Source organism: Caretta caretta, chromosome 19 (assembly GCF_965140235.1).
Source record: "Caretta caretta isolate rCarCar2 chromosome 19, rCarCar1.hap1, whole genome shotgun sequence".
Taxonomy (NCBI): Eukaryota; Metazoa; Chordata; order Testudines; family Cheloniidae; genus Caretta; species Caretta caretta.
In genome coordinates, this window is record NC_134224.1 from 5,649,459 (window position 1) to 5,900,322 (window position 250,864).

Below are 250,864 nucleotides of genomic sequence, written 5' to 3' on the forward strand. Positions count from 1 at the left end.
CCCTGACCGGGACCCCCAGGAGCAGGTGGGGCCGGGCTGCAGGTCTCCGCCTTGGCCGGGCTGCGCTCGCCACTCACCTGGCTCCCAAAGGCTGCTCGGATCCGCTCCGCGGGGCGCTGCCTCCGCGGGCCGGCGGCTGGACCCTGGACGGGAGGGCGCGGCTGGGCTCCGCACGAGGGCGGGACGCCTGGCCCGGCACCCGCTGATGCCCCCGGCGGCCGGGCTCCAGGTCCTGCGGCGGGGAAGCGCGGTGCCTCGGCCGGGCGCGCAGCTGGCCGGAGGGAGAGAGGGGGGACCCCTGCCGCGCCCCGCGCTTTGTCCGGCCTGCAGCTCCCCTCCACCGCCCCGAGGCGAGCCTGGGCCAGGGGCTGGCTGGAACGGGCCGACTTTATCGCCCGCTGTAAACGGGGCTCTGCCCGCATGTCACACCCAGGCTTCCCGCAGCCCCAGCCTCCCTCCAACACGTGGCTGCCCGCAGCCAAATGCCCAAGGGGACGAAAACTCCCAGCTACAGCAGGTCCCCTTCCCCCTCTTCCTAGAGGGCAGCTCTCAGCACCAGCCCGCTGACAACAAGGCGACTAGGGGTTAATGAATCCCCCACAGCCGGCCCAGCCCTATGCTCTAGGCAGGCGACTGCCCTCTCCTTCCTCCAGCCTGGGGGGGACGCTGAGAGTCATTGAACCAAACTGTAAATCCTGGATATGATGGAAACCACTTCAAGCCAGGGGGTGCGGCAGCACCCCCCCCCCGCACCCCTAGTTCCAGCACCTGTGCTCAAAGGAGGGGATTAACCCTTCCCCTGCCTGCCCCTGGGTGGGGTCTGTACCCCCAGCACATGGAGGTAGGGACAGAAGCAGGGGGTGTGTGTTTTATTTTGAGGTGCTGGGTTTTGGAGAAAACCGGCCCCAGTTCACATCCAGGTCCCATTTTTAGCTGAATCCCCAAAGCTGGGGGATGGCGGAGGTTGGATAGGTAATTCTTGGGGCAGTTCCTTCTGACCTGTCTCAATGCTCCCCTCCTTTTTCCACACTTGTCACTGTAGTATCTCAGCCCCTTACTCTTTGAAGACACACACAGGGCTGTCTCTCCACCCAAATGCAGCTTTGGTGCCCACTGGCCCAGGTGAAATTCCAAAGTGCTTCGCACCTTGGGGATTGATGCCAGTGGGCCTGCTGTCGCACTAGGGTCTGGTCCAGGTTACAGAGTTAGGTGGAGGTAAGTCACCGCATACTTTTCAGTGTCCATGCAGAACCACAGAGGGGTAGCCCTGTTGGTCTGTATCCACAAAAACAAAGTGGAGTCAGATTTATTTGGGCATAAGCTTTCGTGGGTAAAAAAAACCCACTTCTTCCGATGCAGAACCTGCAGCTGTACCACCCAACAGGACAAAGTTGGGAGTCAGACCAGGTGCATGGCAACCTGCAGTTCTAGGCCAAGAAACCATTCCCCATGTTAGTGCAGAGAGTTCTCCTCTCCATAAGGCTACACTGGCTTTCCTCTCCCCCATCCCTGCCTGTGTTTGTTTTATTCCATTTCATTGGGGGGCACGTGTTGTCCTTTGTACCTTGCCCCTCCACCACTTGAGCAGATAAATAACCAGAGCAGGCTGTGAACACAAGGTGAAACTCCAGTTTGTGATGTCGCATGTCCAGGCAAATGTACCAGTCCTTCCTGGCAGTTACTTCACTTGGATGTGAGCAGAGGGGATGGGGACTGGGCAAAGGGAAGAGGGGAGGGCCCAGCTGGGCATCTCAGAGCCATATCTGAAATTTAAGCGCATGCGGTATTGGAAGGCACTCCCCAAAATAATACGGAGAACATGATATCTCTCTCAAGGCCATATGGAGAGTTCCTAAAACCGCCTTAAGGTCTAGCAGGAGCACTCTGACAAGAGCCTATCAAACCTGCACTGATGAGTCTTGGGAGAAAGCAAGCACTGACCTGGGAGAGACCCGGTCAAACCCACACCCAGGCTGCAAAGCATGGGGACCGGTCAAACTTGCATGAAGGGTCTGAGGTGTAATATATTATCGGCCACTAGATGCCTCTGTGTCCTTTATAGAGCTCCAGACAAGGTGTGGCTGCTTGGTAAACAAGTGAGGCAAAACTAGAACTCAAGCTGCGTGGAACCTGTTTATTTGTATCTATAAAGCAGTTTGCTTTAATGAACGCCGACTGTTTAAGAAGGACTGGGATTTTATATATTGGGAGGGCTATCTGGGGAACTCGGCTGGTAGAGGGCTGGTAGAATGTCACGCATCCATGGATTAGACCAGCATAAAAATCATATCCCTGCTGTAAATGGGTGGAACTTTAATGATTTCATGCCAGGGCTTCATTTGTCTCCTTAAGTACAAATACTAATGAGCAGCAATAAGATTCTTGAAGGCAATCAGACAACTCACCATAGGAGTATAATCTGTAGTAAGTGTGAGAAAGATTGGGCTCTAAGTGGCTGCATAGCCAGAGGCTGGTGCAGAGACAGTGCTAGCCTATTGGGGGCCCTAATCAGGAATATTTTGGGGGGTGGGTTCCCCCCACGCACAACACATAATAAAAAGCAAAGGGGGAGGGGGGGCTTGAGCTGCTCAGGGCCCTAAGCAATTTATGCGTAGTGCCGGCTCTGGGTTGATGTAATTGCCATGTTTTAAAAGCGCTTGTGAATTCACAGTTTCCCCTTTATCTTTGGTGCACAGAAGGGGGCAACGGTTTGTAGAGAACCCAGAAGTTGTTAGAAATATGAGCAAGAAATGAAATGTGATTCAGCCTAGAAAAAAGACAAACTAATATAACCCAGGGGAAAAAATAATCCAAATCACAGCGTCTCAATGGGAGAGCAAAAGTAGGAGAATGGTGAGGCTACAAAAAACCTAGAGGGTAACCAGAGATGTCAAATTAGATAGCTGATTGCAATGGGTAAGGAGTGGGAAGGACTGAGATATGAGGAAAGCTCGATAAGAACTAAATACAGCGAGCGTGGCTGAACCATAGCTAAAGTGGGATATGCCTGTCAGCAGCATTTAAAGGATACGTATAAACACTAAGGAGAGAGAATTGTTGAAGGTGGCCCCTTTGGCGAGTCAGATGAGCATACGAATATTTAGCAGAACTGGCTGAACATTTTCAGCTGGACGGTGCTGTTTTGTTGAAATCAAAAGTTCCTGCAGGAATGTGCGGATAGGAAAAACATTCGGGGGAGGGGGAGCATTTTGATAAGGTCAAAATGTTTTTTTTTATTTGTTTGTTTGTTTTGCAACAAGTTTTCCTTCTTATTTTTTATTTTATGCTGTAAAAAAATGACAAGCCAAACAGTGAAACGTTTTATTTTGATAACATTGAAATCTACCTCAAATGAGGGTTTTTTTCTGAAATTTCATTTCATGGGACATTGCAATATTTGTTTCCGATTCAGAACAAAACGAGTTTTGAAATCCTGGAGTTTGCCACACAGCTCTAATTTAGACTGAAGAGCCAGTAACTTTTCCAAAGACTTGCGCCTGACCATCCCTTGCTCATTGAATAGCAAGCCCTGTGAGTAGCTCGCTTGACATCACTCAGAGTTCTTGCAGGATGAGATACAACTCCGTGTTGTAAGGTTGTCACAATCTGATGCAGCGAGATCCATGCGACCATGGAACAGTCTGACTAAAGGCAGTGGTGGAAATCTCCATTGCTTGAGTCATTTGCAGTTGGGCTGTACATAGCCTTGGGAAATAATCCTGTGTTGGCCAGAAGGATGGGGCCTATTAAGTCTCTTTCCCATCTCTAATTGCTATTAGCTCTTTAAGGAGCTCAGCCTCTTAGAGGTGTTGGATCCTCGCCACTCTCTCCTTGGTGTTTTGGTGTGATGGGGAGAAAAGGCATTTGTTTAATGGGATTATTCTTTTAAGGCATATGTAAGAGGATTCCAGTGCTTTATGGTGCTCCAAGGCCTATCAGCAACCTGTATTCTATGCTAGCAAGCACAAGTGTGAAGGTAAAGCAGGTGACAGGAACTCTGCAGTGCTACTCACTGGGCACACGGCCCTGTGACTTTATCTGATTAGATTATGACCAGGCAAATCACTGTTGCTACCACCGTTATATAATTGCAACGAATGTTATACAAAGTATGATGCAAGGCCAGAAAGGCTTAAGCATCCTGCAGGATAAATGACCCAGATTCAACCTTCAGAGACATGTCAGAAAAGTATGTAAATGGTAATTAAGGCCATTCCATGTTAGATAGACTAGAACTTTGAAATGAAAACCTGTATTGTTAGAGAATTAACGGTGATACTAATTGTATGTGTTTACTTATATCTGGTTAGATGTTACCCATGTAAACAGACAGTTCCTGTCTGTCACTATCCTCACACGTTCTTGTCAACTGCTGGAAATGGCCCAGCTTGATTATCACTACAAAAGGTCCCCCCCCCCCCCCCCCCGCTCTCCTGCTGGTAATAACTCACCTTACCTGATCACTCTTGTTACAGTGTGTATGATAACACCCACTGTTTCATGTTCTCTGTGTATATAAATCTCCCCCCTGTATTTTCCACTGAATGCATCCGATGAAGTGAGTTGTAGCTCACGAAAGCTTATGTTCAAATAAATTTGTTAGTCTCTAAGGTGCCACAAGTACTCCTTTTCTTTCTGTCACTATAGCTATTGATTCAGAGATCAAAAGGGAATAGTAACATTTAGATGAATCTTGGGTGAAATAATGTCATTGTCTATATGTCTCTTTAAAGTTTGTGTTAAACTGGTTAATGGATAAATTGCCTTATGTTAATCTGCGTAGTTAATTACCAGTGATGCTTAGGAAATAGGTTTACTTCAAAGTCTCCATGATTGCCTAAGGACTCCGTTGCTCGGGGGTGGGGGTGGAAGCCAGAAAGAGGCGGGGTGGCGGGTTGGGGGAAGGGGTGGAATGGGACAGGATGTGGAGCAGGGGCGGGAAGAGGCGTGGCAGGGGCTTGGGGGAAGGGGTGGAGTAGGGGCGGGAAGAGGCAGGGCGGGCTGGGGCCAGGTCGCTTGCTGCTGCCAGCACCAGGTCCCCCGCTCATCCCCCAGGCTGCCCTGGACCCCACATCCACCTGAAGCTGAATGGGATCTGATATCTGGTCCAGCTTTTGGCTGGGAGTTGCTCCCCGCCCTTCTGTTGGTGAGACAATAGGAAATGTCCTTAGCAGGGAGCTGTGTCCCTCCATACAAAAGAAGCCATGCTAAACTGGTCTCCGCTAGTAGTTACACTTTACGGCCCTTATATTAAACCATAGGTGGTTTTAATGACTTCACTGGAAACCTGGAAGTAATAAAATCATATTGCATAGAAGTAGCTGTGTGGCTTTACCAGGGATTAGGCGTTCCTTTATTATTTGAAATGTGTTTTGATTTGGAACAGAGAATGCGTTAACAGAACAAAACTTATCCCATTAACTGTTCCACTCTTTATTACAGAGCATCTCTTTGTGCACTGGGAAATCATTATTTAAACAGCCCTGATTCTGTAGCAGTTTTTTTGACGGTTGGTTGGTTGGTTGGTTGGTTGGTTGGTTTTTTGCGTGGACTGCTCTTTGTACACAGCCTTATTTCACTAGGCGACATCTCTAAAAATGCAGATAATCAGCTACTGTATACCTCCACCTGGAGGTGAGACGCAAAACTGCAAAGTCCCAACACAGCTGAGTCCCAAATACCTCCAAATTACTCTAAAGGTGACAGTTAGGTCGGGGGTGGGTTGTTTTTTCTCTCTCAGATGCATGAAGAAGGCCTGGCAAGTGGGTTGTCTGGGAGGAAAGAAAGTTTGGGCTTGGTTAGGGATTGTTTTGAACATTAATCATATCAGGACTTGTCTAGTCTGCTCTGGATGGTTGGCCCTGTGGATGATTAGAGAACTAGAGGGATTCTGACAAGTGATAAGAGACTGAAATCTGAGCAATTGAGAGGGGAAGGGATTTTTAGCTAGATTGTTTAAAATACCTTGTTTTTTGTTCACACCCATTTAGCTCAAACACCTAACGGAGCTTTGGGAGAAAAGTTCTCTTTGTGATTCAAACACTTCCCCGCCCTCCCCCCCCCACTTTCCTCACCAACTGAGGACTGAGATTCTGTTCAGTTCTCTGGTCCCCTGAAGAGTCTTTCAGAAAAAAAGATAAGGAAGACATGGTGTGATCTTTTATTCTAAAATAAAAAACATGCAGAGGGGAAACTTACCTCTTGGGATCCTTTTCACATCCTGAAAAGGAAAAAAGAATTTGGTTCTTTTCAGGTCACCTTGAAGGACAAAATTTCCAAAAGCCCTTTAAAAATGTACCCAATATGTGACCAATATGCTCTGGTGGCACACATAATAAGGCAGGCACAGTAATTACACACTGAGGGGCAGACTCTGACACCCTTACTCCGATTAGGTAGCACTTTCCTTGCCATGTGATCCAACTGACTTTCATGGTGTTATTCATGGACTAAGGGATATCAGAAACAGGCTGTATCGTTTTGACACACGTGAGCAGAAGGCAGTGTGGCTCACATGCAGTCAGGTACTATGGTCTGAAGCCAAATTAATACCTTACAGCAGGTGTTTTTTTTTCTCTCTCTTTGCAGTATTATGCAAACTTAGACTACTTCCCCTTTGTGAGGCAGTTAGCAGAGTGGTGTGGAGAAGGGGAGGTCAAAAACAAAGGGAAAAACAACTTCGGATGCAGGGATGCACAATTTTCAGCCGTGTCGTGGACACTCCGCTCAGTTCTTCTGAAAATCAGTGTCGTTTTTGCAGCAAAGTTACCCTGGATTTGGCTGCTGATATGGCAAAGAGGTGGCTCAGCGGGTAACCGATGTTGTTCAATATGAAATCGACAAACCAGGAAGAAATATTTATGCAACTATCAGCAAGAAGGCAGAAAGCGGAAAAAGCCTCATTTCTGCTTTTCCTTGTCTCCTCCAAGTTGCAGCCAGCTTAGCACAGAGACCTGTTGGCAGAAGGCTACGATCCTTTCCAGGGAGCCAGGTCCCTTCAGTGATGTGTTCATTGCTGTTGCGAAAGCAGCTGGGAAGGAAACAGAACATTGCTGGCTTAGCACATCAGACCACAATTAAAATAAATTGGAGGGAGCACAGAGGGAATGGGCAGAGATTCCTTATATCGTCTTGCCCTCCAGCTCACAGGAAAAACAGCTGTTTTGATCTATAATTGCACCTTGTTGCAAAATCAGCAGCAGCACTGGCTGACGGATTTATAAATAAGTTAACAGAAGATGGGCTATGCAACATTGCATAGCAGTAAACACCTCCAGTAGTGTTACCCCAAGCATTCAAAGATTGTGAGTCAGCTCTCAAAAAATGAGTTTGGCTTAAAAAGCATGAGATCTTTAAAATAATAAATTTGGAGTTCACTTGTACTTGTCCTCTGCACATAAGTCACATATCCAAGCTTTTCTCTGCAACCACAAGGGCTACAAACTTCCTTTTAATAAACCACAGCTGAGATTCTCATGCATTCACATGAATCCAAGAGCTGATGCTTTAAGAAAAACACCAAATATTGCAAGACTCTATAAAAATTGCAAGCATTGGCAACAGTGGACCTCCCATATCAGAACAACCACTTTAGCCCCGCAGGGACGCTTGGATCAGAAATCAAATCATACAGGGGTAGGGATGGATATTCTGGTTTTAGTACATTTCCTAGAGAAACTGGTGTCACATCACAAACCGCCACCACCTCAACGAGTGCCCTTGTGGGCAATCTTAGCAGAAAGGGCACAAAGACTGAACACAAAGACACTCATAACAATGCTATACAAATAATATAATCATTATCGTATTTGTCAGCTCAGCTCTGGTTATATTGAAAAGATAGTGGTATCACTCCACCGGATATCAGGAAAGCGGTCACAAGCAAAATGGAATGATTATGACAGGTCGACAATACCAGACATGGCCACATCACAGCAGTTAGCCGCCTGAAATCATGGAAAAGCTTCCTAGTTGCAACGGAACTGCTTGAAAAATCACCAACAGCTACACAACTGAAAACACAGTAGACACAGTTTGCGATACTTGATGAGGACATCAAAATGCACAGAGGACTGGTCTACCTGAAGATGTTTAAATCACTTCCAAACAAGAGTTGGCTGGTCAAGAGCCAGTATGCGGAAGTGGGGCCATTCCAACAACCCAGAGACATGTGACTGCGGTGAAACACAAACCACAGAACATCTGTTGGTCTGCTGGCTCTTGAGGAACTGTGCACCATGGATGATCTCACCAGAGCTACAGACCAAGCATATCATGTGCCCAACACTAGAAAAACCTATGATTGTGGTGGAAGGACACAAGAGAGCATCTCCATTCTGACTGCAGCTTTATTACTAGTTATGGGATAGGAGCCAGGAAAAACCCAGCTTCACTTTCACATCCAGGTGACAGTTACATGGCCAGGCAGTGAGGAAAATCATCATTTGACTAGTAAACTGAGTGTGTTATCTGGTAATCAATGAGAGATAATAAACACACAGAGCTGCATTGATAGTAATTTTTCAGGCTGTACCTTTCAATAGGAAAAGCACAAGGACAGCAGGAGTCACATTCAGCCATAACATATTCCCCTGAGCCAGTCTCTGTTGAAGAGAGAGAGGGGTCTTTGGGAAATGGGACAATTCAGTGAACTGGGATACAAAGACTTTTGCTTCCAGATCAGTGATTCAGATCCAGGCCAGGTGTGATAGTAGATAAAAGTTACCACGTGATGGTGAATTCGAGATCCATGTGAAACGAATTAGGTGTCTCAGACTAGTCCAATTTGGAGCTATCAAGATCACAACTGACACTACTTGGAAACATCACCAGATTGGTCACAGACTGAACGAGCCATGGAAAATGGATTCTCATGTTTAGATGTGGTTCTTCCAGGGCAGGATTGAAGCACATTGGTTGGATGGTCCTGACTTCCAATCTCCTGCACTACTTATGGAACACTGACCTATCCATAAAATCTTTGTATTAATATTTCCTAACTCAGGAAGCTTATGACCCATAAACACTGACCAAAAGCTAAAGGTCCTAACGAGGTGTAGCCATAGTAAAGGTCTCATAATATCGCATTCTTGACAACTTGATTGATCAGGCTAGTATCTCTCTCTTAAGTGTGCTTTAGAGGATGAGAGACTCTTTAGTGATGCAGGTTTCTTGTTCATTGGGGAACCTGCTACATGCAAAGTAGCATGTGAGTGTCTCAAAGTGAGAAATGGGCCATTACAATATATGCTAACTGCTCATGCTAAACACTCTGTTCCACCTTGCATTTTTGCTGTGATGCTGGGAGTACCTTTCCTAGACCTGAAGAACAGCTGTGTGTGGCTCAAAAGTTTGTCCCTCTCACCAACAGAAGGTGGTCCAATAAAAGAGATTACCTCACCCACCTTGTCTCTCTATGCATCCAGAAGACAGAATTGTTGTAGCTAAGGACTCTACCTTTGAGATCAGTTTAGTGAAATGCAGGAAGGACATAAGTGAGTTTAGAGTTGACACCGGAGACAGAGCCAGGTTTTGCAAACAGAAAAAGGAATGGGTCATTGGTGGTGGACTGCACAACCCACGATGCATCTGATGAAGTGGGTTTTAGCCCACGAAAGCTTATGCTCAAATAAATTTGTTAGTCTCTAAGGTGCCACAAGGACTCCTTGTTCTTTTAGCTTCAGGAAGTGTTTCTGGCTGCAGGAAGCATGCAGTACCGAGCTAGGTAATGCTCCTAAGACCCCCTGCAAGACTCAGCTGGCTGGGCCAAGACAGAGAGGAGAGATTAGCTGCAAAACAAAGAAAGCATCTGACTGAGAGGTTTTCCTCTGGACAGACCAGGGATGGGATAATGCAGGTCCCAGGGCAAGGGAGAGCCCCTGTTTGGGGGTGTCAGGATCAGGACTCCCACGCCCCAGCCAGATGAGGTGTGGGGGAGGGGAGGAGGGTGTCAGGACTCCTGGGTTCTTCTCCCACGCCCCAGCCAGATGAGGTGTGTGTGTGTGGAGGGGAGGGTGTCAGGACTTCTGGGTTCTCCTCCCACGCCCCAGCCAGATGACATGTGTGTGTGGGGGGGAGGGTGTCAGGACTCCTGGGTTCTCCTCCCACCCCCTCAGCCAGATCAATGATCCCTTGTCCCACCGGGAGCCTCCCCCCATGGCCCCCCTCGTCTAGCCCCCGCCCCACGCCTGCGAGCGTGCAGAGCCCTGGCCCCCTCCGAGCCGGGTGTTATGTCCCATGCAGGTCCCGGGGCGGCTGAGGAGGCGGTATGAGCTATTCAGCTTCCGGGGTTCATCCGCCACCTCCCTGGACTCCCCGCGCCAGGCCCCGCCTCCGCCTGGGACCGCCCCCCCTCGCCGAGTCCCCGCCCCCTTACCGAGAGGAGTGAGCCCCCCCCACCACGGAGATCTCGCGAGGCCGAGCCGCGAGTCCCGGGCATGCGCAGTGTTTCGCCCGAGGGGGGAAAGGGGCGGAGCGTCCGTTCCACCGCCTCACGGAGCAGCCGCCATCTTGTTTCTCGCCCGCTTCGCGCTCGCTCCGTTCCTCGTCACACCCCCCTCCCCTCTCCCTTCAGCCGGGCGGGAGGCAGAGCGGTCGCGGGTCCCCTCCCCTCGGTGCCCGAGCAGAGGAGGTGGAGGTCGCGGCGCAGGCCGGGCTGGTGAGTGAAGGAGGGGGGGGGGATAGGGATCCGGTGAGGGGGGCGGGCCGGCCCGGGCGGGGGCTCTCCGGCTGAACTCTTCCACCAGCCCGGTCCGCTCCCATTGGCCGAGCTGCCCCATCCTCGCCGATTGGCTGGTGGCGAGGAGGCGGGCAATGAGGGCTTCGCGGTGATTGGCTGTGAGAGGGCGGACCGTGGAGAGGGCAGGAAACTGAAGCACCCCCCTTTCCCTCTCGCGCTGACGGGGTGGGGGCAGGGCGGGAGCGGGGTCGGTGGGGGCGGTGGTACGGTGGCCTAGCAGGCTGGGGGAGGGGCTTGCCAGTGGGGCTGGATGCCCTGGGTGGGAAGAAGGTCCAGGGGGAGCGTTACATGTTGTTTAGGGAGTATGTGGTGGGCTGGAGGTTTAAGCTAAGCAGGTTTAGAGAAAGGGGTGAAATGAACCCTTTGAAGCAGCACAGCCAGACAGCTCACAGGAGTGGAGCAGGTGGACCCCTGTGTCCCCTTGAGGGTGAGGACTTGCACCATACATACTGAAATGATAACAGGTTTCAGAGTAGCAGCCGGGTTAGTCTGTATTCACAAAAGGAAAAGGAGGACTAGTGGCACCTTAGAGACTAACCAATTTTTTTGAGCATAAGCTTTCGTGAGCTACAGCTCACTTCATCGGATGCATTCAGTGGAAAATACAGTGAGGAGATTTATATACACACAGAACATGAAACAGTCTGTATGGTACGTAGTGAGCTGTAGCTCACGAAAGCTTATGCTCATATAAATTGGTTAGTCTCTAAGGTGCCACTAGTACTCCTTGTCTTTTTGTGAAATGATAACGTTGTTTATAAAGCACTTCCTCCTCCTTTTCCAGTGAGTGTGAGCGGATCCCTACACAGTAGTGCATTCTGCTTCTTGTGCAGCAAATGTGCAAGATACGGGAAAGATCAGGCGCTTGCTTGTTACCAGTTAACTGCAGCTTACTCACTGAATCCAGCCATTAGGTTGATGGGAGGGCTTCTAAGTGGAGCTTGCTTTACTTCCTGTGACAATGGGTATTGAATGTCTTCCAGGATTGTCATGCAAAACCTCAAGTTATTAAACTTTGCATCTGAAATACAGTCCCACAATATCCCAGTTTCTCTAAAGTTGAGCAAGGATTGACTCCCAGTGGGGAGGATATCCAACCACAAAATATTAGTCACATTATTTTGCCCATCTATGGCATCTTTCACCTGAGGATCTCAAGAGCATTTCTCCTTTTCAAAGTCTGACTCAATATTTAACCTTTGTAGGGGGTGCAGGGGAAGAGGAAACCCTTAAAAACAACTAAAACCACTAGAAATGTCTTCACAATGAAAAATCACCAAATTAAAGCAATTGATTTTTGAACACATTCCCATGTGGTGGTTGAAACCCAAATATGGCAGCACTAAGAACCTTGAAAGTGAAAATAACTATAAACAGAAGTTAAACTGACTGCTTTTACTTTAATTTCTCAAACTGAGATAGATGAAAACATTAAACAGCATCAGCGGGTAGCTGTGTTAGTCTGTATTAAACAGCATAGCAAATAGGCTTGAAATCCATTCTGTGAAGTAAATAGGTGTTAGTCATTCCCATTATGTGATCACTCTCCCAATTCTATTGAGAAAGTTATCTGGCCCTTATCATTGTGGTATCTGATCATCCCATAGTCATTAATAGGTTTTATCCTTGCATCACCCCTGTCAGGAAGGAAAGTACTATTCCTGTTTTACAGATTGGAAACTGAGGCACAGATTTAATAACTTGCCCAAGGTCACACAGGACGTACGTGGTTGATCTAGGCATTGAACTCAGGTGTCTTAAATCTTAGTCTGGAGGCCTATTTGCTAGACCATCTTTCCTCCTGAAGTTTTACAGCATGTCGCTCAGATCTAGGATTAGAACCCAGAACTCTTGACTCCCGGTGTAGTGCATTAATGGTGTATTGTTTAGAAGAAAATTATCATCATGCTTTTTATTTCTTACTAAGCCCAGTGTCCCATATGAGATTTCAAGAAGAAACTCCTGGTATTGAGAGCTCCAGTCTATTTTAGCAACTCTGTGAATAAGCCCTTGTAAGTACCCTCATTAGTTGCCAGAGTCTGTGCAGTTGGATTGAAAGTACCATTTCATGTCAGTGTGATAACTGTTAGGAATTGTGGTGCAGAGTAAAGGACTTGGCAGCATGCAAGGCATAGTTAACTTTTTTATATTAGCCACGGACAAAATAACCTAGTGTACAGCTCTTCACTTCTTCCTGACCTAATATATTCTAACATAACTTATTTTGGTTCACCTTTCACAATGAATTACAACTTTTTCACTCAAATGTTAATGAATTTGCTTTTAGCTAGAGTTCTTTATTCCTACTGAACACAGTGGAATGAATGAGTTTAAATGCCATTCAGGGTGGAGACAATTCTTGGTCAACTAAACTGGAAAGTATTTTGGTTTGGGACTGACGCTGGATACCCCTACACAGCAGGGTAGGATTGTTATTTAGTAGTTATATAGGGGACTGAGAATCAGGACCATTAGAGTCTATTCCACCTGGCCGGCTGGGTGACCCTGAGCAAGTTGTTTAACCTATACTACTCTTCCCTCCTCTGTAAAATATGTAGTATTTTTGCCTATTTCAGAGAGTTGGAAGAAGTAACAAAATCATCCGTGATAAGGTTTGGGGGAGTGGTAAATAGACTCAACTGCTTCTGCCTAGGGAAGTCTTGGAAGCTCCTTCGCTGGAGGTTTTCAAAAGGAGGCTGGATAGCCATCTGTCTTGGAGGGTTTAGTCACAACAAATCCTGCATCTTGGCAGGGGTTAGACTAGATGACCCTTGTGGTCCTTTCTAACCCTATGATGCTGTAATGAATAGGACAGGTCACTGACAGAACAATCTAGATTGCGTGATAAGATGGGCTCATGTAAATATTATGCATTTTAATATGCCTAAATGTATACATTTAAGAACAAAGAATGTAGGCCATAGTTAAATAGTGGGGAACTCTATCCTAGAAAGCAGTAACTCTGAAAAAGATTTGGGGGTCATAGATAATTAGCTGAACATGGGCTCCCAGTATGAGGCTGTGGCTAAATGGGCTAATTCAACCCTTGGCTGCATAAACAGAGGAATCTCAAATAGGAGTAAAGACATTATTTTACCTTTGTTTTTGGCACTGGTGCAACTGCTGTTGAAACATTATGTCCAGTTCTCAGTAACGTTCTCTACCAATATTTGTCCCACGCTACGTAACATCCTGGTATGACTCTTAATGCTTTTACTATACTAGGCTTGTTTGTGCCAAATTTCTTACAGTTGCTATCACCGATGGTGTAAACAAGGCACTGGCAGCAGCTGGTGTTTTAAACGCTGTGCCGTGTGGACCTGTAGGAGAGGGCTAGACAACACTTTTTAAATGCTGGCAGGTGCCTGGAGCCATCTTTGTGCTTACACTCCTACCTGTTGTGCTGAATGATTGGCACCAAACATGGGAAATTTGGGGCAAAAAAGCTCATGTGGACACCCTCTAATTCTAAATAATTCCTTTCCCTTCTTGCATCTGAAGAAGTGGGTTTTTTACCCAAGAAAGCTTATGCCCTAATAAATCTGTTAGTCTTTAAGGTGCCACCGGACTCCTCATTGTTTGTTTCCCTCCTTGGTAACCCTTCAGATTCTTGTTAACAGTTATCCTATCTCATCCTTTGTCCAACGTGTATCTGAATTAGTTCTGTTCTGTTGTACAGTTTTTATGCCTGTGAGCTACCTGTTGTACGTTAAGCAGTTGAGAGGGCCTAGAATATTGAGGTGCTCTGATAATTGGATATGGAGCCTTTCATCTCTAGGTTGCTGATTCAAATCCCTCTTCAACGGTTAATGACTAAAAGGGAGCATCAGCACCATCTGATGGCTATCTACATACAATGGCCTGGAAGCATCGATTCAACTACTTGAGGACAGTTGTCACATCACAGAAGCCACCTCTCTGTCAGTCTCGGTTGGTCGGTGGTAAAGCCAAACACGGACAGAGACAAAGCACCAACTAAAGGTGGTCCCTCCAGTTAAATGTTGGGAGGGCAAGGGGGGAGCTTGCTCAGTGTCTGTGTCTGAGGCACAGAATAAATAAATAATTTTAATTCCTAATACCTGTTCATTTGGAACTCTGTATTGCCGTTAAATTTAGAAAGGAAAATGTTGTGCATGCTGTAAATTTAAGTTCTTTACAATGCTCAAGCTTCCCAGCTTCATAGGCCATCAGAATGTCATGATTCATCTACCTTTTGATTCTATGCACTTAAGATCAGAAATGTTTATTAGTCTCTATAGTGCCACTATCTGTTTTTTTTTTTTAAATGGTATATCTAAATACCTTGCAATAGATTGTCACTTCTGAAAAAACAACTCTTATCTGTAAGCATGAAATGATAACTTTCAGTAGCCAAGATAACTAATAAGCCATATAATCAGTCAGTGGTGGAAACGTGCAATTTACTTGCTGTCTTCCAGAATCTTCATCCCTTACTAGCTTTCAGGTGGGATTTTTCAAAAGTGCTCAGTATTGGCTTTACTCTCTTTGATTTTATGATAAGAATAAAGCATGTACAGTCTGTCCAGCAGATCGGAATAAGGTCCTTAGACTATGTAGTGTTACAGGGATATAATATAAGCATTACTAGATTTTTAGAGGTTTTTAAGAACAATATTATGAAGATTGAACTTTTGTTACTAATATTTCATGTGCCACTAAGGTAGATATTTTCTGGAATGCATTTATTTCTATCAGCTGTTTGGGTCTAACTTAATCTTTTCGTACTGTCTGTTTGTTACACTTCTTAACATAGAATAATGGAGGGAAAGATAAATTCACACTTATTGTAAGTGTGTAAAGCATTTTGGGATATAATTTGTTTGAAATCTGCTATACAAAATACAGATATGTTGCTGCTGTAGATGTTGCTAATCTCCGATCCAAAGCACAACATACATTCCTACTTCAGTATATTTATGAGCACATTCTGTGTTTAGTCCATTATTACAAACCTTGGGCCTGATCCAGAGCCCACTGCAGTCAATGGGAGTCTTTCTGTGGACTGTCTTCAGTGGGTTTTAGATTAGACCTGTTGTCGTATGAACATTGACCTTGAAATATAGCAGCCTCTGTGGCTTAATTGGCATAATGGTTTCTTTCCATTTTAGGCACATGTTTTCAGTTACTTTTAAACTCTATTGTTTTAAATTTTCTAAAGTTTTCCAGGCTTTTTCTCTGCCTGAAAGTGGTGATGACTTTATTTTAGAGGTGGTCTTTAGGAGAGTGTGTGGGGAGTGGGGTGGGGTTAAGAGCAAAAATAGTTTAGGTGTGGGGGGCGGGGGGGGGAAACCTGTTGTAGAAACAATACTTAGAACTCTTGTTTGAACATCAAAAATGACTGCTTTAGACTCCTGAAATATGGCATGGAAATAGCCTTCACTGACACTTACCTTTTAAGCTTTGCATTGGAAAATGATCTTGATTTGGTTGCCTTAATAGACTTTGAAAATTGAGTACTGAGCCAGCACAGAACACTTTTAATTGTGCTAAGTTCATAAACTCAAAGCTAAAGAAGGTCATGCTGCACAGGTGTGCAGAGCTAACACCTACAGAGTGATAGGTAGGTAAAGGGCTCTGTTGGCATACTTGCTTCATTCATGAAATGTTTTGTAAGGTCAATGGTGAATTAGGTACCATGGAACTCTTTCCCCAAGTGAAGCAGTGAAGTTCATGAGGTAACTTAAGGTACTCATGCCTTGGAGGGAAAATCAGCACAGCTCCTGAGACTCAAAGTGGTTCTTTCCTACCAACATCTAGTGTGTGAAGAAGTGCTTCCTACTGTGATCCTCATGAGGTTCATGGGATAGGACATTTTGTGATGTGTAAGCAAATATTTCTACTTGATGATTTTATTTTTTTTTCAAATACAACGTAATTTTCTACAATTATGCTATCTGTGTAACATTCTACTACTACTGTGAGCGCCACACGGTCCATGAAAATCACTAATGAAAGATGCACAGTGAACCATTCATAACATACTACACATTAAGTAAAATGTATTTTAACTATTTATATTTCTCAGTGAACATTAATGGCATATGTCACCTATGTATACATCTAATTTAACTTCAGTTATCTGCCTCATTTCTTGAATTGCATTTATGTGCTGCTGATGAGAATGTAGATGCAAGTGCAAATGTGTACATTTTCTTAAACAGTACAATACATAATAGTGTAGTTAAGCCTTGTATCTTACTGCATTCACAAAGTTAAGGGTTCACATGCAACCTGTAACTGTGGCACTTCAGGATTTGGGTGTTTAATTGTTCAACCTTAAAGTTGTCTTAGTTTGTTTTTGTTTTGTTTTTTTTTAAATAAAATTACTTAGAATGACAGATCTGTTTTGGAAAACTATAAAAGGTCTTTATGCAACTAATTGAGACAAGGACTCAAATAGATTACTTCAGTTCTGCTACATTAAATTTAAGTCGTTAGTTTAATTGTCTTAGATTGGCTTTTCCTGCCTTATAATAAAGAAAAGCCTATATTGTTTTTACACAGTAACTTTCCAGTGTGTGCTTACTGTCGTCTCAGAATAACTGCTATATGGTACTGTATTGATGTTACACAGACAACCTATCTGGCCAATCAAAAGCCCCTAAATTATCTTAATTTTTTTTAATGGACCTCAGCCAATAAGAAATCCTTGGGGTGGGAAATAGTATGACTCTACGTTAGTGTCAGGAAATCTGTCAGACATGCAAGAGCGACTACTTTAGATACAAAAACTGCCAGGATATTTGTATTATGTATATTTACTAAATATTTCCTTATATAAGTTTCCTTCTAGTTTGAAGTCTGTGTCTGACCCCTGTTCTGCGTCTCAAGGTAACTTTAAAACAGGAAGTGTACAATGGAGGTTAGTGATGACATGAGCAGCCAATCCAGACTTTGTGAGCTTAACAGATAAAGGAGCTTAACCAATAAGACAGCAGCGGAGGCAAGATTTGGTGTCAAATAGCATGCTAGATTGAATGCCTTTGACTGTTAAAGTGGAAGGAGGCTGCACAGGGTTTCATTGGCGACTCGGGAGTTTTTCAGTGAGGCAGGGGTCAGCTGAAAGACAAAGAAAAATGGCGAATAGTTTGCTGGGAGGGCAGCTGTTCAGTTATGCACTGCATTGGACATTCCAGAACCATTTCTCTGCATCTCTTGCTGCCTTTGTTTCCTCTTCCTTTTTTGTGGGGGATGGATAGGAGTGACTTGCTTCTCCCTGTCTGAAGAGGGATAATTAAATGCATGTAAAATTAATGCAGTTCCTGGTAAGTTTAATTTTTGTTTTATGTGGAAATCACAGAAACTGTCTAGCTTTAAGGAGAGGAGATAAGTTGAACTGTCTCAGAAAATGGCCACTTTACATTCCTTGCATACCTTACATTGCACCTACTGTACCTTGTTCTGTTTGGATTTTGCATGCCCTTCAACTGTATTTTGCTACTTTAGTAGAGATAAGAGAAGATGAATGAAGAAACTATTAATTTTCAAGGAAGTACCGTGATAAAATACTTATTCTGAACAACGAATATGGAGGTTCAAAGCTTGAACTATTTTTCAGAATAATTTTTCTTTGTTCAAGTGCACTGAAGCTTTCATAGAAGAAGAAAATGTAATATTTTGAGTGAATTTTCTCCACATTTCCTTTTACTTTAAAGGTACAAAGAGCACCAGTGACACTGTTATGAATTTGTATACAAATATGCTTTACTGTCCAATAGGATTTCATATTGAAGGCCCTGAATCATAAAAGTTAAATTCTTTCATAACTTTCCCCCTGTATATCACGAATAGTTTTGCTTCTTTAAAATGGCTGTATAATGATGGGTAAAATTTTGCTCTCTTCATTCTCACTGCAGGATATTCATAATGTCTTTAGAGCCTGAGTGAAAAGGAGATACATTCATCCTTTAAATCTCATCCTTTATGAAGACCGCTAACATAACTCTTTAGATAGCATGTACTACAAAATGTCTGTCACTTCATTTACCGCCTTCCTAAAATTGTAGTACTCTTACTGTTATCAGAATGTGAAAGTCATAGTAAGTGCAGCACATTCTGTTGCCCTTGCAGATAATGCCACATTTTTAGGTTAGGGGATATGAAGCCTAACATTAGCACATAGGTTTCTAATCAGTAACTATTCAGTTCTTGTGAGTAATGAAGCCTTGTATCTCTTCTACAAACATCAACAAAACACTTGACAAGTATAAGCAGTTCTTTGTTTTCCTTTTTATTTGCAAATAAGGACTGAAGGTCACTGGAATGTTCCTGCAGTAGAGCAGTCTTACAGGGTCTGTAGTCCTGCAAAGGACAGCCGTGGAAACAGAGAGTGCTTAGCTTAGAAGTTTTTCAGTGTAAAGGATTTGCATGGCAAACTGAATAAAAGACTTGTATTCCATATTTATTTAGTGCTCTTGCAGTTGAAATGGTGCTGCAGTGAAAGTTGCTGGAGCAAGGCCTTCCTTCGCTAGGAAGAGTGACCTTGAAATACTGCTGCTCCGAGTTTAGAGAATGAAGGACAAAGTTTGTTTATACCACGTTGAACTGGAAAAAAGCATCTAAGTTGAAAAATGAAGTTACTTCCAATGTCTGGGGACATTGAGGTTGGCATGAATAGGCTGTAGATCTAAATTAGAAATCATTTTCAACAATGATCCAAATTACATCGCAGTCCTTCTCTCTTCCCCATCCATACCAAAAGATTCTAAATCTCCCTGGCATTAGTTGTTGCATTGTCATGAGTGAACTGCATGACCCAGATTCAGTATTCCCATTCTGATGCTCTTTATCTTCTTTCTAATCTTCAGTTATTGGCCAAGGAAGTGGTTTTCTAAAAGCTCGAAGTAATTATGTTTGTAGCTTATTTTTGTGTGGGAGATGGAAAAGCAGGCCAGAACATTATTTCTGGATTTTAAAAAAAGAATGTCTCTTGTGTGATGTTAATAACTGTGGCAATAAAGGCCTGCATGCTGGAATTAAACTTTTACCAAGAGTTAAGAATAAAAGGTCTGGGATTAGCATGATCTTCAGATACTAACTACTCAAAATATATATTTTGAATTTAAACTAATCACACCTATCAATAATGTCTTCTGTTTGCAGACAAAGCTTATTCAACTTCGACTTCTGGGTTGTATCAGTGCTAATTCTGGGTTGATTCCATGCTAGTCTCAAATCAGAGAGGGAGGTGAGGGGTGCTACACTAAGGACTAATATACACTTAAAACACTACAACAGAACAGCTGCCCTGCTTCAGTGCAGATGCTACCTATACTGATGGGAGGCATTCTCCTGTCAGCATAGATAATCCACTTCCCCGAGAGGCAGTAGCTAGGTCGACCTAGCAATGCCTACACAGGGACTTAGGTTTGGTTAACAGTGCCACTCAAGGGTGTGGATTTCTCACATCCCTGACCAATGTAGCTAAACTGATCTAATTTTTTGTGTAGACCAGGCCTAACATTAGCCAAAATTATCTGTACTGGAGGGTCCCTTTTTGTATGTGAACAGTAGTAATGTTAAAGCTTTGTACGGGGTTACCAGCCAGAATCAGTGGACTTTTACTGTGATTATAAAGCTCATTAATAACATTTTCAAGCAAAAGGATGAATGACATTTTGAAGTGTTCCCTGTTAAGATTAAGATTTTTTTTTTTTTCCCCCCAGAGAAATTAAGGTAAGGTGCTTTGAACCATTTTGAATAGTGGAGGGGAGGTCAGAGGCTGGAAGGTGTGTGTGGGTGCTCACATGCTCACTGTAAAGAGAAGATAGGAAATCCTTACCAAAGGCACTTTTTTAACGTCCAGTTCTTACTGCTACACATATCCTTGCTTAACATTGCCAGAAGTTCAGAGCTTAATTAAGATAGATACAATTTTATTTAACTATGTCAAGACGGCCTGAAGAACTATAAGTGTTTCAGTAGAGCTAGTAAGGGATTTATTTACAAATGGGACCAGTTTCTATCTACTTTCTTCCCCACCCACTGTGCAGGGCAGAAAGGGAAAGAGATGCACTTTTACCCCAATTTACTCAGTGCAGTAAACTTAGTTGGAGCCTAATCCTGTATTCTGTGCTCACCCAAAACTCCTATTAGTTTCTTTGAGAGTTTAAGTTGCCCAAGGAACGCAGGTTTGGGATCTCAGTTTGAGAGAAACAGATTTCATTTTTTGTGTTTCAAGTTCACTTGATGGTGAAGCCAGTTTTAGTTTAAACAAGGTACCTTATGTGTATTTCCCATTGTTATTGCAGTTGACTTTTTAGGTAGTGAAATTTTGGAGTTGAAGTTTATAGTGGGGAAAACTATTGTCCACAGGTTGAAAAAGTAGCAGTGGCTATAGAATAAGAGTTGTACAAACCAAAGGGCTGTAAATTCGAGTCTCTTATGCTGTGGTAAAGCATCTATATTTTAACTTGTATGGTCATGTGAATCAGCCTCTGCCAATTTCAGGGCTTAGCCGATTTATAATAAAGTGAAATTGTTATGGTTTGTCTCTTGTACCCTCTTTTAAATGTTGTGTCTCAAAACATTAGTGAATTAATCTGATGCCTCAAAGTGTCTGGAAGCGTAGTCAGCACTTGTTATAAGAACATTGATTTCAGGAATAAACTTCCAAGATACTAAAACTTACTGGGAGTTATCTATGGGATATTTTTCCTTATAAGAGAGAATTATTTTACAATTCTGAGGTGTCTCTTGTTCAGGAGTCTTTTTGAGTCTGGGGGCTTTCTGTAGTCTGTTTAACTTCCTGCCCTACTTGGTCACTTTGTATAAAATTGGGTCAGTCTAAGTAGTCTTCTTTTTCTTTTGTTCACTGAAGGTGACGCAGACTTGTATAGGGTGAAGATTGGTGGCCCTTGTATGGTGTGCTGTTTATAGGACAGAATTGTAGAAGCTAGAAATGCACAAGACTTAGTGGATTATCCAGTCTACCTCCCTAGCAATTCGACATCTGCTGGCCTCAAAACTGAGGCAATGGACTCCTCAAGCATTTCCTTATGTAAAAGTAGGATATATAGGTTGTTCTTAATTTCATTTTTCACATAGTTTCTTTATTATTTACAAAGCACATGGAGTAAAAGAATGAATAAATAAATGTTCAAATAATTTTCCCATATAATCTTCATACACAAAATAAACCTTCCTGTCTAAAAAAATCACAGCTGCTATACAACAAAAACCATGCAAATAGAAAAGAAAAAATATCTGGAAAATAATAAAAATTTCAAATCCATAATTATGCGTTCATTAAATAATTACAAGGAGACTTTTTGCTTCCTATCACTTATTTTTATGTGTGTGTTCTGCTGATAGTTTGGTGCTATTTTGAATTGTTCTTTCTGCCTTTTCCCCCTATTTGCAGTTTGATGATTGGTTCTAAAAATGCAACAGAAGAGCAAAGAAATATGTAGCACTTAGTGCTGCATTAAGATTAAATCACAACTTTACCCCAAACTTCCTGCAGCATCTGTGTTTGAGCTCAGTATCATATATGAACTCTGTCTGATCCAAATACTAAATAGGCGGTTAAGAACACTCAACTGGTTTAAGTCTTTCAGCCAGATAAATTGTTTGGCTGTCTAATGGTAGTAAAGTGTATGTGGGTATATGTGATTTGTTTCATCAAAAACCTGTCTATATTCATATATGTTGTGTATAAATAACTCTAGTATGTGCGGGCAAACATTAAAAACACACACACCCCTCCTCCCCACCAAAAAAAAGCGTATGGCCTAATCCTACGGTGTTTTAAGAGTATTTTGCCTGAGTAAGGACTACATGTGAGAAATATATGTATAATGCACAGTCATCTCTGCTGTTTATTTTTCCTATATTTTGTATTTTAAAGTCAAAACTTAACCAAACACTAAATAAACTTCTTATGTCATGCCCCAGATACCACCCAATCCAGGCTTTCTTGGACTATCAAGAGACAGCAAGTTCCAAAGGTGATGCCCCACAAATGAGAGCTATGTTGCTGGCTTTCACATTGAAGTGTTTCCTTTTGAGAGCCTAAAAAGATTTTCTCAAGGAAGTTAGAGTAGGGTGCATAGAGCCACTATTAATTTTTGAGTGGTGGTGGGAGGCAGGAGGGTATTTTCTCTGTTCTTAGATGTATTAAAGAGAGAGGAAATAAACTTGGGCTTCCTGAACACTCTTTATCTTTTTCATTTTTTTTTTTTCTTAGATGCAGAGTTGGTTTCATGAATCTTCCAGGGCTAAGAGAATTATTTTTTTGGATTTTCAAAGATTTTCTTTGGAAATGCTGCTTTTTGTTGATGATAAACTGTACACCATTATTTTTGTAGTTACAAGGGCTTCATTAATTATTAACCTTTAATTCTGTTAATTTTTTGAACAATTTTAACCATGTTTCTGAAAATATTGGTACTTGAAGGACACTCATTTTCACTTATGTGCTTATTGGACACTTACCGGATAGTAGCCTAAAGTCGTGTAGAAAATAGTGCATTATGTAGGTATAAATCACAAAATTCCTAAAAATACCGTTGAGTATTGAGGTTACTAACGCTCCAGCACAGGGCACATTCTAAATAAGTATAGTTTAAATGTATGCTGACATTTATTGCTGCCACATATTGGATCCTGAGAATATATTTGTGTGCCAAAACTCATCATCTTCAGTCCTTGAAATCAGATTAAACTATTTAATATATTTTTAGACATGTGACAAGTACACTTAATTTGTATCTCGCTGATGCCAAATAACAGCCCTGAAATTCCATCGGCATATTCTGAACAAATCTGAATAAGACACATCATGTCTCTGAGGAGTGAAAACTTGTCCCGTTAATTTCAGCAGTGCTTTTTAAAGTTAAATTTAAAACTAGACTACATCAGCCTTCCACAGTTCTACTCCTTGGGCAAGTAACTTTTTTTTTGGGGGGGGGGGGGGGGGGGAATAGGTGAGTTAAATTATCATTCACTTATTCTCCATGCCGTTATCCTGAATAACCGCAAGGGAGTAACTTTTTGTTGTGCCTGGGCTGGCAAAGTCATGGTTTCCGAAGCTGTGTTGCTACACACAACGGTTTAAATTTATACAACCACGGTGTGTGTGTGTATAGAGAACATATTTCATACTAGGTTCCCTGAGTGAATGAGATTAAAGCCAGGAGACAAGTTGCACCCTTTGGGATATTGTTCTAATGTATACAAAGTAGTATTTTACCCTGTGAAATAGACCTTGTTCAAAAAGTGTTCAGATTATTAAAGAGGCCTTTTATATCTTTACTCAGCATTTGATATAGAAATTTATATATGCAAGGTATATCTTAAGAACACGTGTCTTTTTATCTATCTGAAGGCCCTCTGAATCGGTTTTTATCCTGTGTGGGGAAAAATCTTGCCAACACCGAAACCAAACCTGGCAAGGATTGAGTGCAAAGGGAAAACACAAAAAAACTTAGTAAATGTTTAACTTTTAAAGTACCAAATCTTAGCTGTGACCTTGTGCTCTCTGGTTCAAAGGAAGAAAGGAAACTAAAATAACTGACACTAACAGCAATTCAGATTAGTTTTGCTTTTTAAATAATCACCTTTTTAAAACGTTGAGCATTTTACAATCACTATGACACTTGAGTCAGGTGCTGCACTAAGAAAAGGTCAGTTCTTGAGTCTCTTGCATTTAGTGTTGTGCCTTTCAATGCACTTAAGGTGTCTGGTGGTTCTATCACGGAATAAAGCCTATGGTGTGTTTGTCTAATTTGTAAATAAAACTGAGAACCATCCCTAGGATTAAAATTAGAGAAATAAGTTTGCATAACAAATAATATATGCAGTCATTTTGTGTACAAAGTCACATGGATATCACAGTGGAGTTGTTTAACATGAGTTCTGTGATATTATGTAATAGAAGTACTTTGCCCGTAGTGCATTTCCAATGGGGAACTCAAAATGCTCTATTAAAGATAAGTATTATCCCAGTTTTACAGATGGGGAAACTGAGGCATAGCAATTCTGACTTGTCCAGGGTCATACAGTAAGTCATTGCCTGAGCTGGCAATAGAGTCCTGGCCCCTACTGTTAACAGCTAGGTGATTCTGCCTTAAGTGTATTAATTCACACGCAAAATTTAACACATGTTGGATATCTGGATGTTTATGCATACATCTCTTAGCATAATGTAACTTTGATTATGTGTATGGTCTATATGACAAATACATGCTTGCCAGAGTGTTTAAAGACTAGTTGCTTCCTTTTGCAGGTTACTACAACAAATGTGGTGTCTTGGTCCCTGATCTTGCAAAGACATAAGCACATGCCTAACTTTAAGCATCAGTAGTTCCATTAAATTCAGTGGGATTACTGACACGTTAAAGTTAATCATATGCATAAATATTTTCAGGATCAGGGCATTCATCCCACGGGTTGCACTTCAGGAGGAGTGGCATGGCCAAATTAAGTTCTGCTTCACATGTGCACTATCACTCACTTCACTGTAGTTTAATGGGTTACACATGGCATTGCAAGCTAGTAATTCCTCACTTCTGTTCATGGCTGTGCAACTCACTATGACCTTGGGCAAGTCTTGTGCCTCAATTCACCAAAATGGAAATAGGTAAAATACATCACAGGGGTGCTGTGGGAACTAATGTTTGCATAGTGTTTTGAAGCTAAAAAGAAACATATAGTGCTAGGTATTTATTATCCAAGCAACTTAAGCATATAAAGCTTTTTTTATTAAGGGGGGGGGGGGTTAAAATGAAAGTGAGGAATTATAGAAGTTTCTTGATCTAAAGGTATTAGAAGGAAACGTATTTTTAAATATGTTGGTTTGTGTGAAGCAGTTAAATATTTGCAGGTGCTCATTTTTATTTGAAAAAGCTTAAGGGCCATACTGTCTCCTTTAATATGTACATTAAGCCCTCATTGAAGTCAGTGGGAAATGTTCACGTTTACCTGAGGGAATGTTCGTCTCTTTGCAGTACTGTTGTGTGGAGATAGGTTCAACATTTATCCTGTAAATTAAATTACTCTAGCCATTTATAGAAAGATGTGCCTAAATCTCTTGATTCTGGTTTATATTCTAGCCCTAATTTATGCATAACTTATTTCCTGTGCATCAAGATAAGAATTACTGTGCTTTACCGATCACTGCATTGATGCTGCTGCTGTGTATGCGAGAATAAGTTTAGCACTTACTAGCACTTTTTGTCTTTACAGTGCTTTACAGCACTCCTGGAATTTCCATTTTATGGAGAAACTGATGCAAATAGTTTGTAACTTGTCTGTGCACCTAGAAGGAGGTCATATCAGCTGTGATTAGAACTTGTGGATCCCTGATTCCCAATCCAGTGCTGAGAGCATAAAACCATGCTTTTATGGCAGATGGTTTGGTGGCATACAGTATGATGCAAATAATGCAGAATTACTGCAACCATATTCAAAATTTAATATGTAAATTTTCAGTCCAATACACACTTTTTTGGATGTGATTCTGATTAATATTTATAGAAATAATGTGCTTAAATCCTGGGCAACGTAGATAGGTTTATTTCAGACAGTCTTCAGTATTGTGAAATGCTTTAGAAATTGCTACTTTTCACAATTTGAAATGACAGTTTGTGACATGCACAACACAACGGGGTCTCAATCCCGATTGGATCTTTAGGTGCTACCATAATATAAATAATTATAATAAGCATTTATATAAAACATTCTGTTTTATTTTGGTGTGAAGATGTAGAGGAACAGGAATCCCATTTTAGGGTCACGTCACTGAATCATGGTCAAGCAAGTTGGGGTCTCTAGGAACTATTATGCAAATAACCTTTAAGAAAAAGTGGTTAGAAAGGAAATTTACAAATCCCTAGGGGTCTGACAACCCACCTTCCTAATGAGGCCTTTGTAAACACTGTAGCTTAATTGCATCCTTTCCAAGGACATATCAAGATTTCTGGTGGATATTTAAAAGCTGGTAGATTAATTAATACCCTGCAGCCTGATATGAACTTTAAGGTTTGCTGACCAAATTTTTTTTGATTGATTGTATAGAAAAGCATGCTATTCCACTTTCCCAGAAGATTTCTTCACCTTTGGATGAATTGGTCATATTGTGAAAAGCTAGTTGTAACAGGATTCTGTACAGGAATTTGGGGTGTATCTGAGCCACCTTAACCTCCTGTGCCAGAAGCTTGTATGAAAAGCAGTAATTGAGTCACTCTCTGAAGTTGGATCAGGAGTGTCTGGTTAGCTCCAGTCAAGGAGTATAAACATAGTTGCAGTGCATCTCAGAGCCAATTGGAAAGAGATAGAGGTCCTGTGGGAAAACCCTAGGGACAGTTGTGCTTGAAGAGAAATATTAGGTTGAGGTTTAATTCTGTTGTTGTTTGAGTTGTCAATAAAGTCAGACCCCTGGAAAGTGGTAAGCATGGGCTTTTGTGGTATGTGTATGTGTACTGTGCTCATAGTAGAGTGAGGATTCTACTTGCTTACACGAGTATATTTATATTGCTACATGTTTAAATCACAGACACTTTGGTCCTCTTTCTTGACTTCCTGTGCATCAAGATATTAGAAGCATTTAAAACACAATTGGAAAATGCTTTTAAAAGTAGACTAAGGATCTTTTCCTGCTCACTGGCTCAGACAGATGGACCAGATGTGATTGAACAGAGCCTGAAGAGACCAAACTCTGCTTATTCAGGGAATTCTTTCTTACAATATAGGAAATCTAGATAAAATAAGTAGTAGGTTTTCCTCATATGATCACTTATTTGTTATCAGCTATGTAAATATTTACCCTCATTTATTGATTTCTGTTAAAGCGCCGCCTTGCTGGAAAACAGGGTGTTGATGTATAGAGTTAGTGTTTATTATAAAAGGTCCAAAGAGACTAGATATCCACTAATGTTGACAACTATGGGGGGGGAGGGGGTCAAGACTGGTGTGTGTTTATTGTAGTTTCCTGTTTATAACTTTTCATTGCTTTAGTTGAAATTAGATTCTTCTTGGTTCCAAAATTAATAAATGGTTCTGCAGTGCCACAAAAATAGTTTTAAATAATATGTAAACATTAAATATATGTTTTCCCCCACTTGTTTATAAAAATATTTTTTCTGTATCAGACCTTTTTTGTTTCCACTTGCGGATATATCAAAAGTGGAAACAAACCTCTATACCAATTCAAATAACTTTTTGTTGGAAAGCATTTGTCATACATATAACTATGACTGTATATATTGGGCCCTAGTTCTTTACAAATTGGATACCCAAGCTGCACATTCACTATTCTTTTTATGGACTGCTCTGAAACACTGAGCCCCTAAGACTCTTTCAGGTAATACCTCCCCATCTTCATGTGCTGTCTTTTGCCTGACCATCTTTCCATTTCAGGAGAGCTGGATGCAGGTCTCTCGTTCTTATCAGTGCCATCTCTTAGTCTCAGAGTAGCAGCCGTGTTAGTCTGTATTCACAAAAAGAAAAGGAGTACTTGTGGCACCTTACGGACTAACGGCATGTGCGACTAGAGAGGCTGAGCACACTACTACTACAGCACTCAAGGTTCGACAGCACAGTATTAAAAACGCCAGTGGCTTCCTGGAGCCCTTGTGTACCCTAATGGTCCCTCTGTTGCTGCTTTTGGATCTGCATCAGTGTTAGCAATAGTGAAAACTTTCCCTAAAAATCTAGGGTTAGGCAAGGCCGGGCAGTTACTAACGTGTTCCAAATCCAAGCTAGGACCAACTAAGTGGGAAGTGGAGAAAGGGATGGAACAGATAGTCTCTAGCATAGTTAGTTTGGAAGCAAATCTGTCCACATTGTAGCACTAACCTTGCAATCTACACCCTTGTTTAAAAACTGTTGTCAGCATAGTTCTGTAATGCTATCCAGAACCTTGTTCACCAACTATTTTACAACATGGTGCTCCAGCTTGGACAGGGCCTGACTCTGTTTGGGTGGTAAAGAGAACAGTCTCTCACCATGAAAGCCAGTTTAAAAATCTGAGCTTTTTTTTTTTTTTTTCAAGCACATAGGATTCATTTTCTTTCTGTGACTGTAGTTGTTGTATCTTTATGCTGCCAGCTTGCTGCAGCTATATTATTTGGCCTCTGTCCTAGAGATTATTTGGAATGGTAAATGAAATACATTTGATGCTTTAACGGTATTTCTTGATATCAGCTGCCAGGCTGAAAGTTTATATGTCCTCTTGAATAGGCCTTGAAGCAGAGAAATGTACAGCAGGTTCAGGCACTGTCTCTTTTGGGAAGCAGTTATCAGACCGTTGGTATGGTTTTTCAGCAGATGATTTCAAAGGAAGATTACAGTCAGCTCTTGGGACTGGAGCAGGACAATGCACATGTAGAAGAACAAGTGCTATTGATCAGTGGCCCAGAAACTAGCTTTCAGTACAGCTAAGACATTCTTATTGTTGCTGAGACTGTAAAATGTCACCTCATGCAGTTCATTTTCAAGCTCACAGTTTATATTCTGAAGTCAGTGGGTTGAATGTGGCTTGTTAAAGGTAGGGCATTTGGCCTTTGCCATTAAAATGTAATTGCTGCAGTATCTGGCTACAGATAATGTGCTGTTCGTATGTAGAAAGCAATTGTCATGCTCAGACAAATTTAAAGAAACGTGCTTTACTAAAACCTTATTAAAATACATGAACCCTTTTGTGAGAATTTCTTGCTTGCTAGATTGTCATGCTCAAGTGCTTGTGACATCATAATTTATTACTGTGGAGAGCAGATTCTTTGATACATGAGTGTGGGCTCTGCATCTCTGATATCAGAATCTCCCTTGAATTTTGGAGACTGCAGCAATCTATTTTGAAGTTTGTCGTCTGAGGACTTTTAGTCTGAAGCATTTTAAAAATATATCATAAAGATTATTATGAATTTTGACAAAAGAAATATTGCTCGATTTCTGACACTGCAAATATATTTCTGATTCTGTTGGCTTCCAGTTTTTTGTGTTGTGTGGTAGGCGAGGTGCTCTTTATTCTTCCTTTTTAGGTACTATTCTTCAATAACATGAAATATGGGCTCTACATTGTTTTTTCTTTTCTGCAACTGAGCTTCCTGATAGACCTTTTGTGAGTAGTGGATTTTGTAACACCAACAGCCTGCTGAGGCAAAATGATCTTTCTTGTTGGAGCACTAACCATTTTTAGCTCAGGCATGGTTTTCCTGTTCCTTTTGTACTTGGAAATGATATACTAGAATGTGACAGAATAACAAAATGCAGATATAAAAGTGGTCTTGTATTCCTGAAGCTGCTTTCATTGAAATCATGAAATATATATGTGTACTAGAATATTTATTTATGGCATTTCATTAATGCTTCACAACATAAAGGCAAAAATACAGTAGCACAATTCAAAATGCAAAAACAGTGCATTCAGTGAGTAAAACTCATCAGATACATTAGATGACAAAGGAAATCTTTTATGGAGACACTGAACATTAATGTAAATAGAAAAAAAGTGAGCAAGTAAGAATGGAAAAATTCAAAGCCTGGCTTAGTAGCATATTAAACATGAGACTACAAGCCAAGATCTCCTGATGGCCAATCCTGGCTCTGCCATTAATTCACTTTATAGCCTTGGGCAAGGTGCCTAATCTCTCTTTCATATTTTCCTATATGTGAAATGGAAAAATCTTACTGTATTGGAGTATGATGAGGATTAACTGGTGAGTTTTGAACCTTGATTTGAAGATTTATAGTGCTGTATAAATGCTAAATACTCATACTGCCTGCTAGGAGGTTAGATAAAGTATGAGATGTTCCAGGACCCATAAGCAAGCACCCAGATCCTGCAGATAGGGGGGCACAGGACTTTCTGGTTTATATAACTTTCTCAGCAGAAATGAGGCCAAGGATTCCCAGGTTGAGTTTGAAATGGTGAAATTATTGTCTCCATGTACGATTTTAGAAGCTCATAAGCATGGCTATACTGGATCAGACCAATCCTGTCTTCTGACAGTGGCCAAGGCCAGGTGCTTCAGAGGGAATGAACAGAACAGGCAGTCATTGAGTGATCCGTCCCCTATCGTCCACTCCCAGCTTCTGGCAAACAGAGGCTAGGGACATTCAGAGTATCGTACTGCCTCCCTGACTAAAAGCTAATAGACATTGATGGACCTATCGTCCATCAATTTATCTAATCCTTTGTTGAACCTCATGATAGTGTGTTTGCCTTCAGAGCATCCCTTGGAAAATGAGTTCCACAGGTTGGCTGGGCATTGTGTGAAGAAGCACTTCCTTTTTTCTTTTCTTTTTTTTTTTAAACTGTTGCCTATTAATTTCATTGGGTGGCCCCTAGTTTGTTTATGAGAAAGGAGTAAATAACATTCCTTTATTCACTTTCTCTACACCAATCAAGATGTTATAGACCTCTATCTTATCTCCTCTTTGGGACTTTTGAGTTTGGAAAAGAGATGACAGTCTTCATAGTCTCTCCTCATGCGGAAGCTGTTCCATCCATCCCCCTAATCATTTTTGTTGCCTTTCTCTGTACCTTTTCCAATTCTTATATCTTTTTCTGAGATGAGTGACCTGGTCTATACACAGCATTCACAATGTGGGCTTACCATGGATTTATATAGGGGCACTATGATATTTTCTGTCTCATTATCTATCCCTCTCCTAATGGTTCCTAACATTGTTTGCTTTTTTTTTGGTGGGGGGGAGACTGCCACTGCACATTGAGCGGATGTTTTCAGAGATCTATCCATAATGACGCCAAGGTATTTGTTGAGTGGTAACAGCTAATTTAAAGCCCATCATTTTGTATGTATCATTGGAATTATGTTTTCCAATATGTATTACTTTGCATTTATCAACATTGAATTTATCTGCCATTCTGTTGCTCAGTCACCCAGGTTTGTGAGATCCCTCTGTAACTCTTCGCAGTCTGCTTTGGACTTAACTATCTTGAATAATTTTGTATTGTCTGCAAATTTTGCCAACTCACAATTTACCCCTTTTTCCAGATCATATATGAATATGTTGAACAGCAGTAGTCCCAGTACAGACCCCTGGGGGACACTGCTTTTTACCTCTCTCCATTCTGAAAACTGGCCATTTATTCCTACTCGTTGTTTCCTATCTTTTAACCAGTGACTGGTCCATGAGAGGATCTTCCCTCTTAGTCCTGGACTGCTTACTTTACTTAAGAGCCTTTGGTGAGGGACCTTGTCAAGGCTTTCTGAAATTCCAAGTACACTATATCCACTGGATCACCCTTGTCCACATGTTTGTTGGCCCCCTCAAAGAATTCTAAGAGATTGATGTGGTATGATTTCCCTTTACAAAAGTCATGTTGACTCTTCCCCACCAAATTGTGTTCATATCTGTGTGTCTGATAACTCTGTTCTTTACTATAGTTTCAATCATTTTGCCTGGTACTGAAGTTAGGCTTACTGGCCTGTAATTACTGGGATTGCCTCTGGAGCCTTTTTTAAGATGGGTGTCACATCCGCTATCCTCCAGTCATCTGGTACAAGAGCTCATTTGAATGATTGGTTACATACCACAGTTATGTACAATCATGAAGCTTCCATAAAGAGCGAAAGCAGAACCATAAACAGCTACTTAGGCATACAAAAACTCCAGTGACTATTCAGTAGATTGTTTCACTCTAGCACTACATTTTGTCTTCCTCTTGAGTAGAAGAGCTACTGTATATCACATATTTTTCACATACAGCTTTAAAATGCAAAATGGAAAAAAACATTTCACACAGGAATGGGATGCAATCTAGAGATCTGTAGATAAAGCTGTTAGCCTGGGGGCAAGCAATTTTGTTTAATTTCCTCTAGTCTTCTGAAATTTGATCGTCCCAGTCTGAGTTTATCCCTCTACAGAAATGTGGGATGGGATAATACATTTCTAGTTTCATGTAGTATAGCATCATAAAAATCATATCATCCACCATAAACTCTAGTGATTTATTTTAATTATGCTGTGTTCTTTATTTCTCTTGATGCTGTTGATGCTAGTCAGCAGAGGCGTGTGGTTCGTGTTGACACTGCTTTTGAATTTAAGGGTCTCTTTCACACTGAGAGCTTCTACTTAAATTACAGTCCTCTTCTGCTGCAAGACTATAACCTTTTCCCTGTGGAAGTGTTATGTCCCTTTTACTATTTTGGGTCATTTTATATTGGTTTTATTTCATATTTCATATTTATATTGGTTTTATTTCATATTTTATTTCATATTTTATATTGGTTTTATTTCAGCCAGCTGCCAGAAAGATCAAGTTCTATTCCAGGCTCTGATATTGGCTTGCTGTGCATCTTGGGTTGAAGTACTTAAGTCAAAATCTTTAAAAGTAGCTTGTGATTTGGGTGCCTAACTCTTGGGTGCTCAACTGCAGATATCTTTGGCCTGATTTTTTTTTTTTTTTACCCCTCTTCCAGTAGTGCTAAATTTCGGTACCGAAAATTGGAGAACGTTTTGGAAAATGGCCTTAGCTACTCAATGTTTTTTTTTTTTCCCCCTTTATAAAATTGGGGCAAAAAAAAAAAAGAAGCATTGAGTAGCTAAGGCCGTTTTCCAAAATAACCCCAATTTTTTAAATTGGAGAATAAGTAGAACTTCTGTGCCTCATAGGGTTGATTGTAAGATTTAATAATGTTTGTAAATGTTGTTTCTTGTGGTAACCTGCCGATACAGAGGTTGTTTTTGGCTTTGTAATTCTCAGCATTGATTCTGCTGGCTACATTAAAGAGCAGCATTGTTGGGACTTCTTTGTGCACTCATGTCCGGTGCTAAAAGGATAGTGACGAGATAATGCAGAGAGGAGCTTAATGTAGGGAATATGAAGATCCCAAGGGTTCACAATACATCCCAGAGAGAGGAGTTTTCAGGGGAAGAGAGACAAAATGTAATGAAGTCTTAGGCCTTCTCAGCACAATAAATGTGTATCAGTTAAAACTAAATTGCTCTAGAAACTGGTGTAGTTAAATCAGTGCAACTGTCTTCTTGTGTGGGCATTTTAATTTTGGTTTATTTACTTTATATTAATTTAGTTTAAATCAAATCTGACATAAGGAATTTGTAAATTGAAATCAGTGTGTGCAATCCTGTTCTTGTGTGGACAAAATTAACTAAATCAGTTTCTGTATAGCAGTTTAGCTAAATCAATATATTTTTCTTGACAGGTTTCAGAGGAACAGCCGTGTTAGTCTGTATTCGCAAAAAGAAAAGGAGTACTTGTGGCACCTTAGAGAAATAAATTGGTTAGTCTCTAAGGTGCCACAAGTACTCCTTTTCTTTTTGTATATTTTTCTTGATCCTTTCTCTGACATAGGCAGATGTAGTATCCTTTGAAGTAGAACCATCTCTCTCCAACACTTACAAGCCTGATTTGTAAACTATTTCTTTAAACCTATGTGTTCTGCAGATTGTACAAAACGCATCTGTTTGATCAAATGTTGTGTACTTTGAGAAATGACAGTTTTTTCTTCCCACTGACCCTTTTTTATCCCCCCCCCCCCCCCCTTGGTCTAATTAAACTGAAGGAAAACGGTTAGATCGGTGTAATCCTCCTTGCTTTCTTTTTCTTTTTCCTTTTGCAGCCTGACTTTCTAACTCAAATGTGATTTTTATTTTTTTTTCTTATGCCAATGACTTCTTGCATTAATGTTTCAAGATGGTCTAACCTGCCTAGGAGACAGATATCCAAGTTTGTTTTAAATAGTTTCTATCAGCATAGCATTCCTTCACGGGCACATCAGTCATTGGTGCATTGTGTTTCTGGCAGTATGTTTTTTTTACTGGGGATAATTATTAATAGCTCTGTAGTAACCTCAAACTGCCGTCTCTTTACAGTTTCCTAATAATTATCTCAAGCAGTTATTTAAAGTAGCAATTATCTTTGAGTCAACCACTAGGCTGTTGATTCTGCATTCTGAAATATTGGTCTTGTATTTATTTACTTTGAAGATACGATTTTAACTTGTTAAGGGTTTTTTTAAAATTCTAGGCATCTTAGAGACTAACAAATTTATTTGAGCATAAGCTTTCGTGAGCTACAGCTCACTTCATCGGATGTGGATTTTCCACTGAATGCATCCGATGAAGTGAGCTGTAGCTCACGAAAGCGTATGCTCAAATAAATTTTAGTCTCTAAGGTGCCACAAGTACTCCTTTTCTTTTTATGAATACAGATTAACACGGCTGCTACTCTGAAACCTTCAAAATTCTAAATGACTAGATTAAACTGGTTTTGAGCTCTTTCAAGATCTTGTGCTAATTTGTACAATAGGTATATATGGAATACAAGGGAAAACTTGCTTTAGCAGATACAGACAATAGAGAATAAAGCTTTTCATTAGTGTAACTTTAGCACTTCCTTGTCCTTCCTGTCTAACATAGTAATTTATTCACCAATTCATTGTCATTTTGAACAGTCTAATTGGAGTGGATTCTCAATTAAAAACAAACTGCACTACCTTTCATTATTGATATGAGCAATGATATACAGTTTGATACAGTCATGTTCAGTGCTTATTACATCAAAAGCTGTCATTTCTATTTCGAGAGGAAAAGATTCAAGAACCTCAACTTTTCTTCATGTGGTACAGATTTCACGTTCGGAAATAATGAGTCATAAAAGCAAGTCCGTACAGTAGAACCTCAGTGTGAATACCTCGGGAATTGTGGTTGTTTGTAACTCTGCACAAAACATTATGGTGGTTCTTTCAAAAGTTTACAACTGAAGATTGACTTCAGTCAGCTTTGAACCTTTACTATGCAGATGAAAAATGCTGATTTTTAACCATCTTCATTTAAATGAAACAAACACAGAAACCGCTTGCTTACTTTGTCAGATCTTTTTTTAAACTTTCCCTTTATTTTTTTAGTAGTTTACGTTTAACACAGTATTATATAGTATTTGTGGGGGTTTTTTGTTGCTGCTGATGTCTGATTGCATAATTCCAGTTCCAAATGAGGTGTGTGGTTGACTAGTCAGCTCCTAACTCTGGTGTTCATAACTCTGAGGTTCTAATGCATTTCATATGGCAGTAGTAATTTTAAAAGGATACTTCCAAAATACTAATCTATTCTTTATCTTTTTTGCAAATGCCACCTTGAATAAAACTGAAGGAGAGGGTGTTAAAAATGTATATGTGTTACTTATCTTGGGTGTATTACTTATCTTGCCCTTTGCTTACTTTCAGAATTTTGCTGAGATTAGACAGTCTAATTATAGCAGAAAGTGAAATTGACAATCACTTTAATTTTTTATTCTCCTGCACAAAAACAATGCTGCAGTGTTTAATTAAACTATTTTCATTAATGACAAATCATGAAAACATTTCTGGTTTGATTTTAGTGTTTTTGACAACGTTTTACTATTTTGTTTTTTTTCCCATATTTTGGTTATAGTCTACTGCATAGTATTTCTGTAAGCCTTACTCAGCATTAGATAAAACAATTTAGTAAGATCCATGTAGGTTTTAGAAATATTTTCCTAGTGGCTGGTGGTTGGCTTTTTTCTTGGTTTGTTTCATTTTGCTTTTCTGTTTCTTGCTGTTTGTAATTCATTGTGGTATGAAATAGATTTGAATGCAAATCATCTTTGAACTATAATCTTGAATAACTGTTGATTTTGCCTTTTGAGTGAATTGCATCATGAGTTGGGGGAAAGTTCCTGTCCTGTCTTAGTGTTGTTGATATGTGAGTTCAGTTACATAAGAGCATATTGCCATCACAGAGCAGATTTCAAGGATTAGCTTGTGCATTCCTAAATCTATATTTCTGTTCTTCATGTGACAAAGCAGAGGTGCACAAATTCAGAATTCAGTTACAAGACTTAAAGTATTTTATCTACCTTTATTTTCCTTTAAATATTTGAAGATTTTTCATTCATAGGCGGTTTAATTATGAAAATTGGCTGCAGTTAGAATTACTGAATAACCCGCTGGTCATTTGTTTCCAGAGAAATTTTGTAATTGCCTTTGCTTTGATTTTTACCATTATTGCAACAGTTTGGATACTAGCCAAATATTTGTAGGTTAATCTCATTTTTGTAGGTTTTTGTATCCTGTCAAACTACCCCAACAAATTAAAAAAATTAAATGTAACCATTCACAGCACTTCTTTCAGTATGTCCTGAATTTAAGAGTGTACAGTTTAGTTTGTACTAAACTAGCCATGAATGTCCTACTGTAGGCTTATCTAACAATATTCTTTTATGAAGAGTAATTATTGTACTTGGCACGACGGGTCTAAAGCCCACCAGTAATCTCCCCCAGACAACATTCTAAACCACATCACATAAAACTTTAAAATTACTTTGCTACAATCCTCCTTCACCTTGAAGAGGCAGGAATAAACCATTATATGCATTAGATCAGAAGTGAATGGGAATTGTACCTAATATGCCAGCTCAAAATTTTTTGCCCCATGCCTTTTCCCATTATATCACCAGACACAAATATCACTAAGTATGTTAAGATTTGTCTTCTGAAAAACAGCACATGGTTTCTCTCTCCACAACCCGCTGAACTTTTAGAAGTGGCTTTTTTTTAAACGGAAACATCAGAGCAGCTTTGGATGACCCAAGAGAAAATTTACCATAACATTTAATTTCTTTGTTCATTTGGGAAGTGAGTAGTGACTCTTTTGGCATTCCCTGAAACACTTTTTATTCCTGGGGAATAACAAGTTCTGTCCTACAGTGTTCTACATTTCTGTAATTCATACATGCCCTCAGAATTGGAATGATTCTAGTGTGCAAACACAGCACATCTTAAGCATTCTTTTTCTAGAGTGTTAAAGATTGTTAGATTGTCATAAGTTCTAGAGGAATCACACTTCCCCCTTAGTGCCTTTTTTTCCCTCCTGTAAAGCTATTTCTTTGCAATTAAAGTGCTTTCTAAGAGCATATTTGGGCTTGTCCAGCATTAGCTGCTTCTGGCTTAAATGTTATAACATTTTTTTAGCCACACATTTTTCAGTCTTGCAGTTTCTTCAGGGAGTTACTTGCATATGAAGGGTACAGGATTGGCTCAGTGTTTGTGGCAAGTAAACCCAAGTTCGATATTTTTTTAAAAAAAAAAAATTTTTTTTAACTTAGTATAGCTAACTGCCTGTCAGTACTATTCTTCTCCATGGTGGTTGTAATTCAGTTGCTGTATATTTTGTATATTGGTTAATCACAATTGCAAGTGTTAGCATACATCTTAAGTTTGGTCTCTTATCAAGGTACAGGTTATAAGGTGTCCATGAAATAAATTCTGTATAGTTCTAAAGTCTAACAGAATTTGCTTCCCAAACTTCAGTTCTAGAGTTCTAAATGACAAGCATAGTTTTAATAAAATATGAAAAAGGGTAAGTAGACACCTTCAGCTTAAAAAAATCTCACTTCTTGCTGAAAATGCTTTAATTACTTTTGTAATGAAAACATAACATAAAAAGGGCTATACTGGGTCAGACCAATGGTCCATCAAGTCCAGTATCTTGTCTTCTGACAGTGGCCAATGCCAGGTGCTTCAGAGGGAATGGACAGAACAGTCAATCATTGACTGATACATCCACTCCCAGCTTCTGGCAGTCAGAGGCTAGGAACACCCAGAGCATGGGGTGGCATTCCTGACCATTTTGGCTAATAGTCATTGATGGACCTGTTGTCCATCAGTTTATCTAATTCTTCTTTAAACCCCATTATGGTTTCGACCTTCACAATATCCCCCTAGTAACAAGTTCTACAGGTTGACTGTGCACTGTGTGAAGAAAATTACTTTAAATTGAATTAGATTAGAGAGAATATTCAGTTTATTTTGTGAATTTAACAGCATCTTGTGTATAGCCAGTTAGTTGCTCTTGGTGTTTGTATCTTTCACACAGCACCTGATGGGAGAAATGTGTTTTTAAAAATAATAAGCAAATGGGATTATAAAACCACAGAAATTGTCAGGTTTCAAATAGGTGCAGAACTGTAAAGTCATTTTAAAAATACATTTAACTTTAAGTTGACTGTGTTTCTTTTAAAATAGCATTAAATTAGATGGAAATTCTGTGTGAAGTTGACAGTCCAGCCTTAACGCTTCCTCTTGCATGTAGCTACTTCAGAGATGGTGTGTAATCACAACATTTGTGATTTACAGGGTGTGGGCTAGTGCAGAGTAGTAGCTGCAATTCCTTTGATTTTGTTGAATTAAGTCGATTCTAATTTTTAAAAACCAGTACTAGTGTAGATAACTCATAGTGGATGGAAGCCAAAATAGAGATGACCTCCTGTTTGCTCACCCTGTTCTTCATTGGTGCTTACTCTAGTAAGTTTGCAGTCCTTTCAGATCTGATAAGATATTGGTGGTCTTTTAATTCTTCAGTGAACATCATAATAGTCCTTTTGGACTAGACATCCAATAGAACTATAGTGTGTGCATTCCAATAATAAAAGGGAGTGAGTAATTTCTTGACAACCTTCAGATCTTTGAAACTATGTTGGAGTGAACAGGTAGTTTCACACACTGTTGTGTGAACTTGATAGTCTTGTCTTGTTTGGAGAGTTTTGCAAAGTGATTCAGGAACAATTCTAGGACTTTTTGAATCTAGTGTCTCCTCCATCTCTACTAATGTTTATTTTTTTCCCCCCTTTTCCTCCCCCAGTTATCACCATGTCCACAGATGGTGGCTTTGGTGCCGCTGGCAGTAGTGATGCTCAGCAAAGCCTACAGTCTTTCTGGCCTCGGGTCATGGAGGAGATTCGAAATCTAACAGTGGTAAGAGAGTGTCTTTTGATAATGTGATAAAAACCTTAAGAAAATGTCTAGTACAACAGGAGTTACCTGCTACTTCAGTGTCTTATAGCAAAATATTTTCAAAAACCAACTACGTTTGGCTAAATTCTTCTTCAGATCTGTACAGATAACTCCCTGTGGAGTCAACAGTGGAAATTGTGCATAAGTATCTCAAGGCAGAACTTGGCCCCATGCTTGCTTCTTTCAGTGATGAACCTTCCTAGCCCAGCTGTGGGGTTAGAAAATGATCATTATGTAGCTGAACTGTATTTTGATTTCTATAAATGTACATTTTTATCAAAATTTGGGATGTAGCTCAGCAATAATGAAATCAAATGTACATATTTCATAGTCTATGGAGACGCAAGAGAGAATGGAATCAAAGACTGTTTAATATAAAGAGTTGTAACTTAATTTCCTAGAAAGTTTCAACGGTATTCAGAACCTTTTTTTTTTTTTTGGGGGGGGGGGGGGGGGGAGCAGTTTTGAAATAAATGAAGATGACTGTGGATTCTATCAGGATATTGGCTGCCTTTGATTAACTGAGGTCAAGTGATTAGGAATGTGTGTTTAGGCATGTACTTACTACTGTTTGAATTCCATAATGTAAAATGGTGATAATGCTTCTAAATTTGTATACACTTTTGCTCCATAGTTGCCACATTCTAGCAAACAATATATAACATTGTTAAGATGTTCCCAGAATTAAGGAAAATCTGTTGATGGAAGGCTGATTTTTATTTTCTGTTTCCAGAAAGGAGCTTACATTTTGTCATATCATTTTATTTGAAACTTGCTTGCTGACTTGGTACATTCAAAAATTCAGATTTTATGTCTTTTAAGTTTCACTCGTAGCAACACTTATAGCTTTAGTGCCAGGCCTAAAAATAATTTTCTGTTGCAAAGTACATCTGGGGGAGATCAGGGCTAGGTGTTTCCCCAATACTTACTCAGTGGAAATTCACTAGCTTCTTCCTTCACCTGATTAAACCACTTTGAAACAGACTGGTAGTAGGGCTTCTGCCTTTCCCCTACCATTTTTCCTGTACGGTTGTAAAATCCACTGAGGAAGAAGTACATTTGTGCAACATTATTGGTTAGAATTTAAATGCACAAATTTCTGGATATTTAGTTATGGCTTCTACAGTAATTACTTGTTTCAGAATATTCAAGGTTATCTAGATCAATTTAGTTTAATCTATGATATTTCTATGCACTTCACTTTGATATCTAAGCATCAATATCAAGGTGATAGCCAGTTTAGGGCTCAGTATACCCAAACTCTTGCTTGTGCATAGCTAGACCAGTGCATCTTGGTGTGTTATCTTCTATTTTTCAAATAAAATATCTTCATTATTTTCTGTCCTACATTATTATATAAGCCTATTCCTATTCAAGTTAGCAGGTATTATAGATGTGATTCTGAGGGTGGAATTTTGATAAACTTCCTTTCAAAAGTATTATACCCCCTTTAAGAACTAATTTGGAAAGTGTGAAGTTTTAAAAAATAACCTGAACACACAGTGCACAGTATTTAACTAACAAACATACACACAAACCCTACACTTTTCACATGTTTAAATAACTCAGAGCTGAACAAAATTTTATCAGATATATTTTTAAAAATTTCACCTATAGGCTGAGAATGAGCAATAAAGATTTCACTGTCCAAATTTTTTCCACTTAAAAGATAAGCCTCTGAGAATAAGGGCATATAACAAAAATGTCTTTTCAAGAGCAACTAACATCTCTACTATAACATTAAAGTAGTCTTTCCTAAATGCAGACTTTTCTGGTTTTAATTTAAATTAGCTGAAAACAAAAGGGCTCAATTTGAAGATGGTCCATTTGAAATGAAGAACCCTATTCTGATACAGTAGTCTAAAGATAAGCTTCCCCTTTCAGCATGTTATACAGTCTCAGCTCAAGAAACAGATGTAGCAATCTGTATGCAGAGACCAGAATTAATTACTTTGATCCCTTAGTGCACTGAGCTCTTATGTGCAAGAGCTATAGTTTGTCTTCATCTGCATGTGGTAAGGGTTTATTCTACAGCTCACCTAGTATGGGCAATTTAATTTCTAACACTGCTGTCTTGTGAATCTGTTTATTGCATTGCAAGTTAAAAAATGTTGAATACTGAGTTGTAAGCTTCTGCCTGAATTAAAATTTTAATAAGGTCTGGAAGGGAAAAACAATTATAAAACAGTCCTATCCAGCCACCTTGCACATAATCAGGCACTGAAATTATTATGTCTCGTAAAGCCAACACACTGAGTGCTGCAGCATATGTGGACCGGGGCAATTTTGAGAATTCATTTACATGTATTGTGTGTGGGGGGGGTCAAAGCAGTCACCTGTGTTACAAACTGTTCTGGTTGACTGCTCTTTGAGACCATCTTTATTTCCGTTCTTGGGTTTTTGTGGTGTACACACTTTAGCTAGAATTCTGGGAAAAGGGGAACCATTTAAGAATTTTTTTCCCCATAAAACACAGAGAAATGCAACCTAATCTTGGAGAAACTGTAGAAAATAGTACTAATGGTACGTTAGTTCCAGAATTAGTTAGAAGAGGCGTGGTGAAAATGTTGATGCTTAATTTGGAAAAAGAAAAGCTGAAGAATTGATCCCCTAAATCTTGCTTAGCTGGGTAGTAGCCAGACAACATGCAGTGCTTCTCTTAAACCAAAATAAATACGCAATATATGCAATGTCTAATAGCCATAGTACTTATTTATAGGAATAAAATAGATTTCCCCCCTAAAAATAACCACAAATGTAAGATATTGTTCAACTGTGGCAGAAACTAGAGAAGAATTGTATCACTGTGAGATTTTCTGGATAGGAGTCTCAGATCTGCAGAGAAGTCATAACTAGCTCAAAGATTCTAGATAATAAGGCTGGAAGGGACCACTGTGACTATCTAGTTTGACCTCCCGCATAACATAGGACTTTCCTAAATTAATTCCTGTTTGAACTAGAGCATACCTTTTTAGAAAAACATCCAGTCTTGATTTAAATTGCCAGGGATGAAAAAGTTGGTCCAGCAGTTAATTACCCTTGCTGTTAAAAATTTTTTTAACCTTATTTCCAGTCCGAATTTGTCTGGCTTCAACTTCCAGCCATTGGATCTTGTGAGTTATACCTTTGTCTGCTAGACTGAAGAGCCCATTGTCAAATTTTTGTTCCCCATGTAGGTATTTGTAAAAAGTGATCAAGTCACCTCGGAACCGTCTCTTTGTTAGGCTAAATAGATTGAGCTCCTTGAGTCTTTCATTCTCCTAAGGCATGTTTCCTGGCCTTTTGAACTCTTTTTTTCCAATTTATCTACATTCTTCTTCAATTGTGGATACCAGAACTAGATACAATTTTCAGGTAGCAGTCGCATAGTGCCAAATACAGAGGTGATACAACTTCTCTGCTCCTACTCAATATTTCCCTATTTATACATGCAAAATGTGCATTAACCCTTTGGCCACAGCTTTGAACTGGGAACTCACGTTCAACTGATTATCCAAAGCTTTCAAGTCTTTTAGAATCAGTGCTTCACAGGATAAGAGTCCCCCATCTTGTGAGTATGGCCTATGTTCATTGTTTCTATATGTGCAACTTTACATTTGGCCCTATTAAAATGCATTTTGTTTGCTGGTGCCAAGCTTATCGAGTAATCTGAATTGCTGTGTATCAATGACCTGTCCTCTTCATTATTTACCACTTTCCCAATTTTTGTGTCATCTGCCAACTTTATTGATAATGGCTTTGTTTTCTTCTGAGTTCTTGATAAAAATGTTAAATAGCATAGGGCCAAGAAGTGATCCCTGTGGGACCTCTTTGATGATGATTTTTTGTTGATATTTAGATTGAGATCTGACACATAAGCAGTTTTTAACCATTTAATGTGTGCCGTGTTAATTTTATATTTTATGGCATGTGGTACCAAGTCAATTAGTAGTTTTGCCCACCCCAAGAGTTCAAAAATTGAGTCAAAACTCAGTCATGAAATTTGGATAAAAATCACGTTTTTAAAGAACAAATCATGTTTTTAGTTGTCTTCAAGTTTTTTTTTTAAATGGCCCCTCCCAATAATGCTGAATGTGTGCTAAAAATTCAACTTTAAATGCACATCAAATGTGTGTGCACAGAAATGCAGGCCCTGGTTTCCTTTGCACTTGATCCCCACTTCTTCTCTCCTTTACACAAACTGCCCAGAGCCCTCCCTTCTCTCTTGCTTACCACTGGCAGGTTTGCGCAGTCCTCCCTCTCCTCTTCTCCCCTCCTCCCCCAACAGGCTTTTACATCCTCCTAGTTCCTAGTCATCTGGCAAACTCCAGCAGCTGCCCCCCAGTTGCCAGCCTGCAGGTGAGAGGTCTTCCCCTGGCCTCTTACCTCCATGAGCTTTCCTTTTCCTGCGCAGTCTGTTGTGGGGGGGAGAATGAGCAGGATCCATGAGGTTGAGCTTGGAGTGCAGCCTGCTGTGTCTGCTCCAGGGCCCACCTCCTGTAGTGCAGGCAGCAGCTATGCTGTCTATTGTACAGCATCCTTCGGCAGATGAAGGAGGAAACTATATAATATGTAACACTTAGAATGGCAAAGAAAAGTGGATAAGAGGGTAAATGTCAGGTGTTTGTAGTTACCTTACCTTGGAGAATAAAAACCGTTGCCTCTTACAGGAAACAGATGCAGTTTAAAGCAGAAAGGGCCAATTTTGAATTCTTCTGAACATCACTTATTTCTTTCTTTTGTTTTGAATTATGTGTAGTTGAACAGTTTATGAAGTCTCCCTTTTTGCTCTCTGCAGAAAGACTTCAGAGTGCAGGAACTTCCACTGGCTCGTATTAAGAAGATTATGAAACTGGATGAAGATGTGAAGGTAAATTCATATTTGGTCTTCTACATTGTGAAACAAAACATACGGTTATGAACACTGTTGATGAGCACGATAGCTGTCATTTCTCTGGGTCACAGTGTATGTAAGAAAAACAACCTTATTGTTCTTGAAATCTGAAGAAGAATTAAAATACCTCATCAGCTATCAGAACAATTTCACAGTTGATGATATGAAAGCCCCCTAGAAACTGGAGTGATTGTTTCTTTTTGAGGAGTGCTCTATAAAGATGAATATGTGTATGTCAAATGAAGTAGGCCAAGTGAGGTGCCTCGTAAAGCCTTCTCTATCTAGGTACTTATATGGCCCCTGTTACAGTAGTATCTGAGTGCTTCACAAAAATTAATGAGTTAACGCTGTGAGGAATGGAAGTAATATCTCCATTTTACATATAGGGAACTGAGGCACAGAGAGTTGGCATGCTAAAGGTCAGACAGGAAGACTGTAGGAAAGCCAGGAGTTGAATCGGGCTCTTGAGTCCCAGATCAGTTCCTTGCCCACAATGTCATCCTTCCTCCTAATTCATTAAGTTCTGGAGATTATTTATTGACCTATAGAGAAGAGGTACTCAGGATGCCTTATGGAGATTAGTTGACTGCACCTTTGTGGCGGCTGCAGCTGTTAGCAGCTTGATAGATTTCACAGTATTTTTCAAATACATTGTTGGATAACTTCTTTCATTATTTAACTGGCTTGTATAGCAGGGCACATAATTTGTACATTTTGCATTTAAAAACAAATTTCCCGACGTCTTGAATAAAGCATTTGCAAATGACTTTCAGTCTTTTCCCAATTCTAGTAATGACTAGCTTCGGTCTCTCAGTTTTCATATTCATATCTCCTCCTTATTTCTGTGGCTTTTGCATTCACAGCACTACAAAAGCATTTAATATAAACATAGTAACATTTTAAAAAAACAACAACCCTATAAAGGTATTTCAAATATTAGTACAAAACATCATATTTTACATTTTATCACGGAAGTGCGACCTTTGATATTTCATACATTTTTAGATCTGAACCCTTGAAACAAGCAAACTAAGAAATCAGTATTTATTTGTCATGTGATGGAGGCAAGTTATCCATATGGGGATAAGGGTGTGCATAGGTCTAAGGGGAAATCTGGCACATCTACTCATGTAACACGAAAAACAAAAAAAACCTACTATAAATATCAGGGATTTTTTTGTTACTTATCCAGTGATCTTTTTGCCTTAAATTAGAAGATTTTACAGGATACCAATTTCCAAGAGAGTTCATGGAGCCAATGACTTCCATCCTTTTCCTTGTGAATACCACCCTTAGGTTGGGAGACTTTAACATTTAAATAAGCTCAGAGAAAAAGGTGTGTTCTTTGGCTCCCTTTGTTAATGTAGACTTTTTTAAAAAACTTTTGAACCAAACTGAATCCAAGCCTCTTGAGTCTCAGTTCAGTGCCTTGACTAAATTAGTGCCAAATTCTCTGTAATGAAAGGCAAAGGGAGATGGAAAGTAAATAATATTGTTTCCGGGTGGCCATTGTTTAACAGGAAGGAAATTATCCAAGGAAATAAGCCTAAAAGAAAGGTAGCTAAAGGGAAATGGTTCTAATAGAAAGGGAATTAGAGCCAGATTCTGCTAAGAAAATGAATTTTGGTTAGACTTGTGTTTTTTTATTTAATCTTTACAATCCGTTTTTACTCTGCCTGCATTTCTTATCATAGTATGTAAGTCACTTTGTAAATGAGTATTGATAACTTCTGACTGCAAGGACCAGATTTTTAAATGAGGCGTCAACCTGGCCTCTGAATTTGTACCCTCATTGCACCAACAAAATTTGCGCACATAAAAATGATTCATGTGCAAGCATACTAGGTGACTGACTACCTAGCTTCACACACACTGGTGCCATATGCTCCTGCAAGTTAGGGGTTTTATGAGCATAAAGTTGAAACAGGTGCTGAAAATTTGGCCCTCAAATGTTAATTGTAACCTAAGTTTCCACAATACATATTATATCCTCTACAGTAAGTTAGCCTGAAAAGTGAAAGAAGAAACTATTAACCTGTGAATTGAAGCCTGTCTGTCATGTGAATTGTTAGTGGAGTTTCACTTCTGTTGTTAAAGAGTAAGATTGACCAAAACTTTGTGTTAGCATAGGGTAAGCCAGTGAGCTATGCAAAATTAAAATCTGATAACCTTCATATTTCAATAAATAAACTTCTCAGGAAAATTGTAACTGACCAGTATTCCTGTTACAGCGCTTGATTGAAAACTGGTAGACCTTTGGACTTCCACATCTTGCAATGAGATGGCCTTCAGATGTAATGTGGAAATCCCCATATCTCCCAGACTACCATTTCATTCATCCCTGGACTTTTTACCTGTTAATACGATACCAAGCTTCTATGGTATAACCAAGTGTAGTACATTGATGAGTGAATGAAATGCACATTTTTCATTACAGATGATTAGTGCTGAAGCTCCTGTGCTGTTTGCCAAGGCTGCTCAAATATTCATAACAGAATTGACGCTACGGGCATGGATACACACTGAAGATAATAAGCGGAGGACTCTGCAGGTAATGGAGAGCTATTTCCATGAAACCTTGAACTGCCATGTCTGTGTTTTCTGACCCCTTTTACTTTCTAAATATGAACCTTATGCAGCCTTAAAACTCCCTCTCAGAAGGGAGTGAGATGGGGTCCCTGACCAGAGACAGGTGATTGCTGGAGACTGGATACCTGACTAGGAGCTCCCGGAGTGTACCACGGAGGAGGGCATAGAGGTGCAATACCCTGCAGCTGTAACAGTGCCCCTTTAAAATATATTATATCTGTGGAGCAGAGATGAAAATGTGTTTTCCCTTACTTTCTTCATAGCTACTGTTGACACTTAGATGCCAAAGCCTTGGTCTACACTGGGGGGCGGGGGAGTCGATGTAAGGTACGCAACTTCAGCTACGAGAATAGCGTAGCTGAAGTTGACGTACATAGATTGACTTACTGCGGCATCTTCATGGTGGTGAGTCGACTGCCGCTGCTCCCCCGTCGACTCCGCTTGCGCCCCTCGCAGCGCTGGAGTTCCGGAGTCAATGGGAGAGGGCTTGGGGATCAATTTATCGTGTCTAGACTAGATGCGATAAATTGACCCCTGATACATCGATTGCTACTCGCTGATCCAGTGGGTAGTGTAGGCCTACCCAAGGTGATACATGTCCTGGAATACCTCAGATAAGCTGAAGTGTGAGGATTGATAGCCCTTCTAATTTTTTATCCTAGGTAACATCAGAAAGGGCAGATATCTCACTCATGTGCTCATGTGTATGCTTTATAAGTCTAGCCTCAGTGAATTTCTCTTAATACCAAATAAGACCCTTCCTTTTCCTATAATTCCTGGAATCAGACCCAGGATTTTTTAAAGACATTTTACGGCTTTGGTCATCATACAGTCATCTATTGTTGAAGCAGTTTTTAATGACAAATTACCTTGTTTGTTAGAAATTCAGCTACTTTGTTCTTGAGTGTCTTCAGAACTTGGATAAATGCTATCCAGTAATGGTGACTTACACAATTTCACTCTTATAGTTCTTTTTTTTTTTTTAAATACCTCAATCTGACACTATACCTGAAAAAGTAACTCCATGGTATGTATATCTGCATCACCCCCTGAGTCCATAAGTAGTTTGGGGCGGGATTTTAGTATCCCTGGTCTCCAATGCCAGCCTCTCATCTTGGTAGGCTGGCTGACTCTCTTTTGTGGGCTTTGCTTCTTCTAATATACTTTGCAATCTTCCAGTTGTTATCTTTTAACTCTTCGCTCTTCACGCTTCCTCTTAGTCCTCTTAATTGCCATCTTATATGTTAACTTTGATCTTGTAACATCACTTGGGATACCATTTTTCTCAAATATGCTCCTAACAATTCCTAGTTAACTCCATTTTCCCCCCACAACTCCTTGGTGATGCTCACTTTGTGACCCTAAAATGTTCTTAAACGGTCTCCCTGGTAGTACACTGTAATATCACTTTTCCTTCAGGTTGTTTCTGACTCTTCTAAAGAAAAGTCCCCTTGTTAAAGTTCAGTGTCATGGCACTACCTCTTGTAATTATCCCTTTGAGAGGATATTGAACGTATTACGTTAAGTTCACTGGGAATTAGTGGCTCCATGCACTTATTTCCTGAGCCAGTTCCTGTGTAACTGTGACTAAATCAAGAGCAGCCTTTTCTCTTATGTGCTTTAGAGCCAGCTGTTCTAAGACACAATTATTTATGGTATCATAGATTGTAAGGCCAGAAGGGAATCATTGTGATCTTTTCATCTGACCTCCTATATAACATAGACCAGCGTTTCTCAAACTGGGGTCCTTGAGGGTACTTCAGGGGGTCTGTGAGTCATGTCCGGAGCTGCTGGCCCCCCTGATCAACTGCTCCCCCTCCCTCCCAGTGCCTCCTGCACACCTTGGAACAGCTGTTCAGTGGTGTGCAGGGGATGCTGGAAGGGATGGGGAGGAGCGGAGACACGATGCGCTCGGGGGATGGGGTGGAAAGAGGCAGGGAAGAGGAGAGGCAGGAAGAGGTGAGGCAGGGCCTTGGGGAAGGGGTGGAGTGGGAGATGGAAAGTGTTTTTCTTCAAATGGAAATAAATATCAGTAGGCTTGGGGGGGTCCAAGAAAAATTTTAAATAAAAATGGGGATCTTCAGGTTGCTAAAGTTTGAGAACTGCTGTCATAAACCATAGAACTTACACTCTAGGAATTATTTTGGTGGATCTTTTAGAAAACATCCAATCTTAATTTACTCTTGATTTTAAAATGTTCAAAAATGTTTGTTTATGTTTTTTCCCCTAAAACCTTAACCCAGTGATGCCTGGTGTACTCTTAAAAAGTTAGGTTGACCCACCTGTGTCACTTGGGGTGTGAAAAATCCACACCATGGAGAGATGTAGTGAAGCTGACCTAACTCCTGGAAAAATTCTTCAGTTGACCTAGCTACTGCCTCTCGGGGGTGGATTACCTAGGTCAATGGGAGAGCTCCTCTCTGAGATGGAAGGGGATAATTTTGCCATTACAGATCTTCTTATTGCTTGTGGTGGCTCAAGGTTTCCATGAGTCTCTCATTCTGCTTGCCTGCCCTCTGCTTCCGAATCAATAGTACTAGTTATGTGAGTGGGACCATTTGGGGCTTCAAGGATGAGAATTCAGTTCCATATGACAGGCATTCCCAACTTTTATTTTACTCAGCAACCAAACAGATGATTCTGAAACTGACGGATTATTTCCATTGTTTTGGAATTGTTACAGAGGAATGATATTGCCATGGCAATTACAAAGTTTGATCAATTTGACTTTCTCATCGATATTGTTCCAAGAGATGAACTTAAACCTCCGAAACGTCAGGTGAGTTGGGGAAACAGCTACTACTATTCTTTACGTGCAAGTTTGATTTTTCCACTATTTACATACTTCTGATATTAAATAGTAATGTAAAGTGAGGTTCAAACATAAGGCAAGTACAGTTTATTGTATGTTTGTGTTCAATATTTAATGTTTCAATCTCTTAGACATTTAGTTTTTTCTGTATTATCAATGTGATCATTGCTGTTGCCAGTGCCTCAGAGATGTAATTGGGTACATTTTAGAAATCTAAAATCTAATGTGTACAGAAGACTCCAGTGAGGACTGTATAAAATGGAACATTGAGTATCCTCTCAGCAGGCACAGTTGTGCCTGTGTGTGGTTACACCAAATACCTGCTCCCGTAGAATGAAATCTGAGTTCAAGGTCCACATTCCTTCAACCACTGAAGTCCAGAAATCTGTTGTCTTTGTAAATGTTTCTCCTTAAAAGTTTGTAATTGGCTTTACTTTCAAGGGGCCAAATGACTGCCTGTATAGGAATTATTACAATGAAATGTCCATGGGGAGGCAGCAGAACATAGTGGTTGGAGCACTTGCTCTGCTGCTAGCTTACTGGATGATCTTAACAAGCCATTTTTTTTTCAAGTTCAGTGGGGGAGGTTTAGATTGGATATTAGGAAAAACTTTTTCACTAAGAGGGTGGTGAAACACTGGAATGCGTTACCTAGGGAGGTGGTAGAATCTCCTTCCTTAGAGGTTTTTAAGGTCAGGCTTGACAAAGCCCTGGCTGGGATGATTTAACTGGGAATTGGTCCTGCTTCGAGCAGGGGGTTGGACTAGATGACCTTCTGGGGTCCCTTCCAACCCTGGTATTCTATGATTCTATGATTAACCTCTCTGTGCTTCGGTTTCCCAACTGTAAAATGGGGTAATGATACTTCCTGGTAAGTTTTTTGTTGTTTTTTTTTAATCTTCGAGATTTACTGATGAAAACCCTATGTGAGAGCGGGGTATTATGAAAAAGATTGAAGCTTTTTTTTTTCTTGTCATATTTCCTCATTCCGTCACTTTCAAGCATCCAGTTGTCGCTTGAGTTAAGTTATGTGAAGAAAACAAAACTTGTGCACCTACTGGTAACTGATTTAAAAGTGAAAACTTGTATGAGACTGATCTATGTAATTGCTGGTTGACAAGGCTGCTAATAGAGGTTACAAATAACAAAAGTTGCTAACATTCAGAATGCTTAAATATGTAGAAACCAGTTGAGCTAACACATCTAGGCTGTTGGAGAAGAAGGAAAGACGTTGCTTCCCGTAGAAGTACCACATTCTGCATTTTCTGGGCAGTTGTTGCTACTGTAAACATCCTTGACTGGAAGCTGTAAGGTGCTAGAAGGGAGCTTTCAGTCGGATGTTTACAGCGGCAGGCTGCCACAGTCATCCTGAGCACCAGGCCTGCTTTGAAACGTAACAGGTTTGTATTTAAGAAACACTGGTTTCTCTGCTCTTTGAGACTATGGCAGTAATACAGCAAGCCCAATATCACTGCTTCAGAAATCCAGCTTTCTGTGAGACCAGTTCATCACCTTTTGTCTAAACGCTTATTTTCCTCCACAGTTGTACCAAGCTGTAGAAATATGTAGCTGTTCATCTCGGTCTAGCGGTCAGACAACTGTACCTCCCTTCTCTACAAACTGCCTGGTAGACTAAACAGCTAGATTAGCACCCAATGCCATAAAGCTTTCTAGGGAATTCTTACATTTACAGACGATGCTTCATTCAGTACCTTGTTCAGTAGCCCATGAAATCATTGCCTGACTTACTTTTAAATTGTGTGGAGTTTGTCACTCCTTCCTTTCTGGATAATTAGGTCCAGTGTTTTGTAGGTGCTGGAGCAAATGATTTATATATCTGGAACTGCTGCTCTGATACTTTTGAAGGTTTGAGATTGTCTAAAGCTTTGTAGCAAGTCCATGATAACCCTTAGAATTCTCTGTTCCACCTTATCCTCACATCTCTCAGAGGACTATAAAACAGCCTGCTTTCTTTGAGGTAAATCCCAGCAGGTGTATCAGTAGGAAATTTTCTGTCATCCATTGACTCCAAAGAGGCTTCCTTCACATGCCAGTGTGAGTAATATACAGAAAATTCCTTCACTTCAGATACAAAGAGCAGCACTTTCAACATAGAGCCTTAATCTTTGGGCTTGCTGACCACTCTACCTCAGTTTACCAAAGTCCTCATGGTGCTGGTGATGGCCCTCCAAAGGAATGGAATGCATATTTACCCTTTTCTTGATGACCTCCTGTCATCTGGGCCCAATCACGTTCCCTGTCATTTCTTGAAAAAGCACGGTTTCCTTGTGAACAGAAAACGGTTTGCTATTATTTGGGAGCGGTGGTAGAACATCACTTATTAGAAAGTATTCATTCAAGAAAGACCTAGAAGATTATCTGATATAGAGAAAATTCAGCAACCTCCCATGATTTATGTACATATTTGATGGGACCATGTTCTGTATATACTTGCTCACATGGTGAATGTCATGTATGAGGATGTTGCACAGGTTCCTTCAGTCCCTTCCCACAGAGCAGCCTTCTCATCCTTTTTCAATATAGCCAAGTAATGATTCCTCTGAAGCGAATTTGTTTGCTACTGTGATATGTAAAGAACAGGTTTTCAAAGATGCACCCTAAACAAGAGCCATCTAGCAAAGAAAAATCTGTGCATACCAGTTTGGAGGATTGGGGGGTCTGAATCTCAGGAAACCTGGAAAAATCAGGAAAATGGTCTCAACGTGTTTATGCTGAACCTAAAAGCAGTGAGTAACCGCCTGAGATAACAAAAGCCAAAATATGTGCACAGCATTGTTCGCTCATTTGACCTTTCACTTCACCATGAAAGAGAATCCTCTGTAGAAGTCCTATTTGTAATCTGCCTAAGTCCAAAATATGAAGTCAATTCAATAGTACATTATCTCACCAGATGCAAATAATGTAGTTACTGTATAATCCATAGTAATTTTTCTTTCCGATCAGTATCACCAAAGCTTTCCTATCCGGGTTGTACAGCATAAATAACTGAAACTACATCAACATTTGTTTTGAAATAGGCTGCAATTTCTCAAAGCCTAACACCTGTATATTCCCTGCCTCTATGAACACTGCTGGATGACTAGCAATAAATTTTCAGGGGCGGGAGAGCTTTGATGGATGATATCATTGATAAAGTAGGAAAGGAATTTTCAGTGGAAAAACACACGTCTAGTTCAACAACTTTGAAAAGTATCTGCCTGTAGGCTGAAGGGCTTGCATTTATTTATTTTTTTGCTAAGGCTAAAACTTGTAGTCTATCTCTGCCACAGCTAAGACTATCTGACAAGTTACTGTTCATTACGTCAGAGAGCTGGGGGAGAAATTGTCACTGTTGCGTTGCTGTGGTAATTGAAGTTACGTATTTAAAGGAAAAAGTATGACTACATTCGTGCTGGTGTGTAGAGTACAAACTGCATGCTCAGCTGTCTTGGATAGATCTAGCAGTGTAGACAGGCATGGTTTAGGAGGTGAATCCCCAGGGTATATACCGCCAGGGTGTATATTGTTAGCCATGTAGCATCCTGCTGCCAGAGACTTTCCCTGCCACAGTGACTGGCTCTGGCAGTGCGGAAAGGCTTCAGCAGCCCCCCAGTGCCAGAGCCTATCTCTGCTGTGCCACCCCCCTAGAGCCTTTCACTGCAGCACGTAGCTATGTGCGTAGTGCCTGTACTCTACAATGCTGCCTTAAGTGTAGACATAGCCGAAGAGGCGGCCTGGTCTAAACAAGACATAACCTGGTTTAAACAAGTTCAGATTTCAATCAGTTTCTGCCTGGAGCACTGTGAAACATTAACCTAGAACTCATGCTTTGAGGTGCAGAGTTGATTTAAATTTTGTTCAAGAGCTCAATTAGGAATTTGAGTGTTGCAGTCCTTGGAATAGGATATCTAAGTAGTTTGCTGTAAAGAAACTACTACAGCTTTCCTCCCCCATGCATGGATTTTTCATGATTGGATCAGGACAGAATTGATTTCAACTGCTGCGTCCTGTTAGTAACAACAAAAAATGGAATATGTTCTAACTTTACAGCTAAAATCCATACACTGGTCACAAAGAGCTTGAGGAAGCCAAGTTAAAATACTCCAGCGAATTTACTCACAAAAGAGGAACTGTAAAACTAAATCAGTGGGGTGTTTTGTCTGCATTACCATTGGGTGATGCTGACATTACTGTTCACACCAAGATTCAATCTCAGAAGCTTTTTCTTTTCTAGCTACACCAGGCTGTGTAATTTTTTAGTTTTGGTTGGGAAAAGAGTGTGTATGTGTATTTAAGGAGAGGGCTTGATGCTACATTACACTTGCACTTTATAGAGTTCAATCAAATATATATATTATTTAGTGCTGCCTTGACAAGTCCATCTTTATCTCATGTCTCTCACCAGCAGAAGTTGGTCCAATAAAAGATACTACCTCACCCCCACTTGTCTCTCTAATTCTGTCTTTATCCACAGTAAGGGTATTAGATTCAGTAATATTGCATGCTTCCTCCATGTCATTCTTTGCCAGTCTGTATCTCAGCTTTGACCTGAAGGAAATCCACTTCAGTGATGGAAGAAGACAGTTTATTTTCCATGGTCTGTTCAACCTTTCCTCCTGCTTGAAACGGCCAAAAAAGGTGCCACTTAGGGTACGTCTTCACTACCCGCCAGATCGGTGGGTAGTGATTGATCTATCGGAGATCAATTTGTCACGTCTTGTCTAGACGTGATAAATCGATCCCCGAATCAACGCCTGTACTCCACCTCGGCAGGAGGAGTAAGCGGAGTTGATGGGGGACGATGTGAGGACGGCCAGGTAAGTCGAACTAAGATGCTTCGACTTCAGCTACGTGGAAGTTGTGTATCTTAGTTTGGGAACACACACACACACACACACACCCCCCGTATAGCCCAAGACTTTCTGTCAGTTGTAGCCGTGTGATGTGGATGCCTGTTTGTTAGGAACTAGGCTCATTTTACATAGGTCTCTAAGAATCCATCCAGTAGTAACAACTTTCAGTCACTATCACTGTGAGCAGGAATTGAACAGGGAATTTAGAGATGAAAGATTCTGTATGCCATTACTAAGCCCTCAGCCATTCAGACGACATACACTTTGATCTTGTTTCACTTGGGTGTTTTTGTTTTGTTGGCATCTCAAGTAGGTGTAATTGATACTGATCTATGGGCAGCCCTTATTTAATATCAGGGAGTCCAACAGGCTTTAGTAATGTGGAATCTGCCATGCTGTAGCATGTGTAAACATCCTACACTCTCAGCTGTGGACTTAAGGTGGCTGGGAGAGGGTTGTTTACTCCTTCTGCCATGGACTGAACATCTGGAGAACCACATTTAATTCTAGGTGTAGGAGCAATCTTTATTTCTAAGGAGCTAAAATGTATGGCTTTTTTTAAAGTGTTAGCTCATTTCTGGCTAGTGTAATATCCAATAATCCTACTTCCGTTCCTGAAATTCCATTAATCAGCATTGTTTCTATACTCCCAAGGCCATGTTTAGATAAACCAGAGCAGGAAAAAGCTACAGCATTTCCTTTGCTTGAAACAAAAGGGCCAGAGCAGGATCTTCAGTTGTTTGACAAAAGCTGAGATATCTCAATTGCCAGTAGAAGCAGACAATGCAAAACTACATCACTTGTCTTATCATTCTAAGGCTATGTCTACACTGCGCACTTTACAGCTGTGCTGCTCCAGCCATTTCCCTGTAAGGTACGCAGAGTCACGACAAAGAGAGCCTTCCACTGACAAAATAAACCACCCCCAATGGGGGTGTCCACACCGGTGTTTTTTGTCGGTAAAACTTTTCTCGGTCAGAGGGGTGGTTTTTTCACGCCCCTGACTGAGAAAAGTTTTACAGATGAAAGTGCAATGTAGACATAGCTTAATTCTGGAATGGTTTGGTTATAAACTCAGATTTTTTTTTTTTAAAGCTTCCAGTGGCTTCACAGCAAAAGGTAGATTGAAGTTTGTGTTCAGCATGTAGGGTAAGGAGCAGGTTTTGCTGGCATACAGTCCTTTTGTATGTCTCTTCATGGTGCACTTCCAATTAGCACTGTGCAAAGATAACAAGCCTTGCTGGAATTTACTGCCAAGCACTGTAATTGCAAGGGTTTTAATTATGATAATTGTTTGCTCATTTGCTTTTCATGATGACATGGGTGATCACGTTGTACCTTAGAAATTTGAAATGCTTTGATTTGTGTAGCTCAGTAAAAGTCTGTGGAAACCCATTATTTTCATTCTGATTTATCTTAAGGGCAGTATGAATTTACTTTCCTTTGGCTTAAACTGTTTAGAAGCTAGCATTAAAGAATCCATTGTACTGAGCATTGTTTGCGGAAGTGGATTTCAGCCAGAATGCAGAGTCTGGTTTTTTTCCCCTCCTGTATTCTAGGAAGAGGTGCGCCAGGCTGTGACGCCTGCTGAGCCTGTCCAGTACTATTTCACGCTTGCCCAGCAGCCTGCCGCAGTACAGGTACAGGGGCAACAGCAAGGACAACAGACCACGACGTCCACTACTACCATCCAGCCAGGACAGATCATCATCGCTCAGCCTCAGCAAGGACAGGTCAGTGCACAGGCAGAGCATGGGGGCTTACAGTTCTACATAGCCAGCCAAGTCCTAGCTGTACCCTGGATATGAAAAGCCACATCTGGATGTTCCCAATAATAACTAGTGTTACCTCAGCACTTAGGAGCCCTAGTCGCGGACCAGGACCCATTGTGCTAGGTGCTATACAAACACAGAACAGAAAGGTGGTCCCTGCGCCAAAGAACCTACAATCTAAGTATAACTCGAGGTGACAGGTGGATATAGATGGGGATGCAAATATATAACGAGACAATATGGTCAGCATGACAGGCTGTGGTCTCGGCACACCAGCAGTGTAACTGGTGCCAAGTTTTTTGTAGGCCTCACAGAACAGGAGAGTTTTGAAGGAGGATAACGAGGTAGCTTTGCACAGGGTGCTCCTCCTAAGTATCGGGGCGGAAGAGGAAAAAAGCACATAGATGCTTGTTTGAAAACTTAACAAGTGGGCAGTTGCTGTATTTACCTTACCATGAACACTTCGAAGGAGGGAAAAACTTAATGTCTTCCTGGTGATTTGCTAGAAAGGTTTTTGCTGCACTAAGTAAATTGGTTTTGCAACTTATATAACAGTGTTTCAATTAATTTCAGTGTCATTATGTAACTGTTTTGAAAGAGACCAAGAGGACTATTGACAGAAGGTTTCCATCTCATTTGAAATGGCATTTTTTTCCATAGTGTATGGAGATGGAGAGGGACCTATTTGGTCATTTAATCATCCACTTGTCAATGCAGGATTTTACCCTAATAGTTAATGACTGCACATTGCCTGGTGTACCTTCTGTGTGGACTTATAAGCACTTGACATTAGATCTGTATACATGGGCTTTATTTGTATGAGGCTATGCCTCTTAGGTCTTAAAGTAAGTGGCTTATTTTATTTGATTAGCTGAACAGTTTTAGGTGTTGTATAATTTGGGGTGGACGGTTGTGTTCTCCTTGTTTATCCAGTCTCCACTCAACCAAAGCTCGTAATCTAGGAGCATCCTTCTTCTCTCCCTTTTCCAAAATGTTTGAGGAAATTAAATTTTTGATGTGTCTGAAAGGCTTTGGGGAAAACAGCATTGATACTATGCACTGGGATGTTGGTAACCTCTTCTGATGTCATAACTCCATATTGTGTAGCACCTTGACATCTCCCCTGCTGTCTGTAAAATGCTCAAAAGAATAGGGAACTATATGGATTGCAACTAACGTACTTTGTTAAAATACTGAATTGCACAGGCCTACCTACTAGGGAAGTGATGTCCCTGTATTTTCAAAAGCAAATGTATGACTTGTTGATTCATGGGACTAAATTGGACCATTATTCTGAAGTGAGTGATGGCAGCTGCATGACAGAAGTGAAGCTGTAGTGCATTTTTGTTCTTCTGTGGGTGCTGTTAGCTATATAAATCTTACAGTTTGTACTGGCTTTTTTCTTATCCTTGTTTCTCTCACATTGAAGCTGGAAAAGAATGTTATTCTAAAAGTACCATCAGTATAGTATACACGGCATAGTACGGGCATTTTAAGAGAGAGCATGGGGCCTGCCTCAGGAACCTTACTTTTCCAGACAGTATTTTGTTCTTATGTTTGCAGACATTTAATATTGCTGTGTTTCTAGTGGTGTATAGGGGCCATAGTGGCTCTTTTTTTGTTCACTTCTTTGCAAGAGCCCCTTTCATAGAGGAAGGATTGTCCAGTGGTTAGGGCGTTAACCTAGAACACATGAGACCTCTTTTCAAATCCCTGTTCAGCTGCAGACTTCCTGTATGACCTTGAGCAAGTCACTTAGCCTCTCTCTGCTTCAGTTCCCCATTTGTAAAATGGGGAGAATATTATTTCCCTTCCTCATGGGTGTTGAGGATAAATACATTAGATTGTGCGGTGCTCAGATGCTGTGGTAGTAGGGCCAGTTAAGTATGTAAAATTGATAGATCTCTGATGGCAAAAATGCACGTGAACTTATGTAAATAAGTTCATCTTGTTTAAAACTGAACAATAAAGATTTTGTTGAAAACTAAAATTAACTCTTATCTATTTCTTGGTGGCAGTAGACTTAGAATCATGAGAATATGCTTTTCCAGGTTGTCACAATGCTGAAGTAGGTAGAGTTTGAAATATCAAGCTGAAAGCAGGTCTGTAAAGAGCCTCTGGTTACTGGCTGTAAATCTCTGAGATTCTACTTACTTTCAGACAAGTCAATCTGTGCTCCTTTTTGTGTTTGAATTCAGACCACCCCAGTGACGATGCAGGTTGGGGAGGGTCAACAGGTACAGATCGTCCAGGCACAGCCACAAGGACAAACGCAGCAGGCTCAGAGTGGAACTGGGCAGACCATGCAAGTTATGCAGCAGATAATCACCAACACAGGAGAAATCCAGCAAATTCCGGTAAGACTCCACCAGGAGGAATGTGTAACACTCTCATGGTCTTGTATCAAACTGTTACATCAGCCCCTTCTCATAAGAACATATATATACACACACCACTGCCTGGTGTTACCAGACCTCTGGTATGTGGCACACTGAGTGCTTATAACTCAGTTAAGAATTTTGTCTTGGGAGAAAAAATAATTAGGTATGCTTAGGAAACTGTTAATGTAACTCTCATTGCCTAAACCTTAGGTCTTTTACTACCTATACTTCAGCAAAGAGTGTTATTTCAGTTCTGTTTGAGTCTGATTCTGCAACCTTAAGCAAGTCACTTAGTATCTCTATGTCCGTTTGCCATCTGTGAAATAGGTGTATTAATTTCTTATTTTATAAAGCATTTTTATGAAACACTTTGAGATGGCTGGAGGAAGGGCTCTACAGAAGCAGAAAACATTTACTTTAATTATTATTAGGCTTCCCCATCACGATGCGTACTTCCATATAGCTATCCACCAAGTACTTGATACTCTGAGATCCCAGCCTTTACCAAATAGAGGGTTCAGCCCTTCTCCGCGGCATTGAGAGTAATGCTTAGCAAGCAGTGGTAGTGCATTTTGAGGACGCATGGAATCCACGTCTATCTGTACTTGTACAATTGGCTGATCAGAGGCAGGACCCCACAGGAGACTGTAACAGGCTTTTCCCTGTACCGTCAACTGGGACTCCTTGTGAGCTATAAGAAATAATCCCTCACATCATCATGAATGATAGAATCCATAAGTGCCATGATCAACTCCTGATTGTCCAGAGCCTACCTGCCAGAGGACAGATTCAGATTTTTTCAGTTGCTGGAAAACAACCTGAAATCAAACCCAGCGACAATGGGATGTACTGGTAGCCACACGTGGGTATGTACATACAAGATACTGCTTGCCAGACTTCACTTTTGGTCCTTAAGCTACAGCTGAGGCCTGCATACACCACATAAACAGAAGAGTCACAGTCCTCCCTCAAGAACTGTAAGAGCTCTTGTGGTGGCTAGACCCAATGAACACACAGAAAAGGAAGGAGTACTTGTGGCACCTTAGAGAGTGTGAGCTACAGCTCACTTCATCGGATGCTCAAATAAATTTGTTAGTCTCTAAGGTGCCACAAGTACTCCTTTTCTTTTTGCAAATACAGACTAACACGGCTGCTACTCTGATACAGAAAGGGGGTTCCATTCTCTCTCCTTTCCAGTTAAGGACCTGACTTCCATATGGGATTTCGACGTCGTCTTCCTAAAATGATGGAACCTGCCTCTCTGAGCCACTGTCAGAGTGCTCAGTACACCACCTAACCATCAGGACAGTCTTTCTGGTGGCCATCAGCTCATCAGAGAGTCACCAAGCTCTCGTGGCCAGATTGCCTAACTTCTTTCCATAGGTCATGATACTGTTGAGACCATTCCCCAAGTTCATTCTTGAGGTGGTCTGAGACTTCCACCTAAACCAATTGATCACCTCGCCAGTCTTCTTCCTGAAGCTGCACTTGACACCAGGAGAAAAGAAGTTACATATTTTGGATGTGTCCAGAGCTTTGCTCTATTACCTTAACAGAACCAAATCTTTCTGGCTGCATCCCTGCCTCTTTGTGGCCCTTTCTGGCCCATCTAAAGGCCAAGCCATCTCATCTCAAAGAATCTCCAAGAGGATCACATAGTGCAGTTCCACCAACTATCAGATGGCTGGCAAGCCTCTTCCGCCAAACATCAAGACAAAGCCCACCAGGGCCCAGGCAGCATCTTCTGTTTGCTTCAGAAATGTTCCAGACTCAGGTCTGCAAGGTAGAGCAACCCAGTGACTTTTGTCAAATGTTATGCCCTTGACATGGTAGCCAGGTCAGATGCTGATTTTGGAAGAGCAGTACTGTGGTCGCTGTTTGACTGGCACTGCCAAAACCCCCCTCCTTCCTTCCGGGGGGGCTACTGTTTGCTAATCACCTGCAGAGTGATCCACATTAACCATTCTCCCTCCTTTGCGTACGTGTCACTCTACAGTAACTGTGGTGGTGGGTCCCATGCCCTGCCCTCCATCCCTGCCTTTGAGTCCACAGAAATGTGCACTTTGACCTCTGAGGAAACTGAGGGATTGTCATGGTGCCCTCCCATTTCTACCCTCACATAGAAGCATGAGGAAAGATAGGGTATATGCATGGCCCTAACAAACATTGCTAGTCCAAAAAACTGTCTTATGCACGTGAGGCTCCTGCACACCTTCTAGGGGATCCACACTGACTTGAAGAACCAGTTATTATAGAGAGAGACCTGTTCTATATTTCAGATAGATAATGGATCAGGCCACAGTGTTGGAATACAAAGTACAGCAACAAATGCACTCTCTTCAGATGGTTTTTAATAGGGCATTAGTCTATGCTGCCATCAGCACTGTTATCATTCTATCCTCTTCCACTTTCACTATGCTGCTTTCTTGGAGCTCTCTCCTATCTTGTTGGTCACATCATCAGTATCTTCCTTTAATGGCTCCTCAAGTCCAGGGCTCCACTGAAAGTCTTTCTGTCTCTTACTGCGCATGCATAAAAACTTATATCAGAAATTTAAGGTGTCATAAAACTGGTAGTGCCCACTGTAATTAAAAGCTTGATATCGGAATGTTCCTTATAACCCCACTGGCTTGCACCTGCTTATAACTTCTGAAAATGTTTTTCTGGCTATAATTTTCTATCATGGATCTCAGCTCATGTGTTGTCTTGTGTTTTTATTTATTTTTTTCTTAAACTTTGAGCAAAGGTGGGAGATGTACATTTTAGGTAAATGTACATGTTTTGCTCATGTCTCAAAAGTAGCTGAATTTATGATTTGAAATTTTCACATTAGCTAGATGTCAGTGAGCACTAGACCTTTTTTGTTCTCTGCAGAACCAAAAATAAGTGTTTTATAAGCATTTCAAATCTGTTTCACCCATTAAATTAGTATTGTGGTTAAAAATTGAAGTGGGAAGCCTCTTCTCTGCAGGCAAATTTTAACGCAGAAACAGATTGTGTATTGAAATGTTTGTGCTCAGATGGAGGTTATGCTCATAACTGCGGCAGAGGCTATTGCTTCAAGAGCAATATTGGGGCTTCTGGACACAACTGGTGAAGTCAGCAGAGTTTGTGTAAACTGCAAGCCCAATAATTTCTGTTCCAAGAGCTTCCAAGCGTCACTGGTGAAGCAAAAGTGGTTTTATGCTCTTTACTTGTAATGACTCTTGATTTCCCCCCCCCCTTAAAAGTAAATTAAAATGCAAGCTGCATATAACAATTTAACCTTCAGATTCTGAGTTAAATGTTCAAAAGTAGGTTAATGGGGAAAGTTGCAGTTCTGGTAGTAACATTAATTCAGCCGTGTTCCATGTTTTGCTTTGTTTGTGTTGCTTTTCAGATGTTTGTTTATATAGTTAAAAATGCAGAATGTGTAAGAGAGCAGGACTAATGTTACTGTGATAACTTTTTCCTGACTTGTCAACATTTAAACTTCTAACCTTGTGTTATATTAAACTGAAGTTTTGTATTTTAATATAAAGCACAAAACATTGGCATGATAATATTACAGCCTTTGTCGTGTCGGGACTGAAGTACCCTGGCAGAATTGTGTTGGAAGCCTTTGCAGTATTCCTGGTTCTAGCCAGTGCTGTCGTTCCCTCATTTTTAAGAAGGTGAAAAGTTAACAAACATCTAAAGGAAAATAATGGGAAGAATGTAATAGGAATGTCACTATTTGCAGCTTGCTCACTGGTAAAGTAGTTTTCTTATTTGTACGAATGACTTTAAAGACTTAAAGTTACAGAGAATCTGCCATTTACTCTAGTTTAAGAAGAACTAATCTGATCACTCTTCATATTTGCAAAGGAAAAATAAGGGCTCTCTAACACTTGATTAAAACCTTCAGTGTGCTACTTTCTAAATGCTTTCCCGTTGTAGAAAGAGATGCTAAGGTGGCTCTTTCAAGTTTTAGTTAAGAATTTGCGGTGGTAAAGTGTTTCTCTTATTTTCTTTGACAGAATCCATGTAACTATTAATTTCAGCACTGCATCTGTTCAATCCTCCAAGTATCATCATTACTCTGGTTTCTGTTTTGGAAACAAGAAGGCAAGTTTGTGTTTCATACTATGCAGTTCACTGTCTTATTTTTCTTTCTCTACCTTGTTTCTAGGTTCAACTGAATGCTGGCCAACTGCAGTATATCCGCTTAGCTCAGCCCGTATCAGGCACCCAGGTAGTCCAGGGACAGATCCAGACGCTTGCAGCCAACGCACAGCAGGTATGTACGGTAATACCAAAAACTTGTCATTAACTATTAAACTGTACTTCCTATGAGTTGAGATTCCAATTTCCGGCATTTCTGATTTTTCTGCTTTACTGCATTCATTAAAACAAAACAACACAGTGAAAGTCTGGAGTAACCATCTCGTTCATGTAAATGTGGGTAGTGGTGTAAATGTTCACAGCACTTGCACAAGGCCTATGGTGAAGCCCAGCCACTACTCCTTTAATGCCATAAGACACAAACAGTTCAGGCCTTCTGGAAAGATCACCAGTATAAGGAGGATTCATGAAAAAAGTGGGCTTGAAGGAAGAGGGCACATGACTGGCAAGCTGTGTGGGCATAGGGCAAATGAGAGAAGGCACAAAGCAGAGAGTGAAAGACACGAGTGTGATCCCTTTTTGTCCTTTGGAGCAATCTTAATGCTAGAAGCACATCTCTTGCATTGAAAGTCCATTAACACCAGTGCTGCAGGCTCAGGCTCTTAGCAGGGAGTCTCTTCATCCCTGAGGGTGGGTGAGTATGCGCTCCTAAGCAGATAGTGCTCCTTTGTGCAGATATGGGAGAAGTGGCAGATCATTCAAGAATGGCTCTTACATTTTTCAAAATGTAAGCTCCTTGATTTTTTTCCCGGTGCACTCCAAATGATCTAGTGCCTCTTCCTAGGACTGCATATAGTTGTCATAAGACATGACGTTTTATCTTCTCACCCTCGCCCAGTCACCTGTAATCACAAGAAATAAAACTAATCATGTTAATGAAAAATTAAGATGGCTACACTGCTTCATTACCCTCTAGATAGCCACTGAATGCATCTGATGAAGTGAGCTGTTGCTCACAGAAGCTTATGCGCAAATAAATTGGTTAGTCTCTAAGGTGCCACAAGTCCTCCTTTTCTTTTTGCGAATACAGACTAACATGGCTGTTACTCTGAAACCTTAGTTTGGAGATACACTCAAAGAAAGCTCTTTAAATATCAAAAACTCACATAAAGGGAAGCAACTTGAAGTCGACCAACTTAACATGAGTACATGACAGTTTTCAACTGGCTAGCCAGATTAGGGTTCAGTAGATGTGTGTTTCATTCTGTTAACCTCCCAAACTTTCAAGCATGTCCATTTTGTGCACGTTAAATGGATAGTTGGCCTCGTGCATTGGTCATAAGAAGTCTCCAGTCATACCAGAAATCTGTTTTTGTTACGTAAGATGCCTCTTGGAACTCCTGAAAACTTTCACCATTTTTTAATTGAGGCATTTTTGCAACTCAATCATTGACTTGGTTATCAGCCTGCACTGGTTGTGGGGTAGAGCTTAATGCTTCCCACACTTCATCTGTTCTGCTCTTCTCTTCCTTCTATTCCTTTTGACTAGGAGGATAGGGCAGTAACTCCTCAGAGCTAGAACTGCTCCAGAGATAGGGCAATAAGGTTTTCAATGAGAGCAGCACAGCTCAGATCAACACAACTGCTAAGATGCTTCATATTCTTGTTAGACAACTGTAGCTAAACGTAATTTTATCCCCCTTCAAAAATTGAAAGAACGGCTCATCTTCCTGTCTGTAAACTGTGTCCATATTCTGCTTATGAAAGTAAGAGGGGACGGCTTTGCATTGCTTTTTAATTATTGAATCCAACAATGCCCTTTGTTCGCAACTAGCATTCATTGCCATCCTACTGTGTGTGTGGTTTCAGATATTTTTTGTTTAAAATTGACATTTCTGTGAGCTTGTACGGGAGACTAATTTAGCGCAGAGGTAAATACCGAGAGATGGGACTTGTGGGTTCTGTTCCCAACTCTGCCACCGACTCACTGATATGGCTCTAGGCAAGGACCTTAATCTGTCTTGCTTTACCACACAGGGATGTTGTGAGGCTTAATTTAAAAAAAAAAAAAAATCTGTAAAGTGCTTGGCGATCCACCAGTGGGAGGGTAAAATATTGTTAATTTATTGTTGACCCAGCTGGAATGTTCCCTCACTGATCACCCGTGTCATTTCTTTATTGTAGATTACACAAACAGAAGTCCAGCAAGGACAGCAGCAGTTCAGCCAGTTCACAGATGGACAGGTACCTATCTCAGAACTCATGATGATTGACTGATCACTAGGGAGCCAATGTCCATGAAGTCAGAGCTAAGAAAGCTCTCGGTCGTTAGTACTAGGTGTCTAACAAGAAGTGGGACAGTGAGATTAGAAAGTCACTACCACTCCCAAAATGGACCTAGCAACCAGGATTCATGAGAACTGTGACAAACTTGTAGTTTATGTGAAGTCCTTGTATTATCTTGCTATATTTGCTCCAAATTAACCCAGCTCTTTGAGAATATGGCAAATCAGCTATTTAACTTTTTCCCTATCAATCTCCTCCCAGGTGCTACTAGAAATAAGATGATGTGTCTTATTAAGATAGCATCCTAGGAAACGTTTAAGCCAGTAAACAAGGATAGATACTTGGTGTGTAACCTCTCAGTGTGTCACTGGAAAGCTTTTTGAACAACTTGGGGGAGGTCTATTCTCAATTTGTCTGTGTGAAGGGAGTGTTTAATGATAATTTAGCACACTCTTTGTATTCATTTGTCATAAATGCTGCATATGAAGTAGATGGAATAATTTCTTTAAGTACTTTGAATGGACACATCAGACTAGATCCAGTTAGGTGTAGATTTGCCACAAATAAACTTTGTAATACAATTTGTTGAAGATAGGGCTAATATGAAATGCAGCCTGGTAAAACTTCAAGGTGTAGACTACTAGAAAATAGAAATCACTACTAAATTGATATTGAGCAAACTGGGAGTAAATGTATAAATAAGCAATTCAAGATATAAACCAGATTGCAGGAAAGGCTCAATAAATCAAACTGAGCCATAAGCTGTGGAAGTGTGTTGGAGGATACTGTCTCTCTCTATTCAGACAAGTTGTGAAACTCGTATCCAGTGCGAGAACAAAAGTTAGTTCTGTCTGCTTGGAATATGTAATAGGATTTCAAGTCTAAGTGGTTGAGCACTAATTGAATTTATCATGCAGAGTGCCAAACGAAGGTGATTAGAAGTAACCTGACAAACTGACTCTGATACTTATCAAAGGTTAAATCATCAGTAGGGGCTTTTTCAGTCCTAATCTGTTCAGGAATCAAACTCTCATAGCATTATACATATAAAACAAAGTCTGTCAGGGTCCAACCGGGCATCAGAAATGCATAAAATTACTTCATTATACTGTCACATTTTGGTATTTAAGGCCTAGAGTAATGCATGCTCCAACTTTTTGAGCACATTTTACTTGCTTTGTGTGTTGATTTAAACCATTGGTCAAATCTGAGGGCTACATGGCTGCATGCTCCTAAGAGTTGAACATCTCGCTGACACTTGATTACCTTTTTTCCCACCCCCTTTCAACCTCTTCCAGCAACTCTATCAGATTCAGCAAGTGACCATGCCTGCAGGTCAGGACATCACACAGCCCATGTTTATTCAGTCCACCAATCAGACTTCTGATGGACAAGCTCCTCAGGTTGCAGGGGACTGAATGAGCCCACTGTAGTGAGTATTCTGTCAGCATGGAAATTGACACATACCAGCTTGACTTTTGCCATTCCGACCGGCTCTGATGAAGACGTCTCCCTCTGTGTAGCTGTACTTGATATGAAGCCTATAGTAGGCTCTGATCTCTGGTGCCTCTGGCGGGCATGAGCAAATATCCAACAGAAACGGACAGGGAGGCAATGTTTTTATTTTTTTTCAGAAATCAGTATGTCGACATCCTTAGCTGCTTGTTTATCTTGATAAAACTGAAAATAATTAAACAAAATGGAAATCTATAGCAGCTTATTAAATGATGTAGAACATTTTTCTTTGGTCAAATTTGTAAAAAGGTCCTGCATCTTGTTTCTCATAACAGCTTTATTGGCAGTATTCTGTTTGTATTCTACTCTGAATAGAGCTAGACTAAGGTATCTCAACTTGGTAGTTCAGTAGGGGTGTATGCGTGTGTGTACGCACGTGTGCACCTGAGTGTACTGGGAGATTTTCCTCCCCACCGCCCCTCTGGTTTTGGTAAGCCTGGGCATTGGATAGTTGCAGCTTCTGGGGGAATAAAATATTCCTTGCGTTACAACGAACATCTCGTCTAAGGACAGTAGAGGCTCTAACTTGTCCCAGTCTATTCCAGAAACACGAAAGGAAATCTGGAAGGAAAAAAAAACGTTGTTAACCATTGTGCTAGTCTCAGTCAATGCATGTATTATAAGCTGCATGAAATGCAATAAATTTCTTTTTAGATAATCTGCATGTCTTTTACTGGCTTCAGAGGAGCAGCCGGGTTAGTCTGTATTCGCAAAAAGAACAGGAGGACTTGTGGCACCTTAGAGACGAACAAATGTATTTGAGCATAAGCTTTCTTGAGCTACAGCTCACTTCATCGGATGTATTCAGTGGAAAATACAGTGGGGAGATTTATATACACAGAGAACATGAAACAATGGGTGTTCTCATACACACTGTAACCAGAGTGATCACTTAAGATGAGCTAATACCAGCTGGCGGGGAGAGGGGGGAAAAAACCTTTTGTAGTGATGATCAAGGTGGGCCATTTCCAGCAGTTGACAAGAATGTCTGAGGAACGGGGGGGGGGGGGGGGGAATAAACATGGGGAAATAGTTTTACTTGGTGTAATGACCCATCCGCTCCCAGTCTCTATTCAAGCCTACATTAATTGTATCGAGTTTGCAAATTAATTCCAATTCAGCAGTCTCTCGTTGGAGTCTGTTTTTGAAGTCTTTTTGTTGTAATATTGCGACTTTTAGGTCTGTAATCGAGTGACTAGAGAGATTGAAGTGTTCTCCGACTGGTTTATGAATGTTATAATTCTTGACATCTGATTTGTGTCCATTTATTCTTTTACGTAGAGACTATCCAGTTTGACCAATGTACATGGCAGAGGGGCATTGCTGGCACATGATGGCATATATCACATCAGTGTCTGAGCATATGTATGAGTACCAAAAGTAACCAGCACAAACCCAACAAGGTGATAGCCTCCTACTGAAGCTCTTAAGGGCAGGTCCTGTAAAAATGTTACAAAATGCCATGAGAAATGAAACTGCAGGAAAAGGGATTCAGTGGGTGGGGAGGGCCAGATGGGGTCTTGCTTCCTGGAGGCGTGGTTCAAATGCGAGACATAACTGATGAGATTCTACTTCTGTATCCTGCCTTTCACATCAAAAGAGCGCCACACACTCCTTAAACTAGAACACAAACTAAATACTGTGATCATATCATCCACCACTGAAATGCAGCCGTTCCTGGGTAGAACACAGCTATTTAACTGTGCATAGCAACACTGCATGACAGTTCAGTACAAGAGGTTAGGAATGCCCTTTGCCCAATAGAAGCTACGGGGCAGGTGGGTCTTAGGGAGACAGATGTAATTGTCTGAGTTTGAATTCAGCTAGAAGCTCCATTTTTATGAAATACATCTTATGCTCAAATGTGGTCAGGACTTCCGTTTATATCTTGTCCAAAATATGGACGCAATTTTGATTATCCCAACCAGGTCCCTTGTTAGATGTCGACACATCTAACAGCATGATACAACTGGCAGACTCTGCTCAGGAGTGGCCTCAGGTTGCTGTGAGGTGCCTGAGCAGAGCAGTGTGAAGGACTCTCTCCCTTGCATTGTCTGGCTGTAGCTCATTGTTAAATTTCTTATTTTTAAAAACATCAAATTCACCCAGTTTTTAAAATGAGAACTGTGGCTAAAACTGTGCTCAGCAGGTAATCTGAGCCATTTAGGTGATAGAACACTTGGGTTGTAATGGACTGTGGCCAATTATAATTCAATAACATCAGTGAGACCATCTGTTTCTTCCTCACAATCTCAAACTCAGCTGTGCAGTGAGCAGAGTTAGCATGTAGAACTTTGAGTAGGCATCTGCCTTCAGGCATAGCCCTGGACGTATGGGAATTTCCGAGATAACTGCTTCCAAAGACAGAAAATTCCAGTTGTTTCAATGCTTGACTGCTACAAATTAATAGACGTGAAGACCGATCTGATCTGACCTAGAGAGTCAGAGGAGATTTGTTGCATGTCCAAACCTTCTGGGCCTTATGAACCAGGACTTTCCTCTGCTTAAGTCTAAATGTGTAGAAAATTAAACATTTGGGGGCTGAGGCTTTCCTTAAAATTGGTGCTTTTATTGTAACCTGTCACAGCTTTCTCAGTTGAAGCATGACTTGGACCAGTGTTTTTGATTGAAGAATCCAGGGTCAATTTTAGCTGTCTTAAAAATTTGCCTTTGTTAGAAGAACCACCTGAATATAGGTGGGAGAAAATAATTCCACACATACTCTTGTTCGAGCTGAACAAATGCTTCATGTCCAAAGACTGGCCACTAGAGGGCACCACACAACGGTGTACATTTTGCATGGGTCTGTGTCTCACTTAAGGAGATGTAGAAGTATTGGAAGTTAACCTGGGACATGTCTGTGGCTGCACTGTGCTCCATATCATTACACAGATGGACTTCATTCCGCAAGTATGTGGCTGGCGGTTCTGTCTGTACTCAAAAGATGACACATCAGAGGGTTCCTCCTCCCTTCTCACTCCCTCACTGGCCACATGTCAGGTGTGTTCTTCATGCAACGATCTTTGCACCAAGAAAGCTGCTGGCAATTGATAGCATCCTGGTTAACTTGGTGACCATGAGCAACTGACCCAGGCAGAATTGCTGTTTCAGACCTGGCCATTGTAAGCCCAGCTGAGCGTGAAAGTGAAGGGTTTGGGTGGGTGGCAAAAAGAAGTTACTTGCTTCATAAGCAGCTCAGTTGGCAAAAGAAAGGAGCAGCATTTAATTTATGCCTAGGGGGATGCCAAGCAGCACAGCTGGAGAATTAGCATGTAATTAAGGGTACTTCAGCACAGCACTTCAGGTCAAACCACTTCTGTGCAAGGAAATGGTGCCTGGCTGAAGTGTCCCAGCACCTTGTAAAAGTTAAGAGCTGACTCAAGGGGTAGAGTTTACTGGGTTTTTCAAAGGGCTTTTGAGAAGGCCTCTTTACCCCAATCATTGTTGTCCTTTATTGGTTTTAATAGCACAGTCTGAGCCTGGATTAAAGAGGTTTAAATGATAGGAAACAAGCTTATTGAAAGGTTTCAGAGTAACAGCCGTGTTAGTCTGTATTCGCAAAAAGAAAAGGAGGACTTGTGGCACCTTAGAGACTAACCAATTTATTTGAGCATGAGCTTTCGTGAGCTACAGCTGTAGCTGAGTGCTGAGCTGTAGCTCACGAAAGCTCATGCTCAAATAAATTGGTTAGTCTCTAAGGTGCCACAAGTACTCCTTTTCTTTAAGCTTATTGAAGTGGAGGACCATGAATACTGAGGTCCCCCATTGTTAATACAGGGAGTTGGGATTTTCAGACGCGCTCGGCATTGTCCTAACTCTGCTCCCGTTGAAGTCCATGATCTGAGCTAGGTCAACGCTGAGGGCTACTGATCTCTCCCCTTTAATGACTTGAGCAGTGGAGAGCCAGTTCTGAAGTTCAGCTGCAACACCCAACTCTCTTGGGCAGCACAAGCCTAGGAAGTTTGAGATTCCAGGCAAATGACATTGCCTGGGGAGCAGGGAGGATTAAGAAAGCACAATGGTAAATGAAATTGCACTGAGAGAAACCTAAGGAAACGTATGCTACCAGAAATAATCTCTGCGCTGTGAACGGCAGCATCCTCTGGGGAAAGATGTCGGACTCCTCCCAGACAGCTCAGTGAAAATGTTACCCCATTGCACAATAGCCATTATGAACTCAAATGGAAGAAAAAAAGGATGCTTTAGAAATTGCACAGTGATAAGTCGTGCTTAGAACTTGTGCGTGAAAAACCTCATCCCACCTGCAAAAATACACATCAACCGTAACCCCAACAAGGGCAACTTTAAAGCCGTGACAAGGTGAAGTTTGGGTAAAGCCAGAGATGGCAAGGGTGAGATTATCTAGGAGAGTTAGAGGAGACTTGAAAACGGCTGGCTTCCCTCAACCTTACGAGAAAACGAGGGACCGCTCCCGTCAATGGAGGTGGTATGGTGGTATGTTTAGCGCCCATCGCAGGAAACACCCCTCTACTCAGCCCATGCCTGGAATTAGCTGCTTCAGAAGGTCGTTAGAACACAGCCTGCCTGGATTGCATCCAACACTGGGTAATTGGAAATCCCTTTTGGTAGCGCTGTGAAGCAAGACAATAAGCTCAATACAGGAGTACCTGCATGAAGTTCTCTGGCCTGGGCTATACAGGAGATCAGACTAGATCAGTGGTTCTCAGCCAGGGATACGCATACCCCTGGGGTACGCCGAAGTCTTCCAGGGGGTACATCAACTCATCTAGATATTTGCCTAGTTTTACAACAAAACTACATAAAAAGCACTAGCGAAGTCAGTACAAATTAAATTTCATACAATGACTTGTCTATGCTGTTCTATATACTATACACTGAAACTAGCCACTGGACTAAATGTTCTAATGGTCCCTTCTGGCCTTGGAAACTAAGAGAGGGTGACTTTAAATGTCGCAGCAAGCCATAAAATGATGGCCGGGCTGGGTCAGAGAGGAATGCCTCCCTTGCACTCTAATGGCTGTGGCCACAATTAAGAGATGTAGCTGCCTTTTTGCACCTGGCATTGCACATTGCCAAGGCACTGGGTAACTTGATTAGCTGAATACATGGATCAGTTTTAAGATGGCATCACTCCGTCCCTCCTGTTGAAGAGGGAGAAAAGAATGTGATCTCGGGGTTTGGCAGAAGATAACCAATGCTATTTCTGCTTCTCCTGCCAGGGAAAAGAAAGCACTTAGCATTTAGACTTCTGAGTCTGCCATAATTTCTGATTTAATCACTGCGGGAGGGGAGGGGGGGTTGTGATGTATGTTTTACTTCTGATCTCAGCATTCATGCTCACACTCGGCTGAAAGATGACCATTAGCTGGGTTCTTTCTTTACAAGGAGTCTGTAGGATCAATTTAGGCTTTTCTTCCTCCACGGGAGTGATTAGCTAAGCACAAACCATGAGAGAGAGAACGTGCCACTGTTGCTTACACTTGGGAATCAGTATTCTCATCTCAGTGGGCTGTTTGTTACGACAACTGCCCTTGTTCTGAGGTTTGCAAGTCGTCAGCACAGGTTATGTGACTGCCCCCTTCCCCCAAGCAAAAGTCTGGTGCTAAGTTCACCCTCTGGGGTAAGGACTATCACTGTGTGGGAACTGCTTCAACAGTCCGCAAAGGAATTGGAGATGTACAAAGAGCATAACTTACTGCTGCATAAGAAATAAACTCTAACAGTCCCATGGGATAAGGCCACATGCGCTTGCTTGTTTCTGAGGAGGTATAAAGCACACAAGCAAAGCTGAGTAGTTTAGGGGATTGTTGATCTGGATAAAAACACATTGTGTGGTGTATTGGGGGAAAAAAAACAGGCCCTGCTTCTGCTCCCCTGCACCTGTGCAGAGGGCTGTGAAAACACCATCAAGTCAGACTGGTTGCACTTCATAGGGGTGCAAAATGCCTGACATTCAGGGCAGTGAACTCTGGGGCCCATTGTGTCACATTCACCGTTCGTGGATGGATTGTGTGTGTATAAAGTATATAGTTAGAGGTAAAAGGGCAGGCATGGCTCTTGTACACCCACCTAGCTCTGTTGAAAGTCGGGAGGGCTGGGGGAGTTAGTTACCAAAGGAGGCCATTAGATCATCTAATCTGACTCTGCATAATGCAGGCTGTTAAATTTCACCCCTGTGCTGAGTATTTGACAAAAGATGCTCCCAAAAAGGCAAACAAGTCTTGATTGGAAGATGTCAAGAGCTGACGAGTCCCCTCTTCCCTTGGTCGTTTGTTCCCATGGCTGCTCGCTCGCACGATTTAAAAAAATTGTATCTAATTTCTGACTTGAATGTGGCTAGCATCCGCGGCAGAAGTGGACCTGAGAACAATTGTGGTTTGATCCCACCTTAAGGTCGGTCTGGAAATTCTGACCCTGCGTTCCAGAAGACATTGGGCAATCGTTTCCATGGTCTTCCCCACCTTCTGGCTCGAAAGGTCAAGATCCTCAGCTGCTGTCTGTCAGCAGGTCTATGCTGATTTACACCAGCTGGCTCAGAAGATTTCCCAGAGTGGTGTTTGGAAACACGCTTCCCCGAGGAACCCACGCAGGTTGGACAGCAGGGGTTTTTTTCTTCATAAAAGAAGGCCCTCTTGAATGTTTATACTTGGTGTTTAAGTTTTTTAAAACATTTGTAGAGGATATTATGATAAATCAGAATAATATTTCCACTGGGCTAGTTTCACAAGCTGTAAGCCTCGCCCACACAGCTGAGGGTCCTGAAGATGAACTGAAGTATTGCTGTTTGGCTAAACGTGTCTGAGTGACGGTATTTTGTATCCTGAAGTAACCCCGAGAGCCTCCCTCTTGTACTGGGAGAAAAAACCAAGAACCATCCTAGCGTGGAAAACTCTGGGGTGGTGCACCCCAGGCTCTTGGGCGTTGGGATATTATGGGTGAAATAATTAGTCTGATGCTTTCTATAGAGCCTTTCGTGCCAAAGTGCTGTGCAAACTACAGCCCCGATCCCGCAATATGAACCTGACAGGGTGTCAGGAGGTGACGGGGATTGCCGGGAGCCTTTTGTAGCATCAGCACCACTGAAATGCAGCTGTCTCTGGGGTGGAGGACAGCAGACAACACCCACAACAGAAGAGTGAATAGTAAAAATTGGGCTGGGACAAACCATGAGGTTTTTATAAAAGTGCCATGGGATCTTAGCATCCATTTAGCACCAATAGTCAGTATCTATTTAAGCCCTTGGCTGAAAGGTGCCCATGTGTTAAATTGCCCAGGACTTGGTGTATCTGGCTGGGAGGGATGAAATGCTTGAAATGAAATTGCCAGGGTTTGAACCTGTCATTACAAATATCTCAGCCCCCTCTGACCAGTCCAATGGGCTCGACTCATGCTTGCTTTGATGCCTGTTTCATTTCCCCAGGGCAGGCATCTCTGAAGTGCCCAGCTCTGTGGTGCGGAGGCGCCTGGCATGCTACAAAAAAAGTACAGGCTGTTCTTGGGCAACAGAAACCTCTGGGGGCGTCTCGGGAGGACGACTCCTTTTACAGCACTCGGCGTGGTGACTGGGGGCAGGATGCCAGCCAGGCCCAGGGGCCTTTGGGTAGGAACAGCTGAGTTCTAACGGACTTTGCACAGCTGTCCCTCTGCTTAACTCTCCATAGGAAACTATTGAGCTGCACCAAACCCGCCTTCGCGAATGTGTCTAGAATGCAAACAGGTGGCTGGGCTTGTTCTGCACGTTGCGTATCGGCGAGTCTGCAGAGGGACATAAGTAAATCCATCTGACAAGCAACGCTACTTCTTCCACCTTCCTTCAGTCAAGAAACGAACCTTCAATATCTCAGCCAAAGCCCTAGAGATGCAAGCACACCCAGGCTCTTATTAACCTGTTATTCTAGTGGGTCCCCATCGCCCTCCCAGCCTGGGTCAATTCTGCCCTCGATATGGACTCCCTGGAGTCCATGAGAGAGGGAGAAAAATGACCCTGTTCATCAAATTCAAGGCCAGAAAGGATCATCATCTCTGTCCTCCTGTATAACCCAAGCTAGAGAATTTTCCCCCATTAACTCCTAGAGCTGATTTGTTAGAAAAAGTCCAATCTTGATTTAAAAACAGTCAGCCATGGAAAATCCACCACGACCCTTGGGAACGTTGCTAGATCTGGTGGGAAAACAGTCAAGAAACTTCATGGGAAACTTTCAAATTGTCTCTGTTTGACAGGTTTCAAAAAGAAATTATTTTCTCGTTATTTAGAAATTGTTACCAAAGAAAATGAAAATGTTCCCCCGGGGAAGGTTCCCCATTTCGCTCCTTCTTTTTCCCTTCTCGAGCTGCTCAAAAATGGGAAAACTTTTGGGGGGAAAAAAAATTCATGAATTGTTTTCCATCCACATTTTCTCTCTCGGGGTGTTGGCGGCTGATTCGTTTAATTGCAGTTGTAAACACGAGGGAAATAACCTACTGCCCCTTGGGGGAATGTATGACAATGCAGCAGAGGGAGCAAATTGTGCGAAACTCGACTTCCCCCGTCTCTGATTTCAGGCTGTTGCAGTAGCATGTGCTCAGAGCCGCAGCCACATCGCACGTGCAGCGAAGAGCTTTCACACCAGTGCCGCCCCAGCGCAGGGAGGGACACCCAGCAGGCACGGTTGGAGTTGCAAGGCCTGTGATCTTCCCTGGGGCTTGGGAGGCAAGCTCTGAAAGGAGCGCTAATGCCCAGCGTGGGGGTCTTGCCCTTCTCATCATTGGAGGGAGAGAAGGAAAAAAACCCAAGTTGGGACAGAGGCAAATGGCTGCTCCCAGGACCAGCTCTGCATGCCAGGCAAGGTTGCTAATCTGCAGGAGGCCGGGCTCCACAGGAGCCTGATGGGTGGTCCCTTGTTCCAGCTGCAGTAAGGGAGGGTCAGCGTCAACGCTTGCCCTAACAGGTGCTTCTGGCTTTGGCGAACTGGGCCAAGGACCTCCACCAAACCACATCTATAGCTGAGTCAATATCCTCCCCCTCAGCCAGCTGGAGATAACACCCCACCCCATCTCTCCTGCCCCTCCATGCCACTTCACCCATCCTCCATCCACTGTCAGACTCCGTCCCCACTGCAGACTGCAGCCCGCCCCACGTAACCAACCCCCTCCCCGCCTGCTTTGGACCCCGAATGACACTGGGGCAATGGCTGCTACTCAGCGCTGGGCACCAGGCCGTAAAGAAACTGTCCCTGCTCGTCTGCGCTCAGGGCTCGGGCAGCAGTTGGCGGGTCCTGTGCAGACAGCTGGCGAAGACATGAAGAGGAGGCTTTTGCTCCCCAGGGCCCATCTGCTCCCGTGGCTGGCACCGTGTCCATCCCTCCGCCTTGTTCGTCTCGTCCCCTTTCTCCCAGGTGACATTTCAGCAGCAAACCATTGCCCGCGAACTGGCGTCCCACAGGTGGATGTGGCCCGCTGGGAGCTTTGCTCTGCCTCTCCCAGCAGCGGCTGGGCTGTATTGATTAGAAAAGGGGAGAGGAGAAAAGCCACGCCACTCTGGCAAAGGGCCAAGCTCCTGTCCTTCGTGCTGACTGCTACCCTGTGAGACCGTAACAGGCCGATACCTGAGCCGCACCCAGGCCAGGGGAAAGGAAAGCGCTGAGCACGGGGCTCCTATCCTGCCTGTTTCCAGCTCTGCCACAGACTCGCTGTGGGACCTTGGGTAAGTCACTTCACCTCTCTCTCGGCCTCCATCTCCTCACCCGTCCCGGGGAGTGTCTCCAAAGAGCAGCGGTGAGAATCATAGAATCTCAGGGTTGGAAGGGACCTCAGGAGGTCATCTAGTCCACCCCCCTGCTCAAAGCAGGAGCCATCCCCAATTTCTGCCCCAGATCCCTAAATGGTCCCCTCGAGGATTGAACTCACAACCCTGGGTTTAGCCGGCCAAAGCTCAAACCACTGAGCTATCCCTCCCGCCATTGGGAGCCATTGCTGCACAGAACCGTCCGGGAAACGCACGCTGGGAGTTCATGACGTGGGCACCAACTTTTACTTTTCCCCTGGGGCGCTTCACCCCTGCTCCGCCCCGAGGCCTCACCCGTCCTCCGCCCCTTCCTCTGAGGCCCCGCCCTCCCCCATCTCTTCCCGCCCCCACCCACCCACCCACCACTCGCCGCTCTCCCAAGCCACAAAGCACCTGTTTGGTGGTGTCCTAGATCCACTGTTTGGTGGTGCCTCAGATTAGCTGACCGGCGCACCACCAAACAGCAGGTGCTGTGAGCTGGTGGGTGCTGAGCACCTGTTATTTTTTTTCATGGGTGCTCCAGCTGCAGAGCACCCAGGGAGTCAGGGCCTATGGTTCATGACAACTTTGGAACTTTCCAAAAGTCTGAGCTTTCTGCGAAAACACACTCCACTTCTGCTTGCTAAATACTTCTGGGTGTGTGTGTGGAGGGAAAGTCTGCTGGCCACATGGGAGCTGGGAATGACTGTGCATGACAGCGCTTCGCTGCGGGCTCAGAACAGGGCTGTTTGAATTGAACATGAGTGTGAGCCAGATACATGCGACGGATTAGAGCTGGTACGAAAAGGAGCCAGGCGGAGGGCTGTGGAAAATGTCAACATTTCATCAGACACCAAACAATTTTGGCCATAAGCTGCTGGGGGAAGAAAAGCCCCAAACCAACTTTTGAGGAAAGTTAGCAGCTTTCTGCCAAAATCCTCAGTTCGTCAAACACACCATTTTGCATGGAAAAAAGTGTAGACGAGCCGTTTGACAGATCCCTCCCAGCTTTGGGGTGCATGGTGGCTTCCCCCCTCCTCGGACAAACCCTGAGTTTGATTTTTTAAGGGCTGGCTGGAAAACAAGAATTCCGTCATGTGAAAAATGTCAAGAGTTTGACTTTTGGTTTTCATTCTGCATCAGACCAGAACTGACTGCACGCTAGCCCGCTCTGCGATCTGCCGCTTGGTTTGTGAAGGAGCGTTGTAACCGTGCCGTTGTGGATGCTGATGGCATTCCCAGGACTGGCCCGGATCTGGCAAAGACTCTCACCCGTGCTTCTCTTGAAGCACGATGCAGCCCCATGGTACAGAGCACTGAGTGTTTTGGTCCTGCTCGTAGGCTTAAAGTTAAACGTGCACAAGTCTTTGCAGGCTTGGGGCCTTGGGCTGGCACCATTTCAAACCTAGGACCCCTTTCTACTGGGCAGAGGGCCTGAAAAATAAAATGCAGGGGTGAGTGCTGCAAACAAGCTGCCGGTGAGACTATTGGGCCTGGCTGCCATCAGTTAATAAGTGCTAGCAAGCCTTCTGCAGCTATGGGAAGCTTTGTCCAAGCCCTCCTGGGAGAGAATCATAGAATCATAGAATATAAGGGTTGGAAGGGACCCCAGAAGGTCATCTAGTCCAACCCCCTGCTCGAAGCAGGACCAATTCCCAGAGGATGGAGGTCAGGGCATGCTCCTTAGTGAACAGAATTCAAGAGAAAACCCTGCTCCGGTGTCTGAACTCAAACTCCCGGTTTCAGTTGAGCTGCACTAGGCAGTCTGCCCTCTTCATGGAGTGAGGGGAGGACATTGCCTCCCCCCTGTGTTCCTGGCAGCAAGCAAATGCTATTTCAGTGGCTGGAGGCCTCAAAGACCCAGACATGAATGATCAATGGGCTAGAGGCTCAGGGCCAGATTCTGTTATGCTGGTGTAAACCTATTGCCCTTGGCTAATTCAGATTTACACCGGCGTTCCTGAGATCCCTCTGTCCTTTGCCGCACTGGGCCTCGCTGTGCTTGTGCTCTACGTGTGTATGTTCGTGTGTGTAGAAAGATTATGCCACATGCACAAGCACCTGCCACCCGCCGCCCGATGCCTTTTGTGCTTGGAAACATTTTACTCCTCGGTGCTAAATTCAGCTTTCCCTGTATCCTGGTTTTGCCCCTTCTTAAAGAGAAGCCAAGAGCTTCCCCCAAATCCCTGTGAACCTCATGGTTGGTACACCCTGCCCTATTGTGTTTCAGGCAATGTGGCCTACAGAATAGGGCAACCAGGATTTGGAAGATCTGGATTCTGTTCCCAGCTCTGCCACTGGCTTGGGGCAAGTCACTCATCTGCTCTGTGCCTCGGTTTTCCGTTTGGTAGAATGGGGATAACGTTTCTCTGCTTTTCGGCTCAATGGATGACAAGTGCTGTAGGTGCTCGAGTCCATTATTTTAGGGATCGATTTAAGGAGCTCTAAGAAACAAGGTCCTCCCCCCCCCCCCCCCCCCAGTACTACACCCTAGTGTTAAAAAAAAATGCCATTGCACGATTTCTCCCAGACACAGGCCGGGCAGCCTGCGCCCTCGTCGCTCAGAGAGACTTTGTGTTTCTCAGCCGGGGTCAATGAGTTAAGCCAGGTGTGAGAGAGGATTTCTGCTTAATTTACAACCTTTGGTTTCTCTACCAAATGACAAACAGCCGGCGTATGTGACACTCGCAAGCTGGAGGCCCAGGGAGCAGGTGGGAAGGAGTTAAGTGAGTGCCACATTGGGCCTGTTTTGAATGTGGACGATGTTGAGCTGGAGCAAGAAATCACTTCTTGGGCTGCTTAGCTGGTCGGGAGCTTGTCTGTGGCCGAGTTCTGTCCTCACGTACGCACGTGCAATCCCAACGAGCGGCGTGAGGCTGCGTGGGCACCACTGAGGGAAGGGTGGCCCTAGGACTTAAACCAACAAGGCACCAAATCAGCCTGTTGGGTTCTAGCCATCTCCAAAAGAAGCCTGGCAACGTTGGCGTCTGAGTGTAAATGCTTGAGGCAGCTGAAGGCCACGAGCTCACATGTCCCGTCTCAGCCAGAACTTGCAGATCTCAGCAGATCAATTCCTCCCCACCTCAGGGCGGGATGGCCTGTGAGGAAGCTGCTTCCCCCGGCAGACACAGTCTCTGAAGAGGGAGCTTCATTTGTTCTCTGGGGTGTTTTTGCTGCTTTCCTTCTGGCTACATGTCCAGTGCTCTGCAGGTGGGTCTCTTTCCTCCCCTCCATGCCAAGGCTGGTGCCATCTGAAGTTGTCCCTAAATGCTCTGCTGATCTGACAGCACCTTCCACCCCAGGATTTCAAAGCACTTTACAGATTATTTAAGCCTTGTGGGCAAGTTGTACCATGATCCCCATTTACTAGATGGCGCAGAGAGGTTAAGTGACTTGCCCAAGGTCTCAGACTGTGTCAGGGCCAGGAAGAGCACCCAAGAGTCCTCACTTGGAGTCCCCTTCTTAAGTTGCTATGTCCCGTTCCCTACTCACACAGAGCTGGAGAAAGAACCCAGCGGCCCTGACCCTCAGCTCCTTGGATTTAACTCTTCCACCACACTCCAGTGAAGGGAGGAAGAAGGAGATGAAGAAACAGGAGAACTTAGCTCTTTATTCACATGCCTGGAATTCACCCCTGACTCAGGAAAAATCCCAAGTTTCTTTCTAGTTCCAGAGCCAGGCAAGTGGCCAATCCTGCAGCAACCAGGGAGCCCTGTCTGCCCCCATCCCCCTGTATAAGTCAGCCCCTGCGTCTGGGTGCTTTGTTGGGGCAGCCCCATTCCTAGAGCACCTGCCATGCTGGGCACGGAGTGCTTTGCTGACTCAGCAGGCTCCATGAGCGCCGCTCTCCCCTGCCCAGGAGGCTGGGGAGGTACAGGTGGGCCGGGGTTAAAGACTGGAGTTGTTGGAATCCATCCCTGTTGCTAGTTGTCAGAAGCTGCCGTCACTAGGGGACGGCCTCCTCCTAAGACTTTTTGTTTAGTATGTTCAAGTGCGTGTGAGCTTGAGAGCCAGGAACTAATGGCCCTGGCTGCGGCCAAGTATGTGAAAGCAGGTGCTCTGCAGGCATCCCACTCCAGCAGCAGCTCCCGCTCCTCTATTCTTGGGACCCCCCCGTGCACCTCAATCCCCACCTGCAGCCCATCATGCTATTCCAAACCTAGACTTCTCACACAGCTCTGCCGACACCCCTCAGACCTGACCTACAGGCCCCCTTTCCCCCCAACTGCAAATCCAGACTGTCTGCTCCCGCAGCTCTGACCTGTACTTCCTTTCATTAGTCACGGCCTGACCCCTTCCAAAGCTCGGTCAATGCATCTCGCTCCCAGGCTGCAGCCAGTGCTGCTGGAACTAGGGATGCTGCTGCACCCCCTGGCTTGGAGTAGGAATAACAAACACCAAAGACATGGCTTCCATCATCAGCACTCCTGGCTGCAGCTGCCTCTGCCCTCCCAGTCTCAGGCCCCTAGCAGACCGAGTCATCCACAGGCCAAACGCCGTGACTTTTTTGGTGGGGTGCAAGAACCAGAGCCAGGTGGAACCCTGGGAACTAACTTTCACATGCGCTGTGAGCAGGATGGACTCAGGGCTGTGCAGGTGACAAGCCGTAGAGTCAGCTCGCCACCCTAGCTAGACTCGTTGCCCAGGGCTTTCTGAAACCCCAGGGCTGTTTGGATTTTCCCTTTGATCTAACCATGCTCTCAGCTTGGTGCCAGGATCCCGAGCACGGGGCTGGCAGGCCGCACCCTCCGCACAAAGCCAGAGCTCCTGTGTTCCCTCCCCCCACCCCTGAGCTCAGGGCTGGAACACAGCTCCCGTCCCCTATTAGATTCTGCAAGAAGTCACCCTGTAGTCACCCTGCGGCTCCTCTCTGCTTTCTACTACTCCCACCTCCCAGCCCAGCAACTTTGCTACCACATACAGAATCTGAAAAACTTACTGGAAATCCTGTGCATGCAAATTCTGTCCTCTCTGCGGTGCCAGGAATTCACGCTGCAGTCCCAAGAGGGAAATGGGCTCAAAGCACACAGGCCTCCTCACACTTAATCTACCAGGCCTTGGAGTTCCTCTTCAAAGTTTCATCATAGGGTGTTGGGAGGGGGGGAGAAAAGGGGGTGCAGTCAGACAGGGCTGTGGGGGAGATGGTGGTGAAACAGCCGGTGGCGTGGGCTAGCTTCCCGAAACCTTTGACGGTTCTGATGGATAGGTCGGTGCAATATTGATTGCGACTCCCTGGCTCTTTCTCAGACACAACCAACAAACCCTTCGCTCTAGAATCCGTCAGGTTCTGACGAGGGGAACACACCAAGCTCGGAAAGCCGAGGCAGAGACACGGATGTTTGGAGAGAGCCAGCTCTTCTTCAAGCAACGCCAAGTCACGGTTTTACCAGTCCAGGCCCCCGGAGAGGTGCATCTCCACAGTGCTTTCACACAGACTGACCAGGAAAACACCGGCAAGGGCCCTGCATCTCCATTAGCTTAATAACCTGGGTAAACAAACGTATGATTGATTTCTAGAGAGAGGAGAGCGCTAAGATTGAAAATATACCTTAAATAGATGCTGCCAGGGGACTTTAAACCCCAGATGCATATTTGATAAATAAGACTTTAAATATCCTAGGATCAATACAAATTTCCCCAAAATAGAACTGGGCCTGGCTTGGGCTCTCTCACACCCTTTGCCATGTTTGCAACCCTATTATTACAGCCCCCTGCTGGCCCATGGAGCCAGCCAGGGGAACTTGACCTGAAACTGACGTGAAATTGATGAGTTGTTTTCCTTCAGAGCAGCCCGAAAACAAAGGGTGAGAAGTAGTTTAATTTTTAAACAATTATTCCCTTTTACTAATCTCAGTTTTGGTTAACATAAGGAAGGAGATTTTAGAGATGAGAGCAGAAGCAGCGAGAGCCTAAAAGCAGAGCAATGGAGTGGGGAAGGTCATTGTAGTCAGATTGTTAGAAGCCGCCCCCCCCCCTTTTTTTTTTTTTAAGTAGTAACAGCTATGTTGTGAGCAGTTTGGAGAAAGGAGGCCTTTGTTAAAAATCATCCCGGCCCATGTTTCTCTGGGAAAACCAGGCTGGCCGCTCCTGAGCTAGATCTCTGGGGTAAAAACAAGAAGAACAAACAAACAAAACCCAACCATCCAAACCTTATTTGTACATTGTTAAGATAACCCCCAACTCGGTTAAAAGTCCTTTGCCGGTCACCTTTAACTCTACCCCATAACCCCTCATCCCTCCTGAAATCTGCTTTCATCAGTTGCCACTGGAAACATAAATCTGCCTCTATTGAGTGTACCAAATAAACGACAGCTGCTTTGGGGGTAGGCTGCTATAATATTACCCTCCCCCCCACACACACACTATATCGGACACAGGGTCAGTCACTGCCACATAGGAAGAGCCTTTCACAGGTGGATCTTTGCATTCCTAGGACACAAGCCTCCAAAGTCCAGCTAGCTGTACCCCTCAGATCGCTGAAGCAGATCCATCCCATCTTATACCAATGATGAATAGTAACGTACTTCATCTGGCAGAGCGGCCTCCGCCCATATGCCTTACAGCAGGCAAGGAATTCCAGAATTATGTCATAGCTGCAGCATTCATAAAGAGATGACAGCCACCAGGAGTTCCACAATTACATCCTCCTGGTGTAAGTCACAGAGCAGCAGCTGGAGAGAAGAATTAAATTCTTGGGGGAAGATCTGCAGAGATTGAATCAGTTCCTTGGGAATAACAACCAGCTGTTAAGAATAAAGGGTCTCCTTACCGGCACATCGTCCTGCCTGGTGGTGTTTGCATGACAATTTCCAGCGTGACGGTGGGGAGATGACTGAACCAGGCGGGACAGATGAAATGTCTGGATAATAGGGGCTTAGAGCATGACTCCACTCTGCCCTTTAATTGTCCATCCACCCCTCATGCCCCAATTCTTCTTGGCAACTTTAGTCTTTGTATGACTCATGTCATGTTGTATCAGGGGGGTCAGGATGAAATCTGCCCCTAGAAAAATCTCTCTTTTACCCTTATAGTGGATCCCGGTTAAGTAACCCCAAGGACTCCTTTTCCAGCTCCTGTTCCACAGTGCTACCACCAAGCCAGCTACCACCTGGGGAGTAACTGGCGGGGGGGAGGGGGAAGTTATAGAGGATCGCAAATTGAATAGAGGGATGCAGTTGCGAAAAAGGCTAATATTCTGGGGTGTATTAAGATGCGGAGAGCAATTGTCCTGCTCTGCTCAGCCCTGACGAGGCCTCAGCGGGAGTCCTGTATCCCGTTCTGAGGGCCACTCTTTAGGAAACCTGGGTCAATTGGCTAGAGTCCGGAACAGAGCAACAGAAATGCTAAAAGCTTTAGAAAATCTGACCAACAAGGAAAGGTTAAAAACGCTGGACACATTTAACCCTGAGAAAAGAAGACCGAGGGGAGTCCTGATAAATCTTTCAAATATGCGAAGGGCTGTTATAAAGAGGACTGTGATCAATTGTTCTCCGTGTCCACTGAAAGTAGGACAAGAAGTAATTGGCTTTATCTTCAGCAAGGGACATGCACGTTAAATAGTAGGAAGAAACTTTCTAACTCTCAGCTCTGGGACAGGCTTCCAAGGGAGGCAGTGGAATCTCTGTCACTGGAGGATTTTAAGAACAGGTTGGACGAACCCCTGTTAGGGCTGGTCTAGGTTTACTTGGTGCTGCCCCAGCACTGGGGGCTGGACTCTGTGACCTCTTCAGGTCCCTTCCAGATTTCTATGATTCTATGAATACACGAGGAGACTGGCTTGTTGCCCATGAATTCTCCAGCCTACAGTAACTCTGCACTGGGATTCACCTGCCCAGCTATTAAATTAAACAGGGCCCATTGATTCCTCCCCAAGCCTTAGGCAGTGAGACCCAGATCCACCAAGGTTATTAAGCTCCTTCCTTCCATTAATAGCAATGCAAGTTAGGAGCCTAAATACCTTCCTAGATCTGGGGTTCACCCCCTCTCCTGCCTTTCCTGGACGGGAAGAGATTCATTCTGCTTCGCTCTCCAAGTTGCAGCTTTCCCAAGTGTGCAAGCAGCTCGGGCGTGTGGGCAAATCCTTCGCAGGGAGAAGTATTAGGTGGCAAACGTATTATCTAGTCATTTATTGCACGTATTTCCAAAGCACCCAACACACTTAGTGATGCTCGCTGGGGCCGGGCGCTTGGGCCAGGATCCTCAACCACCATGATAAACAATTCACTAATCTAAGCCGTAAATTTTCACTCATGCTACTCTACTTCTCTTTCAGCAGCGTGGGCCCTGGGGTGCACTTGGGGGAAACTGGCTTTGAAAATAAAACCAGCTTCTTTAAGGGGGGGAGGGATAGCTCAGTGGTTTGAGCATTGGCCTGCTAAACCCAGGGTTGTGAGTTCAATCCTTGAGGGGGCCGTTTAGGGATCTGGAGCAAATATTGGGGATTGGTCCTGCTTCAAGCAGGGGGTTGGACTAGATGACCTCCTGAGGTCCCTTCCAACCCTAACCATCTATGAATCTATGAATCATATAAACCCCTTGGAGAGGAAGTGTGGCTAGGGCAGAGGAGGAGGAGCTAAGCCTGTGGCACATGCTGCTGACCCTCCCACCCCCGCGTGTCACATCAGGTAAATTGTTTAATCTCTCTGTGCCTCGGTTTCCCCATCTAAGTCAGCGATTGTACCTGCTGCTCAGCGTCAGGGGGCTGTGAGGCTTAGCTCATGCAGATCCACAAAGTGCTGGGAGATCTGCAGGTGAATGTTACGTTTACAGGCTGCCTAGGAAATAAACCAATCAGCAATAAACCGGGTGTGGCCAAGTGCTGGTCCTGGGGCATGTACACAGGGCCCTGGCCCCACAGCTCAGCCCTTGAACTCCGAGGGGGTCTGAGTTCTGGGCCACATGGCTGCAGGCAGCAAGCAGTGGCTGCTAGAAGCAGACACAACCTAGCCTTAATGGTGGGAGACCTGCAGGGCACGGATTGGGAGGGATTCTCAGCAGTAGCCAGGAAGGATGTGTCGTCTCTCCTTCCCAGCTGGGGGAAAGCGGGGACGTCTCTGTCCCTAACGATACATCTCCACTGCAATAAAAGACCCACAGCCCGGCCGTGGCTGGCCCAGGTCAGCTGGTTGAGGCTTGCGGGATTTGGGCTAGGGGGGCTATAAAATTGCAGGGCAAATCTTGTGGCTCAAACTGGAGCCTGGGCTCTGAAACCTAGTGATGGGGGGGTGGGTCTCAGCGCCTAGACTCCAGTCTGAGCCCCACCATCTACCCTGCAATGTTTAGCACCATGAGCCCAAGTCAATTGACCCATGCTCTGAGACTTGGTGCTGCGGGGTTTTTGTATCTTCTCTTGATTAACAAACACACCCTGAGGAACATAGCGATTGCCAGAATGCACCAGACCGGGGTCCATCTAGGCCAGTTTCCTCTCTGAGAGTGGCCCCCACCAGCTACGGCTGCAGAAAGTGCAAGGAGATCAAGTGTCAATCTGTGGGCAGCAGATTATCTTTAACACCTGGCCTTTGCTTGGCCTGCCCTGCCTGGTGAATCTGCCCACAGCATATACCAGGATTGATTTACAACAGAGTCCAGATTATCCAAGATCTCTTCCAAACAAGCTGCTGCCATGTCTCCCGTCTCTGCTGATTCCCAGTTTATTGGTTCCCATTTCTCTAAACTGATTCCCTGTGCTCCCTGCCTTGCTTTCCCCAGTTGGTTCTCAAAGATGCTGAAGTTCAATAATCACAGATGGCTAATGTCTGGGACCAGTAGCAGATGATGCCTTCCCCAGAGCCTGGTGAAGCATCAGGGAGTCAGTTTCCTTCAGCTGCAGGCTACCTGTGGTCTCTCTCTGGGATTCAGATTAGAACAGGCTGCCCAAAAGGCAAAGTGAAACTTGGCCAAAAGCACCAAGTTATATGTAAGTTAACCCATGGTCCAGTGTGCGTATCTCCTCCGCTGGGCCTCATGCAGAGGATGGCGTCTATTCCAGCTCCCAGCCATAGGTCACAATCCTTTAGCTCGAGTGTAGAGGGTGATGCTTTTAGCTCCGGAGGTCTCCAGGGTCGGCCAAGGTGGGCCGTGTTTATATGTGTTTCTAAGCCCTGCATGGCTCTGACATGGGTGTTCAGCTGGTTTCAGGTCTCGGGGCAAGCTGAGCCCAGATCTTGTGCGCTCTCCCAACTCTTTCCAGCTAGCCTTGATCTCACTGGGAGGGAGCTGCCGGGATCGGACGGAGTTTTGCTTTTGGGGCAAGGTGGTGGAATTTAGTGGGTTTTGACTGAATTTCACAGTTTTTTGAGGGAGTTGTTTGAACCGCAAAGAGAAGCTCAAGACTGTGGCCAAAGCTTAAGGGCTGCAGGCGGTGGCCAAAGAAATGGAACCCAGGAGCTCCCCAGAGCTCTGCTTGGCATGTCATGGGGGGAAGGCAACAACTTAAACAGCCAAAGCTGCAAGCAGCCTGCAGCCTCTTCCCTGGGGCTGGGACCTTCAAGTGGTTAGGTTTTCAACAAGCTTTGCCAACCAGGCCCTCCCCTATTTGGAAACAACATTTTGATCCACTCCAGGTGAAGGCTGCCTGCTGGCATCAGAGAAAAACAGCAGCACAGATGTCAAAAACAGGTTTCAGAGGGGTAGCTGTGTTAGTCTGTATCAGCAAAAACAAGGAGGAGTCCTTGGGGCACTGTAGAGACGAACACATTTATTTAGGCATAAGAATATAAAAAAGAATCCCTCGCAAGGGCCAGACCGGAGCGTCCAGCCCCTTCTCTGACCGTGGCCAGCACTTCAGAGGAAGATGCAAGAGACCTTAAAATGCTGGATTATAGCTCAAGCTCTCCAGGGGGAGGGTCCTTCCTGACCACATGGGGTTTGCTTTGCGCCCTGAAGCATGAGGTTGTCTAACCCTGTTCATTCTTTACCTCCCCGCCGGGGTCTGGCTGGGGGGGCTGCTCAGCCCCAGAAATGCCCGACCTTTTACTGAGTAACAAGCTCACCGCCGTTTGGCTGGCGGGGGAAGGGAAACCACGGCGCTGGGCTGCGAGACGCCGCCGGAGAACGCATCGTAGCTGAGCCCTGAGCGGGACCCCCCGCCCCAGCCAGGTGGGGGAAGCTGGGAAGCGACTGAGAGCCCAGCAGGCGGAGTCCCCACCCCCTCCGGCCCAGTAAGTCGCCGGGCTGCGCGGAGGGAGGGGCTGGGGGAGGAGAGAAAGGGCCCGGGGAGGAGGCGAGGTGACATGTGAGTGTAAGCAAAAGGCAGGTGGGAAATCGAGCGGCATGGAGAGGGGCCGGGGAGAGCTCGGGGCTGGGAGGGCGGCGGAGGCTCGGAGTCCTGCGCGATTCGCTGCGCTTTGACGCTAACCAGCCCCCCGGAGTGCCATGTAAACTGCAACTCCTGGAAACTTCGGCGGCTCTGCCAGGCTTCGGCGCAGGAGCCTCGGGACGCGTCCGCCGCCCCCCGCCGCCGCCGAGGTGGGGGGGGCTCTCCCCGCTGCTCGGGGAGGGACGCTGCGTGTCGCCCTCCACCCCAGCCCGCTCCAGCTCCATCGCCGCCCCTTTCGGATGGGCTGAGGCTGCGGGACGTCCCGGGCTCCTTTCCCGGCCTCCTGCGCGGAGCGCACCGGGCGGACCCGGACTTGCAGGGGCGCGCGGTCCCCTCGCTGCCCGGGGCAGGAGCGCCAGCAAAGGGCCCCCTTCGGGGAGCCAGGGGGCGCGCGGGGAGCTCCCCTCCCTCCGTCCCAGCCCGGGGCCCGGACTCGCCTGAAGATCGGGCCATGCGGGGCCGGCCCGTCCGGGGGCCCCGCTCCGTGCCCTGAGCGCGCCATGGCCGGGCTGCAGCCGCCCGGCGAGGGGGACCTCCCCATGCTCTCGCCGCCCCCGATCCCCGGCGACCCCCGGCGCGGGGAGTTCGTCGCCCTCACCGCGGTGCAGACGGAGAAGAGCGAGCCGCCCGCGGGCAGCCCCCGGCGCCTGGGGCTGCTGGGGACCCCGCTGCCAGCGCCGCCCGGCGGGGCGGCCTCCCGCTCCGCCGCGCACAAGCGCTATCGGCGCCTTCAAAACTGTCTGTACAACGTGCTGGAGAGACCCCGCGGCTGGGCGTTCGTCTACCACGCCTTCATGTGAGTCCGCCTGCCCCCCAGCCTGCCCCCCAGCCTGCCCGCCTTCCTGTGAGTCCGCCTGCCCCCCAGCCTGCCCCCCAGCTACCCGCCTTCCGCCTGCCCCCCAGCTACCCGCCTTCCGCCTGCCCCCCAGCTACCCGCCTTCCTGTGAGTCCGCCTGCCCCCCAGCTACCCGCCTTCAGCCTGCCCCCCAGCTACCCGCCTTCCTGTGAGTCCGCCTGCCCCCCAGCCTGCCCCCCAGCTACCCGCCTTCCTGTGAGTCCGCCTGCCCCCCAGCTACCCGCCTTCCTGTGAGTCCGCCTGCCCCCCAGCCTGCCCCCCAGCTACCCGCCTTCCTGTGAGTCCGCCTGCCCCCCAGCTACCCGCCTTCCTGTGAGTCCGCCTGCCTCCCAGCCTGCCCCCCAGCTACCCGCCTTCCTGTGAGTCCGCCTGCCCCCCAGCCTGCCCCCCAGCTACCCGCCTTCCGCCTGCCCCCCAGCTACCCGCCTTCCGCCTGCCCCCCAGCTACCCGCCTTCCTGTGAGTCCGCCTGCCCCCCAGCTACCCGCCTTCAGCCTGCCCCCCAGCTACCCGCCTTCCTGTGAGTCCGCCTGCCCCCCAGCTACCCGCCTTCCTGTGAGTCCGCCTGCCCCCCAGCTACCCGCCTTCCTGTGAGTCCGCCTGCCCCCCAGCTACCCGCCTTCCTGTGAGTCCGCCTGCCCCCCAGCTACCCGCCTTCCTGTGAGTCCGCCTGCCCCCCAGCTACCCGCCTTCCTGTGAGTCCGCCTGCCCCCCAGCCTGCCCCCCAGCTACCCGCCTTCCTGTGAGTCCGCCTGCCCCCCCCCAGCTACCCGCCTTCCTGTGAGTCCGCCTGCCCCCCCCCAGCTACCCGCCTTCCTGTGAGTCCGCCTGCCCCCCCCAGCTACCCGCCTTCCTGTGAGTCCGCCGGGCCCCCATCCCCGTCCCCCCCAGTCTGCCCTCCCCCCAGCTACCTGCCTTCCTGTGAGTCCGCTGGGCCCCCAGCCTGCCCCCCCCAGCTACCCGCCTTCCTGTGAGTCCGCCGGGCCCCCATCCCCCTGCCCCCCAGCCTGCCCCCCCCAGCTACCCGCCTTCATGTGAGTCCGCCGGGCACCCACCTGGGGGGCGCCCTACCCCTTTCCCTCCAGCCTGATACCCAGCTACCTGCCTTCATGTGGGTCCCACCAGGCCCTCAGCCTGGAGCGGGTTCCCATCCCTGGGCCCCCCCCAACCTGTCCTCAACCCCTGGCTCCTGGGTGCCCTCAGCCTGACACCCATCCACCCACCTTCATGTGGCCCTGTCTGACCCCTAGGTCCCTAACCTCACCACATCCCTGGGGTGGCAGGGTCCAGCATGTGAGAGGGGTCCCAGCCTGACCCTTCAGGATAACACCATCCTCTGAGCCCCCCTAGCCCTTCCCCCATCTACACACCTTCATCCCAGTACTGGGCCAGGTTGGCTCATCTGTAGGGGTCCCATCAACTATTCCCCCATCTCTATCCTGACCCCTAATCTCCCAAGGACCAGCCCACCAATCTAATCCCCAGGAGGTCCCTCATCCTCCTTCCCCAGTGCCATGTGTTTGTGTGGGTACTTTGGCTCCTGCATAACCCCACCATCCACACCTCACAACTATTAGGCTCTTGCCTGAGTTCTGGATAGGGGAGCATCCCTGGTCCCCATCCCAGTCCTCACTGCACCACTCCAGTCTGCATAGACAGTACCTGTCTCTCAATGCTGGTCCCCATGGGGGTCCTTCTCGTCTCCAGTCTCGGGTTTCATCTCCACTCTTTTTCACCAGTCCCCTTTTCTCCTCGCCCACATCCTTTCTCTCAGGGCTGATTCCTACCCGAGCTTCTTTCCAGTCCTTCCTCCGCTCCACCCCTCTTCCACCAATGCTATCCTAACCCTGAAGTCCTTTCTTGATCCAGTATCCACCAGCTTCTAGTCCTGATCCCCTTCCGCTATTTCAGCCCACCTTTCACAATCCATCTCTTCCTTCCAGGTGGCCAGTTCTCTTGTCAATCCCCTTTCTACCTTAAACCCCCTGCAAAGAGCTCTGAACTGCCAGCAGAACCTGCTGGGGGAGTCCCCAGGGGTCCACTTTCCTTTGTCTTGTCTCCATGTGAATGTAAAGAATCCACACCTGCTTGCATACAGCTTCAAAACTCTTCCAAAATTTGCACTAGTTTCCTACGAATTTAGTTCACACCTTTCAAATCCAGGTACATGTTGTTAACAGCCTTGTCTGTGTTCCACTTCATTGACTAGTGTGTTGAGTTTTCGACTAACATCTTATTTTGGGAGGAGGGGGGTTGGGTTACAAACAACTTTTGTGGCTTGCTTTTTTAAAAAAAAAGCACTCCATTGTTTGAACTTTGTGTCAAGTCTCAGACGAGGTGAGAATACCTCCCAGATCATTTCCTCTCAGTTTGTTTCTTTTTCAAGTTTCAGAGTAACAGCCGTGTTAGTCTGTATTCGCAAAAAGAAAAGGAGGACTTGTGGCACCTTAGAGACTAAAAGGTTAGTCTGTAAGGTGCCACAAGTACTCCTTTTCTTTTTTCTTTTTCAAGTTTGAGATAGTATCTTCTGCTTTGCATGACTTCAAATTAAAAAGGTAGGGGTTTTTTTAGTGTTAAATAACAATGTTGATAGTTTATTAGCTCCAAGCCCTGGAATGGACCCAGAACATAAACACAGGCTTGCTTTCTGGGTCTGCCTTCCCTAGATATTAACTGGCCCGAAGGTTTTGCGGCTGTCATGAACTATAGCGTAGCTGTGATAATCCAGGAAAGCAAATGGAACCCCTGAAAAAAAAAACCCTTTCCCAGCATGGGAAATGATGTATGTATTGTGGCCCAAGGGATATTGGTTGCTTAGTTTAGCTTCTTTCTGAAGAAACAAAAGATTTGTGTTAATCCCCCTTCAGACTTTGACCCTAAAGTTTTTGTTTGACTGTTTGGAATTTTCAATTTAAAAATCAAAGAAGCTCAAACATAATAATACTAAAGACCTAGAAGTGGGATGAGTTGCCCTCCATTCTCGCTTGGAGAGAAAACAAGAAACATTTGTCTGACTATTTCTGTTTATTTTTCTTAAAATGCAAATCAAGGGTCTGTCCTAGAAAGAACTCCTGACTTTCAGAAAGGCAGGAGCGGTGATGCCTTGGTTCTACAGGGCTGGGCCCTAGAAAAACAATCCTCACTTAACAGATCTCTGGTGGGTGAGCTGCCTGGTATGTACATGAGTCTGTTAATTTCGTTAACAAACTCCCATTCTCAGGGATGGCAAAGGGAAGCCAGCGTCATTTATCAAACGGTGACTTAGAAGGGAACGGACTTGTGTGTGCGTGCTCTGGGGAGACACGGAATGAAGAGTGATTGCGTTAGAGGACACCAGCTCAGCACGGGCTGTGACATGATTGGTTTTGTATAGAATGCAAGGCATTCATGATCGGTGCCTTACTAGTGCAGTGCAGACATTTCTTGGGTTCAGCAGAAATGGTAATTATTGAGAAACGAAAGGGGGACCAGGAGGCCTCCAAACCTTGTCGCTCCAGTGTCAGCTGGTGTTAATTTGGGGGAATGGGGCTTTGCCACAGAAAATTAGCGAGTTGTCTTTCTGCCTAATTAGATAGCTTGTGATTTTTTTGTGCTTAAAACAGTTGCAATGGTGCTCTGGGTAAATAGGAGGTCCATAAATCAAAGAGCAGGTGTTCTGTGTCCCAGAGGCACGTTTTTTCCTCTTTTAAGTGGGTTATTTCAGCCAGCGCGCTCTTACCGTATTTCTCTTTAGTTATACAAAGGCAAAGGAAGAAACAGCAGTAGGAAAACTCCCTGCCCTGATCCTAGGGTGCTAGCTCCCTTGGCAGAAGTGTTGGGAACCTCTTTGCATAGGTAGAATGAATTAGGAACCCCAATGTCTGCCCCATGAAAGGGTCTCTCCCTGGGTGGAACGCCACTGGAATTATGCATATTGGAATCGGGCTAGATCTGTAAGGGAGACTCAAACACTAGGCACTGCAATGCCAACTCTGCGTGCCTTGCTGCCTGGCGGGAGTCACCCAGTCTCCCTGTTCCATACAAGGGGCGTGTTAAGTTCCTAAAAAAGGACCCACAAAAGTCAGTGGCTGAGTGACCTGCCTAAGCTAGCCAAGAGGAAATGCCAAGGAGCCAAGGGAAGAAGCCAAAGGGAGTTAGGCATCAAAGTCTGGGCTGGAGGGAGGATGCCTCCATCTGCTTGGGATTCACAGCCATGCGTACCCTTCTGAAGTTGGGAACCTACACCCTTTCTCCTCAGGGATGCACGAAGGAGGAGTCCCCCTTGCCACATGTAGCTCAGCAGTTCGAACACTCGCCCAGGAAGTCGAGAGACCCAGAATCAAATCCCCCTCCCACCCCCACAGCCTTGCATGGAACAGGGACTTGGCTATCCTGCCTTCCAAGCGAGTGCTCCAACCACTGGGGGTAAGGAGCTCTGGGGCAGGTCTCTCTCAACCTCTCCTTGGAGCTGTGCCACACGGCACAAATATTCTAGGTTTCTTGGGCCAGAGAGAGAGAGATCGACTCTATATCCCGGTGACTGGATGTTCATTGCCTCATCTCCTCTTGCAGCAGCCTTGCTCTGTGCAAGGTTCGATCTGGTGGGTGGCCACTGAAAACGCCTCCCGGGTCAGGCCCCACAGGTGAAATATGTAGGGCAATGCCCAGTGTGAGGATGCTGCTGGACTCAGAGTGAGCTGGGTGTCAGGATTTATGTGGCATTGCACATGCCTGATGGCAGAAATGTAGTCACCCTGGGGAATTTATTGGGGGCGGGGGGGAGTTTGATGTCTAAGGAGTGTAGGTGCCCGTGGGGTTAGGCAGCAGCTGGGTGGGGACTTTAAGGCTCCACATTTTGGGCTTGGGTCCTGAAGAGGCATTGAGGTTCCTAATTCGCTTTGTGAATCTAGCCCTTGCTCTGCAAAGCAAGAGAGCTGAAAAACGCGGCTGAGAGGGGAACATGTGCGCAGAAAGGGAAGTGTGGTTAAGCGGTGGGAGCCTGTGTCTGGGTGGAAGCGCTGCTAGATTCTCTTCTAGGTGTTACCGCTACTCGTGGCTTTGTGCAACTTGCAGGGGAGCTGCGTCTCTGTGACACTGGTTTTCCCAGAAGCCCAACCCGGGCATTACCACCCGTGCCTGGAAGAGAGGGCAGCAGCCTACCTCATTCGTCTCTGTAAAGGGTGTTGAACTCCTTGGCTGAGTGGAGCACTACGGGGGGCCTGTTAGGACACCCGCTGGAAATCTGAGCGAGTGACCTGCGAGCGTGTGAAGTGCAGAGTGCCTCGGACAGAGGATAAAGAGCAGCAGGTTTGCACATGTAAATAAATATCTATTTAGACCCTTTCTGACAGCAGGTCCCTTCCTGTTTCGTTTTTTGCGATGCAAGGCGTATGTGGATTTCTTCCCCCCCCCCCTTCCATATTCTGATTTAAAGCTCAAAGAGTCTGAATGTCTTTGAAGGAGCCGTAGATTCTCCATGCTGCCGTGCGAATGAGCTTCCAAAGCACCCAAAGGTTTGCTGAGGCAGCTTGGGCTAGTGGGTAGAGCAGTGGGGCTGGGGAGACCAGGATTCTAGCCCCAGCTCCAAGACTGACCTCTTGTAAGACCTAGGGTGAACCTGTGCCCTTCTCTCTCCCCCCCCCCCCCCCTTTGTCTAGTCTATTTAGATTGTGAGCACTTCGGGGCAGGGCCTGTCTCTTGTGCTGTGCGTGTGAGCGTGAGAAGGGCTGGAGGATAATGACTGCCTAGATCTACTCTTAGCAGGGCGGTGTTGTGGCATTACTCTGCCCTTAGGACAGATTTGAATGGGGAGCGGGTAGCCTGCTCCTCTGCTCTCCTCCGACAGCAGCAGGGTCCAATGCAGCGACGCTGCGCGTTCCCCAGCCGGATGTCCTTGGGGCCGTGTCCAGGTCTATCGGTGGGTTCAGCCACAAGTGGGACAAGCGAAAGTGCTGGGATTGTGTCTCCTAGTCGCTGTTCAAAGCCTGCTCAGGCCTCATGGGAAAACCCTGCTGAGCGCTCTCTGCAGAGATCGCTCTGCTCACAGACCAGTGCCAACGTCCCGAGCTGCGGTTGGCTTTCTTTTATTTCATTTTTTCCTCCTTCCGCGTCCCTCTTAACTTGCTCCAGGTGTTTTCATGGGGATGGGGTGGGGAGAGTGGAGGGAAAGCTCCCAAAGACTCTCTCTATTTTATGCCTGGCTAATTTTGGGTAGGGGGGACCTGTAGTTTGGCTTGCAGTGCCATTAACCCACAGCTCGGTGTCTCATGAGACGCAGCCAGGGCCTAATCAAGGAGGAGAGTTGAAGCTGCAAGAAGCTTCTCCCAGACCAACCAGGGGTTTGACCCTACGTGTCGGCTGGATCTTCAGAAGCAGGAATATTTCTAGACAGGGTTTACTCAGTGCTTGAGCAGCGATTTGAACTCCCCTGGGGAATCTTTTGCTAACTTGGCGTGTGGGTAGCAATTAGACTCTGGTTCCAAATTGCCTGCAATCTCCCCGGGAGAAAGTGTCGTGATCGAACATGCTGAGAGAAAGTGCCCCTGGATTTGAATCTGAGAAGAGGGAAAGGAAGTGGCTTGCTCATGTCAGTATATCTCCGGGAAACTAGGAACTACATCAGACTGGGAATCAGGACACCTGCCTTCTGATCCTGGCTCTACCCATGACCCTGGGCAAAGTCAGTTCCCTCCCACCTCCTCTGGCCTCAGTTTCCCCATCTTACAGATGGAAAGCATGGTATTTCCCTATGTGTTTTTTTAAAGTGCGTGGAGATCTCCGGCTGGAAGAGTGCTGTGGAAGTGCTGAGTATTGCATATCCACTGACGTGCCTGTGCTAAGCCCGGGTCCCACTGCGCCATGCAGCTGGCTGCTCTGTCTGCAGGCCCAGGGCGTGTTCTTCCCTCTGTACCATGCGCTCGATTTCTGTGGGCCCAGGAAGGAGTTCAGCAGGCAGCCACCGGTGCACCTGCGCTCTCGCTGCTCCGGCCCATTTCACGAGATGGTCTTAGCCAGGCAGGAGGTGCACTCCAGGCACCATAAGTCAGAGCTGGCAGGTACCGCCATGGGGGCCAAGGTGGTGGGGCTGGGTGTGGGGAATGGAAGACTGGAGTGGAGGGGGTGAGCAGCTGGAGCCACATGATTGGGAGAGGACAGGAGGTGTTTGGCGTCAGAGAGTGGGAGACCCCCCACACACACACACCTAAAAATAGCTAAGATCAGCACCAACCAGTAAGTGTGAGGCTGCGTGTCCAGGCTGCTGTATACCTGCTTATGCACATGTATGTGCCAAGCCTGTCCGGGCTGCGTGTGCATCCCCCGCCTTTTGGCGTGTGAGTGTGTTTAGCTCTTGCTGCAAGAGCCCGAGCCACGCCGGTACAGTGCCAGGCCGTCAGAAGCAGCCAGGATGTCACGACCGTGCTCTCCCATCTTGGTTTTGGGGAGCTATAATTCAGTGGTAACAGAATGTACGAACTGGGAACTGAATGTGCGAGTCACAGCCTGTTAAGGGCGGGGGGGGGGAGTGGGTCTGATTTAAGCTAGCCTAGTGAGGTAGCAGGATGGATTTGTCACTTGATAACAGGGCATCTGCATTCCCCGGGGGGGAGATCAGACAGGAGCCGGTCTGCCATCTGTAACTCTTCTCGGGACCCTCAAAGTCGTTCGCTGGGGTGGTTTTTTTTCTTTGTTTGTTGTTGTTGGGGGGGAGGGGGTTGTGTGCGCAAATGTTGTGCTGGAAACAAAGATCCTCCTGCGAGGAATTAAGGGTGACAGCTGGCGTGGAAGGGCTGGTAGTCGTATATTACACAGATTTTTCTGTGCTCTGAAAGAAGAAAGGGAAGGAGAATCTTGCGTTCAAAGAGTAATGAGTGGTGCGCGCACACACAACACACACACACACACACACACGCCATCCAGCCCCCCCCCCCCCCATAACTCCAGTGGAACAAGACTATCCACTAGAGCCCCTAGTACAGTGCTGCCAAGCAAGGGGCTGTACTGGGGTGCTACCCACCTACCCTTCCTGGTTCCCATTAGATCCCTGACATCTAAACATGCCCTTCCTCATCGTGGAAACTGGAGAACGAGCTCCCTGCTAGCGGGATCCTCCTCCTGCCACATCCCACGTGGTGTTCTGGAAGCCTTCAAACGAGACTCTGATCTGCTGGAAGAGGGACTGCATTCCCTCTCTGTCTTCGCTCATCTGCGCCACTTCCAGGCCTATGCAATAGCTTCTGTTTCCCAGCCAGGCCTTGCTGGGAAGGATTAGCGCCAGGGGACTCCTGTCGAATGAGCTTGTGAGGCGGGGGCAGGGTGCAGTGATCCACAATGAAACTCTCCAGGACACCAAGTTCAGGGTTTGCCCTGGCCCCATGCGTACGTGATGCAAGGTCCCCGTCACACCTGCTCCAGCAACGGGCCTGGTCTGTGGCTGCGTCAGTTGCATCTAGGACCCTTGTTTGTGACCTTTACCATGAGATGTGTTATTGCGTCACAAACTTGGCATAGAGACCTTGATGGGGATTCAGGGAAAGGATTACACACCCTGCCTTGGAAACTAGTTCTTGCTACTGCGAGGTTGTTTTGTGGTTGGCCGTCTTGTCTTCTAGATTGCAAGGTCTTCAGGGCAGGGACCGACTACCCAAGGTGTGTACAGCTCCTAGCCCCGACCCAGACTGCGACCGTAGGGCGCTACCCATGTACAAAGCACTAATAATTAGCAAACATGACAAGATACCGCTTTTCTTCTCAAAGGGGGTTGGGGAAGGCAGTGGGACTGATGTCGAAGGCAGGGGATGCTCCCCTAGCATGGGGCAGATTGTCTCCAAAGCCCTGAATTATTATGAATCCTGTTGATGAAGGTAGTAGCTCCAGGCCAGCCAGGAGCAGTGCCCCCCTGTGGTAGGCGCTGCACGAACACAGAGCAGTAGGCAGTCCCTGCCCTGAATAGCTTGCAGTCTGAATCTGTACAATCACGTCCCTCTCATATATTGTTCGAGCTGGCCAGAAAGCTGTGTGCAGGGTGGGGTGAGCTCAGTATGTGTGTCTCTGCCCCTTTCTTCACCCCCCCAACATAAACTCCGGTCTCTCTTTTGGTGGACATCTTTCTATAAATACCATCGCTGCTTGGCGATCGATACAGGAAGTTGACTCGGCTTCACCCCAATGCTGCAGCTCTCCACGCTTTGGAGAGCTCTGTTGGGACTGCGTTTCTGTGTGCTCCCATAGATCTGTCTAATCGACGTGGCCCTCAAAGGGAAAACCTTAGAATGGCACTTAGAGAAAGCCTAAAAGTTGTTCCGTGTCCCCCAGATACTTAAAATCCTGCAGACTGAGAGCAGTGGGCTAAATAGGATCTCCACTCTCTGCTTAGGGGCTACGCACGGGGGTCTGGAGGTGCCCTGGACAGGTGCACAGGTGCTGGGCAGTCTGGTTGCTCTCCCCATCTGCCTCAGCATTGGGACATGGTGCACAGCTGTATCTAGGATCACAACAGCTTGATCAGGTTTGCTGATGGGCTGGAATCTTACACATCAGAGCCTTTATTCTGGGGTAGATTTGGATGTGTTTTGTGTGTTCAGGGTGTTGAAGCCAGTAACTTTTAAAGAATGGGATCAATTTAAGCTCTGCCTACCCTGGTAGGGACCCTATAAACTCTCCAGGAAGTTATGGTAGCGAGCACCTAATGTAGATGTGCGTTTTGCTTCCAGTATTTCCTTGTCTGTGCAGGCGGCTCCTGTCTGTCCTGCCTTTCATAATGTCATCATCAAGATGGGGGAGTTACTTGTCATGTCGCACTCTGGGAACGTTTCACGTCGAAAGGGCAGCGCGGAGGCAAAGAAAGTGACTCGCTCAGGCTCAGTGGGAGAGCTGAGGACAGATGCTTGACTTGTGACATCGACCTGGGCGCTGTCATCTTGGAGGACTGTGGAAATAGGGTATTAAATGGAACTATACGCTGTGGAATGAAATGCTCCCCCTCTCTTAAAACCGGTTTAAGATCCCAAATCCAGGTCTCAAATATGAGTCTCTTTTCATTGGTAAACTGAGGATCTGGGCCTTAGTCTCTGTAAATTGGGACAAAATTCCTTCTCTTGTCCTCTTAGTTCAGAGTCCCTCTGGAGCAAGAACTGATTCTTGTTAGATGTATGTACAGTGCCTAACACAGTGGGGCCCCAGGCTTTGCGGAGGCTGTTTATATGGACTGAGGTCGCACCTTAGGGCCCCACGGTGCTCGGCGCTGTACAACCACAGAACAAAAAGAGTCCCAAAGAGCTTACAATCTGAACGCTCCATTGCAGCCCTTGGTTGCTACCACAATAGAAATAAGAACCGGACTCTAAACATTTTCCCACAACATCTCTCAGCAGCTGCCACTGCGCTTCCTGGGCCAGAAGTGTCAAAATTACCTGCAAGTGCCTGGCATTCCCTGGCCATGAGCAGCCAAAGGCAGGGATCTGGTGAGACTTCTGTTTTCCTGCAAGCTTTCCAGTCCTGTTTTTTTTTGCAAACTCCAGTACTTTCACACACACGCTCGCTCTCGCTCTCTCCCCCTCCCGCCCTCGGGTGCTCACCAGACCTGAACCTCAGACCCCCTTTTGCAGTTGACTAGTCACTTTCCATATTGCTGCTCTGAAAGAACCGGGTTCCTACCAGCTTATGTTAATGGTTATGAAACTTCCGGGCACTGAAAACTTGGCTCAGCAGAATTTGCTTTCCTAGAGGAGCATTTCATTAGAAGAGCAATTTGACCAGGAGCAAATTACAGAAGATTGAAACAATAACAAAACCAAACCCCTTACAAATTACTGCCCCCACTCCCATGCTCAGCTGCAGTCTGCAGACCTGTTCACTTTGCTTCCCTTGTTAGTGTTGATTTGATGCATTTTACCTCCAGCACTTCTTGTTAAAATCTCACCTGTGTGTCTGGAGTTCAGGACGCGATCAGAGGGAGAAGGCAAATGGGAACCTAGTAGGAATTGTTTGTGCATCTCTTATGCTGCTTAATGAAAGCCTGGCGCCCCAGAGAGCTGTTGCATTTGTGGGACCCCATCCTGTCTCCTTACATGTGTACCTAGGAAGGGTTTTGAAAGTAATTCAGCTTCAACAAAGAAGATCAAGAAAATGCAATAGAGCATTTCTCTCTCTCCCGTAGCTGGAGACGCTGGGCAAGTCCAGTCTGGTGGTATCCTCCAAGCCACAAGTTCAGAGTTCTAATCCCAATTCTGACACTGCCTTCCTGTGTGGCTTTGGGAATCTCACATAGCAGCTCTGTGCCTCAGTTTCCCCATCTATATTATGGGGGTAATATTGACCTGAAGGGAAATTAGCTGGATTCACCCTTGCTGGTGCAGGGCAGTTTTCACACATGCTCCCAGCCCAGTAGGGGATTCATCCCTGGATCTGGGGGAGGGCAGGGGTGGCTTCCCCAGGAACTTGACTCTGCAGCCAGGAACTCCACAAGATGAAGCCACCTGAGAGATGCTCTGAATCAGAGGCTTTGGCCACATATCTCCTCACTGATCAGCCCCATCCACTGTGCGGCTACTAAGGTTGCAAGCACCTTGTCCTACTACCACCCCAATCCCCAGGTGGATTTTCCATCCCTGGGGGGCCCCACTTCTGGGTCCCCCAGGGCAGAAGCTGCCAGGACCGGGGGATAAATCAAGGCCTGTATCTACACAGTGCTTTGAACAGGAAGCCAGCTAGCAATGAGCAAACAGTTCTTCTGAAGTTTGCTGATTTGAACTTTTACTTCTGCAATTCCTTGCACTGAAACGAAGAACCATTTCCCCTGTAAACTGCAATTTCAGCCTGGCTGGGCATTGCCCAGCACCAGCCTTAAATACCCGCCCATGTCGGTGGGAGAGCTGTCTGTGCACAGACCACGCAACTGGGCCAAGAAGCTGCTGATTCGCTTGGGGCTTGGTCTAGCCGGGACGCTACTGCCCGGCAAGCCAGGGTGTGAATCTACAGGGCTAGCAGGCTGCACAGTGACAACCTTGTGTCTCTTGCAGGTACAGAATGTCCCTTTTTGGACCCTGGAACTGCCTGGGCAACCTAGGTGAACGCGGGGGGATGAAACTGAGGCAGGCAGCGATGTTAAGTGTTTCTGATCCCTCCTGCCAAACGCTGCAACACACTGGCCGGGACCCAGGCTGCTGACCGCTGATATTTTCTGGTGGTTCTTTTTATTATTATTCCCTTGCATCCTATTACTGTAGAGACTTGCACAGAGCAGCAGCCGATTTCCTCTGCCCCAGCGGCTCGCTTTCCCATACAAGCCAGGCAGCAGGGACTAAATTTGACCCTTAGCTGGGTGGGATGTGGATGGGGACCTGTGCCTGTTGCCCCTGGGCTGGTTGTGGTTCACATGGCCTGGTTTGGGAGGTGTATGGGTGTAAGCACCCTTTTCTCCGAAGGAGAGTCTGGAAGGATGTAGGGGAAAGAGAGCCTTGACGCAAGCATTTGCAAAATCAAACCAGCAACCGGTCAAAGAAAATCAGACACAAATGGGGCAGGATGAGCCACCAGCTTTTGTGTTGCAGTGTTTTGTCAGGCTGCTTTCTTAGGTTGTGATCTACTTGATTTCCCCCCTCTCTCCCCTATGAACGAGCCCAAAGGGAAAGTCCCATAGAAATCTCAGAACTTCACCGGCTTCTGAGTTGGAGTCGTGAATCTTTCAGCAGCACAAACTGAGCTCGACTTCACCCCTGAGACTTAGTTTGTCTCAATCGACTAGAGGTGGGACAAAATCAGACCTGACCTCTCAGTGCAAACTTTGGCTGTGGCTTCAGAATCAGATCCTGTGAGTGACCTGAATATCCCTGAGGTCTGGGCCAAAGTGAGTTCTGAGCTGGGTCCCAACTCTGTAGCTGAGGCTGGTGTCCACTGATGAGCTTCCTCGCACGCTGGGTTTGAGTCTAGAGTTTGAAGCAAACCCCCAAAAGCAGGCCAGTTCCACAGTCTCCCGGAGTTGCCTGGCTCTGCTGGTGACACAAACGGCCATGGATAGACTAATCCATGCAGGGAGATCTTGTCCTGAGAGCTAGAATTGGACACTCAGGGGCTCTGTGCATCCTTGGAGGGGAGTGAGTCCGCGGCCTTGGCTCCCTGAACTGAGGTGACCCTTCCATCAGCCCCAGACAGAGAACCCCCAAACCTGGGAGGAAAGAGAACCAAGCTGAGGAGGAGCCTGGTTTAGGGCTGGAATTTGCCAGTGGTGGGTTCTGTTCCCGGTTCTGCCACTGATGTGCTGGATGGGAGTCAAGTCAATTCCCTTCTCTGTGCGACAGGCTGGGGTGGGAAATCCCAGCTGTAACAAAGGAAAGGCTCTGATGGCAGGAGGAGAGGGCGTGATGGGAGCAGACACACCTCAAGCGTCCGTGTGTGCCATGGCATCCCTGCAAACATGCTGAAGAACCTGATGGCTGGAAGCTGCCGGCACGGTTAGCAGAAAGGCCTTTATCCGGAGGCACCTTGGGTGAGATGCCAGCTGGTTAGTACGCAGGTCGTAGGCGCGCAGCATGAGCGATAGGCCTGGCGAGGCTGCTGCTGAAACGGGCAAAACGTGGCAAACAGCCAGTCAAGCCCCTTCGGAAACAGAGCGTTAGCAACGTGACCAAGCCAGAGTGCCCGTCGTAACGTATGACAGCCCTGTGTCCCTCGCCCGAGGTATCTCAGAGGAGGGACAGCCGTGGGGTTAACGCACTGGCCTGGGGCTCAGGAGAGCGGGGTGCAATATGCGGCTCTGCTATGGGCTCTCTGTGGGAATCAATCTCTCTGTGTCGCCATCTGGGAAATGGGGATAAAAGTACTTGACTGTTTAGATTGCAAGCTCTTGGCGGCAGGGCCCGTCTGCATTGCTTAGCACAGTGCGGCCCCTCGCACAGCTGGATCAGTAAGGGTTTGTCTACGCTTCACACGGAGCCCAGGTCTACGGGACCTGGACTTGGTGGTTCCAAGCCTGTGCTTGAGCGTCCACACTGCATCGTGAATCTGGGTTTCCAGTTGCTGGACTCTGGTCTTGCAGCCGTGCTAATGTGTCCACGCTACACAGACCTTCTCACTCGGGTCTGAGGCTTGACCTGGCTCCACTCTGCAAAATGACAGGGTTTGGACCCTAGTCAGAGCGGGATCCAGGCTCCAATCCTGCCTCCCTCCTTCCCCAGCAGGATCCTAAGACCCGGCTCCTGAGTGCTGGCTGACCCGAGTCAGACTGATCTGTGTGTGGTTTGAAGAGGGTTTGGCTCAGCCCTGAGTCCGAGCCTGGGCTTAGCGTGCAATGGGGACGTACCCGCAGATGCTACCGTAACGCTAATGAGAAGTCGGGCACTGCTGCTTTTTAATGATGCCGCAGTACTTCGCTTACAAGACAGGGAGCAATTGCACGGCAGCGTGGTCCACCCCCCCGCCCCCCGGTGCGCCGTCTGTATGTTCGTCCCCCTATGGCTCCGCTGAATTGGTGCGGGACGTTGGCAAACAGATGGACTCCCCCTTCGCTCGCTGCCGCCGCTCCATGCTGAAGAAGCTCTCTTAAGCGAGAGAGCAGGGGATTAAACATGCATAAGCTCCGGCGTACCATCGCCCACCACTGAAGGCACGGTCACAGCAGCTCCACTGAACCAGGCCCAAGTCCCAGAGTAGTGACCTAACTGTCAGGCCATCTTCCTCTTCATTAAGGCTCACTACCCCCGGTAAGCATCCTCCCTAAGACGCTGAGGAGCGGAGAGATTAAGGCCCCCTGGTTTGGGGTTACTCAGTGATTGGGCGCCCTACCCCCACCCTAGGGCCTGATTTCTGCGGGTCATCAGGGGTTGCTCAGCGCCTGTGAAAGTGAGACCCTAGAGTTGCAGACCTAAGACCCCCCCCGCCACCCCCAAACTCTTGCAGATCCTGGTCCAACAATTTGGGTAGCTCAGATGAGAAGTCCATGGCCTCCCGCGGACTGGAGCCCAGGCCTCCTGACTCTGCAAGAGCAGACCTTGAGGTTTTAAAAATCACATCTCATCCCACAGGAAGTGCATGCTCTCTGTCCCGGGGGCCTTGCTCTATAATGAATGGGCCGAGGGGAGTGAGAGCACCAGGAGTAAATGCGTACCATGAAATATTTACAGGGTGTCCTTCCTCCGATTGACTTTCAGCAGTCCCTCTCCGCGCATTACCGTCAGGGCGCATGGAATGATGGATGGACTCTGCAGGTTAGTGCTCTGCCACTGAAGGGTATGAACCAGGAGAAGGATGGGGCGTGGACTGCTCTGTAAAGAGAGGGGATGTTGTTCCTGCTCACCAACTCCTGGGATTTAGGACTGCTGAGCTCTGCCACTGATTCACTCTAAAACCTTGATCAAGTCCCTTAATCTTCCTGTATTGTGGCATCCTCATCTGTAAAATGGGGCTGAGGATACTGAGCGGATCAGGAGGCAGCTGGGAGACTTGCCTGATGTTTGTAAAGTACTCTGGTATCCTCGGGGGCGGAGGGGGAGCCGCTGTACAGTCACGCTCTCCAGCACTGGGAGGCCGAGGGAGTTGTAGAGGTGGCTCTTTGGAGAGACAGTGAGTAAGCCAACTGGCTGCCAGTTTGGCATTTCATAGGCCAAAGGTATGTTACTGGTTATTTATGGCAGTCCGTAACCCTGGCTCATTCTGCGGCTTCTTCCCACCTCTCCCTAGCTCCTGCAGTTTTGTGAGAGCCTGGGAAGTTGTAGCTTGAGGCTGGCACCTGTGTCTCTTGCATCATCTGACAGAGACCATGTGGGACTGTTTCCATCCTCTGGAGCTCAAGTGTGTCTCTCTGTAATGTGCCACCTGGCATCCACCGGCCCAGGAGTGTGGGCATTGGGTCCTCTCCAGAGCCGCTCATTCCCGCAAGAGAAGGAGGGATGCAGGTCTTTTAAAAAGCACTCTCAAATGGCCTGATCCCACACTACTTGCCCAGACACGATTCCCATTGACTTAACTGGCTCCGTCATGGGCTGGGCCGTTCTCCCATGGCAAGGATTGGCCCAAAGTGTTTTTAAAATAAGGAGTACTCAGCCAAGCGTGGTTTCCATGTGGGTCCATGATAGAGCACTGGGTGTTTGGAGAATGTAAAGAAACTCTTGCCTGATAGCAGACGCGTCCCAGAGAATCCAAGCAGCCGGAGACGGTGTTTTGAAGAGGTTTTTAAGATTAGGTTGGACAAGCCCCTGCCTTAGTGTGGGAGGGGCTGGATGAGATGACCTCTCGCGGTCCCTTCCCGCCCTGCACTTCTGTGATTCCGTGTGGGTCAGAGCCCACATATAGGGCAGCTCAGCTCCCAGGAGGTGGATTTGTCTTGCTGTCCCCGTCCCTGTGCCATCCCCCACATCCCATGCGGTGGGGCAGGGCGGATAGGAGATGTGGCTGTTTCACTTCAAAGGGGCTTGTGCTGACCCTTGTCTTTGTGTGTTTCACTCAAGTTCTTAAAAAAATAGATTTTGTTTGTTTCATTTGGAATCTGAACGAACCAAAGGTCAAAGCTTAGCCCACAGCCTCCTTATATTTTTAAATCCAGTTTCCACCCAAACCCACACATCAGGGCACCTGTCTCTCTCCAAACCCGGCCGTGGCTTGCACACCCCTCACTAAACTGGCACCAGGTTTCAGCTTGATTATAATCACCCCGCCAAACTTGGGTGACTCTCCTGGCTCCCTCTCTGGCATTTCAGTTCTCTGGTGGTGGTCCTTACGAGAACAGATTGACAGCTTCCCAATCCAAGCCTCCCTGAGCCAGGCTGCCGCCATGTGACACTCTGTCCTGGCAGGTCAGTGGCCTTGAGAAAGGGATGGGGGTGATGGGAACCTACCTCGAGGTGGGGAGTGGTGGGGATGCCGGTGGAAGGGAGAGAGCTTTCCAGTCCCAGGGGGCTGGTGGGAGAGACGTATGCAGAGTGGGGAGGGGATTTGGGATTGGATCGTTGTCATCGGGAGTGTATCTGAAAGCCTCTTGTGCCCAATACCTGTCTTTCTCGCTCACAGTAACTCTGCCAGGAAAGGCTTCCGTTACAGCTGGCTGGTGTCCCATCCATCCCCTGCTTATCAAATGGCTGGGATGCTTCAGGTGTAATATTCCCTCTCTCAGCCCTCCGGCTTCACAGGAGCCATTTACCTTTGCTTTGCTTCCTAGCCATTGGCCCCATATCTCAGCTCTTCTCTCCAAGGGTCTGTGGCCAGGAGCAGCAGCCTCTCTGCCTGGATAGAAATATCATACGAGTACCTTGGTTTTGCGTTTCTCTGGAGCCTTGTGCCCAAGCAGCTCCAATCTGCCCTTTGAGATACTCTGGGATCGGTTACAGTTTCTCAGAATATGTCTGCACAGTGAGAAACCCTCTGCGGCTCTGAGTCTGAGCCCAGGCCAGCTGACTCGGCCTCGTGCTACAGGGCTAAAAACAGCCTTGGAGATGTTCCGGGTTGGGCTGGAGCCTGGGGTCTGAGCCCCGCCCCACTGCTCCGGGTTTCAGAGCTCGATCGGAACACCTACACGGCTGTTTTTAGCCCTGGAGCATCAGCCTGAGTCAGTTGACCTGGGCTCTGAGCCTTGCTGCCACGGGTGGTTTTTGCTGTGAAAACGTACCTTCAGTAACCTTCTCCAATTGACTTCCTTTTCTGTGCCTCACGCACCCCCTCTGTGAAATAGAGAGAAGTGTACTGACCCACATTAGAGAGATGGAGCGGCAGCTACCTCTGGGGTGGAAGTTGACAGCAGTTTAACAGCCACTACCCAACAATTCTGGCCTGGAAGTGAAGAGGAACAACTTATCCATTTGACAGTCCAGGAGGATTTTAGGAAGAGGCAGAATATAATTATCTGCTTGGAGTTTGGCCTGAATTAACTCCCCCGCACTTAAGATCTTGGAGTGAAAAATATTATGGGGCAGGAACCAATAACAACAAAAGGCCAATGCTGCAGTTTCCCAGGCCAGACTCATAGCCACCAATGCGTAAAATTAAGTGACTAAGCCACAAAGGGAAACTGTGGATTGATTTCCCTGCCCCCCTTCTGCCGCCAGATTCCACTCTCCACACCCAGCCTTTGCTAAGCTCCGGTGCAGCGAGTTACCTCTCGCCTGAAACCCCCCCGGGCTCAGCTCCCGGGCCCCTGTGCACAACAGGTGCGGCAACAGGCATTGCTCTTGCAGGACAAAGAAAACGTTGCCATTTACAACCGGGGAGGGGGTGGCGGGGGGGGGGAATCTCCCATTTGATTCCTCTGTCCCGTTCCCAGCAGAGGCATGACACTTAGGCACACTTAAGAGTTATATTTTAGTACTAAGCCGAGATTCCCCTGGGACGGAGTGCAAGGAAAATGGCTGAGTCAGCACAAGGAATCTGCTTTCTCTCGCTTCCTGTTCTTCTGTAATTGGGTCCATCTGTGTTGAAGCCTGGATTGTTCAGAGGGCGACTGGATCCTGAGGGTAGCCTTTTGCCTCCAGGTCACCAGTTCAAATCCAGCCCAGGCTGGCAGTGAGACCAGGCTGCATCGAATGGGAACTCACTGGCTCTCAGACCCGCCGGATCGTAGTCTTCCATGCCGGAGACACCCTTTCCCTGCACCTCAGATGCTTCGTTAACCAATTAAACCTACTTCCCTTCTGAAAGGCTCCAGGCATCTCCCTGAGCCTTGTTCTCTATTCTCATGCTCGCCAACCTTTCAGAAACTGCAGCCTCTCAGCCTTTGAATGCAGCTGCTTTGCGGGACGTTTTATTCCCGAATCCTCCATGCCGATGATGCCAGCGTTTTGGCAGTGTTCTTGTGCCCATTCCCTAGGACAGAGAGAACATTAGGTCTTTCTGCTCCATCCTTTCTCCACGTGCAGGCTTGGGGGGTGGGGGAGAGATTTGACAGGGGGCCGGGGCAGTGCAGGTTAAGGTTTTTAAGCAGGGCTGCATGGGGACAGAGGACGTTGCGGCTTCAAATGAAGGTGTGGTAGCAGGACTGGAACAGCAGAAGGTCAAGATTGATGTGTGTGGGTAGAATTATGGGTATGTAGTTTGCCGAGCATGTTCCTGCTCTATGTAATATCCCCCCAAATTAAGAGGAAAGGCGGGGGGGGGGGATTGCCACACTACCGGTTCCTTTCTGCCCCGCCAAACCCTGCTTCTAAGTGGCTGTCCTCTCATACCAGTCTGTCACTGGTCCTCCCGGGCCCATCCTCACCTGGGTAACTTCATTTGCAAGGGCCCTGTGCAATGTTACTTTTCTCCAGTGATCACTTTGTCCCCTGGGCACAGGCTAGGGAAGGCAAGATGTCGCGTTATCCCAGAGCAGGCCAGAATCCCAGAGGCGCCAAGAAGGCGTAAAGTTCCATATTGCCCTCCCTGGCCAGTGCCTTTTCTGCTGTCCCGCCTGAGAGGCGCAGCCCAAGCTCCTTCCCACTGGCGCCCTCGGGGAATCTGGCTACGTCCCTCTGGATTTGGCCCTGCAGTTCCATGCAATTGAGCGGCGCCTGCCGAGCGACAACTCCCGGTCCCGGCTTGGGCTGGTTCTGCGCCATCCCCGTCCCCCGGAGGCGCAAGGCTCCATATCCCGTTACGGCCATTGCGATACGTAACCCGTCACCGTCCCAGGGTGGAAGCGGAAGGACGCTAGGCGGGGCTCTCGGATCCGAGCACTAACCCCCCTGCGCTTTCCCGCTCAGGACGCCCTGGCGCTGGGTGCCTGGTGGAGCACGTGCTGCAGAACAGCATCCAGCAGGCCTGCTTACGCTGACCCTATTTTTATGTATTTTGCTTGGCAGGTTTGGGCTGGCTTGGAAGGAGAGCGTGGCTTTCGCTGCAGCTGTCTCTGTGCATCAGGCTCGGGTCCTTTGTTTCTGGGAAGGAGCCTGATGCTTATGGTGCCGGGGGCTTTTCTCCCGGGCAGTCCAGGGAGCTCCTAGCACTAGGGAAGCCCCATCTCTGCTGCACCCCCGCTGCTGGGTCTTGCCCGGCCTGGAAAGCACCTGCCTCTATGCAAAGCTGTTGAAATAAGGGCTGGGGAAAGCAGGTTGGGGAAGAGAGCGAGCAGGCTACTGCGAGAGACACCCTGCGCTCCTCCGCCGCACGTAGGGTGGCCTCCCCCACTCTCAAGTGGGAGCAAAGCCTGGGGCTGGGAAGTAGAACCGTGTGATGAACTTTTCCTCACTCGGCACTAGTTAGAGCAGTGACGTCCCCAGCTCCTTGCAGATCCGGCCAACGGTCCGCGGAGCTTTGCCGGGGAACGTCTCCTCCTCTCGCCAGAGAAGCCCCTCCACCCTGCCGCCGACCTCTTTGCCCCCAGCTCTCAGCGATCCTTCTCCAGCTAGCAGAGATGGGAGTCGTGAGTAAAGCAGGGGGTTGGCCAAGCACCATGGCAGTGAGTCATGGACAACACCTGTCAGGATCCATCCAGGCACCCCTCCCGCACAGTTGGATGGTTACAAGGGTCACATCCTGTCTAATCTTAAATGTCCCGAGTGATGGGGCTTTCCCTGCTTCCTTGGAGCAACTGTCTCAGGGATGATGGGCTTGAGTTGCCTCAGCTGGGCCTGGGGCTAGATGGCTCAGCCCTCCGGCCGGTTAATAGGCCCAGCTGGGCTGCTGCAGAATCTCCTGATTGCAGCTCACTGGCTGCTCAGGGCTTTTGCCCACAGCAGCACTCTCGCCTGTGCCTGCCTAGTTCCTCTCCAGCGCTGATCTCTGGCCCGGCTTCTGACTCTAGCTCTGACCCTTGGCTGGTCTCCCAGTTCCTGGCTCTGACTCCCCGTTCCTGGTTCTAACTACCAGAGCAGACTGGCCACCTCCCAGTCCCTGACAACCGTTCTATAGCTTAGGGCAGCTCCCAGGGGAGAAGCTTTCCCTGGCATTGCTCCTAAGTGTTCACTGGTTTGGTTTAATCTTTGATGCCTGCGTCCTTGGGTGTTGTTAGCATTAGAAATACTTTGGATCCACTCCTGGCATTACTGGTATGTGCTACTCTTTCATCATAGTAGCAGCTGGAAGCCTCAACCTAAATCCTCGGTGTGCTAGGAGCTGTACAAACCCATAGTGAGAGACGGTCCTTGCTTGAAGAGGTTGCAGTCTAAGGAGAAGACTGCGGGTGTTGGCACTGCAGTAATGGTATTTTAAGTTGGTGTGTCGGAAAGTTACAGGAGGTTTAACAGAATTCCTAGCTGTGGGTTGCTAAACAGCCAGCAAAAAGACCAGCTTCTGATCTCTGTTACATAGTGGTAAATCCATCGAAGTCTGTGGATTTAATCCAGGTTTGCGCTCCTGGAATGGAGAGCAAAATGTGGCTCCAGAAGTTCTTGACGATGCTGAGTTTTTAATGTATTAACTTACTTTGGTGTCTCTCTCTCTCTCTGTGTTTGGTCCCATCCTGCCTGGATCTGTTTGGACACCAGGATGGACCCTGACCAGCTCACTTGACTTTAAACATGACTGCCCATGCCTGAACTGAATGCTAAGTCATGTTTAATATCCTGTAAGTAACCATGACTCCCTCTGGGCCGTGTTCCAACATGATGTCACTCTGCAGCCCGGAGAAGCCCTGCAAAGTAGCAAGGATTCTGAGATACTTGTGGGTGTCTCTTGCAATAACTTATATTCAAACCTTACTAAGAGGTGGGCAATCCTCGAACTCGAGGCTCTAAGCCTTTCCAGGACCGCAGAGAGGTCTAGGGAGGGTGGGAATGGAGAAGACCTCCTGAAAGACCCCTCTACATCCTTTTCTAGGTCAGTACTAATGCGATTAGTATGTACCTTGCCTGGTGTGCTGGAGCTTTTAGCAATTGTGTGGGTGTATGTAGCTGTGAGTGAACTGGCTATAGGCCAGGGCATCTGGACTCCTGGGTTCTATGAGGGCCTCTGCCACTGGCTTGCTGTTTGACCTTGGGGAGATGGTTTTGTGTTTTTGCTCCCCTCTTTCTTTGAGGATAAGGATACTGGCCTTCCTTTGGCGAATGCTTTGCGCTCTATGGCTGGGAAGATTTATGGCTGTCTCAAGCGCTGTTGGGTGCAGTGGGCCGGATTCCGTGTGTCCACAATAACGCTGCGGACGCTGCTGGAGTTGGGCCAGGTTTGCCCAGGGAAGCTAGGAGAGGAATTTCTCTCCAGCGATTCCATTCCTCAGCAGGCCATGCAGTGAGCCTGCAAGCGCAGCATCCCTGCGAGCCCCTGCTTTGCATATCTCGCTGCCTGCCATGGGTTTGCCTGACGATATTAGCCGATGGGACGATAAAGTAAACAAGAGCGGGCTCAGTGCCATGGCAGGTGGAAGGAAGCAACAGCTGCCCTGGGGCTGGAGGAGGGAGAGCAGAGGGTTGAGCCCCAGTTTCATCCGATGGCTAATTCTCTCTGTAACCAGGGGACATGATCCTGAGCCTCAAGCTGTGCATTCAGGGCTTGATCCTGTGAAGTGCCGACGCTCTGGCCCCAATCCTGCAAAGTATTAAAGCCAGTGCTTAGCCTTAAGCATGCGTGTCGCTCCCGTGACGGTGAATGACCCTCTCTGTGTGCTGAGAGTGTAGCTGCACTGATCTCGGCAGCTCTGCTGTCTGGGGAAGCAGGTGGCAGGTTTGATCTGGGTGAGGTTCCCTCCACGTGCTCGCTGGATTGGTACCTCCCATATCCTGAACTGGAATGAACTCAAAGCAAAACTCGCTCCATCCTCAGGACTCTTGCATCCAAACTGCAGTGAAATCCAAACCTCAAAAGCCACATAAACTGGTCAGGGCAGGTCCCTGCCTTATTTAACAGCTCCCTGACCCTCCTGATGCAGCGGGACGTGAGGTTCCCAGGTCGGAGCAAACCCCAGAACCAGGACTGTTTGGCAAGACTGAAGAGCAGCTTAGAGGGAGAGTAAATGGAGAGAGACGTGATCACTGTTGGCTTTGATTCAGAGCTGCGCATGAAGGCTGAACTGGGGTGTCTCCCGGCTCCCTGTTCGTTCCATGCTGGGAGTTCTATAGCGGGTTTCTGCAGGTGTGACGTTGTTATTTTTAACCAGTGCTTGTGGCTAAGGTGGGGCAGCCTCCTACTGCATGGTGGCTGAAGTAGCCAGGGGTTCTCACTGCTCCTTGGCATTGCACCTAGCTAGCAGTCCCGTCTGTACACGCCTGGCCCTTCTGGGGGATACTAGGCTCTGTCACTCAGCTGCAAAGAGGTTTCTCTCTCTGCTCCGCAACCAAAGAGCAACCCTCTCCCCTGTCCCTGGCAGCATGGCACAGGGGCGCAATGCAGCGTGCACAGGGCTGTCTCTACCCCCACAGGCTGCAGAGTAGCAGCCAAGGCCCTGATCGGCAGTCCTGCGCCTTTGTGAGCAGGGGGCTGGTGGGGCCTGGTAGTGAGAGAGATGCAGACCCTGCCAACCAGGCATCCCTCTGCACCCTGCCTCTTGTGGATGCCTGTGGAACCCATGGGGCACTGAAATCTCCTCCGCAGTGGCTGTCCCAAGCCCGTCGGGGATGGTGCATAATTTCCTTCTAAACAGAGGTGAAACTGTTGGTCTCCTAACACGATCAGGATTTGAACTCAAATCGCCAGAGGCAGAAATCCAGCACGTCCCCTGAGTTCAGATATTGCCGTGCCAAGGTAACACACTAAGTGTCACATCCTCCAGCTCTGGTGGTGGGTCCGTTTAGGATAACAGCCTACTACTGCTGTCAGCTACCGGCATTGCTCAGTTAGCTCAGAGGGGTGAGGTTTGCTGGAGGAAGAGGGTTCGGGCCCAGTGTGAGGAGGCGTGTTAATGGGAGCCCTCACCAAGTGAGACCCCGAGTGCTGGTGGGTGCCGGTAGCAGGGAGCTTGGCTGCCTGGGGGAGCTCTGCCCGTGCAAGGCCGAGGGCTGGAGTCTCTAATGCACAGCAGAATAAACAAGGCAGCAGCCCTCGCCATGGTTACCGGGCCAAAACAGGCTTGCTTCGCAGCGGATTATTTATATCCCTCCGAGCAGATCGGCTGCCGTCTCCTGCTCTCCTAAAAGGGCGGCGGAGCTAGGGACAGTGGATTTATAGGACATGCTGTTTATAGAAGAGCAGACAAGGCTCAGTGCTCATGGGAGCTGAATCCCCGTGCGGAAGGACTGGCAGCCTTAGGCCCAGGCTGGGGAGTCTCGGGGGCAGGCCGCTGGGATCGGATGCTGGGATGGGATATCAGGAGTGCTCGGCGCTCAGGGGATTGGGACCTCCGCGGAAGGGCCACGTCCCCGAAGCACAGCACCGCAGTAGGGCCAGCGTCGACTTGGAGGGGGGAGCCCCCGGAGGGAGGGACCTGCCCCCCCTTGCAGCACCGTGTCCCCCAGCCTGGTGCTGGTGCCTCGGGGTCAGCACTGACTTGGCAGGGAGAGCGCCCCCTACTGTATCCCCGGGGGCCTCCCAAAACAACTTCTCTCCTCCTTCGACAGCCTGGCGACGGGACTGTGGACGCAAGCAGCTGAGCTCCTAGATAGCTCGGCAGTGCTGCTCCGAGGCCGAGATCTGTGAGGCAGGGCTGTGGACCGGGGGGTGCCAGGATGGATGGATGGATGGAGCCTTGAGGCAAGAGTGGGGTGCGACAGTGCAGGGCAGAGCTGAGCGTGGCCAGTGACCACTGGCTCGGCTCCCTCATCTCTAAAGATCAAATCCTGAGGATGCTGGTAAAGCAGAAGGAAACTGCTCTCAGCCAGGCCGAGTCTCTGCCCTGGGTCAGCGGGGCAGGCGCTTCGGGGTGAGCTTAGGGCAGCTAGGAGGGGAGGGAAAACAGGAAATTTGCAAAAGGGAGATCTGTCCCTTTGCTGAGCCGTGTGTAAGACAGGCTCGAAGTGTTTTCCCTCTGCTGAGTTGTTACCCAGAGTGTGTGGCTTTTATTGGAAGCCGCCGCATGGCCCCGGTGCCCCCTGCTTCCTGTTTTGTGGCTTCTTACGTTGAGAAAAAAGATTTTGGACCCCAGTCTGTTTATTGGCTTCCCCTAGCTAGATCCTCCTGTGACTCCATCCCTTCTGCGCCTGGCTGCTGGGCAGCAGTCCAGCCTCTGGGTTCAGGCACGTGTGAGCTAGAAAGTGAATTTGGTTTGGGGGGCTTTTCTCCCCACCCGCGGGGCTGGCCTTTACTCCAGCAGCATGGAGGAGTCAGGCAATGCAGCCCCTATCTGTCTGGACAGGGGATGCCCAAAGCGTGGATAGGGGGCATCACCTACGGGTTGGCGGGTGGGGAAGGGGTTCTGCTCAGGATGTCCCCAGCAGCTGTCACTGAAGTTGTACTCAGAGCTGCATCCCTTTGAGGTGAGAGGCGTGACGTGATTTTGTCCTGAATGTCCATCCCCATGGGTCATTCTGCCCAGGGCCAGGCCCGTGGTAGGTTAGCTCCTGTGACGATTACTCCCTCACATCCCCGTCCCACCTACACTGAGGCATCTTCTGTAGAGAGGCAGTTCCCCCTTGCTGACAGCAACCAGCAGCGATTGCTTCCCCCCCAATCCGGCTTTGCAAGTGGGTCTGTGGCTGGGGCAGACAGGCCAGACCCCTGCATTTACCCAGCTCGGTCCCTTGTGCTGTGGGGGAGCTGAAAGCAAGGTCATCCCATCAGCGTTAGCAGTTAAGCCGTTCTCTGTACCAGTGGCCAGAGGGGACCACGCTGCCAGCCATGCAGCCCTCCACGGCGGGGAGGATGCTGGCCCATTTCGCCCTGGCAGCAAATCCTTAGCCCCAGTGGCAGCAAATGCCCATCGTGCCCTGGTGCTGCTGGCCATGCCCTCTGCTCTGGGGAATTTGGCACAGCTAGTGCTTGATGGGATGGGGCTGGACGTCGCTCTCCCGATCCCGGCTTGCACGGTGTCTGTAGAAGAGTTTCTCGTGGAGCTATTTGGTCATCACTGCAGGAGCATTCGGTCCACTCCCAGCCCACTCTAGGGGAAGGTGCAGCTTGATCCTGACTCTTCTCCCCGCCCCAGACCCCCACCACTTTGCTGATGCACTTTTCTCCTGACCGGCAACCCTGGTTTTCCACTCCTGGGGCCCATCCAGCTCTGCCCATCTCCCTTCCAGCCCCTCCCATCCCAGTTGGGGCAGGATGGTGAATGGGGCCCTGGGATGATAGTCAGTTGGCTTGCTCACCCCGCTGTGTAACTGCAGTGGAGAGGGGTGGGTCAGAGGCCCGGGAGCACAGTGGGGAAAACACAAACCCACTGGCTCAGTGCTGGGGTCACTGGAGACGAGACAGGAGGTAGGAACCCGGAACAACCAAACGCTCCTGCAGAGCCTCTGGTGGATGGGGAATGTCTCCTGCCACCCCTGGCCAAACCACCTGCCCTGGTGTGACTGTGTAAGCCAGAGGAAGAGCTCTTCATCTTCATCCCAGCCTCACCCAGCGCTTCCTCTCAGCTGGCCAGCTTGTGCCATTCCTGTCCCCCGCCACCTGTCCAGCTCCTTTTCCCCTGACTTAGCAGCTTTCAGTTCCCTGGCTCACCTGTTCCCATGCTGGCATTTGTGCTGCGAGTCCGCCCTTCGCTTCCCGACGCTGCCCATGCAGACAGGGAGCATCTGGCGACAGCTGCTCTAATGAGGATGAATGTCAGGAGAGTTGCAACTTTCCAGTTCGGGCCCCACCCATCTGTTCTCTTCATAATTGTTCATTTTGGGGGGAAATACCCCCTTTTGGGGAAGGGAGGAGCCAGCGGGACCTAAGACCTCTTATCGTGAGGGGATTGGGCTCAGAAAGGGAATTCCAAGACACTTATATGGTTCCCACCGCTGTAGCATCATACTCTTTACTGCATTTATCCGTCCATTACCTCTGTGAGTCATGGCAATGCTGTACAGGTGGGGAAACTGAGACACAGAGGCTCAGTGAGTCCAGTGGATCAAGAAATTAGACCCAGGTCTCCCAACACCCAGGCGAGTGCCCTAGCCTCTGCCACATCTGAGCTGCTGGGGTTCCCCGCACACGTGGTCTCCCTGCAGCCCATCACAAAGCTGCAGGAATTTGAGCTCCAGCCAATGGCTACTGTTTGCCAATGAGCCACCCTCCAGCTAGAGATTGGCCCGGTACATCTTCCAAGCACTGTGCAGATGCTAACCTAGGCCCAGACACTCAAAGGTATTTCGACACCTAACTCCCATGCGCCTCGCTGTCTGAAATCTAGGCAGCTCCCTTTACAATCAATGAAAACCTCTGCTCCTATGCAAGGTTGGGGTGTGTGGCTGATTCCCGACTGGGAGGAAATTCCGCTTTGGGCTCAGGAATGCTGAGGCCTGCGGCTGGCTAGCGCACTTGCAACGGCATCTTGTGCATACTCTTTCTTGCACGCTCAGGGCCTGGGGTGCAGCCCCATTGAGCTAATTGGCTTCATTTCTCCTCCGGCTCCCAAACCGTGTCTCTGCCTTAGGTGCCTCTCCCTGCTTTCTTCATCCTCCCGGCAGGGACAGAGCACTCGGGGGACAGAACTAACCCCACAGGCCCCTGAGGTGCCTTGTCTTTGAGCTCCTGTGCTCTTGACCTGACATTAAGTGCCAGGCTCGCCTTCTGACAGCCAGGAAGGTGAAAATCCTGCTCTGCACAGCAGGGCCCAGTCGGGGGCGGGGGGGTAATGTCTGGTTGGGGTCTCTGGATTTGTGCGGGTGCTTTTGCAGTGCAGGCGAGCTGGACTGGACAGCTGCAGTGAGAAGAGACTCTCTGAGCAGGGGGAGAATCAGGTGATGCTTCAGCTGGCCTGGTCTGTGCTCCCCTCCTGGAAGCCCTTGAGAGGGGGTGAGGCTGTTCTCAGTGTGGTCTGGGCTGGTGTCTCATCCCAAATCGCCTCTTCTGTACCCAAGGTATTGGGGGCTTTCTTCTGCGCTCCTCCACCCCCATCAGGCCTGATCTCCTCCCCCCGCCCCCGCTGCGTATGGGTCGCTCTGAGCCTCCCCCACATTGCAAAGGCTCCTGCCCGGTGTCTGCTCAGCCATCGTGCAGCCTGGGCCCATTTTGGGGGAGCCCCACAGCTGCTGAGTGACTCCTAGGAAAGCGCTGGCCCTCAGCCCTGTCCCGGAGCCTCCCCACACCCAATGCTTTGCTCCTGTCCTGCAGCTTGTCCTGAGTGCAACATGCGCCCGAAAGTCTCAGTGTCTAGAGGGCAGGTGTCCCGCTGGGCAGACGGCCAGAACTGGAAAATCCTGCCCCCCGTCCCCCAACAATCTCCCCTGGACACCTCCCTGATCTTTTTGGTTTGCATTTTCCTCACTGCAACAGGCCCCTTCCCAAAGCCGTTTCTCGAGCCGCCTGACTCTCCCTAAGCAGCTTAGATGCTCCCAGAAACCCAGGCTTGGGTATTGGCCAGGCTTTAGATGTTAAGTCCTAGCGGGTGACCCGCTTCGGGGAGAGTTTTCCCAATGTTGCTGCCCCTTCCCTCTCCTGTCGGCCCCTTCTGGGCCTCTCCTCCCCTGCTCCCGGACACTAATCCCACTTTCGGATTACAGGGCCGGTGTGGGAGCCGGCTGAGCGAGTCAGGGTGGGATGAGGTAGGAAACAGGCTGCCCCAAAGGGGACGATGAGTTTGGACAGGACCAGGGGACCCTTTGCTGGCAGCGGGAGCCAGCTGACTGGCTGAGGTGCTCCCTGTTCTCTGCACTGATGCTAGGACAGCGCTGTCTCAGATTTTGTGCCCCCCTTTCCTCCTCATCCCAAAGACAGCTGCTGCGGCTAGTTCAGAGGGCCTGTTTCTCAACTTGCAATGGTGAGCTAGTTATGCCAGTCCCTGGCGCCAGCTAGGCCTGGCTTTCTCTTGGAAGGTGGTGTCACGGAGTCCCCGGGCAATGCTGTGGAAATGCTCCCTGCGAAGCCAGTCAGGACTCTGGGGAAGTCTCCTTTCTGTGAGCAGCCTGTCTGCAGGACACACAGCTTCCACTTTCCTGACCTCGGAGCATTCAGCATCCTCTGCCCCTCCGTGCGCTTCCCACAGCGAGTCTGCCCAGGTGGGGCTCCTGGGAAAGCCAGAGGGTCCTGCCCCCCAACTCCGCAGTCAGACGTGACTCTCAGCCAGCCAGTAAAACAGAGGTTTATTAGACGACAGGAACATGGTCTAACACAGAGCTTGCAGGTGCAGAGAACCGCACCCCTCAGCTGGGTCCATTTTGGGGAGCAGTGAGCCAGACAACCACGTCTGCCCTTCACTCCATGTCCTAGCTAGCCTCAAACTGAAACTCCCTCCAGCCCCTCCTCCTCTGGGCTTGGTTCCTTTCCTGGGCCAGGAGGTCACCGGCTTCCTTTGTTCTCCAACCCTTTAGCTCTCACCTTGCAGGGGGGAAGGGCCCAGGCCATCAGTTGCCAGGAAACAGGGTGTCGGCCATTCTCTGTGTCCAGACCCCTGCACACACCTGCCCTCTAGGGCTCTGCAGTGATCATACACCCTTATCCCACCCCCTAGATACTTAAGAACTGCATAGGGGAAACTGAGGCACCCCCACAATATTCAGAGGAAACATTAAGAATAGTCCCGCTTCGTCACAGGTGGCACCATGTTTTGTCCCGTATGCCCAGTGTATTCTCCATGGATAGCCATGGCCAGGTGTCCCAGAGTCCCTTTCTCTAAAAGCAGTTGTGTGGGTTTAAATCTCCATCCCTGGGGCGTTCATTTTGCTGGCCAAATACACACGCTGTTTTTCGACAGCCTCTCCTGTTTCTCCTGCTGCTGATTCGAGGGTGCAAAGCTGAACATCATTTAATTGTGGGCACAGTGGGGCAGCATTTTAGACTTCCAGGGGCCTGCTGAGTTGAGGGGTGAACTGGCCACATCCTAGACCTTCTGCTCCTTCCCCACCCCTCCAGAAAAGCCGATTCCAAGTTAGATGCTAGGGTGGGTCCCTGCTGAGAGAGACAGAATTTGTTTTCTGTTCCCCCTTTCCCCACAACTCTCCTTCTGCCGTGGCCTCCTCCTTCCATCTCTCCTCCTCTTCCTGCTGCCCCCCCTTCCCTTCTTGGCTTGTCCTCCCCTTGGTACAGGCCTCCACCCTCTCCTTTCCTACTAATCACCTTTTCCTTCCTCTCCTCCTCTTCCTTGCTGCCATGAAGATACCCAGGTGGCCTACCCTGGAACCAGACTGATTGGGGAACACAGATGTCTGTAGAGAGGGGGATGGTCCATTCCAGCATCTTTGTGTCGCCTTGTGTCTCTGTTTTCAGTGCTCTGGAGTTGTTGCTCGTATAAACAATTTATGCACCCTTAGTGCATGTATTAAACAATTACACTCCTGCAATCCGCCTTCAGGTGCTCCTTATCCATCTGAGATGGTCCCTTTGTCTGCTTCCTGGGCACAAGGCCAACAGACTCATTTTGCAGGAGCCTAAGTGGCAACACAGAAGAACTTTTCCATTCCAATCTCGGCCTCCACCAGCCAATGTTGTGAGCATCCCAGCCGTCCTGGGTAAAGGGCCTGCAATGGTGGTAGGGTGCGTGGCTGGGAAGCGAATAGGATTCCCTGGGCTGGAGTGGGAGGGGAAGATGATGTGGGAACATACAGAATGTATCCAACCTGCCTTAGGCTGGCCTCTCGCGACGCTGCCCTGCAGCAGTACGGCCCGCCGGGGTTCAAAGCACATCCGCGCTGGGTAGGTTAGCGCTCCTTGTCCTTACCCACCCTGTGCGCAGAGTAGGGATGGGTGAACCCCAAAGAGGCAGGTGTGTTCACTTCCTACCCTGAAGTATGATCCCCAAACTCAGTATCCCAGCTAGCCGCATCCATGCCTGAGTTGACCCTGTAGAAACTCAGTACCATAGTCGTGAAATGGGGGAAGGGGGATACCATTTCCTGCCTTCACAATAAGCCCGGCATTAGGGACGGCGGGTCTTCCTGTGGGTCTGGAGAGGTTGGCCCTATCTGGCCATTGCGATGGCCTTGGGGATCGGTGCGGTCTGTGGCATTCAGCAGTTTAGTCTCCTGAGGGCTGTAATACTGTGGGGTCTGAAGGGCTCGGGGTGGGGGTAGCTGGGTGGTGGTAGTGGGCTGTGATCTACAGGAGGTCGGACTCAATGATCTGATGGTCCCTTCTGGCCTTGAGCTCTATGTCTCTGGCACGGCAGCTCGTTGCTGGGTGGCTGCAACGCCGCGGGCACAGTGTGAGTGTGAGACTTCTCCCCATGTCACAGTCACGGTCTCCCCATCCGACCCCGTGTCTGATCATCCGGGGCCAATCCCACCTCTCTGGGATCCTTGGCAGATGTCTGCAGGGACGGGGATTGTCCCCAACTTTGGGTTGTGATCAGAAAGTAAAAGGGAGCCCAGAGCATCTCTCAAATCCCATCTCCTTAGGTTAATGAGAAGCTCAAATCTTTGCACGGAGCTGACCGAGCTGAGTGATTTCTGCATTCTTGTCTGCATCATGCTTCATTACTCATGTAATTGCTTGTGAAATTCTGATTGTATAATCTCGATTGCTGATGCATCGAGCAGAAAGGATCCAGCATCAGCCTCTTAGACAAATCTTCTTTTGCCTTTTAAACTGCTCATATATGATAGGGAGGCCTATTGTCCTGCCCCCCGGCCCCGCCAGGCAATTTGGTGTCCTCCAAGTCCTGATTTGGGGAAAGGGTCATGAGAGAACATGGTCTTGTGATGTGCCGGTGCAGGGTCATGTCGTGATGGGCACCTCTCTGTTGTGACTCTCATGTGTGTCCCGACAGAGGAATAGTTAAGTTGGCAGCTTTCTGTGGAAACTGCCAAGAGAGGGTAACCAAAGACCCAGCTGGGACATGTATGGGGGCTCTTGAAAAGGACATTCATTCTCCTGCTGCGTTTCTAACTTGGTCTTTGCTACTAGGCTGCACACACCACTGGGTAGGTGCTGGAGGGACTGTGCCGGAACCCATGGGGAATTAGGGGCTTCCAGAGGCAAAGATCCCTCCGGCTGCTTCCTGCTTCCTCCGGTTTGTCCTGCTTCTGGACTTGACTCCCACATGCTGAAAGAGTTAATTGCATAAATGCTGCATGGAAAGGAAGGGGTTTTGTTGTTAATTCACAGGGAGAAAGATTGTCTGTGGCCCTAAGCCTTGCAATTTTTGGAAAGGTCTTGGGGGCTTGTGTGTGTTTGTGTTTATGCACGTGTGCGTGCAGTGGAAAGCTTTAAGATCTCTCCGTTTGGGTCACAGTGTAACTAAAGAGCTGTTAACTCACAGGGTAACTAACAAGCTCCAGAGCCCATATATTTAAGTGCAAAGCTTCCAGGGGCAAAGACCGCAGCTGGGTTTGTCTCTGCTGTTATCCCCTTGCCTGGGATGTGTGTGTCCACATTGGAAGCTCCAATCTGTCTTGGTGCAACACCCTGCAAGAAGCTCGTTGCAGCCCAGGCGTGATCACACTCGTTGCAAACCTGAGACGCTAACTTTCTGGGCTGGGACCAGGGGCTGCCGATCAGACTCCCCGTTCTCGCTGCGCCAGGCTGTGTGCCGGTCACGTGACACTGCAGGCCAGGCCGAGTCCCGGCACGTCACCTCACCTCACGCACCCCAGAACTCTGATGCTGGAGCGGTGACTCGCTCCGGCCACTTGGCACCATCCTGCACCACTGCTCCGTCGGTGACACGTTTGCACAAGCACGTTGGCGTTTGCTTTCCAGCACCTGAATCTCGGGGAGGCAGAACCCCACCTGTCGTCACTACTGCTATCTTCAACAGCACCCCGAGCCCCTGGAATGGGAGAGCGATGTTCTGTGCTGTCGGGACAAAGTGTGTCCCTAGTGAAAGGGTGAGGCTGGAGTCCCAGCCCCGTGTGTGTGCGTTGGCATCACGCTTGGCACCTTTGAAAACCAAGCCCGGAGCCCTTGATTAGTTCAGCCTGTAATGACAGTTCAATGGAGGAGGCCAGGCAAAGGGGAGGTTCTCGATAAGTGTGTGTGTAGCGATGTTCCTGCTTTAAGTCGCGCGTTAATGTTGTGGGCTGGGAAGAGACCCCAGGAGATAAAGTGTCAGTCACAATCCCAGCGACATGCCAAGCCAGGCTGCCAGGGGGTATGCTGACCTCCCGAGGACTCACCCTCACACCGGTGCTGGCATGAAGTGCTCCCCAGCGGTTAGAGCAGGGGACTTGTGTGCTCAGAACACTTGGACTCCATTCCCCGTCCTGCCACAGAGGCGTGGTGTGACCTTGGGCAAGTGGCTTTCCAGCTCGGTGCCTCAGTTTCCCTGTCAGTGAAAATGGGGGTGGTGATACTGATACTGGGGAGCTTAACGTTCCCGAGCACCAGCAGGGAAATGCCAAGCGTGAGTAGCATGATGACCTCGGACCCCAGCCAACCCCCAGCGCTGGGGGCTCTCAGCCCTCTGACGCCTGCAGAAGGAGCCTGATTCCACCCAAACTCCACCAGCTCCTCACAGCCCCTTCCTTCATCCCCTGCGGGATCCTGGCCGCTGCCCTGTTTGCTTTGGTTTCTTCGCCGTCAGCAGCCAGGTGTCTCCGCTTTCAACATGCAGCAGTTGCAAGGAGGGGAATCATCCCCCACTCTAACCCCAATGTTTATGGTTTAAACTTGCCCAGCTGTTTTCTTCTCTTTTTAGAGCTTCTTTGGCGGGTTTCAGCCACCGTGAGGCCAGGCTGGGTTTCATGTTCTGCTGACAGGCTGGGAAAGTGGGGATTCAAGGCGCTGCCGTTCTTCCTTTGACCTTTGCAGGCGCTCAGAGCAGTTCTGCCAAAAAAAAAAAAAAAAAAACAACCCAGCCCCCCAGTAAGGCAGAGGGGGTGGGGTTATAATCCTGGAACTGGGGTCTTGGGCAATGTGGGGCTTATTTGCATTTAGACACCGGTGAGAACCCCTAGCGCAGGCTCGATTTACACCAGTGAAGATTTACGCTGGTTTCGAACCCAGATAAGTTGCCCCTGTGCAAATCACACTGTGCTGTACAAAGCGCATCGAGTTAGGGGTTTGCTCTGCACCCCAGCGGCTCTCATCCCAGCATGGATATGGCTTCAATAAAGAGGAAAGCGTGCCCCTCTGCCCAATGCGCCCCTCCTTGTAGCTCAAGTCGAGGCAGCTCCCCTAAGGTTGGGTTTATGGCGATGGTGATTTTGCTGCAAGTCCGGAAGAGCCAGGGGAAAGATTGATGCTTGAACACCGACGGGCCGGGCAGGTGTTTCCCAGGAATTTCGGGAGGAGGGCTCTGCCAGGAAGGAGTTGTGAATGGACCAACCAGCAGAGGTTTGGAACCTGAATCTCCAGCATCTCCTTGCTTCCACCTTCTCGTGGGCAAAGCTCAGCCCCGCCTGGCTCGAGGAGACGTACCCGCGCCAGCTTGCTGAAAGCGTAGCGTAGCGGGAGGGGCTCGCCTCCCAGGTACGTATCTAGCATTCCCAGCCACCCGCCCCCACTTCCCGGGGTCTGCTTTTCTCTGCCCTCACCCCCAGCTGGTACAAACCTACCCCCTCTGGCTAGGCAGAAGTAAGCATCTGGCCAAAGGTGTTGTAGCTGGCCGGGGGACCTGGCTTGAGTGCCCACCGCTGGCATCTGTGCCGCCGAGGCAGCGGAGCAGGGCACGCTGAAGGAACAGATCCCCCTTGTTTTTTCCTAGAGCCGAGCATGCTGAAGGAAACGCCTGGATTTGGTTTCAGGCCCCAGAGACTCGTTACAGCTGATTCGGCTTTAATGCCCCAAGTCAGCAGCAAACAGAGAAGAGAAACGCGACAGAGACTCAATGTCAGCGAGGGAACAGCACGCCCTCCCAGCAGAGGGGCTGAGACCGAATCCCCCCCGGCGCTATCTTTAGCAGACTGATTGATTCGCCTGGGCGGGTTTTTATTTTGTCAGGGAAGCTGGTTTTGGAGCCGTTTCAGCCAAAGTTGGGGAAAGAGCCTGTGTAGGTTGAGGGGCCCCCTAAATGACCCCACAGGGCGAGTGCTGAGCCCCGTGGGCCATGCCGAGAGCGTCTGGTTTCCATTACTGTTATGATAAATTTGTTGTCCGGCTTGCAGTAGCATCCAGAGACGGCGCACCAGACCATCCCGTGCTCGGAGCTGCACGCCCCACACAGAGGGATGCTCCCTGCCCCAGAGAGTGTGCGGTTTGCAGCGTTCCACTGTTTCCATTCCCAGGCTGCCCTCCGGAGCCTCCCCTGGGTTTGGTGGCCCAGGGAGGGGCGCAGCGCTGTGTGGATAGTGGTGCCGGGATCCCAGCAGAGCTCATGGGAAGAACCAGTGTGGCCCTGTTTTGGGGACTACGGGACTCAGCCCTTCAAGGGGATCGCGGGGGCAGTGTGAGAAAACAAGACCCGTTGTGCCGATGCAGGGGTAGGGGGGTCATTGCCCTCCCATGTCCCTTCCGCAGGGCTTCACTCCACACGTGGTCAGTTGCACGCGGGGCCCGGGTCTCCTACAGATGGGCTGGGACACCAAGTGAGTTCTCGGCAGGGCTTTAAGTTTTCCTTCTTCTGGAGCCAGTATAGAAGGATCAGGTGTAATGAGGCCACCAGGGAAAGATGGACACCTTGTCCGGAGCAACGCTGGCACCAGATCCACAGCGGGTGTGAACCCAATGCAGCTCTCTCGGCGTCAGCGGAGTTCAGCGGATTTACACCAGCCGGGGATCTGGCTCTGGGGAATTTTGGCCAGGGCAAGGGGGGGAAGAAAAACGTCCAATTCCCACAATACGGCTCCTGTCACTTCTGTGCTTCGCACACTCGAATCTCCAGGGCGGCGCGCTGCCCGCTCCAAGACAAGCTGGCGGGGAGGGAAGGGGAGCTTGCTCAACCGCCAGGCCAGCTCCTGCAGATTGATGGCCCTTTGTATGTGGTTACGTGAGCCAGCGGCACGAGCCTTCCACTTTCCATATTTAGAATTGCTGGATCAGGGGAAAAAATGTATTTTTGGAGAGTTCCATTTGCTACGTCTCCAGATTCTGGGCTTTTTTTTCTTCTTCTTTCTTCTTTCTTTTAAATGTGCCAAAGCCCCTTTTGTTTTAACGGGGCCCAGGACTCACCCGGCGAATGGACTCGAAGCAACCGTGAGTGCTTCTGTGCTTGCGCTTTGGCAGGCCCCATTGCGATTGAGTCTCTGGTGTTCTCAGGGACGGCTGGTTCCCTGTTCCCCACCCCTTTCGCTTGCAACGGAAGGCCCTTGCCTAGGAAGCAGCGTGTGTGTATTTAAAGAGCCATGCGAAACATTCGCTCCAGCTTTTGTGCTGGGTTTCCCAGCTTTTCCCCTGGTTTAACTACTGCCAACGTTTGCATGGGAATGTGGAGCAGCAGCCTCATAACTAGCCTGTAGGAAACAATCTTGCACCAGCGTGGCCTAGGTTAGATCCCCTTGATGCATCTCTTCTTGACTGTTCTTGCAGTTCAGCCTTTCTCTAGCGCGCCACCCGCAGGCGGAGAGGAGAGCTGGTCCTCGCCGGCGGGAATGTCCCGTCCTTGGTCCGTCTGAGGCGGTGCGGGAGAAGGGGCATGGATTGTGTGTTGGCTTCTCTTCCAAGAGAGACCAATACAAAGAGACTGGTGCTACTTTGCCTCAGTACCATTAGCCCCAGATGGGGAAACTGAGATTCAGGGAGGTGAGTCTCCCAAGGTCCCTGCCAGAGCTGGGACTAGAACCCACGTCTCCATCAGGTGTCTGGCAGTGCTCTATCCGCTAGGCCACACTGCCATTAGAAGGGCTATTGCTGGGCTGCTGGGTGTCCTCCCATCAGGCTGGGCAGGCAGGGTGGGAGTGTGCGTGGAGGCTAGGCCTCTCCCCGCCAGCGTGTGAGGCAGGGGGCTGGGAGAAGTGAGCTGCCCCAGGGAGAGCATGGGCATTGCCAGCATCCCCTAGAGAGCTAGAGGACTCGGGGAGCAGCGGATTATGCTCGTTCGCCACAGTTCAGCCCCTGCTCTGCTGTTCTGTTAGCATAGCCGCCTCGGAGCAGATTGCAAGGGCCAGGCTCGCCCTCAGCAGGATCCACCTGCCTTCGGTGTTTATCTCCTTCTCCAGCTCGCTCGCCCTCTCTTCACCCAACCGTTTATTCTGGAAGTGATCCGAGGCGGCTGACTTCAGACTCGGGGAGCCCCGGGGCGAGGTTTGGTTCCTGGCAGTGCTCCAAGCAGACTGGAAAAGGTGTATTGGGGCGGAAGCCGGAAGCCCCAAGCCGGCAGCCTAATCTAACCCCCTGCCAGAGCCGGCTCAGTGCGATCTCTCTCGAAACCTGCTGCTTGACTCACTCCGATAACAGTAACCCGGGCTCACAAAGCCCGTCCTTTAACCCGTCTTTCCCAGAGAGGAAATGCCCGCAGGGCTCCTGGCAGCCCCTTGGCTCTTTTAGGGCCAGTCCTCTCACCTTCCTGCCCTTAGGGAAAAGTCCACAGCTGCTGAATCGAAAACGCCCCCCTTTCTATCAGCGTGTTGGCCTTTGTAGGGACTCTCCTCGAGAATCCCACCCCGGCGGCAAGATTCCATGTGGGGGGGCTAACGGCCCCCACAGAGAGACTCTCCTTCTCTCTTGGCTTCTGCAGGCAATCAACTACTTTCTAGGGACACCCATGTGGTGTCATGCCTAACACGGACTTTTCCATAAGGGGGAGAGGAAACCCAACCAAACCCAAACGCTTTAGGGGGAGATTCCCATGAGCCCTCTGCTCTGCTCTGCTCACGACGAAGCCAACAGGAGTTAAACACATCGGGAAATTTCACCAGGCAGGTGAACGCAGAAAGGTTCTTTCCGTCTCTGCCACTCCTTTGTACCATCACAGGCATCTTGACTCCCAGATGCTCATTGGAGAAGGGGTGGAAGAAGGGTCTGGCTGCCCTTCCCCTATTTTTCCTAACACAGTCCTGATGCCCGTGGGGCGCAAGTCCCCTAACTCGCCCTTTTCTCTGCATGCTTGAAACCCCGGTTGGTTGGTTGATTTGCAGGCACTGCTGACGTTTACCCATAACGAGCCAACAGTCGAATGGCTACGGCGCACGCGAATGCTGTCTACGCTGGCCAGATCGGCAGCACAAAGTCAGCTCCTGGCTCGGCCGGCTGCACGGAGCCTGAACTATCTGTGCGAGGCCAGCGCGGGGGCAGAGGCTCAAGATGTGGAGGTGGGAGGAGTCATTCCTCCTGCCTGCGCTGACTCTCCCATGGGGAATTCTGTCCTCACCTGAAATGCCCCCATCCTCCTGCGCGGGAGGAGACTGCTGCTCACGAAGGAAGTGGTTGGAGGCCAGGCCTGCTCTCAGGACTCCTGGGTTCCGTTGCCAGCTCCGCAGCTGACTTCGCCCTGGTGACCCTGGGCGTGCGGCTCGATCTCCCTGTGCCTAGGTCTGTGAAACTCACCTGGGGTGAGACGGCACTTTGAAATCCGCCATGGATTCTATCCACGCACTCCTGCAAACCTGGGCATGCCCCAGACTCCCCTCTCTGCTTCCCCCTGCCCTGACCCCCCAGGAAATGGGGGGGTTGCACTGCCCAGTAATGCTGTGTAGTGCAGTGTCTTACACACATACTCAGGCAAGCCTGTCTTTGTCCCAGACTGTAGGACGGAGGAGAATCCCAGGGTTGTGGTAACTCCTCTCTGCCCACGTGGCCGCCCCCTCGCACCCTGTCTTCCTCTCTGCTGCCTTCTCGGTTCGCCCTCTTCCCCTGGCACACTCTCTCGTTTGCCCAGGAATGGCATGAGAAGCAAGTTGCCACCGTGCAGGCGGGTTCCTGGGGCCCTCCCCTGGGGGACGCCGGAACGTCTCTCTTGTGATTAAATATTTAACGTACTGGCCCAACTCCGACAGTTTTCCAAAGCCGGAATATTATTGGCTGGTTTCATTTTTTGGTTGGCGCTCAGCGCTTTCCTCGGCCGCCATTTGGGGTAATGACTGAGGGCGGGGTAGGCAACCTGCAGCACGCGTGCCAAAGGTGGCAGCAAGCTGATATTCAGTAGTACTCACTGTCGCGGAGTGTGGGGGAGTCCAGGCCCTGCACCCCTCTTCCTGGGATCCACTGAGACTCTCAGCCAGCCAGTAAAACAGAAGGTTTATTGGACAACAGGAACACAGTCCACAACAGAGCTTGTGGGTACAACCAGGACCCCTCGATCACGTCCTTCTGGGGGAGCAGGGAGCTTAGACCCCAGCCCTGGGGTTCCCTGTGTTCCTCCCCCCAGCCTCCAAACTGCCAACTAACCCCACCCAGCAGGTTCCCTGCTGCAGCCTCTGTTCACATTCCCGGGCAGAGGTGTTACCTCCCCCTCCCCCTCCTGGCTCAGGTGACAGGCTCTCAGGTCTCCCATCCCCAGGGCACATTCCCAGGTCAACACTCCCCCCTCCCTGCTGAGTCACTTCGTCACATCTCTCCCCCCTTCGAGACTGAACTGAGCGGGGTCACTGTGACCAGTGACCTGGGGAAGTTCGGGGCCCCCTCTCCGGGACAGCGCATCCGCTATCAGGTTGGCACTTCCCTTCACGTGGACCACGTCCATGTCGTAATCCTGCAGGAGCAGGCTCCATCTCAGGAGCTTGGCGTTGGCTCCTTTCATCTGGTGCAGCCAGGTCAGGGGAGAGTGGTCGGTGTACACGGTGAAGTGCCGCCCGAAGAGATAGGGCTCTAGTTTCTTGAGGGCCCACACCATGGCCAGGCACTCCTTCTCGATGGCCGCGTAGTGTTGCTCCCGGGGTAGCAACTTCTTGCTCAGGTACACGATGGGGTGTCTCTCCCCCTTTTCATCCTCCTGCATTAACACCGCCCCCAGTCCCGTGTCGGAGGCGTCGGTGAACACCACAAAGGCCTTGTCAAAGTCCGGGTTCGCCAGAACTGGGCCACTGACCAGAGCCTCCTTCAGCGCCCGGAAAGCCACCTGGCACTGCTCGGTCCAGACCACCTTGTCTGGCTTCCCCTTCTTGCATAGCTCAGTGATGGGGGTGGCTATGGCGCTAAAGTGGGGCACAAATCTTCGGTAGTATCCTGCCATCCCAATAAAGGCTTGGACCTGCTTTTTGGTGTGGGGAGCGGGCCAGTCTCTGATCACCTCCACCTTGGCTGGTTCCGGCTTTAGGCGGCCGCTCCCCACCCGATGGCCCAGGTAAGACACTTCCGCCATCCCCACCTTGCACTTCTCCGCTTTTACAGTCAGCCCAGCCCCCTGGAGTCGGTCCAGCACTTGTCTAACCTGGGACACGTGGTCCTCCCAGGTCTGGCTAAAGACACAGATGTCATCAATATACGCCACGGCAAAACTCTCCATCCCCCTCAGGAGCTGGTCCACCAGGCGTTGGAAGGTGGCCGGCGCTCCCTTGAGGCCGAAAGGCAGGGTCAGGAACTCATAGAGCCCCAGAGGGGTGATAAAGGCCGATTTCAGTCGGGCATCTGCATCCAGCGGCACTTGCCAGTAGCCCTTTGTAAGGTCCATGGTGGTAAGGTACCGAGCTCCTCCCAGTTTGTCTAGGAGCTCGTCCGGCCTGGGCATGGGGTAGGCATCAGATACAGTGATGGCATTGAGCTTCCGATAGTCCACGCAGAACCGGACCGACCCGTCCTTTTTGGGGACCAGCACCACCGGCGAGGCCCAAGGGCTGGCAGATGGCTGGATCACCCCCAAAGCCAGCATGTCCCGGACCTCTCTTTCCAGGTCCTGAGCAGTTTTCCCTGTGACTCGGAAGGGGGAGCATCTTATCGGCGGGTGCGACCCTGTCTGCACCCGGTGGACAGTCAGATTAGTGCGTCCAGGCTGGTTGGAAAACAGCTGTCGGTACGGATGCAGCACCCCCCTGACCTCAGCTTGCTGGGCAGGGGTTAGCTGATCCGAGAGGGGGATTGTTTCCAGGGGGGAACCAGCTCTGGTCCCAGGGAATAGATCTACTAAAGGGTCATCTCCCTGCTCTTCCCACTGTCCACACACGGCCAACACCACATTCCCCCTGGCATAATATGGCTTCATCATATTCACATGGTACACCCGGCGGTGGTGCGCCCGGTTCGACAGCTCCACCACATAGTTTACCTCATTGAGCTGCTTGACGACCTTGAAAGGGCCCTCCCAGGCGGCCTGTAGTTTGTTCTTTCTCACAGGGATGAGAACCATCACCGGATCCCCGGTGGCGTAGGCACGGGCCCTTGCCGTGCGGTCATACCAGACCTTCTGCTTCTTCTGGGCTCTGGCCAGATTCTCCCTGGCCAGGCCCATGAGTTCAGCCAGTCTCTCTCGGAAGATCAGGACATACTCCACCACTGACTCTCCATCGGGAGTGGCCTTCCCCTCCCACTCGTCTCTCATCAGGTCCAGGGGGCCCCTCACCCTCCTTCCATATAACAGTTCGAAAGGCGAAAATCCGGTAGACTCCTGGGGCACCTCCCTGTACGCGAACAGCAGGTGAGGTAAGTACTTGTCCCAATCCTGCGGGTGCTGGTTCATAAAGGTTTTCAGCATCATCTTTAGCGTCCCGTTAAACCTCTCCACCAGCCCGTTGGACTGGGGGTGATAAGCTGAGGCCCAGTCGTGCCGGACCCCACATTTCTCCCACAAGCACCGGAGCAGGGCCGACATGAAGTTGGAGCCTTGGTCTGTCAAGACTTCCTTGGGGAACCCCACTCGGCTGAAAATGGTCAGGAGCGCATCGGCCACGGTGTCTGCTTCAATGGAAGCTAAGGGCACTGCCTCGGGGTAGCGGGTGGCAAAATCTACCACCACCAGAATGTATTTCTTCCCCGACCGGGTCGTCTTGCTGAGAGGCCCCACGATGTCCATGGCCACCTTCTGGAAAGGCTCCTCTATGATGGCAAAGGTCTCAAAGCCGCTTTCCCCTTGTCCCGGGCCTTCCCCACCCTCTGACAGGGGTCACAGGATCGGCAATACTGCCGGACCGTGGTAAAGACCCCGGGCCAGTAAAAGTTCTGTAGCAACCTCTGCCGGGTGCGCCGGATTCCCTGGTGCCCTGCGAGGGGGATGTCATGGGCCAGGTACAGGAGCTTGCGGCGATACTTCTGGGGGACCACCAGCTGCCTCCTGATCCCACAGGACTCTACTTCCCTTGTGGGAGCCCATTCTCGGTACAGGAACCCCTTCTCCCACAGGAACCTCTCCTGGCAGCCTCTCCTCATGGTTCGTACCACACCGAGGTCGGCCAGGTCCCTGAGCTTCCGCAAGGAGGGATCTTTCCTCAACTCGGCCTGGAACTCAGCGGCTGGGGAAGGGATGGGGACCGGTTCCCCCTCAGTGGCCAGGTCTGAGGCCTCAGCCTCTCTGAGCCGTGCCCCTCGGCCCTCCCTTCCCACCAGGGTAGGGTCCTGCGCCTCCGGTGCGGTACCCTCCCCGAGGTCAGGGAGCAGTGGCCCTCGCCGGCTCTGGCTACGGGTCACAACCAGGGCGGTCTGGGGCTTGCTTGGCCAGTCCTCTAGGTCTCCCCCCATCAAAACTTCAGTGGGCAAATGGTGGTGTACCCCCACATCCTTGGGGCCCTCCTTGGCCCCCCATTTCAGGTGTACCCTTGCCACGGGCACCTTAAATGGGGTCCCGCCCACCCCTGTCAGGGTCAGGTAGGTGTTGGGCACCACCCGATCTGGGGCCACCACCTCGGGCCGGGCCAGCGTCACCTCCGCGCCCGTATCCCAGTATCCATTGACCTTCCTCCCATCCACCTCCAGGGGAACAAGGCACTCTCTCCGGAGGGACAGCCCCGCGCCCACCCTGTAAACTGAGCGCCCTGAGTCCAGAGCCTCCAGCCCTCTGGTGGAGCTGGCCTGGGGTACTCTTCCCTCCTGAGCAGGTGGTAAACTGGTAGGCCCCCTGTCACGGAGTTCCTGGGCGATGCTCTGGAACTGCTCCCCATGAAGTCAGTCAGGACTCTGGGGTAGTCGCCTTTCTGTGAGCAGCCTGTCTTCAGGACACACAGCTCACACAGCTTCCACCTTCCTGGGTCTGACCTCGGAGCATTCAGCATCCTCTGCCTCTCCGTGCGCTTCCCACAGCGAGTCCGCTCAGGCGGTGCTCCTGGGGAAGCCAGAGGGTCCTGCACCCCAACTTCGCAGTCAGACGGGACTCTCAGCCAGCCAGTAAAACAGAAGGTTTATTAGACGACAGGAACATGGTCTAAAACAGAGCTTGCAGGTGCAGAGAACGGGACCCCTCAGCTGGGTCCATTCTGGGGGGCAGTGAGCCAGACAACCACGTCTGCACTTCACTCCATGTCCCAGCCAGCCCCAAACTGAAAAACCCCTCCAGCCCCTCCTCCTCTGGGCTTTGTTCCTTTCCCGGGCCAGGAGGTCACCTGATTCCTTTGTTCTCCAACCCTTCAGCTCTCACCTTGCAGGGCGGGAAGGGCCCAGGCCATCAGTTGCCAGGAAACAGGGTGTCGGCCATTCTCTGTGTCCAGACTCCTGCACACACATGCCCTCTAGGGCACTGCAATGATCATACACCCTTACCCCACCACCTAGATACTTAAGAACTGCCTAGGGGAAACTGAGGCACCCCCACACTATTCAGAGGAAACATTAAGAACAGTCCCACTTCGTCACATCTCTCCCCCCTTCGAGATCGAACTGAGCGGGGTCACTTTAGCCGGTGACCTGGGGAAGTTCGAAGCCACCAACGTTCCCATGGATGCCCCAGCATCTCTCCCATTCCTTGGTAGGAGTTACACCAGGCCCTTCCAGTTTCACGCCCTCCCTTAGGTCAGGGGTGGTCGATAGCACTCGCAGGCCGCATGTGGGAAGGTTTATGCAGCCCATGCCCTTTGGCCACCCCAAGAATGTCTCCCCATTGACCATCACCTTCTACTCCCACTGGAGGTCCGGGGGGCCTGGCCCCAGGAAACTCCACACAGACATATAGGTTGGGGTCAGGAGTGGGAGCCTGTCCACATCCCCAACCACCTGGCTGACGGAGTCTATGGCCTTGGGACCCAGCAAGGGAGCTAGACACCGGGGCTTTTCCGCAGGGTCCCCTTGGTTCAATCGCCAGCCTGCTCAAAGGCAGTGAGGTGGGCATCCACACCCCCCCCCTCCTTAACCAGGGGCAGCAATTTAGTCTCGAGGTTCCCTGCGGAACTGGCCCCCCGGGATCTATCCCCACTCACCCCGGGGAGGTCCCCTAGGCCTCTCCGCCCCACCACCGCCAGTTCATGCTGCTGCTGCTTCTGCAGCTCTTTCTCGGGCTCTCGCTGTCTCCCACGGTCCTCTTGCTCTCTCAGACTCAGCTCCAATCCCGTCCGTCTCGATCCCCCGATGGGGAACCCGATCATGAAGACCCTCGTCTGGTCGGGGACAGGAGTCTTGGCGATGCCTGGCTCCCGCTTCAGCTGCTCCCAGATCCTGCTATAGCCCCAGTTGGGGTCAGGAATCTGTTCCTTAGAGCGGTCATCCTCCTCCAGCTGCACGATTAACTCTGCTTTGGTGAACTTTCCAATGCTCAACCCTCTCTTTCTGCACAGGGTTACAATGTCCTTCTTAAGGAGACGGTGACAGGCCATCACTCCGCTCCTCCCAAGTTGTTGTGGACTCACAGGCCCGTGTGTTCTCAGCTCCCCACGGTTTCCAGGGAGAACCCCTAGTGTGCCAGCCCTTCTCAAGGTCACCACCTCTTTGCCAGGGTCGAGCTGCAGACTCCTCCGCCCCTGAGACTGCTCACTGCAGTCCCCAGGGGGACCCCATTACTGCACAGTACTTCTCGCTGGTCACACACTCCCAGGGGTTAACCGCCCCCCGAAACCGCTCCTCTCTGAGCCTTCAGCAGGCCTGGTCCTCGGCAATCCCCCTTCGTGTTACTGCTCCCCAGTCACTTACTGCAGGAAGCGCCATCCACGGGGTGCAGTAGATCCCACCGCTGCCACCAGTTGTCACGGAGTTCCTGGGCGATGCTCTGGAACTGCTCCCCATGAAGTCAGTCAGGACTCTGGGGTAGTCGCCTTTCTGTGAGCAGCCTGTCTTCAGGACACACAGCTCACACAGCTTCCACCTTCCTGGGTCTGACCTCGGAGCATTCAGCATCCTCTGCCTCTCCGTGCGCTTCCCACAGCGAGTCCGCTCAGGCGGTGCTCCTGGGGAAGCCAGAGGGTCCTGCACCCCAACTTCGCAGTCAGACGGGACTCTCAGCCAGCCAGTAAAACAGAAGGTTTATTAGACGACAGGAACATGGTCTAAAACAGAGCTTGCAGGTGCAGAGAACGGGACCCCTCAGCTGGGTCCATTCTGGGGGGCAGTGAGCCAGACAACCACGTCTGCACTTCACTCCATGTCCCAGCCAGCCCCAAACTGAAAAACCCCTCCAGCCCCTCCTCCTCTGGGCTTTGTTCCTTTCCCGGGCCAGGAGGTCACCTGATTCCTTTGTTCTCCAACCCTTCAGCTCTCACCTTGCAGGGGGGAAGGGCCCAGGCCATCAGTTGCCAGGAAACAGGGTGTCGGCCATTCTCTGTGTCCAGACTCCTGCACACACATGCCCTCTAGGGCACTGCAATGATCATACACCCTTACCCCACCACCTAGATACTTAAGAACTGCCTAGGGGAAACTGAGGCACCCCCACACTATTCAGAGGAAACATTAAGAACAGTCCCACTTCGTCACACCCCCTTTCCTGGGTCGTCTGCCCCTCGTCCAGCTGGGTCCCTACCCAATTAACCCTGGGTAGGTTGGGTCTGCTCAGTTTGTCCCTGAGCCCAGGGCACTGGGACCGTATGTGGCCTCTCTGGCCACAGTGATAGCAGCTCAGGTCACGTTGGTCCCCTCGAGCGGGTCGGAGGGGCCCGACGCCAGGCGTTCCCCTTGGGAGGGGGTTCTCCCTATTTCCCCGCTGGGAGGCCCCCTGGTGACTCTCTCTCTGCATCGGGGGGGGCCTGTTCTTTTGGGACTCCTCCCGGCTACCCCCTGACCGACTGTTCACAAACTCGTCGGCCAGCTGCCCTGCGTGCTGGGGGTTCTCGAGCTTTTTGTCCACCAACCACAGCCTCAGGTCGGAAGGGCACTGTTCATACAGTTGCTCCAGTACAATTAGGTCAAGCAGGTCCTCTTTAGCTCGGGCTCCAGCTGTCCACTTGCGGGCATATCCCTGCATCCGGTTGGCCAGTTGTAGGTAGGTGACCTCAGGCGTTTTACGCTGACTCCGGAACCTTCTCCGGTACATCTCGGGGGTCAGCCCAAACTCACGGAGCAGGGCCTGTTTGAACAGTTCATAGTCCCCTGCCTCCGGCCCTGTCATCCGGCTGTACACCTCCACGGCTTTGGGGTCCAGTAAGGGGGTGAGAAACTGGAGCCTGTCTGCAGGGTCAACCCTGTGCAGCTCACAGGCATTCTCAAAGGCCGTCAGGAAGCTATCTATGTCCTCCCCCTCCTTCCGCTGGGCCAGGAAGCACTTATCAAAGTTCCTTGCAGTCTTGGGTCCCCCCTCATTCACCACAGCCGGGGCCCCACTGCTCTTCAGCCTGGCCAGCTCCAGTTCATGCTGTCTTTGTTTCTCCTTCTCCTGACGTTCCCTCTCCTTCTCCTGACGCTCCCTCTCCTTCTCCTCCTGCTCATGTTGACGTTGTTTCTCCTCATGTTGACGTTGTTTTTCATGATCCTCCAGCTCCCTCATTTTCATCTCCCTCTCCCATTCCAGCCGCCTCCGCTCCAGGGATGGGGAGCTCCGCCGGGAGGATCCCCTGCTGGGTGCTGGGGTCAGGGTGCCCTCGGTATTCGCTGGGCTTCCCCCAACCCCTCCCCCAGGCATAGGTAGGAAGGGTCTCGGGATGTCCTCGGCAGCAGTCTGACCCCTCCCAGCCCGGTCAGGCCCCGGGGCCCACGCTGCGTCTGCCGGGCGGCTCCCCTCAGGGACAGGGATCGGGTCATCCAAGCGATCCCTCTCCTCCAACTGGGCAATCAGTTGTTCCTTGGTGGACCTCCCGATGCGCAGCCCCCTCTGCCTGCACAGCTCCACCAGGTCACTCTTAAGGCGTTTAGCGTACATCTCCCTGCTGGCCACTCGCAGGCCGGGCAGCTTCCCACGGTTTCCAGGAAAAGCCCTTAGTGTGCCAGTCCTTCTTGAGGTCACCACCTCTTTGCCAGGGTCGAGCTGCAGACTCCTCCGCCCCTGGGACCGCTCGCTGCAATCCCCCGGGGGACCCTGTTACTGCAAAAGTCTTTCTCTCTGGTCACACATTCCCAGGGGTTAGCCGCCCCCCGAAACCGTCTCTCTCTGAATCTTCAGCACGCCTGGTCCCCGTCAATTCCCCTTCGTTTTACTGTTCCCCAGTCACTTACTGCAGGAAGCGCCGTTCACGGGGTGCAGTAGATCCCACCGCTGCCACCAGTTGTCGCGGAGTGTGGGGGAGTCCAGGCCCTGCACCCCTCTTCCTGGGATCCACTGAGACTCTCAGCCAGCCAGTAAAACAGAAGGTTTATTGGACAACAGGAACACAGTCCACAACAGAGCTTGTGGGTACAACCAGGACCCCTCGATCACGTCCTTCTGGGGGAGCAGGGAGCTTAGACCCCAGCCCTGGGGTTCCCTGTGTTCCTCTCCCCAGCCTCCCAAACTGCCAACTAACCCCACCCAGCAGGTTCCCTGCTGCAGCCTCTGTTCACATTCCCGGGCAGAGGTGTTACCTCCCCCTCCCCCTCCTGGCTCAGGTGACAGGCTCTCAGGTCTCCCATCCCCAGGGCACATTCCCAGATCAACACTCCCCCCTCCCTGCTGAGTCACTTCGTCACACTCACGCTGCCTGGGTCCTGGCCACCGGTCCGGGGGGCTCCACATTTTAATTTAATTTTAAATGAAGCTTCTTAAACATTTTAAAAACCTTGTTTACGTACAACAATAGCTTAGTTATATATTATAGACTTATAGAAAGAGACCTTCTAAAAACGTTAAAAAGTATGACTGGCACGTGCAACCTTAAATTAGGGTGAATAAATGGAGGACTTGTGGCACCTTAGAGACTAACCAATTTATTTGAGCCTAAGCTTTCGTGAGCTACAGCTCACTTCATCGGATGCATTCAGTCTCGGCACACCACTTCTGAAAGGTGGCCGACCCCTGACTTAGGGATTCCCCAGGCTGTTTAGTGTTAGTCTGCTCAGTGAGTGTGGGACTGAGACCACGGAGACCCAGGGTGAGCGACTGCAGGGCAAATGCAGCTTCAGGAAGTTAAAAAGATGTGGGATTTGTCTTTGTGTTAAACGTAAACTACTTTGGAGAACTTTTAGTTTACAGCTAGTGGTGTCTAGGGGTATGGCAAGAGACTCCGGACTCCTGGGTTCTTTCCCCAGGTTTGGGATGGGAATGTGGTCTAGGGGTAAGAGAAAGGGACTGGGAGGTGAGGCTCCTGTGTTCTTTCCCCAGCTCGGGGGAGGGAGTTTTGTCTCGGGGTTAGCGCAGGGAACTGGGAGTCAGGACTGCTCAGTTCTGTTGTGTGCTCTGGATCCATTGTGTGAAGTCCTTTCCCTGCCCATGCCTTGGCCTTTCTGTAAAACCAGGATCATGTTTATCCGCAGTGCAGGGCAGTTTGTGAAGCTTAATTAATGTTCATAAAGCACCCCTCCCCCCACCCCCGACAGTGCTCTAGAAAATGCAAAGCGTGATTCCGGTGGAAAGATGCTACGCTTTCAATCAGTGAAAGGAAGGGACACCCTAGCTCCGTCCCCTATTCCCCCCACCCTCCCGGCTAAAGTTCTCTCCCTCGCTCATGGGACAGTGTGTGTCTCGGTAGCCCCATGGGGGAAGGAGTCCTAGAAAGGCAAATCGAGATCTAAGGGGCAGCTGAAGGCTGCCACCGGGCTAGGACTCCACATTTAGGATGAAAAGGCCCCCAGGCCCCAGTGTTTAAGGGCTGAGCTTCTCCTTGCGTAACGCTCAGGATGTATGGAGCTCTGGTCCCCACAACGGGGAAAGGGAAAGCAGAAATGCTGGGACTGCACAATGGCGAGCTTGAGCATTTCACGGGCTTATGCTGCCTTCCCAGCCCTGGTTTTGCTCGTGCTCATACCTAGAGCTGATGGAAACAGGGGCCTCCTCCCTTTGGCAGAGCTGCGGCTGCTTACATCTGCTCTGAGCGTGGCCCTGAATCACTGTTTGGAAACCAGATTTCCCCCCCACCCCAAACACAACCCCCCGCATCCCATGGTAATAGGTGTATTGTAAGATATGCATCGGACTGTCCGCTGCAGTTTGACGGGGGTGGAAGAGTTGACCAGGGAGGGCTAGACGGGGCGGCTGGTCTGACATGTTCTGAAGGGGGAAATCCAGGCTGAATCCAGCTGCCGGGTGCAGTGTCCCAAAGGCAATGATGGAAAATTCCCCCCCCCCCCCCCCCCCCGCACCTTTCGAGACCCTGTAGCCTGGAGAATGCGTTGCGGGGAATGATTCTGGGCTAGCCCCGAGGAAGGACTACGGGAGTGAATGGGCCTTTCCCACTTCTGTCTTCATTAGGTCCTTGCTCTCCTGGGCTAGGCCCAGGGCATGTTTCAGATTGGAAAAGGAAGCCACAGTTGAGTTACCCGAGAACAGAACAGAACATAGAATCATAGAATCATAGAATATAAGGGTTGGAAGGGACCCCAGAAGGTCATCTAGTCCAACCCCCTGCTCGAAGCAGGACCAATTCCCAGTTAAATCATCCCAGCCAGGGCTTTGTCAAGCCTGACCTTAAAAACCTCTAAGGAAGGAGATTCTACCACCTCCCTAGGTAACGCATTCCAGTGTTTCACCACCCTCTTAGTGAAAAAGTTTTTCCTAATATCCAATCTAAACCTCCCCCACTGCAGCTTGAGACCATTACTCCTCGTTCTGTCATCTGATACCATTGAGAACAGTCTAGAGCCATCCTCTTTGGAACCCCCTTTCAGGTAGTTGAAAGCAGCTATCAAATCCCCCCTCATTCTTCTCTTCTGCAGGCTAAACAATCCCAGCTCCCTCAGCCTCTCCTCATAACTCATGTGTTCCAGCCCCCTAATCATTTTTGTTGTCCTTCGCTGGACTCTCTCCAATTTATCCACATCCTTCTTGAAGTGTGGGGCCCAAAACTGGACACAGTACTCCAGATGAGGCCTCACCAATGTCGAATAGAGGGGAACGATCACGTCCCTCGATCTGCTCGCTATGCCCCTACTTATACATCCCAAAATGCCATTGGCCTTCTTGGCAACAAGGGCACACTGCTGACTCATATCCAGCTTCTCGTCCACTGTCACCCCTAGGTCCTTTTCCGCAGAACTGCTGCCTAGCCATTCGGTCCCTAGTCTGTAGCTGTGCATTGGGTTCTTCCGTCCTAAGTGCAGGACCCTGCACTTATCCTTATTGAACCTCATCAGATTTCTTTTGGCCCAATCCTCCAATTTGTCTAGGTCCTTCTGTATCCTATCCCTCCCCTCCAGCGTATCTACCACTCCTCCCAGTTACATCTGGAGCATGTCTTGGTGCCTCGTGCCCCACCCAGGTTCCTCGGAAGAGGCCGAACTGAATCTCTCCATGTTCCCTTGATTTGAGCTCTGGCTCCGTACCTGAGCAGCACCCCGCACCCCCGGCCCGGCTCCCTCCACCCATCTGCTGTAGCTTTCGGAAGCAGCCTCCTGTTTTCCCCCTGCGGCCCGCTAGCTCCCCTGTTCTCTGCTGCCATCTCGGGGCCACATGTGTCCCCTGCAGGTCAATCCGGTTTGTTAAAGTTTTGCTGGGGAAACCTGTCTCGTACGATGATGATTTTATTCTTTGCACTGACGTAGTGTCAAGCATGGACCATGCTCAGGCCTGCACAAACACAGAGCGAAAGACAGTCCCGGCCCCAGACAGCTTCCAATCACGGTATCTTGTCGAAGGATAGTAAAACCTTGCGGCTCAGAATAGCGTTTGGGGTTGAAATTCCCTCCTCCTTCCTCACGCCCTGTAGAACGAAAGAAGTGAAGCCTTTAACCCTTCTGAGCCAGTATTCACCCGCCCCCCCAGCACCCAAATCACCTACAGCACCTGTCCCTTGCTGTTATCCCTCAGCACCTTCCCCTTGAGTGGGGAAGCTGCTGTTTATATGGACAGCTTTGGTAGCTTGCCCTTGAGGTCCTTATTCCAGCCCTGGTCATGCGTGCCTTTGGCGGGCGCCTTACTGTGGGTGCGAAGGTAGAATGATGCTGCCATGTGCTGGAGCTGGAGCAAGCCAGGCCAGGGGTCAGGTCTCTCGATCCCTGGGGTCCTGAGCAGGGCTCCTGGCAGGAAGAAACACTGTGTAGGTTCTGAACTGGAATCGAGATGTCAGATTATACCCCACTGATTTTGCCCGTGCTCAGCTCCAGAAGCCGTGCTGTTGGCAGGCAAAGACCCTGCCAGTCTTACGCGGGTGCTGCTATGTGCTAGTGATTTCATTAAGCCTCTGCCGTCCTGGGTCTAATTCGGGACGAGCTCCCCGCACGCTCCTGGTCTTGCAGGTGTTACCAAAGTCTGGCTGGACGATGCAGCTGGTTCTGGCATACTTGGTACCGGCTGGGCATTTGGGATAGCTGGTCCCCATGTGGGACTCGTGATTAGGCAGGGTGTCTGGGCTGTTTGCATCTGCCTGAAATGCCAGAATGCCCTCCCTCTCCCGCAGCAGTATCCAGTCGCCCCAGAATGAATGCAGAGCAGGGTAAGGTCTGGGCATGGCTGCATCCCAGCTGATCCTGGGAAGCTGGCAGCGATGGTGGGCACCAGGGGCTGGAATGGAGTGCGTCTCACCCATCCAGATGGGCTCACGGCACCTGCTGTACCGCCAGGCTGCTGGATCGATGCCTGCTAATCTGCTCCAATCATTTGTTTTTTCAGATTCCTCCTAGTCTTCAGTTGTTTGGTGCTGTCCGTGTTCTCCACCATCCCAGAGCATCAGAAACTAGCCAACCAATGTCTGTTCATCCTGGTAAGGAGGGGACTTTATAAACCTCTCTAGTCTTATCTCCTAACGAGTCGTGTCTTCCCAGTTTTCACACCAGGGCTGTAGCCATGATGCCCTAGGGAATTCTGTCATCTCTCATTAGGAGTGGATGTGAACTGAGGCTAGCGTCAGCATACAGGAGGGGAACGTAGGTCTCTCCTACACGCAGTGATTGCACCAGTTTAGCTCCAGGGGTGATATAAAATCTGTGCAACTTTGCATGTGGACGCTCTTACCAGATCAGTTTTAACCTGGCTTTCCTTCCTGGTGTAACTTGCACAGGTGAATTACAAGTGACCTGGTTTGCCCAAGATCTGTGGCACAACTGAGGCTCGAACCCAAGAGAACCCACTCTGCAGCCTCCTCCATTAGGCCAATCTGCCACGGCTCTCATTGCTGCGAGAGGTTTGCAGGAGTGATTCACTGTTGCAATAAATGCAAAAGCAGCGCAGCAGAGCTGCACAATCTTCTGGAGGATTTTTAAATGGAGACGCTCCAGTGGAATGTGTCTGGGAAGCCTATAGCCAAATGTATGGACATGCAAAAAAAAAAACAACTGGAAAGGGAGGGGGAAAGAAACCTAAAAAAAGCAACTTTCCCCCGAACTGTCAGAAACAGCTGACACTGGATTTCTCCCGACTGTGATGGAGACTAAATTAGGAAGGTCCTTGTGACTTTCTCGCTAGTAAGCAAAATAGGGGCTGGAGTGTACAAAAGGTAGGAGGCAAAGCAGTACAATGCTGACAGTGGAAGAAAATTACCCACATATATTTAAGCTGGGCACATGCAGGAGGAGCAGGGCAGCTCCCAAAAGCTCCGCAGTTGAGGGCTCCTGGCTCGTCTCCTTGACTTTCCCGGTGAACAGGGAGGCGTGAAGCCGTTTGCTTAGCTGCTCAGCATTGAAGCTCTGGTTTCCTAAGGACCTAAGCCAAAATCCAGTGAAGTCCATGGGAATCGTTGCATTGATTGGCGTGGGTTTGAGGTTGGGCCCTGGTAAGGAGGGGACTTCATAAGCCCCTCTATTCTTATCTCCTAGCTAGCCGTGTGCTCCCAGTTTCCCCCTTTTCTCACACCTGGGCTAAAGCCACAGTGGCTTAGGGAATTCTTTCATGTCCCATTCACACGCTTCCTCCGAGAGGCCAGCAGGAGTGGATGTGAACTGAGGCCAGCTGTGAGGGTGGGGAACGTAGGTCTCTCCTACACACAGCGATTGCACCAGTTTAGCTCCAGGGGTGATAAAAAAATCTGTGCAACTTTGCATGTGGATGCTCTTACCTGATCAGTTTTAACCTGGCTTTCCTTCCTGGTGTAACTCGCACAGGTGAGTTACCTGCCTGGCTGGGAAAATGTCTAGGACACACTCATGCACGCACCTCCCTTGTCTACACTGGCGTTTGCCTCACGGTCTCTTGTCGCTGATGGTCCCAGTGACGAGAGGGTTGTTACAGACAAAACACCACTGCCTTTGCCACCTGTCCCGAGCCCGGTGAGATGGCGCAATGGTTAACGTCCCATCAGTGGGTCTCCCGGTTGCTGGTGCGGCGTTAGAGGACTGCGCGTCTTATCTCGGCGAAGGCTGGTGTTCTGCCGCCACTTCTTGGAGCACGTCTACACGGCGCGAAGAAACCCGAAGCACCGAGTCGCAGAGCCTGGGTCAGCTCACGGGGCTCGGGCGGAGGGGCTAAAAATCACAGTGTAGACATTTGGGCTCGGGCTGCAGCCCGGGATCTGAGATCCACCCCGCTTGCAGGGCTTCAGAGCCTGGGCTCCGGCCCGAGCCTGAATGTCTACGTCGCAATTTGTAGCCCTGCACCTGAGCCCAAGTTGCCGTGGGTGTTTTATTGCAGTGTAGACGTACCCTGGTGGCATAGGTGCTGGAACTAGGGGTGCAGGGGGTGCAGCAGCACCCCTGGCTTGAAGTGGTTTCCATTATATCCAGGGTTTACAGTTTGGTTCAATGGCTCTCGGCACCCGCACTGTACCAATTGTTCCAATGTCCCTGCTAGGTAGCATGAATGACCACGGGGTGCAGGCAAGGATGATCTAGGCTCATGATGTCAAACGAGGCAGGATCCCGGCATCTAGATCCTCCAGGGCTGGGTGCAATTCCTTCATCCCCATCACCTTGGATTGTCTAGTGTAGCCTCTGCCCCAGGGGAGAGACGGAAACCTGCCCCCGTGTTCTCAACACTTATCGCTCAAGAGCGAACCGGAGGCCCCTCTGCAATCGGATCAGCAGTTTTGCTCTGGTCACGTTTCCAGCTCCCTCCAGCCAGCCCAGAGATGTTCTAACGAGAGGATCCATTATCGGGGGTTCCATTATCCAGCATTAGCCCCGTGGAGTCCCTGGGAGAACTGCCTGCTCCACAGCTGATTTCAGTCCACGCTCGTGCTGAGGGTGCCTGAGAACCGCCCGGGTGGGGGTGACTTGAATCCAGCACCGAGCCTTGCAGCAAGCACCCACGAGAGCCTTTGCTGCAAACATGGGGCCAGTGGGGCTGGCAGGGCTGGCCCTAGGACGGAAAGGGAAGGGATTTTATACTTAGGAGGCAGGTCCCCAGGTCCCTCTGCCCTCTGCAGGCTCCTGTTTCTGGCTGCAAGGTCTGTGCAGGTTTGTCTAGCCAGGCAGGGGTCACCTGGAGGATGCCTCTCTGCAAAGGGAATGAGGAGCCAGCTGACCCCCTCAGGCGTGACTCAAATGAAGGTTCACACACAGTCCCAGAGGCTTTTACAGGCAGCTGCACTCCGGGCCCTCCCAGATTAACCAACCCAGTCTCTCTCTCTCTCTCTCTGTCCTCCCACCCCCACTCCGGCAGGAGTTTGTCATGATTGTGGTGTTCGGCATGGAGTACATCATCCGCATCTGGGCAGCTGGCTGCTGCTGCCGTTACCGGGGCTGGCAGGGGCGGTTCCGCTTTGCCCGGAAACCCTTCTGCGTAATAGGTAGGTGCGGGTGAGGGAAGCCGCCCGATGCACCCTGTTTCACGCTGCGTCCGAGTGTCCTGCTCAGTGATGGGGTGGGGGGAGACCTCAGAGCAGCTGGAACCCAGGCCGCTGTTTGGGGAAGGACCTGATGTGGGTACTTCTCCGGACAGGACCGGCTGAGGGTGGGGTGAAGCCTTTTCTCTGTGCCTCCTGGGCCTGATCCCAGCGTTTCAGGAGCTGGCAGCGGGTCTGGGTCGGGCCGAGTTCCAGAGAAGAGCAGGGGTTCTAGGATCCGACCGGGGCTTAGATTTCACTTTGAAGTGGGCTTGAGGCAGGGGGGTTTCCGTTCCTGCGCCATCCATGCCCCTTTGGGGTGGCGCTGGTCGCTATTTGGGGGCGATGGCTAGCCCTGGGCAGGCAGGGAAGGGTCTGTGGCTTTGATCAATGCGATTAGAGGGACACCAGGTCACATCCGGAGGGGGAGGGAATTGCAAAAGTGGAGAACTTCCGAAGAGGGCAGCGGGATGGTCCCCCTCCCCAAAACGCCCGGTGGATGGTGGAGAGAGCTCTTCCAGCCCAGAGACTAGAGCGAGGCATTGACTGCCTCCTGCTGTAGGGTTGTAGCCGCACCACCATCACTGTGACACTCTCCTACCGTAAGTGGCCAGGGCGAGGGGACCAGCCAAGGAGGATAATCTTGACTGACCCAGTGGCCTTTCCCCTCACTCTGGGGTATTATCAGCTGTGCAGTCCGGGCTCTCGGAGACTGACCCACTTGCAAAGGGCAGACGGCCATGTAGGGCCAGTCTGGGGAGAATGGAAACCTCAGGGGACATGAAGGGGGAGGGACCAGTGATAGACTTTCCCCCCACTGCTAGCCTGTTCCAGGAGTGCTCAGAAGCCGGTCCGGGGAGATGTGTCCTTGGCAGATGTGATGCTCTGGGGATGAGACCCATGCGAGCTCCTAGGCAGGTGGGGTGGGATGTATCCCGTGCTGGGCAAAGCCAGGATCCTTTGTGTGTGTGTGTCTGCAAACTGGACGCGATCTGGGCGAGGTTTGTTGCACTGCCCTCAAAGGGAGGTTGTCAGCACTGGGGATGGAAAATAGGGATGTTTTAATTGCCAGGGATGGGGGTCCATGGCTTGTGCTATCAGCTCGAGGGGGAGGTTATGGCTGGCTCTGCTAGTGAGTGGGGAGGGGTATTGGGGCTGGCTCCCCCAGAGAGGTGTAACTGGGGGCGGGGAGCACAGGTTGGTTTTGCTGGTGAGTGGGGATCTCGAGGCTTGTTTTTCCCACAGTTCCAACCACCTGCATTTGAAGGGGGTAAAGGTTACATCCCTAGAACCACAATACCCGCTAGCCAGCTACCCCTTCCCCCCGTCCCTGCCACCCTGCTAGCCAGCTAACCTCTCCCCCGTTCCTGCCACCCTGCTAACCAGCTACCCCCTCCCCATCCCTGCCACCCTGCTAGCCAGCTAACCTCTCCCCCATTCCCACCACCCTGCTAGCCAGCTACCCTCTCCCCGTCCTTGCCACCCTGCTAGCCAGCTACCCCCTCCCCGTCCGTGCTAGCCAGCTACCCCCTCCCCGTCCCCGCCACCCTGCTAGCCAGCTACCCCCTCCCCGTCCCCGCCACCCTGCTAGCCAGCTAACCTCTCCCCTGTTCCCGCCACCCTGCTAGCCAGCTAACCTCTCCCCTGTTCCCGCCACCCTGCTAGGCAGCTACCCCCTCCCCGTCCCCGCCACCCTGCTAGCCAGCTAACCTCGCCCCTGTTCCCGCCACCCTGCTAGCCAGCTAACCTCTCCCCTGTTCCCGCCACCCTGCTAGGCAGCTACTCCCTCCCCGTTCCTGCCACCCTGCTAGCCAGCTACCCCCTCCCCATCCCCGCCACCCTGCTAGCCAGCTAACCTCTCACCCGTTCCCGTCACCCTGCTAGCCAGCTACCCCCTCCCCGTCCCTGCTAGCCAGCTACTCCGTCCCCATCCCTGCCACCCTGCTAGCCAGCTACCCTCTCCCCCGTTCCCGCCACCCTGCTAGCCAGCTACCCCCTCCCTGTCCCTGCCACCCTGCTAACCAGCTACCCCCTCCCCGTTCCTGCCTCCCTGCTAGCCAGCTAACCTCTCCCCCGTCTCCCTGTGCTCTGGGTCGCAGATTTCATCGTGTTCATCGCCTCGCTGGCCGTTATCGCCGCCGGCACACAGGGGAACATCTTCGCCACCTCGGCACTGCGCAGCATGCGCTTCCTCCAGATCCTGCGGATGGTGCGCATGGACCGCAGGGGGGGCACCTGGAAGCTGCTGGGCTCAGTGGTCTATGCCCACAGCAAGGTGAGCTGGAGGAGGGCGCTGGCCCGGGGGTGGGGCTGGGTTTCAGCATCGGCGCCACGGGAGGCAGGCGGTAGTAAAAGAGACAGGGCAGAGCCGGGCACAGTGTGGACTGGTGCTTCCAGCTTTGCCCCTGCCGCTCAATCCTGGCCGAGAGTCCCCTGCTCTGCCCAGGGCTCCCCATCACCCTGACCTGCAGCACCCCTGCTAGTGCAGTCCTCCCCCGTGCTTTGTTGTGGCCATTGCCGTTCCCCTGTACAGTGCAAATAGGTCGGGCCTGGCTCCTTCTATTGGCCCCCGTCGCTAGTATCTGAGCACCTCGCAGGCTTGAATGTATTTAACCTCACAGTGGGGCTATGATCTCCATCGTCCAGATGAGGAAACTGAGGCACAGCGTGACTTGTCCAAGATTGCACAGGGGCATCTATGGTAGAGCAGGGACTTGAACCCAGCGGTCCGCCCTAGTCCTAGGAGGGCACCCTCACCACTGAGCCGTCCTTCCGCTCTTCCCCTGTTAACCTCCTATGTCTCCCCGTTCCTTTTGGAACCGACCCAGACGCCCATGGCCTCGCCCCAGTCAACCACGTGGAACGTTCCCCTCCAGTCACTTAGTGCCGGCGGCCTCTCCATGCATGCGCAAGAGCCTTCTCCTCTGCAGCTGCTGCTGCGTGTGAGTAGCTCCCTGCCGGTGGCGCCTCTCTGCCCCTTTGCCGGTAGCAAGTGCTCAGCTCCGGCTGGGGCGGCATCCCGGGCGCTCTGCAGAGGGGACGTTGCATTGTGCTGTGTCGTGTTTTGGGCCTTCACCCCCACCCCATCTTGGCTTTCCTCCCCTACCCTCCCCACCTGCCCTTGGCAGGAGCTGATCACAGCCTGGTACATCGGCTTCCTGGTGCTCATCTTCGCCTCCTTCCTCGTCTACCTGGCCGAGAAAGACGCCAACACGGAGTTCGCCACCTACGCTGACTCGCTGTGGTGGGGCACAGTAAGTGCGGCTACAGAGCCCCGCTCCCACTGGGGGGGGGCGCGGTGCGGGCTGGGTGGGGGGCGGGGCGAGGAGAGCTCCGTCAAGGCCTCTCTGTGTTCTCTCCCCCTGCAGATCACGCTCACCACCATCGGCTACGGGGACAAGACCCCCAATACGTGGCTGGGCAGGGTGCTGGCGGCCGGCTTCGCGCTCCTGGGTATCTCCTTCTTCGCTCTGCCTGCTGTGAGTAGCCCCTCGCGGCATCCCGGTAATGCCTGGCGCTGCCGAGGGAGGGGGGAGAGCCAGGCCTCTGGGTCCCTAGTTGCTCATGCTGGCAGTCGGGGGTGCCCTGGGGAGGGCAGACAGCTGGAAGTACCCCCTACCCTCCAGTGCTCCTTAAAGGGACCCTGCCCAGTGGCTGAGACTCCAGAATAGACCCTGCCCTAGAGATGTCATTGGTCATTCTCCGCCTTCATTTTCTTTTCACTTTCCTTCTTTTCTTTTCTCTCTTCCTTTCTCTTTTCTCTTTCTCTTTTTGTCCCTTTTCCCCTCCTCCTTCCTTTCTCTCCTTCTCTCTCTTCCTCCCGTCCCTCAAGAGAAGAGCAATGCCAGACAGAATGGTGGCACCCAATACCCCACCCTGCCCCAATGTCTCCAGCTAGGGACTGCTGGCTCCTCGCTGATCTCTGGAGCTGCCAGGCCCCTGGGGGAGGAGAGAGGGTCTGGCAGAGCCAACAGAGTCCTAGTTTTGGGGGGCATCTTTGCTCCCTCCCAAAGAGTGGATTGTCCTGCTAGCCAGATGGGGGGCGTTGGCAAGTTTGGAGTCCTTCTCCTCCCACAGACTCTGAGCAGTCTGTGTTCATGCTGGGATGACAGATGGATGCTTCCTTAGGACCCCGCAGGTCTGTAGGGATCAGACTGTGTCGGGGCAGTTTGTCCAGCTGCCGCACGGGGCCAGGCAGGTTCTCCATCCCATTTCACGCATGCTGGCCCCTTTCTCCTGCAGGGCATTCTGGGCTCCGGCTTTGCCCTGAAAGTCCAGGAGCAGCATCGCCAGAAACACTTTGAGAAGAGGCGGATGCCGGCAGCGAACCTGATCCAGGTACCGCAGGACGCCTGCGCCTCTCCCTGGGGAAACCCCACCCTCCACCTTGGTCTGGAGTCACTACACAGCTCTGCTGATGGCCCGCTAGCTCAGCCTGCAGGTTGCCCCTCAGCTCCCCCGTACAGCTCTGCCAATGCCCCTCGATCCGCACATGCAGCCTGGACCCTCTGCGATTGCAGATTTCGGCTCCCCCATATAAACACAATTGTGCCAATGCCCCTCAATCTGAACATTCAGCCCAGCACTGCCTGCTATCCCAACCTGGTGCCTCCCCACTCTGCAGATACCCGTCATTCCCCCCCCCCCCTTTTCTGCTCCGGAAGGTACGGCTCTGCAGATACACCTTAATCTGCAGCCCCCCTGCTCTTCCAGCCTTGGGCTCTCCATGCGCACAGCTCTGCCAGGGCCCCTCCGTCCGGATTTGCACGCTTCAGCACATCTGACATGTACCTTGGCGAGGTAGCCTGTAGCCGAGCCCCCGAGCTTGCGGAGGGGGGCCCTGGCAAATCAGTCCCCTTGTCTAGATCAGCTTGCTAGAGAAGTGAAACTTCAGAATCCTTCCTTATCTCCCCAGTTCAGAGAACAGGCGCACAAAAGGAAGCCCCCGGTGCCCCTGGTCTATCTGCAGCTGCCAGCCAGTCAGTTGGCCCTGGCTTTCACAGCTCCCCGGCCCTCTGAATGCAGCCTTGCTCCTCCTTTCATCTTGGCGGCGGGGAAGGAAAAAGCCTGACGTTAATTAATGGAGTTGGGCATGGGGTGAGACAAAGGCCCCCACCTGCCCGTCCCCTGCAATACAAAGCAATCGCCAGGACACGCGGCAACCCCCCCACCCCAATAACTCTGGCCATTGCTGTCCGGCATTCATCAGGCACGGATGTGCCGTGGGTGCAGATGGGAGGCCGCGAGGTCTCCGATAAGGCTCCCCATTGTGATCGCTCCTTAATTAATGGCACCAGCTTCTTGGGAGTGTTACCTGAAGCCTCAGCGAGAGGCTAGCCTGGGGAGAAAAGCTTGAAACAGGAAGGTGTGGGGGTGTGGGTGAGAAGAGCAGAAAGCTGGGTTCTCCACTCCAGCTACGCCAGTTTCACGTCAGCATGTCTGGCGCAGGCGGAGCTGCTGGGGGGGGGCTAGGCCCCGTGCTGTCCCCACCTCATCCCCAGCGAAGCAGTGGAGAGCTTCCCGCTGACTGCTTTCCTAGCTGGCCCCGCGGTGCACCAGGGAGTGAGCAGCATTTGCCCAACCCTAGTATTTTAATGACCAGGGGGATCCCCCCCACACCCTTCTTTCCTGTGCTCCCCTCCGATCAGCTCTGAGCCTGTTTGACCGTTCCCCAGCCCGCAGCCTGGGCGTCTGGCTGGGGAAGAGGCATGTGCACCGTCCAAGGACAGGGGGTGCTAATGCACCCGATGCACCCCCGCAGGAATGTGGGGGGGTGGATCAATGGGCTCCAGGTGGCAGCAAGAGGTGCTGACTCACGGCCTGCGGCTGCTGTTTGCTGCTCAGGCAGAATTGGATCCCCCCACCGGGGTCTGTTCCAGGGCGGGGGTGGAACTGGAAGTGAATTTTGATGCCCTCAGAGGGCCTGTGGGGGCAAGCGCAGCTCAGGACAAAGCTGCTTTGAGATGCCAGGATGAGAACTCCTGCCTGCAGCCTCAGACCTCAACCCCGAGTCATAGAGCAGGGCACAGCAAGCTCCCACGTGCACAGCTGTGCCCAGCCACCTCTGGCCTGACCCTGCAGCATTCACAACTATTCCAGTCCTGGGTTCCCCGTTCACTCATCCACTGATCCCTTAGCATCCCTTGGCACCACCCTCCCAGTGCCCCTCGGTCCTGCCAACAGCACCTCTCCCTGCACTGCCAGTTCCTGGCGTCTCCTCCATGGACACGACCAGTTGTGCCATGTCTGCCGCACCATCCCTCTCTCCCTGGTGCAGGCAGCCTGGCGCCTGTATTCGACAGACGTGAGCCGAGCCTACCTGACCGCCACCTGGTGTTACTATGACAGCATTCTCCCATCCTTCAGGTAGGTGCCGCCCCACACGGGTGACCACAGACTGAGTGCTGTGTGGGGAGGGGAAAGGGTGGTCCCTGCCATCTAGCAGTCAACTCATCCGAGAGCAGAGGAGTATGCAGGGCTCTGAAGGTCAATCACCTCGGTGTCTGTTGAGGGCAAGCGAGAGCAGGATTCGGCCCTGAATCCTGGACGACCCACCAGGGTTTGGGAGCAGTGTGGATGTGAGCAGCTTTGCCCCAGGAACTGGGTATGTAGCCTGGTGTTGCTCATCGCTGCCTTCCCAGCCAGCCCTCTGGCTGCCGGGCACAGCAGAGGTGGTGGAGATGCCTTGTGCTGCTGGGGAGGCTGGATTCCCATTGCTGTCCCCGGAAAAGGACGGGGCGGGGGGCACCGAGGCAGGGTGCAGAATTATCCCCCCGGCACCAAGGGCGTTGACGGAGGGAGAGGGCCGAGTCCCAGGTTAGCTGATGGAGTTAACCCTTCCAGCATCATGACAGATCAAAACTCCAGAGCCAGTGCACCATGGTCACTCTCTGGAGATGCAGTCTCTCTAGGGTCGTCCCTGTGAGGGAACCGCTGGAATCTCTGCATCTTGACAACTGGTCACGTGACCGTGATGCCCAAATGTCCTTCCAGACAGAGCAGTTTATCAGAGCTGGTGCCATCAGGCATGTATTCCAGAGCCCACTCGGTTTAATGAGGCAAGACTCCATATGCTCTCCCGAGGCACGTACTGTGGGCATCTAGCGGTAGAATTCCTAGCATCCTTTCTGGGGAGGAGGGCGGGAAAGTGAGGCACGGACTGGACCCTGGTCTATGATTCCAGACTTCGAGGCACCCCTGGAGCTGAGATGTCAAACGCTGCAAGCCAGTGTCTGTTCTCCCCCGTTGCACGGGAGGCTAACGAGAGCCGTCCCACTGAAGTCAGTGTGGTAACCTGGGTGTCGGTGCAGTCGGAACCAGGCTCAAGGCCCCGAAGTTGACTCGATGGTCCGAGACCTGAAACACACAGTCAGGCTGAGATTTCTCTTAACCCTTCCTATGCTGGCATTTCCCAGCCTCCCAGCCCATCAAATCTATATACACAGCCATGAGGACCAGAATTCCTTTGGACAGTGGAAATAACTTAACTTAAATGGGTGGGGGAGGGAGGGGAGGAATAGGGGTGCTTGGGTTGCCAAATAAAGGTTTTGCAGTTAATAGCTTCCCCAGAACGGAGCCCCTTCTCATCAAGGTGGGTTGGGAGAGGAGGCGGAGCTGAACTTTCTATCCAGCCCATTCATAAAGGGCGAAATCAGCTTTGCTCTTCCCCCATCATCCTCTGTCTTCTGCAGAGCTAGCTTCTGTGGGGCGCAGGGGTGGAATGGAGCCGCTGCTAAACTTCCTGACTTCCTCCTCCATCATCCTCCATCACGCTCAGGGGCCACTCCCTTCGAAGACCCGCGACCTCTGCATCCATTCCAGCCCTACCCGCTCTGTCTCTCTCCCTCCCATAGCGTTTCCCAGCTAAGCTGGAGCCCTGCTGGTGATGGGACCGAAGTGGACGGATTCCGCTGGTGGCTGCTGTTGAAATTAGCTGGAGCCGGGAGGATTGCTCGGCGCTCTGAGACCTGGGATTGACTGGCTGCAGGCCAGCCCCATAGGTCACCTGTGGGGAGTGGGGGGCAGAGTAGAAAAGACAATGTTTGTGTAAGGGAGGAAGGAGGTAAAGGCCCTTTGGGTATCCACGGATGCTGCCTCCCCTGTTAAATTGACCCACCTCCTTTGCCCTTCCCCCTGCATCCTCTAGGAATACACTGTTGGAAGGGGAATTCCCAAGGCCTCTGACGCTAAGAAATAGCGTTGTGTAGGGAGACAACACCCTGGATTGTCATTGCTTCTGGATTGTCCAGTTGTGTCCATCCACAATGTATCTGTGTTGCTGGTCTGTACAGGGCAGGGTCTGGCTCTGTGTTGTAAATTGTACAGCGCCAAGCGCACTGATATTAGGCAAATAATAAAATTGCCCCACTTTACACCGGCATGTTTGAGTCAGGGAAGGAAACATGCCTACCCCCAGAGCTTGACCCCCTCCCTTTCCGCTGCTAACCATGGATTTAGGTTTTGTCTGCTTTGTTCTGCAGTGGGTGGTTTTGTTTCTGTGCGATGACCCGTGGTTTTATTTTACAAAGACAGAATTCTTAGCAGCCTGAAACACAAATCCCTCAATTCCCAGCAGCACCCAAGAGAAGATCTGTCCTTCTGTGCAGCACCACGGTGCAGAAACTGAGCCGAGGTATCAAACTGCGAAGAACTGCCATAAGTTAGAATCCCCATTAGCTTCTCTGTCACTTTTGAGCCCGTCCCATTCAGAAGACTGTTTAGTGTGCGGGTTGTTTTTAAAGTAAACATCAGAGGAAGAGCCCAGAGTTGGATCCAAACTTCCCCAGAGTTCAGCATCTTTCAGACATAGGCGTAGTTTAAAGGGGAGGAGGGAGGTGTTGCACCCCTGAACTGCAAGCTTCAGGCAGGCTCAGAATTTTCCCCCCAACATGAGGCCCCATTGGCCTGACTGGAGCTTCCCCCCCAAATGTAGAAGTCAAACTACACCTATGCTCTCATGCTATTTCACAGTTTGAGAGAGAGAGGAAGGCCCTCTGACATGATAGTTCAAGTCCCTGCTCTGCCACAGACTTTTGGCATGTTCCTTAGCCTCCTCGTGCCTCAGTTTCCCATCCCTACCATAGCACGGCGGTGTGGCGAGGATAAATATCTGGAAAATTGGGAGGCACTCAAGTACCTGGGAGAGACGGGGCACAGATTGGAAATATTCAGAAGGAAGATGCAAAAAGCTGCCAGGTCTGCCACTCATTCAGCGACTGGCATTAAGACACCCAGGGGCCTGACCCAAAGCCCTTTAGAAATCAACGGGAGTCATTCCACCTTTGTCAATGGGTTTGGATCAAGGCTAGAGACTATAGCATCAACCGTATCATGCTAAAATGAGATCGTGCCTTGCAAACTCAGCTCTGTGCTCTAAGGTACATGATGTGCCCCCCCACCACTGGCATAAGCAGGGCCAGAATTCTACATCGGGTCAGTTGCAGGAGAGAGTATTAGAAACAGGGGGGCTGCCCCTCCGCTCCCCGACACTGGCTTTCCAGCAGTGCAGCTGCTTCTGATTTACAGCCGGGGGGAGCAAGAGGCGCATCAGGCCCGTTTGTTTCATTGCACGATTTACGTCTCTGTGCAAAGGGTCTTCTCAGACATGCAGCATGAGTCTCGGTCTCTCTTGCATCATCTGAGTTTGTGCAGAGCACTGAAAAATCAGGACGGACCCAGCTGTGTCTGCCTGCAGCCAAACTCATTGTAAACAATCCCAGCGATCAAACTGCCTGAAAACATGGGGGTCCTTTCCCAGATCTGCCCACTCACGATAACACGAGACGCCACTCACTGTAGATTGTGAAAATCTTCGTGACTGGATCATTCCTCTTCTTTCTTGTGAGACACCTAACAAAGGTGACATTTAAACTTCCATCACTAGACTTCAGAATAACCAATTCATTGAGCTAAATGGGGAAGCTCTCTCAAAGCTATTGTCTTGGGCTGTCCGCAGGCTCAGGCAGACGTCATTCCTTCATGTCACATTTTGCAGGGTATCTTCACCACCATAAGGCTAGAGGCTTAATTATTTTTAAAAAATGAAAGCTGAGATTGTGGAACACAGGAATGTACCAGCCCCCTCCCACCCACCCACTCACCCCCAGCTAGCACGAGCTGGCCCAGTTCGACCCCTGCAAAGGCCTGATGGAAGCTGCTAAGAAACTGTCTTTAAAGTCTGGGGGTGGGGTTGGTTTACACCTGCCTGGATCCCTGCTTTGTTCATTCATGTGGCTTTGATTTCTTTTTGCCTTGGAAGGTTTAATTTCTCCGTGTTTTTATTTGAACCCACCCCCAGAGAGCTGGTCCTTATGTTTGAGCATTTGCACCGAGTCCGCAACGGAGGAGTTAGGAATTCAGAGGTGAAAAGGTTGCCTGATGGAGCCCCACCACCATATCACTCCTTCACCTCTGGCCAGAAAACCATCGCCCCTGCTTTTTGCTCTGGGGAAAGGTAGGGTGCCCCCAGCTACCGCTCCTTGGTGTGTCCTTTGTCTCTTCCCCCCAGTGTTGGCCCTGTGCGCGTGTTTGTTGCCAGTGCTGGTCTCCTCCTGTCTCCTGAGCGCGGTTTGGCTTTTGTCCGTGTTGGTGGCAGATGTACCCCCGGCTGGCTCCTGGTCTCCCTGTAGTGGCTGGACCATGTATTGAGGTTTATGTGTCTGCTAATGAATCCTAGCTGACGGACCTAGTCATTTAGTTCAGGCACTAGAGACTTGTGCTTTTCAGATTCAAAGGTCGCAGGTTCAGTCCCCACAGACAACTCACGCAAGGGGGTCACACACTCGTGCACAGATCACCCCTAATCCACCTGGCTGTCTTCTGTGTTCCCAGGGGCTCTCCAGCACCCAGGGGGGAATCCAGAATCCCAATAGAATGCCCGAGGTGCTAGGATTCCAATCGCCCAAAATAACTAGCATTCCCTGTGCTCCATGGCTCTTAGGGTCTGTCTACACTACTGGGATTGCAGCTCGAGTAGACACACCCATGCTAGCATAGCTGCAGATGGTAATGTTGATGTGGCAGGCTGGGCTGTACAAGTGCACCACGGAGCCTGAGTCCTTGTGCTGCAGAAGCCCACGTCCGTGCATCTTGCAGTTAAAACCAGCACAGGTCTGTCTGCTCCAGCTGCAGCCACACCTCCCGCTGCCACGCAGACGGACGCTGAGAGTCCGTGCAGCGTCCTATCATCAGACTCGCTCATAATGTTCAAACCTACCTAGTGTGCAGTAACATCACCCGGGACGTTTTAAATGGGCGACCTGAGCATATGCATAGGTGCACACCCTGAATAAATGTGTGATACATTCTAGCTAACTCCGGGAATTGTATATGTCAACGCAGTGTAACAGACAGATGGCCCTTCTGCTCCCTTATCCATGGCCAACACCTGATGCTGCAGGTGAAAAAGCAAATGCCCCAACATGCATCTAATTTTGCAGCATGCCCCTAATTTTGCGACGATATCTCGCTGGTCAATTTCTTCCTGAGCTACCACCTGAGATGGCAAAACCCTGAAGTAGGAGAAATGGATGAAACTTTAATCCTAACTAGTGATCAGATTCATAGAAATGCCTAATTCTGCTCTGAATTTTACTGAGGAATTTGCCTCAAGCTGTCTTATAGCAGTGAGTTCCACAGGTTAACCAAGTGCTGGTTTTAAAAAAAGAATTTCCTTGCATCTGTTTTTTTTTTTAAACATATTGCCTTTCCGTGTCACTGAGCGCCTCTTTGACCTGGCATTATGGGAAAGGGTAAATTAGACTGCCCTTTGCACTATGCTGTTCTATACTTTCTTTACCTCTCACGTATCTCCTCTTGCTTGTTTCCTTTCCAAATGTCTCTTTAGCCTCTCTTCAAAGAGGCTCCTAGTGACAAATACCAAGGCAGGTCAGCTCCAGTGTGCTGCAGAATGGAACCATGCATTTGAAACTTCCAGCAGAGAGGAAGGACGGTGCAAAGGTTAGGGCACTAGAGAAAAGCTTGGGAGACCTGGTTCAAGTCCCTGCTATGTCTCAGGCTTCCTGTGTGATCTTGGGCAAGTCACTTAGTCTCTCTGTGCCTCAGTTTCCCATCTGGAAAATGGGGCTAAGTGGGAAGGACTCTCTCACAGGGGTGCAGTGAGGATAAATACATGAAAAGATTATGAAGTGCTCTGAGATCTGATGCAAAGTGCTAGGTATTATTAGTGTGAGGTATTGGAAGTGCTGGGTGTCCATGGGTTGTGATGTCTCCATGACAGCGTGCGATTAATTGGTTGCTTACGTATTATTCTTAATACACTATCTATGTAACGGTGTATACTCAGGGATGCTCTGTGGAGGTTAATTCGTGAGCAGGAGTGGGTGCTAGGAAGGAAGGAGGCTCTCCCGCTCTGGCGACACGGCTTCCCCTTGGGTTAGAAGTCACGCAAAGTCGGAGGCAGAGCCCAAAGCGCTGCGGTAATCGCAGCAGGAAGGAGCTAAAGCTGGTACTGCGGAGTGAGAGGCAGCTAGCTGTGATGACCAGCGGCTCCGCAGGACGGAGGAGGAGGGGACCTCCTGGGTTCAGAGCACCGAGTTTGTAGGCCATGGACACAGGCTAGAGGACAGGCCAGCAGGGATTTTCAGAAGCACTCGGCATTGGCCAAATTCTGCTCCCATTGAAACTGGGGGAGAGGGGGCCTGAGTGCTCTGGGGAGCCCCTCCCTGTGTGACTGGAGGTGCTGTTCCCTGAGAACAAGGAAATTGCTTCTCTCTAGTGTCCTGAGCTAGCTTTGGTCTTGGGGGAACAGGTCGCTTGCGAGGGTGTTGCATCCCCCCACGCAGGGTACGAAGGTTAGGGTTGCATGGATCCCAAGCATGTGATTCCCCTGCTGTTCTCTAGCGGCCCCACAGGGTAATACACACACACTCCCATGACTTGCCCTGGGCTTTGCTCCTGCCGGGTCCTAATTCCTCTCCTAGTTTTCTTCCCCGACTCCAGCTGACCTGTGCAGGGGGCTGTTCTTTGCCAGGCCTCCTTCCTTCATCTGAGGCAGCGTTTGGTTGAAGTGGGCAAGTGCCTTTCTCTAGAAAGCACCATTAGGAGTGGCACATTTGATAGGGTTACCAGGTGTCCCGATTTTATAGGGACAGTCCCGATTTTTGTGTCTTTTCTTATATAGGCTCCTATTATCCCCCAGCCCCTGTCCCGAATTTTCACACTTGCTGTCTGGTCACCCTACCATTTGATGAGCATAAATCCGGAGTCCACAGAAGGGGTGCCCCCACCGTGACGGGGATGGGGAGATCCGGAGAGCTGGAAGGTCTATTAACTGCCATTAGCATCATGGAGTGGAATCAGGCTAACCATGGAGACTTGCGCGTTTGCTGTGGGGCCTGGCTAGGTGGCTCTCCGAGAGCCCCTGGCATGTCCCCGGTCGTCTCTAGTCAATACCAGCAGTACAGAGCCCTGGGCTAGGATGAAAATGAACGTAAAAGCTGGTGAATGGAAGATTTTCCTTCCACTCCGGGGCTTAAGAAGCTGGAAGAAACCCACCCCCCAGAGCGCTCGTATTGGGACCTTCTGGGTGACGGGAGGTTCAGGGAGATGCAACATGGAAGACACCGGCCAGCGGTTGCTCTCAGCTGGATGGGGGAGAATGGAGCAGGAGGCCCTGGCCTCTGAGAGCTGAGCACTATTTTGGCCAGTACACAGCCAGTCTACGATGCTTGTGAAGTACCCAGGTGTGTGTCAAACAGCCTGTGAAATCCCAGCTGGTTCTTGGGTTCGGCCCCTTGGCAGATGTGTCGCCTGGATGGTGCGAAGCACTCGTCCATTTCTGACCCAGGTGCGTCATGATGTCTCAGAAGGATTTGTGGGACTCCGAGGAGCAGGGACGAACCCGTTAAATTAGGAGAAGCTGGCTCGGCTCTCGGAGCACCGGACTGCTCTAGTTTTCATTAGAGCTGATGCATGATGCCAGGAATAGAGGGGGAAGGAGACTATCCCCACCACTTAACTCCTCCAGACCTCTCACCTTTCTTTGGTGAGCCATAATTACAAGGCCCTGATTCGCCTTCAGCTACTCCTTAGTCATGACATGCTTCTGCAGAGGGCTGGTCCACTGTGCCTAGCAGGGATCCGAGTGAAACCACCTGATAACCGGCCCTCCAGCTCCAAATTGGGGAAAACACTGAAGGATCCATCTAGTAAGTGTCCTGCAAAGACAGAGATTGCCTTGTGGTGACACCGAATGGGCCCAATCCTGCATTCCTGATGTGGGTGTGCGGTGAATGCAGAATCAGGCCCTAGCGGTGAAGTAATGACCCTGGGGTTTTGTGACTAGAAGCTGCAGTAGAGGAGACAGTGGGGGCTCATGATGAAGTCTGCATGCCGGGACTTGGCCTTGCCTTCTGCCCCATGTGCTCACTTGCAGCAGATTCAGTGTCTGAAGGTAGCATCCAGGAAACCTGCGGTTCCAGAGTAATGCTGTGTTTGGAAGAACACAAAAAGAACTAAATAGCCCCAGGCAAACCTCAAAGCAGTGGTTCAAACTGGCTGTAATTCAGAGCAGTCTGCAAAGTGAGACAGAAGCCTAACAAGAACTGGCTTTTCCTTCGAGGAAAGCTTCCAGGAGGCAGCCCGGTGTAGTTAGAGCCCACGGCTGGGGGTTGGACAATAGGAATTCTGCTCCTGTATTGCCTTTAGCCTCAGTTTCCCATCTGGAAAATGGGGGGAATGACACTGACCCCCAACATCTGTGAAGAGCATCGAGGTCTTGGGATGCGAAGGGCTGAGTGCTGGGATGATCACTGCACCCTGCTTCCGTTCAGGCTGGAGACACCCAGGTCAGAACCTCTCCAGCACATGGTGACGCTCCCTCCCTTTTCACCAGGCACGGTGAACATGAACAATTACTGAACGTTGAAAAATGGAACTTTGGTCAAACCTCCCAGAAGGTTCGTTTGCAAGTCTCTGGAGACGCTGCGAGTTCGTTCCTGTTCCCATGGAGCCAGCTCCCTGGGCCCTAGGGCGAAATGCAGGATGAATCTCTCTCCTTGTCCTCCTGTCATCTAGAGAAGATGCCATCCAGCCCTCCCCCACACACTCCTGGCCTGCTTCCCTGGAGGCAATGCACAGGAACTGAGCATGGCACTGCAGTCCCACAAGCCTGGGTACTCTGGGCTGCCGAATCAAAGGGGGCAAGGGAGCACTGAGTCAATTGCTGCCCACCCCCTGGGCGCTGAGATGAGAGAACCCCATCACTGTAACACCAGAGTTCCCCGTGGTGGGGCCTCGGGCTGGGGGCGTGCTTGAGGGTATCTGGAAATCTACAGGTATTGCAATCTCAATGGGCCAGTCCAACGTAGCATACGGATCGGACTGGGCCTAGGTGAGATGCTGTTGGAAGGATCCGTGTGTCCCCCCCCCACCTGGCCCCTATGCTAACATCGCCTCTCATGACATTATCATCTTCTTTTTCTCTCCTTCCCCTCTCCACCTCCCTGCCATTTCTCTTGCATCCCCATTCACTCCCAGAAGCTGGAAAGAGGAAGACGCACCGCCCCCCAGGTGTTTACGTCTCAGGTAACCTTCCTCTTAAAGCCACAATGCTTGTATTTCCCTTCCCCCCCCCCCCCCCCCGCCCAAAGAGTCACCATGCGGTAGGTTCCCTCCAGAGGTTTTGACCTTCTTCAGCCGCTGCTCCAGGAAATGTACTCGGGGCCAGGGAACCCATTTGGGGGGACCAGTGGAAAATGACCTGTGTGGTATTGAAAGAAATGTTGCCAAGTAGCTTGTGATCAAAATTTTGATCTGTCCTAAGATTGCTACAGTAGCCTGGAGATCGGGGGGCATGCGGGGAGTTGCTCAGATTCAAAATGTTTTTGTTTTTGTTTAATATCCATCTAACGACCTGTTTTTATTTAATATCCATCTAACGACCTGTTTTTACAGAGAGCTCCGTTGCTAAGAAATTTGACACACCCCCTCCTTCCTTCCTGAGGGGGAAATGTGGTGGTGTTTATGTAGGACCTACACAAACTACAGTGCTTTGTGCTCCTTGCCTCTTACACACAACGGGTGCGGTTTAGCCGATTCCAAACTGTACCACAGGACCTACCCAGTGCACCTTAGGGGGCCCTGGTCGCTCAACGCCATCAGTAAGATCTTAGCTTGAAATAAAATCTAGGGAACTGCCATGATGCCCCCTGCAGGGTAAGGTCAGAAGGGAAAGCCATTTGTCTCTCCTCGGAGCAATCACTGGTGGGGTCACTCCTGCCCCAAACACCCCGGGGTCACAGCATCTTGGGTCGCTTGGCTGCAGTTCAGGTGGTTTGTCACGCCTGCCTCGGAAGGCCAGAGGTCTCTGCGGGGCCTCACATGGGGGTGAGGAGAGGCGTGCCCTAGCTGGTGCCCGCTGTTTGGCCCTCTCTCCTCGGAGGGTGTTTAACTGTGGCCCAGGGCTCTGCCCGCCAGTCAAATTGTCCAATGGCTTTTTGTTTCGATATATGGGGCTCTTTAGGGGAGATGCATCAAACCTTGACAAGGGTATGGGCAGGGCCCTCGCGGGCTCAGAGCCCACCGCTGACACCATGTTGAAGAGCTCAGAGGAGAGAGCTGCAAGGGAGAATCTGTTCGCCTGGGCTTTGTAGGACCAGATTATGCCATGTATTCCTGAGGGCCACCTGCTGGCACCTTCTCTGTTAACGATCTCCTCCCATGTACACAGCCCTCTCTCGTTGACAGAGCACCCTCCCGACGCTCTTCGTATCCACATGAGCCCGCAAGGAACAGGACTCGCAGGGTCCAGCCTCACCTTTGCATTGGTGGCTTTGCTGCCGGGGAGATGTTTCTCGCTGGACGCTGCTCTCCTTTTCCCAGCCAGGAAGTGGCGATGTCCTCACCCAGTGCCACTGCTCCAGGCCTCAGCAGAGCCGGGTTCCGAGACTGCCCCCTGGACTGCACCCCTTTGTCTCACTAACTTTCTCTTTCTTTTCTTCTGTATCTTTTATTCTTGACCCTCTAGCCAGATCTTTAGTAGTAAACGGAATTTCTTTCGGATTCCCGCCAGCTGGAAACAGAGGTATCGCGTGCTTGGATACGCTTCCCATGACTTGTTTGGGGGCCTCTTTTTGCTTTGGGGGCAGAGCCCATGTGGAATGCAGCAGATTGCTGGGGATGTGCATGATGGTCCCTCTGTGCCTTGCAACGAGGGCTGCGGTAATGGAGATATGCCTGCTCTCCTGTACGTAGACTGGTGCATCTCCAGTGCAGCTGTATGGGGGAATTAGGTGTATCAGTAGAGATGGATCAAAACTTGCAGCATTGGAAGAGGCTTGTGATCTAGTGATCAGAGTACAGGGTAGGCTCTAATGCTGGCCCCTTCTGTGGCCTTGGACTAGTCACTTCACTGCTTTGTGCCTCAGTTTCTCCATCTGTAAAATGGGGATGCTGCTGACTGGCATCATGACAGTGGATTAGCTGAATGTGTTGGAAGCACTGTGCAAGTGTTTATCCAACCCCCATAATACACCTTGGGAGTCTGGATAAAACCTGGATCCGCACCCCAACCACACTGGGGTTTTGTTCTGCAAAAGATCAAAACCTGATGGAGGAAGTTCTGCAAATTCCAAATCTGTCTGGGTGTGTTCTCCATCTCTGCCTTTAACCCCATGAAATGCTGTGCTGAAAATCTACCCTGCGGCAGTTCTGTGGGTGTTTGAATACAAACCATTTTTGGAATGACTCTTAGCTATTCTAGATTGCTTCGTTCAACTGCTTGGGGAGGAAATGAGAACCCAGAGCCCCCGCTCTCTGCAATCTGCCCCTCTACTACAGCCCCTTGAATTCTACTTCTACCTCCCATCTCACGTAACACCCCATCGTGGATTAGCAAATGGACACTCAGAAGCGCAGCCAGTGGGAAATTTTCCAGTGGAATCAGTTTCCACTGGCAAATGCTGCGTCAGCGGAACTGAACCATTTTGTGGGAACGTTATTGATTCCGTTGCCCTTTCAGCAGGAAAGTCTCCAGCCCTTTCATTTAGACGTATGCAGGTTTATGTTAATAATTCATGATAGGATAGAAAAGTCAGAACAACGAAGTGGCCGCGAAACGTTTTCACTAGGTGGAAATGAAACATTTTGGAACGTTTCCTTGGGCGAAAAATTCCAAGATTTTTGCTTCTCGACCCGCTTTGAGATGAAACCACATTTCCAAATCTCAGAATGGGTGGAAATTCTGCTTTGGAGCCAGCTCTGCTCATGAGGTTTTAGGCTCCCCAGAGCAGCCGTATTAACCCCAGTTTCTGCCCTTCCCCACCCGGCTGGGAGCCAGTTCCCAGGCAATGGGGCAGAAGAGTGTGCACTGTCCTATCCAGTTAGGATAAAACCCAGCCCCCTTCCCTCATTTGGTGGAAGAACGGGGGTTGGTGGGTAGAGTTGCATGCAGCTTGTAGCTTAGGGGAAGGAGGAGCTGTCAGAACTGCTGGGTGCGGCAAAACAACCTACAGTGCAACCCTCGAAGAGGGGCGGCTTCCCCGGCTGCATCAGAGTCTACAAGTATACAGAGTAGCCCCCTGAGCTGGCTTCTCCTGGGAGCAAGGATGGCCGTGTGGTTCAGCCACCTCACTGGCCTGGCACTGGCTTGCTGTGTAACGTCGTAGGGCGAGTCAGCTCGCGTCCGAGGATACCGGCTATGGAGAAGCTGTGGGGAGAGAGTGCCAAGCCCTGGGCCACCAGCGTCTCTTTGGCCGGGCTTATTCCATGCTAGCTGAGTGGCTACTGAACTGTGTATGTGCTACGACTTCGCCTGGCAGGCCGTATGCCCACTCCTGGCCACGGAGGGGGGGTGTCCTGTTCGTGGGTTGTCTGGCCTCAGACAGAGGTCATGCCATTGCTAGTGGGAACCCCACGCCCCGGGACCAGATGCTGCCATTTGGAAGGCTAGTGAATCGCCCATCGTGCACTGATGAGAGAGGGAGCCCTGGCCAAAATCCATGATGAATCTGAACAGGGGTGATTAATCTCCGCTGGGCTGGGCTGGGCCAAGGGTGCTCTGTCCCGTGTTTGATCCAGACTCCTGTATGGGATCAAGCCGGTCTTGAGGAGTGGGGGAGAACTGAAGTCCCGAGGCCTTTGGGCAGAGGGTTTGGAGACCCAACCTTGATATTCTATCTTAATTCCCATTTGCTGGAATGCAGATGCTCCAACCACCAAGGCTCAACTGTCCCTCCTATCAGAAGGTTAGTGGAGTAAAGAGCAGGTCAGGACACCTGGGTTCTATTCCCAGCCCTGATTTGTTCTGTAGCCTTGACCAGGCTGTTTAATGGCTCTGTGCCTCGGTTTCTCCATCTGTAATAAATCTTCCCTACCTCCAGGGGGAGAGATGAGGTTAAATTAACAGTAGAGTGCTTTGAGATCCCCGGATGAAAAGTGCTAGGGGAGGGCACTGTGGTGGTGAATGTCGCAAATTTTGTGTGTGTGAGTGTGTGTGTGCAAAGTGATCAATTTTCCCCAAGAATGATCAGGACCCCCCCCCCTCGCCCCCTCCCAATCTGGATGAAAACCTGAAAATGTTTTTCTGTGAGCGGTCGAATCCTGCAATGGGCCACGCTCTAAAGCGTTCCGGGGATTGGGGGATGTTTGCGGGTTGTCTCCCGTCTCTGGCTCAAACTTAGTGTCCCTCCCCCTGCCTTTCCATTCCAAAGAGACCGAAGCGGAAATGGTCATGTTGTTCTCTCCACAGCGAAAGGGCCGATCGAGAGACCGAACCGATCGCTGATGACAAACCACCAGGCCCCGCCCCTCCTGTTCAGTATTGATCATGGGCTGTAGGGCTCTGCCTCCGTTTTTGCATGGTATGTGGCGGTCGTGCTTGCTGGCATGCGGGGGATCTGCCCGCGACGTGCTGGTAGAACTCGGACAGGTTTGGGTGGGTGGGGAAAGGGATTCAAGAGACGTTCTGGAACTGGGCGGGGCTTTTGGAGGTTTACGACCCAGCGGGAACTTCTAGAACTTTGTGTCGCCACCTCTCTCTCCACTCCCTGATCCCGGAGCAAAACCGGAGCCTCTCAAAGTTCTAAAAGGTTCTAGGTTCTGGACCTGACAAACTCCCAAACGTTCTAGAGCCCACCAGGCTTCCAGAAGCTGCAGATGAGGCCTGCGGGGTATCCCTCGCTCGTCCACGCAGCTTTCTCTACCGGCTTGCGGGAGAGGGATGCAAGCTTCAGTGGAAGCTCTGCATTGTGAGCCGTATCCCAAGCCCACTGAGGTCCAGATGGGCTTGGGATCCAGGCCGGCGACTGCTCCCTGTGATGGATGTTCTGTGCGCCGGTGAGCCAGCTGCTTGGAGTCAGAACATGATGCTGCTCATGGGAAGATTTGTTTGATTTGAGCCCTCTGTGGCTGTGCCAGGCCCACTCCCCCAAACCTGCACGTCCAAACACGTCCTCACCATGTTTCCAGTGGCCTGGGCACACCTGTCCCGTTCCACGTCACGTGCGGCTGTCGCCATTCTCATCCTTCCCTTTGTTTTCAGCCTGTGCAGTAAGTACTAAGGTTGGGTCTGGGGCTTAGAGTCCTGCTGTGTTGCAAACTCCCGTTGTCCCTTAGCACCTCCACCTTCTTCCCCCTCCCCGATTCCGATGAGGGTTTTGTCTTACAAGCAAACCCTAGACATGAGCCTTTCTGAGATTCTGCTCGCTTGGCCTTCATGGGCTCTCCCCCTCTGCTTTCCTCTCGCTCCAAACCTTGCTGAATTGAGGCCGGGCTGACTTCCCCTCCGTACTTGTCTTTACTACCCCATCCACCCTTTGGGCCCCACTGGATTTTATGAGGATGTCACTGCAGTCTGGAAACCCACCACAGCAAGGACAATTCCAGACATCGTCCACATCATGAATTATAAAGGGAATCCTGCAAAAAGGCCGCCATTAGACGTAGGCAGTGCCTGGCAATGTTGGGCCCTGGCCTCTTAAGGGCTACCGCAGTACAAATGATGATGAATAGTAAAACCAGGCCCTGATTCTCCTCTTGTGTGCGCTGGGGGGAACTCGGCTGACTTCAGCAGCTGATCTACCCCTGTGTCAGAGACAAGAATCAGACTACTTGTCTTCGCCCTCCATTGTCTGCCAACACCCTCTCTGGAATGTGTTTCCTTATTGATTTGTGTCTCTTTTCTAACCCTCGTTTTGACCCTTATTAATTTTCCATCTCCGTCGCAGCAAACATAAGTCTCTTTTGCTGTATTTTCTCATTTGTCCATGGCCATCGGGATTGTGTGGGTGAGCTAACTGCTGCGGCTCTCCAGCCACAAGGGGTGAGCACAGAACATTGTTTTGGTGTAGGTCCTACATAAATGAGGTCTGTTTTTAATACATACCTTCCGCAGAGGGGCAGATTTAAAAAACAACCACAAAAGGGGTGAGAATTTGGAAGATATTCCAATGGAGGGAAATTAGGGCCTGGCCCACCCAAATAATGAATTGCCAAAGGGTCTCTTTCCCCCTCGGCAGGCTGGGCAGAGTTTAGCCATCAGCACATCGTGTTGGTTTGTCTAGTCCTCTGCTGAGAGCCTGACCCGGCTTCTTAGTCCAGGGTGAGAGGTGGGAAGGTGGAGACAAGCGAATCAGCTGGGTATTATTGTAGGCTGCAAGGCCCTGATTGAGTGAGGCAGTGGTGAAGGTGACTTTCCCCATTGGACGTGCTTCAGGGCATCGGCGGGGCTGGTGTCACTACTGATAGCTTGGAGTTAGCTCAATGCCACTGCTTCCCCAGGCTGCTTTGCAGTGACACGCACCTCGGTACATCCAAGACACAAGGATCTTCCCTGACTCGTAGGGGCAGTGCCCTCGGGGCTCGGCTCGCTATCTCAGCGAAGCCTTGTGCCGAAAGCCCTGCCAGAAGCAGGGGTTTGTCTGTCTCCTCCCCTCCCTGCTGTCTCCAGTCTATCTTCATTTCATACCAGATGGTTTCTCTTCCAGCTCCCATGTGCTCTGTCTGTGTCTCTCCACCCTCCACCCCATCCTGTGTCCCCTCCCCACTGGTGCTCTCTTTGCTGCCAAAAAAATGTTTCAACTAAAATACCCAGACGCCCGTCCCCTGTTAGATAATCGGGGCAATCATTCCTTCCGTTCAGCGCATACAGGCGCTGGGCTTTTCGCACCATAAACCATCTGCATTCACAAAGGGCCCTTACCCAGAGCAGCACTGAAGGACGGGGCTTTTAGCCCATTAAAGTCAACAGGACTTAAGCGCTTGCTGAAGTGTTTTCCTGAATCACGCACACACACACACATTGCACCAGCCACTGGAGTCTGCACCCTAACTGCAAAGTTTGCAACAAGGATCTGACTTCCCTGCCCAACTCCAGGCTCTTTGGATCCAGGGATTCTCACTTGTGCAAGGCGCTCGTGGTGCCGTTGTGGCCGGGGCCAGCTTCAGGCGAGCCCCATTCACGAGCCCCCAACACTAGGGCAAAGCCTGAGCTCTTCCCTTGGGCAAACTCCACGTGGCTTTACTGGAGAGGGCCAGAGCAAGGAGCTCGGGGTCTGGCCCGATCCAGTAGGAAGAAGCTGCATGTGCCCCTCCAGGTGCCCGGCGGCAGCTCCCCCTCCCCAGGCTAATGCCGGCTGTCCTTCCTCCCCGCCACTCCGCAGCAACAAAATGGGCATCAAGGACCGCATCCGCCTGAACAACTCGCAGAGGCAGGGCAGCCGGGGAAAGCAGCACCTGGCCCCGCCCATGCGCCGCTCTCCCAGCACCGAGAACGTGCAGGAGGCCTCCAGCCCCACCAAGGTGCAGAAGAGCTGGAGCTTCAATGACCGCACCAGGTTCCGGGCATCGCTGAGGCTCAAACCTCGGCCACCAGTGGAGGGTAAGTCCCATTTCCCCCGCCCCCCATTTCTGTTTTGCACCCAAGTCTTTTGAATGTGAGTTGCCCTTCAGAATGGACCCCCCACTGCCCTCCATGGGCAGTTGTGTAGCTAGAGCGCAGGAGTGGCAGCCAGGACGCCAGGCTTCTTGGCCACTGACTCGCTGTGCAAGGAAAGTCACCTGCCACTCTATGCCTCAGTTTCCCCCTCTGTGGCTTGGGGATGGGCCTACCCAAGAGGGGGTGGGGAGCCTGTGAAGACGCTGACATGCTGGAAGGTCATCAGTTGGGAGGCGCTAGAGAGGAGCCTGGTGGTAAATGCCACAGGACCCGCGGCTGAACCACGTAGAACCCGTGTTATTCATGGTGAACCAAAGGAGACCTTGAACCCAGACCCGTGCATGGGCGGAGAGAGGACTGGGGTGAGGATTGCTCTAAGGGAGATTTGCACCCCGTGAAACACACCTGAATTGGGAAGGGGGAAGCATCCACAGCCCTTTATGGGAAGTCCCTGTTTTCTGTCCTCAGTTGACGGCCTGGTGGAGGAGAGCACCGAGGAGAAGGGCTACCAGTGTGACTTGACCTTCGAGGACATCATGCCAGCTGTGAAAACGCTCATTCGGGCTGTCAGGTGAGTCCAGCTCGCCAGCCATCCCTGCGCCCACCCGCCCACCAGTACCAGTTCTCAGCCCGAGGCAGGGAGCAGGCCTGGCAATCGTTGGCCACCTCCATCCTGCGGGAGGTTTGGGTTGGGGTCTCTCCCAGGCAGCTGCCCCTGGGTGGGCTCTCGGAGATTCTTCATTAGGGTTTTGGCTGCCGCGGCAGGAGAACTCGTGCCTGTCTGGCTGTTAACCTCCATAGGTCTCGGGCTGGTCAGGGTAGCCAGCGAGTGGGGAGGGTGACGGGAGGAGAGCAGGCGAGCTCTGTGCCCAGCCTCTGAGGCCGTGCTAACAATTTGCCCTGAAACCCTCAAACGATAGAGTGGCCCGTTCCACAGTTCATGCACCAGCCCTCAGCAGCATCCAGCTCTTCGCGCTCCAGCCCAGGCCCCTTTTGAGCCAGATGCTGGGAATTTTGAGCCAGGGTGGCGTTCTTTTTCACATATTCAGTGTGTGCCAACAGCAAATGGCATTTCCCCTTGTCTCCGTGCCAGCCTGACTTGCTCCTTCCAAGCCTCAGAGGGTCCAGGGTCCGGCGGGGAGGGGCAGGCTGAGGTTCTTGTCAAGGTGGGCTCTTGCCATCCTTGGAACTCCCTGCACCTGCGTGCCAGAGCCATGCATGCCGAGGGCTGGCCAGTCTCGCCCCCTCTTTCTGTTTCATTGATTTGCCAACAGGTTTGTTCCCCGATAAGGGACCCTGACACAAATGACTGGCTCTGCTAAGCAGGCGCGTTCTGGCTTCAGCGTAGCCACCTGAGCCCGGGGAGCTGAGCTATGCAGCACCCAGGATCGAAAGGAGCAGGCGGACGGGGAGCAGGGTGGGTGGAGACGCTGGTTTGGTTGCAGAAGCTTTCCTGCTTTTATGTGCCTGGGTTAATTCTTTTTCTGGTCTTAAAACCCACATGCACGTGCCATACTGCAGACACAAGCCAGGCCTCCCTGGCCGCTCCCCACCCATCTGAAGAAGCCGCCCTGAATAGAGCCATTGTTAACAGCCATGCCACTGGAACAGGGACCTTGCGATCTCTAGCCACCTCTTCTGGCTGGGTTGGGGCACCGAGGCTGTAGCAATGCTGTTGTAGCATGGTGGGGGAGACTGGGAGAAAGGGTGGGGGAAGATATGTGGAAATACCCCCCCCCCATACAACACATTGGCTCTCTAACGGGGAGGTGACGTGGGGCATTAACAGGAGTGAAGTAGATGCTGTGAGCTCAGAACACATCCTTACTGATTGGAGCAGAGGGCTGGGCACCTGGATTCTATTGCCAACTCTGGAAGGAGAGTGAGGTCTAGGGTTAGAGCGGGGAGGAGGCTGGGAGTCAGGACTCCTGGGTTCTATCATGGATGCGAACAGTTGCGGGTGCAATTCTCTCTGCATTTTTCAAGACCAGCTGCTGTGACCTGACCATTGCAATAGTTCTTTGCACCCACAGCCCGGCACTTACCTGCCGGCTGACAGTTCTTGTGCCTGCAGTTTGCTGGCACTGAACAGGGGGGCAGCTTTGGAGAAATCTTACCCTAGCCTTTTCCCTTTTCCCGAGTTAGCAGCAGGCTCTCCTCCATGCTGTGACATGTCCTAGCCCTGGCCAGTCCAGCAGCGTATGCATGCCTTCCTGCAGCGCCGGCCTTTGATCCTCCAGCATATGCATGTCTAACATCGCCAGCTAATTGAAGCCACTTAACACAAGCTGGAAGAGCGCAAGCCCGAGGTTCCCAAGTGGCTTGTGCTAGCTCACGATGCCTGTTTGCACAAGAGATGCTCCCCCACCCCATCCTTCCGTCTGCGGAGTTATGAAATTCTCCATCACGGCCCTGCTAATGAGCCCTCTCCGCCAGCATCTCTCCCTCCGCTGCGTTAGCAGCATTGCGGCTAGTCGTTTGACAAGGAGCCGGTGACTGACGAGCCAGGGTTCAGGGAGCCAGTTAGAGGCTGGGTTATTCTCTTCTCCTCTGCTTCCTTCCCAGAGCAGGTTTCACTGTCATGGAAAACAGGCAGGCAGGTTATTTCCCACGGCAAGAGAAGAGCGGCCCAGGGTGCCAAGATCCGGTAACTGCTCTCAACATCTTGCAAAGCCCAGAGAGATCGTCTCCCCTTCTCTCCCAACACTTGCAGTGTGCCTGTTTGTTCCCAGGCTCTGAAAAGAGTGCAGCTGGGACAGACACGGCTAGCCGCACACTGCACCTCTGGGCGTCAGGGGTGCAATCGTGTCACTTCAAAGAGTGTAACTTGCACCCTGAGAGAGCTGGAAGAGATGACAGACCATTCTGTGGTCATGGTCTCCAAGGGGAAAGCCCTTGTGCCAAGAGGTCACTCTTACACTGAAGATGGTAAACCCTGGAGTCATCCAGACTTCCAGTGGTGGGGAGTTCCACTGTCCCATCTCTGGGGACCATGGCTTAAAGAGGGCGCTGGGGCCTTGTTTGACCTCAGCTGTCCTGGTGGGTCCTAGGGCCTCTGAGATAGCTGGGCCATGACCCGCGTCAAGTCTGTTGCTCAGACCCGTCCCCACCCCGCCCCTCTCTCAGGCAACCCCTTGTGTCCCGGCAGGATCCTGAAGTTCCTGGTTGCGAAGAGGAAGTTCAAGGAGACCCTGCGGCCCTACGACGTCAAGGACGTCATCGAGCAGTACTCAGCCGGCCACCTCGACATGCTGGGCCGCATCAAGAGCCTCCAGTCACGGTGAGCTGGCTCCCGCTGCCCAGCCCACAGGGGTCTGTCCCATAGCTGCTTCCGCAGCCCCTGGCCAGGCGGGATGCGGAGCCGCATAATTCAATAGCTGACGTCACGCACGCTGGGCGAGTGACTCTGTGACCCAGCCACGCACCCAGGGCAGGGCAGGTGCAGAGAAGAGGTTTGACTCTGCTCCCAGCCTGGCCCAAAGGCCGCTGGCTGTCAGTGAACTTTGGATTTAGCCCTTAGGCGCAGCCGTTGAAAGGTATGTGCATTGTGACGTAGGCAGGTAGGAGCCAAGATCCCATTGACAGCCCATGGGATTGAGGTGCCTTGGTCCCTAAATCATTTTGAAAGTGAGGCTTGGGTGCCTAAGTAACTTCGGCATCACAGTGCCGGGCACAGCAGAGCCGAAACACCATTAAAAATCTGGGCCTTCACCCTTTAGCGTAACCAGCAGAGGCTGGCGCTTTGAGATGCGACGCGCCCGAACCCCACTGAAGGCCGAGAAGGGTCAGTGCTTTCCCGGAGGAGGTGGCCCATCTGGGGAGCCAACGACAGCTGGACAAGGGTCAGATTCACATCGCGTGCCCTTCTCTGAGAGTATCCCGAGCACAAGGGTGTATCCCGAGGTGACTGAGTTCAGGAGAACACTTGGTGTTTGAGTCCGAACGGAAAATGCCTCTTGCCGGCGCGGTTCGCTTTGGGGCCGCCCAGACGGAATGGGTGCCATCTTGCAGGGACGAACCCAGCCAGCCCGGTGAGGCAGGCAACGCCTTGGGTCCAGCAGGAGATAGCAAGTGGGTGGGGGACGGGCAAGCCCAGAAAATCGCAGGGGAGGGTGACAGCGTGAAGGGGAGTCGTTCACATTGGGCTTAGAAGTGGGCAAGCGAAAGTGCGGCTTATACAATAAGAATCGTGCTTCCGACATTGCTCCCCCCTGTATCCCTAAACCCCAACACAGACACCCCTAAACCCAGACACTGACCCCCCTTGTACCCCTGAACCCTGACAGTGACCTCTTGAACCCCTAAACCCCAGTGCAGACATCCCTAAACCCAGACACTGACCCCTTTCTACCCTAGACCCCCAACGCAGACACCCCTAAACCCAAAGATTGACACCCCCCTTGTACCCCTAAACCCCAACATAGACACCCCTAAACCCTAACACTGACCTCTTCTACCCTAAACCCCAAGGCAGACACTCCTAAACCCAAACATTGACCCCTCCCTTGTACCCCTAAACTCCAACACTGACCCCCTAAACCCTGACATTGACCCCCTTCTATCATAAACCCCAGTGCAGACATCCCTAAACCCTGACACCGACCCCATAAACCCTGACAGTGACACCCTTCTCCCCTAAACCCAGACATTGACCCCCTTGCATCCCTAAACCCCAACATATACACCCCTAAACCCTGACATTGAAACCCCCCAGTACCCCTAAACACTGACACACCAAAACCCAATACTGGCCTCCCCTTCCACACTGAGCCCCTACCCTGACCCCCCCCCTTCTGCCACCCTACACTGATACCCCTTCTACCTCTAAAACCCCAACTACCCCTACCCCCAAAAAAGGATAAAATCAAAACCAAACCCTTTGCTTTAAGCAGAATTTTGACCCCAAAAAGGGAGACGTGCCAGAGACTCCAGGGATCCCACTATTGCTATTGATTTTTCAAGGAAGGTACCCAGATGCTGTGGTGATGGGCAGCAGGATAAAACCCTAAAACAGAGAGGTGGTGGCCCCTTAAACGGCTTGAAATTATTCGTTTGGCCCTCGGGCTGAAAAGGTGCGTCCCCCCCCAACCTGTAGTGACAGGGAGTAGGAGGCCAGGCAGCCCAGACCCTCCAAGGTACCTACCGGCCGAACTCCCGTTGATTTCTGGGTCTTCCTTCTCCGAGCCTGATTCTCTCTGGCAATAAGGCCCCTTTCATTCTGAGCTCCCGCTTTCCCCCTCGTCCTGTCTTCTCACCCATAGCGTGGACCAGATCGTGGGAAGGGGAGCCATTGCGGTCGATAAGAAGACCCGGGAGAAGGGAGAAAAGTCCCTGGAGGTCGACCTGGTGGACGAGCTTAGCATGATGGGCCGAGTGGTCAAAGTGGAGAAACAAGTAAGGCTGAGGTCGGGGGGCACGTGCAGCACCGTGCATGCTCCCGAACATGCGGCCCGGCCCCTACGCTTGCCATGCCCGTATGTGTGTGTGTCAGCCGGAGAGAAACCAGCTGGCTGCCTGTCCGACCATCCACGTCCTGGGGTTGTTACAGTTGATTTGTAAAGAGAAGATAGACCATAGGTCATGTTACTTTCTTTTTCTTTTTCTTTAGCAGTCTAGAGGTTAGAGAGGGGAGCTGGGAGCCTGAACTCCTGGGTTCTATTCCCACCTCCGGGAGGTGAGTGGGGTCTAATGGACAAAGGAGAGGACTGGGAGTTCAGTTCATCATGTTAGTAAAATTCTTTCACATGTGACTTGACCAGGATTTGGACCCAACTGGCTAGAAGTGAAAAACTACTGCACCCTCCAGCCCTCTCTTCTGCTCCACCATGCAACCTGGTCCCCCCTTAATCTGGGGAGCCCCTGCTTCCCCACACGCTGAATCCCCATTCCAATTACATCAGGCCTGGCTCAATCCCCCTCCTCTTCTTCCCCATCCCCTCCAGGTGCAATCCATAGAGCACAAGCTGGACTTGTTACTGGGCCTCTATTCCCAGTGCCTGCGGAAAGGCTCCATGAACTCCTTTACCCTGGCTGCCACGCAGATCCCCAGCTTTGACCCGGACATCACCTCCGACTACCACAGCCCCGTAGAGCACGAGGACATCTCAGTGTCCGCGCAGACCTTAAACATCTCCAGGTCGGCCAGCACCAACATGGACTGAGAGGGGTTCCCAGCACAAGTGGGGCAGAGCTGGGGGACCGGTCCTGAGCCTGGTGGTGAACATTCTTGTAGACAGACACACTGATAGCTAGCAGGCAAGAAGACCAAGCCGTGAACCCAGCCAGGTTCTGGGCTGGGGACCACGGGGCCTCATCTAACGTGTCCTGATGCACTATGAGCCTCACCTTGATTTTACTTGAACAAGTCTTCCTTCTGACCGTGCACAAGCCGGAATTATTAAGCAACTAGTATTCAGCACCAGGGAGCCAGCTGGGGCTGGGACCCCGGGGGATGCAGCCGAGAGAGAGTTTCTTAAAGCATTAAACCTACAAAACCGACGAGAGAACGCCTGGTATCTAAGAAGCTCTTTTATTTATAGGATCAGCCTCTCTAGACTTTGTCCTCTGCAGGCTGTCTTTTCTGCAGAGGAAATCCCCCTCTCCCGGCACATCCCTGGTTGGGGTGGTGCTGCCCCAGTGCAGCGGGAGGGCGAGTTGGCCAGGGATGCAACGGGCCAGTGCGCCTTGTCACTCGGTCTTTTTTCTGGGCGCCTCTCCGGGAACCGTCCTTGGAATGATCTTTGACACAGGGTATGGAATGACCGAGAGCGTCTCAACTCCAAGGTTGGCAGTTCTGACCTCTTCACCAACGTACGCGGCATCCCTGAGGGTCTACGCCGTTGCCCCTCCCGGGAGCCGGAGCAGGGTGCTTACTAACAGCTATGCAAGGCTCGGTAACCCTTTACCATCCAGTGCTACACAAGGGGCATTGTGACTCGATTGAATGTGGTTTCTTCTGGACCGAGGAAATCGCTGGGGAATGGCCAAGTTTTGCCTCCCTCCCGGGTTTCCTATCTCCCAGCGAGCAGGGGCTCCGATTCCTGCAGCCATGACGGTAACTCAGTAAGCCCAGTGGAACCGTCTGCGGAGCAGTGTGCATGCACGGAGGGCCGCGTGTATGCCGCAGTGTTTCAATATGCAACCCTCGATCCCGACAGGAGAGGCGGACGAGTAGCCCGTCGGCCTAAGCAATAGGTGTTTGCCCTGCGCCCTGGGGCCGGATCCTGGGCTGCTCGAGTCAGTGGGGTTTCACGGGGCGAACGCTGTTCCTTTGGAGCCTGGCGGACAGACTCGGATGGACTTTGGATCAGGCCCTTGACTTGAAAGGGGGTAACTGGCCCGTTGGACCAAATGCAGCCCTGTTGCATGAGTCTGTGGAGTTAACAGCAGGCCTGGATCTGGTCCATTGCACCTGGCTGTTGGTGGGGGGGGGGGGTGTGCATAGGTGGGTGTCGGCACAGCCAGGAGGAGGGTAAGGATGCTGTAGCTTCATGTTAGCTCTTCTTTCCCCCCTCCACGTCTAGTCTGCCCAGCTCAGGCAGCCCGCCTTGCCCACTGTGGCTTCCGTACATCTCCTTGTGGCACGGAAGGCATCAGTAGCTTAAGGTACCTAATATCTCCAGACCTCGTTTTCCCAGAGGTGGGAACTGGATCGCTTCTCTCCTCTGCCCCCTTCTACAGCCGAACCCATCAGCTGGGCACGGGGCTTCACTTGGGGACCTGCTGTCCTTAGTCAACCAGCTTAAGTGCCTCTCAGCACGCTGGGGCTTTGCCCATAGATCCTACCCTCCACCCTGTCCCCCATTGATAGCCCATTCATTTCAAACCCTGGTCTCTGGTCCCCCAGGGGCTCCATAAAGGAGTTCACTACTGGATGGGGGCCTTAGCCCCCACTCTGGCTCCTGAAAGAGCCCTGATTTCCCTTGCACATCCTCTGTGGTCAGGAATATTCAGTATCCACTGGAGCTGACTGGGTCAGGCCTGGAGTCAGAACCCCTTCCCCAGCCTGTTTTCTAGTGGGGGTGTGACTGAAATCCAGCAGGAACAGGCTCTGGCATAAGAGGGATTTTTTTGGCCCGGAGATTTCAGTGTCATCAAATCCATCTAGGAACTGATTTGGCTTTGAACCCGGAGCCCTCTTCCCAATCCAAACACCACCGTTTTCCCAGACCTGCTGGTGCTCCCATGGGGGTGGCTGGGGCTGGGGCTGGGGCTGGAGGGGGCGCCGGGGGGTAATAGACTTCCCATAACACAGGATCTCTGCCTGGAAGGAGAGGTGGGATGCGTTTCTCGTGCCTGCGCGTTACCCCTCCTGTGCAGTTAAATGTCTTCCAGGGTCACCGTGCATGTTGTCCCCCTGCCCCTCGGTCCAAGGCAAACCCCTGCAGAGCTGGGCAGCGCTTCCCCTCCCTGCAGTTAAATTACATCAGGCACCAGCCTTCTGTGGTGGCCAAGAGCAGCTCTTGAATTTCGACATGAAGAGTTTGCATCCTCCCTCTCCCCCCCTCCCCGAGAGGCTGCTAAGGGGCAGCTCTGGCCTGCAAGGAGGCTAGAACAAGGGGTGGCTCTTGGGAATGGCTGGGCAACTGTCCAGCCTGCAAGTGCTTCAGCTGAGAGCCTGGCTCTGGAATGCGCCCTCCTGCACAGGCATGCCGCTGTGCCATTCCCTGGCAGAGCGGGGGCCTCGCCGGACCCTGGCCCCACCAATGCCTCCTTTCACCACCCCTGGGGGCTCCCTGACCTTCACAGCCCCTCTTGTAATGGTGGGGGCGTAGGTCAGGTCAAAAGGACCTCCTTCTCCCTTCGCCCGCCCCAGCGGGTATCTAAAGGGTGGCGGGGGACGTGAGTAGAGTAACCTGTCCCCACACCTTCCAGCTGCCAGCCAGCTCCCCGGATCTACCGGCGTCGGGGTGGGAGAGACGCCTGCTGCAGGGCCGTGCACCGGAGCTCAGGCATGGGGGGCTCCCTCCCCGTTCAGCTGAGTCCCACTTGCATTTCGTGCCTAGGTAGTGCATGCCGCCCGCCCCCACGGAGACCCCTGCCCAGAGCCGGTCTCATCCCAACCTGCTTGCATGCTCTAGCATGTCTCTTGACTTGTGCACGAGACCCTCCACCCCGTGCCCCTGCCCCGATCGCGGCGCCCATCGCGCTGCGGCGTAGGAGGGCACACGCCGGCCCCCTTGCCTGGGCAGACGTGTCTCGTGTCTGTACGGGGTGGGGATGCGGTCGGGGGGGCCAAGGCTTCGGCCAAAGGAGAAGAAGTAGGAAACCCCTCCAGGCGATTCCCAGCGACCCTTGTTTCCGAGATGAAGATAGTTACCTCACTTTACTAACTTATTAACTTATTTGTTTCATTAAAGTTTTACGTAGACGGCTGCTTGCCTGCCTCCTTCTTCCTCTTCAATCCCTCCACAGGGGTGCTCCGGGCCAGAAGGGGCCGGGGGTGGACTCCCCTCAGTCGCTTCTTCGTTGCCCCCAGTAGGTGGCGCCCCAGACCCACGGCAGAGTCACTGCGGCCCTATACTGCTTTTGGACAGAGTGAAGAGGGCAACATTGCGGGGTCCCAGGCCAGCTCCACCCCGCCCCCGCAGGGTGTTGGTCACTCAGCCCAAAGGAAGTCACAGGTAGCCTGAACCGCCAGAGAATCAGGCCCCCGGTCTTGAGCTACTCCCAGCCCCCGTCGCCACGGTAAGCGTTGTATTTATTAGATAACGGCCCCTTGCACCTGGGGCGCTGAAAGCCCTTTGCCGACGCTGATTTAACCACCCAAGCCCCCTCCCCTGTGGGGCATCAGGACCCTGAGCTACAGATGGGGAAACAGAGGCATGGAGAGTAACTCACCCAAAGTCACACGAGAAAGCCCTAGAACAGAGCCCAGAAGTCCTGAAAAAAGAACAGGAGGACTTGTGGCACCTTAGAGACTAACAAAATTATTAGACCATAAACTTTCGTGAGCTACAGCCCACTTCATCGGATGCATGAAGTCCTGTCTCTCCGTTCCCTGCTCTGGTAGGCCACCCTTTCTCCTTTGGGGTGATGCACCTGGGGGGCGGCCGGGCGCGCCATCAGGGTATGTCTAGCACGGGGAGGAGACACGGAGCCAGCCACGCCCGCAGGGGGGACAATCCCCATTCCTGGGATTGGGACATGGACACCATTGGCTCTGTGGTGGGGGGCAGCACCTGGCGGAGGAGCTGGTGGTGTAATTCGGAGATGCCCCATCTTGTTTAACAAGCCCCTGCCCTGCCAGAAGCCCGGGGCTGTTGCAAAGAAGCACGTCCCCCTGGTGCAGCGCACGGAGGGCTCCAGACCCATCCCCCAGGGCTCGCAGCGGGGTGAGCGACTAGCCACAAGGGAGCTGCGCTGGGCTGAGGAATCTCAAGAATGTGAACCCCGCCTCCCTCCAGCAAGGAGGCCAGGTGCAAAGGCACCTGGACCAATTCTCCCCACCCCATCCCGGTATCCGCACCTTCCCAGCATCCCCTGCTGCAGTCACTGGGCACTTGGCATTCCTTGACTGCCCGAGGGCGCCGTCTGCGTCTCAAGTAGATGGCTCACCCGAACGCCACCTCTTCTCTGGCTTGCCCTGGCACATAATGCCCTGCTTGCCTGGCGCTGCTGAGCAGGGGTCGGGGCCACTCATCCCACCGGAGAGGGTGTTGCACAAGTACCAGGCTGGCCTGTGTCCCCCAGGGCGGGGGGAGGCACCTTTGCTCGGGCTGCTGGCAAGTTCGATCTGCTCATCGGGTCTTTGGGGAACGCCAGCGACGGCTGGGAGAGTGAGCAGAGCGTGGGCCTGCTGCAGGCTGGGGTATGCAGCCTCATGCCTGGAGCCTGCCTGGGTGCGAATTGCTGGCCATGGTTCAGGGAGGGAGTGGAGGATACTTGGGAACTGGGGTGAGGGAAGAAGCAGGAGACTGCACACCTGCTTCCCCCAGAGCACAACACCGCACGACGGACCCAGCATCACGGCCCTGCACAAGGTCACGTGTGCAACGCTCCACCATGCAAGTGAGCAGTGCACGGTGAGGTGGAACGCGCGTCCTCGCAGCTCCCTGTTGGCCCATGCAACTCCCAGTAACGCCGCACCGAGCAACGCAATGCTACACAATGCAACACCCAGTAACGTCGCACCGAGCAACGCAATGCTACACAATGCAACACCCAGTAACGCCGCACCGAGCAACGCAAAGCGACACAATGCAACACCCAGTAATGCCGCACCGAGCAACGCAATGCTACACAATGCAACTCCCAGTAACGCCGCACCGAGCAACGCAAAGCGACACAATGCAACACCCAGTAATGCCGCACTGAGCAACGCAATGCTACACAATGCAACACCCAGTAACGCCGCACCGAGCAACGCAAAGCGACACAATGCAACACCCAGTAACGCCGCACCGAGCAACGTAATGCTCCACAATGCAACACCCAGTAACGCCGCACCGAGCAACGTAATGCTCCACAATGCAACACCCAGCAACACCGCACTGAGCAACACAATGCTACACAATGCAACACCCAGTAACGCCGCACCGAGCAACGCAATGCTACACAATGCAACTCCCAGTAACGCCGCACCGAGCAACGCAATGCTACACAATGCAACACCCAGTAACGCCGCACCGAGCAACGTAATGCTCCACAATGCAACACCCAGCAACGCCGCACCGAGCAACGTAATGCTCCACAATGCAACACCCAGCAACACCGCACTGAGCAACGCAAAGCGACACAATGCAACACCCAGCAACACCCCACCGAGCAACGCACTGCTACACAATGCAACACCCAGCAACACCCCACCGAGCAACGCACTGCTACACAATGCAACACCCAGTAACGCCGCACCGAGCAACGCAACACAATGCTACACAATGCAACACCCAGTAACGCCGCACCGAGCAACGCAACACAATGCTACACAATGCAACACCCAGTAACGCCGCACCGAGCAACGCAATGCTACACAATGCAACACCCAGCAACACCCCACCGAGCAACGCAATGCTATACAATGCAACACCCAGTAACGCCGCACCGAGCAACGCACTGCTACACAATGCAACACCCAGTAACGCCGCACCGAGCAACGCAATGCTACACAATGCAACATCCAGCAACACCGCACTGAGCAACACAAAGCGACACAATGCAACACCCAGCAACACCCCACCGAGCAACGCACTGCTACACAATGCAACACCCAGCAACACCGCACTGAGCAACGCAAAGCGACACAATGCAACACCCAGCAACACCCCACCGAGCAATGCACTGCTACACAATGCAACACCCAGCAACACCCCACCGAGCAACGCACTGCTACACAATGCAACACCCAGCAACACCCCACCGAGCAACGCACTGCTACACAATGCAACACCCAGCAACACCGCACCGAGCAACGCAAAGCGACACAATGCAACACCCAGCAACACCCCACCGAGCAACGTACTGCTACACAATGCAACACCCAGCAACACTGCACTGAGCAATGCACTGCTACACAATGCAACACCCAGCAACACTGCACTGAGCAACACAAGGTGACACACTGTAACGCCCAGCAACACCTCACTGTGCTACTCAATGCTACGCAATGCAACACCCCACTGAGCAACGCAATGTGGCATAGCGGCGCAGTATGCATGGTGCAGTGCACAACCCATTGGCACCATGCAGCACAACGGTGCGATCCTGGTACTGCTTTACAAACAGAACGTACCTCCCCTTGTGAGTCTCTCCCTCCCTCCTGCATGGTGCCTAGCCGTGAGCAGCATCCACGGCCCTGGAGTGAGAGCTTCCCACGATGGAGCAAAGACAAGGGGCGGTTTCACTGGCATTCCCAGAGCCGGCTGCTGGCGAGGGGGATAGTGCCCGGGGCAAAGAGGTGGGCAGACCAGCTGCCTGTCCACACTGGCGCCCGTCAGCGTGGCCCCACCACCAGGCCCCGGACCAGCCAGGATCAATCAGCCGGGGTAGGGGGCGGCTGTTCCTAGCATGGAGGCTTGGAAGCTCCTTCCCAGGTGTGCTCAGGCTTCCAGCTCATCCCTGCCCTCCTGCCTTTCCAAGGGGCTCCAGTTTCTAGGCTCATTCAGGCAGGGTGGAGGTGGAATCCCTCCCCCGCCCCAAAGGATGGAGAGCAGCAGGGCTGTATGCCCCCCACCATCCTTATTTTCCTCCAGCTGCTGCTGTGTAGGAACGGAGCTGGACGCGTGCAGCCTGGCTGACTTTTACATGGGTGTGATGGGGGGTGGGGGCTCCACCCGCAGGTCTGGACAACCAGCCCAGAGCTTAGCACAGGGCAGAAGGCTCCTCACGGCGGATCAGGGCCCGCATGAATTGTTAGTCCCAGCGGTTGCATGGGAGAGACACCTGCCTCTCGCACCGCACGGGCATCCCTCGCAGCCCCCGTCGTCGTCGTCCGTTGTCCCCCACACACACACACCCGCCCCAGGACTGTCGTAAAGGGCCGAGCCACCAGCTCCTGCCAACCTGCTTGGACAGCTGCACAGAGGCCCAGATCCTCCACCGCCCTCATGGGAGTTAGGCACCCAAATACCTTTGAGCAGCTGGGCCAGAGCTACTGCAAATTCCTTCCCCACCCCCCAGCCTCGGCCTGGCTTGCACCAACTCCCGTCAAACCCAAGGGCAGGTGGATGCTCTGGGGGGAGCACAGGAGACATCCCTTTCCTTTGCTTGGCTCGCAAAGGGGAACCATTCCAGGTCAATACCCTGCCCGCCCTGTCCGGGGTCATGTGTCCAGCCAGCACATATGTTCCCCGCTTGTTTAGGAACAAGTCTGCCACATGCCACGTCCTTCACGTTCCAACAATGTTCTTTCCTGCACTCGCTTAACTAGTCAGCCCCGCGTCCGCCCCCCCCAGTCCGCGGATCGGCCTGGCAGGGACAATAGCTGCCTTTGACCAGCCCGCTGGGGCCGTGAACTTTTGCCGGGGCTCCGGGAAGAGCCTGGGGTTGTTTTCCAGCAGTGCTCAGCAAATCTGCGGGGTGCCCTCAGTGCGGCCAGAGCAGCTGGGCATGAGCACTAAGCCCTCCAGGAGGCCGCGGTGTGGTATCACACCCATCCTGCATGATGTAAGGATAAGCTGAATATGGCCAGAGAGCCGGGGTGCTAGATGCTCCCGAGAGCCGAGTCACCGTGTCGTGGGGCTCATCTGCATCGGGCCGCCCTCTGGGGGAGGCGGGGAGAGATTGGGGAGGTAAATGGATAAACTCCTGTAATATTCCCTCTCGATCCGGGACGAGGACTTCGGAGCAGCCAGCCAGGGGGGCTGCCTGAGGTGCTCCACCCCAGACTGCAAAGGAAGCGCAGGGCATGCTGGGATGGGCCTTTAGCCAGAGCTGGTCAGAGCCGTACTGGGCAGGTGTGATCAGTAAAGCGTCCCCCACTGCATGGCCCTGTCTCCTCTCTGTGCCTTGCTTGAAGGGGGCCGTATCTGACATCCCCAAGGACCAAACGACACACCCAGGCTGAAGACCTCGCCGGTGCCCCGCGGGGCATTTTGCAGACCCCCCCAAAGTAGGTGGCGAGTTGCTTCCCCACCAGAACGGGTGGCCATGATGCCCTCACCCACAGTGGCTAGCCCGGGTCCCGGCAAACGTCAGCTCCCCAGACTTCCACGAGGGGCCTGGGCCTTTGCTCTCCCCCTGTGCGTTTTGCTGTCACAAGGCCTACTCCCCCCATCCCCTTTTCTGCAAGCCCGGCCGGGGCTGCCCTTCGAACACCCCGCGGGGTTTGGAGCACCACCACGGTGCCCCATTAAGCACAGGGGTCTGGAGCCTGTGGAGTGCTGGGATGGGCTGGCTCTGCTCCCCTCCTGGGGCTTTTGGACCACGCCGGGGGAGCGGACCCCGCGTGAGGCTGCAAAAGGACGAGGTGGAGGCAGAGTGGGGTCCGTCCGATGGCAAGCAGTGCACAGGAGACGGCGCAATGGAGGGGCAAGTCCGGGGTGAATCTGGACGAGGACGAAGCCCTTCCCCCTGCCCTCCTCCCCATGAGAGCCTTTGCCGGCCACTGTCTCAAGCCATCTCAGAGAGCCCCTCCCCGCAGCATTGTTTGGCCGCAGCCTGCCCGCCCGCCCAGGTGCTTGGTGCATGCAGAGATTACGATCCCTGTCTCGCCCGCGGGTGGGGAGAACAGGCTGCCTGATTGCTCCGGAGCAGCACCCGGAGCCTGGTGGGGAGTGACCTTTGCTTGCCCACGTGGGATGCGTCTGCTTGCGGGGGGAGAGAGATGGGACCACACCATTTGGCTGGGATATAGATGGGGTGTCTGGCCCCCAACTTCACTCCGGCCAGGGCGCGTGGGGGGCAGAGAGGAGCTTTCCACCTACCAGCATGCATAGCCCCATCACACACACTCACTTTCTCTCTCGCCCGATGTACATTCGTCTGTCTGTCTGTCCCCAGCTGTACTCCACTGAAGGGCTTGGTGCAGGAAGCACTGTCCCCTGTTCTCTGGCCTTATTTAGGAGGCCTGGCTGGAAGATCATAGCTGTCTTTCTGGCCTTAAATGCCCCACATCCATTGCTGTATCCACCCCTCCATCCCTCGCTCACGCACTCTCTCATGCTCCCTGTCACACTCTCAGGGCCTCTGCAGAAAAGTTGGCAGGATAGAAGCGGCTCGTAAAGGCCCTTTGTTAGCCCAGAGTCACCCTGGATCAGCCAGCTTCCCTTCAGGGTGTGTCGGTCTCCTGGGTTCCTTCTCCTTTGGCTGAGACTCCCCTGCCTCAGTTTCCCTCTGACTGTAACCCTCTTCACCGACCCTTGGGACAGGGAGACTGAGGGAGACTAGACCTTTCATTGAGGCCGTTCCGTGTGTTTGTGTCAGCTGGAGGGGTCGCTGTTGAGATTCCCTCCTCTGTGCTGGCCGGGGGAGTGAGAGGCTGGGACCAGCACGGGGTATCAGACCTGCACCCCGCTGACAGGCTGTGTGGGGAAGTAGATGAGGTGGGTCTAGATCTGAGGCAGAGGCCCCAGGGTACCCAGGGCTACCCAGCAGCACGGATCTGGCTGACAGTCCGGAAAATGCCAGGAAGCGTGACTCACCCTGCCCCTGCCCAGAGCCCTGCGCCCTGCCCAGCTCTCACACCCTTGCAGGGATGGTGGTATCTGGGCTGATCTCTGCACTGGGCACAAACACAGGAAGAGGCCTGGAAAGAGCCAAAATGCTTCGGCGATGCCTCAACTTTCTTCAGCAGAAACGCCAGCGCCCGGCCTGTTCTGTGTGAGTCGTTAACCTGTCCAGCCCCAGCACGCACAGGGGCCGAATCACGAGTCTGCTGCGTCCCGGCGGGCACCTGCTATAAACGCCAGGTAACGCGTTCCGCAGCTGGGGGCCGCTCGAGCTGGGAGCTGGACAGGCTGGGGCGGCACTTGGCTGGGAAACCCGTGACCGGAGGCAGTGGGATCGGTGATACAGCAGGGGGCGCTCTGCCCTCCGAGTTGGTATTACAGCAGCCCCAGTGGGGTGGCGCTGTGGTACCAGAGGTGTTGCCTTTCCAATGAGACAGAAAACAAAGATCCCGAGCAGGTGTGATCATTCAAATCCCATGTCACTTCCCACCAGCGTAGCGCTGTCCACGTCCCAGTGTCCTGCCATTTCAATTCAATTCAATTCTTCTTCCTTTCCTTTCCTGGCCTGGAACACAGCCGTGCTGTGTGCTGTGAAACAGCTGCCACCTTCCATCCCAGAGGTGGCTGCATTTCAGTGGTGGGTGAAATGAGCCGATCCAGTGAGTCAGTGGATGAACGTGGCTTTATGAAGGCAAGGCTGTTGTTGCTATGGGATGTGTGAGCGGGGGTTCACGCTGAGCAGGATTTTGATCAAATGGCTCCTGTTGTGAACCGGACAGGGCTCTCCAGATTGAGGCTATCAGGCTATCCAGAATAATGGGGAATTCTGGAAGGGACGTCTCAGTCATTGGGGGAAGGCGTTGACCCTAAAGCTATTCTGGTAACAGGCTTTGGGAATGTCCTGGGTCCGGAGAATATAAATTCGACTTGGCCGACTGAGGGAAATTCCTTGTTAAAGCTGTTTAACCCCCTGTGTGCTGGATGATCTCCCACATGCACACCCCCTGGCCCCAACCGATGTCAGATAGGGAACAGCCATGGAGTTCAGCCCAGCAGCAGTGAAAGAGTTAAACTAAAGCAAAGCCAGGGATCTCCTTGGAGTCAGGGACTGCTCTGTCCCCCCAGGGGCGCCTGGAAAGACGTGACTCACCATGGATTCCCATCCCTTCCTTGTCACCGAAAAAGTATGCGCGGCGGAGCCTGCGGGTCTCGGCCTAGCCTGCCATGCCTTCCTGTGGCACATCCCATCAGGATCACCCCGTCCCTTCCCTGAGCTGTGTCCTCGGCCGGCCGCGGCCGGTGCAGCAGGGAGGGACCGGGAAGCGCTCGGCACGGGAAGTCACTTCAAGGAGCTGTTTTTGTGCAGGAAGACACGGCGGGCCAAGTTCAGCCCCGGGCAGTTGTGCTGCACCCCGTTGGGCCCCGTCTGGCCCGTGGCTGAGCAGGTCCCCTCTCAAACGCAGGGACCTGGACCAGCTCCCACAGGGGGCGTTCTGCCTGGGTGGCTGTCTCCAGCAGGCAGCTCCGCGCCTAAATCTGGGAGCCAGGGCTGCGCGTCAGGACTTATTCGGGGCCAAGCATTTAGCAGGATTCCCCAGCGGGACTGGCCAGTTATGTGGCTAATGAGAGTCACGAGAGTGAGGGTTAAAAAAAATAACCAGGAGTTTGGGAAGAGATCTAAACCTTCATGCTTCAGGGCATGAGCTAATCTCTAATTCAGAAGGTCAGGAGGAAATTCCCTGAAGGGCACCATATCCCCTAACTGCAGGGGATTCTCAACAGGGCTGGATGGACCCACTGGTCTGAGCCAGATGGCAATTCCAGTGGCCTGCTCCTGGCTGTGCAACTGACTCACCATGCGACCTCAGAGAAGTCACGTCACTGCTCTGTATCTCAGTTTCCCTCATGACACTGTCCCGTCCTTTGTAAAGCACTTTGAGATCTGTGGCTGAGACAAGCCTGTATAAGAGCTAAGGCTCAGATCCTGAAATCAGCGGGAGTTAAGCATCTAAATATCTGCGGATCTGGGCCTGTGTGCTGTCGCATGCAAGCAGAGTCAAGGATCGGGCAAGTGAATGACCCAGGGCTGTTGGCCTTGTGCTCCTAACACGAAGCATGCAACTTCCTCCCAGGGTGGAGGCGCCCTTATACGCACAGCCCAAAAGAACACCGAGGCGCCAGCTCAGGAAGGCATGAACAGGCCCATCTAACCTGGTACCTGGGATGCAGCCGGATGCTGCAGAGAAAGGGCTGGCATTCCCATGAGGCACCTCATTGTGCAATACTGTCCCAGGAGCGGGCCATTTCCTCCTGCCCCCATCGGGCAATCTGCTTCTGCCCTGAAGCATGCCCATGGTGTGGTCTTTCACATACATTTTCCCAGCGCTGGTGTCATTGTAGGTACCTCCCGTTGGGATGGTGCCATAGTAGTGTGGCCATACTGAATGAATGGCGTGAGCATAACTTGACATAACTTAAACATGGCTGAATGGCTGCAGAGGATCCTGGGAGCTGGTTCCCTTGAAGCAGAAGCAAATTTGATAAAGAACTGGCGAAGTCTGTGTGTACGGGATTGATATTAAATCTATTAGTCAACAAACAGGGGCCCGTGCAAAAGAAAAGATCACATGTATAAAGTTCCAGCATGGAGTACAGGTCGACCTGGTCATAGTGACCTTACAGTAAGGATGTCACGCAGAGAGAAAGAGAGTGAATAATTCATAAGTGAGTAAACGTGGGGTGATCTTCATTCGGTACCCCGCCCCAGCCCCTTCCTTAAACACCAATCAAGTAAAAAGGAGTAACCACACGCCCACTGGGCATGCTTTTAAGACGTGTAACTGCTTTAAAAAAAAAGTATAAAAATCAAGCAAAGTACATTAGTGTGGCTGGAATTCCTTAATTAACGCTTAAAACAGCAACGCTTCTACACAAAGTAGCCAAGACTCTGCTCCGGGGGCTCAAGGAGGACTGTAGACCAGAGGGGTCTCAAGGTAACCAAGGCTTTGCTTCGGGGGAATCCGAAACAGATCAGAGGGCTAAAAAAAAACTAACAAGGAGAGAAGAAGCCATCTATAAAATTGGTAACCACCTTCTCTGTTTGCCAAGCAGAAACTGCGTGAGGCTAGCGCAGGGCTTGTTTGTGTATGTTTGTAAAGAAACAAAAGCAAAACACTTGTTAAAACAATGTGTAGCTCTTAATGTCGAACACAGAAGTTATGTGATTCATATAACCCTTTGCCGCTTGTGTAATTCCTTCTCAGTACACTGCTGTGTACTGAAGAGAATCACTGTGAACCTTTTTCACTGATATAACAGTGATCTGCTCCAGCGGGAGCCAGTAAAAATCCATTTCAGGGATAGCCGCGCTCCCGGTTATCAACACCTCCGTTAGTCAGAGAAAGCCCTGGTCCTTTTTGGAGCCTTTGCATTTACAGTCACCCGTAGCACTTTGCAGGTTAATTACACGTTGTCTACCAGCAGTTCCTCCGAGGAGCCAGCTGTCTAGCTCAGTGCACGGGAGCGGGCCTGTCGGGTCCGAACTGGCCTGTGCATGTCCCACAGCCTGTCTGTCTAGATGCTTAGCCCACCGAGGGCCCCCATCAGTGGAGTACACGAGCACCTCCCGAGCATTCCTCCTCATAACCCCCTGTTCCCTTCCCCCGTATCCCCATGAGGCAGGGAAGGGTTATTATCCCCATTTCACACAAGGGGAAACGGAGGCACAGAGGCATTTAAGGGCCAGATTTTCTAAAGGGCTCCACGTCCAACAACTGCCCTGTCGGCATCTAAAGGAGGTGGCCAGGGAAGCGTGGGAGCTGCTTTTGAAAATCTGGCCCACAGTGAGTTGGCCAAGCTCATGCAGGGAGTCAGTGGCAGAGACAAGGTTGAACCCAGATGTTCTGAGTCCCAGTCCAGTCCTTTAGCCATGGGTTGGGATCCCCAGTAAGGCTCTGGACTTGTTCCTCCCATCAGCTGGGCTGCCCTCTCAGCTGGGTGCCTGCGCCCCCACCTTCCCTCTTCCCCTGTTTCCTCTTCCCCTGTGTATGCTGCTCATTCCAGCTGTTGCCTGGCTGCAGGTGTGAGGGGATCTCGGCCCCGAGGCTTCCATGTCTTTGTCTCCTTCCGCTCCCGTGCTTGGGAGGGGCCTGTAGGTTCGTGGCTCTATGGCCAAGCCATTGCGCCCTGCTGTAGCATGCAGCAGACCTGACCTGTGGACAGCTCTGTGTTCGTTACAAGGTGCAGCAGGGCAGGATGGTCAGAAAATAGAGAAGCTGGTCATATTATTATTTTATTATTTTGGTCTGAGCCACCTTTTGCATCCTGTAGGCTTGTCTGCCATTCATTCATTCATTCATTCATTCATTCTCCCTCTAGCTCTTATGCCAGGCCCCTCCCAGTGGCAGCAGAGAGCAATACCTGGCAAGGGCCCCAGTCACCCTGCTGCGAAACGCCCCCAGACACCTCGCTACCCGGCCCTTCCGTCACCAGCTCCAAATACAGACCCCGTCCCCACCTCACTGGAGCCACTGGGCGTCTGACCCGGCTGTCCTTGCGCTGGAGGGCTGACAGAGGCTGGTTCAGTGTCCCCCGGAAGTGACACATCAGGGTACTGAGTGCAGCTTGTTCTCACCCAGCCTACAGCCCTCGGCTGACCCACCCGCCAGCTGACGGGACATTGTGCTGCCCCCCACCCTGTGTGACTCAGTGTGGCCCATTCTGCATTTTGCAAACTCACTGGGCGGAGGAGACGTTGGCACGAGATGATTCAGCTTCATCTTTTTGCTTCCTTTGCCGTCTCGGGGCCCCTCGGCTCACCCCTGATCTTTACAGAGGGCCTCTGTGGTCTCAGTTTCACATCACCTTCTTTATTCCACAGTAACGCCCCCCGCGAAGGGTTACTGGCCCGTTGTGCAACAGCCGCCCCACGGCGCAGGCCGGGGCAGCTGCTCCAGTGACTTGGCCATTGTGTGATGGCTCGTGGGGGGCAGCCCGAGCGCCGGACAGGCAGGAGGGGTCCTGAGCGGACGAGAGACAAGGCTGCAGGGGGGGCTGTACCAACAAACCCAGCACAGCTGATTATCGTCCAGGCCGGAGCAGGCTCCCTGCACCCCTCCACCCAGACCGTCTGCCCCTATTTTCTTTCAGAGCTCATCGGAGACCAGGCCTCTGCAGGAGGCCTCCAGTGAGTGCTGTCGTGGAGAGCAGGGTGCATAGTTCAGCACCCCCTTAGCCGGTGGAGGAGGGACTCTGCATTTATTTGGGAATAAGGGAGTCCCCCTGCAAGGGGCGTGAGGCTCGCTCCTCAGTGGGGCGTGTGTCACCTCCACTCACCCCGGGCAGAACCCAGGCCATAAAGCTCGCAGCATCGCTGGTTTCAACAGCTGACGCCCACCCCCAGCCCCCCTCTTGTTGCATTTTATTCCCTAAAGCGCCCTGCAACGCCGCAGCTGCCATATGCCCAGCAAAGTGAAGGGGCATCGCGGTGCACACGAGATCCGGTGGGTGTCGCTCAGGGCTGTGAACTGGCAGCGAGGCTGTCCCGGTGCAAGAACTGGGTCACACAGCCGCTTCGTGTTGGGCTGCGCCAGTCAAGAGACCACAGCAGGTTTTGTCGAAGCCTCAGATATGTAAGTAGATCAAGCAATGTCCAGGAAGACGCGATCAGGGTTATTTCCGTTTATTTCTGATTGGCTTGTGGACTCTTCTGTGCTAACCCCAAATGCTTTTGTTTGCTTGTAACCTTTAAGCTGAACCCCCACACTGCCTTTGCTATTACATCATCATCACTGGGAAGAGGGGGAGCCCCCTGGGATTTTGTAGAGATCGCCCCGCCCCCCGAAACTGACAGGGATTCCAAATCCAAAATGGCTCCAGGTCTGACTGTCCGAAATGTAAATGCAGTGCGGAGTGCAAACAGCAATGCATCGTGGGTGATGGCTTGATCGTGTCCTGTGGGAGAGATGTGTCTAGGGAGGCGTATGTAGGGTTACTTGTATGGGTCCATGCGCCAGGGTCTCCTGTGGCTGCCAAGTTCATAGGCTGACAACAGCGGTCCAACTGAGTGCTACTAAGATTTCATTAGGGGTTCGATTACCATGGTGATGACAGGTGGGACGTAAGTGTAAGCAGAGTCTGAATGCGCTCTCCCCTCACATCTAGTGGTGAGCTGTGGAAAAAGGGTTCAGAAGCTGATCTCGTTTGCATGCACACACTCACCCAGCCTAGGTGCTCAGCATGATGGGATTGCTTGCCTAATGATCACTTGTGGCTAGTGTTGGATCCCCAGCCTCCTTGTTGCTGGGGCAGGAGTAATAAAGGGTTGTGATCCTAGTTGTGTGAACCAAGGGCTGCAGAACTGTACCTGGCATACCCCAATGGAGGGACTCACCCTCAGCTGAACGGCACTTGCTAGCAGGGGACATGGGTTCCAAAGCCCAATGAGGAGAGAGAGAGAGTTGTAGTTGGTGGTGTGGGTCTTGCTGAAGGGGACTAGACACTCTTTCATCCTTCCTCTCTTCATGGTATAATTCAAAGAGCTAATTTAGCTTCAGTTGAGAGTCTTGTTACTGCTGCAGAGCTGAGATCACTGATACCCGGGGCGAGGTAATTGACCTCCTTTGGGACCTGTCTCCATTGCAAAAGACACACTAGCAGTGAGGCTCCCCCCTCTAACAGCTGAAATCGCTGAGAGCGGTGCTAAGTGTGTGTGTGGGGGTCTGAATACATCTTGTCTCTCTGCCAGCTGGCCACTCGCCAGGGCCAGCTGGGCAGTGGAGAGAAGTGGCCAGCAGGGTGGCTGGTGGAGAGGGCCAGAGCAGAGCCTTGCAGAGGTGTGGCAATCAGCCATTGGGGCGACAAGCGAGTGCCTGAGCAGTGCAGCGCGTAAGGTGCCTCCTTTCCGCCGCCATCATAGACTATCAGGGTCGGAAGGGACCTCAGGAGGTCATCTAGTGCAACCCCCTGCTCAAAGCAGGACCCATCCCCAATTTTTGCCCCAGATCCCTAAATGGCCCCCTCAAGGATTGAACTCACAACCCTGGGTTTAGCCAGCCAATGCTCAAACCACTGAGCTTTCCCTCCCCCCAGGGTGGGAGGCGAACTCTGTGGATGAACCTCTGAACTCTGGGGCTCCACTGGCGCAGGCCAGCAACTGTGAGAGAAGGGGCGGGCATGTGAAAGGGACTTTTGGGTTGCTGGACTTAAGACCCTGAGGGGAAAAGGACATTGCCCAACTTACCTGGGGATGGCTCTTTTGCTCATGGTTTGTGTTTAGGAGCCCTAGTTGCAGTGTTTTCCCAAATTAATGCTGAGTTAATTCCCCCCTTTTATTAAAAGTTTTTGCTACATTCAGACTCTGTGCTTGCAAGAGGGGAAGTATGGCCTCTTAGAGGTGCCCAGGGGGTGGTGTGTAATTGTCCCAGGTCACCGGGTGGGGGCTCGAGCCAGTTTTCTGTTGTATTGTTGAAAAGGAACCTCTAGATACTGAACCTGGCCCTTGTTGCTGCTGGCTCTACCTGGAAGAAGGGTTACATAAGGACACAAGTAGAACTAATCTGCACATCTCCGTAGCTTGCATCACCTCCAGGCCAGACTCAGCCGGACTGAACCCGCTGGCTTCCTGGCCTTCAGCAGTTACCACCGAAAGTGAAACCCAGCAGCTGCACCCATGGAAGCTGAGACAGCAGCGCACCTCCCCTCTGTGACATTCCGCCCGGGCCCAAGGGTTACTAAACCGGGGGATTTAATGCATGAACCTTTGGCATCTAGAGGCTGGGGTCGTGAAGGAGCTGGGCCACCTCGCCACTGGGATGAGCTTCTGCAGGCCAGGGTTGGGGCACATCAGCTGAGCTATGTGTGGGGAGTCCAGGATGGGAATAGCATGGGGGTGCAGGTGAGGCTTGGGGTGCAGCTGAGCTGTGTGTAGGGAGTCCAGGATTGGACTATGTCGAAGGCTGTTGCAGGCCAGGCTTGGTGCATTGGCAGCATTATCTTCAGGAAGCCAGCATGGCTCCTGCCCGCACTGTGCCTGGTTCCAGCTAGTTCTTTCAGACCCTCACTTTCAGAGCCGGCCGCATTCTATCTCTGCCTCAAGGACGGAGTTTATTCTAAGGTCAAGTTCCCTCTCACTGCAGTTAATTCTATTACGACAAAATCTGATTCAGACAAGCTGTGCCCTGGCGTTACACATGCACTCCCCTGAACCTTGAAACCCAAGACTGGCACTGCAAGCCGCCAGGTAGGGGGATGGTGGCAAAGTGGCTGCAGCAGGCAGGCGGGCAAGCTGGGGTCAAGATGAATCCCTGCCTTGAAACCACAGCTTTCTGGCTCCTTTGCGGGGGGGTTCTGTTCTTGGATCGAGCAGCCCCCCATTCCGTACCCCTCAGGGGAGCCATAGGCAATGTGTTACTAGGGAGGGAGCCAGTGGGGATGCAGGCGTGACTTTAACACGCTCTAATAACAACACCTAACTCTCATATAGTGCTTTTCCTCCATAGATCTCTAAGCCCTTGATCAAGGTGGTCAATATCATTATCCCCATTTTACAGATGTGGAAACTGAGGCACAGGGGGGCGTGACTTGCCCAAGGTCACCCAACAGACTGGTGGCAGAGGTGGGACTGAAACCCAGGGCTCCTGAGTCCCAACATCTTAGGTCGTAGTTTCAACACATTAGCTGGTTGAGGAAAACCCTAAGCTACCCCTAAACTATAACATGACCACGATAAAGCCTTGTCTACACTGGACTGTTCTAGCATGTTGGTTAACACCTGCTTCCATCACACCTTTTATCCCTGGACACAGGCTAAGAGGCTGGGAGCAAATGGAGACCAGTGTTATCCACACCACTCCTGTTCACAGCTGCCTTGGTGATGGCCTGCTGCTTAGCAGGGGGCATGGATTAACAGTCCGTAAGGGTGGTCTAGTGAAAGATGCTGAAGGCACATGTAAGGGAGGAAGTTACCTGATGATACCTGAGCCTACGGGACACTAGGAGCCAGATTTTCAAAGGTTCTTGGCACCCAATGTACTGAGTGCTCTTGAAAATCTGCCCCCTCACGTGGAGCCTCAGTAGGATCTGAGCTGGTCTGAAAATCAGTCCATGTAATTTACAGTGAGCCGCTGGAAGACGTTTAGACGCATGAGCCCTACCTTCCACACCGCCTCTGAACTGAGCAGCCGCGCTCAGCTCACACCCCTCAGCCTGACAAGAGCTATCATTGCTACTCGCTCTAACTGTGAGTGGTGTCTCGTTAAGGGCCGTCGCTTTGTCACTCACATGCCCTAACATCTCTTCTGGGCCAGCTGGCCTGTTTGCCTGTTTCATCTGGGGGTCTCAGAGTGTTTCACCAAGGTGAGTAAATAAATACGATATTCCTGTTTCACAAAGGGGGGGGGGGGAACTGAGCCACAGAGCAAGGAAGTGCCCAACGTCACGCAGAGGCATAGAACCTAGGCATCTGGACTTCCAGTCCCCTGCTCTAGCAACTAAACCTGGCTGCGTCCCCACTTGGGGACTGGACTAGCCCCATCTTTGCAGGGGCCCTATCCAAATGGGGACACTTGTTGGTACATATTGGAGACTGGGATGTAGCTGGACAGATGGAGGCTGCTCCCTCTGTTGATTGACGCCCCACGCAGTCTGGACATGAATTACCACTTCACCCCCCGTGGGCCTGCTCACATACACTGGTGTAAATGAGAAATAACCTCACTAGAGTCAATGGATTTACACTGGTAGAAGGAGGGTCTTGCTCCTTCTCACAAGGGGCTTCCTTCTTAACCTGGCCCTGGTCTACACTTTACAATCTTGATCGACCTATCTGCATCGCTCGGGGTATAAAAAATGCAAACCCCTCGTGTGGATATTTGCTACCGTGGCTCATGAGGGGTGTGGATTATTTACATTGACTGAAAAAACCCCTTCCATCAACATAGGAAATATCTACACTCCGGGTGCTACAGCAATATATCTGCAGCTGTTCCCTGGAGTGAAGACGTGCCCCGGGACCGCTGCCGTAGAGTATCCTTAGGCTTGGCAGGATTCGATTTTTCTTGCTAAATGTCGATAAAAATCGATTTCGCCGCACACCCCCAAACTGACACATAATATCAAAATCTACAGACAGGCACAGGAAGAGAAACACTGTTTGAGAATTTAGAGTCCAAATCCCGCCATGTCTGCCCTAGGCTTGTTACAAAAGGACTGGCCAGGGTCCTGAACAGTAAAGCCAGGGTGGATTTGTCACTTTAGGGGTAGTTGCTGGGTGTGTTTTGAGGTGTGATGCTGACCGTCTGTGTTTGAGCAGTTTCCAAAGCTGTCACGTTTGGAGCCGTTCACTAATTGTCCGAGCCCCTCCGTAATTTCCCACGACTAGGAAAATTTAAATCAATAAAAATAGAAAAAAATGCTTGAAAATAAACACCTAGATTAGCCATCGAAATTCTGCCCACCTTGCATATTTTCTAGGAATAGGGTGACCAGAGGTCCCAATTTTATAGGGACAGTCCCGATTTTTGCGGCTTTGTCTTATACAGGCTCCTATTACCCCCCAGCCCCGTCCCGATTTTTCACACTTGCCCTTTGGTCACCGTATCTAGGAAAAAGCTGCAGCATGGCCACACCCCAGGGCGTTATTTTGGGCGCAAGGCTATTGTGATGTGGTAGGGCAGTGTAGCTTTCGGGGCCTGTGCCTGGTTCGGAGGGGGTATGCTGTAGGGGGTTGATTCTCGTGCAGGCAGGTTTCTTGCACCCTCGTCTGCAGCCGCTGGTGCTGGGCTAGGTGGAGCCTGGTTCTGATCCAGTCTGGTGATTGCTCTGTACCTGTGCTGGCGAGGGTTACTTGGGGTGCGAAGAGGGGAAGAAAGAGTGCTGGGACTGGGAGATAAATCTCCGTGCCCAGCTACCGTCCCCTAAGCCAAGGCGAATGGCCAATGAGCTCCCCGAAACCCCATCCCTTGTCTGGGAATGTGGAGCCCTGCTCTGGGCTGCACATGTGAACGCGGCAGCCTTTCCCCCTGGAGCCAGAGAAGGCTGGCTGACAGCGATGAGTGGAGGTGGGAAGGCGTGTGCTACATAAGGAGTGCCCGGGCCCCTTTGCACCAGTGTGTGAGAGACAGCCAGGCCCAGAGGAGTGGCTCAGCCGCTCTGCCTGTGTTAGGAGTTTCTGTCCTGCAGGGGGACGACAGGGCTTTTGCTGGCGAGCCCAGACTGCTGCTGTGCGGGGACAGGCAAGTTGCAGGTAAAATCCTCTTCTTTCCTGGCAGGGAGCTGGGCTCTAGTGGGCTTTGCCTCCTCCCTGTGGGTTTTGCTGGAGCTGTGGGCAGCTGATTTCTGCATGGTGCAGCCGGGAGGTTGAGGGGAGGGAAGGAATCAGCTTCATGGATTTCTCACTGCTTTAGGGGAACAGGATGAGAGACGATTTTGTTTCTTGAAGACCTGGATTCAGCTTTTGATTTAGGTTCAGAGCTGGTTGCAGTCCAGGAGGATCAGCTGCCAGCCGGTCCCAGCCCAGAGGGGCTGGCTCAGCTGGGGTGAACTTTGGAAGGCTTTGCAAATATTTCATACATTCCTGGGTAGATGCATTATTGATGGGGGCTGTGTGTCGTGGGAAGATTGCGGGGGGGCTTTTACTGGGAGGGACTGGGGCAGCTCCTAGATTCCTTATCCCTAGTAAAAAGAAAAGGAGGACTTGTGGCACCTTAGAGACTAACAAATTTATTTGAGCATAAGCTTTCATGAGCTACAGCTCACTTCATCGGATGCATAAAGTGGAAAATACAGTGAGGAGATTTATATACACATAGACCATGAAAAAATGGGTGTTTATCTAACACAGCTGCTACTCTGAAACTTATCCCTAGTGTGTTTAATAGAGGTGTAGCTGGGAGGAAAGAACACAGCCCCGAACAGCCCGCTGCTAAGCTCCGAAGGCAGGGTATGTTTGGGCTGGGGCTGGAAAGCAGAATTCCACTAGCCTTTCCTTGCTGCGCTGCTGGGGGAAGCTGATTTCCCCCTTTTGTAGACTTCCTTCCCCACCAGGGGATACGCACCACACTTTACAGACCGGGGGCAAGGTCTGCCCTCATGTTACACCCCCTACTTGACTTCAGCAGGGTTGCAAGAATGGGAATGGGATCCGGATTTGGCCCCGCATTTGCAGGGATGACTTCACCCAACACTGAAATGCAGCTTCCTCTGGGGTGGGACATAACTGCTGTTTTACAGTCACACAGCAATGTTGCCCAGGGAAGGCTTGCCCAGCAGTGAAATGCAGCCACCGCTGGTGTTTTACGGTTGCCCAGCAATTCTACTGTATGCTGGAGTTTAATTGCCACCGGCCACCAGATTCCAAGCACTTTCCTGAGCCTGCTTTAGCTTTGCTGCGCCAGGATTTACGCTCCATGCTGCTTGTTTCTGTGATGTCCTAGATCTAGGTCAGAGGGTTAAGCTAACGAAATGAAGGCAGCTTGCTTACCTTGCAGTAAGCAAAGGCACTGGCAAAGATAGACTGAAATTCCTTCCCTGCCTTTTGACCTCCATTCCCCTCCCCTTCCCTGCCTAATTTAGCTGTTGAGCCCTGAAAACTCATCACATTGTCTAAGTCCTAGATCACAGCACTGCATACATTCAGATGCACATTCAACCCCCCTATCAGGACGACTGGCCAGGGAGTTACAGGCAAGGCTGCTATAACCCAAGTGAATATGAAAGAGAGGGAAGGATTGAACGCAGGCTGGAGCCAGGAGCAGCGTGAGCAGGTACTGGACTAATTTCTCCTCCATAGCTCTGCTGCTGTCCCCTCAATCCTGCCCTGAAATCCTCTGCTAGTCCCACAGCCCCCTGCTGCCCCAGCTCAGGCCTCCCCACCCACAGCTCAGCCAGTTCCCCCCCAGTCCTGCCCTGCAGTCTGGGATACTACACTGGCCCTTGCAGATCAAAGAGACAGAGAGAGGGAAGCTAAGTTCTGACATGTCCCCGAACAATGCTGAGAGGAAGGCGAATAAAACCTCTGAGCAGGGATTGGTGTGAGGGGAAGAGCTGCAGGGAACATCCCTGGGATGGTGCATTGCGGGGCAAAAAGCCACACACACATCCAATTATTTGCACTCTGGGTGGGTGGGTGAATCCCGCTCTCGGGGCTGATCCACCCTCAAGTTGCCACCAAAAGAACAAAATCGGTTTAATCCCCCGCTTTGGCGAAACTGGTGCAAACGGGGGCTGGGTGCTCTGGTTTTGGATTAAAAGCATCATATTTTGAGTGAGTTGAAGGATAAAATTTTCAAAAGTGCCCAAGTGACTTCGGAGCCTAAATCCGGTTGATCCTGCGTCATTTAGTTTTTAATGGTTTAAGCTTTAAGAAACAAAACAAAAAAGGCCTCAAGCTACAGCAAAACGGGACACTCTGAATCCGAAACCAGCATGTTCCAGGCACAGCCTCCCACAGAAATAACGGACTCTGTTTTTGGTGTAGCCTAGCCCGCGATTGCAGAGATGTCAGTAGGCTACGGGCTTGTCTCCAGGGGTTGCTGCACTGGTATAACAAAAGGGGCAATTTAAAACTGGTTTAACTGACCTGGTGCATGAGTGTGTGGACAATGATTTTGGTTACAACCAGGCTTTTTGAGCTTGCGTTGATTAGACACAGGGTTAAGAAGTAGGAATGTCCAGCGGTTAGGGCAAGAGGCTGCGATGTAAGAGACCTGGGTTCGAGTCCCTGCTCTGCCACAGACCCCCTAGGTGTCCCTAGGAATATCACTTAGTCGCTTTGTGCCTCAGTTTCCCCATCTGGAGGATAATAGCACTGCCCTGCCTCACAGGGAGTTGGGATAAATCCATTAAAGATGGTGAGGAGTTCAGAGATGGGGGCCAGAGATGGACAGGAATAAGCTGCTCTTACACCAGATTCAGAGCATCCCCACAGGGGTTTGCACCCATTTAACTAAATCAGGGGCCAATTCTTGTGTTGACACCTGGGTCTGTGCAGTTATACCTGGGTCACTGCGGGCAGGGGCTGCAATGGTGCAGTGACGCCCATGCAAAGCCCTAGTGTAGATGGGGTGCTGCTGCGTGGAAAGAGGCTTGGGCTGGCCACGTTGCAGCCTTTACCCCAGCGCAGTGGCTGGAGGCCTGAGTCTCTGTCGCTCAGCCCCTTGTGCTGTCACTTACAGCAGGGCGGAGTGAGTGTGACATGATGCCCCTCACGGCGGTGTCGATTCCCACCCACTCTGCACTGGTGGACGTGCCTCCGCTGGGCACCCTGAGTTGGAGGATCGGGCCCCGGGGTTATATTGGTGCAAAACGCCCCAGTGCCGGCAGGCCACCAGAACAGAATGGGGGTCAATATGTGCAGTTCTGTCATGGCAGGGATCTGGCCCGCAGCCCCTTGCTGGATGGAGCGCTGGATGATTCCAGTGTGGGGGATTCCTGATGCAGGATTGGGCCCCTCCAGTCCCAGCCCCACACAAATGCCACACCGAGGGCCAGACTCCCCCCTGGCTTGCAGCCCTGGAGTCCGTGCAGTGGTGCAGGGCAAGCCGTTGGCATGTCGGGCCTGATTCTGCTCTGAGTCTGTGTCGCTGCCGAGGAGCATGCGAGAAAGCCTTGGTCAGTGGACCGCAGGCCACAAGGGCAGCTGGCTGCACCGCCGTGTTCTTGCTGCCCCTCTCCAGTCTGAGGGGATTAAACGGGAACACGCTGCAGCACATTCCTGGCTGCTTCTTGCTGCCCGGGCTAGGCTGGGAGCGGCATTGCACTGCTGCTGACCTGAGTGGGCTGTGCCTGACCCTGCAGGCAAAACTGGTATCACCTCCTCGTAAGCCAGGCCCTGCGCAATCCTGGGATTTAACAAAGAATAAAGAGCAGCTGCTTCTCCTGGTGGGGGAGCACTTAGGGGTCCCGTTTTCCAGTTTCTCTCTGCAACCAGCAGGGCTAGAAACTTATATTGTTTTCTAAACAGAAGTTGAGCATCTCAGGGAATCACCTGACTCCGGGAGCTGGGAAAGGAAAATAGCAAAGACCCCAGCAACAGAACCATGACAGATGGCAACAGTAGCAGCCAAAGCCTGGTCTTATATTAAGTGTGCACAGAGCTTGCAGCTGGCTTCCGCTGCCTGAGCTGCTGGGAGCATGGGTCCCAGTTTTATCAAGCTCCCTGCTAGCCTGGGCTTTGATCCTGCCTAACCTGCAGCCTGCTGCAGCCTTGATCCTACCTAACCCACTGGGAGCCCTCACCTTGGTTATCTGACATGCAGGGAACCAAGGAAGTTTGTACCTTTAGCCTGGTAAAGATTTGGGAAGCAACAAACCTTTCTCCCCCCACCTTGCAAACAACAGGCACCCCAGCTCCCCCCTTGTCCCAGCCAGGTGTGATGCTAGGTGACTGACAGCTGTCAATCTGCATGGGAAGGGAACACCCCCACTTGCATCTCCTTCTGGTTTCTTCGGTGCAGACGCTGAAAGGTATTTGGGCACTTAACTCCCAAATGGTGCCTAAATACCTTTGAGGCTCTGGGTGATAGCTCCCAAGCTCTGCATCAGTAGCTCTGATGAATCAGCCACCTTCCGTGGTGGCTTCCCTGGCAAGAAACTCAAAAGGGAAGAGAATCTGTCCTCACAGCACTTAGGACAGAGCCATTCGTTAAATCTCCCCGGCTTCTTCTGGGCGATACCCTTGCTCGTGAGTTTCCAGAGCAGAGTCTCTTTTGCTAGCTGGTCAGTGTTTCACGCTCTCCTGCACAGGGGTGCAGAGGATGCATGGTGTCTCCTGCAGAGCCGTGCATGCAAGTCTGGCGAGGTGATTATGGGGGCTCGTTCCTGGAGAGCTGAACAAGCTGGCGGCTTCCCCTGAAGGGTGGTTCGCTGCCTTAGCTCCCTTGTCCCGGTCCCCCCCACTGCCCCGGCTCTTGTGTCCGGTGGGGCTTGCCTGGAGAGCCTCTGCTGGCCACCTGAGTGGCTGCCTGAAAGGAGAACGGCTCACAGAGCCGCATGGCCGTGCTGTGGCCCATACCATGCTGAAGACCTGAAGCAAGCACCGGCGCGGATGGCAGGCGGTGGTGCGGCCTGGCTGTCCTCCTAGCAGGGGGCGATGCAGGCAGAGCGAGGACTCAGGGCTGGGATCTTAGAGGCCAGTCGGTGGGCAAGGGGAACATTTTGTGATGGGTGGGTTGGTCATGGGGGGCAGGTGGTGGATTATTTCTCCCCTGGAGGAGAACAAGGCGTAGATCCCGGTTGCATCTTGTCCTCGGGCTGGGCAAAGCTGGGAAAGCTCCGTTTCAGGGTCTCCTGGCAGCCACCAATTCACTAGCCCCCCACAGCAAGTCCCACTTGCCTGTGTTCAGAAGCCCTGGTGTCAAGCACCTGCCACTGGCCTGGGGCCCAAGGTGAGATCATGGTGATGCTTGTGTCCCTCTGGATTCGTGTCCCCCTCTGAGCTCTGAGCCCAGCCCTAGGAACGAGGATGTGGGCCAGGAGCTGCCCATGTCCACTCCGGACACTGCGTTCCTCATGTCCCGTCCTTCTCTCTCTCTGGCCCCTGCAGATTCCGGGGACGTCGGCCCACAGATGAGGCTGCTGTGGACTCTCCTGACCCTCTGGCTGTTGGCAGCAGAGGATCTCTCTGCCCACAGAGCACGGACCCGCAGAGAGCTGGCACCAGGCTTGCACGAGCGGGGGATCCGGGACGCCGGCGGCTCGTACTGTGAGAGGAATGATGCCTGCTGCGTGGGCAGGGACGACGCCTGCACTGTGCCCTACCTGGATACCATCTGCTACTGCGACCTCTTCTGCAACCGCACCGTCTCCGACTGCTGCCCTGACTTCTGGGAGTACTGCCTGGGCATCCCGCCCCCCTTGGCCGTGCACAAAGGTAGATGGGGCAGACCCCCTCCAGCAGCTCGCTCTGGCCTGGGGACCCAGGGCCTCGGGTATCCACAGGGGGTCAGCAGCAATGCAAGCTCCATCCCTCGCATCCACACAGCTCCCGCCCATCCTCCTACCCCAGAGCGACCCCCAAAGCTCAGTCCCCAGGGCCTGTTCAGTGCTTGGCTTCTCTGCCGAGGCTGCCAATGACAGATCAGTCCTTCTGGTGGAGTCTGTGTAGGTCAAATCTGTCCCCTAGGAACTAGGCTGGGACCTGCCCTCGCCACCCAGACATCTATCGAACGGGGATAATGTGTGGTCCCATCTGCTGCAGGATTTGAACCTGCAACCTCTGTGTTTCCCGGCCCTCAGTGATCCCCTCTCCTCTCCTTTGGAGTCAATAGCAAGCTGCTCAACAGGGCCTCTGTCCAGCAGCCATCCCCCTGTCCCCATCCATAAGGGGACCACCCCAGGGTCAAACCCCCGGACATGGGAAGGCATCTCCCTGCACCCCCTGGTGGTCTGCTCGGCATCAGGCTGCCTTTCGGACGTTGCCAGTCCCCGGTCTCTCCCGCCAGCACCCTTATCACAGATCCCACTTAAGATGTGATAATTTCCTTGGCAGCTGCGAGACCTCAGCTCGACAGCGGCTGGGAATGTGTGCGCTTCACAGCTGCCTTTCTCCAGCCCCGGGCTGCGGTGGGAGCTGCCAGCAGCTTTTCCTAGAGCTCTGCCCGCCTCTTGAGCGAAGAGTCGTAACCCCAGAGCTGCCAGGAGCTGGAAAACTCATGGGCCGGGAAGGGAGACCTCGGATCCTGCTCCTGGGCAAACCCAGTCCTGGCGTAAGAGGTGTAAATGCCACTGGAGACAAAGGAGGTTTGGCTTCCTAATGCCCAGTCTGACTTTGCCCCGGGGGTAACTGGGAGCAGAATTTGGCCCAGTACATTCCAGTTCCATTTCTAGGAACGTAGGGTCAGAGCCTCAGTTGGTGTAAATCGGTGTAAATGCATTGGCGCCCTGGTGACTTCCACCAATGGAGAATCTGGCCACATTAGTTATTGACCGTTCCCTAGCACCCTTTGTCTGAAGGCCTCACAGCACCATACAGCCTATGGGTTGTATTCTGCGCTCTGTTACGCCACAGTAAATCCAGATAACGCCTTTGCCTTCAGTGGACTCACTCCAGAATGTCACCTGGTACACCTGGACACAGACTTTGACCCTACAGAGATAAATGGGTCCTTTAGCCCGGGCTGAAATGTGGCAGCTATCACCTAGCAATGCTGCCCGGCCAGCTGGGACGGGGGAAGGAAGTGGACTATCTTGTCTGCTTTGACCATGCCAGGGGAATTCCAGGATAATGAGCTGGGCTGGAATCTGGCCAGTTCTGTGAGTTACATCCCTACGCTTGAAAACGGGACCTTTCTTTGTCTGTGGCTCAGGGCCTTGGGTTGATGCTGCTCTCACTGAGATCAGAACCTGATCAGTCGAGATCGTGGTGCTCGGAGCCGTGTATGTTTCACTGTAATGTTAACCCTGCCGTACCTTGCTGGGGAGGCAGGGCATCCGCTGAGCTGCGTGTCCCTCCCTCTAATGCATGTCATAAACTCTTTCTAAGAAGCCATTGAGGAACCAGCTGGCGTATAAAGATGAATAAGGCGTTTGTAACTGGCGCCTTATCAGAAATGTTTCCAATCCACATGGGCGTGGGTGGCGAGTCTCTCGCATGATCTCACCCTGTGAACGCTGCTCTCTGGGAATGACGCCTGCCCTCCCCGCTGCAGGGTCCCACAGTTGTGGCCCAAACCACCCTGCGCTCTTTACTATGCCCCAATCGGGGCGGTGTGCACCCTTTTCGGAGCCGCGGAGGGGTTGGCCCGAGAGGGGGCTCTGCGGCGGCCATGCTGGGATATGAGGGACCCTGGGTGACTGAGCTGTGGGGAGCCATGAGAAAAGCCTGGAGCATGTTTACATCAGAGGTTGCAGGGCATGCGTCACACTGTGGACACGCTTAGCTTGTCCGGCACCAAACCCCAAACCGCACAAAGAGCCTCCTCTGCACCACGGCACATGCCCTGAGCCGATGAGTCAGAGGGTGGTAAGTCACCCCCCCACCCCCAGCCCCGTCTCTAATTGCACTTTGTCCAGCTGCCCTGACACACCTAGCAGCTAGGAGACAGCAAGGGGAGGAGTGAGTTAAAGCCTTGCAGGGCCTGCTGGCCCCCGGGGATAATTGGAGGGACCTGGTTCCTCCTCCCGTGAGACAGAATTAAACCCTGAGATGCAAGAGCTGTGCCCCCCAGTGCCGCTCAGGTAGGCCCGGAAAACCTGTCTGAGATTGGCTGTGATGCAGAGGGGTTCAGAATATTGCCAAGGCAAACCCAAAGCCATTCTAAATGGGTGGGGGGGATTAGTTTGGAAGGGTGGTCCAGTGGTTCGGGCACTCACTTGGGAAACTTAGGAGCAATTCCCTGCTCTGCCACAGACTCCCTGTGTGACCCTGGGCGACTCACTTAGTCTCTCTGTGACCATGGCTCCTTATTCTGTGTGGGCTGGTGATGTGGCTTATGGTCCTGCTCCTGCTCCTTTGAAGTCAGTGGAAAGATTCCCACTGACTGTATGGGGAGTTGGACCAGGCTTTGTGGTAGCAGTGATCTAACTAGTCTCATGTGTATCCCTGCACAACTGTTCCTCACCGTCGTCTGTTCTTTGCCTCTCTCCTGTCCAGGTTGTGATCGTGGTGAACACAAGTACCCAACCGGAGCCACCTACAGAGAAAACTGCAACCTCTGGTGCGTGCTTTGGCTTCTGATCAGGGTTCTTGCTGCCACCAGGCTTTGCTAATTATTTCCTGAGCTGCTAATAAGCTGTTTGCCATCAGCTAAGTCAGATGACTCAGGTTTCTCTTTAAACTATTCAAAATGTATTTTTCCTTAGGGGAACCCCTTGCCCAACATTTCCTCCTCATCCCCTGACAGAGAGATCTCCCAAGGCTGTGCTCAGCGGGAGGCCCATCTCTTGCAAAATTAGACTGCACACAGCATCAAAGAATGTGTTGTAGGAGTCAGCTGCACTGGCAGGAGAGTGGGACCAGAGGCATGATCCGTCACAGATTCCAGCCAATCTCTGATGCCAATCCAATGGCTGGCTTTGAGATTTGGGTGCCAGTCTCTTTGGGAACGGCCAGCTTTTCCCTGGGCCTGCAATGGAATTGCACAGGCCACCCAGAATTTCCACAGCAGAGCCATAACGCAGCCGTGGGGTTTCTGGAAGCTGGGCCGGAATGCTTAATGACCCACAGCGAATCCTTTGACTTGCCCAGTGTTAAATTGGTGATGCAATCCCAGATTGGGTCAGTTTTGGGTTCATCGCTATTTCCTGCAGAGGTGTCACCAAGACCAAATTCTGCCCTGATAACCCCACGGTGGCTTGGAAATGTACGTCTGGAAGGGACCCCTAGAGGTCATCTAGTCAAACCCCCCAGGCTGCAGCCCCAGCACAGACACTGGTTTGCCTCCCTTTACGAAAGCTGGCTACGGTTGCAGCGTGAACGAACCTCCTTTCTCAGCAGCGTGCTGAGAGCTGCTTCCAGCAGCCCAGCATTGAGTTGGGAGGATACCCAGTGTATGGCAATCACAGCAGAGCAGCTCTGGAAATGCCCTCCCCCGCCCCCATCCCTAATCTTTGGAACTCCCCTCCCACTAGTTGCAATTGTCTGTCTCAGGAGCCAACTCTCGCTGGTGTTTTATCGGCAGGAATGCGGGGGTGGGATGCACTCAGTGTTGAAGCAAACTCTTCCCTGACCAGTTCCCAAGCTCCTGGGGCCGCAGGGGTCAGACCCTGCCCCGGGTGGGGGCTTTAATAAGGGCTGAAGTTTCCCAAAATTAACCGGCTGCCTTTCCTGCAGAAGGGGAAGTGTCTTCCAGCAGGGCTGGGCCTTTGGGGGCTGAACGCTCCTCCTGCCAAAATATTCCCAGTCCTGACCCCACGTAGGACTTAATAAGCAATTCCCCTTTCAGCTCTTACTCCAGATGCGTCTGCATCTTGTGTGACCCCAGCTACTCCCACTCAGTTCTCTCTCCCCATGTCCTACTAGACCCCACAGGCAGATCCAGCCCTGCATTGGCCCAGAGTTAGAGGCCATTAGGTCTCTCTCCACCCATAAGGAGCCCCCTGCTGCTCCCCCTCCCGGCCCCCAACACGGCAGCATGCTAGGGCAGGTAGGAAGGGCCACTGGCGACCTGGTTTGTTTTATCAGCAGGGGCTGCTCTAACTTACACCAGGGGCTGCTCCAGCCCCCACAGCGGCCTAGAGTCTAGGAGGCAGAGGTGGTGTGAACGTCTGTGAAACCACTGTTTACTTCCAGCCACGGGATTGCTGGGCCCCCTGTGTGGGGCAGCCCGGGGTCTGGCCGATGGGCTGTCGATCCAGCACCTTTCGTCAGCCCTTACACACCACCCCCCTGCCCGCCATGTATAACAGGGCCTGCTCTGCTCCTTGATTTAGTTCCTGAGAGAGATGCCGTGTCTACATCAGGGGCAGTTCCCCGGGCTGGGATCGACCTTGTGGATTGCAGCGGGGAGAGATCCGGGGTTAATAACAAGATGCTCCAGCAGCCAGGGCACCACCGTGTGTGCGGAGACCAAACAGCAAGGAGGGGGGGAGCGAAGGGCTTGGAAAGCATCTGGGAGGCCGTGGAATTTGAACTCTGGCTTTTTCCATTGCCTCACTGGCACAAGGCAGCGGCGCGATCGCCAGGCAGAGGGGAGGGAAGAGCCCCCTGGGTTATAACACACAGAAGGAGGTGGTGGAATCTCCTTCCTTAGAAGTTTTTAAGGCCTGGCTTGACCAAGCCCTGGCTGGGATGATTTAGTTGGGGCTTGGTCCTGCTTTGAGCTGGGGGTTGGTCTAGATACCTCCTGAGGTCCCTTCCAACCCTGATCTTCTATGATTCTCTGATTCTAAGGAACATTGGGCCTGAGAGAGGAGCCTGGCCCCAGGGGAGGCTATCACGGTTGTCCCTGTTTCGGGTGAGCCTTTTCCCCACTGAACAGTGATGTGCTTCCTTCCCGGTTGGACTGTGGGCTCACCTAGACCCACGTGGACTGTCGGGATGTGGCTGGGGCGTTCGGCAGGACTGGGGGGTGGGGTGGGAAGGGTTAATTGGATGTGACTGCCCTGCTTTTCTATAGCCCCATCTGTGCAAGGATGTGAAATCACTTAATAAAAGGGTCACCAGTGAACCCCAGCAGCTACCTCCATTTTAGATGGGAAACTGAGGCTCAGGGAGGGCAGGTTGCACAGCAAGTCAGTGTAAGAGCCAGGAAGGGAACCCAGGAGTCCTGAGGCCCTGTCTGCTTCTTTCAGTGCTAGAGAGTGTGGGGGAGCAGCCAGTAGTGGATGCGTTGGGGTGAGGCGGAATTCAGGTACCGCAGGACCAGGGGAGAGGAGTGGCCCGGGGCGTGGGCATCACATCCAGCCCTTTGCCCCTGTCGCCCTGCACAGATGCTGATACCCTTCCAGGGGCAGAGACGCTTCTCAGGCCTTACAGCTCCACTTCCTGGGGCCTCGGGGCAGGGAGGGGCGTCCCCTGTGATCCTTGGGGAGGGATGGCCGCTTACTCTTCAATCTGCTGATGGTTGCCAGCAGGTTATAAACTCTCCCCTCCCTCCGCCTGGTTGCTGAGAGCTCCATGTGAGCCAGGGGGCAGGATGCAGGGGCCCACAGCTTTCCATTGGTCCTGGGCAGCTGGCGAGGGGGCAGCAAGGAGCACTCTCCCCCCTGCCCCCCCTCCTCCCGACCTCCCTGGGTCGGCCGAAGGCCATCAGCTGGAATACAGAGGCCTGCATGTTTAGCACCCATCTGGCCCCAGAGCCTGTCCAGGCAGCTGGCGCAGGGCGCCCGGTGTGTGACGGAGGGAGGGGATCACTGTTTGGCCAGGGGAGGGGTGGGGTGGGGTGGGAGGGAGCAGTCATCCCCTCCCCCAGCTCCTTTCTTGCCCAGGTGGTGGGGGGGATATCTCCACTCCTCCACCCCGTCTGCGTTCCCACCCTCTCTCCTCTGTAGTGTGGCAGGGAGGGTGTCACTATCCACCCCGCAGTGGAACACCTGCTTCCATCTGCCCACCGGTGCCCGCCCAGTCTGGCCATGCAGCCTCATGCACCCAGCGGCGGGAGCCTGGCAGCGGGGGTGTAGGGGCACCGGACATCCAGTGCCCCCCCAAAGAGGCAGTTGTCCCCTGCTGGGAGGCAGGCAGGGCGAGATCTCCTGCTCAGCGTCCCGGGGAGGGAAGGGTTAAGGCTGGGCCCGGGTCTGTGATGCTCCCTGCCGGCTCAGTTCTGTCTATACTTGGAGAGCCCTGCCTGGCAGCTCCTTAGCCTTAAAAGGAAGTGCAGCCTCTCTGGGCTGGAAAAGGAGCAAAAACCAGCAGGGGTCTTGGAGAAAATACCAAGCATTGCTTGGAGCTTGGTTAATGCTGGAGATGGCTTGTGTGAGCTCCCCGTGGGTGCCAGGGAACTGGAGGTGCTGGAATGGTGTCGCGGGGGAATGGGTTTCGTTTCGTGCCTATGGGAGCGAGGCGGCTCAGGGGCCCGCTTCATGCTCTCCGCCCCCCAGCACTCCACAGCTCTGCTGCTGCCCCCGGATCCTGAGGCTGCAGCCTCCCCACACAGCCCCGCGGATCCCCTGCCGCGTGGGGCACGGGGCACTTGCTGGTCTCAACTAGGGTCAGCGGTGGCTGCTCTGTAACTTGGAGCCTTGCAGTCAAATTTGAGGATTTCAGTGACTCAGCCGGAGGCGCTAGGCCTGTTGCAGGAGCCGGTGGGCAACTCGGTTCTGCAGCCTGCGCTGGGCAGGAGCTCAGAGATGATCAGGATGGTTCCCTCTGGCCTTAAAGGCTCTGAGCAGGGCCTGCTCTTCCTTTCCTCCCCAGCTCTTCTAAGGCATCCCAGGCCCAGTCTCCGCAGAGACGTTACATCAGGGTAACTACGTCAGGGCGGGGTGTGAAACACCCGCTCCCTGGAGCTCTGTAGTTGTGCCGAGCGAAGCCCTGGGGTAGATGCAGTTGGGGCGACGGAAGAATGGTGCCTTTGACGGGGGAGGCAGGAGTTCCTGCCGCAATGGAGGAACCCCGTCTGTCGCTGCCGTCTGTGCCACGGAGATACAGCGGCATAGCTGCGGCCCCAGCGTTATTGCAGTGCCCGTAATGCGGACAAGGGCTGGCTAGGTTTCCCTGAAGGTTTAGTGCAGACTCTCTCGTGTTCCCCGGTTTTAACTCGGGCTGCTGAACTAATGGAAAGGCAGCGCTCGCTGCTCTGAACCTTCCCCCAGCCCCAGAGTATAGTGATGTTTGCAAAAGCCTGGCTAACTTTCAGCCTCGTTAGTTTTCATCCCATGCTCCTTTGCCCTTCCAAGCCCCAGCAGCGACCAGCAGGGGAACGGGTCACAGTCTCATGCCAAGGACTGATTTCCAGGGCTTTCTGGCTCACTTTCGCAGACCCACGGGGCTCCAAAGGTGCAGGGAAGCGAGTTTAGTTGCTTCTCTGAAGGCAGCGTCCAACCCTTTAAGTGCTGGCTTGCAAACAGCACGGTGCGGTGCGTAGGTAGATGGGCTGCTGCGGGTGCGGGGCCGGGGGGTCTTGGGGGGGTTGTGGGAAGGCACAGGAGCGGAGGCCGACAGCTGAATTGCGGCTCTGGAGCAGCAATGGATGCAGCTTCCCTCGAGACCCAGTATCAGCTGCCACCTGGGGTAGCTCCCCCAACTAGTGCCGTGGGCCATGCGTGGCTGAGGTGGCTTTGGGTGCAGCCGGGGAGCCAGCGAGAGGGAACGACTGGTTCTGGCCTCACACGACAGATCTCTAGCGCAGGCAGGCACGTAGGGGTCCCGTCCCGCGCCGATGACAAGGCCTTGTCCCACGTTTCCCCAGCTGGACCCGCTTCCCTGGCTGACCCGTCTCTTATCTCCTCTTCCCAGCACCTGCAGCGGGAACGGGAAGTGGGACTGTGAGCAGCACCCCTGCCTCATCGATGGGGAGATGATTGATGCCATCAACAGAGGGAATTATGGGTAAGAGCCCTTTGCCGGGAGGACGGTTTGCCATGGCCTTCGAAAGCCTGAAGGTTGGAGGTGTCGGCGTTCCACTGCAGGTCCACGGGGCAGCCCGATGCTCTGAGAGACCCGCAAAATGCTGGGCTGGGTTCGCTGCGAGTGTTTGGGTCCTGGGAGCACTGAGAGCCCCCAGCTGAGATCACGGCCCCTTTGTGCTAGGGTGCTGTACAGACACCCAGCGAGAGAGAGCCCCTGCCCCACAGAGCTTACAGGCCAGACAGGCAAGCCGGACGCAAGGCAGCGCTCAGTGCAGAGGCCGCCAACGCCGGGCAAGCGAGGGTTAAAACTCTGCCCTGTGCCTCCAAGCCTGGTTTTAGCAAATGAGAAGTCCTGACAACTGTTCTGAGGACGTTTTCGATACCAGTGGCCCCCCAAAAGGCAGCACGGGCTTGTTGTTTTCTTTGCGGGGGGGTGTGGGGAATGAAAAATTCCAACAGACGACCAATTTTGCATGAAAAATTTCAGTTTTGAAAAAAGGGCCGTTTCTGGTTAGAAAAACGTAGCCCCGCTCTAGGTTACAGCCCCTGCGCCCCGCTTCCTTGGCGCATCACGGCCGGGGCGGGGGATGGAACCTCTCCTGAGACGTGTGAGCGTCCGGTAACCACCACACTGCCGTTAAGATGCAGTTACATGCCCCGTAGCACCGAGAGAGCCCGGCTGGACTTGCGGTGAAGGCACTGGCCGGACTCCTGGGTTCCATACCGACCACTGGTGTAGACCACTAGTGTGACCTTGGGCAAGTCCCTTAGCCTCTCGGTGGCTCCATTCCCCATCTGTACGTTGGGGATAATAGCACCGCCCTCCCCTGCCTCCCCGGGGTGTTGAGAGAGTCAGTGTATTACAATGCTGATGCCACCGTAACAGGGCCCAGATAAGTGCCTAGGACGGTGTGGCTAGGATCCCTCTCTGTGCCAGGGGCCAAACCAGAGCCCTGCGCTCGAGGTGAGCGTCTCTGGAATGGGCCACGCTGACCTTGGAGGGGAGGAATCTGGCGCTGGGCCTTCTCAAGTCCTGAGGTGCCCAGACGTGAGCCCTGCAGCTCAGGGTTTTGGTCCAGGCCCATCTCTGTCTTAAACACCCTCATGCCCCCAAATAGCACGTCCAGGGGGTGGGGCTGGTCAACACTCTACAGCTTCAGACTGAGCCATGAGGTGCTTTCCGCGCCTGGGGTCATGAGCGCGTCAGGGGTTTCTTTGCCCTCTAATCGGACCTGCACCTGTCCCTCGCTAGCTGGAGAGCCGCCAACTACAGCCATTTCTGGGGGATGACGCTGGATGAAGGGGTCCGCCACCGGCTGGGGACCATCAAACCACCCCCCACGGTCATGAACATGAACGAGCTGCAGGTGAGTCTGTCTTGCCTGGCCCAGGCCTTGAATAGGGTGGGGGTTGGGTTACATTCCCCTGTGTTGTTCCTGGGCTGTTTAGTACCTGTCCACTTGAGACCAACTCTCCCGTCCCAGCCTGCAGCTGGGATCTGATCTCTGTGCGGGGCATTGCCCCCATTATACAGATGAGCACTGAGGCACGGGGCAGATTAAGTGACTTGACCAAGGTCATACTGGGTGTCTGTGTCTGAGCTGGGAATTGGCCCAGTCCAGCGCTGACCCTCCTTCCTATCCTGGCAGGGCCTTGCCCCTTGTGCTGGAAATGGCGCTATGCTTTGGCTGAAGACTGAAGTGGGCAGATACTCCCGGACCTGTAGTAGGGGCTCCGTGGGGGTCTTATTAGGCCTGTCCCTCTGGAAACCCCAGCTCAGTAGCTTCAGCCTTGCAGTCCCTGAATTCTTTTCCTTTCCTTCCCCTGTTTGTTTCCCATCGGAAAGCGAGGTCCGCGCCGGCCCCCCAGGCCCCTGCTGTACCACTGCTGAGTCTGCAAAGCCAGCCCGCTGCACGGTGCATTACCCCGCACGCATCCTGTCCCCAAAGGCTCCTGCTAGAACAAACACGCGGGCCGGGGCTGCCAGGGCACGACCCTGATGTCGCCCAGGCTCTGCTCCTGTCCAGCGCGGCCCCGTTCACCGCGGAGGGCGGCCCCTGCCGGGGCGGGTGGAAGAGCGACAGGGCATGCTCAGGCTCGTTCTTTTCCAAGCACATTCTTGGAGAGCAAGATGCTGTTTTTCCAGTGGGGGCCGGGGGGAAGTTAGCTGGCTCAGCCGGGCAGGAAACCCAGGCTGTCAGCGGATGGGACAGGCCGTTATTCCAGCTTGCGCTATTGTTCGCTTGCTGCCTTTTTTTTTTTTTTTGTCTCTTGGCGCTTCTGCTTGACCCAGGACTTGGGGATAGGCTGAGCCAGGGCAGGAAGAGGTGCGAATGGGGGGAAAGGCCATATTTCATTCCGCTTTCCCATTCTCGAGGATTCCCTGTACTCTTCTAAGCCAGGCACGGGGGCTGCGTCCACTCAGGTTGGGGGCTGCCCCTGCCCGACGCATGGCGCCCCGGTTGGGAGGGGACCTGATGTTGCCATGATGTGGGGGTGGCAAAGGTCGGGGCGGTCAGGAGGTAGCGTGCTCAGATTCCGTTAACAACCTCAGGGCAGCATCCCCAACAGCGCCTCCTGGTGGTGACGGCAGGAAGCAGTGCAGCAACCCCAAGCCAGGCCAGGCTGCGGGTAGCGCCCTGGCCAAGTGTGCTAGGTGGTTGATCCACACCCAACCCTGCTCTTGCTGACCGGAGCTAGTGCCTTAGAGGCTTTAGAGGCCTGTACTTTGGGGTCAGAGCCCTTGGGTGCGATCCTGGCTGGGTACGCTCTTGCAGGGACGGGGCGAGTCTGTACGGTCAAGGTGTTTACACCATTCTCCTTCACTCCGGCGTCTCCGCACCTTGCCGGCTGGCAGCCTCTTTCCACCAAGGAAGGAAGGAAACTCCAAGGGCAGAGCAGAGCCCTGAAATAGTCTTGTGCTGACCCCAGTCCCAGCAGACCATATTTACCCCTCCTCCTGCTGGGAACCTTGAGATCATCAAGGCGCGGGGGAGGGAAAGAAGGGTCACCGTTGTTATGGCCTGGCTTTGTTTTTCTTGGACTGCTCCTGTTGTTGGCGCGAGCTTGCTCAGGAGAGAACATAGCGCAAACATCAGCCCGCCTTCCCTATGAGCTCGGCGGCACGGGTGGACCACTGTCCAAAGCAGTGTCCTTCACTCTCTGACCATGTGTATTTTTAGAGACGTTTCCTGATCACACATAAACGCTCCGCACTCTAATTGCATCCGCCCCGGTGCATGGCTGGCAGCCGGCCGGGGGCTGGGCTGCGTTGCCCAGGAAGGACTTCCTGAATTCACACCAAAAACTAAAGGCTGCCATTTGTTCTGCCGTTGGAGGGTGACCCGGGGACTCTGCAATTCAGCCGAGTTTAAAGAAAGCCTGTTGTTGTTACAGTAACCCAAGAAGCTGGAACCTGAGTTCAGGGCCCCCGGTGCACACACCCAGGGAGAGACAGCCCTGCCCCAAGGTGCTGGCAGTGTCACTAGGCGAGAGAGAGGAAGGATTCATGTCCCCGTTTTGCAGTTGGGGAACAGAGATGCAGAGGGTGAAAATGTCCACAGAACCCAAGTCAATTAGGAGCCCAAATCCCGTTGACTTCCAAAGAGTGTTAGGCTCTTACATGCCTGTCCCTTTCGAAGAAGGGACTTAGGCACTTTGAAAACTTATCCAAGCCAATGGGAATTAGACACCTAAATACCTCTGAGCCCAAGTGACCTGCAGAGAGTCAGTGGCAGAGCCAGGAACCGGCCCAGAGCTCCTGAGTCCCAGCCCAGTGCTTTAACCACAAGCCCACCAAGTGGGTTAGGGTTGATTGCCTACTTGGGGGAGGTTTGGATCCTGCAGGATGCTTTTGGCAGGAGTAGGGAGCAAAGTCAGCAGTGTGCCCTTGTTGCCAAGAAGGCCAATGGCATTTTGGGATGTATAAGTAGGGGCATAGCGAGCAGATCGAGGGACGTGATCGTTCCCCTCTATTCGACATTGGTGAGGCCTCATCTGGAGTACTGTGTCCAGTTTTGGGCCCCACACTTCAAGAAGGATGTGGATAAATTGGAGAGAGTCCAGCGAAGGGCAACAAAAATGATTAGGGGTCTGGAACACATGAGTTATGAGGAGAGGCTGAGGGAGCTGGGATTGTTTAGCCTGCAGAAGAGAAGAATGAGGGGGGATTTGATAGCTGCTTTCAACTACCTGAAAGGGGGATCCAAAGAGGATGGCTCTAGACTGTTCTCAATGGTATCAGATGACAGAACGAGGAGTAATGGTCTCAAGCTGCAGTGGGGGAGGTTTAGATTGGATATTAGGAAAAACTTTTTCACTAAGAGGGTGGTGAAACACTGGAATGCGTTACCTAGGGAGGTGGTAGAATCTCCTTCCTTAGAGGTTTTTAAGGTCAGGCTTGACAAAGCCCTGGCTGGGATGATTTAACTGGGAATTGGTCCTGCTTCGAGCAGGGGGTTGGACTAGATGACCTTCTGGGGTCCCTTCCAACCCTTATATTCTATGATTCTATGATTCTATGAAAGGCTCCTGGGGAAAGGGGAAGAGGCCAGGCTCTCAGCTGGCCCTGGGGTATCTTCTCTAGAAGGGCTCCTCTCTTGAATGCAGCCTGGAAATCCAGCCGCCCTCGGCCGTGGTGTCCCTGGTGCTCTGGCACTGAGCCCCTGTGGCCCGCTGAGGCTCCCTGTCTCTGCCTCTGCAGATGAGCATGGACACCAATGAGTGGCTCCCCAGCCATTTCAACGCAGCTGACAAATGGCCCGGGTTGATCCTCGAGCCCCTGGACCAGGGCAATTGCGCCGGCTCCTGGGCTTTCTCTACAGCAGGTAAGACGCCCGTTGGGCAGGAGTGCCAGGCTGCGTGCCCCAGCAGGAGGCTGAAGGGTGGCTGGTGCAGAGAGAAGGAGCCCTCCGTACCCACTCACTGGAAGACCCCTGCCACTTCTGCATCTTGCTGCCATTGGCATGGTGGATAGGATGGGCCCTGGCTCCCAGTTGCCCCTGACTTCATTTTGCAAAGCTGGAACGACCTGCAGCTTTGACCCACCCTTAGGGCCAAGAGCCAGCTGCTCCCTGTCCCAGATTGGGCCCCTGGGGGTGAGGCTGATTGGCTGGGGGAAAGGGAGAAGAGTTGTATCTGTTACATTAGGAACCTCCTAACCATGTGAGTTTCCCCCAAGCGGTGGCATCGGACAGGATCTCCATCCATTCCATGGGGCACATGACGCCCGCCCTGTCCCCCCAGAACCTGATCTCGTGTGACACCCGGAACCAGCAGGGCTGCAGCGGGGGCCGGATCGACCGGGCCTGGTGGTATCTGCGCAGGAGAGGGTGAGTGTGGAAGGGCATCGGCAGAGCTTTGGGCAGGGGTGGGAGCCCCGGAGTGGGGCAGCGGGGAAGGGGGCTGCAGGGCAGAGGTGGAATGAATCAGCCGAGCTGTGTCTGGGGGGTTCAGGGCTCGGAGAGTGGCGGCCTGCGGCTCGGGATGGAGAGCTGTGTGAGGAGGGGGCAGGAATATAGCGGGGGGCTGAGGCTGGGGTTGGGGGAAGCCCAGGGCTGGAACAGCGGAAGAGTGATGGGTTGGAATCAAGGGGCATTGAAAAAAACAGTGGGGGGAGAGAGGGAAGGACTTGTTGCACTGTGCCCAAGAACAGGCTGGCATTGCCCAGAGAATGAGCCGTCCCCTGGCACGGTCCCCTCCAATCTGAAACGGGGCCAGCATCTTGGTCAAGCCATCCTGGAGCTGCACCGAGCATCCCAGCACTCCCCGTCCCATCGTCCCTGTGCTGGGGGGCAGCCCATGGGCTGGGCCTGCTGGGGCTGGTGCTTTGTCCCACCTGCCGCTGTGCATCCCTCTCTAACCCCCACTCTTGCCTCCCAGGGTGGTGACTGACAGCTGCTACCCCTTCACCAGCTGGGAGAAGGACAGTGCCCACACAGGCCGGCCCTGCATGATGCAAAGTCGCTCCACGGGCAGAGGGAAGAGGCAAGCCACCCAGCAGTGCCCTAACCCCCAGGCCCACTCCAACGAGATCTTCCAGTCGACCCCCGCCTACCGCCTCTCCTCCAGCGTAAGTGCGGCTGCCCCGCCTGGAGCCCTCTGCGGGCGGAGCCCAGCTCCCGAGGGGTTAACACTGGCTGGCCCTGGGCTGGTCTGGGAGGCTGGAGGCTAATCCCACTCGCTCAGGGACAGGAGGCTCCAATGGGGAGGGCATTGGAGGGGTGGGGCAAGGGCAGTGCCAAGATTAAAGCCCAGGGTCTCCCAGCTGCCACTACTTCCCGGCCCGTGTGTGACCCAGCCCTGCTCTGTGTTTGCAGGAGAAGGAGATCATGAAGGAGCTGATGGAGAATGGACCTGTGCAAGGTAAGGGATGCGCCAGCTGGACTGGATCCACCCACCATCTGCCATAGGGAATCCCCTCCCCATCCAACTCTGGCACAGACGCTGCAAAACTTCCAGCCCCAGGGAGCCCCCTCCCTCTCCTGCAGACCCTGTTACTAGTCCCTGGCTAGTGCAGAGGAGGGGGGCTAGGTGGTTGGCTTCCATTTGGGCTGCTCCTTCTCCCCCCGGGAGTGGGGTAAAGGGGGCACATCCCACTGGCGGCTGCCCCTCTGTTGCTATCCCTGGCCGCATCCGGCACCCGTCTCCAGGACCTTGGGGTGGAGCTGGCAGGGGAGACATTAGCCTCGAGTGCTGGGCTTCGAGGATCCCATCGGGGCTTAGGCCCAGACCAGCTCAGCAAGGCCAGGGGGCTCTGCATGCCAGCCGGCTGAAAAACCGGGGTCTTTCCTAGTGGAAACATAGGTTCGGAAGCAGCTCAGCAGGGTTTTGAGGGTCTTCATTTTGGGCATCGGTGCTTTGTGAATCTAGCCCTCGGGTGCTGTGGAGGCGAGCGTGGTGTGAGAACCTGTGTGGAATAGAAAAGACTGGCCCTTTCGACATGGGCTCGTGTCCTGAGTGTTCGCTCCCTGAGGCCACGCTTAATCCCATGTGCTTCCCAATGGGACAGCAAACGGGGTCCATTCCTGATTCAGGGAGCAGGATCCCATCATGTCGAAAGAGGGGGCAAGAATTAGACGCAGCCTGGGTGTGGGTCTAGGACAAGGACCATCTCTTTGTACTGTGTTTGTACAGCTCCTAGCGCAACGGGGTCCTGGTCTGTGACTCAGGGCCCACAATTGTCCCACAATACAAATTATAATAAATAACAATAGAGGCCGCCAAATCCAAGATGATGCCCAGGTCTGGGCCTGAACAACCTATTAGTAATCATGCTCATTAACGGCTAGCCAAAATCCCATCGCTCCAGGCAGCATACAGACACAAAGCCGCAGACGTACAGCAAGTGTTTGTTTCAACATTTACAAAAGAATCGTCCGCCAGTCTTTAAATCTGTCATGAGTCCATTTCATGGACTATACCAAAGGCCCTTTGTTTTCAGGTTTTATTTTTCTTTACGATTTCCCAGGACTGTATTAGTGTTTATTACAAACACTTTTAAAAAGGATCAGAAATCAGCGGCGAAAAATTAACTTCACCGGTTTCTGGGTAAATATCAGGATTAATATTGGCGGACGGGAGGCCAGACACAGAGCAGAGTAAGAGGACTGAAGTAAAAGCTGCCACGTGTGGTGGTTTAGTTCATGGATTGCACATTCCCGGTTCACATGCACTCCACGGTCTTACTTTAACAGCCTCCCGGGTACACTTTGTTTAACTTATTACAGCCTAAACACAACTCTGCTGTAGTGGATTTTCTTAACATCATTGTTCTATTCCTGTACCTGAGTGGTCTAAAATTCGGGTGAAAATCATGAAAAACCCAATGCTAGCTTTTGTAAAACCTGGGACATTTTCAGTAAAACCGGAAAACCAAGGGCCTTAAGTGTCCCGCTGAGCTAGCTAGTGGCCTCCCCTCCCCATCTCAGCACCAGTGGGTACCCACACTGGTAAACACCTTGCATACCACCTCCATGCACACACGCTCCCTTTGGCAGGCAGGGCGAGGCTGGTTAATGGTTAACAAGCCGTGTGATTGGTAAAGCCCCAGTTCAGCTGATTAATGGTCACTGATGCTGGGGCCCTTCCTGCTCCCTCCTCACAAATGGGGGCTGTGCATCACCAGGACCATGTTCAATTATTAACTGCAGGGAGCTGATCTCAAATTCCCGTTGGTTTGGTTTTTAATCGGCACGATAATACATTTTGTAAAAGCTCCCTCGGCCAGAGCAGTCCAAAGGGGAGGGAGAAATCCTGCTCGAAAACCCAGCTGTGTTCTCCCCATCTGCATGAGACTCCCATATATTTTCAGCCTGGCTGACTTTCCATTTAGATTAAGCAACCAAACAACAAAGAACAAAAGTGAAGTCTGCTTGGGGAGAGAGAGCACAGTGTGTGCGTCTTTGCCTGAGCATGCTGCATTAACTCCACCTCTCACAAAATGGCTCAGGAAATTTAAAGAGGCGGTACATACAACCTCCCTCCACCAAGGTCACCTAGCTACCGACACCAGAGGGGCAGAGGATAGAGGGGCATCACCTGGGAAAGAAATCTGGCTTGAAGGGGGCAGCATGGGCCCTGCACACCCAGCTGACGTGTAGCTGTCCCCTCGCCCCGTGATGACGCTGCTTTTTCCTCCCCGTCTGCAGCCATCATGGAGGTTCACGAGGATTTCTTCGTGTACAAGAGCGGAGTCTATCGGCACACGCCGGTGATGGCTGGGAAGCCGGAGCACCACCGGAGACACGGCACCCACTCGGTGAAAATCACAGGGTAAGGAGGTTTCAGAGGAACAGCCGTGTTAGTCTGTATTCGCAAAAAGAAAAGGAGTACTTGTGGCACCTTAGAGACTAACCAATTTATTTGAGCATGAGCTTTCGTGAGCTACAGCTCACTTCATCAGATGTTTACCGTGGAAACTGCAGCAGACTTTATATACACACAGAGAATATGAAACTCTCGTACCCGTGCCAGAGGTGCTGGGGAGGGTTATGTGGGTGTTTGAGAAGGTGTCGGGGAGGGAGATGGGGGCGTGGACGACTGTTGGAATTAGTGGTGTGTCGAGGTGGGGCGGAGGGGAGGGGAGTCAGGCGTTTCGAGGGGGTGTTGGTGGGAGGCTGTTGGCTGGCTGGGTTTATTGGAGGGAGATGTCACACTGAGACACTGGGCTGTTTGCTGAAGGGGCCGAGTGCTGTGTATTTGGAGGGGGGGCAGTGGTGAAGGGCATTGAACACGTGCCAGGCCGGCGCCCTCCCTGGAATGAGGAACCAAAGTACATTGCGGGGCCCTGCGGGGAGGGCAGAGGCCAGAGAAAGGATGGCAGCCAGACAGGGCCACTCCCTTCGGGGCAGGGTGGGGTAAGAGCTTTTCCTCTGGTGGGGGGCAGCTCATCTCTGGGAGCCACTGGACTCTGTGGGGTGGGGGCTGCATGGCAGAAAAGCATCCCAAGAGACCCCTGTCTGAGCGAGCCTGCCTAGGCCAGTTCAAACAGAGCCTTGTCAAAGCAAAGAGGCGAAACAAATACGTTTCCTTTGCTTGAAGAAAAACACAGGGTGGGTTTAGTTCTCGTGAGAGCGGGAGGCGGCCAGAGCCTGGCACAGGCTGGAATAGTTGTACCAGCCTGCCCTGCCCTCTGCTATTCCCGTCCTGGGGCCCCACATGCAGCTTTGCTGGTGCCCCTCAAGCCCGATCCGCAGCCCCTCTGCTCTTCCACCCCTGAGCTTCTGCGCTGAGTGCAGAGCGCCGGGCTGCGGGACTCGGTTGCAGGCCGGGTGTTGGGTGTGTGCTTGGAAGCAGCCGGGGCTGCAGCTGTGAAAAGCTGGTGCAGCTTGAGAGGCTGAGACCGGGATCCTGCCCCTATGGCAGTTAATGGGAAAACCCGCCTTGGCCCCTCGTGCGTGCAGGATCGGGGATGGAGCAATGGGCAGAGGGGTGGGGGAGTAACTCCAGCATGCTCTGCGCCCGGGGAAGCATCCCTGGCTGTATGGATGCTGGTACCTGTGTGGTGGGTGGTGTAAAGCGCTGACAGCCCTGTCCGCCTGCCTTGTTCTCACTATTACACTGAATGATTGTTCCCCGCGTTGGCACCACCGTCCATGTCCCCAGGATGGCACGGACGGCCCAGCTGGGAGCACGTCCCGCCCTGACTCCTGGTCCTGCCTGATCTCTCCACTGCGTCAATTCTAGGCGCTGCTCTTGGGAAAAGCTCCCTCGGTCTGGGAAGACATTTTCCCTGCGGTGGAGGAAAGGAGTGCCCCTTCCTTGGGCTGGAGTGGAAGCGCGGGGAGGAGATGACAGGAGGGGGAAGCGGGTCCAGTGCTTTGGGCCCAGCCTGCGGCGAGTCCCACTCAGACGCTTTGCCTCGCTCCGAGAGGTGTGGGTCGAACCCCAGGTTTGCACCCATCGAGCCGCTGGGGACGCAGCGAGCAGGCAAGCCGCCCTGGAGGCCGGCTGTCCCTGCCGGAGGAGGGCGGTGTGGTCTACAGCACCCCCTCGTGATGGGGCTCACACTGGGACACCCCCTACTGCTGCTAGCTAGCTGAGCTCCCCTGCAGCCCTGCTGGGCTACTGCCTTCCGGGAAAGGCAGTGGCCAATGGGGAGCAGACAGCAACCCAGCCTGCTGGGAGGTGGGGATGCAGCCGGCTCAGACTGTCCGACACCAGGCGGGGTGAGCAGTTATTGAGGGTGGAACGGTGGGGTTGGCGCAGGGTTGAGGGGCTGGCATGAAGGAGGGTGGCGAGGAGGCCAGGAGAGGGTGGTTTATGCTGCAGGTTTATGCTGCAGGAGGAGATCTGAGCCCCGTTGTGCCAGGTGCAGCCGGAGCGGGAGCTGGTTCAAGCAGACAAAGGAAGGATTGTTCCCCCATTTCACAGGTGGGGAACCGAGGCACTGAGAGACTGAGGGACGTGTCCAAGGTCGCACAGGGAGTCAGTAGCATCAAACCCTTAGCCACAGACCTTCCAGGGAGGGTTGTTAAGCTGTGAGACAGGTGCCCCAGATGCAGAACAAGACTGGGCTGAGCCCTAGGGACAGTGGAATGTCCTGTTTCTAGCAGGGTCTGATCCAGATCAACAGGTAGAGCCAAGAATAGCATGTCGGCCTCCGCCACCCGCTCGGGGTGCTGCCAGGCAGACACAAAGGACACAAGCCTTCTGTGTTTCCACCTCTGGGTGGCTGCCCCGGCTTGCCCGCTTCCTGGGCCCGCAAGCCGCTTGGCTCAGGTTTGCGGCTGCCACGTGGTGACGTGGCCTCTGGCGCTGGGGAGCTTGGAATGAGCCCTTGGAAATGTTCCAGGTCCCCTTCCAGCTGGGTCAGCCCGTATCTGGCTGGTTTCTTGCCGGTAGGCCAGGCAGTGGGGCCAAATGATTGCAGGGTGTGGGCCGACAGTCCCGCCCCTACAGCCAAAGTCAGGCCCCTCCACCAAAGCAAGTCTGGTTTCCCGAGAGCACTGAGCCCCTGCAGCTCCTTCAGCAGGCGTTGGGGGTGCAGAGCACCCTGGAAATCAGCTCCTTCCCGAGCAGGATAAAGGCGGCTGCACCTGTATATTCTGGCCCGGCTGCAGTACCAAGGGGGCATGAGAGACCCGAGGTCAGCGAGGGTTAATGCAGCCACCTGTCCTCTTTGGAGTGGACAGAGTGAAGGGCAACTGGACGGCGTCTCTGTATCCGCTAGGCCAGGGCCAGGCCAGCAGCAGCATTGGGGGCTGCAGAGCAGATTTGAGGTGCATTGGCACACTTGGCTGCAGGCCTGGAGTAGGGCAGAGCTGTGCGGGGCCCAGGACTGGCACAGCCGGGGCTGGGAGTGAGGGGCCCGGCAGAGCTGTGCGGGGCCCAGGACTGGCACAGCCGGGGCTGGGAGTGAGGGGCCCGGCAGAGCTGTGCGGGGGAAGGTTGCCCAGCACTTGCCCCCTCTGTTCCTGGCTCACATCCCTGAGCACTCGACTCCCCTCCCCACGGCTGACTCTGCCTGCCTGGCTCCGGGAGTGAGCTTGGCCCGTGGGCGGGAGCCGGGACCTCGGAGCTCCGCACCGTCTCCGCGAGCCAGGAAACCGGCAAAGCTAAACAAACCCCTGGCCCCGGGACCCCTCCAGCCGGCTACCCAAACCGGTGAACTGACAGTAAACGGAGTGTTGCTGTGGTTACCAGTTCCAACACCAAGAGCAAAACAATCCCATGGGCAACAGCCCGGCTGGGGGCTGAAGGAAAAACCTGACGCCCAGAGCAAGCCCCGGGCAGGCAAGAGAGGGGCAGGAGGCTCCTTCCCCCTTGTGTTCTCTCCATCGGCTCACGGGAGAGTCGCAGCCGGCACCTTGCAAAGCCGAACCAGCCGGCCAGGTCCCCCCCGTGCCAGGTTTCCACGCCATTCAGAGTCACGACCGAGCGTGTGATGGGGGAGAGGAGCTGGGTGCATCTGATCCAGGCGTTACGCTCAGCCTTGCTGCTGGGTTTTAACTGGCTTCAGGGCTGTCCAGTTTCACTGGCACTGATCCAAGTAGCTGCCTTGTAGGGGAGAAAAGTGCCAGAACTTGGCCTCCATGGCTTCTCCTGCGTGGCTAGGATTGAGGGGCCGGATCCGCTGGGGCTGGGGCTGCGCTGTTCCCACCCTGACCCAGAACCAGACCCCCGCCTCTAACCTTCGCTTCCTTTCGATCCTGCCGCAGGTGGGGAGAAGAGAGGACGCCCCAGGGGCAGACTCAGAAGTACTGGGTGAGTGTCGCGCTGGCCACGAAGCGCCCTTGTAATCGCAGCCCCCCTGTGCTGGGGGCTGCATGGGTAGGGTTGAGAGTGGCGGGAGGGTCAGCGTCCCACCGGCGCTGCTCGGCTTCCCGAGTCCCGGTGACGCTGCAGAGGTGCCATCAACCCCCCCAGGCCATGATCTTCCGTATGGGGCCAGTCCTCGAGCTACCTGGGCAAGGCGGTTGGTTGTGTGCTGGGGCACTGTAGAGGCCAGACATGGGCATGCTAAGGCTCAGGATTCAGATCAGGAGCCAGCAGCTTTATTCAGCGTGTGTGACGGGACTGCGGGTCTCCCCAGGACAGACCAGCGATTCCCAGCTGGCACGGGCTGCGGCTGGCACAGAACCAGGGATGGAGCCATTGCAGGGCAGCCTCTTCAGTTGTTCCAAAATTTGGGTCAGCACCAGGGAAGGGAAGGGGTGCTTTCCAGGGCACTGCTGTGTGCGGGTGCGGCTGTCTGACTGTGCGTGTGTGGCTGGCTGTGTGCGTGTGTCTGTGCGTGAGTGCATCTGGCTGTGTGCATCTGTCTGTCTGTCTGACTGGGCCCACACGTGTCTGGCTGTGCCCACGCATGTCTGGCTGGCTGCATGCATCTTTCTTGGTGTGCATCAGGCTGGCTGTGTGTCTGTGTGCTTGCATAGCTGGCTGTGCGTGTCTGGCTGTGTGCAGGTGTCTATGTGTGCGTCTGGCTGTATGAGTGCATCTGTGCATGTGTCTGTCTGTGCGTCTGTCTGTCTGTGTGTGCGTCTGTCTGTCTGTGTGTGCGTCTGCCTGTGCGTGCGTGCGTCTGTCTGTGTGTGCGTCTGGCTGTGCGTGCGTCTGCCTGTGCGTGCGTCTGCCTATGCGTACGTGTGTCTGCCTGTGCGTGCGTCTGGCTGTCTGTGTGTGCGTCTGTCTGTGTGTGCGTCTGTCTGTCTGTGCGTGCGTCTGTCTGTCTGTGTGTGCGTCTGTCTGTGTGTGCATCTGGCTGTCTGTGCGTGCGTCTGCCTGTGCGTGCGTGCGTCTGTCTGTGTGTGCGTCTGCCTGTGCGTGCGTGCGTCTGTCTGTGCGTGCGTCTGGCTGTCTGTGCGTGCGTCTGCCTGTGCGTGCATGCGTCTGTCTGTGTGTGCGTCTGGCTGGCTGTGCGTGCGTCTGTCTGTGTGTGCGTCTGGCTGGCTGTGCGTGCGTCTGTCTGTGCGTGTGTGTGTGTCTGTCTGTGTGTGCGTCTGGCTGGCTGTGCGTGCGTCTGCCTGTGCGTGCGTGCGTCTGTCTGTGTGTACGTCTGGCTGGCTGTGCGTGCGTCTGTCTGTGTGTACATCTGGCTGGCTGTGCGTGCGTCTGTCTGTGCGTGTGTGTGTCTGTCTGTGTGTGCGTCTGTCTGTGTGTGCGTCTGGCTGGCTGCGTGCGTCTGTCTGTGCGTGCGTCTGTCTGTGTGTGCGTCTGGCTGGCTGCGTGCTTGGACACATGTACTGCACACAGACTCGGCTGCTAACATCTTTTACTGTCTTTTTCTTGCCTCCCTGCAGGTGGCTGCGAACTCCTGGGGCAAGCACTGGGGTGAGGACGGCTACTTCCGCATTGCCCGGGGTGCCAACGAGTGCGAGATCGAGACCTTCGTGGTGGGCGTCTGGGGCCGTGTCAGCATGGAGGACATGCGGCGCCGGAAGTGAGCCAGCCGGGTGGCCCCGCGTGGCACGGGGAGGCCTTTCCTCCCACAGCCCCGACGTGCTCCATGAAGCCCAAGTGTGATCTGGACCCAGCCACAGGCACCTGCAGCAGACTCTGACTTTGTTACTACCCCCAAGGGACCCCAAAGGATCCCCAGTCGGCCGCCAGCCTCTCCCAGGACTAGGTAGGGCTCTGGGAGGCCGGGGACCTGGGAGGATCCCTGAGGACTCACAGAGCTGCCACCAAGGAATGTCTTCATAGCATGGGCCTCGCCCTCTCCTGGTAACGGACCCTCGGCCCTGACCAGTTCCTAGCTGGAGACGTGCTGGGACCCTGAGGCCTGTTCCCCTCTGGGATGCTCCTTAGTGAGGATGGGGCCTGTTTACACTACTCGGGAGGGGTTTGGGGCCGTGGCTTCTGCTGTGGGGCTGGGGTGCCTTGGGCCCTGCCATGTGGCGGGGACAGACCAGTGGAAATCAGATCGGCCTGTCACCCCACCCTTTTGGGAACGATGCTGCCGCCTTCGGGGTTCCCCCTTGCCCCAGCCCCGTCACCCATCGCTGGGCTTTTCCCCAGAGATACGGAGGGGGCCCTAGGGCTTCCTGGACCCCCAGCTCTCCAGAGACCAACCTGTAGTTAACCCTTTCATCTCCCTGGGGGCAAGGGGTGCCACTGAGCCATGCCTTTGTCACCCCAGTGGCAGGGTGTCTGCCCCTGTGCCCTCTGCCAGTGGGCGAGGAGATGGTGCAGCCAGCACGAGGAACCCCGGCATTTCCTGAGAGCCTCTCGCATTTCCAGGGAGCCAGATCTTCAGGGATTACCACCAGCCACGCTGCCTGGATGGAGCTGGGCTGGGGCAGGGGAGTAACTGCCGTGCTGCCGTTCTTCACCCTGGCCATCTCTAGCTTTCCCATCGTCCTAGAGGTTCCCTCCTCCCCGCCCCTCCCGCACCCTTGGGAGCCCACCCTGGTCTCCCACCCAGTCCCACTCCAGTCCCCACGGACCAACCTCCCAATTTCCCATGCACCCTTCCACGGCCCCCTGCTCTGATCCTCAGCGTCTCACCTCCAAATGACCCCCATCTCGCGCGGAGCCCTGTTGGGACCCGGGCAAGGCTGGCTTTCTGCTGACACCGAGGCCATGGTGCGCTGGCCCGTATCTTATATGTGCTGAGCACTTGAAAGTGCGTCCCCAGCCCCCTGGCTTTTAACCACGGCCCCATGCTTTGTACCGGCCGGCAGGGTCTTAGTGCCTAATCCCGGCCTGGCTCAACAGGCCATTGTTGGGAGCCTGAGGTCGCTCGGAGGTTGGCGCTTGACGCCCTCGCTGGCGCTGTCAGTGGCGCGGCCCGAGTCGTGACAGTAAGCTGCAGCCTTTCATGTCAAAGAGGTGGAGGATTGTTAAACCAGACCCGTGCTTCCGCCTGACCGGAGTGGCGGGGACGGGGAGGGGGGCTTGAACTGCCTGCTCCAGCAGAGGAGCCAGGAATTGCTCTTTGGCTCCAAAGGGCTCTGGGAGACCCAGTGACCGGGCAGCTCTCTGCACTCATGCAGAGAAGCAGAAGCCCGTCAGCATCAGGTGTGTTTGGATCTGGGGCGGGAGATGGAGCAAAACCAAATGGGACCCCTGGCTCGATCCAGGGCAGAAACCCCGTGTCTGACACATGGCATTGCTGTGGCAAACTCTCACACGGGCCCTGGTGCGGGTTTCCTCTCCCCTCCGTGATGCTACCCAGGCTGGACGGCTTGTCCTGCCTAGGCCTCCTTACCTGCTTGGATTTATTTTGCCCTCTCTGCCCAGCTGCTGCCCCCCCTTTCAGCAAATCCCCATTGTCCAGCTCAGAGCTTAGCTGCAAAAAACATCAAAAACTGTGAAATCCTTCCCGTCCCACCCGGCTCCGGGCCCATCCCTCCGGCTTCCTGGCCGCGCTGGGATCAGTGTCTCCTTGTTCAAGAAGCGGCGTTGAAGTTAAGGGCAGAGCCAGCTCTTCTCCCAAAGGCCTTGAGCCTTTAAAGAGCGCCATGTGAGAGCACATGCATCTCCTCCCTCCCCGTGTGCAAATGGGTGTTTGCACAGCCAGCCTCGCCTTTTTGTTTTGCACAAGCGGGCGTTGCTCACTAGGAGATGGCATTTGCCCTTGCGCAAACGTGGTAGCACGCGGCCTCTGGACCACTTGAGCCTGCCCTAGGCACGTGTGCTGCCCTGGGGCGAATTTCACACAAGGGGCATTTGTGCCTTTAACAGGGCCCCAAAGGAGGGGTGTTCTTCCACCGGCGGCTGCGGAGCTGGCTTCAAGCCAGGATTCTCCGCCGGGGCAGCTTTGTGCTGCGCCGAACTGGGAGGTGTCTCAGCGTAAAGCCGGGCAACTCCAGAGTGTAATCGAAACTTCTCTCCAGCCTGTCGCTTTCCAGAACAGGCACGGAATCTGCCTTTTCCCTATGGTGCTAAAGGGCCCAGCCCAGGAAAATGTCCAGTACCAAGGGCCTTGATTTGGGGAATTTATACTTCTGTCGCTGTCAGTGGCTAAGCCCCCTGGCTTTTTGACTTCAGTGGGAGCTGCACGTTGCAATGTTTGCTGACGTACTCACAACAGTGTTTGCTGATGTACTCAGAGCTTCAGCCGGGAGCAGGGGAGGGAGGCGCTCTGTGTCGCTCTCTCCTGATCCAAAGGGTAGTTGCTCTCAGCCCAACGTCCCCGTCCACATGTCAGAGAGGAGAGCTGGTGTCCGAGATGTGGCAGATGCTTTGTCAGGACAATCTGGGTCCTGAGACTGCACTGGCCAGTCTCAACAGTGAGTCTGTATCCAGAGACAGAACAAGACCGCAATCTACCTGCCTAGCGAGCGGTCGGGCTGTACGGAGGCATTGTATTTTAAGACTCTTTTGTATTTATTGTGCTTTTTATTATTTGTACGTAAATTTATTGAAGCCTCTCACCAGCACAACTGTGTCTTTCTTGCCCACCACGTGGGCTTGCTTCCCATTGGTTACTGCTGGCTATCCCTGGGGGTCATTAGCCCGCTCCAGCCTGCTGCCCTTGAAATTCAGGCTTGGGCCATCGAGTCAGAGATGGTAAAGCCAGAAGGGACCGTTATGATCAGCTAGTCTGTATAGCCCACCCACAGACCTCACCCGATAATGGCTGAATCGAGGCCATACCTCACAGCTGAGCTGGAGCACCTTGCTTTAGACTGACACCCCTGCACCCCTGCTTGATTTAAAGCTTACAAGCGTGGAGCCTCCCCTCCACCCCCTGGTAAATTCCATTGGTGAATCCTCTTTGGTGTTAAAAATTGGTGCCTGAATGTGTCTGGCTTCATCTTCTAGCAGGTGTATCTCATTCTACCTCTGTCTGCTGCATTACAGTGCCCTCTGCGCTCAGAAACCACCTCCCCAGCTAGCCAGCGTTGCATTTCATTCCTTTTAGTAGCCATTCAGAGCTGAAGATGAACCAGGACGGCCCCCTCATCCCAGATGCTGCATTGACAGGTTAAGACTTGCCTGAGGCACCGTCAGAAGGGTGTAAATGAACACAAAGGCTAAAATCAAATCCCGTGAAAGGTCAGTTTGAACTTTGCCATTGGCCAGCTGTAAGCCTGTGTCCAAAACTCTCATGCTTCAGGGCACAAGCCTAACCTCGACCTGGCAACAGTCAGGAAGGAACTTCCCCTGAAGACAGATTATTCCATAACTGTCCATCGGGAGGTTTCCTTGCGCCTTCCTCTGACCCAGCTGGTACTGGCTATTATTAGCAGCTTGGTTGCCCCCTCCCCATCCAGTCTGACAAGGCTTGTGTCCCTCAGTTAGCTGGGACGTAGGCATCCTTGGATCAAGGAAACGGCCCATGGTTTTGCTGGGCGCTGCTCTCGGGGCTTGGCTCTTGCTGGTGCTCTGAAGAGCTGCAGGGCTGTAGGTGGTGAGCCGCTGCTGATGAGCACTGAGCAGACAGCGGGCTTGGCCGGCCCTGCGTGCTGGGTGAGGAGGAGGTGGGAAGAGCCTTGTTTAACCGGCAGTGGCCATGGCCTGGTATTAGTACACCGCCGTGGGTCCCAGGGGGAGTCTGGAGCCTTTTCTTTTCTGCCCTGCTCCCCGTACCACTGGGGTGTGGGCAGACTGGGGTGAAGGAGCGTCTGGCTCTACCCGTCCCAAGATGTGGCACCGTGGGCTTTCCCTGTGGGCCAATCTCCAGGCGCTCAGGCCCAGGAGCGGGCAGGCCCAGGGTCTGCCCTGTGCGCAGCCATGCGGGAGACCTCTCCCCAGCACCCAAGCCTTCACTACCCATCGGAGCAGCCCCTCATCGGGGCCTCGCACTGCCCTGCCGCACCAATGAGCAGCGTTTCCTTTTGCATCTCCTGCTCGGTCAGTGGATTTTCCGTTCCCCTCTCCCCTGGTTCCTGGCAGCGATTGTTCTCCGAGGCCTGGCAAGCTCCCCAGGCCTGACACAGGGAATTCTTCACATGGCTGCACGGCTGCAGCTCCCCCGCCAGGGCTTACGCAGGCAAAGCTGCCGGCTTTCTGCCTCATTAACCGTCCCCTGCAGGTGGCAGAGTCCCCCTCGGTGCCCCGGAGGCTGGTCCTGGCAGAAATCACCAGCATTGGAGACCTCCTGGACTCCCCGAGCAGGTGCTCCAGGAGGTGGGGGCAGCCTTATCACCCACCTCTCAGGTTTTCCTTGAGTGGGTCCTGCGAGAGGGTGCACCCTCACCCCAGGGCCTCCGGACTTTGTCATCGGGCCCCTGCAAGCCCCCCCTCCCCCGGGGCGGCCCCCTCCCTTCCATAACCCGAGCCGGCTGTGCGCCCTGCAGCCGATTTGTTTCCGAACTGTGCCGAGGGAACAACTTTCCACTCTTGTGCTCCACACATTTCACTTCCTCGCCCTCGTGTCCCACCCCGATAGGAAGGGTCGGGACCTACTACCACCTGCAGAGGGTGAGGAAACCCCGGTGGGCCCCGGAAAAAACACCTCTCCCCCTCCCGCCAACCTCCAAATGCTGCTTTCTGGAGCTGGGGGGGGTGCGGGGTGCTGTCCCAGCAGATGCCCACAGCTTAGTCCTAAGCCTTTGGGGGCCAGGGATGGACAGGCACATGGGCTGCGGTTTAGAGGACACACACACACACACACTCACTCGCTCTCTCGTCCCTGGCACAGGGGCTGGCTGGGTTTGCAGGGTCATGGACGCGGCCTTTGTCACATGCCTGCTCGGGGGGCAGGGTCATGCAATGCATGAGACACTGGTCGCTACACGTGGGTGGGGGGCGGGCGGTTGGGGGGCAGGGCGGAAATGGCTGCTCCCTTCTCCAGGCTGGCGCTGGCCATGGGGCAGGTGCGTGCCAAGCCATCAGAGCTCGGCTCCTGGGGCTGGCCCTTCTGTCACTGAAACCAAGGAAGACGCTTAACAGGTGACATGCCCCCCCCACCCGCACACCCCTACTGCCACCCCCCCCCCACCTTGCCCTTCATTTGCCCTCCCCACACAAGGGGGCAAAGGGGAGGGCCCTGCTGTCCCCACCTTGCCCCTCTCGCCCCCCGCCCCTCCGCATGAGGTCAGCACCTAGAACGAATGTGCTGGCGAGATAAAGGGCCCGTCATTGTCTTGCTTCCTGTTTTGCCAGGACACGGTGACCCCGGGAAACCCTGGTCCGGCGCACACGCGCAGCCCACGCCAGGAACGTGCAGCCAGCCAGGCGAGCGGGGGGGGCGTCTCCATGCTGGTTCCAGGGGCTCAAAGGTGTCAACACAGAGCCATGCTAAGCTAGGTGTGACCCCCCCCCCCCAGCCCCACACAGCCCCCCAGGAGAGGCACGATCACAGGCCCTGGCTGCGCGCTGCAGATGAGCCGCACCAGCCTCCTCTCGGGGCCAGCGCACAGCTGGGGAGGGCGCCCGGCGCCCCACGGATGGACAGCTCCAGCCCACCCCGGTCCATGGCTCCCCTCTGTGGACGGCCTCAACACGAGGCCTAAAGGCGGGGCCCACCTGTTAGCTGGGCCTGGCAGTTTGTAGTTGGGTGTGTGTGTGTGCTGGGGCTGAGTGTTAGGGGTGTGTGTGTGTGTGCTGGGGGCTGAGTGTTGGGGGTGTGTGTGTGCTGGGTGTGTGTGTGTGTGTGTGTGTGTGTGTGTTGGGGCTGTGTGTGTGTGTGTGTGCGTGCTGGGGCTGTGTGCTGGGTGTGTGTGTGTGTGTGTGTGTGTGTGCGTGTGCGTGTTGGGGGTGTGTGTGTGTTGGGGTGTGTGTGTGTGTGTGTGTGTGTGCGTGTGCGTGCTGGGGCTGTGTGTTGGGGGTGTGTGTGTGTTGGGTGTGTGTTGGGGGTGTGTGTGTGGGCGTGCTGGGGCTGTGTGTTGGGGGTGTGTGTGTGTTGGGGGGGGTGTGTTGGGGGTGTGTGTGTGTGTGTTGGGGGGGTGTGTGTGGGCGTGCTGGGGCTGTGTGTTGGGGCGGTGTGTGTGGGCGTGTTGGGGCTGTGTGTTGGGGGTGTGTGTGTGCGCGTGTGCGTGCTGGGGCTGTGTGTTGGGGGTGTGTGTGTGTTGGGTGTGTGTGTGTGTGTGTGTGTGTTGGGGGTGTGTGTGTGTTGGGGGGTGTGTTGGGTGTGTGTGTTGGGGGGTGTGTGTGGGCGTGCTGGGGCTGTGTGTTGGGGGGGTGTGCGTGTGTGTGTGTGTGCGTGTGCGTGCTGGGGCTGAGTGTTGGGGGTGTGTGTGTGTTGGGGTGTGTGTTGGGTGTGTGTGTGTGTGTTGGGGGTGTGTGTGGGCGTGCTGGGGCTGTGTGTGTGTGTGTGTGTGTGTGCGTGTTGGGGGTGTGTGTTGGGGGGTGGGGGTGGCATACGCATTACTGCGGTGGCTGCAGTGGTACTGGGGGGTGCGGGGGGGGGCACGATGCGCCGCGCTGGCAACAGGGCGCCCAGGGAACCTCGTTATGGGTCATTCAGCGGCCTGGTGGTAATTCCCAAAGACAAACCTGACTTGGCAGGTTGGCTCACTGCCCCCCCACCCCACCCCCAAAATGAGCAATGACGGGGGGGGGAGGCCTGCAAGCGGGGGGGGGGGGGGGCACGGTGGGAACCGGCCGGCCCTGGCCCCAGCCCCATGGAGCAGCCAGTGGTTTATCTGCTGTGCCCCCCCCTTCCCGCCCCCCCCCAACTTCTGCAGCAGAAAGGCAGCAAGAGGAGAGCGCCACCTGGTGGCTGCACGTGCAGGGGCCCAAGCAGCATCAGCCGCCCACCGGAGCGGCAAGCGTGTGATGTGGTCCGGCGGCGTTGGCTGGGCTCACGCCACAGAGCACCCGACATCACGGAGCCGTGGACCAAAGGGTGGCAGGGTCCCCCTGCAAAGCCGGGGGGGGGGGGGAGGAGGCGCTAATGGCCTGGACATCTGCCAGGCTTCCCTCCTGCCATCACCGAGGAGCCGGTGCGCCCCAGGCCCGCGGGACTGAGCACAGTGCTGTGCAGCACACGGGGAGCGTGTGGACGGAGGGGTCACTGCTGGCCTTTCCCCTGGCAGGTGCTGGGTTAACGCCCCGGCTGAGGGCACAGCCGGCTGGGATCACAACAGGAGCTGGCCCATGTGTCCTGAGTCTCACACATCCCCACACCCCAGCCCTAGACTAGAATGAGTTACAGAGCCGGTGCGAGTCCTGCGAGTGGCATATTCCTGGAGCGCAGCAGGGCGGACTTGGGGCGTTGCACTGGCAGGGGGAGAAGGCAGGCAGGAGGGCCCCGTGGGGAGGGGCTGGCTGGCCCCCTGGAGCTCTGGCTTTAAGGCCTGGCGGCCCCCTCCAATTCCATGTGCAGCTGTGAGCAAACCCCTGAGCTCAGAGCCTGACAGGTGTTTAGGCCCCTCACTGCCATTGCAAGCGGGAGCCTCGCTGTCCCAGCTGCGAACTGCCGCCCATCGCATGGGCCTGGCTGAGGCCTGGGGGTGAGGAGCAATCTGTCAGACGGTGAGGGGGCTGCATACTGCAGTAAGTGGGGGGGCGGAGAAGGAGCTAAGGTAGCAGGACACAGGTGCTGTGGGGAAGGCCTGATGTGCCCCGCCCCCACCCCTGGAATACCAGGGAGTGCTGCTGATTAGCCTGGGGTGCAATGGGGGTTGCGCAGCACCTGCCACTAACCAGAGCCTGCCCTTCTTCACCCCAGCCGCTGAAAAGCCGGGTGTGCAGGACAGCGGGCACGGCCTCGTGCTGCGTCCACCAGGTGGTGCTACAGGCATACAAATGGATGTCAACGAGCGGCTTCCCAGGGCGGCTACTGGGTTTGGGCTGTTGGTTCATCGCAGTCAACTCACGATTCACTGAAAAAAATCCTGGGGATTAAAAAAACCAGCCATGATTAATTGCAGTTTCAAATTGCACGGCTGAACTCCAGCTGGAATGTATTAAATATTTTTGGGGGGATGGTTTTTCCACCTTTTCAAATATCGTGATTTCAATTACAACACCGACTACAAAGGGTGCAGGGCTCACTTGATATTATTTTTTATTACAAATATTTGCACTGTAAAAATGAACAAAAGAAACAGGATTGGTCAAGTACTGTCGTGCAATCTCTTTATCGTGAAAGTGTCGACAAAACAGCGTGAAACTTTAGAGCCTCCAAGTCCAGTCAGTCCTATTTCCCGTTCCGCCAATCGTTCGGCCAAACCTGTCTGTTTACATGTACAGGAGAGAATGCTGCTCGCTTCTGATTTACAGTGTCACCAGAAAGTGAGAACAGGCATTTGCACGGCACTTTTGTAGCCGCCATTGCAAGGTATTTACGTGCCAGATACGCTAAACATTCGTCTGCCCCTTCATGCTTTAGCCGCCATTTTAGAGGATGTGCTTCCACGCTGATGACGCTCGTTAAAAAAAGAATGTGTTCATTAAATTTGTGACTGAATTCCTTGGGGGAGAATTGTATGTCTCTGGCTCTATTTTACCCCCATTCTGCCATATATTTCGTGCTCTAGTAGTCTTAGATGATGACTGAGCACATTGTTCATTTTAAGGACACGTTCACTGCAGCTGTACCAGGCTCTGCCAGATCAGTGGCTCGGGGCGAGCTGGGAACGGGGGCGGGAGGAAGGGTCTTGCAAACGAGGCTGGGCTGGCAAAGAAATGGAGTAACAGGCTCAGCTGCTGTAAGGCAGCAGACACTGGCCACCGGGATTCCCGCGAACAGCAGACGTGAGGCCCAGCGCTGGAACGGCCCTGCAGCTCCAGCAAGGAGTCAGACTGCTGCACTGAGGCAGCCTGTGGAGCTAAGAACGCAGTCCTGCTCGCTCGGCCAGGCCAGAGCAAGCACCTAACAGGTGCTGGTGAGTTGATGAGTGGTCACAGAAGGGCCTGGCTACCTGGATTTCTGGCTCCTATGCCTGACATGAGGAATTACTTGAAACAATGTGCCTGAGCAATCTTGTGCCTTGGTTTCCCCATTTGTAAAATAGCAATAGTAGCACTGATCTCTCTCATATGGGGACAGGCCTTGACAACGAATTGCTTGCAAGCTAATTTGGCAGGGTCTGGGGCACCCACCGATAACTTGAAATGGGCAATCCATGAAAGATGAGCCCCCTCGATTTTGAAGGAATGCTGCTGCTGATGGATGATCAAGCTTGGGTCATTCATTGCTCCCCTTCAGATCTAAGGCTTCCCTGAGCCCCGGCTGTGGTCTGACTTCGGCAGAGATAAATTGCCTTTTATTTGCTAGTCACGATAACAAAACAAAAAAAAATCCCAGCGAGGCCAAGGCTGTTCGAGAACTAATCCAGCAAGGAGACAAGAGATGCCGGTGTCTGTGCATTCAACTGAGCAGTTGGCAAAAGCCCCGAGAGGGAAGCATGCAGTCTGTAGCATGGAGATAGTAATCCAGCCTTTGGCTGTTTAGCAAGGAACTGGCTCTTGCTACATGTACACGGGGGGACGGATTTTCAGAAGAGCGCTGCTCATTTAGGCACCCAGTTAAGAGCTAGATTTCCCAGTGCTACCCTTATGGCATGTGCGGTGAAAATCTGGCCCATGGCCCCCGCACAAACGAGGCCTGATCGCGGGCAGAGCCTCGAACCGCTCCTGCAATACACAGAGTTTTCTTTTTAGCTCTTTGTTTTCTCATGCTCAGAACACTGCAAAACCAGCATCTTTGGGGGCTGACATTTTCCATGCTTGGTCTCTGCCCAAAGGTGAATAGGAGTGGAAAGGCTGAGCTAAATTCCTCCAGCTGCTTTTCAATTATGGGAGAGTGTGTGAAGGTGGAGGTGGGGTGGAAATACACTTTTCCTACTGTAAAAAAATATTTTAAGCACACCCTGTTTAACAAACAGTTACAGCAAACCCCCACATTAGACACTGGCAACTCAGCACAGGCCCTATCCAGGTTGAAGTCTTGTGCTGACATGACATGGAATCAAAGATCTGCTGGAAAGGAAGCAGTTATTAAAGACGACACCGAGAGACCCAGATACAAGCTCCCACACAGATTAAGCTCCAGCTCTGTCTCCTGTGTTTACCACGTCTGGAATGCCATTGAGCATACAGCAAGATCTACTGGCTGACTTATATACAGCAAGGAAACCTAGCAACACAATCCCCTTTCATTAACTGGGAGTGGGGAGGAAAATATTCAACAAAAGAAGCCACTGAAAAATCCTCCCCGAGGAGCTTTAACTCCCGGAGACAGGTTCCACTGTGATCAGCAGGCAGACGGTTTCAAAAAAGAAATTCTTACCACTAGGCAAGAAAGTTGGTGGCCACCTGGGCTACTGTACCTGTAAAAGAAAAGCAAAGAGCAGGTAAAAGCCAATCACCCCGTGCAGGGGATCCCCAGAAGAATGTCTGTCAGTTATTTCTACTGCAGGTTGCCTTGTACTAGATTTGGGAAAATATGAATGACTGTCTGCAAGTGACAATGAACTGCAGGGGTGGTCTATCCACTAGAAGGTAGTGGTGTAATCAGCGCTACTCAGCTGTGTGCCACAGACCCTATACAGCCACACCTAGTGGAGAGTCTCCTGCAGCCCAGGTAGTAGGGTGCTATGCTTTCTGGAGCTGGACGATCAGATTTCTACCCCCATCCCGTGGCTGGGAAGTTCCAGACCAGCACTGCGCACCGTCACATCCACAGCGTCCTAGTGACCCCAGACTTGTGACAATGCCAAATGCACATCTGTATTACAATCTCGATTGCCTCAGAGCCCAGGCCCCCCCCCCCCCAGCACTCCCCCCCACACACAGACACCCCGGCACTCCCCCGACAGGTGTCATTTCTACAAACAGAAGTAAAAGGTTAAAAATGCATCATTCTTGGACGCTGCCGATTAACCAATCGCTGGGATCCTCTGTGGGGGACACAAAGTCCCCCCCCGCCCCCCAATGCCATTAGCAGCTCCCAGCCCTGTGGGTGACGGTGTGCGCAGCACCTGGCCGCTCTGCTGGAGGGGACCCCATTGCTGGCCTTGCTGAAAAGCTTTCACAGCAGGGCTTTGATGCGCTGCCTGCCCAGGGCCCGTGGGCCGCGCCTGCAGCCTCTTGTGAGCCATGCCTTCGAGGCAACTCTGGGCCCACCCGTGGTCTGGTCATGCAGTGCCCCCTGCTGGGTCCCCTAGCTGCTTTGGCCAGGGGCATGAAGGCTGGTTGCCAGGCACCGAGGGTTGAGCAGCAGAGGGGAGCAGGAAGCCCGGGACACCTCCTCCCATCACGAGCAGCAGGAGGAATGCGGGTGGGTGAAGCCACGAACAGCAGCAAACGCACCTGAGAGCGGTGTAACTGTCACGTGCAGCCAGTGTCCCCAGCTCCCCAGCGGGTCTGACATTTCCGCTGCCAGGCAATTAGCTCTCCTGCGTGCGGGGTAATTACCCTCCAGCAAGGGGGGGAACGGGCCAGCGGTGACAGCTCTTGCTGATGGACTGAGGCTGTGCATGGAGAGCGTCATGTCCCCCTCCTCTGTGCCTTACAAGGCTGCAAAGACCATGCAGCACTAAGCGGAGGGATAAAGGGTCCCGAGTGCACAGTAGACTGGGAGTGAGCAACTCCTTCCACAGCCAGTTTACACACACTGGCCTAGGCTCTGCTTTGCACGGGTGTGAAACCGGAGTGACTCCACTGACCTTCCTGGATTGGCATCGGGCAGTAATGAAGATCCAGAGCTCCCAGCTCAGATCTGCCCTCAGCCTCATTCCCGGGGGCACGATGCATCCGCGTCCCTGGCTGTCATGGCTTGCAAGGTGCCGGAGACTGGAGGAGCAAGGGCTGCTGGGGGTTGGAACTGAGGGGTGTTGGCCGATCTGTGGGGTGAGGTCCCAGGGCTGGAATAACAGGGTGTGTGGGGGCCAGTAGGTCAGTTCCAATGGCTCCCCAAGAGAGAAGCTATAGGGCAATCTGTGGAGCTGGAGATAGCCGGGCGGGGCTGCGGTAGCCAGGCAGGGGCGCATCAGAGCCGAGAGAACGCCTTCGGTGGGAAAGCCGGGGCAGCCGTCTGCCCTTCTGGTGGGGTGAGCGTGTGAGAAGCAACGTTGCTCCTTCATTCAGGCCTTCACAGCCTTCACTACTCTCACAGGCCCACCCGCCAGCTCCTCTGGGAGCACAGTGGGGATCCGCCCTTGCAGAGGGGCACCGGTCCAGGAGGACGTTTGAAGAGGGCCGAAGCCCATGGGAAGTCTATGGGAGCTGGTGGCTTTTGCAACTCCCCCCATAAAGGGTCGAAGGAAGGGTGGCCATTGAGAGAACGTTTTTATACGGTGCCCATCACCCTGGTGTCTGAGGGCCATCCCACAGGATTCCTTTACACTACCCAGACATGGGGCCATGGTCCTACATCTCTGGTGCCTAATCCGACTGCAGAAACATCACAGGAAGGAGCACGAAAAGAAGCAATGTTGCCTTTCTGTTAGCCCAGGGAACTAGGGAATCCAGAGTCATACGTTCTAGGCCCAGTCCTGCCCTAACTCACCATGTGACCAAGTCATTTGATATCTCAGTTTGTTCCTCTAAAATGGGAATCACCACCTGGGAGGGACAGCATGAGGCTTAAATGTACTTTGGGCTACGCTGATGCAAGGTGATGTGATCATCATTGTTATCAACAAAGAACTCCACAGCTGAACGGGAGCAACGCCTTGTCACCAGGCCCATGACCTGCTAAGTATGCAGGACGCAGTCATTACAGCAGGGGCCACCCTGCTGCAGGATAGGATGGGATCTCGCCCATTTCGGCTGTAGTCTTTCTCTGGGGCAGCTGCCTGCGTGTGACCGCTCCTCTGTCTGCGTGCTATCAGACGGAGCCTCCCCCGCAGCGAGCTTAGTAAATAATAATACAACTAAATTGCAGCTACGTTTCCAGCTCCATTTTGCAGCAACAGAGGGATAAAGCATCAGTTTCTATTTTTCCAGCAAGCCAAATGCTTCGATAGAAGTGCTGAGATCTGGAACTAGCAAACTGAGGTGGAAGAAGGCTGCTGCGGCATGTGAATGGAGGGAGGTAAATGTCAGGGGAGCTTCTGACCAAAAATAAGGGCCAATTACCACTGTAAAAATGCAACAGCACTTCAGCCTCAGCAGCAGTCTCTTCTCCCGATGGCAACCGATCAGCTCAGCACAGTGGTAACGAAGCACAAATAAACCATCCAACCTCACGGAAAGAGCAGCAGCAAAGGGCCAGTTACAATCCGAAACGCATTAGAAACACTGGACAAAAATCTATTTGTAAAACACCACAGCAGCCTTGCAAGGAGCTTCCAGACGAGCTCGTCAGTGATGGACAGAAAAGTGACTATGGAGAACGCGCCGCTTTCTGCGGGCTTGGCTGGACTGGAGAAGTTTTCTCCCCGTGTCCTGACATCAGTGGAGTGACACTCGTGCAGCTCTGATTCAGACACTGCACTGGTGCCAAATGGGGCTTGCACTAGAGAGTGACTTGCCCTGATATGCACCAGTGCAAGGCCCGTCTTACCGCAGCCTTGCACGCCTACGCATCAGCGCAACGACATTGGTGCTAAAATACTCCAGCATGGGCAGGGCCTGGCTTTATGCAGCCACTCAACAGATCTAGGTCACTGCTGATCCACTGCCCGACGTCACGGCTGTTTCCAATCAAAGGGAAGAGGTTCCCCAGAAGCACCCCTTTCAGTCTGACAAACAGCCTAGACGCACCGGATGGCAACGACTCAGGCCAGAAATGCCAGAGCCGGAGTTTTTTTCCATCCCATGTCACTGTCTCAGTGTTTCCTTAGACGTTTTGGATATTGGTGTAGGATCTTCCTTTAGCGTGCAATTCACCCCGCTGAGGGCAAGCAGCCCAAACCCGCTCCACTGCCTAAGTCCTTGCCCAGAACACCGGGCTTACGTGGGACTTCCATCGTGCATTGGGCTTAGGGTGCCTGTGTTTGCAGATGTGACAGCTGCCTTCTTGGCCAACACCTGGGGGATTGAACCAGGGCCTTCCAGAGCTAGAAGCATGAGCTGAGGAGTCAAGTGCAAGGCACAGCAATTGGCTAGTAGCCCTTTAAATAGTTTGAGATCCAGCTCATGGGCCACCAGGGCAGCTGTGTGTATGTCTACACTGCAGCAAATGCCCTGAATTTCAGAGCCTGGGTCAGCTGACTCAGCTCCCGGGGCTCAGATTGTGGGGTGATAAAATTGCAGGGTAGATGTTCCTGTGTGGGGGGAGGGTCCCAGAGCCTGGACTCCAGCCTGAGCCCAATACTATAGCCCTGAGCCCATCAGCTGACCAGGCCACCCACTGCCATGCTGCGGTTTTTTTTATCACAGCAGAGACGTACCCAGTGTGTCTATGTAGCTAGGCCTTGCCTGCTTGTATGTAGCTACTAAACATGGTTATTTGGAACCCAGCTGCACCTGGGTGGTTTCCCCATATTCATAATGTCACATAGAGAAAAAGATGCAATAGCAAGATTCCCGGGCTGGGGCTGTAACAGCCTCTGGGGATCGGGCACAGAGCCGGACCCGTAACACACGCTCCCCGGCAGCTGAGACCTCGCCCCCTACACAGGAGCGAATTGCTCTCATGCTGAGGCTGGAGGGGCAGCATGTTAGCTAAGCCAGAGAGCCCCCCGGGGATTGCTCAGGGTGACCCACATACAGCTGGCAGAGATCGTTAAAGGCAATAAAATGGAAGAAGAAGAAAATGACTTCTGAAGAGTTTTCTGCCAGCTGGACAGTTTTGATGGATTGCCCCAGGCTTTGCCTTCCGAATCTCACTTTGCTCCAGGCTCCCTGGTCAGCCGGGGGTGGGGGGAAGAGGGAGGATTAATTGCTTTGTGTTAAAGTCAGATGCAAATAATAGAATCAGCAGAGGGGCCCAGGACTGCAGAGAGATTTTGAAGATGCTGAATGGTCCAGTACGCTGGTTTATTCTCATCCCGCTGCGAGAGGCAGATCTTACAACAGGAGAGAAGCCACATCTCACAGCAAGACCCAGTGAGTCAGCAGTTCTGTCGCTCCCAGGAACAGCTGGACGATGTTCTCTGGCCTGTGCTATGCAGGGCAAATGGCACGATCATAACGGTCCAGTCTGGCCTTAGGAGGGGGCAGACCCCGAGCTGCTGTAAAATTGGCCTAGCGAGATTGAAATGGAGCAACACCATTCACACCAGCTGAAGATCTGGCCCCACGGTTTGGCTCGTGCATTGCCAGGAAGATATTGGGTGGCCTCGTCATATTGGCACAGGTGAGGGCAAAGTCTGCAGAAACTTTCTGTCCCACACACCGAACCGCGGCGTATCCGAGCCTGTGACGTGTGGGCTCTGCCATAGCGGTCAGTGGTGTATTAGGGGGCTCGTTACCTTGCAAGCCTGGGTCTGGTTTGGGACGTACCCATGGAACAGTTGCAATAACGGGACCCTGGGTCATATTGTCAATTATCCTGCCTGTGGCAAGGCCAAGGCCCCGCCCCTCCCCAAGCACACCTGACTGGACAATGATCTTCCATTGCAGTGCAGAGACCAAACCTTTTCAAACCCCAGCTAATGACCAGCTTGCACCCTGATGCACTGGGCTAGACAGCTCTTACTCATACCCTGGCCAGGGGCCCGGCAGAGGCTGACCTCATTCCTAGCAATATCTGATCCTTCGTCTGCAAAAAGGCAATGCCCGGGAGGGGCAAGAAGGGTCACGTGCCCCTCCCCAGACGCTGGGAGTGGGGGCACGCTCCGCAGGGAACCACAGCCGTGACAGGAGCAGGATGCGGGGCCACCGAACGTGAGACTTGGGCCCCTTGGAGGGATCGCAGGTCTCACAGCGTTGAAGGAGGATCCGCGTTAGCTCATCTAGGCTGACTTCCTGCACACCGCAGGCCATTGAATCTTACCCAAATACCCCTACGTTGAGCCCAGTGACTTCAGTTCAACTAAAGCATTTCGGGAGACTAAAGTGCGGTGTGCCACAGGCAGAGGAGGGGACTGGCCCTTGGCAGGGAATTGATCAGGTGAGACATGCCCACAGGATCCCAGCAGGTGATCCACACCCCGATTCAGAAGAGGAAGGTGGAAAACTCCCAAAGTTCCAGCCAATCTGATGTGGGGGGAAAAAATTCCTTCCTGACTCCAACCCTGGCAACCAATTTGGCCCTGAGCAAGACACACAGCCAGGCAGCTAAGAAAGAGGATTCTCTGCATCAGGTCTCCCTGGGCCCCACACGCCAGCTCCAGAAGATAAAGGGCAGAGCCTTTCAGCTAGGCACATCAAGAGCAGATCAGGGAGAGCCTGCCTGTGTAGTTTATACCCCAAACAGCGAGCAGGGAGAGGACAGGAAGGTTTGTTTCTTTGCTAATATTTTACATGTCCTTCCCTTCGCTGATCATTGGAATCAGGCATCGACTTGTTATCCATGTGGATCCCCATCTCCAGGCAGTAAACTGGTAGCAAACTGAAAATGGAACCAGCTTGGGCTCAGGGAATTGCTCTGAGACAAGTTCATTGCAAAGGCATTTATGGGGAACTGTCCCAGTCAGCCAAGCCCTGGTTTCTTGCATGGTTGAGGCTCACTTTGATTTGTAGCACAGGCTGCAGGCTCAGAAATCCCGGCCTGGCAGAGGAAGGTAACAGTCTCTTTGCAAAATGAGGAGGAACTTGGTATCAAACTGCTCTGAGAGTCGCACCTGGAGTCGGCTTTTGTTATTTTATCAGCCGTATACATCAATGACAACCTTTAGCTCAGCCCCAGCCAGGCACAGAGCGGTAGAGTGGAGACTAATGGCACGAGAAACCATTCTCGCTGTGAGTAACCCAAACAGACTGAATTAGGGCTCCTTTCTCTGCTACTTTAAACAGAACCTAACTGAGCACAGGACAGGAGTGATGAATGATGCAAATCCTAGAACAGGTCCTGGAGCTCCATGGATGCTGAAAATATTTGCTGGAGTTTTTAAACAGATGTGTTTCCACTGTGTTTTCAGGTGGGCTCTCCCCAGATGTTCTAGAAAATGGATCAGCCAGCAGGAATGGTCACTAAGACCCCTATTCAGCAAAACATTTGTACACATGCCCATCTCTAAGCACGTGAGCAGTTCCATGCACCAGATCATCAACAAATTAAAATCTGTGTAGCTTCCCCAGCTTCACATGAGCTAGGCCGACATCGGGTCCGCTGACTGCAACGAGACGGCTCACCTGCTCAACGTTACTCACTCACTTTGCTGGAGCAGTACCTTTTAAGCATAAGTTTGTACTGGAGTTACCACAGTAAATATTAAAACAAACAAGAGCTTAAACCCACATGCTCCAGGGCGCAAGCCAACCTTTCATGAACAGGGGTCAGGAAGAAATTCCCCCTGTGGACAGGTTGCCCCAGAACTACCCACTGCAGGGGTTTTTGCACCTTCCTCTGCAGCTGGTTCTAGTTACTGTCAGAGACACACGACCAGTCTAGAGGGAGCCTGGTTTGATCTGGTAGGGCAATTCCTATAGACTGACGTCATTTAAATAGCTGAAATCATATAATTTACCATTTTTAAAATCCTATGACTGAAATTGACCAAAATGGACCAGGAATTTGGTAGGGCCCTACTGATGGAGAATCCACCGTGACCCTTGGTAAATTGTTCCAATGGTTAATTATGTTCAGCATTAAAAATTTACACCTTATTGCCAATCTGATTTTGTCTAGCTTCAACGTCTAGCCATTAGATGGTGTTATATTTTCCTCTGCTAGTTTGAAAAGCCCATTATTAAATATCTGTTCCCCACGTAGGTGCTTTGATCAAGTCACCTCTCAACCTTCTCTTTGTCAAACTAAATAGATGAGTCTGTCACTATAAGGCAGGTTTTCTAATCCTTTAATCATTCTTAGGGCTCTTCTCTGAACCCTCCTTAATGAATCAACATCCTTCTATGGGCATCAAAACCAGATACAATATTTCAGCAGTGCTAACACAGAGCCAAATATAGACGTAAAATAACCTCTCTACTCCTCCTAGAGAGTCCCCTGTGTATGCCTCCCAGGATCACATTAGCTCTTTTGGGAGCTCACGTTCCGCTGATTATCCATCAGTGGTATATAAATAAGCTTCATTCTTAATGCCACAGGGAGGGAAACAAATCGTGACTGAAGAAGTCTCCTCCCTCAGCTGCGTGGGCGTAGAAGGGCTTTTCCTTCCTTCAACATTCATCTGTAGGACCCTCTGTGACGATGTGACGCAGCAGGGAGGGGGGAGTGTTGACCTGGGAATGTGCCCTGGGGATGGGAGACCTGAGAGCCTGTAACCTGAGCCAGGAGGGGGAGGGGGCAAAAGCTCATGCTCAGATAAATTGGTTAGTCTCTAAGGTGCCACAAGTACTCCTTTTCTTTTTGCCCACTCACAGGCATTCTCAAAGGCCGTTAGGAAGCTATCTATGTCCTCCCCCTCCTTACGCTGGGCCAGAAAGCACTTATCAAAGCTCCTTGCAGTCTTGGGTCCAATTTCTCACCCCCTTACTGGACTCCAAAGCCGTGGAGGTGTACAGCCGAATGACAGGGGCGGAAGCAGGGGACTATGAACTGTTCAAACAGGCCCTGCTCCGTGAGTTTGGGCTGACCCCCGAGATGTACCGGAGAAGGTTCCGGAGTCAGCATAAAACACCTGAGGTCACCTACCTACAACTGGTCAACCGAATGCAGGGATGTGTCCACAAGTGGATAGCTGGGGCCCAAGCTAAAGAGGACCTGCTTGACCTAATCGTACTGGAGCAACTGTATGAACAGTGCCCTTCCGACCTGAGGCTGTGGTTGGTGGACAAAAAGCTCGAGAACCCCCAGCACGCAGAGCAGCTGGCCGACGAGTTTGTGAACAGTCGGTCAGGGGGTAGCAGGGAGGAGTCCCAAAAGAACAGGCCCTCCCCGCTGCAGAGAGAGAGTCACCATGGGACCTCCCAGCGGGGAAATAGGGAGAACCCCCTCCCAAGGGGAACGCCTGGCATCGGGCCCCTCTGACCCGCTTGAGGGGACCAACGTGACCTGAGCTGCTATCACTGTGGCCAGAGAGGCCACGTACGGACCCAGTGCCCCAGGCTCAGGGACAGACTGAGCAGACCCAACCTACCCAGGATTAACTGGGTAGGGACCCAGCTGGACGAGTGGAAGACGGCCCAGGCAAGGGGGGCTGCCAGCTTACCATCTGCTCGGGAGGGAAGAGTACCCCAGGCCAGCTCCGCCAGAGGTGCTGGATTCAGGGTGCTCGGTTTACAGGGTGGGCGCGGGGCTGTCCCTCCGGAGAGAGTGCCTTGTTCCCCTGGAGGTGGATGGGAGGAAGGTCAATGGATACTGGGATACGGGCGCGGAGGTGACGCTGGCCCGGCCCGAGGTGGTGGCCCCAGATCGGGTGGTGCCCAACACCTACCTGACCCTGAGGGGGGTGGGCGGGACCCCATTTAAGGTGCCCGTGGCAAGGGTACACCTGAAATGGGGGGCCAAGGAGGGCCCCACGGATGTGGGGGTACACCACTATTTGTCCACTGAGGTTTTGATGGGGGGAGACCTAGAGGACTGGCCAAGCAAGCCCCAGACCGCCCTGGTTGTGACCCGTAGCCAGAGCCGGCGAGGGGTACTGTGCCCTGACCTTGGGGAGGGTACCACACCGGAGGTGCAGGACCCTACCCTGGTGGGGAGGGAGCTTCGAGGGGCACGGCTCAGAGAGGCTGTGGCCTCAGACCTGGCCAATAAGAGGGAACCGGTCCCCATCCCTTCCCCAGCCGCTGAGTTCCAGGCCGAGTTGAGGAAAGATCCCTCCTTGCGGAAGCTCAGGGACCTGGCCAACCTCAGTGAGGTACGGACCATGAGGAGAGGCTGCCAGGAGAGGTTCCTATGGGAGAAGGGGTTCCTGTACCGAGAATGGGATCCCACAAGGGAAGTAGAGTCCTGTGGGATCAGGAGGCAGCTGGTGGTCCCCCAGAAGTATCGCCGCAAGCTACTGTACCTGGCCCATGACATCCCCCTCTCAGGGCACCTGGGAATCCAGCGCACCCACCAGAGGTTGCTACAGAACTTTTACTGGCCCGGGGTCTTTACCACTGTCCGGCAGTATTGCCGATCCTGTGACCCCTGTCAGAGGGTGGGGAAGGCCCGGGACAAGGGGAAAGCAGCTTTGAGACCTTTGCCCATCATAGAGGAGCCTTTCCAGAAGGTGGCCATGGACATCGTGGGGCCTCTCAGCAAGACGACCCGGTCGGGGAAGAAATACATTCTGGTGGTGGTAGATTTCACCACCCGCTACCCCGAGGCAGTGCCCTTAGCTTCCATTGAAGCAGACACCACGGCCGATGCGCTCCTGACCATTTTCAGCCGAGTGGGGTTCCCCAAGGAAGTCTTGACAGGCCAAGGGTCCGACTTCATGTCGGCCCTGCTCCAGTGCTTGTGGGAGAAATGTGGGGTCCGGAACAACTGGGCCTCAGCTTATCACCCCCAGTCCAATGGGCTGGTGGAGAGGTTCAATGGGACGCTAAAGATGATGCTGAAAACCTTTATGAACCAGCACCCGCAGGTTTGGGACAAGTACTTACCTCATCTGCTGTTCGCGTACAGGGAGGTGCCCCAGGAGTCTGCCGGATTTTCGCCTTTCGAACTGTTATATGGAAGGAGGGTGAGGGGCCCCCTGGACCTGATGAGAGACGAGTGGGAGGGGAAGGCCACTCCCGATGGAGAGTAAGTGGTGGAGTATGTCCTGATCTTCCGAGAGAGACTGGCTGAACTCATGGGCCTGGCCAGGGAGAATCTGGCCAGAGCCCAGAAGAGGCAGAAGGTCTGGTATGACCGCATGGCGCGGGCCCGTGCCTACGCCACCGGGGATCCGGTGATGGTTCTCATCCCTGTGAGAAAGAACAAACTACAGGCCGCCTGGGAGGGCCCTTTCAAGGTCGTCAAGCAGCTAAACGAGGTAAACTATGTGGTGGAGCTGTCGAATTGGGCACAACACCACTGGGTGTATCATGTGAATATGATGAAGCCATATTATGCCAGGGGGAATGTGGTGTTGGCTGTGTGCGGACAGTGGCAGGAGCAGGGAGATGACCCTTTAGTAGATCTATTCCCTGAGACCAGAGCTGGTTCCCCCCTGGAAACAATTCCCCTCTCGGATCAGCTAACCCCTGCCCAGCAAGCTGAGGTCAGGGGGGTGCTGCATCTGTACTGACAGCTGTTTTCCAACCAGCCTGGACGCACTAATCTGACTGTCCACTGGGTGCAGACAGGGTCGCACCCGCTGATAAGATGCTCCCCCTTCCGAGTCACAGGGAAAACTGCTCAGGACCTGGAAAGAGAGGTCCGGGACATGCTGGCTTTGGGGGTGATCCAGCCATCTGCCAGCCCTTGGGCCTCGCCGGTGGTGCTCGTTCCCAAAAAGGACGGGTCGGTCCAGTTCTGTGTGGACTATCGGAAGCTCAATGCCATCACTGTATCTGATGCCTACCCCATGCCCAGGCCTGATGAGCTCCTAGACAAGCTGGGAGGAGCTCGGTACCTTATCACCATGGACCTTACAAAGGGCTACTGGCAAGTGCCGCTGGATGCAGATGCCCGGCTGAAATCGGCCTTTATCAGCCCTCTGGGGCTCTATGAGTTCCTGACCCTGCCTTTCGGCCTCAAGGGAGAGCCGGCCGCCTTCCAGCGCCTGGTGGACCAGCTCCTGAGGGGGGTGGAGAATTTTGCCGTGGAGTATATTGATGACATCTGTGTCTTTAGCCAGACCTGGGAGGACCATGTGTCCCAGGTTAGACAAGTGCTGGACTGACTCCGGGGGGCTGGGCTGACTGTAAAAGTAGAGAAGTGCAAGGTGGGGATGGCTGAAGTATCTTACCTGGGCCATCGGGTGGGGAGCGGCCGCCTAAAGCCGGAACCAGCCAAGGTGGAGGTGATCAGAGATTGGCCCGCTCCACACACCAAAAAGCAGGTCCAAGCCTTTATTGGGCTGGCAGGATACTACCAAAGATTTGTGCCCCACTTTAGCGCCATAGCCACCCCCATCACTGAGCTATGCAAGAAGGGGAAGCCAGACAAGGTGGTCTGGACCGAGCAGTGCCAGGAGGCTTTCTGGGCACTGAAGGAGGCTCTGGTCAGTGGCCCAGTTCTGGCAAACCCAGACTTTGACAAGCCCTTTGTGATGTTCACCGACGCCTCCGACACGGGACTGGGGGCGGTGTTAATGCAGGAGGATGAAAAGGGGGAGAGACACTGTCAAACTGGACAGTCTCTACGTAAAAGAATAAATGGACACAAATCAGATGTCAAGAATTATAACATTCATAAACCAGTCGGAGAACACTTCAATCTCTCTGGTCATGCGATTACAGACATGAAAGTTGCGATATTACAACAGAAAAACTTCAAAACCAGACTCCAGTGAGAAACTGTTGAATTGGAATTCATTTCCAAATTGGATACAATTAACTTAGGCTTGAATAGAGACTGGGAGTGGCTAAGTCATTATGCAAGGTAACCTATTTCCCCTTGTTTTTTCCTACCCCCCCTCCCCAGACGTTCTTGTTAAACCCTGGATTTGTGCTGGAAATGGCCCACCTTGATTATCATACACATTGTAAGGAGAGTGATCACTTTACATAAGCTATTACCAGCAGGAGAGTGGGGTGGGGGGAGAGAAAACCTTTTGTAGTGATAATCACCCATTTTTTCATGGTTTGTGTGTATAAAAACGTCTTCTGTACTTTCCACAGTATGCATCCGACGAAGTGAGTTGTAGCTCACAAAAGCTTATGCTCAAATAAATTGGTTAGTCTCTAAGGTGCCACAAGTCCTCCTTTTCTTTTTGCAAAAAGTGATATGCAAATTCACCTTTGAACTGTGGCAAATGCAGCGTCGGGAGAGATTACACCAGTTACAAAGGTAGCAAAGAGGCACAAGCACCCTGCGGTATATTCCGATTGGTTACACCTATTTAAATCCAGAGGGACTCCCGGGTCTTGAACAGACGTAACTGAGATTAGAACCAGAACCTGAGATCCTCTTGTACCCAGTGTTAGCTGGGAAATCTCCTTTGAATCTAAGGGCTTGTCTTCCCCTACAGTGCTGCACCCCTTCCAGTGAAGATGCTACTATGCCGACGGGAGAGATTCTCCCATCAGCACAGTTAATCCACCTCCCTGAGACGCTTTCCCATCGACTTAGTTCTGTCTACACAGGGAGTTAGGTTGGCATAATGATGTCACTCAGGGGTTTGTATCTTTCACACCCCAACTGACACAGTTGTACTGACATAGGTCTGTTGTGTGGACTTGGCCTTAGCAAGATACAGACCATTAAGAGCATCAGCATGCTCTGCTCCGATCACACAACAGTGTGAATCAGGCGTGACTGGAGTCACACCGGTGTGAAAGTGGAGTTAGGCCCAATACCCTTTCAGGTCGTTTACCTGATTCAAGCAGAGCGTTTATTATTCCTTCTGTTAAATATAAAAAGCAATTGGATTTTAATTTAAACCAGTAAGACAAGGAGCCTGACAAGGTTAGGGGGTCTGTCTTCCTGACTGTGGCTCGCCTCATTACTAGATGCTTTGAATTGATCTTACAAAATGTTTCTGAAGAAAATAAAATGTTGGGTTTTTGGTTTTGTTGACCTTGCATCACCTCCACTAGTTCTCTGGAGACTATAAAATGTTAACATCATGGATATACTTTATATTAAAGGGAACTTTTTATAAGCTACTTATAAATGTTAATAGATTCCATAAGAATGTGACATTCAGGAGTTAAATGTGGCACAGATGTCTATTAGAACATCAGCAGATGTTGTTCTGGATGGTTATAAGCAACCTGTTGGACTCTAGCAGTTGACTAGCTATGCATGAAGACATCTGTCAATCATTTGTTAACCCTTTAGAAAGGCAGCTTCCCTATAAAAGGTGACCGGTATTGTTTGGCACTCAAACTGCTTTGCACCCAAGGTCACAACGCAACAAATAGCACCCAGGAATCCTGACTAACCAGGAGAGCTCTTTAGCGTCACTGCTAACAATAAAATGGTACGATTTCAATCTCCAGGCAGAGACAAAACATTAGATGAATAAACTCTCCCCAAAGACTTTTTTTTTTAATTATGCTCAATAATAAGACAACCCAGGCTGTTGGGATGGACGGGAAGCCCCATAGCAACAGCGCTGGCTGGGACAAGAGACCCATTTGAGAGCGGGTTACAAACATGGTGTTCTGGGTAGACTTAAAAACCCTCTGTTGTAGTGTTTGACAGTGTGAGGCCCCCTTTGCAGTCAATGGCAGAAATCCCACTGCCTCATTTTACAGAGAGCTAAAACCATCTGTGCCCCTCGGAAGGAAACTGCTACGGAATTATCCACCTTCTCTCGAATACCTGGGGACCAACGACACTGCACCCGACTGAGAGCAGACAGTCATGTCCTGGGGCTTTCCAAACGTTGTGCTGTCACAGTTTCAACAGACGCAGAAGGTGCTTCCATTGCGAACTCTCTCCGCTCAGGGAGTGGGCAGGTAGACCAGTCCCTTTGCCTTCATTATTACTGGGGGTCTTGTCTATTTTCATCGTAAGCTCTTGCAAAGATTCGGGAAAGGAGTGGACATTTCTACAGCTAGCAAGAATATCCAGAGTTGGAATAATTGATGCTAACAAACATTTTGGATGGGATATTAAACCTTGTGCTTCAGAGCTTAAGTGGATTGCTAACGGTTATAGGCCAGGATGAGAGCTGTGTGGGGGGGGAATAGAACATAAGAACGGCCATATTGGGTTCAGACCAAAAGTCCATCCAGTCCAGTCTCCTGTCTTCTGACAGTGGCCAATGCCAGGTGTCCCAGAGTGAATGAACAGAACAGGGAATCATCAAGTGACCCATCCCGTCGCCCATTCCCAGCTTCTGGCAAACACCCCTATCTAGTTCTTTTTTGAACCCTGTTATAGTCTTGGCCTTCACAACATCCTCTGACAAGGAGTTCCACAGGTTGACTGTGCATTGTGTGAAGAAATACTTCCTTATGTTTGCCTTAAGCCTGCTGCCTATTAATTTCATTTGGTGACCTTCAGTGGTAGGTTACATACCAGAGTTAGTAGTTCTGCAGTTTCATATCTGAGTTCCTTCAGAACTCTTAGGTGAATCCCATCTAGTCCTGGTGACTTATTACTGTTTAATTGACCAATTTGTTCCAAACCTTCATCTGCTGACACCTCAATAGGAGACAGTTCTGAGATTTGTCACCTAAAAAGAATGGCTCAGGTATTATCATCCATCTGCTACTGCAGGGTTCTTGCGTTTGCCTCTCATGCATCTGCTGCTAGCTAGTGTCCGAGACAGGATAATGGATTAGATGGACCTCGGGTCTGGCCCAGTTTGGTATTTCCTATGTATGTACCGTGCCTGGTACAATCACGCTCCAATCTCATTCAGGGCCTCTTGGTAACACTGGCATATGAACTATCAGTAATTTGTATTTCTAGACCCCTCTTTCATCTCTGGATCTCCAGGCGTTTAGGGACCCAGTCTCATGAGATCCTCAACTCACACTGACTTCAAAGGGAGCTAAGGATGCTCAGCACCACCCCCACCCTAGCAGTGCTCAACCAGGCCCTAAGTAATTAAACCCCGTCAGGTAGAAAGTGATCTAGCAATAGGGCATATCCAGGATGCTCACCTTACCCACCACTAAAATGTAGCCATCTCTTGGTGGAACCCATCAGCTACAGCAGCACTATGGACAATCTGCAAGAGCTGAAGAACATGGCAGAATACAGGTAGGTAGAGTGCAATGACCTATGATAGAATTTGCTTAGGGCCTTGGGGTTAGCACCATTACCCACACTGACGGGGAGCTCAGGTATTGAGGGCCCAATCCTGACAGGTGCAGGGAACTCTGCAACCTCAGCTGCTGGAATCAAGGGCGCTCAGCACTTTGGATCAAGATCTTATTAACCACAAGGGGTCAAGACCTCTGTACACCCCAGTCAGCAGTCGGACCATCCAGCATCACAGCCCTCTAACACCATGCTAAGGGGTTGGGGGAGGGTTTGAGAGTGTGGGGAGGTTGGGTTGGAGAAAGTGACGAATGGATTAGCAGGATTGAGACATCCGCTCCCAAGACGCAGCAAAGGTGACAAAGATCAGGTGTCTGCAAGCAGCTGGGGCCAGCCACTGTTAAGTATTAGTGTCTTGTGTCTAAGCATTTGCTACAGTGCCCATCACCAGTATCTAAGCCCGCAATCCAGCAAAGCACATGCTTAAAGTGAAGTATGGGAGTAGTTCCCCCAAAGTCAATGGGACCACATTTGGGACTGATCCTCTGCCCAGTGCAGTCCATGAGAAGCCTGCCATAAATTTCATCTGTCTTTGGACCATGCACAATGCACCTAAAGCGGAGAGCATGCTTTGCTGGATCAGAGCCTAAGCAAAACATTACGCCTTCAGATTCATAGCGTCAAATACAGGCTAGGTGATTTACCCAGCTTAGGAGCTAAATATTTTATTTCCAGGACCGGCTGTTTTCATAACCAAGAACAGCTATTTTTGAAAGATTAAATCAATTAGAGAGACTATTAGGCTAGGTTTAAATTAAAATCATATCTAGCCTAAATATCTCCATTGTGCATCATGTCCTACAGATGTCACCTGAATATTTTATACTCCGCTATGACACATTTGCACAATCGCAAAGCACGAGCCCCTTGATAAATATGCAATTCAGCCAGCGCTGTAAATGGAATATGGGCATGAAATTAATTGCAACAGATTGCATCAAAGTGAGCCACCTGCTGCTAGCATCCTACCTGAAACAGGAGATAAGCAAAGCCGTTCCCTTCTCTCTGATGCAGCATTTGGCAGAGTGCCCCGTGCTGGGGAAAGTACAGTTCCTCACCGCAGCCTGGTTAAACATGACACAACCGCTAATCCGAAACAAAAATCTATACTTGTTTGGGTTGCATTGAGTCCTCCGTGCTGCATTCATATTGACATGGCGATCGAATCAGTTGCCCATTGACTCAGCAAGGACTCTGCTCAGTTGGGTCAGACAGGGTAGCCTCATTTAAAGTCATAATGGAGCTGTGTCCGTAGCCAGGAAGATATTTACTTCACCAAGATATTTACTATACAGGGGAAAGGCATCTTGGGGATAGTAGAACAAATTCAGCCATGGTGTAAGCAGGGAGAATCATTTGCTTCATTCAGCTAAACTGGAACTCTATGGACACAACTGGGCAAGGCAGTGAACTGGGACGTGGGAGAACTGGGTTCATTCCTGGCTTTGCCACTGGCCTGCTGGGGGACCTAGGGTTCCCCCTGCCTCAGTTTCCCCATTTGTACAATGGAGGGTTAATGATACTGACAACCCCCTGCCCCCCTTTGTAAAGTGCTTTAAGATCAATGGATAAAAAGCAGTAGATGAGAGCTAGGGATTATCCGCACTACACCGAGGCTGAATTCTGCTCTAAGTGGCTGAGTCTATATCACATGACACCTTGGGTGGGTTGTCAGCAACAGGGATCGACTCTCCTCCCAGTCAGGGTGATAGACTGAGGCCAGGTCTGCATAAGAAACTGTTGCAAGTGTAGCAATGTCATTTGCGAGAGGGTGCGATTTTCTTTTTATGACATTTTTCTACTGGCAAAAGCCCTAGAACAGAAGCAGTGCAGCGGACTGCGTGCGGGGAAAGCAGTAGAAGCTAGAATGGCAAAAGCATTCGTCAGCATACCCTGGGTCTCCATTAGAGCTAGTGGGGAATTTTTCAACCACCTGGTTTTCTGCTGGAAAATGCCAATTCGTCGAAAATAAAACTCGAAATTCTTTTGAAAACCAGTCTGGACATTGCCAAGATCTTTCCCTGGTTTTGAAACCAGAAAAATGCCAGGTTTTCGGTTTCGAAAAACAGCTTTGCTTTTTGAAATTTAAAATAAAAGTGATTAAAATGAAAATGCCACTTTTTTGATGGACCCGAACTGAAGTTTTGGAGGTAGGGGGGGATTTTTGGTTTGTGGACAGCTCTGGAGATTGCATCTTTTCATCCCAATTTAGGACAGGGAAAAATTTGTGTCCCACCCCCACGGGACAATATCTCAAAAAATGGACTGGGAAAAACATTTTCTGCACAGCTCTTTGCTCCACTAGGCCAGCTGCAGTCCAATACCGCTGGCATAGCTCTCCCAGCAAACCTTCCCTAGGGTAAACTAGGCCGACCTACCAGAAACGATTCCAGCCTGGTTCTTAACTTGACCCCTCACCCTGCTTCTGGAGAAAGTGACTTTTGCAGAAGAGGCTGGGCTGAAGGATCACACACTGTTGTACTCAAAAACTTGGGAATAATTTAGACCGGGAGGATGCTGATGGAGCCCGTCTGAGGACAGGGAGTCTGGGGCACCAGAGAACATTGCTTTGCTAGGAGGAGGCTAGCTAAGAAGTATTTTGATTCAGTAACCATAGGGTGTCTGCTCCATCCCATTCCACAGCAGCTACAATTCTTTAGTGCAAATCCACATTCACTTGCTTCTTTGCTTCAGCCAGGCCTTCCACACATGCTGGCATGCACTCTTCTGGACAGCCACAGAGCCACTTACCCACAAGACTATTCTTCCTCTAAGGGCCATGAACTGCCCAGAAACATCACCAACACCCAGTAGAAGTAATAAGACCGGAATCCCGATAACCTGGCTTCCAGCACAGTGCACCTTCCCCTAGCTTAAAGGGTACTCTGTGGGGCTACATATCTCCCCAGTCTACCCTTTAAACCTGGCCCAGGGATTTAATCAGATGAAGCGAGGTCAGTGTTCGCCATCAAGGACTCTCTAGAAGAATGAGGAAGCAACACAGATTCAAGCCAGCCAAAGAGTCGTTGCAGATGTGCATGGTCCTGCTGTGTGTAAATCTGGAGTACCTCCGTTAAAGCCAAGGGGTCACAC

At 51.5% G+C, this 250,864-nt stretch overlaps 3 protein-coding genes and 1 long non-coding RNA gene across 12 annotated transcripts; 3 read left to right on the forward strand and 1 right to left on the reverse strand.

Annotated features, from left to right (window-relative positions):
- Positions 1 to 5,104: 5,104 nt before the first annotated feature.
- On the reverse strand, positions 5,105 to 10,596 carry LOC142069577 (uncharacterized). Its single transcript, XR_012665485.1, has 3 exons — positions 10,376 to 10,596; positions 6,199 to 6,220; positions 5,105 to 5,771 (listed from the first exon to the last, which is right to left on the reverse strand). It is a non-coding gene; the product is annotated as an uncharacterized LOC142069577 (long non-coding RNA).
- Positions 10,461 to 67,323, forward strand: NFYC (nuclear transcription factor Y subunit gamma). Of its 4 annotated transcripts, none has more exons than XM_048825703.2 (10): positions 10,461 to 10,657; positions 39,350 to 39,462; positions 44,279 to 44,350; positions 46,812 to 46,925; positions 49,647 to 49,742; positions 56,188 to 56,361; positions 58,599 to 58,757; positions 62,932 to 63,039; positions 65,049 to 65,108; positions 66,449 to 67,323. In XM_048825703.2, the coding sequence occupies exons 2-10, from the start codon at positions 39,358 to 39,360 to the stop codon at positions 66,566 to 66,568; spliced, it is 1,008 nt and encodes a 335-aa protein (XP_048681660.1). In that variant the 5' UTR covers positions 10,461 to 10,657; positions 39,350 to 39,357; the 3' UTR covers positions 66,569 to 67,323. The 4 variants fall into 4 exon arrangements, with proteins under 4 accessions (XP_048681660.1, XP_074977385.1, XP_074977384.1 ...); XM_075121283.1 differs by lacking the exon at positions 10,461 to 10,657 and adding an exon at positions 12,727 to 12,750; XM_048825701.2 differs by lacking the exon at positions 10,461 to 10,657 and adding an exon at positions 17,833 to 18,024.
- Positions 67,324 to 87,415: 20,092 nt separating this feature from the next.
- Positions 87,416 to 175,496, forward strand: KCNQ4 (potassium voltage-gated channel subfamily Q member 4). Of its 5 annotated transcripts, XM_048825694.2 has the most exons (15): positions 87,632 to 88,505; positions 140,148 to 140,238; positions 143,070 to 143,196; positions 145,332 to 145,507; positions 146,361 to 146,486; positions 146,601 to 146,711; positions 147,475 to 147,570; positions 149,510 to 149,598; positions 153,530 to 153,685; positions 160,220 to 160,276; positions 165,852 to 166,069; positions 166,595 to 166,697; positions 169,275 to 169,406; positions 171,388 to 171,520; positions 172,069 to 175,496. In XM_048825694.2, exons 1-15 carry the CDS (start codon positions 88,210 to 88,212, stop codon positions 172,285 to 172,287), a joined length of 2,130 nt encoding a protein of 709 aa, XP_048681651.1. In that variant the 5' UTR covers positions 87,632 to 88,209; the 3' UTR covers positions 172,288 to 175,496. The 5 variants fall into 5 exon arrangements, with proteins under 5 accessions (XP_074977358.1, XP_048681651.1, XP_074977356.1 ...); XM_075121257.1 differs by lacking the exons at positions 87,632 to 88,505; positions 160,220 to 160,276 and adding an exon at positions 87,416 to 87,551 and having other exon boundaries at positions 146,574 to 146,711; XM_075121255.1 differs by lacking the exon at positions 160,220 to 160,276 and having other exon boundaries at positions 146,574 to 146,711.
- Positions 175,497 to 193,350: 17,854 nt separating this feature from the next.
- TINAGL1 (tubulointerstitial nephritis antigen like 1) lies at positions 193,351 to 224,492 on the forward strand. Of its 2 annotated transcripts, none has more exons than XM_048825698.2 (12): positions 193,351 to 193,474; positions 198,773 to 199,099; positions 201,821 to 201,884; positions 207,065 to 207,157; positions 208,430 to 208,544; positions 211,880 to 212,003; positions 212,357 to 212,507; positions 213,058 to 213,247; positions 213,495 to 213,540; positions 215,826 to 215,949; positions 219,837 to 219,882; positions 221,418 to 224,492. In XM_048825698.2, exons 2-12 carry the CDS (start codon positions 198,796 to 198,798, stop codon positions 221,559 to 221,561), a joined length of 1,401 nt encoding a protein of 466 aa, XP_048681655.1. In that variant the 5' UTR covers positions 193,351 to 193,474; positions 198,773 to 198,795; the 3' UTR covers positions 221,562 to 224,492. The 2 variants fall into 2 exon arrangements, with proteins under 2 accessions (XP_048681655.1, XP_048681653.1); XM_048825696.2 differs by having other exon boundaries at positions 193,385 to 193,474; positions 198,796 to 199,099.
- The last annotated feature ends 26,372 nt before the right edge of the window (positions 224,493 to 250,864 follow it).

Excerpts from the sequence above, each read along its gene's own strand:
- NFYC (XM_048825703.2), top strand. The coding sequence starts at position 39,358 with ATGTCCACAGATGGTGGCTTTGGTGCCGCTGGCAGTAGTGATGCTCAG. Across the intron at positions 46,926-49,646 it reads ATAAGCGGAGGACTCTGCAG|AGGAATGATATTGCCATGGC; the intron begins GTAATGGAGAGC and ends GAATTGTTACAG. Across the intron at positions 49,743-56,187 it reads TTAAACCTCCGAAACGTCAG|GAAGAGGTGCGCCAGGCTGT; the intron begins GTGAGTTGGGGA and ends CCTGTATTCTAG.
- KCNQ4 (XM_048825694.2), top strand. The coding sequence starts at position 88,210 with ATGGCCGGGCTGCAGCCGCCCGGCGAGGGGGACCTCCCCATGCTCTCG. Across the intron at positions 149,599-153,529 it reads AGCATTCTCCCATCCTTCAG|AGAGCTGGTCCTTATGTTTG; the intron begins GTAGGTGCCGCC and ends ACCCACCCCCAG. Across the intron at positions 171,521-172,068 it reads TGGTCAAAGTGGAGAAACAA|GTGCAATCCATAGAGCACAA; the intron begins GTAAGGCTGAGG and ends CATCCCCTCCAG.
- TINAGL1 (XM_048825698.2), top strand. The coding sequence starts at position 198,796 with ATGAGGCTGCTGTGGACTCTCCTGACCCTCTGGCTGTTGGCAGCAGAG. Across the intron at positions 208,545-211,879 it reads TGAACATGAACGAGCTGCAG|ATGAGCATGGACACCAATGA; the intron begins GTGAGTCTGTCT and ends CTGCCTCTGCAG. Across the intron at positions 213,541-215,825 it reads GGAGAATGGACCTGTGCAAG|CCATCATGGAGGTTCACGAG; the intron begins GTAAGGGATGCG and ends CCCCGTCTGCAG.